The sequence below is a fragment of the Panthera tigris genome, chromosome B1 (assembly GCF_018350195.1).
Source record: "Panthera tigris isolate Pti1 chromosome B1, P.tigris_Pti1_mat1.1, whole genome shotgun sequence".
Taxonomy (NCBI): Eukaryota; Metazoa; Chordata; class Mammalia; order Carnivora; family Felidae; genus Panthera; species Panthera tigris.
Genome location: NC_056663.1, coordinates 99,418,356 through 99,706,713, shown reverse-complemented (window position 1 = coordinate 99,706,713; position 288,358 = coordinate 99,418,356). Strand labels below are relative to the sequence as shown.

The following is a 288,358-nucleotide window of genomic DNA, read 5'->3' as shown; positions in this document are numbered from 1 at the left end:
ATGTTAGCATTCTTAAGAGCATGGAATATTGCACTAATATGAGTCCCTTGCTTATACGGATGCCATGAGATTAGAAAAAGCTTATTGACAAACAGCAGAAAGGTGATAATAAAGTCCAGCAAAGGATAAAGAAAAATTCTTAATACCTGAAGTCATTATGACATGACTTCATCATATATTAGGAAGATAAAACTAAAGGTCCTGGTATTGCTGTTAATGAAAGTTCCATTCTATTTTAGGTGTTTTATAATGAGAATTACTCAAAATTACATTAAACCTTGTTTTATGCACCTCAGTTGCTTTCAAAGGACAATTAAATTAAAAACTTGACTTTTGTTGGAAACATTTTATATCAAATCATACTGTTTGGAGAAATTTTAATTTGAAAACTAAGCATATGCACTCCAGATAAATATACTACATAGCTTAATATATTGGGTATGTTTCCTATTATTAGATGTGTATCAATTTGTCAAAAAATAAACATAAAGCAATACAAAAGACAAAGTTTGATTTGCAATTAACCTAGAATTCTATATTTTTAGAAGTATCAGAAATGCTTATTGTCTAAATTAGGCCTTTTGTTTTGAGTTTTTACTATTATTATTGTGTTTAGTTTGTTATAAGGCAGGAGAAATTAAAGGCTTGAGGAGATAAAATCTAAGAATATAGAGATAAGTTGGTTGCTTCTTCAAAATATATGTATTTTTTCTCATCAGATGACCAAATTTGATTTTCTTGAAGTGGGCATTTAAAACCATTTTGAGGAGGGAATTATTCCTTTGAGAGACTCATGCCTTTGATGCTCTTACCAGGCTTGGCCTACCATATTGGAAAAAAATAGGACCACAGCCTTGGTGAAGTTTGCTACAAGTAACTGATCTTTTCCCTAGTGGTATTCTGTGACCTGTGCTGATTTCTGTTAAGCTAAAAAAATATGCCATTGAAAGTTTCAGATGATTTCTGCTGATTCAAGGTCATGGTAATATAAATCATATGTCATAAAGCAAACACATAAATAGAATTCATAGAGAAAATCAAAGTGATTCAGATGCCCATGATAGGCATACTTCCACCAGTCTCCAAGCTCTCACTGTTTGACAGGCATCATGAATATTTGCAGCTACACTTTTCCAGATCAACTGACTTTGAATGATTTTCAGAACTCTGAGCCATTGCTAAATGCCAAGGAAAGAAATTAAGCAAAGAAAAGTTGGACAGACTTTCAGGAAAAGTTTCCTAATTGTGAAATCTATTAAAATGTGGAATAAATATTCTCTCAGGGAAAGGATGGGTGCCCATCTCTGAGGCTTTAAAAATAGGGCTACACTAACTCTTAGAAAAGAATTGAGGGCAGAATTCATTACTGGCAAGGAAGTGAGCTGGATGACATAATGGGTCTTTTCCCTCTGTCATACAAATGTTCCTTTGATGTTTTCATTTAAGTGGTAATTTAGTTTCAAAAGCAGATTTTTGAAAGCCAAGAGTAGACTAAGGTTTTGGGGAACATTTCACCAGAGAAAGTCAGGGATCCACGCTACCACTGAGCATGTATTGGGCTTACTTTTATATTTGACCATGGAAGACCACTGGTCAACCACCTAGTGCATTTCTTGGCACAGTCCTATTGGGGTTAGTCTTCTGTATCTGTATGACTGTCTTGTTCAGTGTAGGTTTCTGCTTGTCAGAAAAATAGAAATATCTTTCTGTGCTTGTTAAAGCTAACCACAGTGTATGCAACTGTACCCTTTGCATTTATCCAGACTGCCAGTCTTTTCTTTTTCCTGCCTGCCCTGTGTGATTACTAATAAATCCGATGTAGCTGGGTTGAAGGAACATACAAGCAATTCTTTAGCATTAAGAATGTGATCAGAGAGATCGAGGTAGATTTGAACTGTCACCATCAATCAAAGCCAGTGAAAGGCAGCTTTCCAGGTTGTACAGTGACCTCTTTTTGCTGATACTGTTTTCCTCCCTTTCATCAGGTATCTAGTGAGAGAAAGTGTGAAGGATTTACAGGAGACATTCCCACCTGAATCTTGAGTGAATAAAAATGTTCTAAGTGGATTTTATTGAATGTAAGACCTATCCTCTTTAAAAAATTTGTATTTATTTATTTTAATCTCAGCAGTCTTGAACTTATAGACCACTTCATGTGATTTCTTGTCTTCACAGTCAGCTGTAGGTAATGTTCTCGAACATTCAATTATCTGTCATTTATTCTTTTCTGAATAAATATAGGAATAAAGTAGTGTAAAGACATGAACCTCAGTATATACTGTCTTAATTATTCAATAATTAAAATTAGGATTTTAGCAAAAACACTTTGGATATTTCTGGCTAGTTGATATAAAATTAATACAAAGGCCTTTGTAATTGAATCACATAAAGGTATGGTTTTTTTGCTTATTTTTATATCTGGGAGAATCATAACATTTGTTTGTTTCTATTGTCACTTGTGCCTTAACAGAACCCTGTACTGTACATACATTTTTTTCTGGAATTTATGAAACGAGCAACTGCTTATCTCATATTCCCTTTCTTAAAGTTCCAGGATCAGAAAAGCATCTATCACAGAGCAATACAAATAACTGTTAGCACATAACGTATACATTTATGCAAAGAAATGAACTATTTTATAAGGTAACAGTCTAAATATACAATGTGGCTCTCTAATTTGGAGTAAGGTGAAATATATAAAATCTATATATTCTTCCAGATCTTTCCATAAAACCACCAAGATTTTCATATCCCTAATACTAAGATAGAAAATACATTTTTTTCCTAGAGATTAGTGTTACTTCAGAGTACATCTTTAAGTGCAGATTACTTCAGACCCCTATAGATCTGATCTGCCCTTGGGACAAGAACCAGCCAAAACACTTTATCCTGACAACTTCAGGGTTGAAGTTCATGATAGAAATGTAAATCTGTTCAGACATACCAAGGAACAAATAAATCACAATGAAAAGATAGAGAATGGAGCTGCCAGGAGGACCAAATGAAAAGGAAGATGCTAAGCAAAGGCACAGAAAGAAAGAAAAAAAAAACCAGATTAATTGGGGCAGTGTGTACTATTTAGACATGGAGGAACTCTCAGGTTATAAATTTCTTGGAAAATTATTGTGGTATCCTGACATAATAGAAAAAAGTAACAATCTGAGTTCAAGTCCTGACCCTACCTTTCACTAGTTGTAGGATGTTGGGTAAGTTACTTCTCTGCTCCAGCCCTCCAATTCTGCATCTGTGAATTAAAAAATTTGAAGTGGACGCTCAAGTCCAGTTTAGCTTTCAGTTTTAATCTGCATTACCAAACTGATGGGTTGTAATTATAAGAGTCAACAGGGAGTAATACAGTAAGACCATTTGTGTTAAAGTGTAGTCATTGGTATGGGTCTTATTTTTAACAATTTCATGAGAACATAGAATATGAATGGCACAATTGTGGACTGTGAGGACGAGACTCAGGGTGTGAGGCAAGATCTTGATTTTCAAATAGGAACCTGAATGTTGCTTTTTGATTAAACTCCTGGTGTACAGAGATCATTAGTTTTAGCGTCATGAGCTTTAGCATACAGGTGAAGCACTGAATTGGAAAGAAATAGACTTTGGACTGAGTGAGGGAAATACTAAAATGGTAGCCTAATAATGCTTTCCAGGACTATTTAATTTGACTAATCCAATGAAAATATTGGCAGTTATGAGTATCATAGGAGTTAAAAACAGCTAAGTTTTCTCCTTAACATATTATTTATTATGTTTTGTTTTAGTTGATCTTCCAAACCAAGAAATGTTTCCAATATAATTAATTATTGCAAAAGGCAGAAATAGGATTGGTTATCCTCACTCATTTTTCAAGCAGGAGATTTTGCAACTATATACACCTGTGTACGTAGATGCACCGAAATTAGCAAATTAAAATTTTTCTGAAAAGAAGTCCAGGTGTCCTAGCTTGCTGTCAGTAATTTTTAGAAGTTTTCCCAGCGGTTACCTGAGTGGGTTAGAACCTGGTATATTAGAGCCCAAATTTGTGTTCAGTTTCTCTGAATTTCCCAGTTGAGGTACTTCATATACTACTATCCTACCAGGGTGATGACAAAATGTTATGAATGATTGTTCCCCTACGGGGAGGTGGGGACAGTGGTCTGTGTTCTAAGTTAGCTGTTTTGAGAAGTTTAGTCATATGAACATAAGCTTTAATAGATATGTTTTGATTCTAGCTGTGGTTCTTCAGCATCTTCTTTTAGAACTTGGCTCAGATGCACACTTCAAAAAGAGTTAAGGTGAATACAGGGCTTTTTTGAGATAAAACTTGACATCTATTGTGGTGACATTGAGCTAGGATTTGTTATATTCCTTTTACAATTCATAGTCTCAACAATTCTTTTGAAAATTCTCTGGCCTCCTTTCTTTAGTTAGAAACATTTCCAGCTGGAATATATATATATATATATATATCCATATATATATATATATATGGAATATATATATGTGTATATATATATATATATATGGATATATATGTGTATATATATATATGTAATATATATATATGTGTGTATATATATATATATATGGAATATATATATGTGTGTATATATATATATATATATGGAATATATATATGTGTGTATATATATATATATATATGGAATATATATATATATATATATATATATGTAGTGACTTTTGCATGTCACCCTGCTGTTTCCAAATGTAAAGGTCTGGCTGATGTCTATGATATCGTTTATTTATTCGTCCTTTTCTTTGAATTCATATCTTGTTTTGTGCCTGTCTTGCTTCCTAGCTCAGTCGAAGAAAAAATGTTCTGGCAAGCTGCCATCTAGTGAAACAGCTGCTTTTGGCTCTGGGAACCTGTGCGTGGGACTGGGCACTAAACATGGCACGTCCTACCTCTAGGACTTGAACACTGCTTTTACTATCAATAGGTCAAATGGGTTTTAATTGAGGCAAAGCTAAGTTAAATGTCTTTGTTTGTTTGTTTGTTTTTGCATTCCTTATCTTTGTAAGGAATCATTGCTCCGTTTGACACTGTTGACCCAGCTCTCCTTAAAATTATTTTTCTTTGGCTTTTTATAGCTTTACTCCTGCCCGATTTACTGATGTTTATTTTTGTGGGTTCTCCTAACCAGTTCTCCTTAAAATGTGCTGTTCTCTGTATTTTTATCCTTCTTCTTTGGTCGTTTATATAGCTTCATCCTCTATACTTTAATCCAGTGGTTCTCAAACTTAAAGCTAGTGGCTTTCAAATTTGGCTGCATATCAGAATCATTTTTGAGACTTTCTTGATACTAAGATGTCTGTGCTACTGCTCTGAAAATTCTGAGTCAATTTTTTTTCAGGTAGGGACCAACATCTGTTTTTTTTTTAATTGCTTCACAGATGCTTCTTAATGAACTTTAGGTTTGAAAATCCCTACCTTCATGAATTATCTATACTCCCTTTATTTTGATTCCCGGCTGCATATGGAGCTTCATACTTCAAATCTCCTAAGAAACATTTTCACATTAATTATACACAGATATTTCAAGTTCTGTATACTTAATCAAACCAGTTACTCAACCCCATCTCTTCCTTCACAGTCTACCTCTTCTTTTTCTCTTACTTCTGATAATGCCAACTTTTGGAACAGGGGCAAACCTTATTTATCCTCAGCGTCTTGCTTTCCTCATTCTTACCCTTTCCATCAATCTTCATTACATACCTGTGGTGGTTAATTTTATGTGAGTCATGGTGCCCAGGTATGTGGTCAAACATTATTCTGGATGTTTCTGCGACAGTGCTTTGGAAGAGATTAACATTTAAATTGGTTGACTTTGACTAAAGAAGATTACCTTCTGTAATACGGATGAGCCTTATCCAGTTAGTTCAAGGCCTGAATAGAACAAAATATGTGACGTTGCAAACAAAGGATAATTTGATCAGCAGATAGCTTTTGGACTTAAACTGAAGCGTAGGGTTTTTATTGCATTTCCAGCTTGTTGGTCTATCCTGCAGAATTTAGACTTTTCAGCCTCCATAATTACATGAAAATACTTAAAATAATTAAAATAACAGTATTTCTATGTATCTACACATCCTATTGGTTCTGTTTTCTCTGGAGAGCCCTCACCTTTCCACCTAGATTTTTCTCTAAATCTCTAAATCTCTATCTCTTCCTTTCATTTTCAGTTTCATCTTAGTTTTGTTTTTTTATCAGCTTTGGCCTGGGATGATAAAAAACTGGTGTCTCGCTGTTACCATTCTCATTTCATCCATTGATTCTCCACACTGCCTTGAACATGATCTTTTTATATCAGTAAGTCTGGTTATATTTTTATCTTACTACTTAGAAACCTTGGGTGTCTTACGGAAGGACTAAACTCCAAATCCTGTGCACACAACCCATCTCATAGCATTTCACATCTGTGTTTGAGCACTAGTTCTACTCAATTCCCAATCTCTCTTTTCTTATACCAGCATACATGCGTGCTTGCGCATGTATGTGCATGTGTATGTGAATGCAGACACACATGCACACAAACACACACACACTTCTCCAGTCAGGAAACTGTTTGCATTCCCTTAATTTGCCATGCTTCCTCTCACCTCAGTGACTTTGTGAATATATTTTCATCTCCCTAGAATGTGCTTCCCTTGCCTTCAGTATTCACAATGAACTCTATTTCTTTCAAATCTAGTGCAAATATCACATTTCCTTTGACCTCCACTTCCTGGAGTTAACCAGACATGAATCAACCTTTTTATATCTGAGCTCCTGTAGCACATACATGAGGATGATTGGGCTCAATGGCTGTTATTTATTGAGCCTTTACTATGAGTGAGACAATGCAATATCTCAGTTAATCTTCATCATTATCTTTCTTTAGGGAAAAAGATGTTTGGAGATATATAGCAACTTGATCAAAATCACAGTTAGTAGATGGCAGACACAGGGATTGAGGGAGTACAAAATCTGTGTTCTTAATCACTATACTAAACTGCCTCCACTGTATCACTCTATACTGTAAGTACTCTGTACTGCTTATAATTTTTTATAGCATGTCTTCTGATTGAATGACAGGGTTCCTCCTATATCACCATGTGTCTTGCAGAATAAATAATTGGATTGATGGTGATCTGTGGTAGAATTGACATGTTTCTATAATCTCTATGAAAAATGTAATGTATTTAACTTGCTTTATAAATTGCTCAAATTTTAAGAGTTCTGTCAAATAGTGAATATAAATACATTGTTAGATAGCCAAAATCAAACTTGTTATTCAGTTTAAGATGTGATATTGTCCCTTTAAAGTGAAAGACCTTTCAGGGTGCCTGGATGGCTCAGTCGGTTAAGCATCTGACTTTGACTCAGGTCCTGATCTCACAGCTCCTGGGTTTGAGCCCCGAGGCGGGCTCTGTGCTGACAGCTCAGAGCCTGGAGCCTGCTTTGGATTGTGTCTCTCTCTCTGCCCCTCCCCTGCTCATGCTCTGTCTGAAAAATAAATGTTAAAAAATTTTTTTTAAAAAATAAAATGAGAGACTTTTCTAATTTCAGCATATTTGCTAAATGGATACCTGCTAGGAAAACAATTCCCACTTCCACTCAAGGGATCAGCCACCTACTGTTAAAAACCCTCCAACTTGCCACAGTGACAGAAAACAAAGCCTCATGTCATACTTCAGTCCATGATGCTTCAACTAAAGTAACTCCAGTTCCTTCTTTAACCTTTAAACTTCAGTCTACCTTCCAATGAAAATCCATAAAATCTTTTCCTTCCAAAAATACCAATCACACCTATCAAATCGTTCTGATCATTCCAGCTGTGGAATTCTGTCAATTTCCTGTAGCATTGACATTTACTCTGCAGAAAGTAGAGGGAAGAGATGGTAATTGCTTGATGAAGAAACCCAAACATTGGAAAGTTTACCAATTTGTATATTGACTACAGTGATCCCTAAGCTTCAGGTATTTATAAGGGATGGATAGACCTGTCAAACTGGAGGCTGAAAAAGCACATTTCTCTCTCACTTTTTCTTTTGATTTAAAAACTTCAAGACATACAGAGGATTTTCCTGGACTCAAAGCAAAACCCAAGGGAGAATGTTGATATTTAAAATACTCCTTTTTGTTTTTTTTCACCACACCATACACTATTTTATACAATATTTTCATTATCTGTCTTGCAACTTATCAAAAAACATTACATATCTCTTTAATTCCAAGCCAACCATTTTGCTCTTCTGGGACACCAAACAAATGAAAGGTTTAGTTGTGTTTATTTATGCATTTATTTGGTTAAAAGAAAAACTGAGAAGGAACCTCTGAGTTATCCTTTCCCAGTTGTGATTATAGAAAAATGAAAATCAAATGAAATTTACAGAACTGTAAATTAAGTTCCATTTTTAGAGTCTGAAAAATTATGGATATTAAGAAGTTGGATGAAATGTTTATGACTCTTTCACATGGACATTCATTTAGTTGTTCTACTTATGTTATTGCAAAACTTCTGGGGGTGCCCTAATGGGTCACTCAGATGACTTTATGCTCACACATCACTTTGAGAGAGCAAAGATTAACAACAACAGGTGTTACTGGTGTGAGATATTGTGTAAGCTGAAAATGAGGTCCTATTTTAGGGGGAAATCTTTGACTCCTCAAAAAATATATGAAAAGCAGCCCCTGCATGGTTCTGCATTCCAATTTGATTTGATTTTTGAATTGTTTATGTTATTAGGATTTATGAATACTGCTCCCCTGAACGAATGATATATTTTTTATTTTTCAGTGTGGACTTTAATAGAAATAGGGTGCTTTTTATGAAATAAAACCTCTCTGAAGTCCTGCCTAAGGCTGTTTCAAACCAGAATCTCTACATTGTGTCTGGAAAATCACTAACAGAGAAACAGAAAGGAAGCAAATCTGTTTTTTAAATTTTCTTTCTGAAACTTCCTGTGCAGCTTTCTTGCTAGGATTTTTATTCCATGGTAGTTGTAGGATAGCAGTGATTTGCATTTTGGAAAGTTATTCTGGGTGTTATTTATATACCATATCTCTGTTTCTGTTATGTATTCAACAGCTGCCTTCCACATGACTATTAAAGGAACTGTCAAAAGCAAAACCTTTTATAGATAAAGACTTATAAAACTGAAGTCAAACCTTAATTACCCAATGAAAGTCATGAAGTGGCTGATGTTTTTAAACAATGGATATTTACAAATATTTGACATTCATAAGCTACTATGATTTCACAGAAGATGTACCTTTAAAATTAACTTTAAATTAGGTAATTAAATGTAGCTAATATTCCCTGTATACAACAGTGGAAATGTAGGGTAGAAGGGTTTTATTGGATGGAATAACCTACAACATGCTACACCTGCAGGTAACAGAGATATTAGTGTTCCATAAAGATTTTCTTCATTTTCCTTTGGTTTAAAAGAATTCATTTCAAATGCATATTATTATTAGGGCAAGGCAAATTCTGCTTACTCTATACATTTACATCTATTTACTGAGAATCATAGAATCCTTTTTTTTTAAGCTTATCTATTTATTTATTTTGAGAGAGAGAGAGAGAGAGAGAGCGAGAGAGAGAGAGAGCATACACACAAGGGAGGGGTAGAGACAGAGAAGATCCCAGTCTCCATTTTCTCAGCGTGGAGCCCAACATGGGGCTGGAACCATGAGATCATGACCTGAGCTGAAACCAAGAGTTGGATGCTGAACCGATTGAGCCACTCAGGCACCCTGAGAATCATAGAATCTTATATTTATTATAAATCTCTGTTAGAATTATCCCAATATGTTATCAGCCATCTCTGTTCTTCCCGGGCATGAGTTTACCAACTCATAGCCTGACCATTCCCAAGAAGAATAATTTAACCTCAATCTGCTGTCATGGAAGGTTAAATTTATGGTATACAGGCCTAAAGAATATTTATTCTCAACCTTAGTTAAAAATAAATGCTAATAATAGTTAAATTAGGTATAGCTCTTATTTTTTACATTATAATGGTCTGTATTTTTTACAGTTTATATAACGTCATATACAACTTAAAATATTAGATAAGTCCCATAAAGTAATTTATACAAAATTATAGAATTATTATTTCAAAATATAGTTGTCCTTTTTTCCCCTTTTACCCTCATATAAATGATTACTATACTGTTTTATAATAGTATATACCACATAAAGGGCAATTTGAGCAAAGCATACCATGTCAGTATTCTGTTTTGTGAATCACTTGTCTCCAGTTTGCTTATAAATTGAGAAGTTTGGTTTAGAATTTTATTATTTTCTTAATTTCATCTTGCCCTCACCAAACAAATTGGGAATTTTGCTTTAAAAACTCTTTCCTCCCTCTACTTTCCCTAGTCTTAACACCAAATTACCTTTCTTTATTTTGCTTTACTTTAGTGAATTCAAGGTTTTTCTTTATCAGCTAAAAATAACAATCATCATTAGTTGAATGGACTGTGTATTAATTTCTGTTATGTACTAGGAATCTAAGATATCTAGGTTTAGCAAGCCAGAAGTTTTCCCAAATCAATGCCTAACAAATCAGAGAATGCACTTGAGTGAGACAAAGGAAATACACACATGTTGCATTCTACAACCAACTTAGAACCTTGGCCTTTCCTTTTTAACTCTCTTAGCTTGAAGTCATTAAAATTGAAATGAAGATATATAATTAAATGGCAGAATATTTTAAAACTTAAAATGTACATTTCCATGATTTTTCATTTATTTACATGTATAATATATCTAAGGGGAAACAGTGATATAATTATTTACTTTCTACAAATTATGAGACACAGGAAAAGTATACATATCCTGGTGAAAAAGAATTTTAATGGAAAGCTTTGCTTGAAGTGTAAGTGGACTTTTTTTAAAGTTTATTTATTTTGAGAGAGAGAGAGAGAGCAGTGGAGGGACAGGGAGAGAGGAGGAGGAGGAGGAGAGAGAGAGAGAGAGAGAGAGAGAGAGAGAGAGAGTCCCAAGCAGGCTCTGCACTGTCAGTGCAGAACCTGATGTGGGACTCAAACTCACAAACTGTAAGATCAGGACGTGAGCTAAAACTAAGAGTCGGACACTTAACCGACTGAGCCACCCAGGTGCCCTGAAGTATAAATGAACTTTTAGTGTAATTGTTTTTTCACATGTAGCGGGGTTTCATATGTATAGTTCCCCAAAAGGTATGACCACATCTTAATCCCTGGAACCTCTGAATGTTCCAGGAAAAAGTGTCATTGCAGTGTAATTAAGTTAAGGAACTTGAGCTGAGATTATCTTGGTGGCCCTAAATTTAATCACAAGTGTCCTCATTAAGAGAAAAGCAGAAGGAGATTTATGACAGACAGAAAAGGAAAAGGCACAGATATGGGAAAATGATGTGAAGCTGAGGCAGAAAAAAGGGACGTGGCCACAAGCCAAGGAATGGCAACTGCCAGCAGAAGCTGAAAAAGGCAAAGAACAGATTTTCCCCTAGAGTCTCAAAATGGGGTGTGGCCCTGCTGACACCTTGATTTTGGACTTCTGGCATCCAGAGTGTGAGAAAGTAAAGGTTTATTGTTTTAAGCCACCAATTTGTGATAACTTCTTATAGCAGTCACTGAAAGCTCATACATCATGAGTTCAATAATACCAATGTGTGTTCCAACTTACTAACTACAAATTCTAAGACTGTGTTGATTGCTGTGTTTTGCACAACTAGCCTAGTGAAGCGGAGTGCTTGGGAGGCAGAATATCTCTGCACATGCCTGATAAGAAGAAAATGACCATTTCCCACTCTCCCTTGCAACTGGATGTGGCCTAGCAACTATTTGTGTCAAAGGGGTAAATGCACAGTAAACGGTAACTACAAGGATGTGCCCTTAGTGGAAGGGAGCATCATAATGGATGAGAAGGAACTACCAATTTGCCAATTTATAAAAAGAGATACATGTTTTGGTGCCAGATGAAGTGAAATTAAGAATAGAGGCAGTGCCTAGAGGAACTATACCACAAAAGTGCTGTACAACTCCTGAATGCCTACACAGACTTTTCTCTAAAGAAAGGTAAAAGAGTAGACCTGCTCTTTTTAATTTATGCTAGGGGTAGGGTGGCATTCTGTCACAACAAAACTTAAGCCTAACTAATACACTAGATAATTGGCCCATAATATTTGTTGAATGGGTGAATGGGTTTATATAATTATTCAACATAAGTATTTTTTATCAGGTGACAATTTCTTGGAGAAAATGAATTTACTTAAAATATTCATCAACTGAAATATAATTGTATTTATCTCCCACTCACTGCATTTCAAAATGTGAGAAATGATCCATTTTGAAGAACTTAATGGAGGGGCACCTGGGTGGCCCAGTCAGTTAAGCATCAACTCTTGATTTTGGCTCAAGTCATGATCTCATGGTTTGTGGGATTGAGCCTTGGGTTGGGCTCTGTGCTGACAAGCCCTTCCTCCTTCTCTGATCACATGAGTGTTCACATGCACTCTCTCTCAAAATAAATAAACATTTAAAACAATTTTTAATAGAAATGTATACATTGTATGTACATTTCTCTACCTCCTACATGCAAGCCATGAAATATTTTTATTGATTGCTTTTAATTGTTGATTTCAAATTCATAAGAGGCAAGTACAATTTTAATTCCTCATTAGTTATACTACTAGATTGTAGATTTTTGCTGCAAAGAACTGTAATTACATCAGTGCTTATCATTTCAACTCTAGAACTAAACTTTTCCTACACTAGTTATCCATAAACCTACTTATTAAAGCATATTTGAAAAAAAAAATTAAAGATGTCTTGTTGAAGCATCCAGAATAGGTATCTACTACCTCCATAAAAACGTTGACTCTTTAGAATTAAATTTTTGATTCTTTACTCTTAGCTTTATGATGCTCAGTTAATATGTGCTACCTTGATTTTTATATCTCACCTCCTACAGAGAACTTTCTCCCTGCAATACCGGGTGATTGTACACTTTCTGGAATTTAAATAAATTGTATGACTTGCAGTTCATCTTGTTGCTTTTTTGAAATGCCAGATTAATGCATTTCTGGTAGATGGGGTTTGATCCTGCATTTTCATAGATCTATGGAAGACCTTCCTTTCAGTAGTCTATTCTTCAGGTGATTTTGTCCAGATAAATGCCAGAAGACAGTTAATTGAGATCGGTTAGTGAAGGTTTTGTGGGAAGTTCTGGTACATAAATAATCAAGAAAGTTTTTTCCCTCTCTCTCACCTTTTTTTTCTCTCCATGTAAGACTCATGATAATATTCTTATCTTTAAGATTCGGATCAGTTTTCTCTCACTGAAGAATTTCCTGACCTATACAAGCCGAATTAATCATTTCTCTTTTGTTTCACCACAAAATTTAGTAGTAGCACCATTTGTATAAGTTTTATTTTTGTTTGGGAATTGAAAAAGAACATTTACGAGTGTTCTGATGCATGGTAATTTCTAGAAACTACTGATATTTTGGAAAAACTTCCTTTAACAGGATTCTTTGGTGCCAGATGAGGTAAATAGAGCCAAAGAAAGATTGCTGAGTGCTGAGGGAAAAGAGATGCTTGAAGAGTGAGGATGAGGTTTGGAGCAATAGTCCCAGACTGCCCTGACAGGGAGAACTGGCACAATGTCCAACACATGTGCTGAGATGGCCAGTCTCTGATTAGACCTAGTGCGGGTTAACTTCTTACAAATATTCAGTTACACAAGAAAAAAAATTGAGAGCTCAAGATAACTGAATCATCATAGAAAAATCACCCTTGATGGACTCACTTATTGTGAGTAAGTTCAGGAAAGACGGAATATCAACTTCTCCATCCGAGGATGTTCAAAGCAGATAAAAATAGTAAAGAAGTTTCAACACGTGCAGAACATTAGAGCCCTTTACATCAGGCTAGAGAGCACTACAGTGAGGCATGCACCGTTTTGCTCTCTATATTGGTTACAGTTACAAGGTCGATCTTAAGAATGGCAGTGCTTAAAGTATGGCCTTGAATTCTGTGATTTATTCCTTTTTTAGATCTTTTTTTCAGGAGTTTTCATGTGTGCAATCAGTGTACTTGCCACTTTATGAAATATATTAAGACAGTGTCCTTGTCTGATTTCAGCAATCTGTCTGACACAATTAGCAGTCATTTTCATTTCCCATTATAGAGCCATGGATTATTTTTCCACATCAGTCTCTAACTGAACCAGACCTTAAAAACTGATTCTTGTCGAGCCACACAAAGCAATATTGGGAGTTATTCTGCAGCAAAGCACTGGTGATGTTAACCTTATTTATTGCTCAGTCACCTTGATGTAAAATTCCGTATGGTCAGTTTCATAAAAATCAGAGCAAGAGCTGTAGACAGACTACTTGATTCACTCCTGACCATGAGAAATGGACATGGGTTTTCAATTCCAACTAAGCATTTAACATCTGCATGTTATGGTCTTTCCAAAAACCTGACAGAAATGTCATCAATGAAATTGAGAAGAAAATATTTCTGACAGACTTTTTTCTTTGGCTTTGCTGATATTCCATTTGCCAAATTTATAAATAAAAATTTTTGCTCTCCTGTACTTTCCAGATATTTACTTTAAAATAAAATGGGGAAATCTTGGATCAGTGGCAGAAGATGGGGTTGCAAAATGAGCTGCTGTAACGATAAGAACTAAAGAGTAAGTTATATTCTTGGCCACTAAAATCACCTAGGGTACTGACTTGGCTCTGAAATAATGAGAAGTGAGGTGGAAGGTCTTTAATAACATCTAAAATTCTCTAAACTACCTGACAGTTTAAAATGTCAAGCCTTTATCTTTCAGAATAAAAGTTTAAGTAATGTATATGTGTGTGTGTGTGTGTGTGTGTGTGTGTGTGTATATTTAAATATATATATTTAAATATATGTATATATTTGTATATATATAATGTATATGTATATATATTTAAATACAGGATATAGCATTTAAAAATTATTCATCTTAATGAGATGGACCTGGTTCTTTTTAAAAGGGAAATTCTGGTTTCCTGTTATATACTGTGTCTAGGCCCTTAGGGTAAAAGTTATTTATTGGTTTAACCACATAACCACATAACTGCATTACCCTCCAGTTGCTGCCATGAGGCAGCTGCCACACAGCTATTAAGTTTCAAAGCTAGGATGTGAACCCAAGTCTTATTTAACTCCAGAATCCTTCTGTATGATGGCTGCATTATCCTGATCTATAGGAAAAAGTGAAATGCTTGTGCTAAGGTGTAATGTGAGCAGGGGATTATGTGTATTGATTAATTAATAGTCTATCAACTAAGTCTCCCACATCTTCTCTGCCACCCTTCCCATTTACCTAGGCTCTTTCCAATCCATTTTTTTACACTAGAGCAAAGAATGGGCTTGTAAATGGGCACAAAAAATTATGTCATCCTTCTGTTTATTTTGTAATCATTTACTATGAAAATTTCAACCATATTCAAAATAAAAAATTGTGTAATGAATTCCCAGTTACATAGCTTTCATAACTACCAAGTCATGGCCAATTTTTCCTCCATATTATTTTGAAATGAATCTCAAGCAACAAATTATTTTATCCATAAATATTTCAAATTCTATCACTAAAGACTTAAAAAAACACAACCACAATAATATTAATATTAACCTATATAAATAAATGAATTAATGCTTAACTGATGAGCTATTCAGGCACCTCAAGTAAAATATCTTGTATAGTCTTCTCCTAACTAGTTTTCCAACTTTAATGCTACCATGATCCTGCTTATTCTCTACTCCAACCATACTGTCCTCTTTAACTCCTCAAAACGGCATGTTATCTCTCTACACTGTTCATGTTAGACAGCTCTCCATCTCCTCTACCTGTGTCTGATACTAATCATTCAGAGCTTAGCTTAAAGGTTACTACTTTAAGGCAGTATACTTGACCCAAGGGTGAACCAGGTTCATTTTTAATTCACTCCTATGAAACCATGTTCTTTTTCTTCATATAACTCAGTTCAGTTTCTAATTATATACCCAATTTGTGATTACCTACCTCCCACTCATAAATTCCATGAAGAACAGTAATCTTATATGATTTTGTATAGTTTTACATCCCTAGGATCTTTTCAGTCTAGAACATACTTAATAAGTATTTCCCACATGAATTAATAAATGGGTATAGCATAAAAATGATTGCACTTTGACTCTGGTAACCTCTTGTCATCAAAAGTACTTTCTCATTACCATGATGCTAAAGTGTCTGTAATAACAGATTCGGGTTTTTTTACTAGTGTTTTCATGGTATTTATTCTTTGAAATAATACTTATTGAGTAACTACTATATATAATGGATCTGGAATTGCAGTGGCTAGACCCACTTTTTATTGTCAAGAAATTTATAACATGTATAATACACAGGGTGTACTGCAAAGAATTATGCAGACATTTAAAATGATTTGAGATAAATGCTAGGCACATGCAGAATACTCTGAAAGTACTACCCTGGGTTAGACATGAAGGATAGGTGAGTGCTGCTGAATAAGGTCTCAAGAATATGAGCTTGTTTGGAGGTTCTAGCGGGGGACCACAGCTATTCATGTACCCTTGACTGAAGAACGGTTCTCCTCTATCGGGGAAGATTGTCCTCTTTGACTCAGCGTGTAGCTTCAGGAGGGATGCACATGGAGTAGTGAGGGAAGGAGGGGAAACCCACCTAGCCAGATGGATCAGCTGAATCAACCCTAGCGATTAATGGGGTGACAGATGTCGCAGCCAGATCGCCCTCACATCTGGGTCTCAAGAATATGAAGGAATTAGCTGCATAAGAGGAAGAAAGGTATTACAAACATGGGGTAGTAAAAAAAAGGCACATTGTACTTTTAGAAAAGACTTAGAAGTACACCATTTATTATATGACATAAGAAATTTGAATGAAAATTAATCAGGGGCTTTCTTAATCACAGAGGGACTTTGAAATTTTATTCTGTGCTAGCTAATGAGCTTGGTGTGAAAGCTTACATTAAACCCTTCTAGAATATGTATATGTTTTGGGTCCAAAAATCTTGCACTATGACACAACCAAACTTACAAAACTTCAGCTGTCCATGTGTCTTATTCCCACATTACTTTCACCACCCCCTTACTGATACAACAGAGGGAAAAGTTAAATAAAAGATTGATTTAATGGTTGTGTTGTTTCAGGTCTAGACAAACTGCTTTCAGGACCATGTCCTCCTTGGAGAAGAAACCATAACAGATCTCAGCTTTAGAACAGAACAGGTATGGTGTGAGGTAGCATTCTATGAGTCTTTTACTGTAGAGCATCAAGCTTTAACCTGTTACAAGACTCCATGGCCCATTTTTATCACCTTTACTTAACTCTGGTGGCAATAGTATTGGCAAGAGAGGGCAAAATTTTTGATTGTGTCCACATATACTGTTGATACGTCTATGAGAAAACAACACATACATTTCAGGTAAGAATACAAAAAAAGGTAAAACATCTGGAAATATAAAATTACGTATGCCTTTACCCTTTAATACAGAAATCCTACTTTTAAGAGTAAGCAACAGTGGAGACTTCCTATTAATCCTAGAACAACCAAATCAATCATTATCCTGAAATAGAAGAAGACTTCTAACACTTTGAAAGATATAGAGAAAACTTCCCTAATTTTAAATGGGAGGAGTATAATGAACATATATACTTTTTAGGAAAGATGTTTTAACAGCAGCACGGAAGAGAGGTTGAAGAGAGTCAATTTAGACCAGAGTCATCAAAATTTTTCTGTAGAGGGCCTGATAGTAAATCTTTTTGTTTTTGTGTGACATATTGTCCTTAACACAGTTGCTCAACTCTGTTGTTATAGTGTGAAAGCCGACATGTACAGTAAGTAAGTGAAGGGTGTAGGTGTGTTCCAATAAAACTTTGTTTACACAAATGCACAGTAAACTGAATTTTGCCCATAAGCTGTAGTTTGGTAACTCCTGGTTTAAAGATAGGGACAACAGTTAGGACATTCCTGGATTTACCTAAGTGAGAGATTCTGGTGGCATGAACAGTAATGGTAGCCATGGGAGTGGAAAGAAATGACACATATAAGTGGCTGGATCAAAATGAGTTGGTAGTTTATTGACGTGGGATATAAGGGAGAGATAGGAGGCACGTATAACCACTAGGTTTTATATTTGGCAAATCTTGAAGGTCAATTATGCCACTAATCAAAGTAAGGAATGAAAAAGGAATAGTTCATTTTGACTGGTCATATATTGAAGTCCATTTAGTACATGTTGAATTTGAAGTGTCTGTGGCATGTAAAACCGGCTGTCTAGTGGGCAAATGGACACATAGGTGTGTACTCCAGAGATAGTTCTGAGCTGAAGAAAAATACTGAAAATCATTATTCTTTGAAAGTGAAAGCTAAGGGGGATGTATATGGCCACCAGGAAAAGCCTGAATTAGGAGCATCTCTTTGTGTTCCCATGATACCTGGTACTTCATTCAATTTAGCACTCAAATATAATTGTTTTGGCTCCATAGAATTGTCTTTTCTGTATTTACCATTAGTCTGAAATCACCATGAGGGAAGAAACTTTCTGTGTGTCATTTATTGTCATTTAATATTGAGTTCATAAGTATTTTTGAATGAATAAATAGTAAGATAACTGGTAGGAAATTCAGAGGGTACTGCTAATGTCAGACTCAAAGAAGGGAGAGATAAATGAAAACATGAAATGTTGTAGATGAGAAGAGGAGGACAAATCCTTCCCTTCATGTTAGCAGTAGTGAGGTCATTGGTGACCTTAGTGAGAGTACTTTTAGCTGGTAATAGTAGAGGGAATAAGATTATAGCATTGGTAGGAACGAATGGATGAAAAACAAACTGAATTACATATATTTTTTAATAAAGAAGACAATTAAAAAAATAAAAGAAGGCAATAATTAAAAGTGTATATGAGCACAAAGGATTTTATTATTCCTATTGTCTATTTTTATTGGTTTAGGTTTTTCTTTTGTTAGTTTTTAATGACAGGAGAGACATGAAGAGAAAGAGCCAATAGGGTGGAGGCAAGTACAAGCCTTCAAGGGTCCAGAGAATAGCAGATGATTTGGTCAGAGTGACAAGGCAAAGGGAAATGTTATCCAAGGAGACAATCAGGAAGGAGGCATGGGCAGACTTAGATGTGGATCACTTTATGGGTGGGAGAATAAAGTTTTTCAACTTAGGGACCTCTCTCTTTCTCTCCCCAAAGAGAAGGCAAAGCCTGTTTCAAAAGGAAAGCAAAGTTGAGGGGAATAACCACTGGAAAGTATCCAAGCATGCTATTGAATTTATTTTGGATGATACCCAAGACACTGCAGTAGTGAACTCTGTTTAATATTTGGAAAACAGATAGTAGAAGCTTAGCAGTTTGCAGAATTAGGAGTTATTTTTATTGTGCATTAGGATTCAGTTCCTCCATTAAGTACCTTTGTGATAATGCATGGGTTATTAGCTTTCTGAGCCTCAGTATCTTTTGTTGTAGTCTATCTCCCTCATTGGTTTGTTGGAGGAATTAAATAAAAATAAGTAAAGCACTTTTGTCTGCACTTTTGGTATATAGCAGGTGCTGTGTAATACAAGTATTTTTACCTTGAAATACCTCTAGAAGGAAATTCTGGAAAGGAAGGTGTAGTCATGAGTGCCATGATTGTTTTGGTTCAATTTTAATTTGAATATCATACTTTAGTCAAGAGTTTTAGAAAATGAATGGTAATGGAGAAAGATTCCAAAAGCCCAGTAAAGTTAACACCTGATTTTTAAAAAGCTCAGAATCATTTGAATCTAGGACCGCAAGACCAAGTAAGCTATAAGGTCTTGTGATTCACTTAAGGCAACACGGAAATACTGAAACATCTAGAATGTAAAAATTCCATTTTGTAATTCTTGGAGCATTTCATTGTGTCACTGAGTTCCTACTGAAAGGAAATATGCATGTGAAGAAGAAATGTTAGCAGTAGGTCGCATTCATAAAAAAAAAAAAAAAAAAATCTGGTCCACAGAGAAATATCCTGTTATTACTAGACCATTGCACAAGTTCTCCAAATGTAAGTTTGCATCTGTTAGAGGGAATGAGGCAGGTTTTCCACTGACCTTGACCCTGTGGTCTTCAGTCAGCTATGCAGGATGCACAGCTGTAGGCTCATACTCCAAGTTTTTAATTTTCTGCTGATTTTTTTGCCAAAATAAGATGTAATCTTGATAATTTATCAGCCTGTAACAACAGCCAGAAAACACTATGACAATAAGAAAAAAAAAATCTCACTTTTAACAAATTTCATCCACCCATTCAAAATAACTTGGATTTCTTGTGACCAGTGGCATAGCTATATTAGTTAAATTACAACCATGACTTATAATTTATCTTAGGCAAGAAAATACAAAATGTGATTTCACCAAACTATAGTATTTTTAATTGGAAGACACAAAAGACATTCCACTCTACTTTAAAGAGTGTGGGCTTTGGAGACAGAAGACCTGCATTAGGGATTTGACTTTGTACTTTGCTAGCATTATGATCTTGGGCAAGAAGCTTGACCTTTCCAAGCTCTTTATGTCCTCATGGGCAAAACTGGGAAGATAGTAAACACATTTCAAGGCTTTATGACATTCACAAAAAAAGTCAAAGTACTTTGAAGAGAGTAAATGCTCCCATATGCAATCTAACCATTTAATTATTTACTACTATTAGGAATGTGGTAGGGAATGATAAACTTAGAACTAATATATTGAGGAATAAAATGTATTCTTTTTTTAGACATTATGTAACTATGAATGTATTAGTAACACCTGATTAAAAGTGGACATTTTATTATATTTTAACAGAATTAAGAATAAATTTATATTTACTAAATATAAGCTTGTATCACTTTTAGGAGCAAATAAATATTTATTTCCAGAAACTGATAGAAACTTTTAAAAAATTATAATAACAATAAACGGGAACTTTTTTTGGCACTTTTTAATAGGCACTTCAGTGCCCCCCCAAATCACAAAAAATTAAATGTGGAAAAGTATTTTGTTTTATCATTTAAAAATGTGTCATGGGGCTACATCGGTTAAGTGTCCAACTCAGGTCATGATCCTACGGTTGTGAGATCGAGCCCCCTTTTGAGCTCTGTGCTGGACGTGGAGCCTGCTTAGGATTCTCGCTCTCCCTCTCCCTCTGCCCCTCCCCTGCTCATGCTCTCTCTCTCTCTCTCTCTCTCTCTCTCAAAAAAAAACAAAAAACAAAAAACTGTGTCATGTAACATGATCCAGCAGATTGTGACATGATGAGGGAAATCTGCCCTATTATATTCAACATACAGAAATGTCAGATAAAACATATCCAAATTTTAAGAAAATACCCACTTAAACTGGAAGTTAAGGACATAAAAGTCCTAGATTACAGACAGAAAAGGGACAGTAAAAACCAAACAATGAAAAATATTTAAAGATATTGAAATCAGGTATTCAAAGTTACAGTCTTGAGCAGTGCCACAAATGTAAGTTCTGGCTCTTGAACTGTGGAAGGTAATAGTCTTGATTTGAGAGTGAATGTATATATTCAACCTAGTGATAATGCTTTTACCCAATCTCTAAACAGGAGCTAAATCTGAGTACCCTACATAAAGGTAGGAGCCTTTTTTCCATGAAACAGCAGTCAGAAAATCTTCACCTGGTAGTATAAAGATGCTGCAAGAAATAGGAAGGGAGTTAGTTTACTTTGTATTCAGGGCATAGCTGGAAAGAACCACTCCTCCAGAGAGCAATTGGACTCATAGCCCAGACTATTCATGTAATACAGTAATCTAAAATGAGTAATTAACGTCAATAACCATTAAAATCCCACTTGTCCCAAAATAAAATATGTTCAGTCTTGAAAAGGGCGATTGTAAAACCACATCATAGGAGTTCCTTCCTATTCTAGAGAACCTATAAATCCCACTGTAAACTCTCTGAAGATGAGCTCAGTAAAAATTTATGAATAGCCAAGATAATAAAAGTAGATACAAAAATGATAGAATTCATGCACTGAGAATACAGATAATAGAAACATTCTGAAAGACATACTTTAAGTAAATATCTACAGATTTTTCATAAGGCAAAAGATGGACATTATGGAAAAAGAACAGGTGGGTCTGTACAGGAATAAAAATAAATGTACAATAATGTAAGATATGTATTGTAAGATATGGTCATTAAAGCAAATTAGATATTAAAATAGAGCACAAGAGAGAATTGGAAAATAGATGTCTGAAGAGATGAATCCAACACATCATATAGAGATGGAAAATAAGAAAGACAAATTAAGATACACAGAGGATAAAAGTGGGTTGACCAATACATAGTTAATTGAAGTTCCAATGTAGAGACAAGAGAAAAAGAAAAGGCAGTAGTTGAAGAAATAATGACCAGTAATACATATCTTTTTTCCTTTCTTTTCCCCCTACCCCCTTCCTTCCGCCCGCCCTCCCTCCTTTTCTTTCTCCCTTCCTTCCTAAAAATTTCTTTGACTTTCCTTGCCAATTTTTCTACTAAATCTTTTATTTCAGATATCATATTTTTAATTTTGACTATTTTTTGACTCCCTGAAAAGTATTTTATCAAAAGTCTGTCTCTTTTATGTATTCAGTATCATTTTGCATCTGAATGGAATTTTAAAATATTTTTGTGTTTTTTGAAATATGATTTTGCCTTGGGATCAGTTTTTTTCCCCAACCCTTATCCTTCTGTGTGTGTGTGTGTGTGTGTGTGTGTGTGTGTGTGTGTGTGTGATGTTGGTTTCCTTAAATGTCTAGGGATCCTCATGAGTAGGCTGATTAATTCATAGGTTTCTCACACCAAAATCCTTTCTCTGACTTGAGAGGTCTTACTGTATGATTTGGGCATATATGTACAGGATACTTATACTGATAGTCATCACTTGGGTGTGTTTTCACAGTATGCAGGCATCCTAGGTCACCCCATATCACAAATGCCAAAATAAATCTCTCCTTCATCTAGACAGGAATAATACATAAAGTCACCCTGGCTTCTTTGAGACAGTTTATTCCAATTCTCTAGAGAGTGATTCTCTAGTAGGATCCTAGGAACATAGTTTTGTGTGTTAACTTGGTGGTCTTGTAGTTCAATTCCCAGCCCCCAAAAATCCATTGAAAAGACAAAGACAAAGACAATATGAGAAATACACCCAGGGGCTTAAATTTGTGATTTGAAACCCATAGAAATTGTTTTTTTGCATTTTTTTTTTTGTCTGTAGAGTGAACATTTATCTTTCTGTTTTTTAACCTGAATTAAATTTGTACTGTAGATTATGGTATCCTCCATTTGAAAAATAATGGGTATAGGTGGCATATAGTTAGAATCCAATATGTTACTCCTTCATTTGAGACAAATACACTTTATAATCTTACTTCAGATGATGAGCATTGATGGTATATATGAACACTGGTGATCAGTAAACAACTATTTGTTAACATTATGGTTAAAAATGGCCTTGAAGTGTGTATAAATTGTGTAACATTTTGGCATCTCTGACTCTATTAGTAAAATGATTTATCACCTCAGCCAAGTATCCTCATGTTCAATAGACATTTACTAGAGATCCACAAGTTGTAGGATCCTTTTTCTAAGTCCTAAGTGTGCATTAAACAAGATAATCTCTTTACCTATGGGTCTTTTATGGCTTAGTATTGGTAGGACATGATTACATGTCCTATACACTTATCAGAAAAAGAGAAGTGAGCTAAAATTTATTTTCAGAGGCTTTTTTTTTTTCATGGGGAAGAGATAAAGTGTTTTTTCCAGACACTGTATGCTCTGATACTAAGGATTTTTTTATACTCAGCTTTTTTTTATTAAGCCATCGCAATTTAAAATTTGAAATTCTTAAATTTTTAAACAGTTGTGAAATTATAATTCTGGGAATATATAGTGTTGCTTAACAGATCTCCTCTGAGAATACAAAACATATTATTATCAACTTTTCTTAAAAAATGTTACTCATGTCACATGGTACTGATATGATGGCTTTCATTGCTACAAACCTTATATTACTACTACTTATTCTACAAGTTGAACCTGTTTGGAAAACAATATGAAATCAATTCTAATTATAAATATATATTTTAAAAAAATTCTTCAGTTCTTTGGATTCATCATAATACGCTGCTGGTTTATATTAATAAATGAAAGATTACATTCTTTAAATGTCTGTCACAGATACTGTTGAATTAAGAGTCAGGATGATTTGCCTGCAATGTGTTTGTGTGTTTATGTATATGGTAGAAGGACTTGCCCTTTACCAAAAGGTCCTCATCCTCTTATACTTTCTACTTAAAAAAAAAAAAAAAAAGAAAGAAAAAAGATTTCTTGAACATTGTCGCATTTTGAAAACTTTGATTTCTGTTGTTTACTAACAGGGATTATCTATTATATAAACTCAGTCAGTTGTTAGTGGCTGTCTTATAAAGACCACTGATGCAGTGTCAAAGTTTATTGGAAAAAAAATGTCCCTAGATTCATTGGGATGTTTCTTCATGCCCATAAGGAGGGAATTGTCTTTGTTATAATTGATTGACCATGTTTAATATTCTCAGGTACTGGCACCAAAATTATCATGCTTAAAAGCAAAGGGAATAATTAGACAAAGGGAAGTAGAAACATTACTTTTCCATCAAGGGTTATCATTCTGGAATCTGCTTAGCCCTTTCACTAGTTGAATATGGTGAACAATGACTGGACACTGCATGGAAGAGAGAAGATCATTAACTTTCTTCCACAGAACTAGAAGAAAAATGATGCCACATGGACAGTATGAATCATAACCCTTCCCTCTTTAAAAAAGAAAAATCAAAACAACTAATAATCACAAAATGAAGATCTCTTTTGATTTATAACTTTTAGTATGCCATTATTACTACATGACATTTGTTTATTGGGAAAAAAAGTAGAACTAAACAGTCATTGCTAGTTCTCAGTCCCCTCTTAATCATGTTATTAACATTTGATTTCAGTGTTAATATTTGTTGAATACTTGCTGTGTGTCAAGCAGCATGCTAGATGCTTTGCTTGTGTTATTTAGTTGTCACGGTAAGTGTAGATGACAGATACTACTGTTTGTCAGTTTTATAAATCAAGAATCTAAAGGCTAGACAATTTAAGTAAATTACCCAAGGCCACATAGCTAGTAAAATAACGTAATGCAACTTTACCTCATACTATTAATCATTGTTTGTAGTGATTTTCATCATATTTTTAAAGTATGAGGTTAAATGTATTGATTTAGAAATGAAAAATTTATCAGTCTAGAAATATTATATGCAGGATTTTTATTTTTTATGTTTTCAATGTTTGTTTATTTTTGAGAGAGTGAGAGACAGAGCACAAGCGGGGGAGGAGCAAAGAGAGAGGGAGACACAGAATGTGAAACAGGCTCCAGGCTCTGAGCTTAACTGACCCAGAGGCCCCATATGCAGGAGTTTAGATTGTTAGATTACATTGTATCCATTAAACAAATGTTTGTATCACAAGATTCTCCTATTAATATGTACCATGGGAAAGAGGGTTACAAAACTGACTTAACCTGAATGAGAATTATAGCTCAAATTGGGACAAGATGAGAAAGTGGTCCAAGGGATCAAAAGTGACTCTGGAGAGCCAAGGAAATGTGGAAGAAAAATGTATATGCCAATTAGTGAAGGGAAATAGAATCCCTTTCTTTCATTCTAAATTCACCAGGTGTTTTATAAATACTATTTCCAAACTTTACAGTTGATTACATTTTATATTTTATGATAAAAATGTCTGTAGCATTTAAGTAATTTGTGCAAGTTTGCAAAGCAAATAAGTAGCAAAACAGAGATTTAAATCTAGCTGATGAGCCTCAGCTGTGTCACGTTGCCATATTGGGACTACCAATCCTCTCTGTCCATCTAGAGGAAAGAACTAAGGGGTGGCCTTTATGTGAACCTTAGGTCTCTGGCAACCTCAGAAATCTAGGTGCTGCACGGAGTTAAGTATAGAATATCAGAGTATAAGAACTCAAACAGAATCAGTGAAGGCAGGCAGCTGGGGCTCATCTGGAGTTTCCTGACCAGCATCAGATCTTAGATCCTGAGAAGACAAATTTAACATTGAGGCAATTCCCATTTTTCATTCCAAGTAGATGCTCCCTCAGTCCCTTTAATTTCCCTCTCACCCCTATAACGCAGTTTTCATTTCCACTTTGCTTTTTAAAGCTGTTTGTGGTTTATTGGTGAGTAATCTTCACAGTCTATAAAAAGTCATCTCTCAGTGGTATTTGATATTAACTACTTATTGCTTCCTATGATATCTTCTGGGTTTCTACAAATCACATTTTACTGCTCTCTTCTAGGGGACTGTTCTTTAATCACCTCCTTTACTGTTATATTTTTCTCCATTTAGTCATCAAAATGGGGCATCCTGTAAAATTTGGCTATATCACCTCAAATCTGATATTTCCCACCTCATATCCCATGTTCCTTCTTGTTTGCCACTATCCAGAGGAAAACCATAGGTTTGAGAGGGGATTGTGGATTTCCTCCATAGACATTTACATACTTAAGTCTCCAATATATTCCTTTCCCTCTTGTCTTGAGATCCTGTGAATACAAAGAGTCCAAAGGTTCAGAGTCTTGAGTTTTTATTTTCTACAGCATTTATTATATTACTAAATTATATTAGGCTGCTCAGCTGATATAACAAAATATCACAGACTGGGTGGCTTAAACAACAAAACTCTTTTCTCCCAGTTCTGAAGGTTAGAAGTCCATGATCAAGGTGCTGGCAAATTTGATTGTTAGTGAGAGCTCTCTTCCTGACTTGTAAACTGTCACCTTCTCACTGTGCCCTCACAAAATCTTTCCTTGGTACATGAGTGCAGAGAAAGAGTGATCTCTCTAGTGTCTTCTTAAAATGACACTAATGCTATTTGATCAAGGCCCACCCTCATTGCCTTATTTGACCTTAATTGTCTCCTCAAAGGCTTTCTCTCCAAATAGAGCTACACCGGGGGTTAAGGCTTCATTCAAATTGGGAGGAGGGTGGACACAAACATTTGGTCTATAACACTAATTTATTGCATTGCTCATACTAATTAGAATTTTTTTAATATGCTCTTGTCCTATCTTCTCAACTAGACTAGGAGGTCCTCATGGCCTAAAATAGTATCTTTTCCTTATAAATAGGAACATATTTCAGATGAAAGAAAACATTTTCATGAAAACAAAAGTAAAATTCTCAATTCTTATTCAATTTTATTTCCTTCTTACTCTTATGTGGCACATACACACTGAGGAGGAGAGAATTACAAAATAAATTCAGAGAATGAGAAGAAGCATGATTACGCTCAGGAAAAAAGCAAATATAAAGGTTTATAAAGAGGTAGAATTTAGAGAAAGACGAGAACTGGGCATGGCAAAGGGGAAAAAAAGGCTAGATGGGAATCTGGATTTGTATATGTTAATATATTAAAAACAAAGTTGTTGTTTTCTTTAGTAACATATTAAGTAAGCCCTGGAACATGACAATAGGGTATTTCTGCATTATTCATGTTTTCCATTTTCAGAAAAATGTAATTAAATAATAGTACATTAAGTAATATAGTATTCTACCACATGTCTGAGTTTAATATAAGAAAAAAAGAATGATTTTTTTTCTACCTACCCAAATATGGCAGACTTGGGCAAGTCTGTCATTTGAATGGGCATTGGAGGGTAGGACAGAGCAACCAGATGTCAGACTGAGTCTTGGATATGAAGAAGTAATAATGTGATGACTCAAAAAAAAAAAAAAACAAAAAAAAACAAAAACAATTTTACCTAGAGCAGAAATTCAGTAATCATATAATTATTGGAATTTTCAGTATAATTTCTAGATATATATTATCTTCAATATACTTTTCAAGCAAAAAGAAGATATAATGCAAAACCAAAAAATAAGTTAGTAAATAAATGAAAAATAGGCTAAATGACAATAACCACCTACTTTGAAAACTAAGCAGAACTGAGTTTAGTGTGCCTAAAACTTGCAGAAATATTTCTTTTGGGAAAAAAAAAGTCCTTAGATAAATAATTCAGAGAGATGACAAACCTTAAAATAGTTCATGTTTAGAGTGTTAGACAACCAATAAATATAATGTAAAGAAAAGGTAAATTTGCAAAAATGAACTATTGGGACCTTATGAAGATAAAAAGCTTCTGCACTGCAAAGGAAACAATCAACAAAACTAAAAGGCAACCAATGGAATGGGAAAAGATATTTGCAAATGACATATTGGACAAAGGGCTAGTATCCAAAGTCTATAAAGAACTCACCAAACTCCACACCCGAAAAAGCAAATAATCCAGTGAAGAAATGGGCAGAATACATGAATAGACACGTCTGTAAAGAAGACATCCAGATGGCCAACAGGCACTTGAAAAGATGCTCAACATCGCTCCTCATTGGGGAAATACAAATCAAAACCACACTCAGATAGATACCAGCTCATGCCAGTCAGAGTGGCTAAAATGAACAAATCAGGAGACTATAGATGCTGGAGAGGATGTGGAGAAACGGGAACCCTCTTGCACTGTTGGTGGGACTGCAAACTGGTGCAGCCACTCTGGAAAACAGTGTGGAGGTTCCTCAAAAAATTAAAAATAGATCTACCCTATGACCGAGCAATAGCACTGCTAGGAATTTACCCAAAGGATACAGGAGGGCTGATGCATGGGAGCAATTGTACCCCAATGTTTACAGCAGCACTCTCAACAATAGCCAAATTATGGACAGAGCCTAAATGTCCATCAACTGATGAATGGATAAAGACATTGTGGTTTATATACACAATGGAATACTATGTGGCAATGAGAAAGAATGAAATATGGCCTTTTGTAGCAACGTGGATGGAACTGGAGAGTGTGATGCTAAGTGAAATAAGCCATACAGAGAAAGACAGATGCCATATGGTTTCACTCTTATGTGGATCCTGAGAAACTTAACAGAAACCCATGGGGGAGGGGAAGGAAAAAAAAACAAGAGGTTAGAGTGGAAGAGAGCCAAAGCATAAGAGACTCTTAAAAACTGAGAACAAACTGAGGGTTGATGGGGGGGGTGGGAGGGAGGGAAGGGTAGGTGATGGGCATTGAAGAGGGCATCTTTTGGAATGAGCACTGGGTGTTGTATGGAAACCAATTTGACAATAAATTTCATATTAAAAAAAAGAATTTCAATAAATAAATAAAAGGTAAATTTTAAAGATTGTTTTGGAATACAGAGGGTGCTGGTTACGAAGATCATCAACATTAGCGTTAGGAAGTAGAATACCAGAATGACAGAGGGAGGAACATGCCACATGTGCCCCAGAGAACAAGCGAACCATAGTAAAAGATGCTCCTAAGAATGGAAGTAACAATGCTTTTAGGGCACGCTGGAGGGGATGAATGCAATGCTCATTTTCATAATTTCTTGAGTACTTATTTATTAATTGCCTTTGTGAGAGCACCTAGGAAAACCATTTAGCCAATTTGAAGGATTATAGCTAAATTGGAATGAGTAAGATTTAAACAGGGCAGATAAAGTATGAAAAGCATTCCAGGTAAGGGCAGGTATTGTTTTTTGTGTTTTGTGTTGTGTGTGTGTGTGTGTGTGTGTGTGTGCGTGTGCGTGTGTGTGTGTGTGTGCGCACATGTGTTTGCATGGTTGACCTACATACAAATACCAATAAAATACTTTTCATTAATGCTACAGTTTATGATTCCTATGATATAATTAGAAATTCATTCTTTTCTTTAAATATTTCTGATTCTCAGCAGGGGATAGCTACTCTAAAATATTTACTAATCAGTTTCTATTTGTCTAAAATTCAGAGGGGGTAGAGCTTAAGACATATCCCCTGAAACCAACCTCACAGCCTTAGTACTCTTGGCGGCCTTGCTTGCTTGTGTGCAGCTTTCCAAGTACAAGAACTCACTGATGGTGGTGGAGCCAGCAACGTTCTTTGGCTGCTAGGTAGTTCTTTGTTCTTTCTTCTGGTCCAGTGCAGGCCACCTTGGTTTTCACAAGGTAAAAATGGTTCTGAAATAAGGAGGGACAGAACAAGCTTCATTCTCAGTTCCTCTTACTCCCACAGTCTCAGGGTTTCAGCTTTACTGGCCTAATGCCCAGCATTTTCCCTAAGCTGCACTGATGTCACTTTGGTGGGGTGCTATGTTTGGATGGGGTTCTACCCTCAGACCCACCTCTGGATGAGAGTTGGCATTGCCCACAGAACTGTGGTGAAGAAAGAGGCTCTCTGATGTAGTCTGTTTTGCTTGTGAAGAGTTTCTTTTCAGAGCTTTTCAAGCCTGTGCAAATGAACAGAAGTCAGTCTGTGGAAGGAAATGCACCACTCAGCTAAACTTTGCAATAGTAAGTTTCAAAATCCAATGTACATAGGACTTTGAATCCAAGCCACATAGTCTATACTATTGCAACAGAAAATGGACACCCTTGGAAAGGCAGAGAATGCTGAAATACAATGGTATGTAAGGAAAACTAGAGGCAGTGTGGTTTTATTACATAGTGAAGTATAGGGCAGGGAATAGTAGAAGGTGAAACTGGAGAACTAGGTAGAGATCAGATGATAGAAGCCTTCATATGCTATGTAAAGCCACCTGAATTTTATGCTCTAAATAATGCAGTCATTAAAGCAGAATATACATAGTCAGATTAATATTTTAGCAGGTCTCTCCATTTATAATGTAGATTATGGATCTAAGGAAGGGATTGATAGCACATTCTAGGCGGGAGATTCTTTATAGCACAAAGCCATATTCATGACCTGAATTAGTGCCATAAAAGTTGAGGTAATTTTTATGGAAATGAAATGACAGGACTGATAAATACTTAGTATGTAAGACTTTCAGGATTTAACAATTGATCGGATGTGGGGGGTGGTGAAAGAAAAGAAATTTTGAATGACCCCCATGTTTCTGGCTTGAGTATCTGGTTCCCTATTATTTCTGTCTACTCCAGAAGACTAATGACAAGCCCTTCTTTTTGATTTAAGGAAAAGTTAACATAGAGGAAATTTTAAAATACTATCAGATCTTACCTTCTGTCATTCTCCTCAGCAAAACTGTGGAGGTGATGAGCAAGAATATTTTGGTTAAATGGCTAACTAGGTTAGTTATTCATTTTCACAGGGGATTTATTAAGTACATTTATGAGGGGGGATTTATGTTCACAAAGAAAGGGCCTGTAGAATACTCATTCCATATTTTTCTGCAAAGGATTATTAAATCTGGCAAATATTTGCTATTTTTTTCTTTTAGATATTAAAATGTATTCATATATCAGTTGAAAACAGGGAATGGTTAGACATTCCACTTGATACCTGTATTTATGTGTTTCAAACTATGTTTCTAGTTTGTGTTTTAAATTAAATTAGGAATACAATGGGTAAAGTTTATTTCTCATTTCTAATTTGATTTAACTGTTTATGGTGATAATAATGATAATATTCACCATGGCATTAATTTCAAAGAAAATAACTCCTCAGGTTCTTACCATGTTTATCTAAAAGAAAATGCCATAGATCTACATTAGAGATTCAGTATAAAGTTCATCCTCAGCTCTGTCATTCATTAAAATACACATCTCATTTTCAAAGTTACATTTCATGGACAAATTTAACTTGTTTAACAACATGCCCAATTATATCACTGTATAGTCATTGTATAGTATAGTTGATTTAAATTTAAACATAAATCAGTTTTAAGAGGATAACTAAAACTTCACTGTCATGAGAGGCAGATGGATACTGAGGCAATTGAATCAAGAAGAAAGGAGACATTGGTCTTGTGGCTACGCCATCCTTTGTCTCCAGTAACCCTTCTAATTCTGTTCTATTGGTTTGAATAATCAGGTTTCAGGAGCACAAGATTATCTTGGTTGAAATGGAGCCAGTTAAATTGAATGATGGCAGTATTTGCTTTGTGCCTATTAAGAATACCAAGAGTGAGTGGGTATGGATTTGTTTATTCCAGCAAAAATATTTATTGGGCATGTAGGAACTTGTAGGAACAAGTTCACCAGTGTAAGATCACTGGAAGATCACCAAGATTAACATGGGAAAGGATCCATGTCTTGAATAGGCATATCATATCTCCATCAGAGAAGCAGAACCACTATGACACATATAGAACAAGGAACTAATTTTAGGGATTAGACCTTGCATGGACATCTTAACAAACTCCCATACTTGTGTGTTTCTTATGCTTCTAAATTGGGTTACATGGTGACCTGAAGGGGATGCTGGTTCATTGGTCATGAAGATACACATGGACCTGGCTCAAGACTTGAGAAATTGAAGGAGCTGAAGAACTGACTACTACCGCCTGTCAACAAGATGAGCCAACAAATCAGCAACGGTATGGGTGAGCTATGGTCATGCTTGGCCCTTCACCAATTTTCAGAGGAAAAATGACTTCTGCACAATTTTAATCTGGACACATTGAGAGAAGGGAATTCTGGGAAATGTGGTTCCAGCTTAGTTAATGTCCCACAGTACAAAACCACTACAATGATTACATAGTTTTCAGTGATACTAATCAAGCACTTAAATATGAAGTATAACTGGTTCAAGTCTGATGGAAAAGAGGTATAAAATGCCTTGAGATAAAAGGAGTTGAAAATTCAGAGAAGTTAAAAGAAAAAAAAAGCTTGAACTCTCATCTGAAGGATAAGAAAACTTTACCAAGCAAACTTAGAAAGTTTTTTTAAAAAGTGCATATCTACATAACTACTTTTTAAAAAGTAGAATGAGTATGTGCAAATGCCTGATGAGAGGTCCACAGCACCTGGCTCAATCTATAGATGGAAGTTAATCTGGACTTTGAAATAATCTCTGAAATAAAGTTCTTTATCTAACTTTAGCTATGTAACTACATGTAAATATAGTTACAGACATCCATGTATGATATATAATTATAGATAAATATTTATAGAAATATTGAAATCGTTCAATTTATAGACAAATTGAAAGGTATTCAAAGAGAGGAATAAATATATATCCCTCTATTAGGAGTTCCTATCTTCAGAGTCTGTATGTGCAGTGGATAATTAGAAGCAGCTCTGGATTCAGACCCTTTAAGGTCTACCCTGCCACTTACTAGCTATGTGAACTTATTCAAAGTACTTCACTTTTCTTTCCCAGTTTATAATATATAGAAAGAAAATGACAATGTCTGTCTCTTAGGGATGTTGAAAGAATTAAATTCTGTAACACATATAAAGTGTTTAGAGTAGTACCTCAAATACATCAAATATTCTGTCCTCTTATTACTTGTCTTCTGGGGTTTGGGTCCTACCTTGTTTTTATCATTTATCACATGGGACCTGGAGAAATACAAAAATAGGATGAACCACTGATATAGAGTGTTGTAAAACATTAAAAAAGAAAAATAGAGAAAAAACAAAGAAACAAAACACAAAAGTGCCTTTCTAGAAAAAAAAAAAAGCAGATTGTTTTATTGTCATAGGGAAAGAAATGAATTCCCAGAACTGCTTTTCTATCGGTCTAATAAACCGATTCTATAGCCATGGTAACAAGTAAAACTCAAAACTGGATTTAAATCTATATAATTGAGCAATGAAAACTTGCTTCAGTGAGCATACTTCTGAAAGCCAGTCACTTACTAATAGCTTTATGTCTTGAAAGTCATGCAGTTGACAGTCAAGTCACTCCAGTGATCGTGCTTCTAAGACTGACATTTAATTACTGAGTCTGCAATCAACACAAATCAAGCTTCTGTAACTAACACAAAATATGGTTCTATGGCTGATGTCAATTCATTCTTGTTCCCATAAAAATGTGACTTGAAACACTCTCCTCCCCAAAGACCTATATAAAATTAGTAATTTACATTAATCTGATCACTATAGCCCTCTTTACTTAAGTCAGCACTAAACCAAATCAAACTCTTTGGTTTAAGAGTTTGAGTTGAAGTTTCATTCTTTTACAATTATGTAGATTTCTCCAAAATAGTTTTGAAGAACTTTACTTGACAAGGTGACCTAGGATCTTTAGACCAACAAATATACCTGGGGTTTTGTACCCAAATTTCATTTGTCCTCTGGATTTGCTGCCAGGTACAACTATTTCAACAATGATCTGAGCTTTTGTTTCACTCATCTCTCATTGCTAAATTTATGTTTTTATCCTAGAATCTGTTTCTAAGTAGTTTTATTTTATAAAACTACTAAATGTTTTGGTTTGATGGTGCACTGTTTTTTAAATACTTGTGCCACTAATATACTCAGCAGTTGCTTTTAATTTTTTTTCTTTCTCTTTATAAAAAAAGACCTATCTCATGGTTTTTATTTTTTATGGATTGTCTTATGTAAATTGAGTCAGTGGGTGCTTCATAGGGAATGGTTAGAGATACCAGCTGGATAAACCTCCAGTATAATCTAAATCAGCCTCAAAGAATAACAATTAGAGGTCCATTAGACTATAGGGTTAAATTGGGCTAAGATGACTGGTCAAATCCTGCCTTCACTGCCCTCAAACCTGTGAGTTCACTTGCTATTTTGTCGATTTGAGGAAAAATGTCACTTTAATTCATATTCCCTGGTCAGTGATTATTGCATCATTATCTTCAGGCCTCTTCCTACCCTTTGCTTGGGGTTGGGTAACATAGAATATCATATATAAACAAACACATGTAACAGATTTTAGAGGTTCCCTCTTGTATATATGGGTTTGTCTACATCACAGTTGCCACAACTTCCTGGCATTATTCATGCATCTTTCTTAAACTCCCACTATATTCCCAGATACTGTATTTTCCTTGGTAAAAGGTTTAGATATTAGAAACAAAAATAATTTTGAGGAATTTTAATGTTTCACAATTATTATGCTTTTGAAGAAAGCCAGAAAATTAAAAGTAATGCCAAATATTTAGAGGTCACCTCTTTAATTGATATCCGAAGCCTCAAAACCACTCAATAGACTGTTTTCAAACTTTCCAAATCTTCTGAAACTTCTCTTGCATCTTTCTGTACTTTACCTTCATAATCCACTTACATCTTTTCTCCTGCCTCTAACCTCTTAAATGGGCTGCCTTTTCCTTACCACTTTTCTCATAAAAAGAGCAGCCATGTTGTACCATATCCCCTTAAAACTGCTGGAAGGAAAGAAGGCTCATTTACAGAATCAGATAACTCTGATCTAGACACAATTTGAGGTCCATCAATACATTTTCTCTTTTTTTTAACCTCATGAATTTAGGCAGAAGTTTTCTGAAAAATTGAGAATTGTCTTAGGTACTTATCATCCTGAACTACCAGACATGTACCAGCAAGTTTACTTAATTGTCAGCCTTTCATATGAGGAAACATAGGTGGAGGTAGGAAGATGGGAAAGACTAGGAGGAAACCCTACTAACCCAGTTGTGCATGTTTTAAAAATATCCATGAAAGACCAAGGGAATAATATGAAATTCACTTCATAAAGCCATTTCAGAATTCTTTCTCTTACAGTACATGGAACAAAAAACTCAAAGTTGCAAACAAAATAGAGGTGAATCAATAAGAGATTTTAAAATTAGACTAGTTTTCAAAAGAGATTCTGTAGTAGATACATGAGAAAAAATAAATGGAAACCTTTTCTGTCCTTTGTAACTAAGCTTACACCTAAAATTATAATAGGACAATCAAAATTGCACCAACATTCTTCTCGAAGCTAGAACAAGCAATTCTAAAATTTGTATGGAACCACAAAGACCCCGAATAGCCAAAGTAATTTTGAAGTAGACCAAAGTGGGAGGCATCACAATCCCAGACTTTGGCCTCTACAACAAAGCTGTAATCATCAAGACAGCATGGTATTGGCACAAAAACAGACACATAGACCAATGGAATAGAATAGAAACCCCAGAACTAGACCCACAAACGTATGGCCAACTAATCTTTGACAAAGCAGGAAAGAATATCCAATGGAAAAAAGACAGTCTCTTTAACAAATGGTGCTGGGAGAACTGGACAGCAACATGCAGAAGAATGAAACTAGACCACTTTCTTACACCATTCACAAAAATAAACTCAAAATGGATAAAGGACCTGAATGTGAGGCAGGAAACCATCAAAACCCTAGAGAGAAAACAGGAAAAAACCTCTCTGACCTTAGCTGCAGCAATTTCTTACTTGACACATCCCCAAAAGAAAGGGAATTAAAAGCAAAAATGAACTGTTGGAACCTCATGAAGATAAAAAGCTTCTGCACAGCAAAGGAAACAACCAACAAAACTAAAAGGCAACCAATGGAATGGGAAAAGATATTTGCAAATGACATACCGGACAAAGGACTAGTATCCAAAATCTATAAAGAGCTCACCAAATTCCACACCTGAAAAAGCAAATAATCCAGTGAAGAAATGGGCAGAATACATGAATAGACACATCTGTAAAGAAGACATCCAGATGAAAAGATGCTCAATGTCGCTCCTCATCAGGGAAATACAAATCAAAACCACACTCAGATACCAGCTCACGCCAGTCAGAGTGGCTAAAATGAACAAATCAGGAGACTATAGATGCTGGCGAGGATGTGGAGAAATGGGAACCCTCTTGCACTGTTGGTGGGACTGCAAACTGGTGCAGCCACTCTGGAAAACAGTGTGGAGGTTCCTCAAAAAATTAAAAATAGATCTACCCTATGACCCAGCAATAGCACTGCTAGGAATTTATCCAAGGGATACAGGAGTACTGATGCATAGGGGCACTTGTACCCCAATGTTTATAGCAGCACTCTCAACAATAGCCAAATTATGGAAAGAGCCTAAATTCCATCAGCTGATAAATGGATAAAGAAATTGTGGTTTATATACACAATGGAATACTACTTGGCAATGAGAAAGAATGAAATATGGCCTTTTGTAGCAACGTGGTTGGAACTGGAGAGTGTTATGCTAAGTGAAATAAGTCATACAGAGAAAGACAGATACCATATGTTTTCACTCCTATGTGGATCCTGAGAAACTTAACAGAAACCCATGGGGGAGGGGAAAGAAAAAAAAAAAGAGGTTAGAGTGGGAGAGAGCCAAAGCATAAGAGACTGTTAAAAACTGAGAACAAACTGAGGGTTGATGGGGGGTGGGAGGGAGGGAAGGGTGCGTGATGGGTATTGAGGAGGGCACCTTTTGGGATGAGCACTGGGTGTTGTATGGAAACCAATTTGACAATAAATTTCATATATTAAAAAAAAAAAACTGAGAACAAACTGAGGGTTAATGGGGGGTGGGAGGCAGGGGATGGTGGGTGATGGGTATTAGGGAGGGCACCTGTTGGGATGAGCACTCGGTGTTGTATGGAAAGCAATTTGACAATACATTTCATATTAAAAAAATAAAATTATAATAGGAAATTGCTAGATGCTCTCTAACATTTGGCTATAACATTTTTTTCAATAGCCTCAGAAAGTAAATTAGCCAAAATTAAAAACACTTAAGGTCCTCCAGATAAACTGTCAACCTTCAAAATAAAAACAAGACCAAAAGGTCCTCTGATTTCTTAGAATTGAGAGCCTATGGAGAGACATAGATTTTACAAACAGAAGGGTCATTGGAAGAAACAACCTCCCACACTTGGTAAGAAGCAGAAGGGTGGGTATCCAGACTGTGTGATTTCACTCATAAGAGAGACTGGTTTTCAACAATTCTGTTTCCTCTGTAGGCTCCCAAGAAGAATTACCTATAAGTGTAAATGGCCATTAATATCTTCTTGAAAATATGTGTGTCATTATATATTTTATTAATTTCACCACCATAGAACATCAGTTCCTACAGAGCAAAGTTTCATATTATCTACAAATGATGAAATAAAGCAAATTGAATGGTAGTAAGTATGAAAGAGAGGAAAAGGTATTTTTGCTTATAGTAAAAATGTCTGGTGGAGGCAGAAGATAATAAAAGAAAGCGCTGAATGTATACATTCTGTAGTACAAGTCTTCAGGAGAAGTGAACATATTTTGCCTTTATTTACTAAAACCATTTAAGTAGTGGACATTTCTACAATCCTAAATCTTTTAGTGCCAACCTGTAATTGTACTTTGAGATTATTATAAGCACACCACTTGATTCTCTGTTACATGACTCCTGACTATTTAATAAATAAATAGGAATCCACTTTCTAATAGGGCTACCAGATAAAATTTACCACAGAGGGATTATTTTTAGAAGGTCCGTAATATAGCTGATATGGGCATCAATATGCATAATTCAAGAAGTAACCTATAATCCCAGGGCAAAAGGCAGTGAGAGGAAAGGAGTCTGCAGGAATTCAGATGAGTCTTTCCTGATTATCTTAAACTTTTTTTTCTGCATGTACACGAACACGTTAGGCATGATTTAGGACTATCAAGTAAAAAACTTAGCACAAACTAAAGACATATGCTTATTGTAGACCATATCTTGATCCAGTAACCATTGTTTATTTTCATTTGCCTGAGAGAATCTGCAGCCTCAACTAAACCATCAAAACATTATCAGATTTTAAATGAAGACTACCTTTAAATATGAGAGTTCTACATACATTACACTCTGTGTTGCTAAAAGAAAACACCAAACTAGTTTATTACCTATTATGAAATCTAGTTTTCTCATCTTACCATCAAATTAACATTTTCGATACACTAAGTCTCTTAGTCCTCACTAGTAAAGGAGAAGCCCAAGATTGTTTTTCTCAAGTTTAAGAAATATCCATAAACAGAATGGATATTTTGGATAATCCCCTGACAAATCCTGGTTTAATAGTGTTCATTGATGGGTCTTATTTTTAAAATAAAAAGGGACAATAGTAGGCAGAATATTCAGTAACTACTTCAGACTCTCTTGTACCATCCAGTCTCCTATCAAAAATCAAATAGTCTCAAGTGTCCAACTTTGTGGTCTTCTCTAGAGCATAACTTGTTCTTATAAAAGGTGGACAATACCAGTAATAAAATGATCACTGTTCTAGACAGCTTTCTTTAATAAAACAAAAAGATAAGTCCATGGAGAGATTCAAGAATTCCAATCATAGGATAATAAATTTGGCCCTCAATTCTGAAAAGAAAAAATGGTAACAATCTGGGTATAAAATACATAAGAAAAAATATCCGGTAATGTTAAAATGCCTGCCATTAAATAACTTCAAAAAGACAGTCTGCAAAAATTCTCTTTGAGACAGTCCATCAGAGTATCTCTTAAATTTGAACAATTTAGTTTTTTATAGTAGCATGATGACTGAGTTAACTAAAACAAGCTCCACTTGGGAAGTATGAAGCATAAAAAAGAATTTTTTTTAGATTTATTAAAAATTGATGCAACAAAAGAAAATTAATGCAATGAGGGGACTTCTACTTCTTTTTTGTAATGGAGTAAAAGGTAGTGTGCTTGCCATCCTGCCATAAATAACTAGAAAGTAAACAAAATATATGAAATAACTGCATTATGATAATTACTTGTATTAGAAAAAAGAAAACAGCAGCTCCTGGGTGGCTCAGTCATTTAAGCGTTCGACTTTGGCTCAGGTCATGATCTCATGGTTTGGCTCGTGAGTTCGAGCCTGGAGTCGAGCTCTGTGCTGACAGCTCAGAGCCTGGAGCCTGCTTTGGATTCTGTGTCTTCATCTCTCTCTGCCCCTCCCCCCCTCTCAAAAATAAACATTTTAAAAAAAGAAAAAAAGAACAACATAAACATAAGATTACAGGTTAAATAATGAGAAAAAAAGTATAAAGTAATCTCAGAATATGTACAGAAAGTAATAAAGAGCAGCAATTAACTAAAACATGGAGAAGGAATAGAGAAACTAAACCCAAAAGTAGTTCTTTACAAAGATGGACAAAATTGATCAATCTTTATGTAGACCAATTTTGAGGAGTGAAAACATGACAACAATACAGATTTCAGAAACTTTAAAAAAAATAGTAAGCAGATATATTATAATCACTCTTCAGAAGAAGTATGGATTACTATACAAAATTTGGTTCAGATGTCAAGACTGATGATGCCATATGCATGCCAAGAAGATATGAAAATGTTTATTACTTGCATGATGAAGCTTTTGGGGGGAGCAGAGAAGGAACCCAAGCTATTTGAAAATGGTTTGAGAGAGCACGAAAAGGAGACTGACTTGATTTTTGTTTTTAATTGTGGTGATGGGATGGGGTTGGGATGAGGGTCCCCTGTGTAGGTAAGGGCTTGCATGGTTTGAAATTACCGTTGCTATCAAAGGCAGGAGCATACAGGCTCATTATGAGGCAAGCGGGAAACGCAACGGGCTGAGGTTTAAAAGCTGTTAGGACTCATACATCAACAAATAGAGTCAGTCTTTTTATTATAGAACATTATGAACAAATTTATGGCAATTTTACAACTTGAAATAGATAAATGATAGATTCAAATAATCAAAACTTGAAAAAGAAGCAATAGAAACTCAGTGTATATGTGTGGGTGCGTATGTATTTGTATGGAATCAACTTCACAATTAGTATCTTCTTAGAAAGAACATAGCTTCACTGTTGAATTCTTTTAGGAAAAATTAGTGGCAAAATATGCAAACGTGATTAAAAACAAAACAGAAAACAATATTTACCAACTAATTTTGGGGGGCAAACACTGTCATAATTCCAGAAACAGACCAAGACATGACAGGAAAGCAAAAAACTTTGAAAATCTTAGGAATATCGACACACAGTCCTTAACAACATTTTAGCAAATTAAATTAAATGCTATGTAAAAAGCATAATACATCATGACCAAGTAGGAATATTCCAAGGATGCATATTTGGCTTAACATTCAAAATCAGTCAGTATAATTCATAATATGAACAGAAAAGAGAAAACTAAGACCATCTCAATAGATGGCAAATAGGCATTTGCCAACATTCAGTACCTATTCATTATAACAAAACAAAACAAAAGAAAAACAAAAACTCTCAGCAAGCTTGAAATGAAGGAAGCTTCCTAAATCTGATAAAGGTCATCTACAAAAAAAAACCTGCACCAGACATCATATTTTGTGAAGTATTAAATGTTTTCTCCTAAGCAAAATGAGAGTTATGTTCACTGGGATCATATCTATTCATTATTGAACTAAAAAGGGCCTCGCCAATGTAGTGTATAAGAATAAGAAACAATAGGATTCAATAGGAATCTGTCAGAAACAAAGAAACAGTAAGAAACAAAAAGAGATTGAAAAGGAAAAATAACCTGTCATGATATCTAGACATTAAAAATCCTAAGAAATAGGGGCACCTGGGTGGCTCAGTTGGTTAAGTGTCCAATTTCAGCTCAGCTAATGATCTCGCGGCTTGTGAGTTCAAGGCCTGTGTCACGCTTGTGCTGACAGCTCAGAGCCTGGAGCCTGCTCTGGTTCTGTGTCTTCCTCTCTCTCTGCCCCTCCTCTACTCATGCTCTGTCTCTCAAAAATAAACATTAAAAAAAATTGTAAGAAAAGAAAATCTTAAGAAATATATTAAAAAGCTTTTAGAAATAAGTAAATTTAAAACAATCAAAGGTACCAGGTCAACACAGAAGAAGCAATTATATTAAGTATGAATATTCTAACTATTCATGAATGAAATGTAAAAATAAATATGCCCTTTTTAAAACAAATTTTATTCTTTTTTTTTTTTGATGTTTATTTTTGAGAGAGAGAGAGAGAGTGTGTGTGTGAGCAGGGTAGGCCAGAGAGAGAGAGAGAGAGAGAGACGGAGACACAGAATCCAAAGCAGTCTCCAAGCTGTTAGTACAGAGCCTGATGTGGGGCTTGAACTCATGAGGAATGAGATCATGACCTGAGCTGAAGTCAGATGCTTAACTAACTAAGCCACCCAGGCAGTCCTAAATATGTCCTCATAAAAACATGAAAGAAAATGAAATATTTAGTCTAATTTAATAAAAATGTGTGCAAGACATGTACATTGCAACCTAAAATACATTGGTTGAAATCAATTAAATAATTCTATATATATGGAGAGATAAGTCATGTTCATTAATTAGGAGACTCGGGGCTATTAAGATTTCAGTTTCCCTGAAAGTGAATCTACAAAATCTCAATTTAAATCCTTCTAGATCTTTTATTTTTAAACTTACAAGCTGATTTTAAAATTATAAGGAACTATAATAAACTTAACAAAGCCAGAATAATGTTGAAAATCAGCAGTGTTGGGGGATTTACATTAACTGCTTTTAAAAATTACTATAAAGAAGCTTTCTTAACCTGGACACAGTTGATATTTTGGGTTAAATAATTCTTGCCTGGAACTTTCTTGTGCATTGTGGGATGCTTATCAGTGTCTTTCGCCTCTAGTAGCATCTTCTACTTCCTGTAGTTGTTGTGTGTGTGTGTGTGTGTGTGTGTGTGTGTGTGTGTGTGTTTTAAGTTTATTTATTTTGAGAGATAAAGAGAGCAGGGGAAGGGCACAGAGGGAGAGAGAGAGAGAGAGAGAGAGAGAGAGAGAGAGAGAGAGAGAGAGAGAATCAAGCAGGTTCCTCACTGCCAGCGCAGAGCCTGATATGGGGCTTGAACCCATGGACCTGGAGATCGTGACCTGAGCCGAAATCCAGAGTCAGTCACTCACAGAAGTAAGCCACCCAGGCACTCGTCTTACCCTCTGTATTTGTGACAACAAAAAATGTTTCCAGACATTGCCAAATGTCCCCTGCAGTCCAGATCATTCCCAGTTGAGAACTACTGCTATAAAGTTGTGTAAGTAAGACAGTGTTGGTATTGGCCATGGGATCAAAATAAAGTTCGTTGGAACAAAATAGATATTGTAGAAATAGACCAACATATAGTCTATTGATGTTTTTTACAAGGTGCCAAAATAATTGAAAGAGAAGAGGTAGTCTTCTCAACAAATGGTTTCAGAACAACTGGATATCCAGAAGGAGAGCAATACATGTCAACTCTTACTTCACAACCTACATAAAAATTAATTCAAAATAGTTCACATTCCTAAATGTAACACCTAAAACTCTAAACCTGCAGGAAGAAAACAGGAGACAGTATTTATGACAATGGAGTAAGTGAATATTTTTTAGATCAGATCACTGATCTGATCATAAACCCGAGTGCATAAATTAAATAAGAAAAACTCCGTAAACTGTACTTTATCAGAATTAATAATTTCTGTTCATTTAAAGACAGTTAAGAAAATGAGAAACCATGTTACCAGACTGGGAGAAAATACTTCTGATATTTGCAAATGACAAGGAATGTCAAATCATTCTGCTTTCTGCTTGATACAAATTGTTATCAAAAATGTATAAAAAAGCATAATACTTACCTACAAATATGTAAAAGAATCTATAAAGAACTCCTATAGTTGAACACAAAAACAAGTAGCCACCTTCCCAAAAAGAGGCAAAGGATTTGAACACTTCATAAAAGAAGCTGAACAAATGATCAAAATAAAAAGATATTTTTTAGAGGTTTAATATCATTAATCAATCAATATCATTAATCATTAAATCAATCATTTAATATCATTAATGAATGCAATGAAACGTCACTACACACATCATAGAAAGGCTGAAATTAAAACGACTGACAATATCAACTGTTTGTGAGACTGTGGGCCAACTGGAGTTCTAATGCATTGCTGGTGGTAATGAGACCTAGCACAAGTATTTAAAAAAACAATTGCTCAGTTTCTAATAAAGTCAGTGAGCACCTTCCATAGTACCCAGTGATTGTACTTGCAGGTATTTACCCAAAAGATATAAAAATTTATATCCAGCCAAAGAGTTGTACATAAATGTTCTTGAAAGCTTGGTTTATAATATTCCAAAACCGAAATGACCCAAATGTTCAACAGGTAGAAAGATAAGCAAATTGTGGTATATCCGTTTAAAGGAATATTCCTCAGCCATAAGTAGGAGCATGATATCTATCTTATGCATGTCTTAAAAACACTGTGCTTAGAGAAAGAAACCAATCACACACACACAAAAAAAGTGTATATTGCATGATCCCATTTATATAAATTGCACTACCATAAATCTATTAAAGAGGCATGTAAGAAACTTTTGGGGTGATAGAAATGTTCTACAAGGTTATTTGTGTATTCTTTAGTTGGGTGAATTTTTTATGGGACCACGTCCTTTTAAAATGTGTATTTTTATGTATGTAAATTATATGTCAATAAAGCTATGATACAAAGAATTAAATAGAAATAAAAATAATTTTTTTCCCAAAATTTACATGTAACACCTTTAAGAGTAAGTTGTCTAGGATATAGCCCCAAAATGGGGATTTTCTTTCTTCTTTTTCTTGTTCCCTCGTTTCTGATCCTTCACAGATGATACAAAATGAAAGAGGAACTTAAAACGATAATTCCTAGGGGCACCTGAGTGGCTCAGTCATTTAAGCTTCCGACTCTTGATCTCGGCTCAGGTCATGATCTCATGGTTCGCATTGGGCTCTGCATTGACAGAGATTCTGCTTGGGATTCTCTCTGTCTCCCCTCTCTCTTCCTGTCTCTGCTCCTCCCCTGCTTGTGCACTCTTTCCCTCAAAATAAATAAACTTAAAAGAATTCCTAAAGGGAGGCATGCTTATTTTGAATTTTAAACTTTATGTAACTACTTATATATCTATTTTACTAATATGAACATTCTTATCTACTTACTTCATGAAAACAACCACTTTCATTATTCTTATTGTAATTGAAATAATTTGGCTTCTTTAGACAGGAACTCAATTCTTACTGAGTTTTACAACCTCAAGCTGGATATATATAAAATTTTTTGTTTAGGTAACTTTTGAAAAGTGCTATACCAAAATATTTATTATAATAATAGCTATAATAGCAATAGCTAATTTCTAATTACTCACTGAAGGTACACATGCATATATTTATTTACACATGAGTTTTTATATAAACTAGACAAGTTAAGAAATCTATGCAATAATAATTATGCAGAAACAAACTGTGCAGAGCTTATACTGGGATACTATTTTCATTCCTAGAGTTCTACTGCCCTCTGCTGATTACTATAGCCTATATTAATGGGGAATTAGAATCCATAGGAACTGTGTAGCTCCTGGCAAATACATGAAGACTGAACATAAAAGTAATAACCTCAGAATTATCTCCATCGGTTGATCTCAATTCTATGGTGTATTATATCCACTAAAGAAGAAACATGAATCTATATAGAGTTAGAATTGCATGGAGTGTAGCCCTTTAAAAGGTGAGGTGACCTTGGAAAGGAGATACCTTCTCATTTTATTGAAGTCAAATTTGAGGCTCTTAAAATTGAAGTGACTTTATCCAATTTAATTCAATGATTCGGTGGTGAATCCAGGAATAAAATACAGAGCTTGTCTCTATTCAAACGCATCCTAGCCAAAATACACCTCTGCTGAACACATAATCACACAGATTTCAAATTATTTATAAAAACCAGATAGCAGAGAGTATTATGAAAAATAATTGAACGTAGCAACTTTTTTTTCCCCCAGGTACCCTTAAACACTATATACAAAGAGCTTCCTTCCTTCCTTTCTCCCTTCCTTCTTTTCTCCCTCCCTCGCTGCCCCGCCTCTCTGCTTAATCTTTCTGTGTCTTTTTCTTTTCCTCTCTGTCCCTCTCTTTTCCTTCCTCTTCATTTTTCCCTTTGAGTGTCAGAACACTAATTACTGAAGACACTGACAATGACTGATAAGAACAGTGTGAGGCCAAGATAAAGAGCCACATAATTGTTCATTTCCAGTATACATTCATATCAGTATCAGTAAATCTAGTATTGTTAACCCTGTATCCCCAAAAGAAAAATTTATCAAATGGAGTGTAGTGTTATGTCCAAATCTTTTGCCTTAAGCCTTTCAGACTTTGTTCATATCCAAAGTTACTTAGCAACTTTTCTTCCCATTCCCTTCAGTGAGATTGTTTATAATACAATTGTTTTTATATTGTATATATAATCATTTATAATACCTTTATATTCTCCTTTCACAGTCTGGATTCCATCCCAGGCTCCCCAAACCTATTAAATGATTTTTTAATTTTCATACATTAAGGTTTACTCTTCATACTCTAAAGATCCATGGGTTTTGATTAATGCTTAATGTCATGTATCCAACTTATTATGATATTATGCAGAATAGTTTTGCCGCCCTAAATATCTTCTTTGTTTTACCCACTCAGCCCTCTCCCCGAACTCCTGACAACCCCCATCTTTTTCTTTAAATTTTATTTACTTAGACCTACAATGCAATATTGGTTTCAGGAGTAGAGTTCATTGATTCATCACTTACCTACAACACCCAGTGCTCAAAACAAGTGCCCTCCTTAATACACATCATCCATCTAGCCTATCTCCCACCCACCACCCTCCATCAACCCTCAGTTTTTTCTCTGTCTTTAAGAGTCTCTGGTATTGCTTTCCTCTCTCCTCTTTTCCAACCCTCCTTCCCTTTCCTCTTTCCGTTCTCCTTCCTTTATATTCATGTTTTTTTTTTCTTAAATTTCACATTTTAGTGAAATCATATGGTATTTGTCTTTCTCAGATTGACTTATTTTGCTTAGCATTATACATTTTAGCTCCATCCACATCATTGCAAATGGCAAGATTTCATTCTTTGTGATGGCTAAGTAATATTTCATTATATATCTTTTCATATCTTCTTTATCCATTCATCGGTCGATGGACATTTGTGCTCTCTTTAGAGTTGATATTGCTATTGCTGATAATGCCGCTATAAACATTGAGGTGCATGTACCCCATTTGGATCTGTATTTTTGTATCCTTTGGGTAAATACCTAATAGTGTAATTGCTGGATCGTAGGGTAGTTTTATTTTCAGTTTTTTGAGGAACCTTTATACTTCTCTAGAGTGGTTGTACCAGTTACCACTATCTGTTTACTGTCTCTATTGTTTTGCCTTTTCCAGAATGTCATATAATTGAATATGCAGTATATAGCCTTTCCAGACTTGTTTCTTTCACTTAGCAATATACATTTAAGGTTCCTTTATATCTTTTTTATGGCCTGATAGCTCATTTCTTTTTTATCACTGAATGATATTCCGTTATAGGTTGTATCACAGTTTTTTTTAACCATTTATCTACTGAAGGTCATCTTGGTTACTCACACTGTTTAGTGATTATGAATAAAGCTGCTATAAACATTCACCAGCAATGAATGAAAGTTACTGATGCTTCACATACTAATAAGTATTTGGTTTTATCATTTTTTTTAATATTAGACATTCTAACATGTGTATAGTGGTTTTAATTTGTAATTTCCTAATGACTAATGATGTTGCATATTTTTTCATGTACTTGTTTGTCATCTGTGTATCTGTGTATCTTTAGTGAGTTATCTGTTGGGATTCATTGTCCATTTTTAAATTAGGTTGCTTTGTTTACTTATTGAATTTTAAGTATTTTCTCTATATTTTGGATACAAGTCCTTTGTCAAATATGTGGTTTGCAAATATTTCCCAGCTAGTGGTTTGTTTTATCTTTCTATTGTCTTGTTCTGTCTTGCAGAGCAGATATTTTTTATCTTAATAAAATCCAAATTAATTTTTTCTTTTGTGGATCATGCGTTTGGAGTCGCATCAAAAAACTCATTACCAAACCAAGGCCATACAGATTTTCTCCTTTGTTTTTTTCTGTAAGTTTTAGAGTTTTGGATTTTACTTGTAGGTCTGTAGTTCATTTTGAGTTAATTTTTGTGAAAGGTCTGTATTTTGCTTTTTTTTAAATTTTTGCATTTTTATTTATTTATTTATTTATTTGAGTAGTGATTATTATTATTCCAATACTATTTGTTGAAAAGACGATCTCCACTGAATTTCCTCTGCTCCTTTGTCAAAGAGCAGGTGGCTATATTCGTGTGTGTGTTTTTCTGAACTCTGTTTTGTTCCATTTATTTATGTGTCTATTCATTTGCCAATATCAGGAACCATCTGGGTTATAGTTAGTACAGTATACTATATATGGCCATCTTACATATAGTAAGTCTTGAAATCAGGTAGCATGAGTCTTTCAAACTTGTTCTTTTTTTTCATTATTGTGTTGACTATTTTGGTCTTTTGCCTTTCAATATAAAGAATAGTTTGCTGATATTTTAATTGAGATTGTGTTGAATCTATATATCAAGTTGGTAAAAAGAGAACTGACATCTTAATAAGTCTTCCAGTTACAAACATGGCATGTTTCTCCATTTACTTTGATTTTGGTTTCTTTTATCAGAGATTTTATAATTTTTCACATATAGATCATGTATACCTATAGTTAGATTTATGTTTTAAATAGTATCTTTATAAATTTCAAATTTTGTCCTGTGACCTATAACCACTTATTAGTTTCAGAATTTATTTATTTATTTTTTTTGGTCAATTCTTTGGAATTTTTTACATAGATTATCATGTCATCTGTAACATTGTTTATTTTTCTTCATTACTTTTTTTCTTTTCATCAAACTGGGTAATTTCAATTGACTTGTCTTCAAGTTTGCTAATTTTTCTACCAGTTCAAATCTGCTATTGAGGCACTCCAGTAATTTTTTTTTTCATTTCTTTTGTTATAATTTTTAATTCCAGGATTTTTGTTGTGTTTTTTTTTTTTTTTTTGGTAAGTTTAGATCTTTGTTGATATCCTTTGTTTGGTGAAACATAATTGTCATACTTTAATTTTTAAGTTCTTTGAGAATATTTTTTAATAGCCAAATTAATGTTTTTTCTACCAAGTCCAACATCTGGGTTCCCTGAGTGATATTTTGTGTTGGCTGTTTTTATTCTATATATGCATTATAGTTTCATCTTTCTTTGCATGTCTCATAATTCTTGTTGAAAACTGGGCATTTTATATAAGATATTGTAACAACTTTATATCAGAGTTTGTTGTTTTTGTTGCTATTTGTTGTTACTGTTGTTCTCGTTGCTACATATTTGTTCAGTGACTTTACTGTTCTAATTCTTTAGATTGTTTTATTCACTGAAGTATACTACCATGACTCCTGTGAAATGTAACATAAAATGGAGTCATTTATGTCAAGGATTTTTAAAATGGAGCCGGGAGGCCATTAAGAAGGTGGGACTTATGCACACTCTCAGCTACTGGAACCATGGACTCTTGATTTGGGCCAAATGACGAGTATTCCAAGGAGTATATAAGAACAACATCTGCAACTTGTTACGGTAATGGACTTTTGCTTAGTCATAGACTTAGAAACCATTACATTCAGCCAAGATTAGTTTTTTGCCATCAACATCAATCAAACTTCTTTTTAAACAGTGTATGCAAGCATTCCCCTTTTTCTTTAAAAAACCCTGACTTTTTGTTCCTCAGGAGGACACAATTCAAGTTGCTACCTCAATCTGTTCTCCCTGACTTACAATCTGAGACTCCACATAAGTGTTTTTGTCTTATTTCAGTTCTTCCTCTTTTGTCAATCAACATCCCTCTTCTAGCTTTCTTCTGTGTTTAAATTCTAGGTTTTATGTTTAAATATGGTTTCTACAAGTCATCTCTGGGTCAGTATAATTTGCTGATCATCAGTGATCAATGAGAAGTTTCCTAAATGCCTGAGCCACTCGTTTCAAGGAGAACTGTGGATGAAGTCACCTTTAAACTTCAGGCAGCTTACAAGTCACCTTTAGCTTTTACTTCCTGCCTGAAGAGGGTCTCCTGTCAGCTAGAGAGAGTAACAGGGCCTTGCCATCTCCTGGACCTCTCTCTCTTGGGTGTATACAGACCTTCACCTATACGCAGACTTTTAAATCCCCCAAATATGTGATGGCTTTTCAGAGTTCCCTATGGTTGTCCCTTTCTTCAGGTTTTCCTTTTAAGTGTTTTGTCAGGTTCTTGTTTGTCTCAACTAAAATTACAGCCTGAGCAGCTGCAGTGTTACCAGCAAACTGTTATTATTTCTAGTTTTTCAGTAATGTGCTGAAGGTGGCGGTTTCGTTGTTTTGTTTTTTTGCTTTATTTTTGCGGAGTTGAGCTCAGAGTCCAATAAAATAATGACAAAACTGTGGGCACGAAAAATTTTCAGGAAGTTGCTAGTTTGTTCAAACTATTGACTGCTCTAGGGATACAGCTATGAATAGAGTCCAAAAAGGGGTCTCAAGGTTGGCTGTGAGACTAACAGCGTTTCTTTTCTTTTTTTTTTTTTTTAACTTTTATTTTTTTATTATTATTTTTTTTAATATATGAAATTTATTGTCAAATTGGTTTCCATACAACACCCAGTGCTCATCCCAAAAGATGCCCTCTTCAATGCCCATCACCTCCCCTCCCTCCCACCCCCCATCAACCCTCAGTTTGTTCTCAGTTTTTAAGAGTCTCTTATGCTTTGGCTCTCTCCCACTCTAACCTCTTTTTTTTTTTCTCATTTCCCTCCCCCATGGGTTTCTGTTAAGTTTCTCAGGATCCGCATAAGAGTGAAACCATATGGTATCTGTCTTTCTCTGTATGGCTTATTTCACTTAGCATCACACTCTCCAGTTCCATCCACGTTGCTACAAAAGGCCATATTTCATTTTGTCTCATTGCCACGTAGTATTCCATTGTGTATATAAACCACAATTTCTTTATCCATTCATCAGTTGATGGACATTTAGGCTCTTTCCATAATTTGGCTATTGTTGAGAGTGCCGCTATAAACATTGAGGTACAAGTGCCCCTATGCATCAGTACTCCTGTATCCCTTGGATAAATTCCTAGCAGTGCTATTGCTGGGTCATAGGGTAGGTCTATTTTCAATTTTCTGAGGAACCTCCACACTGTTTTCCAGAGCGGCTGCACCAATTTGCAGTCCCACCAACAGTGCAAGAGGGTTCCCGTTTCTCCACATCCTCTCCAGCATCTATAGCCTCCTGATTTGTTCATTTTGGCCACTCTGACTGGCGTGAGTGATATCTGAGTGTGGTTTTGATTTGTATTTCCCTGATAAGGAGCGACGTTGAACATCTTTTCATGTGCCTGTTGGCCATCCGGATGTCTTCTTTAGAGAAGTGTCTATTCATGTTTTCTGCCCATTTCTTCACTGGGTTATTTGTTTTTCGGGTGTGGAGTTTGGTGAGCTCTTTATAGATTTTGGATACTAGCCCTTTGTCCGATATGTCATTTGCAAATATCTTTTCCCATTCCGTTGGTTGCCTTACTAACAGCGTTTCTTAATCACCATGCCATCTAGCTGAGGAGGAAAGGGGGATAGGTACAGACCCAATTAAAACACCACAGACTCCACTGTTCTTACTGAGGTTCTGGAGTTTTTTGTAAATAAACACTTCAGTTTGTTCCATTCCTTTCGTGAATTTCTAGATTTCTAGAATGGTTGAGTTTAATTGCTTAGTCAGTATTTTCATTGGTGTTTGTCACAGTGGGTTCCTTGAATGCTTTACCATTCCAGAAGTCAATATTTCTGAAACGTATCTAAACTGTATCATATTATACACAGTTTTTTGAGTCTTATCTCTGGCTCGTCGTTAAGGCTGTGAAAGTTATCTGTGTTCTCTATAGCAATTGCTTGTTCTTTCTTTTAGTGTGCTGGTCCATTTTATGAATATACCATCACTTATTTATTCTATTGTTTATGGACATTTGTGATAGTTCCAATGGGTGGTTATATTATGAAAATTCTTATGGTTTTGGCAGATTGTTAAGTAGCAGAAGCAGAAATCCCGTGTCATAAAGTAGGAATAGATTTAGCAATGGATATTGCCAAACACCTTTTTGAGTTGTTGTAAGAATTTGTCTCCCACCAGCAACTTATGATTATATTTATACTATTTTAATAATTATCATTAATTTTGAACATAAACATTTCAGTGTAAGTTTACTAAACAAAGCTTATAGCAATTCAGTATATTTATCCTTTTCTTGAAAATGACAAGACCTTATAATGCTTTCTCAGTTAAGCTGTTCCCCATTTTGTTATTTAATGTTGTAGATTTGCCTTTTTATTTTTTTGACAGTCACACACACAAATACAATTTTTGATAGTCAATGGTAAATTAATTTGCTAATAGATTTTTCACTTTTTTGTTGTAATTGTTTATATCCTACTCTGTGCTTTTGGTTTCCCTATTCTTTGCCGAAGTACATCTTTTAGGAGATATTTTAATTAAAGTCTGTGGGTCACAAATTGTCACCATCTTTATTACCCTAAAATGTCTTAATTTTGCTTTCACTCTTTAATGGTAATTTGACCTACTTTATAATTCTTGAACAAAAATTATATTCCCTCAGCATTTTAAATATATTTCTTCATTTTCTGATGGCATCTATGATTACCACTTATAGTAATAGCGCTTGCTGTTAGTCTAAGTACTTAAAAAAAGTTTTTTTAATATTCTTTTATTTTTGAGAGAGAGAGAGAGCAAGCCAGGGAGGGGCAGCGAGCGAGGGAGACATAGACTCTGAAGCAGGCTCCAGGCTCTGAGCTGTCAGCACAGAGCATGATGTGAGGCTCGAACCCACGAACCGTGAGATCATGACTGGAGCAGAAGTCAGACATCGCTTTACCGACTGAGCCACCCAGGCACCCCTAACCAATTACTTTTTAAGTGGTCTGTCTTTTCTTTCCGTTAGCTTTTAAAACATTTCCTTTTGTTTTCAACGATTTTCAGGTTTACTGTGATGTGTCTGTATTTTTCATTCTACTTAATAATCAGAATACGCTTCTTTTTTATTTTTTAAAGAAGCAGGCACCTTGGGGAAAGGTGTCTGCAACTCTTTTTTTTAAGCATATTTATTTATTTTGAGAGAGACAGAGAGAGAGAGAGAGAGAGCATGTGCAAGTGGGGAAGGGGCAGAGAGGGAAGGAGAGAGAGAGAATTCCAAGCAGGCTTCACACTGTCAACACTGAGCCCCATGCAGGGCTCAGTCCCACAAACCATGAGATCATGACCTGTGCCAAAATCAAAGTCAGATGCTCAACCTACTGAGCAACCCAGCATCATTTTTAATAGTCATACTTTTCCTTAATTCTAGATACATTTAAAATATTATCCTTTCCCTGCTTTCTTTTTTCTTGAAATGCCAATTAATTCAAGCTTTTCAATCTACCTCCTATGTATCACGACCAATTATTTTTATATCTTTACACATCTGTATGTTTTTTTTTGAGTGGTTTCCTCATTGTCATCATTCGCAAATTTTCTCTTCTGTTGTGAGCTGTCTAGAGTATGTTCTTTATTATGCGTGTATACATTTATTTCAGTAATTGTGTTCACTATCAGGATTTTACATTGATATATTTTTTTGCTTCATTTCTACCTTAATTTTTCATAATGCTTTATTTTTTATAAGATATTAAAGGTGGAATGAATTCCTTTATTTGTCCCTTTGAGGACCTAAATATGCCTCTTAAAAATTTAGTCTATTTCATATAATTATTTTATATGAACTTAATTAATATTCTGATTGTAGAATTTTGCCAGCTGTATTTATTAGAATTCTATGTTTTTTTACATCTTGAAATTTTGGTTTGCAGCTTCATTTTGACAGAGAAATATTTTTTGTTTGTTCATATTCTTTCTTCACCCTTCTGTATAGCAATTAGACCCCCAAATGAGAACCAGGACTTATAGTTAATAATATTTGAGTGTTTCTGTTTGTAATTATGTCAAAGATGACATCAAATGAGTGGGTGGTTTAATTCAGTTCTGTATAGGAGGCTGTGTCTGCTTCTCCCTGCCCCCATAGGCTTAGAACTTGCTAAAACTATGACTTCAGGTTGTGGTCAGCAGCAGTTTCTTTGATTGTTTCCATCAGAGGGATTGAGGATGCTCCTTCTACAGCTAGATTCTCTCTGAGCTTGGATTCAGAAACTCTGTCATGAGGAACACTGAGTTCTCAGTACCTACAAGAGCTGAGTTGCCTGTATTGACTTGTAGTTGGGCACCACGCTTGGCTTTGCATATTAATTCTATTTCTTGTGAAAGGAATTATTTGTCTTATTTTTTGACACTATGTTTTATTTTGTTTTAATTATGCTATATAGTGTTTCTGTAGAGTAGATGTTGCCATGTATTGTCCTATTGTATTAGTTGCTCTAATACCTTGCACCTGGTAAGCTTGATTCTACCTTTGAGTCAATTTCCAAATTTCAAGTCATTTTTTGTCCTTGTCTGCTTGCTTTAGTTTTTCATTAAACAAACATTTCTCCTAATTATTAACAAATTAGTTGTCATACAGACTGTGTGTTGCAAGATATGAAAACTACAGTGACTTATTACATAAGACACAGTTTAGGTGTCTCCCAAGTAATAGTCCTACAGTAGGCAAGAGGATGGAGCATGGTGGGTAGCTTTGCTATCCTCAACATTTGACTTCCACTCATAGATTATCTTCTAGCCAGACAAAAGTGGCTATGTTTTCTGTATCTGAAAATGATATAGATCATTTTTGCTCAAATCCATAGGCCAGAAGCTTGTCACCTGGCCACATTTAGGTCGATGCTGGGAAATGTAGGATTTGGTTGTGTAGATCTGCATCGTGTTAAAAATATATTATTATAGGAAGAGAAAAGGATACTGGGAGACTGTTAGTAATGTGCCATAGTCAACCTCTCTAATCATGGAAATATTCATATTTATCCTTCTCTTCATTCATTCACCATTTCCTAAGGAAGATTCACAAAATCCCTAGCCAGTTATTATTCAGCTCATTTCCCATTATTTGGGTTATATTCAGAATTCTTCACCAGGTCTGGATATGGATCTAATAATGTATAAAATAATAGATAATTACCAATAATCCTTGCCTTCCATATTCAGTAGTAGATAAGAAATAAGATAGCTACAAATTCCTATTTTGAAAAGGAAAAAAATAGAGAAAAGCATAGCTATAACAATAACGAGCCCTTGAGAAGCAACAATTGTGAAGATTCTCTGTCAAGCCATAGAATAAACTTTTTTGGTTAGCACCTGTTTCTGCTCTCTGGGAAGAACTCCTTTGTTCATTGTTCTCCATAAGAGCTAGAGACTCTTGCTTTTTCATTATTGCCTCTGGCCACATCCAAAGATTGCAGTGGGAGTATTCATGCTTGGGGGCTGCACAATCTCTTTTTGTAGGTTAGAGGAATTTCTTTAGGAATAGAGCAACTATAAACTTTCATAATATAGGCTTGCACTATCTTTGTCAATACACATACCTCAAAGCTTGTCTCTTTACTTGTAGTCAGTTTCTTGTGAAGTAGCTACAGTCATGGGTCTTATCTAGTCATAGTGTTTTTAAACCTGCCCAAATCCTTTTTAGTTACTGGCCTTTGGAGCTCTACCGTCTCTCTCCCTCCATTTAATAGCAACTACCTTGAGGCTATCTGAAACAATAGGGATTCGAAAGCAGCACCTTCAGTCTAATCTGATCTAGGTCAGGTTCCATCTTCTGGCCAAGATCGCTTGGGTCAGAGCCCTCTAAAAAGGCTGAGGCCTCAGTCTTCATTTTGTTTAGGTTTAGCACACTTGGCTTTCCCACACTAATGGGGTCAAAATTATTTGCCTCCCCTCATAGTTTGTTTAGATTGCAGGCTGCAGGCAGAGTCTCCATTATAAAAACATGTTTTCTATCATTTCTGCTTGAAACTACTCTTCATCAGAGTTTCTCTATTTCTCCTGTTACTTGTCGAAAAGCTTCAAACCATGAGTTAACATACACCAATATTTTGAATTTTTCTGATGCATTAACGGAAGTACGACTCTAATGGCATTTGATTTTCTTTCTTAATTATCTGACAAAACACTTTCAACAAATTTGGACAATAGCTATAATGTAATAAGAATAAATGGATTTCTAGTCAGCTGTTTTTATATTCTCAGTACCTGTGCTTGCCTGCTAAACCAATTGTACTCATTTACCTTTACGTTCCTTCGGCACCCTCCTTGTTGCATAAATCTTTAATTAAACATCCATAACATACAATGATATTTTAAAAAGAGAGAGAGAGAGATAGATTAAGATTTACTTCCCTCTTACACAGTGGCTTAGATGTAGGCAGTTGATTCAGGGTGGGTAGTCATCTTTCCCATCCTCAACAAAGAGCTTTTATTGATGGAGTTAAGGCAGCTGCACTGGTTCTCACTGACTTCCAGCCAGTAGGAAAGCAGGAAAAAACAACAAAGTGCACATACAGTTGTTTCAAGGGCCTGATTCAAAAGTAGCACAAATTTCTTTTGACCACATCCTATTGGCCAGAGTGTAGTCACATTACTACAACTAACCACAAGGAAGACTGAGGAATTTCTTCTTTAGCAACGTGGCCGTGTGCAAATTTATAACTCTATTACCATGAAGAAAGGGGAAAACAAATACTCAGGGTTAATCAAGAGCATTACACAGGGAGGCACCATTGCGTATATAAAAAACACAAAAAGTTTGGCACTAGGAAGCTCTGGTTTGATGTCAGGCATTTCACTTAGATAAAAGGAAACTATAAGGATTCCTTTCCACTAAATGCTCCTTCTAAGAATAAAATTTGTATCATAGCTCCAAAAATATCATCTGATCCTCGCCTCTTACAACCTTTTTTTGGATCAGGCTTACCTAGTTGGACAAATAGGATTACTTTTTTCAGAACTAGAAAATTGAAACAAGCCCAAAAAAGTGAACCAAGCAAATTTTTTCTTCCAGAATAGGAAACAGAAAATGTGCAAAAATATGATTATGCAGAGAAATCATGGCTGCTGATAGAACTGAATTGATTAAAGGGACAAAGACAAGAGCCCATGCATACCATAGAGGAGAGGGTGAAGAAGAGAATGATTGATGACTAATCTCCAATTTTTCTGAGTCCTGATTCTGTAATCTGGGCTTTGTTTTTGTGATATTCTTCTATATCATGCAATGAACAATTTTTTCCCTTGAGCAATTTGATTTTTCCCCTTATCAGCAAATATTCTCTTATTTAATATTTCAATTCAGTATCACTGTAATTTCAAGATCTCTCCTTCTAACTCAGAGAAATACACAAACAAATATTGTAGTTCAGCCACTTAACTGAGTGCCACCAGAGAGGGAGAGATTTGTCTCAGAAGACCAGAGAAACTTGGTGTTGAAGGTGAGTGAGATTTTATCACTCAGAATAGGAAAGGCAAGAGGGCCCAGGGTAGGGCAGAATTTTTTAGGTGAGAGCATATTTATAGAGAAGAGAGTAATTACATGTGTTCAGAGTTTTATCTGTTCTGTAAATGTCAGTAAACACTGAGAAGTACTCTTTAAATTTTTTTTTTAATGTTCATTCATTTTGAGAGAGAGAGAGAGCATGGCAGGAGGGAGGGGCAGAGAGAGAGGGAGGCACAGTATCTGAAGCAGGCTCCAGGCTCTTAGCTGTCAGTATGGAGCCCTATGCGGGGCTTGAACTCATGAGCTGTGGGATCATGACCTGAGCTGAAGTAGGGCACTTAACCCGCTGAGCCACCCAGGTGCCTGGAGAAGTACTCTTTTTAAGCTCAGAATTGGACATAGTATGGGTTTCAGATTTCTGTCCCAAGATATTTAGTTACTGGAAGTATTAGAAATGCCTTTATTAATATACAATATAGTGCTGTATAATTATATTAATCTACAATACAATATAGGATGATGATTAAGGGAGTGTTACATGATTTATGTAAAGTTCTACAAGTCTCTAGTCCTCTTTGTTTTATTTTGCTTTATGTAATATTAACCGAGGTATTAAATATGAAGAAAGAAAAAAGTATCCTTGTTTTTCCCTAAAAAAAAAATTCCTCTCTGAGTTTATTCTACATCTTTGACCATGTTACTACTTGTAAAACTGTGTGGCAAATAATGTACATGTTAAAAAAAATGTTTTGTGATATCAGTAGTTTTGTTTCCCTTAATTAGGAAGACTAGAGGTTCATTTTGGAAGTCAGAATGACTTCTGCTTCAAACAGACAAATCTCATCACTAATTGGCAGGCTGTAGTCAATTAATATCCTATATGACAGACCAGGTGGCCAGATCCTGGGATAAATTTCAAAAGAAAGTACACAAAAGAAAGTAAATATGTACCTTCCCATCTGGCAGACTGAAGGATTTGGAAGAAGTGCCACAGTGGTTATTGGCTTATTGTTAGATAGAAGATCATGGCTGTTTAATGTACTATATTAACTACAGTTGTGTTCAGTTTGATTGTCTTCAAAGATGAAACTTGGAACATTCACATGATAATTAAATCTCAGTTTCTGATAACTACTAGGGAAATAGAGTTTGTTACCTAAATACCAAAGAAAATGTAAACATGTTTCAACTTCTTCAAAGTTTGTTTTCAAAAAGATACTTGTTCTTAAGCTGGAAAGATACTGGAATACCTTTCTTCTGAGCTTCCTGCTGATATATACAATAGCCTACTTGGTATCTCCATTTGTCTCTCTCACTTAACATGTTCAAGACTGTGCTTTCAATCTTACTACCTAAGTGCACTTTTGATCTTACTTACCTACAGCTGATCCAATATTTTCCTTATTTCAGTGAATGGTTCCTCTATGTGCCTAGGTGCATAAACCAAAAGCCTACAAATAATCCTTGATACTGGTCCTTCTCTTATATACACATCCATTTCATCTCCAAAACCTAGACAGTCTATTCTACTTACAAAGAATTTTTCACAAATCTGTACTTTTTTCCTTGGTCATTGTCACCATTTTATTGTAAGCTTTACCTCTTTCCTGGATGATTGAAATAACTTCTCAATTCTCCCTGCTTCCATTCTTTCTAATATCAGTCTGATCTATACATGGTTGTCAGAGTGTCTCTGAAATATTTTTAGATCAGTTTTATCTTTTAATCAATCTCTTAGGTTGTCATCTTATTACACTAGGAAAGAAGACATAATTCTTCGTCCTGTGTGTTCTGTTCCTTGCTGGCTCCTCTAAACTCTTCTCATTACACTGTTCTCCTTCCACTCAAGGGTAAACTTAGGGTGGAGGAGAGTGATGGGGTTTTAAAAGCATTTATTGAACAAATCGTTTATAACTGGAATTTATACGAGCAACCCCCTTATTGCCTCAACACCTCCCCATTATGGATATTTATAGATTTCCAGATAATTTTGCTATGTTAACTGAAAATTTTGGCACTAGCTGAAATATTTATTTTTCTGCTTATTTATTAGGAAATATCACTATTCTTGTGGATTTTCCATGTACTATTTGTTTTTATATTTCTTGACTTTAAGAACTTCAATAAGTACTATGGATCTTCTTGTACCCATAGTATTTGATAAAATTTTATCATGTGGAAATTTCTCACACATTAATTCTTAAATTTAAATATCCCCATAATTCCTTCTAAGGTGGTATTTTAATACCACCCTTTCTTTTATTACTGTTTTACAGATCTAATTAAGTTCTCCAATTTATAATGCCTTCATTTTCTCCTGTTTGTAAGCCCTGTTTCACCATCCTCTTTCTTCACTAACACTGAATTTCGTTTACAAAGTTTAAAAATCTTTTTCACAAGACCTTCAGTATTCAGGGAAACAAAATTATGGACACATCTCTTCTCTGTTAAGCTCTATGATTTTGACAAGTTATTTGATACTTATTTCATAGTTTAGCTTCGAATCTCTGCTTGGAATGCTTGTTACAAGTGGGAGAAAATCACTACTAAAAATGCTTAGTCTAAAACCCAAGCTAAACCATCCAATACCTAACCTAACCTTGTCCATTTAGTCTTTTCAGGAACCATTCTACATATTCACTATTTTCTCCAATTTTCTCACTGTCTTTCATCTCTATACTCTCATAAGGTAATATTACCATTTTTTGTTTTTTTGTTTTTCACTTCTAGAGCCTTGCCCCACCCCCCAAATGGTATCTAGTAGAGAATCAAAAAAATTGTTTAATTCAGGAATTCTCAATGCTGTGGGTACATTAGAATCATCTGGGAGTTTTTAAAAATACTGATGTTAGTACTCTATCTCAGACAAAACTAACTCTGAAGACGGTGTTCTAACATGGGTATTTTGATGAAACTCCCGAGTTCTAATGCGTAACAGGAATTAAAAACCTTTGGTCACTGAATACCTAGTTAAAATTAGGTCTTCTGATTATGTGAAATATCAGAATAAGTCAATAACAGTGGCAAACAGGTGTTTAAATATCCATCTTATCCATCCAGCTCGTAAGTCCTTGTGAACTACCAAATACTCTAAGTGAATTAAGATGTTCTCCATAGAGAATTGGTGTTGCATACACACATAAAGAGTTGATCATCAAAGTGATATCTGTAAAACTACTGAGAAGTGCCTTTTCTATATCTGCCCTGAGGCTTCAGGAAGCTGCACTTACATCTTCCTTGAATAAACCTGTTGAAGGTGAGCAGATTGGCAAGGAGCTTCTTTTAAATGTTGGTATTTGAACTTGGCCTAGGCAAGCACCTCTTGTAATTTACTTTAAAGTTGGCTGAAAGAAGGTGATTTTATACCTGGGCTAGGGATGAAGGGAGCTTCTGTTTCCCTCTGGGTACCTATGAAGGAGGAGAACATTTTCTGGGCATGCTTTTTTCTCTCCTTCCCTTTTAAGCAAATAAAGCCACATTGTGCTGTTGCTCCACTCAGTTCAGGTGCCCAGTGCCAAGTAAGCTGTATTTGCTCCATTTATCCTGTTGCTTGATGCTTGGAATAAAAAAGTATTATAAAAAGCTTGATTTGTTTCTGATAACCCAATGATGGCATGTAACTAACGACGGATTTTACTCTAATAGTCCTAAATTCAAGAATATCATATTTATCTCACATTACCTACATACCTTCAATAGAGAATTGAATCTTAGTTTACTGGGACTTCAGATAAAATAATATAGGTATTGTATCTAAATTATGTGTTGTTTAAAAAATCCCCAGTGCAGGGGCACCTGGGTGGCTCGGTGAGTTAAGTGTCTAACTTCAGCTCAGGTCATGATCTCCCGGTCAGTGAGTTCTAGCCCGCCTCGGGTTCTGTGCTGACAGCTCGGAGCCTGGAGCCTGCTTTGGATTCTGTGTCTCCCTCTCTCTCTGCCCATCTCCTGGTCTTGCTCTGTTTCTCTCTCTCTCTCAAAAATAAATAAACATTAATTTTTTTTTTAAATCCCTAGTGCTTAGTAAATCTGTGTACCAAATATCACAAAGAAATGTAGAAAAAAATGTGAGGAGAGGGCCAGTATTGTAACCATCAATAGAGAATGCGTTTTAAGGAATAGCCTAAGGAAAAAAAGTCAACTTCTGTACCTAAGGAAACTCATCAACTTTTATTTTAACTTTCTGAATAGTTTGAATAGCTAAATAGAGTTGTTTAAGGAAGTAAGAAAATAGCATTTTGGCTTTTTTGTCGTTATTGCTGTTTAACATATCAGGTTACATTTTGGGAAAATGTTATAACCAATTTGAAAATGTCCAAGAACAGTGATATATAAGTACAACCACAGACATAATGTAATTATATTGCTGAGAAAGGTACATTAATATATAAATCCCTTCAAACATTTTATTTTTATTAGACAATTTTAATAGTTACTGTTTTATTAAATGGTACTTTATAAGATAATATTCAAATACTTTTGATATAAAGAATATCATATAATATTTTTATTTTATTTGAGATCTTTTGTGATATATATACTTAGATAAATATTAAAATATTTTATGATTGATATTTGAAATGAATTTAATTATTTGAAAGGAATTCAATTAATATTTGAAAATGAACCAGTTTGGGCTCTATACACTTCTCTATTATTTTGTTGGCTGGATTGTGTGCACAGTATGCTAAGTATGATGCTAGCCTGTAGTAGACAATAAGAAAATACTTGAGATTGATTGTTTAATGTCATTAATATAACCTATGTTTTAACTTATAATATTCTCAATAGTGATTTTTACTTTGGCTATGTCTTTATATCTTAATTATTATCTACAATAAAATAAGATAGAAAGATGGCAAGTAAAATGTATAAGTTCATTATTAGCAATTAATTTCTGAATTTATACTTTCCATACCTTTTACGTTTCATTCCTAACTGACAGAACTTTTATGAGTATACATTTTAAAGTGGTAAAGGAGGAATATAAATAAAAAGAGAAAATTTAAGTAATGAGGAAGTAAATTAAAGGAAAAAGAAGAAAATATGTAAGAAGGACCTGGAATGGTAACTTCTAACTAATGGATATATTTTATCTTATGACATTTTGATTTGTTTCCTTAGTTGCACACTCTGAATTAAATGGAAATTTTGTCCTGTGGTTTTCAGTGAGTGGTAATTATACATTGAGGTAACACTAAAAATGTCATAAGGTATCAAGCATTTTGGAAACTGAAAGAAGACAAGGTCTGAGCTCATCGTCCAGAGTGTCACTGCATGCGGCAGCTTATCTGAGTTTTGGGTAGAGTTTGTATGTGACACATGTGAATGAGGTGTATGTGCTGGGCCCTGCTTCATGCCTGAGGCTGCCTTTCTTCTAGAGTATGAGGCTATGCTCCATAGGCCTTAGTGGGCTTTTCTTTGTTGGTTTGTTCATTTGTTATAAGAAATTATTTTACTTTTACCAAATAAATAAAATCTAATTGATTTCTCCCCCTTTGGAGGAATCAAGACAGAGCAAACTTAATCCACCATCCCGAAGCCTAAAAGTACTTGCTTCAGCACAATATATTTGAAATGTGAACTCAATTCAGTATTCTGAAATGTGAATTTCTTTTTTTCTTGGATTGTGTAGAGGAGATTCAATGAAAACCACATGTTGATTTTGTAAGGGAGGAAAACATTTCCCTTCTTACCTTCTAGGTTCTTTGGCTGGCCTCATAATTAAATTGACATAAGACAGATTAACAGAAGAGAAACAAATTTAATTTCATATGTATGGGAGCTAATGAAAATATGAGACTCGAGTGACCAAAGCAGGCAGCTTTTGTACCTTTTAAACAAAGAAACAATACATTTGTGAAGAATTGACAAGATAAAGAAGTTTGGGCGTGGGTGGTAAATTAGTAAAGAAGGTAACAGGGTTTGTTCATATAGCCTTCTCAGCCCTGAATTTCCTATCTCTGGTGATGACGATGTCTCATTGAATATTTATGAAGATGGGAGATTTATTTCCTACTTTCAGGGAGACAAAGGAGGGTCAGAGTGTTCTTGCACTGGCTGTTTCTTAAGTAACTTTAATTCAAGGTCATCATTATGCTAAAGTGGCATATTCTGGAGCATCCTGCCCTGAATTCTGCCAATTTCAATATGAATTTCATGGCATAGAAATGAATCCAGAAGTAACAAGAGAAACTTTAGATTGAAATCAGAAGACCTCCCTTGTGGACCTGCCTGCTGGTCCTGTCCAAAAGGGTCCTAGAATTTATACGGAGTGAGGGAAAGTCTAAATTGAAAGGAAACAAGTTTCTGACATCTCAGAATGACATTTTTTCATAATGAAGGTAAATGTGGACTTCAATTTACTTGAGTAATTGAAAAAAACAAAGCTACATTTCTTTCATATCTAAATGTGCAGGCTGAAATTTTGTTCATGACAAATTTTTTTCTTTCCTTCCTCCCCGCTCCCTTCCTTTTCCTCTTCCATCCTCTCCCCTCCCCTGCCCTCCCTTCTTTCTCTTCCCCTCTCCTCCCCTTCTGTCCCCTGTCTCCTCTCCTCTCTCTTCTGTCCTCTCCTCTCCTTTCCACTAGAGAGATTTTGGCAAGTGTGTTGGGTCGTTTCTTAAGGACCTCTCCCTAAATAATTACATTTTGTGGATTTTTGCTTTAATGTTTATAAAATTATCAATACAATTTTAAAAAATAACTTTATAAATCTTTATCTTTCTCACTTTTAATATCAAGGAGATTAATGGCATCACAGATAGTACATATATCAACAAGTTGAGAAATTAACTGAAGAATTTCAAAGAAATGTATGTATTCCTCTTCTCTTCAGGTGATCCATAGAGAAGTACAATTTTCTTTTAACCTTCCCTTCCAATACGTTTGCTTCTGGTGCTCTTGCCTAAGTGCAGTGAGTTTCAGAGAGTTCATGCTATTTAATGAATAGGGTTTAGAATCATAATTTTGTCCTTGAAAATACCTATAATTAAAAATAAATTAGGGGCACCTGGGTGGCTCAGTCGGTTAGGTGTCTGACACTTGATTTCAGCTCAGGTCATGATCTCATGGTTCCTGAGTTTGAACCTTGCATTGGGCTCTGCTCTGACAGTGAGGAGCCTGCTTGAGATTTTCTCTCTCTCCCCACCCCCACTCTCTATTCCCCTCCCCTGCTTGTGCTCTCTCTCTTTCTCTCTCAAAATAAATAAATAAAACATTAAAAAATAAACAGAAATTATTAGTATTATCTTGTGTTTGAGAAGAAAATAGAACAAAGTTTTGAAGAACTGTTTTTAATTGTATTTCTCATCTGACATTCTCTCATGATTGGCTGTGGAGACTTTCACAATTTATTGCACGTTTTTTTGCCTTTGGGTTCATTACCTATCAAATAAATAATGGATTAGAGGCCTATTTAAGATCTGTGAAGGTACTACATGATTTTACCAAATTTGGTGGATCCTTTTCTTTTTTAATTCTCTAATCACAAGAAATATAATTTGTAAATAAAATGTGATAGGTCATCATTTCCTTGTGCACAGAGAATAAGGATAATAAGGAGACGTATCAAAGTTTAAAACTAAAATAGTGTTTAATTAAAAATTTTGTATATCATCTATAAATGACATAGAGGATAAAGTCTTACTACTTGAAACTTAAACAATTCCATTTTTAAATAAATCCATTCTAACTAATGTCAATGGGATTTAAAGCCTATGAGAGTATGAGTACTATTCCTACAATTAAAAATAAAATTAAAGTATCTGCTTCAAACAATCATTATTGTTATTCCTGTGATTAAGTTACAAGGATAGAAGTTGTCTTGAAAATTCCCAGGAGGCAGCAACACCTGAATAAGTTATTTAAATTTAATACCAGTGTTTTAAAAATAAGTCCCAGTTGACACTTTAAAGCTGTTTAGCTCAGTTCTCCTTTTCATCTACAGTTCACCCTAAATCAAAGAAAGGAAAGTCTGAAGCCACAGCCTGGAAATTCCTGGTGGACTTTGAACATTTGTTTCCATACATTTTCATTGTTATGTATACCTCTGAGACAAAATCCACTAAGAGCATCTTCAGGTTTAAGCTCATGTAAGAATAATATAATCAGCTCCCTTCTCTTTATGCAACCCTGTCCCCCAAACCACCAGTCTCTATAATACAGTTTATACTCATGCCTTTTCTTCTAATATTGTCTCCATAAAATCTTACTAGAGAAATCTCATTTATTCATCCTGTAAATCACTGATAATCACTCTCACTGAGGGAATGGTCTGTGTACAATTCTTGCTTCCATCTCTTCATATCTTATTCACATAACCTGCTACAATTTTATTTCTGCCTCCTCCACTTCATGGAAATGCCTCCCTACAATAGACAGAGCCTAATTACCAAGTATGGTGGTCAGTTCTTCATTTTTGTTTAAGATCGTCAACATTACAGTGCTGCTCAAGATATGATTTCTTCTTTCTTTGACATCATTACATCATCTTCTCAGGCTTTTTTCTCTAAGTTTGCTGAAAACCTCCTTCAAGTTACCATCAGCTATTCAACTGTTGAAATAAGTACCTAGGGTCTACCATTTTCAAAATTCAACTTTTTTTTTCCTTCCCTTCACTCTGCATAACATATTGCCTTTCTATTCCTTAGTTCTGTGTCTAATTCTTAAAGTCAGAATACAGGATGCCAAATGTCATTCTTTACTACAGTAAATACATTACTATGTCTTTTTATTTCTAAATATTTCTTGATAACTAGCCAATTCAAAAAATTATTACTTATTATTGGACTATTGAGATTACCATATGTTTCTTTTTTCTCAATCTTATATTCTGTTATCCATTTTGCAAATTTATCCATTAAAAACTTGAGTTATCTTGGGGCACCTGGGTGGCTCTCGGTTAAGCACCAGACTTTGGCTCAGGTCATGATCTCACGGTTTGTGAGTTCGAGCCCCGTGTCGGGCTCTGTGCTGACAGCTCAGAGACTGGAGCCTGCTTCAGATTCTGTGTCTCCCTCTCTCTCTGCCCATCCCCAACTCGTGCTTTCTCAATCTGTCTCAAAAATAAATTTAAAAAAATGATTTATATTTTTATTATTGTGTTGAAATCATTATCTAGATATTCCTTTATCAGATATATGTGTTGTGAGCATTATCTTCCAACTAGTGGCTTACATTTCATTTTCTTAATGGTGTCGTTGAAAGAGAGATTTTGTTTAATTTGCAAAAGTTTAATTTTTCATATTTTTATAGTTAGTGCTTTTCGTAGTCTAAGAGATTATCTCCTCCAGTCTCAAAGATTTCCTTTATATTTTCTTCTAGAAGGTTTAGAGTTACATTTAGATCTGTGATCGGTTTTGAGTTAATTTTAGTAAGTAATATGAAGTAAGGGTGTGGGTCTATTTATGGACTTTCTGCTCTTTTCCATGGATCTGTATAGCTATCATTTCACTGATATCAAACTTTCCTAATGACTGCAGCTGTATAGTAAGCCTTGAAATCAGGTGTAGAAACTTCTTTAACTTTGTTCTTTTAAAACATTTCTTTGTTTTTATAGTTTATTTGTATTTCCATAAAAATTTACAATTTACTAGCAATGTCTACAAAAACATAAGGACAGTTGGGATTTTTATTAGGATTGCATTAAATCTGTAGGCCAATTTAAGAGAGAATTGCCTTTTTAATTAGTATTCAGTGTTTCAGTCCATAAATATGATATATCTCTCCATTTATTTAGGACTAATTTATTTTTCTCAGAAATGCTTTATACTTTTTAGTAGAGAGTTCCTATAATTTCTTAAAAAGAGTATGCAGTAGTACACAGTTCGATAACCAAGCACATGGGGAGACAGGAAAAATGAAGCAAGAGCCAGAAGAATGAGAAGAACCATAGAATTTTGCAGAGACAATATTGGGAAGAAAACTAGGGACTACTTTTTTGAATACAAACCCCTAGAGACTATACATAATGGCATTACCAGATAAACAGTATATAAGAACTATGTTTTGTGTCTTCAAAGTAGTAACATTCAAGCTTGAAAATTTCAACAGATATTGTTTGACAACTATAAAAGGTGATATAATAGATTGAAATTGAACCAAATATAAATTCTAAAACTAAAATGTACAGTACCATATTTAAAATGTAAGGAGAGGTTTAGCAACAGATCAGATGTTCCTTTTTGGCTGAAGATGAATTAATGACCTAGAAATTAGATCAAAAGAAAATACCCCGCATTAAGAAAAGGTGGGAAATAACAACAACAACCAAAAAAGTGTGAAATATAGAGCTAATACATTAAAGGTCTAAAATAGACATGTATTTTTTTTTCTGAAAGGAGAAGAGGAAAGAAAGGACAAAAGCAATGTTGAAAAATACTGTGGATAATGAGTGCTTGGGTGGCTGAGTTGGTTAAGCAGCTGACTTCGGCTCAGGTCATGATCTCATGGTCCATGAGTTTGGGCCCTGCGTCGGGCTCTGTGCTGACAGCTCAGAGTGTGGAGCCTGCTTTGGATTCTGTGTCTCCCTCTCTCTCTGCTCCTCCCCTGCTTATGCTCTCCCTCTGTCTCAAAAATAAATAAATGTTAAAAATTTTTTTAAATAAAAGAAAAAAATACTGTGGATGAGAAGTTTTGAAAAACTATGAAAAACATTAAGCCACAGATCCAATAAGTCCTATGGCCCCAAGCAGAAAGAAAAAATACTTGAGAAAACAAAAAATAAAACAAAACAAAAATTCCCTCACTGAGACAAAAATGATAAAAATCTTAAAAAGTGAAAGAAAAAAAGATACTTTCTTTCAAAGTTCAAAATTTATATAAACAGATGTTGTCTTCGTTGCAATAATATAATCCCAATATATGTCCCAGAAAACTCTGGGAGAGAATTTTCAATATACCACAAAGATGAATTACCACTGTAGAATCTGTACTCAACAAAAATATCCTTCAGGAATGTGGATGAAATAAATGTATTTTAGACAAACAAAAATTGAGCAACTTTCAAGCAACAGATGTTCTTCAAATGATATTTTTTAAATAAGAGAAATGTACAAAATAAAAACACGGTGCTGCAGAAAGAATTAAGAACACAATAGAGTAAAATGTATGGGTAAATATAAATGTATATTAATGTATAGAACAACAACAACAATATCTTGGAAGATTTAAAAATATATTTCTAGGGGCGCCTGGGTGGTTCAGTCGGTTAGGCGGCCGACTTCGGCTCAGGTCATGATCTTGCGGTCCGTGAGTTCTAGTCCTGCGTCGGGCTCTGTGCTGACAGCTTGGAGCCTGGAGCCTGCTTCATATTCTGTGTCTCCCTCTCTCTGACCCTCCCCTGTTCATGCTCTGTCTCTCCCTGTCTCAAAAATAAATAAACGTTAAAAAAAAAAATTAAAAAAAGAAAAAAAAATATATTTCTATATGTAGTTAAAATATGTAATAATCGCATGTGTGTTTGGAATTACAGTTACAAAACTTTTCAAGTTTCAAAAAGAAAAAGATAAAAATTTCAGTTAATATCTATAGTCATCACTCTAACAATAGATGTATAGTATAAAACTTTTGTGGAAATAGAAAGATATGAATACTATATGAATTCAAGAAGAGTGAAACCAGATAACATAGAAGGTACATAGTAAAAAGGTAGCCATAATCCCAAAATACATTGCCAAATGTATTAACGTGGAATAAACTATGTTATGACAAACTAAATTATGACAGGTAAAAACAAAAAGTACCTGATCAGATTAAAAAGTCCTAACTAGCTGTAGATAGGTGGTAGTGGCCTTACGTTCTGGTGCAGGAATATAAAATATGTACAACGAGTGAAACATGGAACACAGAAAAGTCGAAAAAGAAGTCAAAATTTTTATGCAAAAACTAAAAAGGAAAAAAATCATAGTAGTTATATTGATATCAGACAAAATAGATTTTAAGGTACAAGGCATTATTATAAGAAAAGAGTGTCACTGTATGGTGCTAATAAATTGAGTTTAGTGCTTAGGTATAACTATTCTAATGCACGACTTCAACATATAAAGATAGATAGATCTAGAAGGAAGATTAGATTATCCTAAGTCAGAATGGATTATTTTCATAAAGTTCTCTTACTAACTGATGGAACAATCAACGTATAATGGAGGATATAGAAGATGTGTGCAATACAATTGACAAATGTGATAAATATATCCCCTTGACTAAAGAATACATATTTTTTTCTTGTGGATAGGAAACATTGAAAAATTGACCATATATGGGGTAATAAAGTACATTTTAGTACATTTTTATTTATTTATTTATTTTTTATTTTTTATTTTTTTTAATTTTTTTTCAACTTTTTTTTTTATTTATTTTTGGGACAGAGAGAGACAGAGCATGAACGGGGGAGGGGCAGAGAGATAGGGAGACACAGAATCGGAAACAGGCTCCAGGCTCCGAGCCATCAGCCCAGAGCCTAACGCGGGGCTCGAACTCACGGACCGCGAGATCGTGACCTGGCTGAAGTCGGACGCTTAACCGACTGCGCCACCCAGGCGCCCCTTTTTTAGTACATTTTTAAAGTTGAAGTCATGTAAATAACATTCTCTGATCACATATATTCCAGAAAACAATAACAGGAAGGTAAATAAAAATCTCAACTTTTTAAAATTAAGAAATGCTTTATTTATTTATTTTTTTAATTGTACTGTTTTATATTAGAATTTTTTTATAATTGACTTCAGTGTTACTAGTTACAAGTGCACAGTATAGTGATTCAACAATTCTATCCATTACTCAGTGCTCATCATAATAAGAAAGAAAGACATTTTGAAATAACCCATATATCTAAAAAGAGATCACAAAGGAAATTAGAAAATAATTTGACTAAATGATGTTTAAACATTCTAGTTCAGTACTTGTGGGATAAAACCAAAGCCATTTTTAGTGGAAGTATATATTCTTAAATGTATGTAATAGAAAAGGCTAATAATTAATGATGTACACATTTATCTTAAGGACTTAGAAAAATAATAGTAACTTAAACCAAGAAGAGAATGTTGTAAAGAAGAAAATAATGAAGATAAAATTGAGAAAAAAAAATACACTGGACAATACAGACACACAGACACAATAAAGATAAGTAAAACCAACTATTTTCTTTGAATAAACTATAAAATTGGCAAATTCCTGGTGATACTGATGAAGAAGTAAGAGTTGAGACAAATTACCAATATCATGAATTTTTACCTATGAGTCCTTATGATACAAAATGTTATAAAATGATATTGTAAACAATTTATAGCAATGAGTTAAAAAACTTAGATGAAATGGCAAAGTTCCTAGAAAAGCACTTCTTATTACCACTTAGTTTTCTAGCCTAAGTAGAAGTAAAAAGTCTAAATAGTCTCATAACTACTAAGATACTAAATGTGTAATTGAAACTTTCCCATAAGAAACTTGCAAGTGTGGGTAGTTTTCCAAGGGAGCCTTACTAAATATTTAAGAAAGAAAAATTGCCAATTTCACACATTGTTTTTCCAGAAAATTATATATGACATAGATACCAAACCTGACATGTTATAATTAATTTAAACATTGTTACATAGCTAGTACATAGTTAAGGAAGGATTCATTATCAAGGCTTTCTGATTTCAAAGCTCTTAATCTCTTTGCTGTAGTCTCCCTTAGACTATAATGTGGATACGTGGAGGCATATATAGATGCCCTGTTTTTAAATGTAATCTTATTTCCAATTTAGTCTTATTTGAAAAAAGTAGAAGGCCAGTGGACTTCCAACTCCACTAAATGTAATGGCTCCTCAAGATGGGCTGTAGAATATCTCGGAAATAATCACAGAGGCTTGTCTCATAGAAACTACATGTGTTTAATCCATCATCTGTCACTGTCTAAAGTCATGAGTGGCTAAGGGACTTAGCCCTTAAGTAGCAGCTTCAATGTTTCTTACTAACTAAGTCCTAAAGTATTCTTTCAACACTAAAATCCACATCATAAACCACACACCTGGGAAATCTTGAAATCTAGGGGAGAGTCATGGGAAGAAAACTATTTCCATGGGCTTTTGCTCAAAAAAAAATCTTATCTCAGGTACATTAACAGTTAGAATCATTTATGATGAAAACTGTTCTTTCTACATATGTCCAGCTCCCTTTCATATGTAGCCATCACTCAACAATTAGCCTCTTTAGGGAAGTAAGTAGCTCCTCTGGTCTGACTGGAATGAGGCAGAGTAATGCTGAACTCTGTTGCTACATGTTGCAAATTCTGGAGTGCTGACGTTGTTCAGATTTGATGATTTGGGCTGACATAAGCACTTTCAACTACTTATAAACTTTTAAGCAGAAATAATGGGTTTGAAGTGTTTTATAAAGGCTGTTGCAAGTCTCTGTGAAGTGGGGGGAAAGAAGGAGAGGAAAGAAAGTTAAAAGTGGATTAGAAGTTATTTTTGTCCCACCAGGAGAATGGGGAGTGAAAGAACTAATACAATTAATAAAGGTACGTGGCTCTCTGAAAACATTTTACAGGTTTTCAGAAAACAAAGGAAAAAAATATATTCACCAAAATCAGAAAATGTAGAGCCTCTGTTCATAATAGCTCAGAATATTTCTCATGATCACATAATGCTTCTCTTTGCAGCCTCATGTCCTACAGCTGCATAAGTCCTGGAAACAGGCTATTCCTAACCATCATGCCATTGCTGTAGCACTCTTGTCTCACCAAATGCCTTTTCTCCTGAACTCATCAGTCTGTTATTTGCATCTACTTCAGATCCTGTCTCAGACTGCTCAGTGTTTCTTGACTGCCTCAAGATGGGTTAGATATCCTCCCTCTATTCTGGAAGTTATTAGTGTCTTTCTCTTACCTCAGTGAGTATAATGCTCAGTTCAGAGGTCTCTACTTTGGGATATTATCTTATTTATCTTTCCATCTTACCTTCCTGGCACAGGGCCTTACACATACTATCTACTCAATAAATATATGCTAAATCAGTGAATTTTACTTGAGGGGTAAAAAACAATTCATTTTCATTTCTTTAAGCATTTACTTTCTTATCTGTAAAATGAAGAAGTCAGTATCCTTTTTAACTTCCCCTTCACCAATAAATTCCTATATATCCTGGAACGGGTGTGGGCTTCTCAGTTTGATGTTGCAAGGAGGCTCTTAGTATGAAACTTCACATCAGAAAAACAATAAAATAAAATGGGGTGTGCCTTATAGTTGTAGGCCTCACATTCATTGGAGACACCCATAAAAGGAGACTTTAATAAACATGCATGCTTTGAATATTGTAGCCCTTCTGCATCCTGATGTCAATAGTATATTTTCAGTATTTTTTTCTTTTGTATATATGGCTCTATATCTGTGATCTGGTTTTTCTTTCTTTTTTTTTTTTTTTTAATTTTTTTTTTTTTTAACGTTTATTTATTTTTGAGACAGAGAGACAGAGCATGAATGGGGGAGGGTCAGAGAGAGGGAGACACAGAATCTGAAACAGGCTCCGGGCTCTGAGCTGTCAGCACAAGAGCCCGATGCGGGGCTCGAACTCACGGACCGCGAGATCGTGACTTGAGCCGAAGTCGGCGCTCAACCGACTGGGCCACCCAGGCGCCCCGATCTGGTTTTTCTTTAATGGAAAATGAAGTCAAGGGAGGAGGATTTCCCAGTTTTCCTGTTTTATGTTAGATTTTATGCTTTTACATACAAATTCCATTATAAAACTGGAATTAGAAAATCAAAAGCTCAGAGAGGTGCTGAGGTTTTGTCTGGAAACAAGAGATGCCTGTTGTTACAAGATCTCATTAAATGTAACTACAATTAAAGACAAAGTTTTTTATTTGTTTTTACAGATTTATGCCTAATGGGTAGATGCCTCTTGAGATTGAGAATAGTTTTAACTAGACCCCCTGAAAAGATCATTGCAAAAATTTACTTATGTCTTAATACATTTCTATCCCAAAGGAATTGAATTACTTATAAACTCATGAGTTATGAAACCAACTTTTCATGAAGCATGAAGAGCTGTGCTTTTAATCTTAATTAAAAAGTGAATGAACATAAGAAAAACAGGTTACTTTACTATGGTTACTTCACTATGGTTACCTCAACAATACCTTCAGGGGTTGGTACCAGTAAAATCATGCATTGGATGTTTGGTATCTGACATTAGCAGCCAAAGTGCCCTGCCTAGGGCTATATTTAATAACTGGGCTATATTTAATAACTCACTTTTGTGGCAGAGGGTATGAAGATTCTGAATGCTCCAATATGACTGTTAATTATTCCCATGTAGGTTCAAAGGAAGGAATATATATATAGTAGAGCCGATAGATTTTCAGAAAAGGTATAAAGGTGGTGAAATGTGATGGAAAAGTAGGCATTTTTAGTGGTGATTAGATGGAACTCTAGGTGACAAATAGTGTCACATCTGATATTCAGTGTTGATCACCCATCCAGGAGTAGCTCAGTGAGCGTGCTGCACTGAACTGCAGGCAGAGAGTAGGGACTGGATTCTCCATTTTCTATTTATACCTGTAGTTCAGCTCTATGCCTTAAGTACCAGAAGCTCAATGAACCAGGAAAATTTTTCAAATGATGAAGAAATAGGCAGAGCAGGGAAATACCGATGAGTTATAAGTGGGATATTCCAGTGTAATTTCTCAGGCTAAAATCCCATGTAGTTTGCATTTAAATTAGTAACATTTGAAAACTAAAAAGACCTGTTCAATCAGATGATACAGACACTTCAGTCTTTTTCAGAAGCAGGTGTTTTATCTTCCAGTTTGACTTTTCAAATAGGAAACCTTGTTATTTAAAATATCAAAATGTTCATTAGCAAAATGGTGATTTCCTAAGAAGACAGAGACACTTGATAGCAGATTGTGCACGTGATCAAAGAACTGCTTTTCTCAAACCATTATCTTCTCTCAGAAGTAAACAAAGGTTACCATGAAAAAGATCAAATATGTGAAACACAGTGTTGTCTTGGATTTCTATAACAAATTACCATACAATAGGTAACAAACAACAAACATTTATTTTTCACAGTTTTGGAGTCTGGGAAGTCCAAGATCAAGGTGCAGGCAGATTAGGTTTTTAAGGAGATGTCTTTTTCTATTTGCAGACGACCATCTTGTGATGGTAATTTTCCAGAGCTGACAGAGAGAGCTCTAGTCTCTTTCTCTTCTTATAAGGAAAGTAATCCCATCATGGTGCTCCACCTACATGACATAGTTGGATCCCAAAGACCCCATCTCCACATACCATCGTACTAGGGTTTAGAGTTTCAACATATAAATTGTGGGGTGACACAAATACAGTATATAACAGATATTTAATTTTATTATAAGTACCAAATGTTCTAAAAACATATGCAAATATATTTTTCAAGTGGTGAACATGTTTAATATGTACAAAGAATATATGCCCAAACTTTCTTGAATCCTCAAATTCTCCCATGTCTCAATTGAATATAATGTACTTTATTAAATACAGTATGACTTAAAATTATAAGTATCTATTCTGATCTTAATTAAAGTTAATGCCTACCAGGCCCCAGATGATGGGAGAGCATCTAGTTTCATTTACTGAAAAAAATACTGCATATCAATCAGTCGCGGTCAGTGGTTTATATTCACATATCATGGACCTATGAGCTCATCTCCAGTATTCCAGCTGTAAATGTGAAATCTTTAAAATACTAGGCTGCACTGTGCTTCTATATTACCAAAGAAGGACATTTACACTCTGGAATAGATATCTGTACTGGACCTCCCAAACTCAATATCGTTCTCTCACAAAAAGAGATGCCTTCATTGTTCTTGGGTACATCTTTCAACACGTATTTCTGATCAGCATGGCAAGCCTGAAGAAACCTTACAAGAGGGGAGAGACTCACCAGTTCCTCTTTAAATACTTACACGAAGACACTTTCTGCCTGAGAGTTCTACGTGAATGGAAATGCAAGTAGTTTTCTTAAGTATGGTTGGTGGTGATAGGTATGCTATCTCCCTCCCCCTGCCGTCCTTCTTCCCTCCTTCTCTGGTCTCTTGTTCCAACCTCCAGGCTCATTCCGCTGTATTTACAAATCTCAGAAATAAAGAAGCAGTGAATCTAGTTCATAAATCAGCCTCCACAGGGGAGAGGACTTAGCTGCATGCTGACTGGAAACAAACAGACCAGCGGAAACCTTAGTGCCAGAAATTTAAACCCACAAAGAACCCCGGATGTCATGTAGACGAAACCATCATGTTACAAACCATAAAAGTGGAGTTCAAAAAAAGTTGAGTGATGTTAAGACCACACAAATTGTAGGAGCAGAGGTAGGTTGAGAACACCCTTTCCTAGACTTATATCATGAGGTTTATCTAGTTTCATGCCAGAACTAAAGTTTTACTCAGAGATTTGTGCATTGTCACAGCTTTAGAGGAAAGGCAAATAGATCCAGTGTCCAGTGTAAATGCTTTGGTCAGGTGATAATACTTTGGGCAAGTATTTATTGAGTACTTTACAAGTTGTTCCTTTTAGCTGCTACTTGATTGATTTTTAAAGTGTAACACAAGGTTTTGCCAACAGAGCCAAGTGGAGAACCAGGATTGACAGCAGCAATTTATTTAGCAATTTCATTGATATACAAATAAATTAAGAGGAAAGGAGAGATGTGTCAAATTTTGGGGTACAAACATTTATACATAAACATTTTGAGATACGCTTTGTTTATGAAGTACATTTACATGTCAACTAGGATTAAGGGTTTTTTTTTCTCTTTTTTTCTTTTAACATATTAACAGTTGATGTCCAGTCAATATATTTATACTTCAAAATGGCAAGAGTGGGGTGCCTGGTTGTCTCAGTCGGTTAAGCATCCGACTACAGCCCAGGTCATGATCTCACTGTTCATGAGTTTGAGGCCCACGTTGGGCTCTGTACTGACAGCTCAGAGCCTTGAGCCTGCTTTGGATTCTGTGTCTCTCTCTGTCTCTGCTCCTCTCCCACTTGCACTCTGTCTCTCTTTCTCAAAAATAATAAATAAAACATAAAAAATACATAAAATGGCAAGAGTTACATGAGTCAGTCAAATTTTAATTAGTTAACGTTTATTCGTAAAATGTCAATTTATTGATCTTACTTGTAAACAGAGTGTAAAACAGAGTGGAGGATTGATTCTTACTTTAATTAAATTTATGGGAGTTAAAAACTAAAACCCCTTTATAAGGAACACATGCATAGAATACATAATGTCTTATTGGGAAATATGTCAGGAAACTCAAATAAGAAAATTGTCTAGCCACAGGAACGAAGAGTGAGAACAGGCTACTGTATTGCCTGTTTGTTTAGTTAAGTGATATATGTGAATATGCTCAATATTTTCAGACAAGGAAAATGGAGAAAAAATAGAAAGAAACACACATAGTTTGATGACTCTGGCACCACTTTAAAGCACACAAAATAAAGGAAGCATTTGCTCACATCAGAAGAGGAATTCATTGGACACCACTCAGAATGTTCTTACTTAGGAGAGAAACTTTCCCACACTCACATCCTCTGACCTTCAACATGTGGCAAGCAAAACCCCAAATCTGGGAGAGTTGGTTAGCTTAAGCCTTCAATAATTTGGAAACTGAGCCAAAATATCTAAAAGCTTGCCCAGCTGGGCAGGAACATTTGTTAAGCAGACTTCCTTAGAAGATTTCCTGATCTTTGTGGGAATTTTCTTTCCTTTTTTAATGTCTGCTCACTGCAGTATCTTTTACCAGATAACTAGAGAGTTGACTCTTGCTTGTCATTTAGGTATTTTCTAAAATGACTGACTTTCTTAGGGGCGCCTAGGTGCCTCAGTCAGTTGACACTTCAGGTCATGGTCTCGTGGTTCCTGAGTTCGAGCCCCTTGTTGCATTCTGTGCTGGCAGCTCAGAGCCTGGAACCTGCTTTGCGTTCTGTATCTCCCCCTCTCTCTGCCCCTCACGTGCTCACGCTCTTCCTCTCTCAAAAATAAATAAACATTAAAGTAACTTTTAAAATAAAATAAAATAAAATAAAATAAAATAAAATAAAATACTTGATTAGTCCTGAAGGATGTTCCTTAATCGGTTTATCTAAAATAAGAATGCCCACCCCCACCAGTCACTCTTTATTTCTTGCCCTGGTTTATTTTTATGTAATACTTATTACTATACCATTACTATAAACATTTTATTATTTTTCCTTTTATTTGTTTACTTATTACTGTCTGTTTCTTCCTCTTTAGTAAATATTCTATAAAAGTAGCAACTTATTCTGTCCTGCATACTAATGAAAAATTAACATGTAGAAGGTGAGTAATAAAAAAAGAATAAATTACTAAAGAGAGACCTTGATTGGAAAATGAGCTTTAAGCATTTTGTCTCTAAAATCACATTCCATTCTATCCTTTTGTTTTACTTTCTTCATTGCATTCTCATTCTCTAAAATTATTGTGTAAATTTGTTCTTTTATATGTTTCTCCCAGTTAGAATTTAAAATTTACCACTCATGATGGCAGTGACATTTTAGTACTTGGACTAGGTCTTAGCACATAGTAAGTAGTTGATAAGTATTTTTGGAATTAATATTTTAATAATGTTCTACATCACTATCCTTATGTTAAAGTGAATACTATTCAAAGTTAATAAATATAACTAAAAGATACCCATTGATTACTTACTTAAAAAGATTTATAAAGTCTGTATTATAATTCTGATTTTCCATTTAAGGAAGCTGAGGTTGAATTCTCACCCTACTATATTTACCACATCATGCACAAATTAGTAAACTTTATAGCAGAATGTTGTAGGAAAAGTACAGGGAGTTCTAAAGGTCCAAGTGAGAGAGTGAGATCACATCCTACCAAAGGTATTATGTTGCAGGTATTGCTAGAGAGGTGGAGGAACAGGATGAGGCAGGATAGCATTGCAGAGAACTTTGGGAATATTCGAGGAAGCATAAACAGTCTAATTTGGTAGAAATAGTATGCATATTGAGAAACAGTTATAGGTGACAATGCAAGAGTAATTTAAATCCATGTTAGAGAGCCTAAATGTCAACTTGGCAAGAATGTACATAGATATGGAGAAAATAGGAGCCCTGCAAACTTTCAGACAGTGAAAGACATGACATGACTTAAACTCTTTAAAAGCATTTAGAACATAAAATCTATGCTTGGTAGATTAGAAAAGAAAGGTTTGGAACTAATCTAGAAGAGAGGGATTGGAAGTTAAAGGTCTCACATATTTCCCTTAGTAAGTGTGGGATATACTGTGTGAAAGCAAGCCTTAACAATGGTGATTTACATTTAGGCCACCATTTTGGGAAGCATCCTGTCTGGCCTGGGGAAAAGTACACACTGACCCAATTCACTTAGACACTTCCCCTTACTGTAGCACCACTTTCTTTCCATCTGGTTCCTGTTTCTGAAATGTACTACCTTGTGCCCTTACAGTTAGGCTTTTCAATGGGAACATGTCCACTGGGGTCATCCTTTTAGAACTGACTATTCTTTTTGCATTATAGCATTTTACCTCAGCTGAGTCTTGGTACTCTTTCCTATCCGGAGCTTTTCCACATCATTCCTTGGGGAGGATGCAGATTCACATGCAGTCACTTCTGAGGGAATTGGAGATAGGATCATTTAAAAGAGAGAACATAGATCAGCTCATAGAACAAGAGTGTGCCTGATAAGAATTTATCAGCAATTACTAACTTAATGGTTATCAGAACTTCAGCATGCATCACAATCCCCTGGACGACTTGTTAAAACACAAGTTGCTGGGTGCTATCCCCATTGTTTCTGATCTTATTTAGTGGTGGGACTGATCCTGCTTGTTTGGGGACCACATTTTGAGAACCATTGCTTTAACATAGACTGAACTACATCCTCAAAGCTTGTCTTTATTGTCTCTTGGATTTAGTAGTGGAGAGCTCAAAGATACATATTGTTTTTCAATGGCTATAGATGGTATGAATGGACAAATTGTCAGCCAAAAGCTATATTGAATAAGAGTTCATGGTTTTTAGGAAATACATCTTTGAATTCATAATTTCAAGAGGTAATAGGACTAATTGTTACATGTCCTTCTTAAATAAAAATTGAACTGTAGCTAACATTTGGGAATAAGACTACAAATTCACGAGTTAAAACTGTGATTATAATTACATATTCAGAGCTTTCTTAGGTTTAAAGGAATTATATTTTGTGAATGTTAACAATGAAAATGTTGGCTGAGGCTTTATTACCACTTTCTTACTACTGTGAATCTAAGATGTCATTAGCATTCAAATAGCTTACTTTTATTCATGAACAATAACGACTTTATTAATATTAGGTCCAGAGTGATTAGCTTTCATAGTATAAACACAACCACAATGAAATGAAATCATCAACTAATCACTCTTTCCTGCTATGTATGGTGGGACAATTGACTCTTCAGATTGATTCTGACAACATTGTTTTTTGTATATAAAGAGAAAAAGAGCTATTTATAAAGAGAAGCAATAAGCAGGTCTTAGTTGAAGAAAAAATACATATGAAATTTCCCAGTACTCCTCCACTTACTAGCAAAGGGGAAAAAAAACTCACTGTATGTCATACAATATCTAGAACAGTTTTACATTAGATTATAAGCACTGCATGTGTTTTTCACATATTTTAATTAACAACTACATGGGTTACTCTAGATCCTTTTTCCTGTTTTATTTCCTTCTTATAATTAGAAGATACTCAGATACTCAGATTTTTTTTTTATCTTTAACGGGGAGCTCCAGTGAAATAAAACAATAAAATACTTCTTTAAAAGGGTATGGAAATTGGCAGTTTTGTTTTGGTTTTGCCTGGTAGCAAGCTGACAGAAGATCCCTTCCCTTCTGTGGATTAGTCAGAAGGATAAGATATGGTATAGGGCCAAGAGAAGAACTGTTTCTTAATTCATCCTGACTATAATTCTATAATCTCAGTTCATCCTCATACAGTCCCCCCAGTTTAAGTGAATTACAGGTGCATTAGCCTAGAGTCTATACAAATGACAGTGTAAAAATATATCCCAAGGGAAGTCAATTATATATCTTTATCTGAAGAAGATGAACTGACTTTTTCTTCACACCATATAGAAAAAATTAAATCAACATGAATCATGAGCTAAATCTAAAAGTTAAATTATAACACTCATAGATGAAAACATTGAAGAAATTTGTCAAGAATTTGTGTTAGGTAAACAGTTCTTAGATACAACAAAACCAAGAGCCACAAAGGTCCAAAAAAATTGCAATAAATTGGGTTTTATTAAAACTATTTGTGCTTTGAAAAAACACAAATAAAATAGAAAGATATGGAATCAATTGGGATAAAATATTTGCAAATAATATATGTGAAAAAGCAACTTATATTCAGAATATATAAAGAATTCTTACAACTCAGTGACAAGAAGACAAATAATAATTTAATAATGGGGAAAACTTTAATAAATATTCACCAGTGAAGATAGGTTGAAAGGTAATAAGCATATGAAAAGTAGTCAATTCATTAGTCATTAAGGAAATACAAAATAAAGTCACCATCAGACTCCTACATACTTATTAGAATGGTCCTAATCGAAAAGACAGACGATATCAAGTGTTAGCAAAGAGAAAGAAAAACTGGCACTCTCATACACTGTAGGTGAAAATGTAAAATGACACAAACACTTTAGAAAACAGTTTGACAATTTCTTAAATAGTTAAACATAAACTTATCATTTTATCCAGCAATTCCACTCCTAGGAATCTACCCAAAAGAAATGAAATCATATGTCTGTGCAGACTTGCAGGTGAATGTTCATAACAGCATTACTTGTAGTAGACCTAACTTGAAAATTATCCACATGCTTGCTAACCAACTGGTGAATGACTAAAAATTGTATATTTCTCTGCTGCTATATTATTCTGCAAAAAAGTTGGATGATACTAAAATGTGATGCAACATAATCTTCAAAAATGTTATGATAAGTGGCACCTGGGTCTCAGTCAGTTAGGCATCCAACTTCATTCGGGTCAGGTCATAATCTCACTGTTGGTGGGTTCAAGCCCTGCATCGGGCTCTGTGCTGACAGCTTAGAGCCTGGAACCTGCTTTGGATTCTGTGTCTCCCTCTCTCTTTGCCCCTCCCCTGCTCTCTCTCTTTGTGTGTCTCTTTCTCTCAAAAATAAATAAACATTTAGAAAATTGAAAAAAAAAATTATGATAAGTGGAAGAAGACAGATGAAGAAGGTTACATGTTGTATGATTTCATTTACATGAAATACTTAGACAAAGTGAACCTATAAAGACAGAAAGCAGACTGATTGTTTGGGGCTGGGAGTGGGAAGTGAGATTGACTTCAAAGATGAGGGGTAAATTTTTTAGCACAAGGAAAAGTTCTAACATTGTTATTTTGTGATGGTTACACAATTCTAAACCTTTACTAAAAATTAATTGAATTTTCAGTAATTCAATGAATTTCACTTATAATGAAAGAATTTATATGTAAATTATACCACAGTAAAACTGTAAAAAGTAAACTGCAAGATCAATAAAAAATGTATGATTAACCACAATTTTTGTGAAGTCACAACTCTGTGTTTATGTACTTTATCAAATGTTTAGCATAATCACATTGTTTGACTCCTGATATACACCTTCTTAATTATGGAGGAAGAAAATTTCTGAATTTATTTTTTTTATATATAATTGGCTGGGAAAATGACCAAGTGAGTGATCCATACATCTTTATAAGTTTTTTTGTTGGTTCATTTGTTTGTTTTTAATATTGTATGTGTGCTTGGGAAGTCTTGGTTATAGTGGCATAACTTCAATTAATAGTTACTAAAATATTAGTATTATTTATTAAGACAAATAAAAGGGCATTTCTGTATTAACACACTTTATATTTAACTAATATTTTTTGTTATGCACTTAATCCACTAAGGCTGTGATAACAAAATACCATAGACCGTGTGGCTTATATACAACAGAAATTTATTTCTCACAGTTCTAGATGCTGAAGTCCAAGATCAGGGTGTTAGCTTGGTTTGGTGAGGGCCCTTTTCCATGTTGCAGACTTTTCATTGTATCCTCACATAGTAGAAAGGGGCTAGGGAGCTCTGTGGTAGCTCTTTTATAAGAGTACTAGTCCCATTCATGAGGGCTCCACGTGACCTAGTCACATCCCAAAAGTCTACACCCAAATAGCATCATAGTGGGGATTAGATTTTCAACATATAAATTTTGGCAGGATGCAAAATTCAGACTATAGCACACACTATATACAAATCACTTTAGAAATTGTGTTCATATAAAAATTTCTCAAATACACTTATCTTGGCCCTTCTTAATTATAGTTCTTTTGTGTATGTGAGTATGATTAGACTTAACTCAGATTGAAAACATGGTTGCATTCATGATCTAACACACTTAAAATGTCCTGGTCTAATTATACATGATAGGTCATAGGACAAAAGGTTCTCTGCATACCTTCTCCCTCTATTAAATATTAAAAGTGAACTCACAGGCTAAGTGGTTATGGGTGCCTTGAATGCATCACATAAACAGATAAACCACACTTAATTAGCTGCCAGTTTATTAGGGAGATAAATATTTCCAGGATAGTTACTGGCAGCACAACAGTCGCACATTCCATGTTTGAATTTTTTGACCAAGGTGGAAGGGAAAAAATAGAGGAAAAAACAAGTGCCAATTATTTCCTCATCCAATTAGTAAACATTCTTTTTGAGTACCTGGCTCAACCTCTTCTCATACTTTCAAAATGAAGAGACTGATTTTCTTGGCGCTAATTTCAATAACTTCAATTATGCTATTTCTTTACTATAGACTGTCTAATTAGGATATTAAATATCTTCTACCGGCCAATTTTTTTTTTTTTCTAAATTGGGTCACTTACCTCCAATTATTTCCCCATAGTCAAAGTTATAAAGTAATGAATTATGTCATACTCTGAGTCCATTATCATTTTTTGTAGTTATATATGTTAAGTTAACTCATATTTAAAATTCTTTTAATGTTTATTTTTTGAGACAGAAAGCATGAGCAGGGAAGGGGCAGAGACAGGAAGACACAGAATCCAAAGCAGGCTCCAGGCTCTGAGCTGTCAACACAGAGCCAACAGGGGGCTTGAACTCACGGACCGTGAGATCATGACCTGAGCTGAAGTGGGATGTTTAATCAATGAGCCACCCAGGCACCCCTTAACTCAATAAACCAGCCAACCAGCTAAACCCCCAATGTGTCATTTGCTAGTTCAAAACTAAAAGTATAAAGCATTTGTCATCAGGCACCTGGGTGGTTCAGTCAGTTGAGTGTCCAACTATTGATTTCGGCTTAGGTCATAACCTCACAGTTGGTGATTGAGCCCCATGTAGGGCTCTCTCTATAGGGCTCTCTCTTTCTTTCTCTCTCTGTTCCTTTCCTACTCATGCTTTCTCTCTCAAGATATATAAATAAACTTATAAAAAAGCATTTTGTCAGAATATCATTACAAACATATCTTCATTAATATATATAAATACTGTATATATGAATATATATGCATGCACATATACAAGTTTATGTTTTTGAATATAGATATATATGGATATACATATAAATATAGGTACAGATATATTCATGTCCATGTGTGATCCCTTCCCCTTGAGTATAGATGGACTCATAGCTTGCTTCTGACCAACAAAGTAAAGCAAAGGTGATGGAATATGTGTGATTACAAGCACATGATAATATGATTTTGTTATGTAAGATTGTAGTTCCTGTCAGAATGGAGTCTCTCTCTCTCTGTCTTTCTCTTGCTGGGTTTAAGGGAGGAACACTTCATGTGGCAAGGAACTGCAGGTGGCCTCTAGGAGCCGAGAAGGGTCTTCAGCCAACAACCATCAAGAAATGGGTTTCTTCAGTCTTACCACCAAAAAGAAATGAATTCTTCCAACAACGTGAGTGAACTTGGAATCAAATTCTTTCCCAGTAGAACCTCAGGTAGATCCCAGCCCTGCCAACATGTTGATTGCAGCTAAAGCATTTCCATCAACGCGTTGCATTATAGTTTGGAACCAGCTAAGCCATGTCCAGATTTCTGATACATGGACACTGAGATAATAGATGTGTATGATCTTAAGCTGTAAAATTTGAGGATATTGTCATGCAGCAATAAGTAACTCATACAAATTTTAGGAACTGGAAGTGTGATGCTGCTGGGATCAGCTGAAATAAAAAAAAAAATGTGGGAGTTGTTTGGAACCAGACAATAGGTGGATGCTGAAAGAATCTTTGAGAACCATGATAGAGAAAGCTTAAATATCCTCCTACAAACTGTTAGTAGAAATCTGGACTTAAAGGGCACTGCTGGTGAGAGCACTTCAAAATTTTCTAATCTGTGATACCAAGATGAATACATTCAGTTACTCTGCCATGAAGTTAAAATCAGCCTTTTGAGACTACTTATTATTAAAGTGTTCTTTTTTTTTCAAAGATAACTAAAATGTTTTTTGTAGTTCAAGAATGACTGAAAAGGATAGCTTTCTGCCCTTGGGCAAGGCAAACCGGAATAAAGTGTAGTTAGGTTTTCATCTGTAAATTGAAGTAGTGGTTATCTAAAGCAGTCATTTTCAAAAATTTCTGGCAGCTGATTTCTCTTTACAAATGAAAGCTGGTGTATAATGCAGTAAGTGTTGAGGAAGCACTGGGCAGCTCATATCCCTTCCCACTTAGCTCCTTTCTCCCTATCCAGTGGCATCATGGCCCATCTTTAGGGTTTCCAAGGAGACCAGATTAACAACACAGTTAGGAAACCTTTAAACTGCATAATCCAAAGTCAGGTAAATGTCAACTAACTCATTAATATCTGGATGCAGAGGATAAACAACATGTACACACACACAAATACCCACCATGTATGGATCATTTAATTCCTAAGTCAAATGGTCATGGAAAATTTATATTTTGTATCTGTTTACAAATAGCTAATTTATACACAGCCTGGAACAGCTTGAGAAAACACAATTTACAAATGTTTGCAAATGATGTATCATAAGAGATACTCGGATCAAATGACAATTCAGAGTAGTTTTGAACCCATGAAGTCAGTCAAATCCTGAATTCTTACCTTAAAAACTTGATCAACAATTCTGGTGAAAATACCTTTTTCTAGGTCTAGAATATCAATATTATCATCACATTATGTGTCTTAAAGAAATTCTGACAGGTTTATGTTTGACACGAAAGTCACCTGTAAAGTGGCAAGTCTATAATTCTATGCTTTGTAGTCAGCTGCTCCCTTCAGGCAATCTGTGCTCAAAATTAATCAAGAAATTCTTCTCCAGGGAACCTCTTGCTCTCATAAACTACTAACCTGCTAGATAACGGAATTAAATATTTTGTTGTATTACTACCAACTTTACTTAAAAAAAAAAAAAAAAAAAAAAAGTCCCTTCTACGTCCAGAGGAAAGCCATATGGCTGGGGCCAATATATACTCCTATAAGCCTTGCTTAATAGTAGGTGAATAGGAAAGAAAAAACAATCCTGAAACTCTCCTTTATTTTTTACCCCTGCCTTGTCATTTATGGTGATGAGCAGGTAGCTAGGTACTTGGCATGGATTCTATTGCTTAGTCTTCATAGTTATACTGCATGAAACCATTATTATAAATAGTTTTTCACAGAGGAAACTGAATCTCAGAGAAACAAAAAAAAACCTGGGTTAAAGTCACATAGCTGGTATATGACAGAGCTAAGTTTTTAATTACTCAGAGTGAAGAAAACAGCGAATAGAAAAGGGAAAAAGCAGTCTTGAGTGTGTGTGTGTGTGGTATACTGATACCTATGGCTGAGACTGTGGCTGGTTTGATTTATATAATACCTATGGTTGAAAATCTTACTAGGTATCATAGAAGATTATATAGCTGCTCTAGCAATTCATTCATTCATTCATTCATTCATTCATTTATTCATTCACTTGATAAGGACTTAATAGACACAGCTATATGCCTTATTAAATGCTTGGGATTCCTTGGTGAAAAAGATGTGGTTCTTGTCTTCATGTAACTTAGGTTTTGGTTAGAGAGAGGAAAAAAAAGTAAACCAAATTAGTCATGATAAGGTGGTAAAGTTACTGTGATAACTAGTGTATAAGATTCTTCAAGACATAGGCATGGCCACTTGAACTTGTTTGAGCATAATGTGCTTATGATAATCACATTGTTTCACATGTAAGCACAGGTGTGTACATCCCTAAGTATCTAAAAGTTTTCTGGTTTTGATATTTGAAGTGAGAATACATCTCATTGTAGGAAAATTCCTCCATTAGATTCCTAATGACTTTAGGTAAGTGCCCTACAAATATGTGTGAGGTGACCAGAGATAGCCACTGTCAGTATTAAAGGATGTTTACCTTGCAGTCATCTACTTGCTTTGTATGTAGTTTTGGGATTCCCTTATTTCACTGTGAATGTGAGATTTCACTGAGAGTGACTCAGGAAACTTCAAGGACACTTTGCATCTGTTCTTAAGCAACCCAAGAATGCCCAAGGCTCAAGGTGATCCTTTTAACTATTTCCCCTGAGAGACATTCTCCCTGACAACAGTTACATGGGGATATTCTGGCCCCAGGACAACTGTCTTCTCTGAAAGGATAATTTCCTCACTTCTGTATTATTTGTTCTCCTAGGTATTCGTGGATTATTAGATTATTATGTTTTCTTCCCACATAAAGCTCTTTATCATCAGCTGACCACTGCTTGTTGTTAACAAAAACATGCTGTCCTCTCAACCTTGGATCCTCTCTCTAGACCCACCTTAGGACTCCATAGCCCTTTCTCCTTGGTGGATCCTCTCAGAGGTCTCACATGTCCTTTGCAGTTTTTGTTAACTTTGCACCTTCAAGTCTTCAGACTTCAGATACAGTCTACCTGTGTCTCAGCTCAACTTGGGATGTGGTCCTTGTTCTTTTCCCAAGAGATTATTTTTCAGCTCCCATGTAAAACCAGTATATGTAAGCAAATAGAAATAGGAAAAGGATAGAGGAAAAAAAAAAGGCAGAAGGTTGTGTGTGTTTGGAGAGAGAGCACAATAGACAGAGAGAGACAGAACATCTTAGGCAAGATACTTTGATAACCTATGGTTATCAGGATATGCCTTGCAAATAAGATTTCTCATTGTGATAGAAATTAATGAGAACCTCAGCGTCAAAGAGTGATGTTTCTTCATATGGGTATTAAAATCCTTCACATATAATATTGTTAAGTTGCAAAAAGAAGGTGGAAACCCCAAGCTTGGAGAGATGAGGTGCCAAGGGCGTTGCGGAGGGTTGTAAACTACTGGCTTGTCAAAGGGTAATTCCTAGAAAACAAGGAGAAGGAAAAGAAAAGAAAAGAAAAGAGAAAAAGAAAGAAAGAAAGAAAGGAAGAAAGAAAGGAAGGAAGAGAAAAAGAAAGGGAAAGAAAAAGAAATGAGAAAATAAAAGGAAAAGAAAAGAAAGGAAAAGAAAAGAAAGAAAAGAAAAGAAAGAAAAGAAAAAAAAAAAAACACAACAACCAGCAGGAGGTCACAGTAGAATCTATGGTCAGAAATGAAGAGGACAGGAAATGTCTATTTTCTCACAGCCCAGAGAGGAGAATTAGAACCTGCCAGGCCCCACATGCTTGAGAACTTCTTATCTCTCTTGACTTCAGGAACCATCTGTCTCTCTCTCTCTCTCTCTCTCTCTTTCTTTCTTGCTCACTGTACTCCAGCATGGTGACTTCCTTATTCTTCCTCAGACATGTCAGGAGTGTTTCTTCCTCCGAACTTTTGGATAGAATGCTTTCCCCTTCCATATTTGCATGTCTAACTCTCCTACCTCTTCCAAGGCTCCGTTTAATTGCCTTTAATTGAGAATTGTTTATTCTCAATAAGTCTTGCCAGGACACCTTCAAAAAACTTTGTCTGTTCTCTTAGCACCCCAGTACCCCATACCTTACATTTTCCATGGTGTGTATCACCCTCTAACATGCAAAATAATAGACTATTATTTCTGTTGTTTATATCAGAAGTTCCACAAGTACAGGGATACTCGTTCCCATTTCCCTTCCCACATCCTGAGTCTAAAACAGAGAACAGACTGCCCATTCAATATCTGGTGAATGAATAATGAATTTCTGGGGAAGAAGTCAGATGCACTTTTATAGGTACAATGAGAAGACTTGGGATGCTAAGATGACAGAGTCAGAGCCAGTTTTCTTGACAGATGACTGCGAAGTAAGATTCCCTAGTTTTTGTTGGTAGGACTTAGAGAGGAAATATGAATACATAATTGTGGGCTCTGATATTTACTTGTCTCCCAGCAAACACCCCAGTGGTAAGGTCAACAGGTCAAATTTTCTTGATAGATTTGGGGAATTTGAAAGTGAAGTGGATCTTTTTTTACAGAGACAAATGATACGTGGTCATCAGACTAGTTTCTTCTTCTTCCAGGGCACATTTCTAGTTTCTAACTCCCTTTTATGTCGGTGGGGATTATTGATTAGTTCTCACCAATGGAGTGTGAGTAGAAGTGGTGTGTATCATCTTCAGGCCTTCTCCCTGAGTGACTGACACCCAGGGTCCTTCCTGCTCACCTCTTCCTTCACCTCTTAGAAACTTAATTACAAAGTTTCCAGAAGAGGCCTCCACTGGATAGAAGGAATCCATATGCCTGAATGACTGTGTGGAATAGAGGCCCTCAATGTACATAGGATTGTGATGTGAGACAGAAACAACATGTTTTTATTGTGTTACTAGCCTGGTTTTGTGGGGTTATTATTCAGAGTAATGCATCTGTTCCATGTAATCTGGAGGAAGTGTCAAGCCTTCAAAACATAACTTGCATTATGGCACATCAAATTTTATAGGTCCCAAGGCCCAACATTAAGTAAGATAGAAATGTGCTTATAAAATGGAGAGATATTATAGAACAATAAAATGACATTTCTAAATATTTTGAGTTCCTAGGCTAAGAATATTATAGTTATTTCATAGTTCTTAGATACTTTGGCTTAGATAAGTCTACATCTGTCTCTTTACAACTATGGTTGCCCTTTTTATGCTCATATGTAACAGAAATGGAAATCCATCATTAGAAAACAGTCAGCTTTGCCTAGAGGACCCTTTATTTGGTGAAGTGCAGTCTTTCTTAGACAAATCAGCCTTCAGGCCATATATATAGACCATCCTTAAAGAAAGAGAAAAACATAATTTATTAAGTAATAAGATCATTGATTTACTCTCATCAAAAGGGGAGGGGCTCCTGGGGGGTTCAATCAGTTGGACAACTGATTCTTGATTTCAGCTCAGGTCATGATCCCAGGGTCATGGAATTGAGCCCCACTTTAGCCTCTGCACTGAGCATAGAGCCAGCTTAAGATTCTCTCTCCCTCTGCCCTACTCCCCTGCTCATGCTCTCTCTCTCTCTCTCTCTCTCCTATAAATTAAATAAATAAATAAATAAATAAATAAATAAATAAATAAATAAAGGAGGGGGAAGTGATGGTGGAGTAGGAGGATCCTAGGCTCCCCTCATCTCACAAATACAACTAGATAACTATCACATCATCTTAAAATTGAAGAAAGTAGGAAGTGTGGAGACACCATTTGGGAGAGAAACAGATCATGGCCACTGCGGAGGGGAGGGAGCTATGGTCACAGAGAAGGGTGAGAGACAAACTAGCACACGGGAGCACATGAGGAAAACGAATTCCCATAGCAGTTGGCTTGGAAAGCAAGAGGGGCAGAATTTCATGAGTTCTCACAACCAGTAGGGCTTAAAGATTAGAGTTCTAAAGGTCAGCAGGTTTTGCTCAAGGATAGCTTGGAGGCATTGGGGCTGCTCTTGGAGAGAAGGCAGTGCAAAATGCCCAAGGACATACAGGGTGGAAACACTGATCTGAAGAGTGCCTGAGGCACACAGTAGGGAGGTTATTTGCTCACCTTGGAGCATGTCCCAGAGAGGCAGCCCTCATGGAGATACCCCTCTAGGAACAAAAGAACTGGCAGGCATAATTTCCTTCAGCATAAGCACAGGGCCACCAGGGCAGGGTGGATACTCACTGCTTAAGTTGCATATACCAAGTGAAACTGCCCTTCACAATCACACTTGCTTCAGTCCCCCTTGCCCCAAAGATAGGCCCTAACACCTGCCAACACTACATTTCCCATCCCTAAAGTTTTTCAGGGCCTTGGTTTTGGCATCAGTGGTTACAGGTCTTATTTCAGAAACAGAGGAGAGCACACTTAGTGAAAATTTACCTAATTCAGGCAAGGGGCCCAACACTACCCACAACAGACAAAGAGAACCTCTGCAGATGACTGGTCTAAAGGATAAAGCAGACTACATGCAGCACACATTAGAGACACTCCCTTAAATACCAGTCCTTGGGGAACAGGGGCCGCTATATTGCAGGACATTATAAGACCTCTTCTTCATAAGGTCACTACCTTCAAGTATAGGAGATGTAGTTGAATTTCCTGACATACACAGAAGCAAAGAAAATGAGAAAACAGAGGAATTTTTCCCAAATAAAAGAATAGGACAAGTCCTCAGCCAGAGATCTAAATGAAACAGATATAAGTAGCATGTCTGATAGAGATAAAAAGTAATGATCATTCATGAAGATACTGACTGGACTTAAGAAAAGAGTGGAGGACATCAGTGAGACCATTTACACAGAGATAAGGAATAGCATAGTAGAGATAAAGGGCTCATTAAAATCAGAAACACGCTTGACAGAATGAATAGCAGGCTGGAAAAAGCAGAGGAATTAATTAATGACCTAAAAGATGAGTAATGGAAAGTAATCAAGCAGAACACAAGAGAGAAAAAGAATTCTGCAAAATGAGAATAAACAGGGAATTCAGTGACCCCATCAAATGTAACAACATACATATTATAGGAGTCCCAGAAGAAAAGGAAAGAAAAGTTGGCAGAGAATGTATATGAAGAAATAATAACTAAAAACTTCAATAATCTGGGGCGGTGGGAACAGATATCCAGATCCAGGAGGCACAGAGAATCCCACAACAAAATCAACAAAAGCAGATGCATGCCAAAACATATTGTAACTAAAATGGCAAAATATAATGATAAAGAAAAAAATATTAAAAACATCAAAAGAATACAGTTACATCCAAGGGAAAACCCATTAGGCTATAGTGGATATTTCAGCAGAAACTTTCCAAGCCAGAAGGGAGTGGCATGATATATTCAATGTGCTGAATGGGAAAAATCTACAGCCAAGAATACTCAAGGTATCATTCAGAATAGAAGGAGAGATAGGAATTTCCCAGACAAACAAAAATTGAAGGAGTTCATGACCACTAACCAGCCCTACAAGAAATATTAAAGGGGGCTCTTTGAGTAGAAAGAAAAGACCAAAAATGACAGTATGAAGGTAAGAAACACAAAACTTTCAGTAAAAATAAATATTTCTGTAAAAAATCAGGGAACTCACAAAATGAAAGGATGTAAAATATGACACCGTATACCTAATGTGGGGAGGAGAAGAGTAAAGAATGGGTTCAAACATAAATGACCTTTGACTTAACAGAGACTGCTATATGCAGAAGATGTGATGCAAACCTAATGGTAACCACAAATCCAAACCACTAATAAATATGCAAAGTATAAAGAGAAATAAATCCAAATATATCACTAAAGAAAACCAGCAAAACATGAAGGAGAAAAAGACAAAAAAAGACCAGAGAAAATCTTCAGAAACAACCACAAAACAAGTAATAATATGGCCAAATAGTTATCTATCTGAATATAAATGGACTAAATGCTCCAATCAAAAGACCTAGGGGACAGAATAAAAAAAAAAAAAAAAAGATACAACTGTATGCTGCCTAAAAGAGACTCATTTCAGACCTAAAGACCCTGCGTATTGAAAGTAAGGGGATGGAAAAACATCTATATCATACAAATGGATTTCAAAAGAAAGCTGATGTAGCAATACTTAGACAAAACAGAATTTAAAACAAAGAATGTTACAAGAGACAAGGGCAACAAGAAGATATAACAGTTGTAAATATTTATGAACCCAATGTAAAAGCACTCAAATACATAAAACAGTTCATAACAAACATGAAGTATTTAATAATACCATGATAGTAGGGGACTTTAAATACCCCACTTATGTCAATGGACAGATTATCTAAACAGAAAATCAAGAAGGGCACAGTGGCTTTGAGTAACACCCTAGACCAGATTGATTTAACAGATATATTCAGAACATTCCATCCTAAAACAGCAGAGTTCACATTCTTTTCAAGTGCATATGGAACACTGTCCAGAACAGATCATATATTAGGTCACAAAACAGGCATCAACAATTCAAAATGATCAAAATCATACTATGCATCTTTTCTGATCATAATGCTATGAAACGAGAAGTCAACCATAAGAAAATGTCTGGAAAGATCACAAATATACAGAGATTAAATGACATGTTACTAAACAATGAAAATATAAACCAGGAAATCTAAGAAGAAATTTAAAAAACACATGGAAAGAAATAAAAATGAAAATACAACAATTCAAAACATTTTGGACATAGCAAAAGCATTCTAAGAGGGAAGTTTCTAGCAATACAGGCCTGAAACAAGAAGCAAGAAAAATCTCAAATAAACAGCCAAACCTTACACCCAAAGGAGCCAGAAAAAAAAACCCAAAAAGAAACAAACAAAACCTAAAACCCACAGAAGGAAAGAAATAATAAAGATTAAAGCAAAAATAAATGATATAAAAACTAAAAAGCAAAATAAACAAAAAACACCCAGTAGAGCAGATCAAAGAAAGCAGGAGCTGGTTCTTTGAAAAAAAAAAAAAAAAAAAATCAATAAAATTGATAAACCTCTAGCCATATTTATCCAGAAACACAAAGAGAAATGGCTCAAATAAAATCACAAATGAGAGAAGAGAAATAACAACTATCACCACAGATATACAAATAATTTTAAATGAATATTATGAAAACTATATGGCAACAAATTGGACAACCTGGAAAAAATGGATAAATTCTTAGAAACATATAACCTATTGAAACTGAAACAGGAAGAAATAGATAATTAGAACAGAATGATCACCAGCAAAGAAGTCAACTCAGTAAAAAAAAACAAAAACAAAAAGAAAAACAAAAACTCCCAACAAACAGAAGTCCAAAACCAGATGGCTTCACAGATGACTTCTACCAAACATTTAAAAAAATAGGAAAGGAAGGAAAACTTCCATGTTGATTTTATGAGGCCAACATTACTCTGACACCAAAACCAGATAAAGACACCACAAAAAAGAGAACCACAGGCCAATATCTCTAATGAACATATGTGCAAAAATTCTTAACAGAATATTAGCAAACAGAATCCAACCATTTTAAAAAATCATTCACCACGATCAAGTGAGATTAATTCCTGGGTTTACGAGGGTGGTCAATATTTGCAAATCAATGTGATACACCACAATAATAAAAGAAAGGGTAAGAACCATATAATCTTTTCAATAGATGCAGAAGAAGCATTTGATAAAGTACAACATCTATTCATGATAAAAACCCTCAACAAAGTAGGTATAGAGGGAACATACTTCAGCATAATAAAGGCTATATATGAAAAACCAACAGCTAACATCATCCTTAATGAGGAAAAACACAACTTTTCCCCAAAGGTCAGGAATAAGACAAGGATGTCCACTCTTATCACTTTTATACAACATAGTATTGGATATTCTAGCCAAAGCAATCAGACAACAGAAAGAAATAAAAGGCATCCAAATCGGTAAGGAAGAAGCAAAATTTTCACTATTTGCAGATGACACAATACTATATATAGAAAACCTGAAAGACTTGGCCAAAAAACTCTGAGAACTGATAAGTGAATTCAGTAAGTTGCAGGATACAAAATCAACATACAGAAATCTGTTGCATTTCTATACACCCATAATGAAATAGCAGAAAGAGAAATTAAGGAATCAGTTCCATTTACAACTGCACCAAAAATAAGATACTTAGGAATAAACATAACCAAAGAGGTGAAAGACATGTGCTCTGAAAACTATAAAACACTGATGAAAGAAATTGAAGATGATGCAAATAAACTGGAAAACCTTCCATGCTCATGGATTGGAAGAACACTATTGTTAAAATGTCTATACTACCCAAAGCAATCTACACATTCAACGCAATCCCTATCAAAATACCAACAGCATTTTTCACAGAACTAGAACTAACAACCAAAAATTTGTCTGCAACTACAAAAGATCCTGAATAGCCAAGCAACCTTGAAAAATAAAAGCAAAGCTGGAGGCACCACAATTCCAGACTTCGAGTTATATTACAAAGCCATAGTGATCAAAGAGTATGGTACTGGAACAAAAGTAGACATATGTATCAATAAAACAGAATAGAAAATCCCGAAATAAACCCACAACTGTATGGTCAATTAGTGTTGGACAAAGTAGGAAAGAATATACAATGGGAAAAAGTCTCTTCAACAAATAGTGTTAGGAAAACTGCACAGCAACATGCAAAAGAATGAAGCTGGGCCACTTTCTTACATCATACACTCCAAAAAATTCAAAATGGATTAAGTACTTGGGGCATCTGATGCCTCAGTCAGTTTAGCTTCTGACTCTTGATTTTGGCTCAGGTAATGATCTCAGGATCATGGGAGTGAGCCCTGCGTCAGGCTTCATGTTTAGTTTGGAGCCTGCTTGGGATTCTTTCTCTTTCCCTCTTGCCCCTCTCTCCCACTCATGCTCTCTCTCTCTAAAATTTGGGAAAAAAAATGGATTAAGTACCTAAATGTGAGACCTGAGACTATAAAAATCCTGGAAAAGAGCATGGATGGTAATTTATCTGACATCAACAGTAGCAACTTTTTTCTAGATAGGTTCCCTGACACGAAGAAAACAAAAGCAAAAACTATTGGAATTACATCAAAATAAAAAGCTTCTGCACATTGAAGGAAACAATCAACAAAACTAAAAGGCGGCCTACTGAATGGGAGAGATATTTGCAAATGACATATCCATTAAAGGGTTAGTATCCAAAATACATAAGGAACCTATAAAACTCAACACCCAAAAAACAAATAATCCAATTAAAAATGGGCAGAAGACATGAATAGACATTTCTCCAAAGAAGAAATTTGGATGGCCAACAGACACATGAAAAGATACTCATCATCACTCAACAGCAGAGAAATGCATATCAAAACTACAATGAGATGTCTCCTCACACCTGTCATAATGGCTAAAATTAAAACATAAGAAATAAAAGGTATTGGGGAGGATGTGGAAAGAAAGGAACACTCTTGCACTGTTGGTGGAAATTAAAAAGGGTGCAGCCACTCTGGAAAACAGTATGGAGGTTCTTCACAGAGTTAAAAATAGAACTACCCTATGATCCAACAATTACACTACTGGATATATCCAAAGAGTACAAAAATACTAATTCAAAGGGATAAATGCACTCTGATGTTTATATCAGCATTATTTACAATAGCCAACATATGGAAGCAGCCCAAATGTCCATCAATTGATAAATTCATAAAGAATATATATATATGTATATAAAATGGAATTTTATTCAGCCATAAAAAGAATGAAATTTTTCCATTTTCAGTGGCATGGATGGAGCTAGAAAGTAAACTGCTGTGTGACATAAGTCAGAGAAGGACAAATACCATATGGTCTCACTCATATGTGAAACACTCATATGTGGAAATTTAAGAAACAAAACAAATGAGCAAAGGGGGAAAAAAGAGGCAAACCAAGAAACATACTCTTGAACTATAGAGAACATCCTGATGGTTACCAGAAGAGAGGTGTGGTGGGGTGATGCATTAAATGGGTGATGGGAATTAAGAAGTGCACCTGTCATGATGAGCATGGAGTGAGGTATGGAATGTTGAATCACTACATTGTACACCTGAAACTAATAGAACACCGTAAGTTATCTAACTGGAATTAAAATAAAAATTTAAAGAATGATTATAACTTAAGCCCCAGAACAGGAACATAGAACACAAGAGTTAACAATCCTTAATCTAAATGCAAAAAAAAAAAAAAAAAAGGCAAACTTGAAATCTATAGCAAGTCAAGATTAGAAGATTCTAGAGAAGAGAGCTTCTGTTAGTACTCGTCTACTCTTCTTGATGCTATGATAATGTTAGTTGTCTGTGTAAGTGTGTAGAGGGCTACACTGCAACACCGCATCGTGTATTCTACTTGTGCTCCAGCCTTGTCTGGCTTATTAACACTGTCTCCTGCAACTAGGTTTGACATTTTGTTAATTGCCTCTCTAGAGCCCAGTTCAGCAAATACAGCCTGAGGGCTAATTCCAGTGTGTTTTTATAAATAAAGTTATATGGGAACACAGCCACACCCATTTGTTTATATATTGTGTATGGCTGTTTTCACAGTACTGCAGCAATGTCCAACAGTTGCACAAATCCTAAAATATTTGCTGTCTGTTCCTTTACCCAAAAGTTATGCCAACCCATACTGCACTGTATGTTATCTGCACATTTCTTGCTACCCCACTCTATTTAGTGCAATAATAGTGTTTTTATTTGTCTTATCCCTTGGGTTGATTTTAAGCTGTTGATATTTGCAATCTGTCTACTTATATGTGTGTCCTTTTTAATGTCTTTCTCCAGAAGAAAAGCAGTAACTATTTGTTGAATAAAGTTAAACTGAAAGTAAATCAAAATAAAATCTTGCAATTTTACTTAAGGAGAGCTATAATAAGGCCCTTATGGATTTTGGACCCAATATGTGTCTAACATTTTTACAAAGTTCATGCAATCACTTTTTCTGGCATTTTGTATTCTTAATCAAATAAATTATTTTATGTTTTAACATTTTTATTACTCTGGCAGCTATAGACAGCTATCCATTACAATGCTCAATTCACCTCTCAAGTATAGAGTTGTTGGCAAGGGGCTATTGGGGAGGAAGAACTTCCTGTGATCTTCAAGGTCCTTCTCTCTGGAATAAGAATCAAACTGACATGAGACAGATCAACAGGAGAAAATCAAATTTCATATTGTCTGTATGGGGAATCCACACGGACCTGAAATTCCAAAGACAGTGAGGCAATATGAAGCTTATATGAGCTGAGTGAGAGAGTAGGGTCTGAGGATACAAAGGGTAGAAAGACTCTTAGCAGGAAGGTGAGAGGAGATGTTTGGAAAACAAAGGCCTTGTTATGTGGACAAGTAGGTAAAGAGGAATCTCTGATAATAGCTCTTTTCCGATACACGTAAGAGAAGTTGAGGGAGAGGTAAAGAGATTTTCCTGATCTGTTGGGTTTTGGTTGCTTTTTTTAGTTTACTTTTTAAAAGTTTTTAGATTTATTTTGAGAGAGAGAGAGAGAGAGCGCGAGGGAGCAGGGGAGGAGCAGAGAGAGAGGGAGAGACAGAATCCCAAGCAGACTCCAGGCTCTAAGCTGTTAACACAGGACTCAAACCCACAAACCATGAGATCATGACCTGAGCTGAAGTCAGACGCTTAACCAACTTAGCCACCCAGGCGCCCCTTTTAGTTTATATTTTTGTTCATAGTTGCTTCTGACTCAAAATAATGTTTATGCCAAAGTGGTTCATCTTGGGGTGGCCTGCCCTTGACCCTGCAGGGCCATCCAGAACACTTTGCTGTTTATGTGACCGTGTGACAAGGTGTTGCCACTAAATGCCACTTCCAGAGAAAGCATTTATAAGAAGTTGGTATACTATCTCCACTCTGTCTTTTTCCTTCTGCCACCAGAGTTCAGTGGATCCCAAGACCCTAGAGGGATGGCAAAGCCACAAGGTGGAAAGAGCCTAACCAAGATACTTCCACTAGGTGGTTACATGCCTGAGGAGTAAGTCACTATTAAGCTCATCCTGTGAAACGTGGAGGTTTATTTGTTTCAGAGGCTAAGCTACATTAATGAATAATGTTACTTTACACAATATTTTCTTCAAGTTTTCCCAACAATTGACTATCCTCTGAGATATAACATGCATTACTTCATTAACAGGCCAGATACTGTTCCCTTCAAGTAACATCTTATGTCTCTGGATTAATTTAAGATTCATATGAGATCTGCACAAGAGAAGCAGAGCATAAACACTTCAAGCCCCTGAAATATGGCCTAAGGAATTGTTCACATTAAGACAATGTCCTGTATCCCTCCAACCCCCACTACTCATGTGTTGTCGTTCCCATTACATAGGACAGGTTCTCGCCAACATGTCTCTACATGCATAGGTATTTATGTAAGTCAATCCTCCCCTGAACCCCCTGAAACAGCCAGGCCCAGTGTCAGGCCTATGAGCACATTGTTTGACTGCTTCTTAAATCTCATCAAGTCACAGGCTATGACAACAGAATTGCTGAAATAACAAATTTAATTAAACAAGTTTACTTTTTTATAGGATAGCTGCAATCCAGTTTTAATTTTTTGACATAAACTTGTGATTTTATGTTTGCCAAATTAATCAGATTAAGTCATTTTTTTGCCATTGGTGAAAATAGAATTATTATTTTCACATATACCAAGTTAGTTTTGTTCAACCTATATTTAATAACAGACATCCAATGTCTTTTTTTAGCAATAAATCTTTGTTAAAATGAAAGGGATTGCCCAGCATGAGGAGGGATGAATGTCTATACATTCTGGTTGAAATAAGAGAGTGAATAGAGTCAGACCTTTTTCCTGCTGTCTGGGCAAAGGCCTCACACGGGTCTTCATAGAATCCCCAGTACTTTGTAGGGGACAGTTTTAAATCTATTGGAGTTGAGAATTAATTCATATAAATGAAATTTCTATTGGAGAGTTGCATATATTTCTTTGGTTCAGTGTCTGGTGTTTTACAGTTTTTAAAAAATTGGCAGGGCTTTCTTCAGCTTTGGGAAATTAAAAATTTTTTTAAGTACCATTTACCAGAAAATCCAAACCATTACTCACCTTACCACTGCTTATGGATATAATCAAGATATTTCATTTTATAGTGCTTAACCTTTTAAAAGGCTGTATTTCTAAAAACCCAAGTAATTCCTTTAGTCAATGAGGGAAACAGAAAGTTCGCTGAATGGTAATATGACCCAGAAATAGCATCATCCCCTTCACATATTGGTTTGGCACATGCTTTCACCTTAGAGTAGAAACAGAAACGAAGGTGTTTGTATCCATTTTTGAGCCTTCAGTCACAGTTAAAATTATTTAAGTTTATTAAAGTTTCATTTTCAGTTATATAAAATAGGAATACCTATATGAGTAGTATTTTTTTTTCTCATTGACCTTATCACCATGATTATATCATAAAATATTCATTTTATCATAATTTGTGTTTGTGCTTACAGTCATAAAACAAATCGTAACAAGGTACATGGCAGGTATTCAGTAGATGATAACTTTTGCTGTTCTTGTCCTTTAAATAACTTAATAGAGCATCAGAAGTCTAGAATTTGAAAAGAAATGGAGCAACACAATATGCTCTACATGAAAGGAACAGCCATTAGGGGCCTTTTTCACAGAAGTAAAAATGGAGGACTGCTCTGCCATCTAGTGGACACAATGAGAAATGGAAAAGTTTTGTTTTGTTTTTTATTATTTCAAATAGAGTTGTATTAAATTTCACCAAAATGCTGATTTTTTTTTTTTTTTTTTTTTTTTTTTTACTGAGCAAAGTAGCACCTGCTCTTTTTATTGCTTTTGGCAGATATTGTGAGGATTTCTGCATGGATGGGGTAAGATCATTTTTAGAAAGTAGTTTAGAAAAAATGGGATTTGGAGATTCCAGGTTAGAAGCTTAAAAGGCTACAGTGCTGGATAAATGTTTTCATGTGTGGCATATTACAAAGCGAGAACATGAGAGAGTGAAAGAAAGGAAGGAGAGAGAAAATGATATTTTTATTGAATTGTTTAAAAGGGGGAATGAATAAAAAAGAAGCATTGTTTAGCCAATTTTGAAAGCCTAAAACCGGAGCCCCCAGGGTTCAAGGAATAATTCTTTAGTCTAACATATGGAAAGTTTGGCGGAGAGGGAAAATGTCTTTTGGAAGAAGTGCCAGTGTCTGGGAAGAAACGGGCAGATGAAGAGCAGCTGCGGAAAGAAAGTGCAGCTTGTCAGGAATTCTGCAGCCTTGCAGCCGGTCAGAACGGTGCTTGCTTGGTGGCAGTTTTCCTTTACTTCACTTAAAAGTTCCTGGGTTGTAGTGGGAGAGAAACCGGGAGAGAAGAGTATCGCTGAAGGAGACCTTTCAATAAGCTGGACGCTAACTCTTTGTATTACCTCGTTAAAATGAAGCACTATCACAGAAAAGAAGACTGTCAAATCACACGACGTGGAGAGTCATTCTCCGAGTGTAAGCCCGTACCCTCTGCCAGCCCAGTCATTGCGAGGCCTGCAACTTGGGAAGCTTTGGATGGACCTGACGGGCTGTACTATCACGAATAATGAAAAGAGAAGGAAAAACAGGCAGTTGGATATTTTAAAACTTGCGATGGCCAAATCCAACGTACTAATGATTCTCAGTGCATTAGAATGGTTTGCAGTGTATCAGATACAAAGGAAGCTCTCCTGTGACCTTAGTTGGGGACAATATTCCTGTCCCTGGCTCTGGCCAGTGCCGAGGATAGGTTGGGTTCTGACCCAATTCATTTGGAATAGTGTGAAAGTCTTAGACAAGGGGATGATAAATAGGGAAGACAATAAAATTGGGACTACTACCATTGCTTTATGAAATGGAGAGAACATCTTCTGAGATCTATTGGAATGGTGTCCTACTGGCAGGAAAAAGATAGCCCTCACATCTCCTTCTCCAATTTATAGCCTTTTGAAGGGGGGAAAATTCATGGAGCATGGAGCTGACAGGATGGAAGAACTTACAGTAGCACAGGGATTTGGGGCCCATCCAGAGTATGGTGCGTTCTGTAGATAGTGGTGGGGGCCTAGATATACTGGGCAGGATAGGAGACTTCCAGCTACCTGGGAACTAGGAAGGTCTGAGAGGGGTGAGTATAGAGGAAACCCAGAAACTTCTCTGTGACAACCTTACATCGTGTGACAGTGATGTGGCCCTGAGTGTTGTATTTCTGTATTTTTTGGATACAGCTCACTGGGTCAGATGTGGAGCTAAGCAATATTGAACCCATCAGATTCTTTCTTTCAGAAACTTAGAGTTGGGACCACTTCCAACTTGGACCTGAGGCTGCAAGAAGCTAGACCTTCCACATAGAAACAGGAAAATTGTGCTCCATCCATGGTTTGCTTGTGGAAAAAGGAGCAGAAAAATCTAGTGTACAGAGAGACAAAGGGAAATGAATGCAAAGTGAGAAGCAGAGATGAGAAATATTGAAAGAAATATCTGAAAAGTTTTTAAATTCTTTGTTCTCTTTTCTTTCTACAGCCAGCTATATTTCTGCTCTTGGGTTTCAGTTAGCTACCTCTCCATTCTAATAATACATACCCATTTTGCTTATGAAAGCCTAAATATCTGTTATTTGCACAAAGATTCTTAACCATATGGTGATTTTGCACCCCCACTGTCCAAATTCAGCTATTTGAGCCAGAAAGAGGAAATTTGAAAAGTTGGGCTTCCATCTGTCCCTTCGACTCCAGGAAATAGGGACTTTCATCTGAGCATGGCCTAAGAAACCTGACCTTTTTAGTTCTTCTTCAAACATTTTAGATCTGCTTCCATTGTTTGGGACCGGCAGGAACCTGCAGTACAGTTTAGGAGGGGCACCTCGTCCTGGTCTCTTTCTCCCCTTGAAGAACCTACTCTCTAGGACTCTCAATTGCCCCACACACTTTGAGGCAGTCATTTTCCTGGAAGATCTCCAGTATGAATCCTTATGGGGTTCCTTTGGAAGCCCATGGCTGGGTCCCCGTTCCAGGAGGGTGGCCTGGCAACTAGATGTATAATAGTGGTTGGTGGAGGGCGTGCACTCAGGCACCTTAAAGGAAATAAATAACATCTTGCTGGAATTTGAAGCTTCATTGGGACTACCCAAATGATTTGATTTAGTTTCTCCTAGTTAGAGGGTTCAGCCAAGTAAAAAAAGCCAGAGAAAAGAGAGAACTGCGTGCTTTCAAATACATGAAAGATTTTAATATTGACAGGGAGAAAAAAGATAGGAAAAGAATGAATAGGAATAGGGTAAGATACTGCCAGAATTCATAAGACGGAGGGTCTAAAAAAATTGGACTCTATCGTCAAGTCAATGGGAAGGTATTGAAAACAACTCATAATTCGTGTTGTAAGGAGTTGCTCTGGTCACAGAGCAAATGCAGGAGAGTAAGTAGACAGCTTTTCAAAGGTGGTAGCCGTGAAGATGAGGAGAGATGATTGACTCTGATGAGGTATGTAAGACATGGAAGTGGTGTCGATTGGCTGAAAATGTGAGAGAGAGTCGCCAGTGCCGACCTCCAGATAGGCTGCACCATTTCCTGGAAGTGGAGGTAGGGATGGCTTAACAGGAAGAGAAGTTGAGGGCACGTGGAGTGTGGGATGCCCGAGGGGCTTCCCAAGGGGACACGTACAGTAGGAAGTTGGAGGCACGTGATTAGAACACTTATGATGAAATTGGCTTGTTCTCCTACTGGCAAAGCCCTGTTGTTTGTTGCTTTTTCAAATGGAGAGCAGAGTGTTGAGCCTGGACACATGCTTTCCTCTCTTCAGAAATGGCTTTCAAATGCAAAAGAGTACACATGCTGAAGTAGCTGATCTAGACCAGAGAAAACGCTCACTTACTTCACACATTGACTTTGCCCCAGGCTGTGTCTCCAAACGTAATTCAGAAACTTCACCCATGCTGAGGCTAGAAGTTTTACACAAGAGTGTTTCCTCTCGCATTGACAGGAAAAATACACAACCTTGCCCTTTATAAGCCATGGTCTGTCTCCAATGGTTACACATTAGCTGCCCTAACAGGACTAGAAGTGGTTCCTTATCATCATAATAGGCAGCCTGTTTATAGAAAAGAACATGTCTCTTATCCATAATATGAACTTCAGGGTAGCTATTTAGCTGTGCAAATAACCACATAGAAGTGCCAGTACAAAATTTATATATTTTTGAATTTCTTGAAATATTTTCCCATTTCCAGATGTCTTCTGTATTTTTGGTTTGACTATCCAAAGTAAGGAAATCAATGTATTTATTCTCCATGCTGAGAAAAACATTGGCCTGAAGAAAATGTGAGAGGGTAGCTTAAAAAGAAGGATTTCCTTAGAAACTGCATTACCAACCTGATAAAAAAAAAAAAAAAAAAAAAAAGAGTATTCAAGTTTTAGTTTTCCTTCTGAGATTTTTTTTAAATGATATTTTGCAAATTTAAGTTACTTTAAAACTATAATGGATCTTCACAAATGTGAAACAGTGTGGTTGATACAGCAATTTAACTCGCCTGGAAAGCATATGTTCAGATTATCTTTTATGTGACCAGGCATACAAGAGGGAACTTCATTCCCATTTATTTAATGGTCTTCACACTTTGATACTTTGAAGGTATAAAAGAAAATTCTCTTGGCCAAAAACCTAATGCTGAGAATTCTAGTTGTAGATACTATGTTTACAGTGCTTTATCTTGGACTTGGTGTGTCTGCGAAAGAATAAAATGTGAACTGGAATGCTTCTGTATGTCACAATTGTTCCAGTTCAAACTCACACTTAAGATAGGAGGGAACTAATATTTATGAAACTCACTGTGTTCCAAGGACTTTTGTATACTTGAGTTTATTATAGTAATACACTGAGTGGGGGATTTCTCATCCCATTTTTTGATAAGGAAACTGACTCTCAGAAGGGATATTTGAGTGATTCACTCTGCTAAGTAAAGGATGGAAACAAAAGGCTGATTTTTTTGCCCAACATTCATGCAATTTCCACTCTGCCAGAGGTTTCTAAATTGAGTTCCATTGAGTCCAGGGCCATGAGAGGCACTGTGGGAGCCACCTCGTGGTGAGAATGTAGGGGGAGGAAGGCTGTCTGACTAGAGCATGGTTCCCTGTGCTCATTTGAAGCAGAGCGGTTCTTTTCGTTGTCTTACTTATTGGGTTCACTTAAAATTGTTACTTAGGAAAGTGGCTTCTACTACTTAAAACTTATTAATAAACTATTGCACCATAAAATTAACTGATGAAGCTAATCAGTGATAAAACTAGGGAGTTATAGGTAAAAATAACATCAAATTTGTGGTATAGTAAACTCCACATGCCACTAATTCTATTTAAAATTGCTTTGTGTCTTTTTGTCTAATGTTTCCTGAGAAATGACCAGTCAGGTATTACTTTTCTGTCTGTGTTTTTAGGATGAATACACAGGATTCTGGAATACTGAAGGAGAGGTTTCTAGGTATGCCTGAGAGAGCTAATGGTAAAGACTACTATGGAGTATAGAAAACATGGAGCCCTTTTGCAGCAAAAGATTAGAAAATTGTAGGTTGTAACCTTGGTTCAAGGAATGCATTGAAAGAGATCATGATTCTGATTAAGAGGAACTCTCAGTGGAAGCCTAGGCCTGGAAAGGAATTATTGGCTTTATTCTAACATTTAATTTTCAATCAGCTTTATTGAGGTATAATTTGCTTGATGCTTTGTTATTCTGACTTCTATGTCCAAAAAAAAGAAAAAAAAAAAACTGCTTGTTTTATATCCACTGAAGAGGGACACAACCTAAATTATTTCTTTAGTAAAAGATGATCACTATTTGCTTTGGGGCAATTTTTTTATTGTTTACTTACTTAATTTGAGAGAGAAAGAGAGAGAGAGAATAGTGGGGAAGGGGCAGAGAGAGAGAGAGAGAGGGAGAGAGAGAATCCCAAGCAGGCTCCACACTGTCAGCACAGAGCCCAACGTAGGGCTTAGGGCTGGATCTCACAAAGATCTCAGGAATGGTGAGATCATGACCTGAGCCAAAATAAAAAATCAGATGCTTAAGCAACTGAGCCACCTAGACACCCCACTTTGGGGCAGATTTTTAGAAATACAGTCCCTGGAACAACAGCATCAGCATCACCTGGGGACCTTTTATAAACACAAATACTCAGTTCCGCCATCCCTGGCCGAGGTCTACTGACCGGAAACTGTGTGGATGGGGCCCGGTAATCTGTGTGTGGTTTTTTTTTTTTATTAATTTTTTTTCAACGTTTTTTATTTATTTTTGGGACGGAGAGAGACAGAGCATGAACGGGGGAGGGGCAGAGAGAGAGGGAGACACAGAATCGGAAACAGGCTCCAGGCTCCGAGCCATCAGCCCAGAGCCTGACGCGGCGCTCGAACTCAAGGACCGCGAGATGGTGACCTGGCTGAAGTCGGACACTTAACCGACTGCGCCACCCAGGCGCCCCATAATCTGTGTTTTTATAAGCCCCCCAGGTGACCCTGATGCACAGTAAAGTTTGAGAACCCCTGCCCTGGCAGGTGCCCTCTGACCAAACAGAGTCAATCTAGAGACTGGCCAGAGGAAGGCAGGATTGCCAAACTTGTGCCAGAAGTAATTCTAATGAGCGAAATAATACCTTCCTGAATCAAAATGAGAAAACTGGAAGAAATTAACCAGCTGTTAGCAGAAAGAGATAGAGAAGACACTTAAATAGAAGCAGAGACCGAAAGTTATTAGAATCCTGTCAACGGCAGGCTGCTAAAATTCCTCTTGGTGAAGGGATGAGGTTTGTGTTTCTCACTTCTACATGTATTCTTACAATAATCTTTCATCATGTGAGGTATCTCACAACCAAAATGGCTTCAATCATCTTGTTCCCTGAACTCACAGTCTACATGGAAGGGAAAAATTAACAGAGTAATTGAGCCAAGAAGATGGGGAAGGGGACAAAGAAGCAGTCTTCCTTTAAAAGGAATCAGACGAACACACTCTCTGATAAGACATCTCTTTCAGACAACAAATGCCTTCTGCAGAGCTGGTGACTTAATAACTGTGTGGGCTCAGTTGTGCACTCAGTTGTGGAGGATGCTGTTTTGTACATGTATGTGTGTACATCTATGTATATATTATATATGCAGATTCGCTTAAGTCACATGCTAACCAACCATGTTTGTACTATTACTGTATTTGTTTTATAGAGTTATGTATAATAACATTAAGGTAGAGGGAAATTAATTAGCTTGCCCAGAGACATACACATCATCTGTTATGGAAAGAGGATTTGCATCCCGGCAACCTGGCACCACAGCCTGTACTATCAACTACGATGCTATATTGCTTGTTGATGGAAGTTATTAAAATTAATCCTCTAGGTTTGTGATTCTGTAAGTTGCTTATTTGTCTCTACGGCAACCATATTCTAAGCCATGTGCTTGTAGACTTTCATTTGAAATCTCCAGTAACCATAAGAAGCACATGGCTCCTGTGTGTCCCACCAAACATGTGCATATGATTACACTTTATATATGACTCCTAACATCTTCATCATATAAATGCTCTATATTGTGAACTCTGGTTTTAGTTTATATATGAATTGTTTATGTTTGATTTACTGGTTGTAATCCTGAACAAAAGAGGAAGAGAAGTAGGTACTGTTCTCCCCTTTCTCGATCATGAATATATTCAAAAGATTTGTGGTGGACCAGTTTGAAACCTTAGATGTTTTTGTTTGTTTCTTTCTTTCTTTGCTTGCTTATTTATCTATTTTTTTTTTTTAGTTTATTTGTTTATTTTTGAAAGAGAGCATGAGCAGGGGAGGGGCGGGGCAGGGAAAGAGGGAGAGAGAGAATTCCAAGCAGGCTCAAACCCACGAACCATGATATCATGACCTGAGCTGAAATCAAGATTGGGATGCTTAACTGACTGAGCTAGCCAGGTACCTTGAAACCCTAGAGTTTTTTCTAAAAGATATGGAGGCCCTCACCTCCATAAAGACAGTCAACATAGTCCTGAGTTGATTCTGAGAAAGGCATGCCCTGCTAAGCTATTGGTCCTCAACACTTTTAAATATTTTTTAACACACACAGGATACTTCAAGGAAAAAACTGTATATAATATAATATAATATAATATAATATAATATAATATAATATAATATATAATATTTACATATATACAATGTAAATATATCATATATATTAGATATATATAAATGTTAATTTTATGTGTTAAAATGAAAGTGGCACAATGAAAGTGGCAACTCAATGACTGGTAAAGCAGAGCCTAAGGGCTTTGTCTTTTTTTTTTTTTTTTCTTTTTTCTTTTACTGCGGTCTTCATATCTGAGATATATCAAGGATTGCACCCGTCAATACAGGATTTTCAGAGAAACAGTTTGTCCCCACCCTACCCTCATCTGTCACTGTCCGGGCTTTCTCTGATGTTGCACTATCATTGCTGTACTCGGCGGGTCACAGCAGGTGCCCTGCGACTTGCACACCAGCAAGATCACAAGGGCTCTGGGAGAGTAGACTGCCTGCATCCTCTGCCTTCCCAGAGCCTCAATGGCAACAGCCTGATAACTCCTGCCACCTGGAAGCCTTTGTTGGGTGAGGACCTCAACCCAGTTCCGGAAATGGATAAAGAATGCTCTCACAAGGTGTAACATCCTTCACCTATCACTAGCCTCCACCCTTGGTTCCCTAGAATGTTCTTTCCATCAATCCATCTCTGGTATGGGTTAAAAGGCTGAGTATATTCTACTTGTAATCACAAAACCTAGGAAAACAGTGTGTATGTGTATATGTGTGTGCATGTCCCTATGCATGCATGTGGGTTGGTGAGTGAGTGGAGGGGATATCGGATAGGGAAGTGAAGCAATTTCAAGTACAGATAAAAGGAACTGAGCATGAGTTTCTGGCTTCTGGCTCAAGATATGGTTCTCAGAAGTTTTGTAGTATTTAGAAGCCTTCCCTGACATATCGGGTAACCCACATTTTCCCACTGGTCTGACCTAGTGGAAATGGAATGTGCATTTTCATAATCTGCTCATCCTGAATCCCTAAGTATCTTTTATCTGGTGAGAAAAATATATGATCATTTCAGAAATCCTAATTGACATTTAAGAAGTGCTTTTTTTTAATCTAAATATGACCCAGTGTAATTATAGCTTTTCAAATAAAACATAAGATATTCTGCTGAAATTAGGTGTCTCAAAGAGCAACCATTTGCAAATAAAAAAACTATAGAAAGCTTATAACCACGATCATTGCTTTGTATAATTTATATATATTATAGAATCATTAGATTCATTTCATTTGACATATTAGAAATTATACACAGTGGTTAATGGACTCCCTTTTTAGAAAATGCTATCACATACACCTCTCCACTTCTTGCCATTAAAAAAAAATGATCCTACTTTCTTTCCATTTAGCATAAATCAAATAAAAATATGATATTAAACACTATAGCATTAAGGTCAAATAATTGGAAAAATGATGGAAACAGTAACTGTTGAATAATACTACTTTAAACAGAACATAGTTAATATTTTATAATTTTATTCAAACTATTTAAATTAAAAAAATAATGCCATGAACAGAAAGCTAAATGCTAGCTTTAAAACCATAATACCATCTGGGGGAGATGCCACTAGATGGAGCCCATGGTTTCTAAGATTTAAGGTCAGTCTCCTGCATTTTTGGGATAAGTGTTTTCGAGCTGTTGAACCACAGCATTGTTAGGGATAGTCAGCAGGCTGGTATATTGTACAATCCTTTGGCTACCACAATTAGGAAATAGAGGAATTTGAGAACAGGGCAGTCCATTGTTCTTTCTGTACAAGTACATAAAAGAATTTAAATATAATCTACCTATTTCTGGAAGTTAACAGTAATTTACACTGACCACCCGGAAAAGAATTGTCAATAATTTGATAACCTAATAGCAAAGAAAGTCAGCTATGGGATGGATTTATTAAAATGCAGGTTCTTTTCTTATAAGTGGGCATCCAGGGTCCACTTTAAACAGTTTACTACATGAAAAGTATAATAGAAACACACTGTACAGTGTATTAGTTGGTCATATGACAAATAAAAAAACCCATTGGGACACATTATTTAGATTGCTTTCATCAAGCAATTACAATGTGTTAAGTACACTCTGGGAAAAATGTAAATGCAATACAGCTATACTCTAGTAACTGTTCTAAGATAGTAAGTGAACAGCTTTCCATACTGTTGATACATGCTTAAGCCTATTAAAAGGGATTTTAAATTACTGACTTAACAGTCATTCTTTTTGAATTTATTTTTTTAAAAAAATTAAAAGTTTTATTGAAGTATAATTGACTTAAATAGACTATATGTATATTTATTTTTATTTAAAAAATTTTTAATGTTTATTCATTTTTGAGAGACAGAGTACAAGTGGGGGTGGAGCAGAGAGAGACACACACACAGAATCTGAAGCAGGCTCCAGGCTCTGAGCTGCACAGAGCCCAATGCTGGGCTCGAACTCATGAACCGTGAGATCATGACCTGAGCCGAAGTCGGATGCTTAACTGACTGAGCCACCCAGGTGCCCCACATTTTTTTAAATTATATACCTCGATAGATTTTCACATACACACACATACACACAAAATCACCACCACAAAGATTGTGAACATACTCATCTCCCTTGAAATTTTTTTTTGTGTGTTTTTTTGTCATCCCTTCCTCTCTCCTCTCCTTGTTCTCCCCCTCCCCACCCAGGTCACCACTAATCTGTTTTCCATCATTATAGGTCAGTTTATATTTTCAGTATGGATTTATACACCATGAACACTTTTTTGGGGGGTTGGTAGTCTGGCTTCTTTCACTTAGAATAATTATTTTGAGATTCATCCACATTGTTGCATGTGTTGTATTCATTTATTTTTATTGCTAAGTAATATTCCCAGGTTTGGATATTCCACAATGTGTGGAATGTGTTTATCCATTCATCTGTTTACCCAACAGATGAATGTGTTTATCCGTTCATCTGTTGATGGACATTTGGGCTTTGGGTTTTTTCCCCCCCACAGTTTAGAGTTATTAGAAATAAAGTTTCTATGATCATTCGTGCACCAATTTTGTGCAGACACACATTCCCTTTTCTCTTGGCATGGGCAAACATAGTATCTGCTTAGCTTTTTATGAAACAGTTGAGCTCTATTCCAAAATGGCTGTCACATCTTCTTCTTTCATATATAAGTAAGCACAAATATCCATTTTATGGATATTAATAAAAGCAATGAATATCATGAGTTACTTAATTTAAATTAGGAGACAAAAGACATTTTGCTTTTCTGTTTAATACTACAATGTCCTGTACCACAATATTGAATCTGTCTCTGTACTGTGCAGGGACAGAAATAAATCCATCATCACTACCTTTACTTGACTACAATAAATAATTTAAACACCATTGGACAATTTATGGAAAAAATAAAGGAACAAATAGGATTTTTATTTCACCAAAATACAAATGTGATGAAACACCCTAGAATTGTAAGCTGTGTGCAGAGTCTCATAATTCTGTCACTTTAGGTTTATGATGAATATACATCTTAAAATAAGAGAGCAGTTTCTGTTTCTATGTCTTATCTTAAACCCAGGCCATGTGTTCCTATTCTTTATTGCAGAAAATTCAATCACTGTATTTCCAGCAGAAAACTTTCTCATGAAACTTCTCCAGCATATTAACTTTTCCAGTAACAAGAGACCCTGGCACACTTGGGGCATGTCCTGGTCTTTATTCAAATAAGTTATGCTGTCCACCGTTTAAGGTGCACTTTATTGGGAAAATAGCTTTGTGTTCTTAAATTAATGAAAGTACATTGTAAGAAAGAAGGTATCAGTTAAATATTTTGAAAATATTCCCTTACTTACCAGTTCTGTGATCTTATATAAACTACTTAGTTGTCTATTTTGTCACCTGTAAAATGGGAATGATATTTTTGTATGCATTTTTGAGTATTAAGGAAGTTAAAACATATAAAGTACTTAGAAAAAGTACTAGTCATACAGTGAGTACTCAACAAGTATTAGTTTGTGTTATTTTTAAGGTCTCCAAATATATATGATAGTGTTACATCAACTTGTATTATAAAGAACAAAAATGTATACAAAGAAACATATTTAGACACCCTCCCTTGCTTTCTTCTTTGTGGACACCTATAAAGACCATTGCTGTACTGCCCTTCAAATACAATTAGATATTGGGGCACCTGGGTGACTCAGTTGGTTCAGCATCCAACTTCGGCTCAGGTCATGATTTCAGTTTGTGAGTTCAAGCCCTGCATCGGGCTCTGTGCTGACAGCTCAGAGCCTAGGGCCAGCTTCAGATTCAGTGTTTCCCTCCCTGTCTGCCCCTCCTCTCTTGTACACACACTCTCCCTCTCTCTCATCTCTCTTTCAAAATAAATAAGTAAATATTAAAAAAAAAACAAATATAGTTAGGTCTTTTATACATCTCTAGATTCCCAATGACTAGAACATTTTCTTAGTTTCTCTAAGTTCTGTGATTTGCTTGATGATTTTTGTGTCAAATGTGTTTCCTGATCCACTATGATGAGTTTATTAAGCATAGTGTTTGCTAAACTCTAAAATATGAAGGTTATGTATATTAAAATTAACATCATTTAAATATGTTTAATTTAGGAGTTATTTTAATGTGCCACAATGTATTACCTTGGTTAGAAAGATGTTAGATACTTTTTTTCAAAGGCAGAATAAGCCCATGCATACTAATTCTTTTTAGTTTCGAACTATTGGATTGCTAGATATTTGTTTAAATACTAATAATTAAATACATGAATAAAAATATCCAAAACAAATGAAAAGTCTCCTGGCCCAGGAACAGACAGGAATTATAAGCAGTTTTTGTAGCCAGGAAACCTCATGGTGAGGTGGGACTACATGTCTGTGGCCACAAAAGGTTAATTCTGGATGAGAGGGAAGGCTGGGACCTCAGACTGACTCCCTGACTGAGGGTCCTGGGCCGTCAGCATCCCAAGCCCTACAGTGTTTCAAATATAAAATAACCCAATATTACTACATTATTTTTGCAACTGCAGATGAAGTCAATTTTATGATGATGTCGGAATAAGGTGAACCACCAAATTAAGAGCATTCTGTATCGTGAGAAAGGCAGCCTAGTGTGGGGTTAAAGAACACAAACTGGAGAGCCAGAGTATTGAGGACTGAATCCCAGTCCAGTCCTGTTGCTTCTAGTGTGTGACTCCCAGCCTCAGTTTCCTCCTCTGAAAATGAGTAATAACAGTGCCTACAGCACTCTTGTGTGAGGATGAAATGAGGAAGCACTTAGAACTCAGCCCATAGCAAAAACTATGTAAGGTTTGTTATTATTGGTGAGAAAAATGCACTCACCCTGTATATGCAAAGCATCTTATACAGATCAAACGTTTGGGAAATTGATTATTATACGAAATACTTCCTTGGCTACTTTTGCATGCAATATTAAATACCCTCCCCCATAATTTTTTAGACTTCTATTCTTTTTATTTTTTTTTTATTTTTTTTTAAATGTTTTATTTATTTTTGAGACAGAGAGAGACAGAGCATGAACGGGGGAGGGGCAGAGAGAGAGGGAGACACAGAATCAGAAGCAGGTTCCAGGCTCTGAGCCATCAGCCCAGAGCCCGACGCGGGGCTCGAACTCACAGACCGCGAGATCGTGACCTGAGCTGAAGTCGGACGCTTAACCGACTGAGCCACCCAGGCACCCCAAGACTTCTATTCTTATGTTTGAACACCTATGTGAAATGATGATGCTGGATTGAAGTGTCCGCAAAAATAAACATCACCTTTCAATATTCAGAGAGAGAGAGTTTATGCATAGTTCTTCACCTCTAGAAAATAGATTTCTCTTAGATGGAATTCATTACCTCCAGAACGTGGTGAGAAGTTGAGTTCAAGTTCCTAAGTGCGCATTGTTCTCTCTAAAACTCTCTCTGCCTACAGTCTGTATTCTTTTACAGGAAGGATCATCACTCACCTAGTTTCTCAAGCTGAAGATCCCGGCATTTTCCTTGTAGCTTTCCTCACTGTGTCCCCACCTCATATACAATCACCCATTCTACACCCTGCCCATCTGATTTCTAAATATTTTTTAACTTTGAGCCCTCTTTTTCAGATTAGCACTATCCTCAAAGAGTTTCTCATCATTCCTCAAATGGTCAGGGTCCCCAGCCACCTAACTGGGCTCTCTGCCAGCTGACCCGACCCATGGATCCATCTGCCTCCCAGCTGCTGGAAAGAGCTCTCCAAAACAAAAGCCTGCCAGTGGCTTTGCATTGCCGCTGTAGGATACAGTTTCATCTCTGTCATAGCTCCCAGACTCCCTTTCCAGCTTCACGTGGGCTGCTCTTACATCTACCGGAAGCCAAAGCTGCCCACTCTCTATGGTTTTCCTCACGTTATGTGCCTTTTCTCATTCTGTCAATCTGCCCGCCATGCTTTCCTCTCATCCGTCACACTTCCGCTGTGGTCACCCTGTCACCACAATGCCTAGCTGATCACTATAGGTCTTACAGGATTTATTTCAGGCAGTACTCTTCATAAAAAAAGCTCTCCCCAAAGCTCCAAAACGACTTTAGGTGCCCTTCCTCTAGGTCCTAGAATTCTTGGTCATTCGTGTTTTGCCTGTCTGAATAATTTTTTTCTGGTAAAGTGGGTTCTAGACTGAACTATTTTTGATCTTTCTCCATAAATTAGACTTAGTAACTAGAATATAATATGCAGGACTTTGATGTTTAATGATAAAACACAGTGCATTTTAGCATTTAAATAAAAGCCTTTAACACGTATAAATGAGAGTTCAAAATATGTAAGGAATTTACATGTAAACACTGTCATCATATTTTTTTTAAATTTTTTTAACGTTTATTTATTTTTGAGACAGAGAGGGACAGAGCATGAACGGAGGAGGGTCAGAGAGAGAGGGAGACACAGAATCTGAAACAGGCTCCAGGCTCTGAGCTGTCAGCACAGAGCCCGACGTGGGGCTCGAACTCACGGACCGCGAGATCATGACCTGAGCCGAAGTCGGCCGCTTAACCGACTGAGCCACCCAGGCACCCCACTGTCATCATATTTTAAATGAAAAAAAAAAAATGTATGGCATAAAGAGCAGTATGATAGTATGACACTACTAGTTGTGTTTTGGTTTTTGTTGTTGTTTTGTGGGCACTGGGTAATAAGGAGCTGCACCAAACCGTAGGACTAAAACTGTGGAAATTGTTTTTGGCTCTGTTCCCCTTTCCACCAGTTTCTACCTCCATCAGCAGCTGTGGAGAGGGTTAGGCAGAACTCCTTGGTTCAGCCAGCATTATATGTATCACATTACAAACTAATAAAAACCAACGTCCCACACTCTGTGCTCTCCCTATCAGCCTTTTTCCTGTGTTATTATCTGTGGCGATGTTATTATCTGTGGAGTAGTGACTTCAAACTGAGGAGATGGTGGGGTTTATGATGTCTTAAGAGGGGCACCAGAAAAATTTATTCAGTGTGTCAGCTAGCAAAAATATATTAAGCACATGTAATTAAGCATGCTTTGTTATTTAAGATTAATTTGAAGAGAAGTTCTAAAATTGCTCTCTGTTTGCCTCATTCTCCTACACAAATAACACTGACATTTACCATGTGACATTCTGTTTTCACTATTTATCTTTCTTTTATTGACAGCAGAAGCCAGATGACTATTTTGTTTCCTCAGTGCTTTGTGTTGTGCTTGCACATAGGGTGTACTCAGTGTGATTGTTGAGTGAATTAAATTAACAAATTAAATAAATGCAGGAGTGATTGAATAATTCAATCGATCGCTCACTTCTTTAATAAGAACGTAAAGGGCCAAATGCTATATTGGTATTTACACCAGACAACAAATTAAATGAAGAAATGTCAAAAGCATATTCAAAATTATCCTGTTGGAGTTTCTCTTCATAGTCTAATTTGTTTTTAGTATTCTTTAACTCAAACAACTAATCATTATTTTTATATTTTGAGTAAAATGCATGAGTTTGAAACCTCAGGAGCTTCCCGGGTATAATCTAAAATCAGACCCTGTAGGGGCGCCTGGGTGGCTCAGTCGGTTGAGCGTCCGACTTCGGCTCAGGTCAGGATCTCGTGGTCCGTGAGCTCAAGCCCCGAGTCAGGCTCTGGGCTGATGGCTCAGAGCCTGGAGCCTGCTTCCGGTTCTGTGTCTCCCTCTCTCTCTGCCCCTCCCCCGTTCATGCTCTGTCTCTCTCTGTCTCAAAAATAAATAAACACTAAAAAAAAATTTTTTTTTAAATAAATAAAATCAGACCCTGTATGTGGAGGGCAGGGAGAAACCAAAGAAAGAGGCAGGCCATTCCAGATTGGTAGGTGGCAGATTCGCCTGCCAGAATCTTAAAAGTTTATACAGAGGCCTTAATGGTGTTTAGTCACACATACCGTCTAGATGGTCTCATACCACATTACCGTCTCAAGGCTATGACCTTGGGACAACTTTTGGGAGTAGGGGAGGCAAGGAGAATGCACATTCCAAGATAGGGGGAGGGGGTTGGTGAAGAACTTCGACTGCCTGGCTCCAGCTCATGGGGTCAACTGGTGGTCACATCTTCTTAATGATCTCTCCCAACCAAATGAGAAAGAAAATGACGTTCATTTCTACTGTCAATTACTGATTTTTTTTAGAAAGTTCCTTTTTTGTCTAAATAAAAGCTGTTATAAGGAGACACAATAGCCCGGGGGAACTTGAGAGCTTCTAAATTCATAGCGAATTTAAAGTGCACTCAAAACTTACATGTTGAATACAAACTACAAATAGCTCATTTTAACATAAGATAGACTATAATTTCAATAGATCGTTGTCTGGTTTTTAAAAAATAATGGAAAGTCGTTTCACCTATGACACCATTTCTTTGTTTCTGTGTAACTGAAACAATTATTAACTGAGGAATTTATGAGAATTTTTAAAAACTGCATACATTTTCAATATTTTTTTCTTATTGACTATTAGATGATTACTTTTGTTCCCCCTCCCCCTACATTATCAATTCACTGATCTGGTTGCAATATAGAAAGATTTAGTAAAAACAGTTGAAGTGCTATGAATGGCATGGTATATTTTGAATTATTTTACTTCTCAAGATGTTTACAGAAATTATACACACTCCTGGAACTTACCAAATTTTGGGTTTTTTTGTTGTTGTTGTTAAGAAGGAAATTGTGTTATTGGATATACTGAAAAAGTTATTTGTGTTCTCTTTCTTTGAGAGATTGGAGGGTTTATTTTAGTCAGTACAATTAATAACATATATGTTTCTCTTATACCTAAACATAGTACTATGAATGACTAGATATTTGCATTTTCTTTATAATTTGAAAGAAAATTTTACAACGTTTTAAGTAATTGAAATAAATGACGGAAGACCAAAAAAATAGAAAACAAATACAAAAACAAAAAAAATCTTTTACTCTTTCAAAATATTTAATTTACCCAAGAATTACATAATTTGTTTCCAAATATATCTTCATATCCTAGATTAGGGCTACAGTAGTGTTAAATGATCATTCATGTCCTGTCAAATCCTTGGATTCTAACAATTTAGAGCACTATGTCTGGAAAATTCTAAGTAAAATAAATTCAGGCAAGACAGACATATATGGAGTTTTTATTCAGTTATTTCATATTTTTTTAAGTGGGAGATAAAGCTATTTTTAAAATTTATTTATTTTAGAGAGAAAGGGAGACAGAGCAGATGGGGTTTTGGGGGGGTGGAGAGAGAGAGAGAGAGAGAGAGAGAGAGAATGAATCCCAAGCAGGCTTCACCCTCAGCATGGAGCCCAACTTAGGGCTTGATCCCACGACCCTGGGATCATGACCTTAGCTGAAATCAACAGCCAATGCCCAACCGACTGAGCCACCCAGGTGCCCCTCAGTTATTCCATACTTCTAATTAAACACTTTTTCCATGTTTAAATACTATTTTTGTTTATGAATTTGGAATTTCTTGTCTTCTTGCAAGTAACAGGAAATCCTACAAATAGTAGCAGAAATAATCCAGAGGTAGACGTACTAGAACGGCTGTGCTTATTCCATATTTACATTCCTTCTGTCTCTCTAATCTGCTCTCCTTATGTGTTCGTTTGTCCCTTTCCTACAAAACCTCATATCTCCACCCTTTATTACTGTCTACTACTGATTACTTCTAGCTACACTGAATAATTTTGAAATCTTTGGTCAGGATAGGCACACCTCCAATCCTCTGTTCCCCTTACTCCTGTCTGGCAAATTCTAGTAATCTTGCAGATCTCAGCTGAGACAGTGCTTCCTCTAGGAAGTCTTTCCTGATTACCAAATTCTGGATTCAGTGCCCTTCTGAAGTGCTCCTCTTCATCTTTCATAAATGTATTTATGTATTTCTATTGTCTTATCACTTGTCTCTTTCCCATGCTGAGCTGCTTGTTCTATGAAGATAGAGATTGTGCTAATCTTATTCACTGCTATGTTTCCACCCATTAACCAAGTAATAACACATACTTAGATTTTGTTTAAATATATTGTGCTTTGTAAAATTTGGAATAAATTCTAAATAGGGACTCAATAATTCTGAAGTCCAGTGGTTTTGATTCACTCAATCATTATTCTTCATATAAATATGTATTGTATCCTATCATGTAACAAGAAGTGTGTGTTTTTTTAATTTTTATTTTCTTAGAGAGTGCACGCATGCACTTGTGGGTGGAGAAAGGGCAGAGAGAGAAAGAGTGAGAGAGGAAGAATCTTAAGCAGGTTTCACACTCAGCACAGAGCCGAACATGGAGCTCAGTCTCAAAACCGTGAGATCATGACCTGAGCCGAAATGAAGAGTCGGACACTCAACCGACTGAGACACCTAGGCACCCCAAGAGGTCTGTTTAATATTGGCATTCATGGGTTGTGCGTTATGAATGCACTAATAGAGACAGATACGAAACTAATAGAGACAGATACGAAATGCTGGAAGTGTTCTGAATAAATAGTCAGTAGCTGTACTTGAGGAACTCAAAGATAACTCTCCAGAGTAAGTAGGATTTTGAGATCATGAGGGCAAAAATTTTCCTATCTTCTTCATCACAGAATCCCCAGTAAATAGAGTAATTTTTATCTTATAATCTTTGTTAAATAAAAGAATAATCCATTCAAGAGTAAGAGAGAAAGTGGGATGATTTGCACATTAAAACATAAATTTCTTTATAAATATAAATCTCTGAAAAATGTTAGATTAAAGTGTATTTAAGTTAATTATGTGGATATTTGAGGCAAAGATATGTCTTCAGCTTGAGATACCTGGATAATTCTCTAGCCCACCTATGACACAACCAGCTTTTCTTGCCTGATTCCAGATTATGGGTCTATGTTATAAAAAAATAATGATCATAGTTATGCCTAATAATATTGATGTTGTTTTCTGTATTCGATTTGGAATCTCTAAGAAGAAAAACATTTGTAAGGTCCTATTGATCAAAACATTCCTTGTGTTAATTACTGCCATAAAAGAATTATTAGGTTAACATAAATAGTGTTAAGGGTCAAGTTGAGGTATTATAAGCAGTGAGTCTTAGATTATATAATCTAGAAGATTGGTTTGTAAAAAGAAAACTAGAGTAAAGAGCATCCAGGGCAACTGAACACACATGTATGCTCATTTTTCTGCACACAAATACATCCAGATTTATGTTTCAGGACATAGAGTTTAATAGGCAATACTTATTTTCAACTGTACAAACTCATACCACTTGGGTGAAGCACAGGGTCTAAATGACTTCTCCATGGTTATGTATTTAGTGAGTGGCAGAGATATTTTACTTTTAGATTTTGAGTTCTACATTATTTTTAATACAATCTGCAGTCCCCAGGTTCCTGAGGAACTCACTGTGTATACCTTCCTTGTATATTCAAGGGGGAGAGCACTCAACTGTATTTCAAGTTGCAATCTGGTGAATTTTTCTATACCTCTGTATTGAGATCCAACCTCTCTAGTGCTGAAGGAGAGAAAGAGTTCTCAGCTCCAAGGTAAGCTTAAAAAGTTCAGGAATTAGGGTTCTTAGTCAGTGAACAGTAGGATGGAAAGGCAAAACAGTTGGGTATAGGGATTGGCAAAAATTCAAGACCTTTTGCATTTTTTTCCTTCCCTAGTCCCTACTCCAAACTGCCCCACTGTTAATAAGTTTTAAAGCTGTTTAAGCAGTCATTAAATCTTGCTGGGAGATTTCTGGGTACTCTAAATTTACAAATAAAAGTTCAGAACTGGGAGCCATTGAATACTTTCTGGCACAACAATTCATTGCTTTTTGTCCCGAGCATAAGCTTGGCTCAGGAAGAGAAGATGGGAGGCTCTCTTCCCTCCATGCTTGAGAATTCATATTCCCTGATGTGAAGAGAGAAAAGAGTAATATATGAGGGAGAGAGTGTAAAAGCACATTCTTTTATTAAATATAAGTTAGAGTTAGGGGATATAATGTGTGGGGTTTGTTTCAGTGTTTTGAAGTGGGCCCTGAATAAGTACAGTTTTATTCTAATGATACACATATGTTTGTACTTGGTATATTGAAAATATTATTTAGAACGTTTGGTTCAAGGGACTGAGGTCCTCAGGAAGACAGCAAGAAGTCCAAATGGACATTGGATAATTACAGTAGGTGCTTTGTTGAATGAGTCTTTATTTACACAAGTTTCATAAGATAGTTGAAAGTACACAAAGCCTTCCCAAGTGCATTTTCTCAAGATTTCTTGAGATCAAATTCCAAACAGCATTTCCTATATTAATGTCCCTTTTCAAGTTAACTTTCCAGGTGTTTCAGCTGTTTTCCAGGAAGTATAATTCATGTGGGGATGTGTGTGAATTCTTCCTTAGCTATTTTATGTTTAATATGTGCTGGGGCTTATTTATTTATTATTTCCCCATTGTTTTTATTAATTTTCTAATAGTATATTTGGGAAAATAGTGTGTCTATTTTTCTTTCTACAAGCAAATCCGGTTTGTGAGTAATTTCCAAGTCATTTTCTCATATTATTCAATAAATTATGTTTTAACATGAGACAGAACATTGGAGGAGACTTCTTTCCAAAAAAATAATATGAATGGAAAGAAAGAGAATCTTGAGGCTCTAAAGCTTAGATTTTAATATTTTTATTAAAAAAAATTTAATGTTTTTATTTATTTTGGAGAGAGAGAGAGAGGCAGAGCTCAAGCAGAGGAGGAGCAGAAAGAGAGGGAGCCACAGAATCCGAAGCAGGCTCCAGGCTCCATGCTGTCAGCACAGAGCCTGACATGGGGCTCAAACTCGTGAACTGTGAGATCATGACCTGAGCCGAAGTTGGACACTCAATTTACTGAGCCACCCAGGCACCCCAAGATTTTTAATTTCTTATTAGTTTATCATATAATAACTACTTTTGTATTTTTAACTACTGGGCCTGTGGGAAGACATGATAATTCCTAAATATTATGAGAATATTTTCAATATTAAACTGAATATGTCAATTACTAAGCATCAAGTAATTTTTGAAAACAGAAATAAGCATGCGAATTGAGCTTTTTTTGGGGGTGGGGTATGCTATCTTAGGAACTTATTTTAAGTGCTAGGAATTTTTTTTAACTAACAATAAAAGAGTTTACAACTAAAGATAGAAACCCTGTCTGCATGCAGTGAATATTTTTGGATTCTAGGTTACAATCTCTTTTCTCAGCTATTTACATAACTGGCAAAATAACTTAATGTAGGATTGAAATAAAAACATCAAAGTGTTGTATGAAAAGCGTACTATTTGCTAGGCACTGTCAATTATACTAGCTCAATTCCTACTTCGAAATCTTTATTATGGCTTTCAAATTATTGTTTCACTGACTGCTGTTACCATTCTTTCCTTTTTATTAACTTCACATTTTCCAAGCCCACTATCTTCTCTCCAGTGTCTTCAGTGTTATTCAATGACATCATGGTCTTTGCTCCATATTCATAATTCTTTTTATTCCTAACTCACCACCATCTTCTCTTGACCTCATCTTAAATGACTTTTGTGTCACTATTAATAAGATACTTATCATTATAAGTACACATCAACTTGATAGTAAACTGAACTACATTCCCCAAACCACATCCTGATCCTTGTTATCACTTCTGGAAAAAAGAAAATAGGAAGTCTTTACTATCTGATCTTAGCAGTGGCATGTGCTGGTAAATGTTTAACAATCAGATCTCTGGGAAAAAAAAAGAGAGGGCCTGATTTGTAGTTGTTGCTGATTTTCATGGTGTAAACACTTCCACTGTGGCTGATTTCGAGTTACCACCGTGATTCCCTTGAACACACAGTTGGGAAGAAATGCTTACAATCTGCTCTCTGTAGCTGGAACTGGCTGCTGCACACCACTGGATCATAGATTCTTATTTCTACATTCTTCATGCCTTTTTCCCTATTTTTCTAATTTCGAGTTTCTTAGCTATTGCTGTCCTCACTCAGTTGATCATCCTAACTTTCTTTTCTTCCATGTTAAAGCTTATTGGCAATCCCTTCAAACACAACTCCCCAAGGGGAAGGAAAAAAAAAAAGAAAGAGGTTAGAGTGGGAGAGAGCCAAAGCATAAGAGACTCTTAAAAACTGAGAACAAACTGAGGGCTGATGGGGGGTGGGAGGGAAGGGAGGGTGGGTGATGGGTATTGAAGAGGGCATCTTTTGGGATGAGCACTGGGTGTTGTATGGAAACCAATTTGATAATAAATTTCATACATTAAAAAAAAAAAACTCCCCAAAGAATCGCATTTTCCAAGCCTTCCCATTGCACTAGACACACCCATCAAAACTAAGCCAGGATCAACCAAAGTCTTTTCCTTTTTCTTTTTTATCCATTTCTCCCACTTCTTTTTCTTGAAAGTGAAAGGGATGAGAGAAGATTGTGCATCTGTGTGTTAGGATTGTGTTTTAATGCAAATCTATAAATTCTGGGGAGTCTTTTGTGCCTTTATTATGCCTTTTAATTATTTCAATCAGTTCCTCCAATTACTCCTCATAATAGCTCTTACAACCCTTCATCACTCATTTTAGGTCTTGCTTTAGTTCTATTATTTTAGCAAAATCCGCCTCCAAGAACAGAGAGCTCAGGAATGATGTTATATATACTCCTCCCACCTTGACCTTTGTTTCTGCTCATCCCTCACTACTTCCACATCCCTCTTTTTTTCTAAAACTTAACCTTTACCTTTGCTTTTTTGAGGGAATCTCATTTTATTTTCTTTATGTGGCTCAATCCATCGTTACTCCAATTTCCCCACTGTTTTTCACACTCTCTTTCTATTCTTACCCTCCACTTTGCTTGAAATCGGATGGAAACATTTCCTGCCTTGAAACTAAAACAAACAAAATCCTTTTCTCAACATCTTCTCATAAAACCACCAAACGTTACTTCTTTCTTTTATTACAACCCTATAAAGAGTTTTTGTACTTTGGGTTTTTATTTTCCATATTACCCATTTTTTCCTTCCTTAATGGGAATATAACTTCTGTATGTTTGTAGGACCATAAACTTCAGAACGCTAACAGTGTATCTTGTTCATAGCACTTTGCAATATGTCTAGGCAATCAATAAATATTCAGTGAATAAATACAAGCCATCACCACTCCTAAAACTGTCTCCACTTAGTCAGTGACTTCTTGCAATTGTCAAAATGATGATTGATTGATTGATTACCACCTGTAAGACTTTCTGTAGCATGAAGCTTTCCTGGAAACTTTTTCTTCTCATAGCCCTTTCATTTCTTGATTTCTATGTTCATAACTTTCTTTTCATTTTCTTCTTGTCCTTTAGAATACCCTTTATTTTCTTTGGTAACTTGCTCCATAAAGTTTGATGAGCTCCAGTGTCCTTTCTTTTCTCAGTTTTATTTCTTCCCAGAGTGGTTTTCTCTTGGCACATATGAAGAATATATGTGTATTAACTTATCTATACATCAATGGACAAGTCTACATTTTTAAAAATTATATTAATAAAGATAGTGTGAAATTGATATAAGGATAGACAGCTCAATGGAACAGAACAGAGAGTACACAAATAGATTCACCTATACAAGGCTGAATAACTTTTGACAAAAGAATCAATGCAATAGAGTGGGCAATCCTTTTAAGAAATAATGCTGTATCAACTGGATAATTACATGAAAAAAAAAAGCATTAGCTCTAACTTCTTCATTAGAACAGACAAGCTATTAACTTGAGATACATTTTAAATCTAAATGGAAAAGGCAAATGATTATGCAAACCTTCAAAGTTCCTAAACATAAAAGAAAAAGAAATTAACTGGATTTCATAACAGTTAAAAACATCTGCTCATCAGAATATATAACTAAGAAAATGGGAAAGTCTACAGACTGTGAGGAAATTTCTCAACACATATATTCAACAAAGGATTCCTATAAAACAGTAGCTAAAAAAAAATAAAAATGGCTAAATGACAGATTATTTCAAAAAGTAAGTATATGAATGGCCAATAAGCACCTGAAAAAGTGATCAACACCATTAGTCATCAGAAATGCAAAGTAAAATCACAATGAGCTATTGCTACACACTCGGTAGAATGGCTAAAATTTCAAAGGTGAACAGTAAGCACTATTATGTTGAAGAGTATGTAAAGCAACAGAACCTCTCATCCATGGTTTTTCTGAGGGTAATAGGGTGCAACCCTATTTGGAAAATATGTTGGCAGCCACTTACAAAGTTGAACATGTTCCTACATTATTATGCAGCAATTCCATCTTAAGCATCTACACATAAAGAGTGACAGATTTTGTCTCTCCCCCCAAAAAACTTGTGTAAGAATATTCACTGAAGTTTTACTTATAATAGCAAAATATTGGAAAAAACCTGAATATCCATCCGGAGAACTGACAAATAGATTGTAGCATATTCACGCAATGGAATATTACTCAGCAATACATTAAGTTAAAGAATGAGCTTCTAATGCACATGGTTAAATGTCAAAAATTACACATTGAGTGAAAAAAGCCAGACCCCAAAAGTTTACATGATCCCATTTATATGAAGTTCAAAACCGGACAAACTAATTAATGGAGATAGAAATTAAAATAGCTATTGACCTAGGAGGAAGGCGATCTTCTTGAAGAGGGAATTGGACCTTTCAAGGTGGTAACAGTGTTCTGCATCTTGCTTGATTGGGATATTGGTAAGACAGTTGTATAAATTGTCAACACTCTTGAACTCTATTCTTAGAGCTATGTATTTTACTCTATTTAATCATAACTCAAATAAAATTAATTAAAATATCAATATTTTCATCCCTCATCTTGCTCTCAAAATCCAAACCTTTATTACTATTGATTGAATGTCTCCACCTGCAAAGTTCTATTTCAAATGCAATGTATTAAATAGTAGAGCCAAGTATTTTTTTTCCGAATTCTCAACTTTTCTTCTCTTCCTGGCTTCACTCTTTGGTTGATCGCATCGCCATAACTTCAATTAGTCACATCTCAGAATGTTGAGCCATCTGTCTTCTTCTCACCTATTTCTTCTCTTCTCTTTCTATTCTGGGTGTCCTATGGTTTCCACTTCTAAACCATACCTTGTATCTTATCATCTGCATGGTTCTGCTGGCACCTACAATGCTATGCTGCTCTTAAGTCAATTATGATCTAATCCTCTTGCTTTGAGTATCAATTCTTTCTATCTTTTATACAGCATTGGTCATTTTTCTACCATTCATATAGCCTGTGCAAACATGATATCATGTCAATACCTGTCTATAGGCCCCAGTGTCTTTATTGTCTACAGTAGACTTTGCAAACTATTGACCCCAAACTGGATTTAGTCAACAAACATGTTTGGCACTTATGAATTGAACCTTAGAATTTGTGGATAACTCTTGACAAACTGTAAGACCTCTCATGAAAATCTGAATTGCCAGCTTTTATGAACAAAATCAGAAGGTCTGACAATGCTGTGCTTCAATTCTTACAGATCACCAATTGTCTCATGCTGAGTTAGTCACTCTCCTCCTTTAGATGGGGGCATGCATTAGCTGCTCTCCATCATCCTCTTTACTCCCCCTGACAGGTTCTCCTTCACTTAGTCACTGTACTTGCCTGGTGTTTGAGCTTTAGTAAGACATGACAAATAATAATCTTCACAAATTGGCCTCAGTTTTCTTTTTAGAATATATTCACATGATCCTTGAAAGTTCACAGGTTTCTGTGATTACTTTCTTCCCTTTCTGGAATTCTCATCTTTTTTTTTCTTTATATAACTCCATCTATCTTCCTATGTACCGGTTTCTACTCTAGCAAAACTACAACTCCTACATATTCTGCAAAGATTAGTTAAAATTTAAATTTTCTCTTATCCCTCCTGAACATTTTTACTTTTTATGTTTTATATGTTCCTGAAATAACTTATGTCACGGAATAATTTTGGCCCACATTTCTGGTTTCTCTGCCAAACTCTGAGCACAGGGTGAAGAATCATATAATACTTATTCTTAGATCTCCAGGAACTGGCATCTGGTCTGTGCACTATGAACTAGTCTTCACAATAATCCTTGAAGTTGTGTATTACTGTCCCTATTATAGTTGTGGAAACTGAAGCTCAGGTTATGCATCCGTCCAGTAAAGGGGGCAGTGGTCTCTCTGACTTGAGTTCATGTATTTGTTCCATGAAACCAAACTGTCATTTTGAAGTCTTAATAAAAGACATTAATATAATAATTTTATTCAAGAGAATCTTAGGGACAAATTTTAATAATCATATTTATTTAAGTAAATACATTTCTATATAATGAAACTTATTTGAAAGCATGTCAGAAATAAAAACAGAAAATAAATTTGATAGAATGTGGGCCATTTCTTGTAAAGGAATTATAAATTATCAATACATTGAAATGTTTATCAATGTCTTAATTACAATATAATTAAATTGCTTTTCTATTTAAAAAAAAGTGTGGACAAATTTTAAACTTCACCTAAAAATACCATTAATGCAGAATTGAGTGGAAATAAAGATGATAATACTATCTTCAGAATGGTAGAGAAAAAAGAAGTCAATAAAAGGTGTGTCACAAATTTCATGATGATTTGGCCATTCATTGCATTTTGCTGCAGTAGAGCAAACCAAAGCAAAAAAAACAAAAACAAAAACAAAAACAAAACTATCTTATTGTGATGTTAAAAATAATTGAAGAGAATAAAATGTGCAATTATTAAATCAGTAAATACATAGTGACTTTTATTTCAAGTTTTCCCTCAATAATTGAAAAAGAAACAACAAAATTAGTCACATTAAATTAAAATTCATGTCAAATAAAAAAATTTTCAACAACATTTAACAGAACCTGAGAGTGTAACTTTGGACAGATTTAAAATGGCCTAGATTCTTGTAGACTCAAAGAAGATAAGATTTTTTAGATGGCAAGATGTTTAAAAAAAGCTGTAATTTCAGTTAAGGATGTTTTGCAATGGAATTATGAGGTATATTATTAACAACTGTCTTACCAAAATAAATCTTTCTAAAAATATTAAATATCATTTGATTCAAAGTTCAAAAATTTGCAAGATTTTCTTTTTTAGCCTTAAATTAGTCATGTGGTATAAAAGGTACTGCCCAGTGGATACTTTGGGTGCATTTTGTGTCAGAAGACTTCCACACTTATAAAGAAAGTCAGTCCACAGCCCAAAATATCAGATGTAGAGTATAGATTTTTAGATTTTCTATTACTGTCAAAGAAGAATTTTAGCATGATACGGAAAAATCAGTTTTTATCATGACAATTTTGCATTTTACATTTAGCTCTATGATCCATTTTTGAGTTAATTTTTGTGAAGGATGTAAAATCTGGGTCTAGATTGATTTTTTTTGTATATCCAGTGTTTCCAACACCATGTGTTTAAAAGAATCTTTTTATCCATTGCACTACCTTTTGTTCCTTTTCAAAGATAAGTTGAATATATTTATGTGAGTTTATTTCTGGGTGCTCTGTTCAGTTTCATTGATTTATTTGTCTTTTTATTTTTGCCAATATCATACTATCTTGATTGCTTTAGCTTTATTTTTTTAATGTTTAGTTATTTATTTTGAGAGAGAGAGAGACAGCATGAGTGAGGGTGGGGCAGATAGAAAAGGAGAGAGAGAATCCCAAACAGGCTCTGTACTGTCAGCGCAGAGCCCCATGCGGGGCTCAGTCACATGAACCATGAGATCATGACCTGAGCCAAAATCAAGAGTTGGATGCTTAACTGACTGAGCCAGGCTGCCCCTACTTTAGGTTTATAGTAAGTCTTGAAATCAGATAGTGCCAGTTCTCTGACTTTGTTCTTCTCCTTCAATACTGTAGTGACTATTCTGAGTCTTTTGCCTCTCCATGTAAATTTTAGAATTAGTTTGTTGATATCCACAAAATAACTTGCTGGATTAAAAACTTTGGATCTGGATTGCATTAAATTTATATATCAAGTTGGAAAGAACTGACTGACATTTGACAATATTGAGTCTTCTTATCCATGAACATGGACTATATCTTCATCTTCATTTATTTAATTATTCTTTGATTTCTTTCATCAGTGTTTTGTAGTTATTTTCATGTAGATTTTGTACATACTTTGTTAGATTTATAATTAAGTATTTCACTCTGTGTGTGTGCTAATGTAAATGGCATTGTGATTTTCATATCAAATTCCACTTGTTCATTGTGTATATACGAAAGTGGTTGACTTTTCCATATTGTATTTTTGCAACCTTGCTGTGATTACTTATTAGTTCCTGAAGTTTTTGCTGGTTCTTTTGGATTTTCTACCCAAGTGATCATGTCATCTCTGAACAAAGACAATTTTATGTCTTCCTTCCTAATCAGTGTATTTTTCATTTCCTTCTCTTGTCTTATTGATTGGCCAGGACCTCCAGTATGTTGTTGAAAAGGAGTGTGAGAGAGGCCATCCTTGCCTTGTTCCTAATCTTAGTGGGAAAGTTTTGTTTCTTACCATTAAGTATGATGTTAACTGTAGTTATGTGGAAGGTATTCTTCATCAAGTTGAGAAAATTTCCCTCTATTTCTAGGTTCCTACATGTTTTTATCATAAATGGGTCTTGGCTTTTGTCAGATGCTTTTTCTATGTTTATTGTTATCTCCATGTCTCAGCCTGTTGCTATAATAGATTACATTAATTGATTTCCAAATATTGAACCAGCCTTGTATATCCAGCATTAATCCCATTTGATTATGGTGTATAATTATTTTTATATGATTTTGGATTTGACTTTCTAATATTTTTTGTGAGGATTTATGTTCATGAGAGATACTGATTTGTACTTTTCTTGTGATGACTTTGATGTTGGTATTAGAGGAATGCTGGCCTCAGAAAATAGTTAGGAAGTATTCTATTTCAGTAATCTGGAAGAGATTATAGAGAATTCATATAATTTCTTCCTCAAATATTTGACAAAATTCACCAGTGAACCTGTCTGGGCCTGGTGCTTTCTTTTTTGGAAGATTATTAACTATTAGTTAAATTTAATAGATATAGTCTTATTCAGATTATCTATTTATTCTCAAGGGAATTTTGACAGATTGTTTCTTTTAAGAAATCCCTTTTGTTTAGGTTATAAAATTTATGAGCATAAAGTTTCTCATAATATTCCTTTATTACCATTTTAATGTCTATGCAAAGTTTAATGATGTCCTCTATTTCATTTTTGGTAATAGTAATTTGTATCTTCTCTCTTTTTCTTAGTTAGCTTGTCCAAATACTCATTGTTTGAATCTTTTTAAATGGTTAGCTTTCGGCTTTATTGATTTTCTTTATTGCTTTCTTTTTTAAATTCCATTGATTTCTGCTCTAATGTTGATTATTTCTTTTCTTCTAATTACTTTGGGCTTAATTTGCTTTATTTTTCTAGTTTCTTAAGGTCAAAGCTTACTCCTCCAGTGCTCTTCCTTTTTGCTATAGATCCAAATTGCTAACCTATATAATTTTCCTTCTTTCTGAAGAACTTCTTTTGATGTTTGTTACAAGGAAAGAAAGTCTTTCTACATGAGAAGTTATTTATTTCTCCTTCACCCCTGCTCTGAGTCTGATTCTGATGCTTTCTCAGTCTCCTTAAATTGTATTTTTTGTCTTTTAGTATGCTTTGTAATTTTTTGTTGAAAGCTGTACATAATGTAGTAGTAGGTAAATGGAACTCTAGTAAATAGACTTTTGATGGTGTGCTGCTAAAATGTGAAGTGAGTGGGAGTGTTGTACAGTACTATGATTATGTCAGTCTTTTAGTGAGCCTTGGACCCCTGTTCTGTGAATGTTGCAAACATATTCACAGGTTTCAAAATTTAAGATACAGGCATCTTGGGAGGGGGACATCCTTCTGTCTACACCTTGAAATGCTCTTGTTTTAAAAGTAAATTAAAAAAAAAAATGACAGGGGCACCTGGGTGGCTCAGTTGGTTAAGCATTCAATTTCGGCTCAGGTCCTGATCTCACAGTGTGTGAGTTCGAGCCCTGCATTGGGCTCTGTGCTGACAGCTCACAGCCTGGAGACTGCTTCAGATTCTGTGTCTCCCTTTCTCTCTGTCCCTTCCCCACTCTCATTCTATCTGTCTCTCTCTCAAAAACAAATAAAACATTAAAAAAAATTAAAGGCAAATCAATCCATGCAAGAATATGATCCAGCTTTATCAATATGCATGTAAATAATTTGGTTGTGAGAGGAGGCTAGGATCAGTATTTGAAAACATGCAAGTATTTTTGGAACGACTTGAGTATGTGAATTTATTACTTCAAATATGTATTTTATGAAATCTAAATACAACTCAATATTTCTACTGAAAATTTAGTACCCAAAAGAGATGTGGTGTAAGCATAAAATATATACTTTATTAGAAAGATTTTGTATGAAAAAAGTAAAATATTTCATTATAATGTTGTATTAATTATATTTTGAAATTATTGTGCAAATTTGGGGCTAAATAAAATATATTATTGAAATTTATTTTATTTGTTTTATTTACTTTTTTCTTTTGAAATTTTTTAAAGTTTATTCATTTGTTTTGAGAGAAAGGGAGAGAGAGAGAGTTAAAGAGAGAGAAAGCAGGAGAGGGGCAGGGAGAGGGACTGAGAAAGAATCGCAATCAGGCTCTGCACTGTCAGCACGGAGTCTGACACAAACTCACAAACTGTGAGATCATGACCTGAGCTGAAGTCAGATGCTTAATTTATTGAGCCACCCAGGTGCCCCAACACTAACAATTTCTAAGGTGATTTCAATTGTAATATTGTCCTTAAAATAAATAAATAAATAAATAAATACATAAATAAATAAATAAAGCTATACAACTCTATAGCATCCAGAAAGTAGTCATAGGAAAAAAAAGTCCAATATATCCTAATGCTTCTACCTACAGGAGAGTTATTTGTTTGATGTCGGGTTTTGGAAGGAGGGGATAAAAAATAAAAAGCAATAACATAAGACTAATAGAATTTATTTATTTACCATTGCATTTGTTAGGGACACAGCTTCATAGTTTAAGTCATGCCATCTTGTCATATTATGTTCATTTCTACTTGAGCCTTAGGCAAAGCTACCAAATACAGGAGGCTCATATTATATCACTATTTAAATATATCTCTTTGAGAAAGGAGCAAGAAACAAAGACTGCAATGATACCTTTCTCAATTTTCAGACAAAATATTGAGATGACTTTTTTTGTTTGAAAATTTTTATTTTGTCTGAAAATATCTGGTCAAGATTATTTTTCGTAAAAATGGAAATGATAAGCAAACATTTCCATATATTTTCATTTATATAACCCATCAATATGCTTAGTCTTGATATAGTTATATGACATTTCAAAAACATGATTTCATGAGACGTAAATAATTAAAATAAATATTAAATATTATATAAACTGAGCTTATCATATTTCTTAAATTAGGCATCTACATTGTTGTATTTGAAGGCAGCTACAGAACATTTGAATGATCATTAAGATATAGAATGTACTTTTCAAATATTTAAAGATATTTAAGTGTGCTGACTGAGCCTAACCAGGGATTTTAACTTTTATTGTGCTGGATAGGTTAAAGAAACAATTTATATCATTTTTATTTTATTTATTTATGGCTGTTTACTCTTGCTGTATTTTTAGGCTATTTTTCTAAGAATGTGGAACATGTTATGTCATTAGGACTACTTTATGGTGAGAAATATTTATTTTGTAGGAAGTGTGTGAATTTAGAGAATTAAATAAAAATTATGAAAGAAATATTGGTTCTGTTTAAATTAATATAAATCCTAAAGGCTGACTCAGCATTTTATTTCACTATATCAGGCAGGATTAGAGTGGAAAACTTTAATTTTCTTACACAAATAAGAAAGAGTGTCGACTTCATCCAATAATTGCAGTTCTACACGATGTTATTTAAATTATGGTAAGAAATCACTATTGCAAAATAGAAGTCTATCTATTGTTTAATAATGGGCTCTAAGTGTAAGAAAAACAATTATATGAAATCGTAAATGTGATATTTGGGTACTATGGCAAGATCTGACTCAAAGGAAATTTAGATGTGAAGTTTGCATCTAATAAATCCAAATGTTAATGAAATATTCCTAACACAAGATAAAAAACAAGTTTATGTGAAACTACTTTTGTTATTATATTCTTATTGAAAAACAGATACTAGGAACCTCTAATACTACAAGCCCTCAGAACAAGAATGCATGTTATCATTTTTAGGGTAATCACTAAAAGAACAAAAATTAAATATTAATGGAATAGAAAGTAAGTAATAAATTACTTGATTAATCAAAAATAAAGCAAAAACAGGAGAAAGAATAACATAAAACAGATAAACTAAATTAGAAACAATAGTAAGAAGATAAGTGTAAATACATGTATGTCAGTGTTTACATTTAAGATAAATTGACTATTCTTAGTGTTAGTCTGTGATTGTCAGATTAGAATAAACAAAACAAAGCCTGACTCTGATTCATCAAAAGTCACTTTTATAAGGATCTAAAGAGGTTGAATATAAAAGGAATAAAAACGTACAACACAAATACTAACAAAAATAAAGCTGATGAAGCTGTAGAAATATTAGACAAAATAGACTTTGGGCAAAATAAAGAGAGTTATAATGAAAAGGATTAGTACAACTGGATGATAACATAATTTTAGGCCTAAATCACACAAAATAGAACTAAAGCATAGAAAATTGACAAAACTAAAAGAGAAATAGACAAGTCAGCAAACATAGAGAAAGACTTCAGTAAACTCCCCTCAATAGTTAATGGAACAAATAGAAAAAAAATATTCACAAGAATATACAAGATCTAAACAAAAAATTTTGAAAACTTGGTCTAATGGATTTATGAAGAATATTACATACAACAGCAACACAATTCACATATATTTTCTCAGGTGCACATGCAAGTTACCATATTTGTAAGTAAATATATAATAGGATGCACCATGTTTGAGGCAATAGAGAAAATCTTAATCAATGAATGATAACAATGGAATCAATTAGAAAATAATAAAAAAAATAAGATAATAGAAAAACACTAACTTACTGAAATTTAGAAAATTTGTGACCTCTACAGTCACAAATATATGCTTTAAATAAATATGTTAAAAGGAGGAAATATTAAAAATCAGTAATTCAAAATTCTATTTCAAGAAACTAGTAAAAAAAAACAATTTGCAAGAACATGGATGGAACTTAAGGGCACTATGCTATGTGAAATAAGTCATCAGAAAAAAAACAAATACCATACAATTTCACTTATACATGCAATTAAAAAAAAGAAGTTTACGGATACAGAGAACAGATTGGTGGTTGCCAGAGGTGGTGGTAGTGGGAGGGGGCAAAATGAGTGAAGGAGAACAAAATGTACAAACTTCCAGTTATTAAATAACTCATGAGGATGTAATATATGGCTGTTGCATATTTAAAAGTTTCTACAAAACTAGATCTTAAATTTCCTCATCATACACAAAAATGTTATTATGTTTGGTGACATATGTCAACTAGACACTGTGGTGATCATTTTGCAATATATAGAAATATTGAATCATGTCGTGTAACTCAAACTAACACAATATTATATGTCAATTAAAAATAAAATTCAAAGATGGGAAAGCAAAGAAATTATAAAGATGATGACAGAAATCAGTAAAATAGAAAATAAATATTCAAAAAAGAAAATCAATAGAGCCAAAAGATGACCCTGGAAAGAACAATAAAATTGATTAAGCTGTAAGACTGATCAAAGTATAAGCCGAGAACAAAAGGTTACCAATGTCAAGAATGCAGATTCTACAGATAACTAAAATATAACAAGAAAAATATTATGAACAACTTTATGTGATTAAATTTAATTTAGATAAAATTGACACTTTCTTTTTTTCAAAAAATACAATTTACCAATGTTGGTTGAAAGATAAATAGAAAATATGAATATTATTCTTTCTGCTAAAGTAATTCAAACCATTTTTATACCTTCCCACAATGAAAAACCCATGGTTTTGTATGGTTTTTGCCTGTGAAATCTTCCACAATTTTATGGGTGAATATAGACAAATTTTGAAAAATCTCCTCTATATAAGAAAAAGAGACAACCCTCCCTAACTATTTTAAGGGACTAGTTTAGCTCAATTCTAAAACTTGTGAAGAATCTTAAGAGAAAGGAATGACAGATAAGTCTCTGTCGATTAGAAAGGAACTTCCTTAATATCTACCAAAAACTTATAGCAAGCATTCTACTCAATGAGAAATATTGAAAATGTTCACCCTGAGTTTGGAAAAATAAAAAGACAATTCACAATTGACTACTATCACGATTTCCATTCATCATTATTTTGGAGATGCTGGCTATAACCGTAAGACAAGTATAAGAAATGAACCATATAGATTAGAAAGAAAGAAATTGTCATTATCTGAAGGCAATCTTATTATGAACCTAGAAAACCTAGGGGAGGCTAGTAGAATTAACTAATAGAATTAATAAGAAAATTTAACTTTTTGTCTTATGTACAAGTCAAAATATAATATCTAATTGTTTTTTATGTACCATCAAAAATAAAAAAGGAAACAAAAATAAAAAAAACATAATTTACATAGAATAAAAATATCAAATAACCTGGGAATAAATATATCTCTAGATGCACAAGACTGCTACACTCAAATCTATGAAACATTATTAAAGGGCATGTTTTAAATGTATATAAATGGAAAGATATATCATATTCATTGATTGGAAGAAAATATGGCAATTCTCCATCAAATCAATGTATATATTTTTCTAAATTCTAGTGACAATTTCAGCTTTTTCTGTGGCAGACATTGAGAAAATAGTTCTAAAATTTATACAGAAGCACAAAGAACAAAGAATAACAAAGCCATTTTTGAAGAAAAAATGTGGAAGATTTACCAATACCAGAGGTGATGATGGTATGGTATTCGGCCAAGGTAGAAAAGCTTAGCAATGGAGTAGAACAGTTAAGAAATAGAATATACAAAAACAACACTGAAATACTATGAGAAAAATGATAGCTTGATCTTTTTAATAAGTGGTGCTCAGTTAACTATTCATATAATAAAGGTATTTACATCTCTACCTCACATCATTTATGAAAAAAAAATCAACCCTAGTTGATTTGAAGACTTTTTTTTTTTTAAATAATAGGTAAATCATCATATGGGAATGGTAAAGATTTCTTAAAAAGAAGATAATATGTGCTTATCAAAAAGAAATTGTAGATTGAATTTTATTAATTTTAGAAATTCTATTAACCAAAAGACACCTGTAAGAAAGTGAAAAGGAAGGCCACAACAGAGGGTAAAATGCAATACATGTATCTAGTTTTTTTTTTTTTTTTTTTTTTTGTTTTTTTTTTTTTTGGGACAGAGAGAGACAGAGCATGAACGGGGGAGGGTCAGAGAGAGAGGGAGACACAGAATCGGAAACAGGCTCCAGGCTCTGAGCCATCAGCCCAGAGCCTGACGCGGGGCTCGAACTCACGGACCGCGAGATCGTGACCTGGCTGAAGTCGGACGCTTAACCGACTGCGCCACCCAGGCGCCCCTGCAATACATGTATCTAACAAAGAATTTGGATTTAGAATACTGAATAAACTCTTAAAAGAATGTCAAAAAGATAGACTCTAAAATAGAAATATGGGCCAAAGACATTTCACAAAAGGACGCCCAAATGTTGGTAAACATGAAAAGATGTTCATCATTATTTACCAAGACATGCAAATTTAAATCACACTGAGATAATACTACCTATCAAAATTGCTAGAATAACAAGATCTGAAAATACCAAGTATTTGTGAGCATGTAAAGAACCAAAACTCTATTGTTAGTAAGAAGGTGATTTTGTATAATCTCTATGGGAAAATTGGCTGTTACATGTATAAGATGTATATTTCCCGATAATCCAACAATTCTACTCTACTGTATATACCCTGAGGGATGAAATACTCAGAAACAGACATGTGTTAGGATCCCTCTATTAGGATCTGTACCTAATAGCAAAAAACTACCAAAGTACCCACCAAGAGTAGAATGGATAAATAAATTTTGGTTTATTCACACAATAAAATGCTATACAGTAAAGAAAATGAATGTTCAACAATGCTACAATAATAAAAATGCATGTAACAGACTATGTTGGTTGCAAAAGAAATAGGGGACGCCTGGGTGGCTCAGCAGGTTAATATCTGACTTCAGCTCAGGTCATGATCTCGTAGTTCAGATCATGATCTCATGGTTTGTGGGTTTGAGCCCTGTGTCGGGCTGTGCTGACAGCTCAGAGCCTGGATCCTGCTTTGGGTACCGTGTCTCCCTCTCACTCTGCCGCCCCCCCACCTGACCCCTGCTCGTGCCTCTCTCTGTCTCTGTCTCTCTCTCTGTCTCTCTCTCAAGAATAAACATTTTAAAAATTTTGAAAATTAAAATTAAAAAAAGGAAAAAGAAATAGAAAGCACACATATTATTCTTTCTATTAAGGTAACTCAAATGATGTCATATTATTAATAAAGTCAGTTCTAAATGGATCACAAATATAATTGTAACAGAAAAAAATTAAGCCCTTTGGAAAATAACTTATCCTACTCTTAACCTTTGGATAAGAAAGGATTTCTTGGAAAGAAATTATAAATGTGAACAATAAAGAAACATTTAAATTATTAACTGCATGCAGTATAATTAAGATACATTAAATATATATATATATATATATATATATATATTTTTTTTTTTTTTTTTCAAACAACAGCATAAAGAGAGTGAAAAGACAAGTTACACCTGGGAGAATAAATTTGCAATACATTCAGTTGACAAAATGTTTTATGTTCAAAATAAAGAACTCACTATAAATAAGAAATAGAAAAATTAATAATGAAATTCACAGAAGACATCAATGTCTTCCTCAGAACAGGATATGCAAAATGTGTAGGAACATGAAGAGATGCCAAACTACATTAGATATTGGGTAACTACAAAGTAAAACCAAAATAAGGTATCACTTCACGTAGAACTGATTGGGACAAATTTTAAAGTTGGACAAAACCAAGTATCAGCAAGGACATGGATTAACATGAACTACCCATGGGGATCTACATTTTACCACCACTTTGGAAATAGTATCACATTACCTAGTAAAGTTGAATATGTACTTATCATATGGTCCCAGGATTCCATTCCTTTACATATTCTTGAAACACTAACAATAGATCTTTACAGCATTATTGTAACATTATAGACATAGTAGCATGGTTTATGATGACAAAAACCAATCCATTTAACCTTTGAATACTAGTAGGGATAAATACATTTTGGAATACCCATATACTAGAATTATCATACCTCAATAAAAAAAATGTAAAACTCTAAGTTATATGGACCAATATGTATGAATCTCAAAAATAGGACTGAGAGAAAAGAGTTAGCTGCAAAATAATTCCTAATATTCTTCTTTTTAAAATTCAAAAATGACAAAACTTAACAATATATTATTTACAGATGCATACATATTTGATAAAATTATTTTTTAAAGTAGGTAAATGACACATATCAAAAAAGTGCCTTAACAATTCCGAAAAAAAAAATAGCTAGATATTTTGACTGAAGTGTATACAATACACAGAGACATATTTCAGATATGTAAGGACCCCAAAATATTGTCCCCATGCACTCCTTTTTAATGAGTGATTAAAAGAAGTAGTAATGTAAACTAAGATAGAGAAAGATAACCCAGGAGAATGGTGAAGAGAAAGAAGCTTTAGGGTGACCAGCAATCAGGTAGATTTCTAAAATATCCAGGGTAGTTTTTAGCTTAGGGACGAAGAACAAGCTCCAGGAAAATAAGAGACTTAGTATAGATAATTTGAGAAGTGATTTGTTGATGATTATTGTTGGTGATTTGGTGGTGATTCCATACAGATACATTAGAAAAAAGAGAAAGGATGGCAGAAGGGAGAAGAAAGGGAGAGAAAGACAAGAGAAAAAGAAGGAACTGTTGACTTAAGGAAAACAAGTTTGTACAATTAAAAGTACAGTTCTTGGTGCTATAGTGAACAGTAGCATATAGTTATGATGATGCAAACACTGTTTAATTCAATAAATCAGTAGTTACATACTTATGTTGAGAGGGTGGGAAGAGACAGGTTGAAGAAAGAGATCTGTCTCCATCTCGCTTCACAGAAGTCCATAGATAAAAATGCTAAATTGCTAATCATTAAAAACAATGTAAGCATATTTTAGTTAGAAATGTGGAAATAATTACCAAGAAACAAAATTCTTGCCTCTGGAGAAGTTGTCTGAGTGATGAGACGACATATGGTTAGTGACCGCACTCTTTAATATAAGACTTTGATACATTAGAAAACAACTTTGCGTACCAACTTTTGATACTTAAAAAAAAAAAAAATAGCTAAAACAATGAATGAAAATTGCCCCAATTATAAATTTTCAAGTTTCTACTTTTATTCTGCAAAATCCCACTAATGTTGATTGGTCTGTTTGGTAAACAAGTAGTGTCTATCCTTGAGAATTTACACAACACATATACAAGGGGATGATTTTTTTAAGAAACTTACTTTGCAATGGGCAAGAAATTTAGAAGGCACTCTACCATCCAAGGTTAAATACTCCATACAGATGAAGTCAGTGGATGGTAGAACTCCAAAGGTCCTTCTGAATGAGAAATCTAAGCAAACAGTTAGTCTCTGCCAGAAAATAGCTGCTTTCTCTGAGATTCTTCTTCCACCCTGGGTTCCTTTGCTAGAGTACTTCCTTTCCATACAATTTTCCATACAATTTTGGTAGCTTGATGGGCTAAACACCCTAAAGAGTTATATTTCCTATCGTTTATGTTTTGTTGACATGGTTACAGAAACAGCAACTATGGCAGGCAATTAAACTGACTTCATGGTGTGCCTTTGCTGCAAGACTAAAGTCCTAATTTTCCAGTTGTACTTGGATCTGAAATTTGGCTCCATACGAGTGCAGTCTGTTCCAGGACAGAGTGAAGCCAAGTTTACATTGTGTATTAAATGCTCCAATGGTTGACACTTTTTTCAAACATGACATATACTTCATGGACTGGAATATAATAGTATGGTAGTAAAACCATAGAATTTATTTAAAAGCTTTTTTTTCTTTTTGTCTTCTTTTATTCCAAAGCCTTTCCTCTAATGTTAGATTTCCCTTAGTGTTTCTACTGCTATCTTTTATTTGATAAAGTAAATATATCTTAAACTTTGGAGAGAAAAGACCAAAAATAAGAGCTAATCAATCTCTAAAAATTCTTTCCATTCATTTTGTTTACTCTCCTTTTAAGTTTTTCACTATGAGTCTCTGCAACTTTCAAATCAGAGTTTCGTTGACCTTGTATAAAGAACTACTGTTCGTTAACCACAGAAGCTTTAGATATAAGGCAGAAAGCTCTGAAGTTGACATAAGGAACTAGATCTCCTACAGAGATGTGATTGCCATTTCTTATTCCAAGAATTACACACTAATTCCAGTCTTGTCTTAGAGGTAACTGCTTTCCTAACTTCCAAAGGGAAAAGTTGGTGAAACTACTAAGAACTAAAATCTAATCTTGAGGCATATTATGAGATTAGAGTCCAAATAGACAAATTTAGCAAATCTGCTTATATTCAAATTCAATTTGAATTTATAAATGAAAACAAGGGACCCCAAGTTATTTGAAACAGTATATGGATATTTATCACTATCATGATTGGTGACCTTGGAACTTCAGTTGAAATTAAATCTGTACCTATGGCTGCTAAGTTATCTGGTGTTTTCAGAAAGAAAATAATACTAAATTCAATTTTTAAGAAAAGAAGAAAATTAAAATGCAAAACAGAAAAAAAAATTCTCAGTTTGATTGTTTTAGACTTAGGATATCAAGTTTACCAGTATATCAAGTAATATTGTGTTGAGACAAATGGAGTGATGAGTTTTCTTGTTTTAAATTCTTTTTAACATTTATTTATTTTTGAGAGAGAGAGAGAGAGGGAGAGAGAGAGAGAGAGAGAGAGAGAGAGAGAGAGAGAGAGAGAGAGAGAATGAGCCATGAACAGGAAGGGGCAGAGAGAGAGGGAGACACAGAATCCGAAGCAGGCTCCAGGCTTTGAGCTGTCAGCACAGAGCCCAACGTGGGGCTCAAACCCACGAACTGTGAGATCATGACCTGAGCTGAAGTCGTAAGCTTAACCAACTTAGCCACCCAGGCACCCCAAGGAGTGATGAGTTTTCTTAAATATTTGCTTAGACACACCAGGTTTTACCTGATACTTTTGGGGGGAATGTCAGCACTCATGAATGACAAGCAGTTGTGTGCTTGTGTATCACACTCAATATTAGAATCCAATTCAGAATGAACAGTGCTTCAAAGATGATCGAAATGGCCACAACAGTCCTAAATTGAACACTCTCTGTAAAATGAGGGGCTGGGGAATAGTGCCACTGGGAAGAGGTGAGGGAGCCCCAGTCACCACTACACTTTCTCATTAGTTCAATAAGCTCTGGTTAAACATAGGTTAATGTTTAGGTCAACATATTAACCAAACAAACTCATCATCTCAAAGAGGCATATTTCTGTTCCAGTGTTCCTTTTCACTGCAAAAGGGACCACCACCTCCAAGCTAGTCAAACTTGATATCTGGAAGTAATCCTTGATTTTTCATTTTTCCTCATAGTCCATATCTAATCATTCATCAAGTTGTTCTTCATATCTCAGAAATATGTTTGGGATATTAATAATATTCCTTCTTACACCATCATTAATGAAGTTCAAAGGCTTGCCTACCTCTGTGAAGGGTTTTGATCACTCCGTGTCTATACTTGTCCTCTCTGATTCGTTCATTCTTGGCCCAGAAACCAGAGGAATCTTTGTGAAAATACAAATCTAACCTTGTCATTGCCATTCTTAAAATCATGAGGTAGCTTCATTTTGTCTTAAAATATCCAAAATCCCTACACAACTATCCACACTATATTTCTTATACCTCCAAACTTATCTCCTGTCATTTTATCTTTGATCTTTATGCTATATATCTTCTAACTTTATTTCAGATTTCAAGCATTATTTACAGAATTCATTGGGTTTTTTTGTTTTGTTTTGTTTTGTTTTTGCAGGGGGATATATTTTTATGGGATCCTATCACTCCTTCATCCTTACCCTATTCTTATTTATCCTCTCATGTAAGACTCAGTTCTTTAAGGAAGCCTCTCGTCACTAGACAAGTTTAATTCCTCATGATTTAATCTAATGATTTTGTACGCCGAACCTCTTCCTTCTTTTTTTTTTTTTTTAATTTTTTAACGTTTATTTCTTTTTCACAGAGACAGAGCATGAGCAGGGGAGGGGCAGAGAGACAGGGAGACACAGAATCTGAAGCAGAACTTCTTCCTTCTTAATGTACTTCACACTTCACTTTCCAGGTCAGTGTCCACACTTGACTCTAAGCCCCATATCTACTGGGATATTATCTACCTTCTCCATGCTTGGCCTCCTTATTTGTGCTATAAATCCTGAAACATAGTAGAAATTTGATAAATATTATTTAATCAAATAGAATGAAGTATATAAAAATGATTTTTAAAAATGTGTAGCAGCTTCCTTTAAAATGCTCAAGACTAGAGATCTCAAAGCATTCTATCCATACTGTCATAATCCACATTTTACTTCTGTTTTGCATATTAGGATTGTCTGTGAGTATGTGCATGTTGGGTGTTTGTGTGTAGGTATGTGGTAGAGGGTGGAAAGTGTGGAGGGTGAAAAGAAACAAGGTATTATTGGCAAAGTCCAATTAATATGTATTTTGGCCAGTAGTATGGAAAGCACTATGGGGGATAATTTGTCTTTCTTTTATCAAAGACCTTGCCATATTCTGAAGTCTTTTCTAGTCTTCTTGGCATATATACTCTAGAGAATCCTATATACCAAAACAAAAATACTTATAAAATGCAAATAGAAATTCCCTTGAAAATAAATCATAGCATACCCTGATACCTTTGTCTTCCTTCAAAGATGTGAGGATATGAGGAATATGTAAAACCTAATCCCTTCCTGTGGTTTTAAGAAAATATTGAGAACAAAATACATGCAACCCTCAGCACATATTTGCAGTCACTCCAAAGTAAATGTTTCTTTATACCTTGTGGAAAAAGCAATTTTGGGACTCCCTGCTTTTGAAAATGAGCTAGAGTTTTTTTTCAAAGACCACTTCATTGAGAGGCATATATACTTTAGAGGCAACACCCTTCTAAAATTTTGTACCTTTGAATGACATTTCCTTGAAATGTTTTAAGTTACAGAAGGAAATCCTACATCTTTTGGGGGTGGGTGGTTTATATCATATTGTATGATACAATTAAAAATTTTGAGTATTGCCATAAATAAATTTGAGCAACATAGAATACTCTAGATTTTCTAAACATTTTATCATGCAACCAAACTGTGATGGTTATGTTTGTTTGTTTGAACACCTGTTAAAATCTGAGTCACTCAGAAAAAATTGGCAAAATTTAGGTGTAATGGGACAGAAAATTAGTTCCAAACTAGCAACCGTTTCAGTCTCTTTTATCCCTCAAATAACCTAGCATCTCACAGCCTATCTTCATTTGTACAATGGCAATAATCACACCTATTACTTAGTGTAATGAGAATTTAATGAGAAATGCCAGATTCCCTATTCAAAAATCTCATTTTCTCTTCTAAGCTCTAAACCAGAGGAGAAAATTGTGACCAGCCATTTTGTATATAAAAAAAATACGTAGCAGCATTTAGAAATAAGTATTTCCTCTAAAGGGAAATAATCAAACCTGCATTATTATAAATGTAATATTCATGTAAATCTCTCAACTGCAATATTTTTTTGCACTGGGGCAACTTCAAAGATGGAGGCTGTGAACAATTCTGGCTGTTACCATCCTATGTCATGTAGTGGAATGGCAGACAGCATCATGCGTGTGCTTGGGGAGAACCTGACTGGTGCTACAATCAAAGTTCAGGGGGACACGCTTTACAGACTAACAAAGCAACTGCAGAAACAATAACCCTGAACCCTCTTTTACATTCAAATCACTCTCAGCATGTCTGCAAATCATAAAAGGACTTTAAAGAATGAAAAGTCAGAAATTCGAGCACAGAGTACATGGGTTTCTGGACAAGTCTAGGTATAGAATTGGAAACGAGTGAATATGAGTTCTGTATCAAAATTGTGCCTGCACAGAAACCTGACCTTTATTCCTTCACCATTCCCTGCCCTTCACCCGATGTCCTACATACTTGTGTTTGAGTAAAGGGAAATTCAAGCTAAGAAGAAACTTCAAACACCACAAAGTAAACACTCACAGCATCCTCTGCCTAAAGAGTCACACTTCAGAGAGAACAAATGATTTTTTTTCCAAGAGAGAACTGCTGTTAGCAAATACATGACAGTTCACAGGCTTCCGCTCTAGTGAAGTTGACTGGAAATGGAAATCACTGAATCAGACTGGGAATGGAAATTGCCTGCGGGAGGCTCAGTTACTTAAATTTTCAATGATTGCCTCACGTACATTTTTCCTGAATTCATGTTTAAGAAACAAGAATGTTATAATGATTCCTCTTTTTAATTTTTTCTAAATGTTTTTATTTAAATTTAAGAGAGAGAGAGAGAGAGAGAGAGAGAGAGAGAGCAAGCTGGGGAGGAGCAGAGATACAGGGAGACACAGAATCCCAAGCAGACTCCAGGCTCCAAGCTGTCAGCACAGAGCCCGACGCTGGGCTTGAACTTACGGACCTTGAGATAATGACCTGAGCTGAAGTTGGACCCTTAACCAACTGAGCCACCCAGGCGCCCCATGATTTCTCTTTTTAAAAAGCAAGAAAATAATACTAAAGTTTAAAGCTTTGAAATCATACATTGCTTTGTTTGATTAATTTCTGAGAGCCACATATCTGATTATATTGTATGTTTCTTCATTGTTTCTCAGAGGATAAGAATGGCAAGTTAATAAATTGCAAAGATGTGAATAGATCTTTGGAATGGGTGAAAACCCTTTCATTTGATATTAAGGTGAGAGGAAACATGAGGCATAGGAAACAGACTCCCAGACCAGGTGTATTGGAGGAGCAATTCATCTGGCAATGGGATATTTCAGCTTCTGAAGCTAACATTTGTCCATAGGAACGATCACAAGTTAGTTATCTAAGTTATATTTGACTTTTTGTATTGATTTTTCATATATGACACACTGTCATCATTGGTCCAAGTGTGAGGCCTGCTTAGGCATTTTTATAAGAGTGTATTTTACTCAGTCCAATCTCTCCTCTTCCTTCACTTTCTACACAGAAATCTTCTCAGATTCTGTTTTCCAGAGAACCCAATCTTTGACATTATCCCTGGGCTTTTTTCAACAAATGATGCAGAAGCACTTGTACATCCATAAGCAAACAAAAATAAACTACGACTTAAACCTCACACCTTATACAAAATGACCTCAAAATGGGTAAAAGAAATTAAGTGTAAAATATACAATCATGAAACTTTTAGAACAAAATAGGACAGAATATCTGGCATATGAAGAGGTTTTCAACATCATTAGCCATTAGGAAAATGCAAATTAAAACCACAGTAAGATCTCTTTACACATCTCTCAGAATGGCTAAAACAAGAAATAGTGACAATAACAAATACTGACAAGGATGCAGAGAAACTGATCACTCGTACACTGGTGGTGCAAGTGTGGAATTGTACACTGGCTTTGGAAAATGGTTCGACATCTTCTCATAATATTAAACATGTAATTACATGTAACACAGTTATTGAACACTTTGGCATTTATCCCAGAGAAATGGAAACTTACATTCATTCAAACAAACAAACAAACAAACCCCTGTACATGAAGAATGGCCGCTTTATTCATAATAGCTGAAAACTAAAAACCACCCAGATGGCTTTCAGTGGGTGGACAGTGGAACAAGCTGTGGTACATCCATACCACGCAATACTACTCAGCAATAAAATGGAAAAATGACTGATCCAGGTGGTGGCATGAGTGCACCAGCAGAGTTGTAATGAGAGAAAAAAAGCCAGTCCCCAAATGTTACATACTGTAAAATCTCATTTATATAAGATTCTTGAAATAACAAAACTATGGAAATGTGGAACAGGTCAGTAGTTACCAGAGGTTAGGGATAATGTTGGGGAAGCGTGGTTATACAAGGGCACCCTGAGGGATCCTTAGGATAGAATGACTCTAGGGGCCCCTGGGTGGCTCAGTTGGTTAAGCGGCCGACTTCCACTCAGGTCATGATCTCGCAGTTCATGAGTTCGAGCCCCGCATTGGGCTCTGTGCTGACAGCTTGCAGCCTGGAGCCTGCTTTGGATTCTGTGTCTCCGTCTCTCTCTGCCCCTCCCCCGCTCCTGCTCGCTCTCTCTCTCTCTCTCTCTGTCTCAAAATTAAATAAACATTAAAAAACAATTTAAAAAAAGATAAAATTACTCTATATAACTGAGCAATCGATTCACAGACCTACACATATGATAGAGTTGCATAGAACTAAATATGCCCACAAAAATAAATACAAAGTAAACTTGGGAAATCTGAATAAGTTTGGTGGTTTGAGTCAATGTTAAAATCCTGGTTGTGGTAATATGCTATAGTTTTGCAAGATATTACTGTTGGGAGTAACTGCATAAAGGGTGCACAAGATTTCTCTGTATTGTTTCTTGCAATTGTATGTGAATCTACAATTATCTCAAAATAGAAAGTTTAATTTAAAAGTACAATGCTTGTTTTAGAGTTTTACCGTAGAGTACACTACAAATCGTCTTCCGGGACTTCTTTTTTTCTTTTCTTTTGGTTACTCCAGCTCATCCTATGTGACAGGTTAACTACCAGGAGATATACAGTTTCTTGCATGTAGATTTTTTTCATTCATTTTTACTGTTGTTTAATATTCCAATATGACTATAACGTGTGTATTCTCTTTGTTTGTTTTTTTTTAAGTTTATCTATTTATCTTGAGAGAGAGAGAGAGAGCGAGCAAGCAGGGAAGGGGCAGAGAGAGAGAGGGAGAGAGAATCCCAAGCAGGCTCTGCACTGTCAGCACAGAGCCCTACATGGGCCTTGATCTTATGAACCATGATATTGTGACCTGAGCTGAAATCAGCATTCAGATGCTTAACTGACTGAGCCACCCAGGCACTTCTATATGTGTATATTCTTCTTCTGATTAGCATTTGTGCTCTTCGCAGCTGTTGTTATTATAGACAGTGCTGTGAACAGTCTTGCCTTGAAACACATGGTAAATGTGTGCAAGTGTTTCTAGTTCTCTGATTTGCTCCCATCGTTCTTTCTAATTTGGGATTTATTTGGCGTTCCTTTTATAAGTAAGTTCATTCTTTTCCAACTGTTTTTCTTTTCTAGTTTAAGATTTAAGGCTATGTATTTCTTTCTAAACATTGTTTCTGCATTTTGATGTACAGTATGATTATTTTTTAGTTAGTTCTAAGTTATTTTAAATTTGCATTATGTCAACTTCTTTCGCTATAAAGTGTTTAGATGAGTTTTTTTAAATTTTCAAATATATGAAAATATTTATTCATCTTGTGTTACTGTTGTTTCTTTTACATTTTTAACTGAAGTGTATTATCCTGAAAGAACATGATCTATATGATATCTACACTTTGATATTTATTGTTACCTTATCTGTAGCTGAGTGAAATGATAAATTTTGTAAATGTGCCTCTATGCACTCAAAAAAATGTGGTTACTCTAATTTGAGAGCACAGAAACCTGTGTATCTCCATTAGAATAAACGTATCATTTTTACTATTCAAATAATACCTTTAATTTTGGAGGGAGTTTCTATTTGCCTCTTCACTGATTAATAGAAAGATATTGAACTCTCCCTCTATATTAGATTTACCTAAACTTGTCAGAAATTCTATACATTTTTTGATTTATATAATTCAAGGCTAGCTTATTAGAGACAAATGCAATCATAATTGTCATATCTTTGGGTGCATTTACACACTGATCTTTTATGTAGTGACCCTAAAAATGTATTTTGCCTTAATGTCTATTTTTTTCTGAAATCCTAATAGCTAAATTACATTTATTTTCTCTCCTGGTTTCCTAAAAAACTGAGCTAGTTACTATGAATGTAGAAAATTTTCTTTCATTCCTTCTAAGTGTAGAAAACAATAAACAATGAGTACCTTGGATTATACTGGGATTATCACTTATGATTAAAGATGAACCAAATTTAGTAAACATTTTAAATTAAACTTAACTTTACATTATACTTTATTATTTTTAAATATTTATTTGTAATCATGATGCATTGAAAATGTTGATATAATCATTTTAAATCATATATAATACAGCATAAGTCCCATTTTATTTCCTCTAGTCAGCTTTTTAACATTTTTTTAAAATTTTTATTTATTTTTGAGAGAGAGAAAGAGACAGAGGGTGAGTGGGGGAGGGGCAGAGAGAGAGGGAGACACTGAAATGGGCTTCAGGCTCTGAGCTGAAAGCACAAAGCCTGACGTGAGGCTTGAACTTGGGAACGGCAAGGTCATGACCTGAGCCGAAGTCGGATACTTAACCTACTGAGCCACCCACATGCCCCCTCTAATCAATTTTTAATTACATGTGTGAAATCAAACAATACCCTCTCTTAAAAAAAAAGTAAGAAAAATGCCCGTATTTACTTTAAATCTTCATATTTAGATTCTTACGAGAATGAAGAATCTCTTGAATAGGGAAAGTTAGGTAGAGTTGTGTACCATGTAACATTCTACATTCTGATAAGTCTGTCCCCATCTTTATAATGTCCCTTAAGTAAGCCTTATGCTGTCCTATGTTGCCATGTTCATTTTAGGCAGATAAATATAGACATGGATATATAACTAAGGTCATTCAGAAGAAAAGACAAGCAACACAATAAAAACTTAAATGGATGAGTATCCTAATGAATTAATAAGTAAAGAAATAAAATGGTCATCTTTTCTATTAAAATAAGTCAGATAGGTTAAAAGCATTCAAAACAATGTTTTGGCCACTGGAAGCTATTTAGCTGATGTTATTAGAATCTATCCTAGCTGTAAAATACTGACCCTTTTCTGAGTAGCAAATTTTGTGCTTTTATCAAGTGATTAGAATATTTTGAAGCTTTCCACTTTGGCAAGGTTTGGGGAAAGTCTCTGCAAAAAGTAAGGTCATCGCTCTCCCTATTTGTGGAATTTTAAGGAGTCAATAAAATTTCTGAACTTGTTTTATTTGTGACTTTTTAAATTTGTTTAAATTGTTTAATTTTAGAAGAAGCCTGATGGAAACAGAAGAGACATTGGCCATGGACACATGTCTAGTTTAACCTGCGCTTCCAGAGCAAGGTTGACAGCAATTACTACTCGCAGCCTTTCAGCTTTGTCTCCAGACACGCAGCTCCCTCATCCATCTTTCAAAAGCACAGGTCTTATCATGTTACACCTCGCACCTCCTGTCTTTAAAATGTAAGTGGTTATCTATTAATTTCAGATTTATATGGTCAAGTTTTGACCTATCTTTCAAAGCCAGGTCATCTCCTAACCAGGTCAGAATTTACATTTACAAATTAATTTTATACTCTTCCCCTGCTTTCATTAACCCTATGCTGCTGTCAAACTCAGGGATGGTATATATTCTTTTAATCATGCAAGTTTCTCTCTTTGGCTGGTTCTTTACCTCACTCTTTACCAAGGATGGCTAACGTCCTTTATCGTTCTGCTCAGATAGGATTTCACCTCTTCAATGAACTTTGGTTCAGACCCTTTGTAAGCTAAAAATATGCTCTTTCTTCTGAATTACATTATTATCATATTATGTGTAGAAAGTAGAAAATATGATTTCTATGATAGTATATATTTATATGTCTTCAATTTCCCAGCAACCTTTTGGCATTTGATGAACTGAGTCACTGTGCTGAGAATGAGAAGAGAACGGTGACCCTAATATAGCATTCCATGTAGACAAAAGGTTCATTCAGCCAGGTGTGGGAAGACTAAATCTTGTTTAGACCAATATAGGATAGTTCAGAATTATGAATGATGAAACAATAGGCCGAATTACTAACAACCTGCTAGAGTTGGTATAAACGGAGAAAAAAATCTGTAATATGAAACTGTTAACTCCCATTGTCCCTTTGGACTCTCCTCCTCTGGGCTGTTTTTTGTGACATGAGACAGACTGTTGCCGTGGCTGTCATCAAAGCAGAAGATAAGAAGGCAGCTGGAGCTGGCAAGGTCACCAAGTCTGCCCAGAAAGCTCAGACGGCTAAATGAATATTGTCCCCAATGCCTGCCACCCCAGTCTTAGTCAGTAGTGGGAAAATGGTCTCAGAACTGTTTGTGTCAATTTATCCACTTAAGTTGAATAGTATAAGACTGGTTAATGGTAACAGTGCCATCCTAAAGTCATCAGAAGGGAAGGAGAATGTTTAGTGGACCATTTGTGTGCGGTCTGTGTGGCAGTTTTAAGTTACTAGTTTTTAAAATCAGTATCTTTTAATGGAAACAACTTGACCAAAAATCTGGCACAGAATTTGAGACCCTAAACAAAAGTTATATGAAAAAACAAAACAAAACAAAACAAAACAAAACAAGGTTAAAGAGGTGTATACTCCAAGTAAAACCTCTTACAGTTTAGACTTTAGCTGAAGAATATTACAGTGTTGACAAAAGCTTTTTAATGAGGCAGACATTCCTTCTAAAGCCAAAAAAAAGATGATGTATACACATATTTAGCAAATTATCCTCATGTGTTCAAAGGAGTTAAGATTAAAATTTGGGCTTCATTTTGTAGGCTAGTATATATCAAACTAAGTCTGCTGATACATTCTCAGGTGTTCAGATTGTAAAGAGGTTTTTAAAAATTAACTTTTTACATTGGAAAAGTGTCTATTCATGTCTTCTGCTCGTTTCTTTACCAGATTATTTTTTTTTGGGGGGGGTTGAGTTTGGTAAGTTCTTAATAGATTTTGGACACTAACCCTTTATTTGATGTGTCATTTGCAAAGATCTTTTCCTATTCCATCGTTTGCCTTTTAGTTTTGTTGTTTGTTTTGCTCTGTAGAAGCTTTTTATCTTGATGAGGTCCCAGTAGTTCATTTTTGTTTTTATTTCCCTTATCTCTGGAGACATGTCAAGTAAGAAGTTGCTGTGACCACGGTCAAGGTCAAAGTTGCTGCTGCCTGTTTGCTCCTGTAGGATTTTGATGGGTTTCCAGGCTCACATTTAGGTCTTTCATCCACTTTGAATTTATTTTTGTGTATGGTGTAAAAAAGTGGTCCAGGTTCATTCTTCTGCATGTGGCTCTTCAGTTCTCCCAGCACCATTTGCTGAAGAGACTGTTTGTTTGTTTGTTTGTTTGTTTGTTTGTTTGTTTTATTAATTGGATACTCTTTCCTGCTATGTCAAAGATTAGTTGGCCATAAATTTGTGAGTCCATTTCTGGGTTCTCTATTCTATTCTATTGTTCTGTGTTTGTTTTTGTGCCAATACCATACAGTCTTGATAATTACAGCTTTGTAATACAGGTTAAAGTCCAGGATTGTGATGCCTCCAGCTTTGGTTTTCTTTTTCAACATTACTTTGGTTATTTGAGGTCTTTTGTGGTTCCATACAAATTTTAGGATTGTTTGTTCTAACTCTGTGAAGAATTCTGGTGCTATGGCAACAATAGCCAAATTATGGCAGAAGCTGAAATGTCCATCTACTGATGAATGGATTAAGAAGATATGGTAAATACATACAATAGAATACTATTTGGCAATGAAAAAGAATGATATCTTGCCATTTGCATGCAACAACGTGCATAGAACTGGAGGGTACTATGCTAAGCAAAATAAGTCAGTCCAGAGAAAGACATATGATTTCACTCATATGTGGGATTTGAGAAATTTAACAGATTAACAGAGGGGAAGGGAAGGAAAAATAAAATAAAAACAGAGAGGGAGGCAAAACATGAGACTTGTAAATATAGAGAACAAACTGAAGGTTGGTGGAGTAGGTTAAATTGGTGATGGGTATTAAGGAGGGCATTTGTTAGGATGAGCACTGGGTGTTATATGTGATCAATCACTGGATTCTACTCCTGAAGCCAAGACTACACTGTGTGTAAACTGAGGGGAAAAAAGGGAGAGAGAGAGAAATCACCAGCATCCAAAGGAAAAAAAATAACTTTTTACATTTATGTAATTACCTAAAATTAACAAAAAGATATTTTGACTCATTTAATCACCACTTAAAATGCTAACACAATTGCTAGCAGCCTACCTGTTTCTGTCCTATGACTTTTTCCTTTCCTTTCCTTTCCTTTCCTTTCCTTTCCTTTCCTTTCCTTTCCTTTCCTTTCCTTTCCTTTCCTTTCCTTTCCTTCTCTCATGGGCTAAATCCTTTCTGTGTGCCTGGAATATCACCCTGTCTTGCTCCCCAAGGACTCCCCTACTGCAAGTAACTTTTTCCCCCAGATTCTACATTCACCAATTTCTTCCTTTCATTTTACTTATTTCCATCTGTACACAAATATGATGTTTTGTCTCTTATCTTATAAAATCCCACCCATGGCCCTTTATACTCCTCTACATATTGTACTCCCTCTGTTTACATTCTAGAAAAAAAAAATCTCCAATGATAATACCTAGTTCCTGTCTCAATTTGATCACTTCTCTTTCTATTGTAAATATATTCTAATTGGTCTTCCATACTTCCATACTCATAATTCTACTATGACTGTTTTGTGAAAATCACCAATTACCTTTACATTACCAAATTAACACTCTGTTCTTCACCTCATACAGACTTCCAGCAGCAAACAGTAGAGTTGAAAAATCACCCCATAATGAAACACTTTCTTCTCTTTGGAGATTGTATTCTCCAGACTTTCTCTTACAATAAGTCTCTTCGTCTGCAAGAATTTAAATGTGAGTATTCCCTAGGGCTCACCTTCTCCTCTTCTCTTCTTTACTTTCCTCTCTTCCCTTCTCCTTCCTTATCCTTGTCTGTCTTCTCTGAAGTTCAGTTACTCCAGCCACATGTCTTTAACCATCATCCCTATGCTAATGACTCCCAGTAGTCCTTACTTCTTCAATGAACTTTCGTCCAAATGTCAACATGTCATTTTTACTTAAATGTCTAATAGTATTTCAAACTTAATATGTCTAAAACAGAACTCTTAATTTCCTTCCTCTCAAATCTATTCTTCCATACCCTTTTTCTACATTGCTCATCCAGATTTGTGAGGCCTGTTTTTTCCCGTTTCCAAGTTTTTACATCCAGCCCATCAAAAGGTTCTATTAGTTGTACCTCCAAGATTTTTCCAGTTCTTTATACTTCCACTCTTTTTCTCATCTCTGAGAAACCAATTCATTTTCCTACTTCCTTCTTTATGCTTTCATTGAGGAGTTTACATCAGTTTTCCACAGAGCAGTCAGAGTTATTTTATTTTTTATAAGGGCATCACCTCATATAACTCTCCATTTAAAACCCACTGATGATGGCCCCTTGTACCAGGCTAATGTCTGTACTCTTCCTTGGTGCCTACAAGGCTCTCCAGAATCCCAGGAGAGCCCCAAATATGTTTCTCTTGTAATCTCACACCACTCTCCATCTAGAATGCTATTCTCTCACTTTGCTTGGGTGGCTGCTTCATGTTATCCATTTCTTGTTTGAGAGTCATCTCCTCAAAGAGATTTTGATCACTCATTTGAAATTAGAAGTGTCTGGCACTCTGTTTAAATTCTATCCCATCAGCCTATGCTTTATTTATAGTCTCTATGACCATCTAGAATTATATTACTCATTCTGCCCATGAATATATGAATTTGAGAAGAGTAGAGATTATACCAGTCTTGTTTCTGATATACTGTCTAAGACTACCACAGTGTCTGGTACATAGGAAATACCCAATGAATTCAAAATCAAATGATGACATGAATTTGATACATTTCTCAAAATAGGGTCCTTAGACTTCAGGGGCCTATAGAAATATTCCTAGAGTTTGTAAGTTCCCAAGTTTGAAAAGCAGTCTTAGATCATAGGGATCTAACAAGAGCTTATAATTCGAAAGTATATTAATTTTCTAGGACTGTTATAACAAATTTTCATGAACGTGTGGCTTAACAACAAGAATTTTTGGCGCCTGCGTGGCTAAGTCAGTTAAGGGTCTGCCTCTTGGTGTTGGCATAGGTCATGATCTCACAGTTTATGAGTTCAAGACCTGCATTAAGCTTTATGCTGATAGCACAGAGCCTGTTTGGGATTCTATCTCATCGTCTCTCTGCCCCTCCCCTGCTAACTGTCACACACACTCTCTCTCTCTCTCAAAATAAATAAGTAAACTTAAAAATAAGTAAATAAATAAATAAATAAAAGTAGGAATTTATTTTTTTCACAATTCTACAGGCCAGAAGTCTGAAATCAAGGTGCTGGCAGGGGCACACTCCCTCTGAAGTCTCAGAGAAAATCCTTCCTTGCTTCTTCTAGCTTCTGGTAGCTCCAAGCATTGTTTACTCATGGTTGCATAATTCCAGTCTCTGCTTCCATCTTTGCATGGCCTTTTTCTCTTCTCTGTATGTTTCTGTGTTTCTCTTGTAAAGATTTTTGTCGTTGGATTTAGGGACTACCTGGATAATCCAAGATTATGTCATCTCAAGATCCTTAATTACATTTGCAAAGAATCTTTTTTCCTAAATAATGTTACATTCATGGGTTCTGGGATGTAGTCATTTCTCTTGGAGGACCTACCGTTCAACATACCGTAGGACATATAATAGGCAGTTCAACCTGAGCACAATGTATAGTTGTCCTATCTGGGCAGTAAGTAATGACAGAGGCCACCAGACTATTGCAAAGTGGTGGGCAGTGATGCTCTGAAATAATTCTGTGACATAAAACAAGATGAAGAAAAGAGACTGACCTCAAGACACATTTATTAAGTAAAAAGCAGCATAATTTGAGGATCCATCCACTTCACAAGTTTTATTTCCTTTGGAAATCTTTTTATTTTATAATTGGCACCCACTAATCCTTCACCCTGCTATGAATGGCAGCAATGAGAGCAAACCTGGACAACTGGATGGAATGTAAAAAGTTTAGAAAAGAGTATCAGACAACCAGCACCACCAAAACCAGTCCATATGTTTAGTCATAGAAAAAATGTTTAAGATTGATGTTTCTTCTCTAGTTTACCTTCAGGCTACACGTCCATTAGTATATATTCCTTGCATAAACCCATTGTTTCATTTGTTTTTACATAGCATCACTTTTTGCTGTTATGAAAGCCCCTCGTTTATATTGAAGAAAATTTCATGAATACCAAAAGATTAAAAAGAAATAGAAGCATTAATATTACAGTCCCCAGAATGAACCAGTATTTTTATTTATAAAAGTTAAAAGGAGGGGTATTTGAGTGGCTCAGTTGGTTAAGTGTCTGACTCTTGATTTTGGTTCAGGTCATGACCTAATGGTTCATGAATTTGAACCCCACTTCAGACTCTGCACTGTCATTTCAGCTTGGAATTCTCTCTTTCCCTCTCTCTCTGTCCCTCCCTGCTCACACTTTCTCTCTTTCTTTCAAAATAAATAAATAAACTTAAAAAAAAAAAAAAGAAGGTAGTCATTCTCTGTCTGTTATCTCTATTATCACACCATGCAAAAATGGCTGTAGAAATGGCACCAAACTTTAACTATTAGGGCATGTGTAAAATATATTGTGAGCCCCTCATGGCTAGGCCTCACCCTTCAGAGGCAAAAACTCATATACAATGAGGATGCTACACGTTGTCAACCAAGAGAGACACCATTCAGAAGCCATACAGAGGGGCGCCTGGGTGGCTCAGTTGGTTAAGTGGCCGACTTCAGCCGAGGTCATGATCTCATGGTCCGTGATTTCGAGCCCTGCATCGAGCTCTGTGCTGACAGCTCAGAGCCTGGAGCCTGCTTCAGATTCCGTGTCTCCCTCTCTCTCTGCCCTTCCCTCACTCACGTTCTGTCTCTATCAAAAAATGAATAAACGTTAAAAAAATTAAAAAAAGAAGCCATAGAGAAAATAAATATTTTATTTTTTTAAATTTTATTGTAGAGAAAGAATGAGCAGGGAAGGAGGAAAAGAGAGAGAGAGAGAGAAAGAGAAAGAGAGAGAGAATCTTAAGTAGGCTTCACTCTCAGCACAGACCCCAGTGTGGAGCTCAATCCATGGCCCAGGATCATTACCTGAACCAAAATCAAGAGCCCGACACTCAACTGACTGAGCCACACAGTCACCCCAAGAAAATAGATGTTTTTAAAACATTGCTTTAAAATATATTCTGCATTTAATTCCCCTGCCTTTGAATATGGGCTGGACTTAGTTGCTAATTTCTAATGAATATAGTGCAAAAAAGGAAAAATAATAACTTGATAGTAGAGAAACCTGAATGCATCACCTTAACCATTGCCAGTAGTAAGTCATGTTGACTCCATGTACTCCTTGATATCATGTAGTGAGCAGGGCACTTCTCCTCTGTAGAAGTCTTGCAACAAACAACAAACCTCAAAAACAAAAGAAACAAAAAAGTAAATACCCTCAGTCTAATTATAAGGAAATACCACACAAACCTAAATTTAGAAACACTGCCAGGACAGTGTTCTTCAAAAGTGTCAAGGTCATGGAAACCAGGAAAACATAGTACTGTCAAGACTGGAGTAGACAGAAGAAATAAATTTAAAAAAAAAAAAATTGCAACTAAGTGCAATATGGTATCCTGGACCAGAAAAAGGACATGGCGGGGGCGGGGGGGGGGGTACCTAATGAAATCCAAATAAAATATGTAGTTTATTTAAATAGTGTTTTACCAATAATTTCTTCCTTTTGATAAGCATGCCGTCATTACATAAGACGTCCATATTAGGGGGATCTAGGTGTAGGGTATATAAGAATTCTTTGTATCTCATCTAAAATTATATCAAAATAAAAAGTTTAAAAAATTACATGTTTTCCACTTCCATGTACAAAAATAGGACCTCAGACTTGTGAGTGTACATTTTCAGTTGAGCTGTTTTTTCTAATTGACTACTTAATGAAGTTTATGCCAGGGTGACAAAGTGTAGGAATATTTAAATTTAAAATGTTTCTTGATTCTTTAAGGCAATTCTGGACAGAATAACTTTTTTTAATGTTTTACTTACTTTTGAGAGAGAGAGAGAGAGTGCACAAATGGCGTGGGGGCCAGAGAGAGAGGGAGACACAGAATCCCAAGCAAGCTCCAGGCTCTGAGCTGTCAGCACAGAGCCTGACACAGGGCTTGAATCCATGAACCACAAGATCATGACCTGAGCCAAAGTCAGATGCCTCAGATACCTAACTGACTGGGCCAGCCAGACGCCCTCAGAATAGTTATTTTGGATGTATTTCCTTTCATATCTGTATTTATGTCTATCGATTTTTATCTTTCCATTGAACATACTGAAAGTGTTTTCCATGTCATCAAATGTTCATACCATCTTGATAGCAGAAGAACATTCCACTGTTCATTAGATTATGATTATTTAATTCTGTTAACTTTGATGTATATTCATATTATTTCAGTTTGTGCTTGTCCTGGGAATTAGATGAAGTTTGTTTTTCTTTGTTATGATTTATTGGGAAGCAACAATTTACAGAGAGGAGTGATGTTGCTGTCTTGGATGTAGAATCTTCAAGGGTTTATCAGCACTCAGACTCTGTAAAAGGAAATAACCAACTAAGTCACACGGGAATAGACATGACATTGTCACAGTTGTTACCATTTACACATTATAGAGCAGAGACCTGATAATTTAGAAAAATAGGTCACAAGGGACTGGTGTATCTGCAGAGTGTCTTTGGCGAAACAGAGTAAAGGAAAGAATTCACTAATAATGACCCATAGCGTGAAACTCCATAATCTGCAAAGCATCCCTATACCTAATTTTAAAAACAACTATCATTCATATAGCTCTTTAGAATGACTTCACATACTATTCATTTATTTTAGGTCAATATATATTCTTTAAAGAGAATCTTTAGGTTGAGAGAAAAATTGAATAGAAAGAATAGAAAGGTCCCAAATACCCCCTTTCTCCATTACAAAGTATTACTGACATCCTGGTCAACTAATGTAGTACATTTGTTACAATTTGTGAGCCAATGTTGATACATTGTTATTAACTGACATCCATAGTTTACATTAGAATTCACTCTTTGTGTTGCATAGTTCTATGGGTTTTGACAAATGTATTGTTCATTATTTGCCCCATAGAATAGAATAGAATAGAATAGAATAGAAGTCAAATGTGCTATCCACAAAGATAAAGATGCAAGAGTACAAGACTGAAAAACTCCTTGAGCAGTTATGCAGTAGGATACAAGATAGAATTCTCTTACTTACAGAGCTAAAGAAGATTGAGAATCACAATATTACAGACTTTACCTCTAAAGCAGTATTACTATGGCATCCAGGAAGTCTATGGACTTCATTCTTCATGGAATGACTCCAAAATGTAGATAATCTAGACAAATAATAAAGTAGGAATAACTAAGCAATTTTTTAATTGATGAATCTATGAGTTTAATATTATTAAAGAATAACTTTCCAATTCAGTGATTTAAGAACATGATTCCATAAATACTGGTCCAGTTGGTTCCATGTTAGTGTAAACAAAATCTTGGTAAAATGTTAATTTAAAAAAAAATCAGTTTATTTTGCTACCTCATTCTATACAACCAAATAACTTCTGAATTGGTTAGAGAAGTTAATTATTAGAAGGTAGTTCGATTATAAAATAAGCTAACCAATTCTTTACAAACTCTCCCAAAAATAGAAGAAGAGGGAACTAATTGCATTAGTTGGTCAGTATTACCTTGATACCAAAGCCACATAATGCCATCACAAGAAAATTGAAAACCACTATCTCTTACAAATATTGATATAAAAATCCTCAACAAAATCCAGAAATATTAATATAGGTAGATAGTATAGTACACCATGACCAAATGAGTTTTGCTCTGATAGATTGGTTTAACATCTTGAACATCAATTAATGTGATACACCACATCAATAGAATAAAAGACAAAAATCACATGACTATATCAGGAACCACAAACACTTGAAAAATTCAGCATCCTTCATGAAAAAAATAAACAGGCTATTATGCCATAAGAGAACTTTCTCACCTGATAAACTGAATTCACAAAGACCCACAGGAGTTAATTTCAAACGAAATGATGAAAGACTGACTGTTTTTTCTCTGTCTCTCACAACATCTACACCACAATGTATTAGCAGTTCTAGTCAGGGCAGTTCAGCATAAAAATGAAATAAAAGGCATCCAGATTAGAAAAAAAAAAAAACTTTCCTTATTTGCAAGTAATATGATCTTGCATTTTAAAAAGTCCAAAGGAATATATTTAAAAATTATTAGATATAATGAGGTTAGAAAGGTCACTAGAATATATAGTCAACAAAAACAGGAAAGAATTGAGATCCAGAAGGAAACCCACACACTTAATAGTCCGTTGAATTTCTATAGGAGTATCCAGACAAATAAATGGAAAAAGAATGCTTTTTCAACAAATGGTATTGGAAAATAGATATCCACTATTGAAGGAATGATGCTTGAACCTCTACCTCACACCATCTACAAAACAAAACAACAAAAATGGCTTCAAAATGGATCAAAAGCCTAAATGTATAAAACCCTTAGTAGAAAATGTAGGCATAAATTTCCGTAGTCCTAGATTAGACAGTTTCTTAGATAAGACAACAAAAGAACAAGCAACACAAGAAACAATAAAAAAGATATCATCAAAATAATTTTTAATTTTATTTTTAATATTTATTTATTTATTTATTTATTTATTTATTTATTTATTTATTTTTAAATATGAAATTTATTGTCAAGTTGGTTTCCATGCAACACCCAGTGCTGATCCCAACAGGTGCCCTACTCAATACCATCACCCATCCTCCCATCCTCCCTTCCCTCCCCCCCCCCCCATCAACCCTCAGTTTGTTCTCAGTTTTTAAGAGTCTCTTATGTTTTGGCTCCCTCCCTCTCTAACCTTTTTTTTTTCCGTCCCCTCCCCCATGGTCTTCTGTTAAGTTTCTCAAGATCCACAGAAGAGTGAAAACATATGGTATCTGTCTTTCTCTGTATGACTTATTTCACTTAGCATAACACTCTCCAGTTCCATCCACGTTGCTACAAAAGGCCATATTTCATTCTTTCTCATTGCCAAGTACTATTCCATTGTGTATATAAACCACAATGTCTTTATCCATTCATCAGTTGATGGACATTTAGGCTCCTTCCATAATTTGGCTACTGTTGAAAGTGCTGCTGTAAACATTGGGGTACAAGTGCCCCTATGCATCAGTACTCCTGTATCCCTTGGGTAAATTCCTAGCAGTGCTATTGCTGGGTCATAGGGTAGATCTATTTTTAATTTTTTGAGGAACCTCCACACTGCTTTCCAGAGTGGCTGCACCAATTTGCATTCCCACCAACAGTGCAAGAGGGTTCCCATTTCTCCACATCCTCTCCAGCATCTATAGTCTCCTGATTTGTTCATTTTGGCCACTCTGACTGGTGAGGTGGTATCTGAGTGTGGTTTTGATTTGTATTTCCCTGATGAAGAGCAACGTTGAGCATCTTTTCATGTGCCTGTTGGCCATCTGGATGTCTTCTTTAGAGAAGTGTCTAGAGGAGAAAGCAAGGAAAAACCTCTCTGACCTCAGCTGCAGTAATTTCTTACTTGACACATCCCCAAAGGCAAGGGAATTAAAAGCAAAAATGAGCTATTGGGACCTCATGAAGAAAAAAGCTTCTGCACTGCAAAGGAAACAATCAACAAAACTAAAAGGCAACCAACGGAATGGGAAAAGATATTTGCAAATGACATATTGGACAAAGGGCTAGTATCCAAAATCTATAAAGAGCTCACCAAACTCCACACCCAAAAAACAAATAATCCAGTGAAGAAATGGGCAGAAATCATCGAAGTAATTTTTAAAAGGCTTTGTTCTTCAGAAGACAACATCAAGAAAGTGAAAAGACAATGCCCAGAATGGAAGAAAATTTTTGGAAAGTATCTATCTGATAAGGGACTTGTATCTATAAATAAAGCACTTTCACAAGCCAGTAATAAAGGTAAGTAATCTAATAAGAAAGGTAAATAAAAAAGGAGCAAGAAGGCATACTATGATTAAAATGTTCATAAAATGAAGTTCAATATTATTAGCTATAAAGAATGCAAACCAGAATATCACTATGATATACTTTCAGATCCATTAAGGTGGCTATAGTAAAAAATACAGAGAATAAGAAGTGTTGGCAAGAATGTGGAAAAATTGGACCCTTTGCTCACTGGTAGTGGGACTATAAAATGGTGCAGGTGCCTTGGAAAATAGTCTGGATATTGCTTAAATGATTAAACATACAGTTACCATATGACTTAGTAATTCCACTCTGAGGTATGTATCCAAGAGAACTGAAAACAAGCCATGTATATTTATAGAACTATAATTGTACATGGATGTTTATAGAACTGTTATTCATAACAGCTCAAAAAGGAAAACAATTCAGATACTCATCAACTGATGAATGGATAAGTAAAATGTGTGTTATTTACACGCATTGTGAAAAAATGCTCTAAGATTTTAAGCACTGAGGTGGGGTAGGAGGCTGGTTCATTTAGAACTAACTTTCTAAGTATTTTAAATGAAATGGACTTAATGCAGGGAGTTAGGTGCATATATAATGGTTACGAGGACTAGGGAAGCAAGTGTGAGGCACCTATTACTGGCTTTCAGTCACAGATGCAACTGTGATCCAGAAAATAGTGAAGTTACTGCCACTAGAGGTCAGGAAAATGCAAAAAATGACTATTAGTGTCTCAACTGCCCCCACACCCCCAAAGTGGGTGATTGAAATGGATTCAGACTGCCCTTGTAAGAACTCCTGTCTGCCAGAGCCTTTGTGGCTTTCACCTCTGGCAAAGAAAAACTGGGCTCTATGTTTTATCTTTCAAGTTACATACAAGACCATATTATTGGTAGAATCTAAAACCATATCCAGAAACATGGAAACATGCTATATCCATTAAATAAACACTAGATAGATAGACAGATAGATAGATAGACAGATAGACAGTTAGAGTAAATTAAATAAGGCACTTGTCTAAAGGCCAGGATAGCACAGATGCCAGCAGAACTGTATATGGTAATTTAATTCCAAATTGAACTAAGACTATATTCATTTGAGTTATTCACAGCCTTGTCAGAGGATTACAAGCTAATTTTTCTGGGGCACAAAAGCCCTAGCTGCAATCTGGGAATGTCTTACTCCTGTTTTAGAAGAATGGATTTAAATGTCATTAATTTCCCCTGATGACTCAGAGTTGATTTTATTTAGGTCTCAGTTAGTGCTAAACAAACATCCACACTTTCCTCAAATCTGTTAGTCATGATTTGCGTTGCTTTAAGTGGTGTTATCACCTGCAGTAAACTATTCTTTTTACTTCCTTGTGATGCCTAGGGGTGTTTGTGTCCCAGCTGCCATCTGGCAGCCATTGCTAAGCCGGTGGCCCCTTTTACTTTTCTTAGATTAGTCATCATAGGAAAGTGCAGTGTTCATATGAATGTCTGTTCTATAAATGAATGAAGAGGAGCCAGCTATGCTCAAAGTCAAAGATTTGAAAATAAATGAGATTATTTTCAGAAGAATTGAATAGAATTTGAATTGAAGAAGTTCTAGACTTACACATAACTTTCCAAGTTTTACGTAATCACCAGATTCCATGTGTGCTGTTTTATTTTCATTGCCTTTAGGTAATTCACTGGCTCTGAGTCACTTGATTTCTATTTACTTATTTCCTTTAATCACTTACCCCTCCACCCTCTGACCTCCCTTTTTTTTATGTATCTCCTTCCTACTTGGGCACGTTTGGCTTGCCTATGTGGCTCTAATCTTCAGTAAGTGGATGATTTTCTCAATAGGATGCTTTTTAGTATTTCCCTGGCATTGTTTAGCATCCTAACCAGAGTGTCAGCTTGCATCCTCATAGCTCTAATACGCAATAGAATATACTTTTGGGTGAAGTGGAAAGGAAACTCTTGTCTGGTAGGCAGAGACATAAATACCAGGGCAGACTTAAGGGTGGTTATGGAAGATAAGTAACTGGTGCGGCTTTTGATCCTACCTGTTTATGTCAGGAGGATCTTAAGACAAAAGAATGAGCAGAAGGAAAGTCAGAGTGAACTTTGTTTGTGAAGAGGTGTTAATTAATGGTTTCCTGAGTAGAGAAGAGGCACACAAAACTTTTGATCTTGGCAGATCCTAAGAGTGGCACTGTGAATTAAAGTTTCAGTTTGTAAGCATCTGAACAACAAGAGCTACATCTGTGCAACTGGCTTTGTACAGCCTTAGTAATGCAGTAAAGGGCTTCTGGTAGACTCTGAGACTGCATCCAATGAGACCAATATCTGTGATGATTAGACAATGTGCTAGGTTTCTCTCTTTCAACCTGGGAGCAGGTGATGCTGTCTACATTTATGTAAAAATTTACTTATAACCTTCAATATACTTAAATAATAAATAAAAAAATAAATTAAAAAATTTTTATTTATGAGATTAACATTAATAAGAATGATTCAAGCTGTTGCCCACATCCCAGTGACTAAAAATATTAATGGTAATAAAGAAAGCCAAGAGGGGTGCCTGGGTGGTTCAGTCGGTTAAGTGTCTGACTTCGGCTCAGGTCATGATCTCACGGTTCATGGGTTCGAGCCCTACATCAGGCTCTGAGCTGACAGCTTAGAGCCTGCAGCCTGCTTCAGATTCTGTGTCTCCCTCTCTGTCTGCCCCTCCCCCACTTGTGCTCTGTCTCCCTCTGTCTCAAAAATAAATAAACATTAAAAAAAAAAAAAAGAAAACCAAGAAATTATTTGGGGATAGAAGTGGACCAAAATATTATGAGAAAAAGCTTTTCCACTTGCTTATCCTATTCTTCCAACCCTGATTTATTTGTTCAGTGCCACATACTATTTCTGTTATGTACTTGCCAATCTCCCCTGCAAAACTGGAAACAACTCTACGTTGGAGGAAACTAGATCCAGATGCTACCATAATGACTAGGGCATTTTGACTAGAGTAGACTATTTTAAACATAACCTATGCCTAATACTAGTCGTGGGTCCACAGCAGGGAGCAGAACAGTGACAGGAATTTTGGATAGGACACATAGTTCATGCAGGGATTTGGTAACAGAGAAATCCACAGGAAACAGTCCCCAGTCTCTTTATCTTCATTTTTCTTCTGATTCTTACTTGCTTCAACATTATTTCCAACATGCTGAACTCTTGAAGATAGGTCGTGAACAGTAGATAGGATTTTAACAGGCAGAAACAAAGCTGGAATGTTTTTGAGGGAACAGCCTGAATAAAATGAGGATTATGATTGGTGAAGTAGACTCGGTGAAGGAAAATATGCCTCTGACACAAAAATCATTTTGAGCTGAAGACAATAAGAAGGAAAAAATGCAGGGAAAGCTCTCTCTACCCTCCCCTTTCCTGCCTAAAAGCAGGATATAGTTTTTCTTTTTACTGGAGACAAACTCTTAGCAGCACAGAGGTACCAGAGGAATATGCAAACAGACTTTACTCCATTACTCCCCTCCCACAATTTGCTGCTCTTGGAAGCATGAAACTTTCTTTTCTGCTTTCTTTTCTTCTTTTCTGCTGTCATTTTCTACAAGTATGTTGTTGTTGTTGTTGTTTTTTTTTAAGATGCTATATAAGCTGGAGTTCTGACCACCACTCTGAGTTACTTTTGTCAAGATTTCTCCTGTGATTTGCATAGCATATATTAATAAACTGTTTTTCTCTTGTCAATCTTCGTTTTTGTTAAAGAGCCCAGCTAAAAACCTAAGATGGGTAAAGTTTTCCCTCCCTTAGAATGGTCGGAGTACAGACTATGTAAGCAAGAAGGGAAAGAGGTATAACCTTGGTAAAAAGTTGTGGGCTATGTTATGGGTAGGAAGTAAGTGATAGATTAAATTCTCAGTTGAAGAGTTTAAGCTTAATTCAGTATGCAGTGAGAAGTCATTAAAGGTTTTAATTATAGGGAAGTGACTAGAAAAGAGTTGTGCTTTAAGAAGTTTACTCTGGGGCACCTGGGTGACTCAATTGGAGTCTTGATTTCAGCTCAGGTCATGATCTCACCATTTGTGGGATCAAGCCCACATCGGGCTCGGTACTGACAGTGCAGAGCCTGCTTGGGATTCTCTCTTCCTCTCTCTCTGCTCTTCACCCACTCATTTTCTCTCTCTCTCTCTCTCTCTCTCTCTCTCTCTCAAAATAAATAAACTTTAAAATTTTTTTTTTAAATAATAAGTGTACTGTGGTATTGGTGTTCACTCACATATATTTACTAGCCAATTATTTTCATAATAATGAAACATACATTAAATGCCATGAGAAATAAAAAGGATAGCATGATAAACCTTCTATTTCAACAAGCATACAATTTAGAGAACCATTATAAAATGTACATTGGACCTGTGCTACCTAACACCAGTAATAAATATCTTAAATGTATAGAAGAAATTGAGAGGAGGGACAAACTGCTTCTGGCCATTGGAAAGATCAATAAGGAGGCTAAAACAAGAGGCCAAGCAAGAGGAATTTAAAATTTTAAACCACCAAAGAAATTGCAGTCAGAATAGAGAGTGCATAGAGAAGGAATGCTGTAAAAGTACTCAAGAGACTTGGCCACCATTTTGATTAGTGAGGTAGTGGGAAGAAGAGTTAAAAATGACTGAATTTCTCAAGCTTAGATAAGCAGGATTCATCCATTCATTTTCTCATTCATTAATTTGGCACATATTTATATACCAAGGACCATGCGCCAGCATTTTTTTAGTTGTTCAGAGAGAGGGATGAACAAACTAGTCCTCATGGAACTTACTGTTTAGGAGGGGGATGATAACATGAACAGAGAAACAGTGTTGAATGATCAAAACTGGAAACTAGAAGGAGAGGTTGATTTGGAAGGAAATTTCATTTATAATATTTTGAGCTGGAAGAGCTGATGAGGTTTGAGTTTAGAAAAAGGGGAGCGCCGGAGAGATAGATGGTTATTGATTTGTTCAGTGGAAATAGTTCAAAACTTAAGGATAAAAGGACTCATCAAAGTAAATCACAGAAAGCAAAAATAGCGTTTAGCATAGAAACAGGAAATACCAATACTTAGGACACTGAACACTTGAATAAGAGTCAATTAAAGAGACAAAAAAGGGATGAAAATTGTGGCAGCAGCAGCGCATGCCACAAATATCAAAGAAGAAGTGAACAAACAAACAAAAACAAGGAGCTCACACTGTTCAGTTGAACAGGGAGTGTGAGAATATAGACTGTCCAACATGGCAATTACAATATAGTAGTCAGGGCAGAGGCCAGATGGTAAGTCAGTCTTCTGTGTGAAAGGAAGCGGAGACTGGATAAGAACTTAAGAGAGGAGTAAATTATGAGAAAGTTGTTTTATGACTATTGGTCATGCACGGTCACAAATAAAGGAATAGGAATTTTTAGAGCCAGAAAGAAGGAGAAAGCAACATGAGGAAACAGGTACCAGTGAAGAAGGAAGTGTGAGAAAGTGAGATTGAGTACGCACACAGGGCCTTGGCAAGGAAGACGGGAACCTCTTCCTTAGAAGTGTGTCAGGCATGCAGAGATGGTAAGTCTAAAGTACGGGTGCACTGAGAGGGAACTCTGAGGAAACTGCTGTCAAATAGTCCTGATATTCTTGATAGCTTCGAGAGAGAGAGTGATTTGGAGGGTGTTGGATTAAGCATCTAAACATGAAAAATAGAGACAGTTTGAAATAACTACGGTAGCAAATGAAATTATGACTCAATGAATGATGGATCAAAGGATTACTCCCTAGCCAAGAGGATCAGTTGAAATTAGAAAGTGTTTGTGTGGAATGGACCAATGTATATGATTTTATGATTTCTTTCAGTAAGCATTGGCTGCCTGGTGGCAGAAAAAAAGGTCCGGGTGATCCTAATTCCCCTTTCTCATATTCTACCAATCTTGCTACTGGCAGGGACTAGGGTGATCCATCTGGTGTCAGATGAGATACAAAGGGTTTTTCTCTTCATGTTCTCCATGGTTTGTTTTACTTCTTTGATGAAAAGACGCTGTATGCCAAAGTGAAGAAAGCAAAGTCACCAAAACATAAGCCCACTCATCTATCACTGACAGTGTTTCAGACTTATTTAGCCCAGTTGTCGTGCTGATGAGTTGGGATAGAATTGCCAGAAACCTGAGGAGAAAAGTTCTCAGAAAGTTAAACCAAGTGGGAGTAATTCATTTTCTCAAACATGGAGTGAAATGTCTCTCCAAGTAGCAGTAGGAGATCACACTCCACCTTCAGAAACTCTCTGTATTGCATAGCAGGAACCCCAAGTACTTTCTGTCGCATTTCTAACTCCTCCTGTGGGAGCCTGGAAGACTTGTTGCCAGTCAATGTAGCTGATCCTTATGGACATTTCCACCTCCAGCATTCTGAAAATTTATATAATATAAAGATGTTGAGCTTTAATATGCATAATTGTGACTCACATCTTAAGCTCAACCTCAGAATCCAACTGGGAACAGGGTAAATATAGTTTCTGATCATCCCAAGTGAATGAGTCAAAAATATGTAATGCACATAATAATAAGGAGTAAAATAGCCCAGGAGAATAGTTTTGTTTTTTTTTTTTTTTAACTTTAAAGGAGACCATTTTGATAATATAAGCCAGAAGGGAGGCACATATTCATTGTAATCCATCCACTGAAAATTAGGAGAAATCTCTCACCAGAGAATTTTTAAACTACTGTAGTCTCTCTTTTCACAATTAATCTTGCTAATGGTCAAGTTCCTAAGTGAGGCAATATCATCCAAGTTCAGCTCTATTCTTTCCCAAGCAAATGGTCTGTTGAAAGGATGCCGTAATAGAGCAAAGATAGGGCTTCTTTGTGCCTTTTGATGGAGTGAGACAGAATGGCATCAGATTGGGGATAACTTTAAGCACTATCACTGCTACATGAGGAGATAAAACAGAAAGCAGTCAGTGTCTCTGAGTTGTTTTGAAGCAGAAGCCCTGTACTCGAGCAAGGGATAGTTGTAACTAGAACCGGCTGTAGTCTGAACTAAGAACTGCTGTTGGCTGTGAGTAATGAATTCTGTGCCTGGGGTCTGTGTTATTACTTCTGTTATCCAATATCTTGCTTCCAAGGTATATGCTATTGGACTTGGGCACATTTATAAGAGAACAGCATAGTATAAATTTCTAGAACTGATGGAGACAAGGAAAAAGAAGGACTGCAGTATAAAGCACTCTCAGCGACTTCCTCAGAAGGGAGGAAAGGAAGCAATCTAATACGTATTAATGTCTTTTTAGGTGGCTGGCTCTTTTTAATATATTATATCACCATCACTCAGCAACTTAAGTATATTAAGCTCATTTTTAAAATGACACTAAGGCTAAGTATTTGAGAACCTTGCTCAGTCACACAGCTGAACAGAACAAACCCAGTGATCAGACTTGTCAAATTTATCATTGCTTAGTGTGTCTCAAAGTATGGACTTTGGACCAGCAACATTAGCATCACCTGGAAACTTACTGGAAATGAAAATTCTCAGGCCCCCCAAAAAAACCCAAGAAACAAAACAAAACAAAAATCCTCAGGCCTTATGCCAGACCTTCTGAATCAGAAACCCTGAGAGTGGGGCTCAGCAACCTGTGGTTTAACAAGCTCTCTAAGTGATTCGGATAAATACTGAAGTTTGAGATCCACTGAACTAGTAAAAAAGTCAGAGTTCCCTCCCACTTTGCCACTCTATCCCCACTATATGAGAATTTTAGGAATTGGGGTATTAAACCGGTATGTGTCCATACTATGTGTCCATAGCTCCGTCATCCACTTGGATGCATTTACTTCTGCACTCGTTCATTCATTCATTCCTTCAACAAGTACTATATAAAGTATTCAATACTGATAACAGATAAAGAAGTTAAGACAAATTATGTGGTGTTAGAGAAATATGGCGGGCACACATGAAACAGTTATGTAACAACAAGAGGTAATAACCAGTAGCTGACAGAATGCAGAATTCAGAGAATTCCTCAAGATTTGGGATGAGAAGGATGTGATGGAATTGTCACAATAGACCTCATGGAGAATATAAGACTGCAGGATGATCTTGGGAGAATGAGAATATTAAAAGATAGTGGTGATGCTAGGGTGGTTGTGGGATATTTCAATGCTTAGAAAAATAATCTCTTTTCCTAGAAAAATATTTTTCATAATTCCCAGAGCAATATCCTGTTTTCCTAGATAAGGATAATTGCCACACTGTTTAAAGCATTCACAAGAGGAAGCTGAGGTATAAAGAGTCTTGGAACCTGAATGAAGAGACCTGGGTTCTATCCTCTCACAGCCAATGGCATTTGGCAAACCTTCCATTTCCTTATGTGGAAAACAGGAGTTTCTGCACAGCACTTGTTGACAGAATTGTTGTAAAGAGTAAAGGAGATCATACCCATCAGGGTTTCCCAGTGTGGCTTTTATGTATGTACTAGGAAAAAAAGTTCAATTTTCAAGTAAGTAATTTTGGAGAACAATGAGTTAAATTATAAGTTCAAGAGATAATGACTCTCCTAGGGGAGAAATTGGTATGTGCTACACCCCAAACTAATTGTTCTATAGAATTCCTTTATTTGAGGAGAACCTTTTAGCATCTTCTAGGTCAAATATTTCAGAGAGCATAGTCTGAAAAATGGTCACCCTTATGATAGTATCTGGGCACAGAATGGTGATCCCTGAATGTTAATTTAACTAGATTTTATGCAGACCAGTTATAGTTCATCTTTGATCTCATCGTACAGTAACGGAAATGATGCAGGAATATGAACACATGGCCAGCCGTTCTAAAGTCCCGTGACTATAGGTCAGCATAGACTCTCTGTATCTTAAGACTTTTGCCGACTTAAATTTTACACAGAATATATCGGTACCTGAAAGTGTTCAGCCTTTTAATATTTTGAAGCCTGAAAGATGCAATGACATTGCCAAAAAGTACTTTTCATGGTTGATATAATTTATAAATGTAACCTGAAGGTTTTGTATGTAATAAGTATTTACATAGAAAAATTATATGCATATGCAATTATACATATATATGTATGCACACATAATATGTTTTATATGGGCAACTATATCCAAGTAAATCTTGTGATTGGTGTACATAAATAGGACAGAAGTTATATATTATATTTTATAGTCATCACATATTTTCCATTCCCACTCGGTATGTCAAACACTGGGCAGGTAAGTTTGAAAAGCATGACAGAATATTTCCCACAAGATATTCGTGAACTGGTGGATATTCGTGAACACAGCAATGCCCATGTGTACTGTAGTGCTAAGAGAGGGGCAAACATCCCATGGAAGTCAGAAGAGAAAACAATTAATTCTGTTGGGGAGGAGCAACAATGGGAAGTTTCATCAAGAAGGCAATTCTTGACCTGGGCCTCAAAGAATTATTTTAATATGTTCAGGACAGAAAAAGGGGTAGGTTCCAGGGAGAAAAAAAAATGGTAATAATTTGGAGAAAGTACAAGAGTATCAAAGTGCAAGTCCCATTCAGAAATAATAAATAAATTGGTATCATGAGATAATAACATGAGAGTCAGCAGCAGGAGGCTTTGGCTGGGCATCCAGGTCAAAGCAAAATTGTGAGGATTGATAACGACAAGTTCAGGAATTAAGATTTATTCTGAAGAACATAAGGTGGTATCAGAAGGATGTGTAACAAGAAAAATCTTTACTTTTAAAAGATAAGTCAGTTAGTTGAGCATCTGACTCTTGATTTCAGCTCAGGTCCTGATCCCAGGGTTGTGGGATTGAGCCCTGCATCAGGCTTTGCACTGAACGTGGAACCTGCTCAAGATTCTCTCTGTCCTTTGCCCCTCTCCCTCACTCGTGTTCTCTCTCTTTCTCTCTCTCCCTATCTCTCTCTCTCTCTCTCTCTCAAATAAAAAGTAAACAAATTAAAAAATTAAAAGGTGTTTCTGACTTCTCAGGGAAATATTCTAGGTGAATCCAATATTTAAGTGTAAGGGATAATAATAGTAAAATACCTATCTAGAGAGCACTCATAATATGCTGGGCACATTACATTACTCCATGCCAAGTATTTCATAAATTTCTTTGCTTTAATACTCTCATAACAAAAGGTAGAAATTCTCTTCCTCATTTTAGACAGAAAGTAATGTGCTTAAATTCACATGGTTTAAAATTAAAGAGCAGAACTGCAATCCAAATTTGTGCAAATCGGTATCCTTAACAACTCTTCTATGTCTCGTTAAAAAAATAATAAAATAAGTAGAAGGAAATATAGTGAAAGTTTTTTTTTAACTTCTTGAGTGTAAAAAAAGACTTTCTAAACTTATAACAAAGTCATAAAGATAAGTGATTAAGAAAAAAAATAAGAGATGTGATTATATAAACATTGATTCTTTTACATAGAATAATTATAAAAAGGTAGAAACATAAGCAACAAACTAGGAAAATGCTTGCAACTTTTATGACAGAAAAATAATTTTATAATATATAAATATCAAGTATTTCTAAGACATAAGTAAGAAAAATATGGGCTCCCCTTACAGAAAAACAGGCAAGGACAAAAACATAAAAAAGGAATACTATTGGGAATATTTAGAGATAGAATGTGAGGAAATAAGCACATTCATGCAAAATTGGTTGGGGTAAACCTTTTTCCTCTTTTTGGAATAAGGTTTGACAATGTGCATCATAATGTAAAATGCATATTCTTTGACCTGATAATTTCATTTCAAGATATTTTTCTTAAATAAAGAAGAAGATACAGTTAGATAAATAGAGACAAAATAAACTACTTGGGAGAAAAGAGACTTTGCAGGATTAAATAAAAATCTTATGGACATGACATAGCAATCCTGTTCCAATTATGTTTTTTTCTTTTAAATGTACTGAACGGACTCTGTGGACCTCGTTTTTCTTCTGAAATGGAGCAAACTTCCAAGGAGAGGTGATGGGTATTATAGAGAACAATGGGCTAATGAGGGACCTTTGTAAAATTTGGCTTGGAGACGGAATTCAAAGTCATGGCCCCCTTTTCATATGGGATATATTCTGCAACCCTCGACTACTCAAAATGTTGAAGACTGCTTGGGACTGTAAAACCGCATGCATTTTTAAAATACCATCCTCGCCTACATTCAACGTTATTAACCCAAGGTCAGAACTTTGAAATTCAGACTTTTGGATGCATTTGTTTTCATTTCACAATTTAAGGTTACAAGCGTTAAAACTTTCAGTATGAAACTATTCAATAGCAAATACCAGGTACTCGGTACCTGGTTTCCTGAATTTCAGCAACCAACTTGCTACATGAGTAGATATCCATCTAGCCATGTCACCTAGCCGTCACTGTGAAATTTCAAAACTCTCTGGTCTTTTCTCAAAGACACAACTAAACAAAAAGTGAAGTCAAGAGATCCAAAGTATTTGAACTTGAAAGGAGTTAGAGTTTACAACCCCTATGGTGAAGGCGGTTGAGGAGCAAAGACATTTAAATAACTGGAAATGTTTCATTCTCTTAAAACGCTATCTCAGTTGTTAAAAAATAAACACAACAAACACTTCTCCATAATTTAACATCCTTTTACTGTATCTCTTAGCATAATGTTCCCACTCTTTTGAATTTCTGCCAGTCACTGTCTTTGGCTCCTCATCTTTTCTATTGAACTGAGAGAAACTTGTAATCTTCGCTTTTCTCCAAGAAATACGAATATTGCATGAATGTTGTGTTTCCTCTGTATGGAGGATAGGGAACAAGGAGTCAGCAGTAAATACTTCCAATTAAAGCTTTACTCTGACATATAGGAAGCAGCCCTTTCCTGACTGTGTATCCAGAGTCATTTTTATCCAGACAAGACTGTAACCAAAATCTCATCAAGAATCTAATACAGATGTCTACTTCCTACCTGAATCAGAGATGGTATTTTGGGTTTGGACATTTTAGATCCAGGCACTGTCGGACTGTGTTTGGAAGGCAAAAACTAAAATGAGAAAGTATTAATAATATGAATGTACAACATTCCTTTTTGTTTCAGTTTTGTGTTTTTAGTTCTAGAATGTCTCTTTCAAACAAAACAGATTAGTCAGGAATTACTTCGTGGAAACATAATTTAACTACTTCTTACTACTGGGAACTAACACAGGACACCAACCCAATTCAGAATCATAAGAGTTAATTCTGAGAAGTGTCCTATATTCTCACCAACACGTCTGATCAGCTGCCATATGGCTTCTACTGTTTCTTTCCTCTTTCTTTTGTCCAGATCACTTTTCCCTGGGAGAAGTTGTCACCACAGAAATGTTGCTACTTTTGCCATCTCTACTGGGCATCATTATTTTTTCGAACAAGATCTGCCATCCAATATTTATTTTCTTTTACTGTATATCAGCTTGTCTTTGAATCTTTACATCTTCTCTTTGAGCTTTTATTTCAAAGAGGAAACAGTTCCTCTCATTTCACAGAGAATGTACAGTCAAAAATTTCATCTATTTCATGAGGAATTTCCTCTTGTTTTCTCCTATTTCCTATGTCTCTCATCGTTGTTGTTTTTCTTTGCTTCTTGTTATATATGTTTTTTTTGACATGTTTGCTTATAAGTCCCATTATCAATGTTTCTAGCTATTCTGACTGTGACATTTAGGGATTTTATTACAGGAACACCTATTGACTGGCAAAGAGCTAGTCCAGTAGAAAGCTTGGATATAGAGCTTTTGTCTCAGAATATTTCCTCATTAACTTTACTTGGCAATGTGGAGTAAAGATTTCTCAGTGTAAGCAGATAGATGGATGCATGGCATATAGTAAAGCCAAGAAGGCTACAAGTCCTTCTTGGAGAGATTTAGTGTTTACTTCCTTTTAGAAACTTTGGAAATTGTTCTCATGTACAATCACTCCTTTATCCTGCCTCACTAATAGTCTGCTTGTTGCAAAATGCTTCTCTGAATGAATAAATGAACAATGGTCCCTTGAGGATGGCAGTTTGATATATTCTTCACAGATACGGTTCTCTATTGTATTTCTCCTAATCTTTCAGTATTTATCTTGTCATTTTCTAACCTAAAGAGGCACCATATTTAGACCCCACCCAGTGTGGAAACTTTTAAACCTCATGTATTGCAAATTTAAAACAAAACTTAAAAAGAACATGGAGCCACAGCAGCTTAAAGTAAAGGGGAAATGTTGTTTGCCAAGATTTTTACCATTTTGACCATCTTCTATGGTTTAGGTTTTTCCATTAGCTACATGAGACATTGCTGGGTCCTGTGTTCACATAGTCCATCAATAAGCATATTGAGTAACCTGAAACAAAACCTGAAACTTTGAATTCTAATTCAAATAAGAATCGCTAACATGTACAGAGTTTACTGCATGCCAGGCACCCAGCAAGTGCTTTAGGGGAGTTATCTTAATTTAATTCCCATAACAATTTTACAAATGGATATAATATGGAAAACTAAAGTAAATGTCTAAGCCAGTAAGTGGTGAAGAACATGATTCCAGCTCAAGCAGTTTGATTACAGAGAAGTACCACATGGACCATTATAATATGGTACCTTAAGATGTTAAAAATAAGGACATTGGCCTCGTGCTAAGTAACAAATTTTCTAACAATACCTTGCATAGACCTGCAAGTTTTCCATACCTATAGTCAACTTTTCCTGGTTTATTTAGAGGCCTTTGTTTACGCTTACATTCCTTTATTAAATCATTTGTAAAGCATTATTTTAGACACACATCAACTAGATTAATACCTATATTCAGGAGTAAATGTAACCATTAGATAATCTTTACCCAGTGCACATATTTTTACATCAAGAAAAGTATAGGCAGATAATACCAAAAAAAAAAAAAAAAAGTCCTTTCTGTGTCTAACATTTCAGTTTTGCCTCGTTAGTGTAGCCAGGGAATCACATACCTGAGTACATTTGGGCTCAGAATACTGTTTTAGTTAAATACCAGCAGTGTCCAACATTCACTTAAGACTAACTATGTGGAAAACGATGTATGAGGTATTATGAGAGAAGCAACTGTACTATGACTTGCCTTGTCATGCTCATATTCAGTCAAGAAAGACAGGCACATAGACAGACACAATACGACCTCATGTGATGTAGCCCTGTGACTCTTAAGTGTACTCCATATCAGCAAGGTTCAGTCATGAAGGAAAGGATTTGTGCTATCTGGGAGTTGGTTCAGGGAAAGATTTTGGGGGGGGGGGGATTTTGAGTTGGGCTAGGAGGAAGAATAGGAGTTTTAAAAGCACAGGGGTGCCTGGGTGGCTCATTCAGTTAAGCATCTGACTTGGGCTCAGGTCATGATCTTGTGGTTCATGAGTTCAAGACCCACATCAGCTCTGTGCTGATGTTTTGGAGCCTGGAGCTTGCTTTGGATTCTGTGTCTCCCTTTCTCTCTGCCCCTCCCCTGATAGCGCATTCTCTCTCTCTCTCTCTTTCCCTCTCTCTCTCTCTCTCTCTCACACACACACACACACACACACACACACAAATAAATAAAAACATTTAAAAAAACACAAAAGAAAAGTATTCTGAGTCCCCTTATGAAACACGTTATTATATGAATTAGAATCACCTATTAGAAAATATGCCTTTAAACATAGCTATGTTGAGAAAAAGTTAGGTAAAACACAATAAAAAAATTGATTTATGAATTTTATAAAACCTCTGTATTATTGTACCTGGTGTGAACATTACTAGGTTTTCTTTTATTTTGATAAAACAATTGTCAAGTAGAAACCAATGTATAACTGTTCAGAGCACTATTCTAGAATCAGAGGGAGATGGCTTCACTTAAATCTTGGCTCTGTTACTTAAGTAGTAGTTGGGTGAGGTTATAAATATTGATTAATTTCTCTGAGTCTCTGTTTCTTCCATCATAAAAATTGGAGAATAATACTTGTCCTAGTGCATTGCTTTGTACATGCTTTGACATGATTTTGGTTCTCAAAATATATAAATTAATTATATTATTAATTGTTGATACATTAATTGGGTTATGGTTATATATAGTTATATTATATATTATATATAATATGTGAATATATATTTAATTAGCTTACTAACTACCTAGCAGATTTTTAGAATCCTCAAAATAGGGAAATATCTCACATCTTTCTAACCTCACTATACATAACAAAATTGTCAAAAAGTATTTGGTGTAAGAATAAATGAGTGCATAAATGAATAGAAGGCATGAAGGAGGGAGTGAATTTGGCAGTGCTTGAATTCTTCCAGTTATCTCCTTCAAAAAAGGAAAGCTGCCCTTTGAGTATTTCTGTATAGTAAAATCAAAAATTTATTTTGGGGACATTACATTTTTCTGTGCTGTAGTGGTGTGATATTATTCTGATACTATGAAAACATTTGGCCAAATGATCAGAACTACACAGATCCTGCCCTGCCCTGTCTGTTCTCTTTTGGATCTCCCTGAAATTTTACTATACTTGACTCGAATATACATAGAAATTAGAAGAATGTTTTTCTTTAAAACTTTATATGGATTTAAAATAAGAAGGCAGTGAATGAAAATGAAAGGTGACATTTTGGGACAAAATTAGGCAGCATTCTAAAGTGGCATATATTGGGGTGCCTGGGTGGCTCAGTCGGGCATCTGGCTCTTGATTTTGGCTCAGAGCATAATCCCAGGGTTGTGGGATCAAGCCCTGCATTAGGGTCATGTTGAGCACAGAGCCTGCTTGAGATTCTCTCTCTCTCTCTCTCTCTCTCTCTCTCTCTCTCTCTCTCTCTCTTTCTTCTTCTGCTCCTCTCCCCCCACTAGCAGTATTCTTTCTGTAAAATAAAAATAAAAATAAAAATAAAAAATATATAAAATAAAGTGGTATATATATAAAAAAAACATAATCTTTATTAGGACACTGAATCTGACAAAAGTCCCCACACACACACACTCAAGGAAAAAGTGGAAAATTGCTTGTAGGGAACATAGCTGATACCTGGAAAGGCTCTTCTATAAATAGTCCTAAAACATAATTTTACAGTGTTTCCCAAGAAGCATTGAAATACTTGGATTAAGGTGTATAACTTTAGTGGAGAGCTTACATTTATATTGTGTGTTTTGCTGTTATATATTATCTCTTTTTTAACCTTAGTGGTTTTCCCAACTCCAGGCACAAGGGCGCGCGCGCACACACAAACACACACACACACACACACACACACACACACACACACACACCCCTTTCTCATTCCTATTGAAAGGAATGTAAGATAAGACTGATTCTATAAGCACCAGAGAGAAAGATAATGGGGAGAATATTGGCAGGAATGATAGGGCATAAGATTGATACTGAATATAAAGCTGCTTTCAAGAGGAAGATTAGAGCAGCTGTGGATTCCTTTAAGAGGAAAGTAACTAAAAGAATTAAAGATGTATGAAAGTTAACGAAGTTAAAAGAGTGCAGAAATTGGTTAAAGAGACTATTCATAGAGGGGGTACTGAGTTTAGAATTGAAGGAAATAAGTGCAGATTTAGGTGACTGTGGAAAAATATTATGTTATTATGGGGGTAAATGTGGAGCCCTGGAAGAAAGGGCCAAGACTTGGAATTTATCTATAAATCAGGCCCGAAAACAAACTTGCCAAAATGAGAGCAGAAAAACAGAAGATTAGCATTAAGCTTTGCCTGTGGAATTCAGTGAATAAACCAGGCCTATAAAATTAACTTATTTGTATGAAGCATACACTGTAAAATTAAAAGTGCTTTAGCTGAATATATTTTGCCACCTAAAGAGTACGTGATATGCTGATGACACTTCCAAACCTGGATAACGTGTAAGAGTATGTGACTGTGCTGCCTTTGAAGCAATAGTGAATGAGTTCTTACCAAGGGTCAGTATCCTTCTACATGCTTTATATGTATTCTTGCATTTTCTCCTGGTTACAAACCTATGTCTCAGGCGCTATTATTTCCCCATTTTGCAGATAAAAATTGAATAACCAAGTTAAACATCCTAGCTATTTAGCTAAAGAGCTGATCTGATTCCAGGCTTCAGTTACCTTAACCACCAGCACAATGACTTTAAAGGGCTACCTCTCAAAGACAGCACAGCTCTCCTTTCATTTTTGTGGAATAAGAGACTGATCTTTGTACATTAATAAGGGTATCTGTGCATGTGCGCAAATGAATGTGAACTCAGGACTTTTCTCTATGTTTTTTTTTAATCTAAAAGGAAGTCCATGACCCAATTACCCAGTGCCCAAAGCCAGAGAAGTAGCAGTCTTTGTAGATACCCTCCCTCTCAAATTTTTACGTTCGATACATTACCAAATCTGATCAACATCACTTTAGATCTGAATCCACCCATTTCTGTTTCCACAGCCTCAAGAGACTTTTTTCTCACTAAGACTTCTGCAATAGCTTTTCTGTTTGTCTTTATTTTTTTCTCACCTAATTTCTTTCTCACTCAGCCCGATATATTCTCCACTTTGCACTTTTCTTTGAAAAGAAATCTTTTCAAAATGATGATTTGATCATATATCTCTCCATGTAAAAATCTTTAAATAACTTCCCATTACTTGTGATATCAGAACCAAATTCCCTAACGTTGGTTAGGTTAAGCAATCTTAGCAAAGATCCCTCCAACTTTCAATGACTTAAAGCTGAAGTTTGTCCTTCTTCAATGTGACAGTTGAGGATAGGGGCTCCGGGTTGGTAAAGGATCTTCTGCAAGCAATCATTTAGGGTCCTAGACCGAGAGTAGTACAACGGCCTCTATCACAGAGCTTCCAAAGTCACCCTGCTGTTACCATTGGAGCCCAGAGGATGGGAGGTGAGCATGTGGAGGAAGTGCACCCATTGACTTAAAATCCTGTCTGAGATATAGGGACATCACTTCTACTTGCATGCCATCAGAGAGAGATGTATCTTGTGGCTACCGTTAATGGAAAGGGTAATGAGAAGTGCCGTTTCTGGTTGGGCAGCTCCATGCTCTTACTCTGGGAAGGAGAACAGATTGTGGCACCCTCTGGCCCACCTTTCCCCCAGTTTCATTCTCTACCGTCATCCACGTTGCACTCTCTACTCCAGACACAACTTTGTATTTGCACATGAGCATATTATCTGTCCCTAAATTTCTCCTGCTCATCCTGCAGGTGTCAGTCAGGTCATGTATTACTTTCTCAGAGAAATCATTTCTCAACTGGGGATTAGGTTACATTCCCCCCATACATCACATGGCTCATGATCCTTCCTCTACCAGCACTTATCACCATCTTAAGTTTTTTTCATCTTATATGTGGTTGCTTATTTAATGTATTTATATGGCACATGGATAGTAAGAGTGTGGTAAAAAAACAGAAAAATGTGGTCCTTGATCTGAAAGGTTTTATTTTGTAGTTTGGGAAAAACACAAAAAGTCTTTGACTATAAGACACCTGAAGAAAAAAAAAATGTTGCAGACTAGCATAAGATTAAATGCTGAATGAGAATTATTGACAAAGTGTTATATAATCTCAGGTCAGCTGAGTGAGGGCTGCTGTATGGGTGGAAAATTTCCTGGAGGAAGTAAGGAATGGAGCTAGACCTTCACCTGTCATGCAAGAACAGTGCCCAGACATTTTGAATAAATGCGAGTCTTTGAAGATACTAGTTGGAGATACTCTCTGGAGCCTGAGCTAGTCTGCTATTTTCCAGTAAGTTCTTAGGGGTCAGTAGAATCCTTAGGGAACATCCTTTGCCCTCCTGTGACCTCTGCTAGGAAGCAGCTCAAAGTTTGGACTAGAGACAGGAAACACCGATTGTTCTGGCCTGTGCCCAAGTAATTGGATGCAGGATGGTTGGCATTCTGTGCTGTGTAGCTCAGAGGCCCACCCTCTTGGCCTTAGTGAGATATAAAATCTCCACAGTTTAGTGGATTTGTTATAACTTGGCCAAAGTCTGCAGCTCAAAGGAGCTTACATCAACATAAAAATGTCTGAAGTTTTTCAGACTCTGGAGGAAGATTTGTGGCAAGTGAAATTGCTGGAGAGTGAGAAAAAATGCAACATACAGATGGTGAAAACACAGATGTGCTCATATGAGTAAGTATACACCCAAAGAATGAAAATAAATAAATAAATAAATAAATAAATAAAGCTCTCACTCCATCAAACCAAGATTTAGAAAATAGATCACTAATTTTCCTTTCTCATAAAGGCTAATTGTGATGGAACTTGGTTGCTCACAATAGACCTATCCCCACGACTCCCCTCCATCTCTCCTGGCAGAACCCAACTCCCAGTTTAGAGGCTGAAAATGCCAGGCACAGACCCCGGGGAAAGCTAAAGCAATGGTATGCCATGTGACCAATGCTGACCACACAATTAGCCTTTATGAGAAAGGAAAATTACTTATCTATTTTCTAAATCTTGGTTTGATGGAGTGAGATCTTTATTTCTTAGTAACAAAAACAGAGACCCTGGAAGGGATCATCTCTTTGTCCTTCACTAGAGAGGTCATGTGCCTCATGGAACTATCACCGCTACATTGAAATCATGATGGGGGATGATGCAAACATGCTGACAGTGGCAGGGAATTCAGATGAAAAAATGATAATGGCATCAGGGTGCCAGACCTACATCACTATGCTGTCCAACCCTATCTGGAACTCTGTTAATGTGAGGTCACAAATGCTTATTATGATACGTATCATTTTCACTTGAGTGTCCTCGTACCGGTAGCCCAAAGCATCATATTTGATTATCTAGTGCATAAAATTTAGTTAGATAAAGATAAAAGGTAGCATAACAACAAAAGTAAAGCTTATAAACCTGATTTACAGAAACATCTATTTCACATTGTGTTTGCTTGTACACTAAGTTAAATCTATCCAATATCCAACCATCAGAGGCTGACAGATTGCAATTATGGTTTTCTTCAACGATCTGAGCAACTGAAGTAAATATTCAGAAACTGTGTTGAATTTCAGTTTGCAGCATTTCAAGATTGATTGACCAGTTTTCCTTATGCAATGCATTAAAATATCCTTTTCAGTTTTCTAGACATTTAGTTGATATGTCATATGCCCTCTTCACATTGAATGTAGAAATTTGGCCTCCGTAGAGCTGGCAAGAAAGTGTTCCACCTACAAAATCTGTCAGTAATGCTGCAGTGACCCAAGTAGTCATCTGCCATCTTTATTAAAAAATTATCATTCATATTCTTTATGCAATTTGAAAAGGAATCAAAATTACAAATGCCAAATCAGGTACAGGGTCTTGTAAGGGCCAAAGTGAGGCAACCTAAAGTTTCAGCTGTTAATATTAGCTTTAGGGTATGTCTAACTCGGATAAGTTTTGAATGAAAAAAAATCAAAACTGTCAATCTAGTTCTTTAGATATTGATATCAAAATTCACATATTAGATTCCAGTCCCCCCCAAACAGAATAAACATCATTAACCTCAAAACCTGATCTGCAGGAAAAGGCTATTAGGTGAAACAGACTCAAGGCAATCTTTCTTCTTTTTCTAAAACTCTGTGCCCCATAATTTTTCTTTCTACAATGTCTTCTGTCTGAAGTATAGTCATAAAATCTGCTCCCAACAGAGGAGAAAAATGAGGACATAATGGTATGATCTGTGCTTCCTGCCAAGGTCGCCACTTCTGTGATGGAAGCGCTTTGTACCCTGTTGGTTATTGGATTACAGCCTCTGTTCCTGTCCGCATCCACCAGGGAACCCAGTGCCCTGCCTTTATTTCGTGACCTTTCTGTTTACACTATTTCCCCCTCCGTGCTATGTTTTCCTCTGAGCTATCAAATACTTCTAATTCCTATCCGCAGCCTCTGTGCTTCCTGCCAACTCCCAGAGGTAGCCAGGACACTCCTCACTTCTTTGGCTCTGAACGCCATACTTCCTGCTCAGCATTTAACTGTTTATATGTGTGCATAGAGAGAGAGACAGAGATCTCTATATCTCTATATCTTTCTCTCTGTATATTATATGCAATTTCTGTGTAACTACATAGGCTGTCTCTTCTAACATTGAGAAGCTTTGAAACCATGAAACGATTATCCTTTCTCTTAATTACAGAAGCCACCTCATTCTTCTCTCTCTCTCTCTCTCTCTCTCTCTCTCTCTCTCTTTTATTTTAAATGCAACATCTTTTAATTCATCTAGAGCTAGCCTTGGTATCTGTATTCCTCCAACATGATTCATTTCAGAGTGGAAAGTTTTCAGGAAGCCCGGGTGTTACCTTCATATAGATTTAAACCTTACATTTTATTCATTTGGAATGGACTTTTACAAAATGAGGAGTTACTAATCTATTAGGCTGAAAGTGATTCAAACAACTATGTTTTTTCTGTTTGCTCCCCTAGAATCCCATGTATTTGTCACACTGTGTGTGAATTGCCGTTTTCTCACCTGTCATCCCACTAGAGTAGGTTCTTAGGACAGGACCAGGATCTGTGTACCTTACTTAGTACATGCTTAGTGCCTGGCCCAGGGGCTATAACACAGTCAATTCTTGATAATTCCTTGTGTTAGGAATGAAAAAATTACCTAGTTAAAATTTTTTTCTTAATTTTTAGAGCAATTCATATTATAGAGAAATTCTAAAAATATAGAAAATTTAAATCTGTATAGTCAAAACTGTTATTTCTTCCATAAATGATATCTGAAGCCATAAATATATTTTTAAACATGAGTTTATTTATTTATTTATTTTATTTTTTTTTATTTTTTTTATTTTTTAATATATGAAATTTACTGTCAAATTGGTTTCCATACAACACCCAGTGCTCATCCCAAAAGGTGCCCTCCTCAATACCCATCACCCACCCTGCCCTCCCTCCCACCCTGCCCTCCCTCCCACCCCCCATCAACCCTCAGTTTTAAACATGAGTTTAAATATTTTCTTTCATTTATTATCTAAAATGTGTGAAATGCCGATGGCTCACTTTTACTAAGTTTTACTATCTTGGTTACTTTGTAAGTAAAATGCCAATTTATTTATTATGTCAGAGAGGTGGCAATTAATTTATGATTTAAATGTTCTTCTTTACATTTCTTTCTACACTTCCCCAATGCCTCTGCTCTTTTCTTTCTTCTCCCTTTAATTTTTATTACTAATATCACAGCATTGAAATAAAAGATAGGCATTTCTTCTTTCCAGCAAGTATCACTTGATGCATATTTAATTATTAAATTCAGTTCTAAGTAAAAAAGAGAATAGAGGCAAATAATGAATCTTTACTGTTTTTACATACACATCCATCATGAATGTCATTAAGGTAATTGATAAGCAGAGTAAGATAGTACGTTCCACACATGCCTTCTAAGACAGAGAGGAAGTGGAAAGTTTAAACACACTTGGCTTCAAATCCAGCTCTGACATTTTTTAGCTGGATGATGTGATGTTCAGCAGTTACTGCTTTGAACTTTAGTCCCCATTAGGAAAGTGGACTGTGTGAAGACCTCAGCTGGTGGCTGAGAGGGCTAATGGTATTAAAATATATAAAGTGCCTAAGACATAGTCGATGATATTTTGTTAATTCCCTACTCTTCATTGCATGGAGTTTCGTTGTTTCTTTTTAAGTCAGACAGACAACTGACTGTAAATACTAGAACTTGATTTTAACATCAAAAAGGAAGCTATATTTAAATAATCTGTTTCAAATGGTTTGTTTGCCTATGACTAACATAGGATACTAAGACTGTTCACAACTTCGTGTTTTTGTGGAAAAGTTTGGTATTTTACAGATAAAAAGTGAAACATACATGTTCTTGTGTGCATTAAGGTATTATTTCTATTTACAAAGGAATTTGTAAAACTGAGGAAAAGACTTAGGGAAAGCCAAAGGGAGAAATGCACTTCTATTTGCATTGGGTAGAAGGTACAGGAATAACCAAATCTAAGTGTAATCGGAACATGCAGCATCCGATACAGTATCTTTGAAGTTCTAGACGACTCGGATATTTTAGAAGAATTTTTGCTCACACTATTGCTTTAAATTTGAGCACGGATAATTGCGTTTTTACTTATGATATTTCAGTTCCATGAGTGTGGCAGGAACTATGGCCTGACTGTTCCAAAGCCATTTGAAACCTCTTTCTTACGTTCTGTTACTATGGAAGCTCCAAAACTAGAGTTCAAATAGTCCTGTTCCCACACTCACTTCCAGTTAGGAATGACTGTGTGAACCAGTTCTACACAAAAAGATGAGTTTGAGGGGCACCTGGGTGGCTCAGCCGGTTAAACATCTGACTTAGGCTTAGGTCATGATCTCACAGTTCCCAAGTTTGAGCCTCTCGTTGGGCTCTGTGCGGACAGCTCAGAGCCTGGAGCCTGCTTCAGATTCTGTGTCTCCCTCTCTCTCTTCCCCTCCCCCATTCTCTCTCTCTCTCTCTCTCTCTCTTCAAAAACTAAATAAATATTAAAAAAAATTTTTTTAAGTTAAAAAAAAAAAAAAGATTAGTTTGAAGTCACTGTGCTTACCTGCCAAGAAACTTTTAAAAAGGGACATTTATAAACTGAGCTATCTTTTGGCTTTTCCTTACCCATATTTCTTCCTGCTTCCACCTGGAAAGCAGATGCGAGCTTGCTGAGGCAGCTGTCACAACTTAGAGACAACATCTGTAAGCACCTACCTGTACATGCTGAGAATAACTGAAGGAAAAAAAAAGGTGAAAGTTCCTTGGAGCACTGAACTACTAAGCCCTGACTTCTGGCTGTCTGAAATAAGTAACCCTTATTTGTCTAAGTCCCTGAATAGACTTTTGGTTGCTTAAATCTGAATTCATTCCTAAATAATACAAGCTTCTACTTGAACACAGAAGACAAAAAGTGATTTAAAGACTATTTTTCTCAGTTCTCTCAAGGAAGGTGCATAACTAGCACATTCTAGAGACATTGAAGTGAATACATAATGGATAATTAGGTCATTAGGACATAAATGGATGATTAAGGCATCAGGACAGACTTTTCCTCCAGATCTGGTTGAGAAAGACTGCACAGAACACTTCTTACATGAGATATCATCTGCAGACCAACAGCATAAGCATCATCTGATAACTTATTTGAAATATAGGGTCTCAGAATTCTTCCTCTCCACCAATTCAGAATGTCCATTTTAATCATGATCCCCATGTGATTCATAGGTATGTTCAAGTTTTAAAACTGTTGTATAAATTGTGACCTCTTTGGAATGAAAAGACCACTCTTTAAAAAAAAAAAATATTTTTATCTTTTATATCTCTAATTCCTAGTAAGTATCTAAATAGAATATAATAAGGTCAGCCAAATATTTGATGAATGACACATAATACTGGCTCAGAGTCAATCGTTAAATTTTATTATAGATTTGGTTATCAGAAATCTAACCATTTTTTGCAAAGCAGAGCTTATGGCTATGAGGAAATGAGTAATGGGACAAACATGATGTAAAACAGGAAAACTGGTTGAAAATTTACAAAGCTTAAGATGAAAAAAAAAAACAATAGGCTCTAGTTTTGCACTGAAATTAAAAGTTTTAAAGAATATAGGCACCTCTAAGAGAAAAAGTTAAAGGTAGAATATTGAGGAGCAAGTCATGGAGAGATGTCCTTGCCAACATTCATTATCTTTCCTTGAACCATCTTGATTTAGCTAATCTAGTCAGTGGTTCTCCTATTTGGAAGGATGATGAATCACTTCACTCTGAGGAAAGCTAGGAATTCTGTCCCAGGAAAATACATTTATGCACACACACACACACACACACACACACGCTTCATACAGTTTTAAGAAGTGCACAGAATATTCTAAAGTCTATCCATCAAAGGTACAGTGGACTTCAGATACACAGCCCTTCATGGAGTTTGAATTTTCTACATAACCAATTAGGTAGAATGATCTATTAAATCTAGAAAAGGCTTAGAAAAATAGCTTGAGACTACCTCCTCACATATCCTAAATTTTAAATTAGTTCTCAGTTTAACTTTTGACTAAATGGAAGCATGATCCTTCTACTAGATTCTGCCAGCTTTTTTCTGCAGGCCTATTGTCACTAAATGAATAAGCCAAGATTGTGTAATAAATGCTTGTAGATAACACTTACATGTTGGACCAAGGAACACTTAGACTCTGGCACAAATGAAGTGTAATCATCTTAAAAACTTATACAAGGATATGTTAGGGACTTACTTTTATTATTATAAGGATTTTAATGTTTGTGAGTATTATGGGTTGAATTGTGTCCCTCTCAAAATATATGAAAGTCACAAACCCTAGTTAGTACCCAGAAGGTGACCTTATCTGGAAATAGAAATAGGGTTGATGTAGATGTAGGTGCACTTGAGTGGAGTGGACCTTTAATCTTGCATGACTTACAAGAATTACAGAAGCTATAAGAGGGGAGAACATAGCATGACTACAGGGCTGGAGATTTCAATCAGCTGCAAATAGCTGCAAGCTAAGGAAGGCCTGGGGCTACCAGAATTTGGAAGATAAGGAAGGATCCTCTTCCAGAGGTTTAGGAGGGAGCTTGGCCCTGGTAATACCTTAGTTTCTGACTTCCAGCCTCCAGAACTAGGAGAGAGTAAATTTGTTGTTTCAAGCCATTCAAGTTTTGAAAATTTCTTATAGAAGCGCTAGGATACTATTAGAGTGGGAAAACCAAATGCTAAGTTATAAAAGTCTATTTCAAAATGTCTGTCATGGTTATTAAGGAAAGCATTTATGCAGCAAGTATTCATTGATCTTCACTATGTGTAAGACACTTTGCCGTTTAGGATATCAAAATAAATAAGCAATAGACTCTATGCATTTTTTTTTAAATCAATCATAAGCATGCTGGCTATTCCTTTAAAAATCCTTGAAAGTATGTTTCTCTCTGGAGTTTAAATAAGGTCAAAACTACTCTTTCATATATGCACATGTGAGTGCATACTTACCTTCATTGTAGTAAACTTAGATAAATATAGTCTATTTTTATTTAAAAGTTACTTAGCCAATGTGGGTCTCAGTTATTTCATCAATAGAATGGACATTAAATATTAAATGTCAAAATTTTCTCTGAGTTTTTTTTTTTTTTTTAAGTTTACCTATTTATTTTGAGAGAGAGTAAGAGAATCCCAAGCAGGGATTCAAACACATGAACCACGAGATCATGACCTGAGCCAAAGTCGAAGGCTTAACCCACTGAGCCACCCAGGCACCCCTCTCTGAGTTTTAAATTTCTGTCAGGTTACAGATCATAAATGATTGGTACTTTATTTACTAGGGAATCATCTAAAATGGATTGTAGTATTTAACCTAAAGAAGAGAAAACTCAGGGGGAAAATAGCTCTTTTTAAATACCTGAAAAGCAATAAATTGCAAGTCACTGTTGTGTGTGGCTTCTTATAATAAATGGGGACTGGTAGACATGGAGTTGGATTTCAATATATGAAAGAACTTGTTAACAGTTTTAGCTTAAATACTATATCCTGATCCTTAAATTAATAAATTCTTTGCCATAGAATCGTTCACCTTAAAATTATACAGTGCTGTGTTGTGTGTCAATTATATCTCAATGAAACTGGAAAAAAAAAATTAAGACCATATTTAAAAAAATAAATCATTTGCCAAGACAGCTTTAGGCCATTTCAAGCATTGCAAGTTTGTGGGCGGTTTCCTGGATCATTTTCCCCTGATACCAGAGGATCCAGAAGGGTGTATTTGAAAGGTCATTTACTCTGGAGGTGGAATGGAATTCAAACTCTGTGTCTCTCCCTTAGTAACTGTGTAAACTTAGTTTTTGAATCTCATCTTCCCTGCCTATAAAATACAGATTATGAATACCCATACTAATGAAATAATTCTGAATTGCAAGTAAAATAATGCATATAAAGTATCTATCTAGTCACTAGTTAGCATTTAGTCCACACTGGTTCCTTTCCTTTGCTCTGTAACTCATTTGCTACTGTTTACTATTTTAGGATCCAAAATAAACTCTTAAATAAAATGAGACCAACATTAAAAATATGTTTTTACAAATTATTAAAAAAACAAATCTTATACACATACACATGCACACATACAATGGAATATTACTCAGCCATCAAAAAGAATGAAATTATGCCATTTGCAACAACATGGATGGAGCTAGAGTGTATTATGCTAAGCAAAATAAGCCAGTTACAGGAAGACAGATACCATATGATTTCACTTTTATGTGGAATTTAAGAAATAAAACAGATGAACATATGGGAGGGAAAAAAAAGGGAGAAAAGCCATGAGAAACTCTTAAATTTAGAGAACAAACTGAAGGCTGATGGAAGGAGGTGGGTGGGGCATGGGCCAGGTGAGTGATGGGCATTAACGAGGCCACTTGTTATTATGAGCCTTGGGTGTTGTAAGTGATGAATCACTGAATTCTACTCCTAAAACCAATATTGCATTGTATGATAGCCAACTAGAATTGAAATAAAAATTTGAAAAGAAAAAATAAGAAAGACAAGTAATAACCAACTAGAATTGAAATAAAAATTTGAAAAGAAAAAATAAGAAAGACAAGTAATAAAGTACAGTCTGCCACATGTTAATGTTTATAGTTGTAGAAATATAGAAGTTTGCCACCAGTCATTCAAATTTGCTCTACATTTCATCCTTAAAAGGAACTACAGGATTTACCAAAGCATTTATAATGATAAATCCCAACTAATCATTTGGGAGACAGGGAAAAAGAGTAAAGGCGAAAAAATATTGTGAAGTTCTGCTCCCATGAGGTACTAAGAAGTTCAGAACAATTTAAGAGTAAAAATAGCCTCTGATTATTCTATCTTTCAAGGAAGTTACTTCTTCATGAAAATTATTCAAATATTAAATTTAAATAAACATTGTCTTCCTAGTGAGAATATCTGGAATGGTATATTGAACCTCTTCAGGTTAACTACTATATGGTATAATTCCATAGCTATTTCATTTTCAGCTATCATATTCCTGACACGGGTGTTTCTTTAAAATATTTTGCATTTCTTTGTTAGAGTTAGAATGCTTGTCTACACATTCCTGAAAGCAAAGTGAAAAAAAATAAATTAAATGAAATTCCAATGAGGCTTCTTTGCAATATTTGCATATTTTCCCATCACTTTCCCTATGTAAAATAATGCCAATAGTAAAATCGTTTAAAAATCATTTTGACTCTTCTGAGAGTTTGTTTTACTTTGGTATAGTTACTAGACCCTTCTAATTAAACATATTTTCAGTATTGATTTAAGAAGCTTTAATTTTCCTGTTACTATAACATTGACTTGAAAATAAGTTATTCCATAGTGAGTTTGTGAAAAGTGAAAGGAACATTGATTCAAAATCTTAAGATTTGTGTTCAAACTTTAGCTCTCTAATGTACTAGTAGTGTGACTCTAGACAAATCACATTAATTCTCTGAACTTTTGTTTTCTTTTTTATAAAAAGGAAAGTATATGTACTTTCTGCAAATCTGAGGGTGGTGAAATTCAAATTAAGCAAAAGACATTATTATTTACTGTGTTATTATATCTTGATCACCAACTACCATATTTGTATTTTTCTCCTATGCCTGTCTTTTCCATTTCTTACTTAGCACCTCTTACAGTATTAGACTTGGTCTATTTTATATTTGGCTCGTTGCCATTTTGATAGCCTAAAGAAAATAAAGACCCCTTTTTCCCAAAAGAGAGCATCTACTTCATATTCAACAAATGCATTAATGCAACAAATCGCCATTAACTCCTAACTATGTTGCAAGAACTTTTCTAAACCTTGGGTCCACAACAGTAGAAAATACAGACCAAATTTTTGCGCTTATTTATCTTAGGTTCTACTGGATGAGATATAAAATAAACAATACAAATAAGTAAAACATTGTATGTGAGATGATGATAAAAGTTAAGGTGTAAAAGTAGAGCCTGAGTTTGTGCTTATGGATCTTACGCGGTCTTACATAAGATGACCAGGAAGGTCTCTCCAGCAAGGTCATAGTTGACTAAAGAACTGACTGATGAAATAAGTGTAGACAACCTACACAGTTACCTGGAGCAGCAGGGTTACAGGCAGAAGGAACGGTGAGTACAGAAGCTCCAAGACAGGAATGTATTTGCACATTAGAAGAAGAGAGGTGGCAAGTGTAGCTGGATAGAGCGAGTGAGAGAACAACAGGAGCTGATTTTGGAGAGGTAAATGGGGGAGGCAGATGATCCATAGGATGCGAGCCATCATAAGAATTTTGACTTCCTTGTGAGGTGTGAGGTCATTGCGTGCTTTGGTGTAAAGGAAAAATATGATCTGACCTTTGTTTTAACATAATGCCATTTGGCCATTGTGTTGGGAACAGATTAAAGAAGGTCAAGGTGAGACAAAGATAAAGGGTAGGAGCCCATTCCAATAATTATTGGCTTGGATGAAGTATGAGATATGGAAGTAGTAAATTGGTCAGATTCTGAATATGTTTTCAAGGTTTGCTGATAGACTAGGCATGCAGTGCAACATAAAGAATCAAGAATAGCTTTAAGAATCCTGACCTGAACAATCACAAGAATGGGGTTGCCATATTCTAAGAGATAACATGGGAGAAGACTGTTTTAGAGAAAGATCAGTCATTGTTTTGGAATTAAAACTGATTATTAGACATCAATATCCACCCACCTCCTCCTGAGTTTTCATTATGAACCTAGAAATAAACATTCTGGTGAATTCTAATGAGAAGCCTTGGGTCAACCAGTAGGAGAATTCTCAAAGCAATCCCACATATTTTGCTGTAAGCCCAGGCTTTCACCTTTCACCATATGAATAATAATGTCAAAAATGATAGTTATTCCCTTCTCAAGCCTTCAACATACATTCTCTGACAACAGGAAGGATATTGCCAAAACCAACTATTCACATCCTTTGAGCCCAATACTTAATACCTCTAAGTCACTGATTTGAGGTAATCTTGGAAAAGTCACAAGATTCTCTGATCTCCTACTGTAAAGTAGAAACAATAACACTTACTATGATCACCTGCCTTTCTTACAGAAATATGGCAAGGACAAACTCAGATAAAGTATGCAATATAATATATGTGCAAAGTAACTATGCCTCTGTTTAATAACAAAGCCATAAGTAAGAAACCGTTTTGTTGCAAGTGGATTCTTTTCAACTATAGATGATAGAATTGGAAGAATGTAAGGTGTTTTGTAACATCAGACAATGAACAACTCCAAATAAGTTATTTTTACATAGTAAAGTCAAGACAACTAGTAACCTTTTCCCACTGCATAGAAGACATTAATAAGATGAACATCGCTGGGCAGCAGAACAATATGGTATTCAAGGATGTCTGCAGTGCATACATCTAGGCAAGTAGCAAATGGAAATCAAACAGCAAGAGTAAGAAAAATGTTTGCATGATATCTGTCCACCTGAACTTGGAGGACATGTGAAGGGGTTGAACTAACTGCAAGAGATATCAACCACAAAACAAGGAATAATATAGTCTCCTGTGGAGACTCCTCCTCCTCCCATTGTGTATCAGAGATATGTGAAAGTGATTCATTGGACACATAGAAACTTATGGAAGTAGTGGGAGAGACACAAGACTGAGGTGAGGAAGGAAGAGCTTTTGGCCTTGGGGACTTATCCACAAGGGACTCGTGTATTATATCAGCTTCCAAATAAAAAGGAATTTGTGGTAAATGTTAGAAACATAGGCAGAGGTACGTGTGGGTCGTGTGTGTGTATATGCATATACTGTATAGCACTGGTTCTTAGCCCCATCTAATATTGCTAGACACGTCATTCCTACAAGTGCCAGGTATTCAACATGTCCCCAGGAATGTTTCATTGGAATATAAATACATCATTCAGCTGATTCATAGCACCAGACGTTCTTTCCTGCTCTCCAGATATGGCCGTGTCACACTGTATCTTCTGGGCGCTGCTTCCACCTGGGCTGATGTCCCCAGTAATCATGCCTGGTGTTTCTACCTCTGTCGTGTAGAATAGTCCCTTTTTGTGGATATTACCATGTCCACAGTTTAGCCTCCCCAACCTGCCACTGCCATTCCTGTTGGGAGGGCTTGAAATAAGCAAGGTATCAATTTTTCCACTGCATCTAAAGTGTTGTTTTCAAGATGGCAAGACAAGACTTTTCCAGAATCTCCATGTGATAAAATTGTACCACATTCTATGTAAAAGTAGCAGAGATGCCTCTAGGTCTGTCTTCTCATTCAAAGAACAAAATACTACAATTCACAAAATAACGTTTGATGCAGTTCGCTTCAACTTCAATGATTTGCACATGTCATAAAGTAAATCAAGGAAGAGATAGCATATAAATTAATCAAGCTCAAACTGGATGTTGAATTTTTTTTTTAATGCTAGGAATTACCAAGCAATATAATATTACTATTTCCCATATTTATTTCTAACATCATAAAACATGAAAATAAAGTTTATAGTCAAGTCACAAGCTTTTAATAAATTCAGACTACATTTCAGAGTGCCACTGTGAGCGGGCTGCACCAGCTGTTTTACAGCTGCAATGAATTTGACATGCTCTGGAATCACCATGGAATGCTCCAAATCCTTTGGAGATAACCGAGTAAAGCCGAAGGAATAAAAATTGTAGTCTGCCGTGGTGGACAAAATAAAGGAAGACATATTTTAGAGAGTATGTGTGTATAATTATTTTAGAGAATTCCAAATATGAGTAGCCACAGTATTTAGAAGATATAATTTCATGCATATGTATATATATCATACATGCTAATGATACCATTTTACAATGACATATTACAACATTTTTCAAGTAGAGAAAAATTGAAATAATTTTACAGTGAGTACCTGTATATTTATCACCTACTACTGACATCTTATTATATTTGCTTTATCACATCTTTCTATCAGTCCATCAATTTATCTTATTTTCTATATACTTTTGATACTTTTACACAATATGGAAGCATATGATTTTAGAGCCCAGTGTATATCCCAGAATATAACTGTTAGTTCCCAATCTGAGTTATGGATATTTAATACTGGAAGAGACCTTTAAAACCCCTTTATTGTAAGCACCTTATTTTTCAGCTATAGAAATTCAGGCATACTGATTTGAAAGAGTTTGAGTAAGAACATCCATCTAATCACCTAATTAGTAACTAAACCAAGCTAGAATCCTTACTTTGTATTTTACATAAGCATGTACTTGGATAGTAAGAGAAAGCTGTGAAGTGTTAGTAAGATGAGGAGGATCATTGAAGCGTGCTCTTTGTTAGAAAATTGAAGCGATTTTAAGTTAATAGACCAATGCCCAGTTGAATTAGCAGTGAGATTTCAGGAGGAAGTAGAGTTAAGAGCTGAACATCTATGAAAATCCTCCCATTGTGTAAAAAAAAAAAAAAAAAAAAAAAAAAAGCCCTGCTAAAACAGCTGTATTCTAGCATCAATCTTATGTGTGTGCCCAGTTCTCAAAGTGATGGAATGTCATGGGGATGAAGGATTAAAGGCTAACTGAGTATTGGAAGCACAGAATTTGAGTGGGAGACAGGATCTGCTGCTTCAGTCCAGTTTGGCAAACTCACAGACTGTCACAACAGGAACAGTTTAGAGAGCAAGGAGGAACATGAACTGTAGCTTACACACCCTCTTGAATCCATTGCTGGAAGAGTGTTCAAAATTAACTTCCATATTACCCACAATCAATCTGCATTGTGTTCAGGCACATGCTGGCCTGAGTTGCAATTCTGTTTAGAGAATGAACGGGTCGCAGATTAACTTCTTTGTTGCTTTTATGTTTCTGTGTTTTGACATAAATTTTTTATTTTTTTATTTTTATTTATTTTTAACATTTATTTATTATTGAGAGACAGAGAGACACAGAGCGTGAGCAGGGGAGGGATGGAGAGAGGGAGAGACACAGAATCTGAAGTAGGCTCCAGGCTCCGAGCTGTCAGCACATAGCCCAACGCGGGGCTCGAACTCACAAACTGCAAGATCATGACCTGAGCTGAAGTCGGTCGGTTAACCAACTGAGCCACCCAGGCGCCCCATGAAATAATTTTTTTAAAGGAAATTTGAGATCAGTGGGTGAACAAATGTTAGAAAATTGTTAACATTTAGAAAAGGTAAAATTCTTTGCATTTCAATTCATACTTCAATGTTAGTCGAGCATCAAATGCCTCTCTCTCTTTTTCCCCCCTTCTTCCGCTTTCATCCTTTCAAACGTTTCTTCTCCAGGACTATTTCCTCAGGTGTCAGCTAAGTGACTAACACATTTTCCCCAAGACCACAGTTTTAGTGATTTAGAATGCTTAAGAATTTATTGGGAAACACATAAAATTTAGCTTGAGCTCTATCCTAAAAGATACTAGTGTTCTGTACTTTTTAAAGTTTATTTATTTTGAGAGAGAGAGAGAAAGAACAAGCAGGAGCAGGGGAAGGGCAGAGAGAGAGGGAGAGAGAGAATCTCAAGCAGGCTCCACACTGTCCACACAGAGCCCTGTAACCCACAAACTGTGAGATCATGACCTGAGCTGAAACCAAGAGTCAGATGCTTAACTGACTGAGCTACCCAGGTGCCCCTCCAACCTTCGATATTTTTAACAAACTTTCTGGGTAATTCCTTAGGTGATCAACAATTAAAAACTACCAGTATGAAGAATTCTGTATTAGAAGTTAAGAGGTCTGACTTCTAGTTCTGGTGCTATAATAATTATTGATTTATTGAGTGGTCTTATGTAAATCACTTACATCTAGAATTTTTTCCCTGGGAAAATATTCCCTGGGAATATAAAACAAAATTGATGGAACTCTTCTTTAGCATTACAAGTAATACAATAGTGATCTTGTAGGACACTGGAAAGATTTAAATCAAGTCATGTATTTAGAAACCTAATATACTATCTAATGCTTAGCAGTGCTTAATAAATGATAGTTATTATCATAATTATAAGAATTCTTTTTCAAGTATTTATTTAACTTCCAGTTAGTTAATATACAGTATAATATTAGCTTCAGGTATAGAATTTAGTAAGAATTTTTTATATTACTAAGAAACAGGCATTAAACTTATCTGCTATTCAAGACTGGCCACCTAAAGTGCTGAATTGATTAAAATATGTATGAAGAGCAGGGTCATCCTCTCTCTAAATGTTCCATTGATCATAGTTTTAGACTCAGTTTTGGGTATCATAAAGGAAGGGCATGTGGTCTACATAAGGAAAAAAAAAGGTAGCAAAGAAAATGTTTGGGTTTTAGGCACAGGAAAAAGACCACAGGAAATGAATACAGTTAGCCTTAAAAAGACAAAGTGAAGAGTATGTCAATCTCTGACTATGAGTTTACTCATCTTGAAAGTTTGACTAACGATTCCTGTTCTCAAGTTCATGAATCAAAAACAATTTCTGCCACATACTAGTTGTATAAATTTGGTCCAATAAATTTACCTCTCTGAACCTAAATACTTTAATCTGTAAAATATAAATAAGGCTGGGAAATAACTCATAGACTGTGAGACTTCTTGGTGTATAATACACGTTTAGCACTGGGTGAATGTTAGCTAGTGCCATGGACTCCTTCCTCTGTTTTTTCCCCTGAGGGCTGCCGTAGCAAAGTACCACCAACTGGGTGACTTAAACCAAGAGGAATTTATTGTCTCAGAGTCCTGGAGACTAGAAGTCTGAAATCAAGGTGTGAAGAAGACCATTGTCCATCTGAAACCTGTAAGGGAATCCTTCCTTGCCTCTTCCTAGCTTCTAGTGGTTTGCCAGCAATCTTCATCATTCCTTGGCTTGCAGCTACACACCTCCGTCACATGGCATTCTCCCTGTGTGTCTCTGTCTTCACATGTCTATCTTCTTACAAGAACACCAATCATGCTGGATTCAATGCCCATTCTACTTCAGTATTCCTTACTTCAACTGATTATATCTGCAACAACCCTCATTCCAAATAAGGTCATTTTCTTGAACACGTAGGAAGTTAGGGCTTCAGTATATCTTTTTTTGAGGGGGACACAATCCAACCCATAACAGTACATCGCTGTCTACTTTACCAGGGTCACAATGGGCATTATGTGAGATGACAAAGATGAGAGAACTCCATCTGCAAAACATAAACGTTATATATAGTTTTTTCCATAAAAGCCTTCAGATAGATGGGGCACCTGGGTGGCTCAGTCGGTTGAGCATCCGACTTCGGCTCGGGTCATGATCTTGTGGTTCGTGAGTTCGAGCCCTGCGTCGGGCTCTGTGCTGACAGCTCAGAGCCTGGAGCGTGGTTCAGATTCTGTGTCCCCCTCTTTCTCTGCCCCACCCCTGCTTGTGCTCTGTCTCTCTCTTTCAAAAATGAATAAACATAAAAAAAATGTTTAAATCCTTCAGATAGATGAAGAGGAATTTTTGGACTGAGAAGGAACACCAAATGTAAACATATTTAAACCTAACCCAAAAGAATTTAAATGACACTAGAAAGACATGACAGCAATAATTTTTCTGAAATGACAGGATGAACTGTTTAGTGGTTGTCTCTTTTGGAAATACATAATAAGATGATGAAGATGAGTTTGAGAGAAAATGTTGGTCTAGAAATATTAATGAGACCGTAATGTTTTAAATTGTAAGGTTTGTATCTTATCCTACTATCTACATGTAACAAATAATAAATAAATATTTTATAGGTATCCAGCTTATTCTTGAACCATAACTTATATGCAATTTTTTTTATCAGTACAGTACTATAAATGTTTTCTCTTTCTTACGGTTTTCTTACCAAATTTCTTTCTTCTAGCTTACTTTATTTTAAGAATACAGCATATAATATGTATAACATAGAAAATATGTTTTAATTGACTCTATGTTTATCAGTAAGGCTTCCAGTCAATAGTAGGCTATTAGTTAAGTTGGAGAGTCAAAAGTTATACATGGATTTTTTACTGGATGGGGTGGAGGGAATCAGCAGCCCTAACCCTCTCATTGTTCAAGGATTAACAGTACACCAATTGTTTTCCTTGTTAATGATATTAAAAAAATTCCCTTTATGCCACAAAGAGTAACTATTAGTACCCCATCTTTCTCTTTTCTATAAGAATGGGAAAAAGGGTATGAAATATCTTACCCACAAATCTATGGTTAGCAAATAAAAAGGCTGGCATTCAAGCCCATCATTTTGAATAAAAATCTTGTCTGTTTTGTTTTTGTTTTTGTTTGCTCATATATGTATATTTTTATTTTTCTTGTTGCTGGTTTGTTCTTTTCATAATACTGGTGTACTAGATGTGAAGTTCCACAACAGCAACAACAGAGGATGTAACCAAGACCTTCACTGTAATTGCCCTTTGAGCAGAACTCCCCATAAGAATATAAGACCACACACACTTTCCTCTCTGAAAACGTTTCCTGTCATTTTTTTGTTCTTTAGTACATTTTCTAAATTATATCCAATTACCTTATAAGAAATAGAAATGATTCTGTGATAACAATTTGTTCCATTGAAATGATTTTATACAACACACACACACACACACACACGCACACAGGCACTAACCATTTCATTTTTATGCAGTGACCAATTATCTATGACTTTGGATTTACTTGAATCCAAATGTAAACTCAATGAGATATGAGCTAAAATCAATAAATGTCAAGTGCAGGTAGAAGAAACAACATGTCAACTAAATTCTGCTTGTTTTATTGCTTCCCTAGAAAACACTCAACCAGATTTATGCCATAATTTTACTGTAGTGGGTTGGTTTACAAAAGATCTTTTCTATACCAAAATGCAAAAATTATGTTCGTTTTGGGAAAACATAAAGATCTATCTCCAGAAGCTGTTTCCAGCTGGCTTTCCCTAACCAAATTTCAATGTTTAGACCAAAGATGCATGCTTTATGTGAAGATCCAGCAGAATCCAAACTTTCAAAGTAACATCTGCAGAGAAGTTGCAAGCCAACATAAAAACATGTTCATTGTTATTGAAATTTTGAAGCTTGCATTCTTTTGAATTTTTCTGCTTCAATGGGTATTCTTTATTCATAACCTCTCCAAGGCATTTTCTTTGGAACACAAAAGGATGGCTCCTATTCTGTTTTTTTTGTTGTTGTTGTTGTTATTCTCATAAATTATTTGTTAGTTGCCAAAGTCTCAAGTTCTAAAATGATACTTTATTTCCCTTTACACCTACTCACCTAAATCTCCAGTTCCAAAAGGAATCAACTGGAAAATTTATACACCACACATTTTCTATGTTTCTAAAGAATTAACAAAACACTGATTGAATTTCTTAAGGGCCATGTGATATATATGACTGTATTTATGTGATTAAGGTAAATATATTTGGCTAAAATGTCAGAGATTAAGGAATGTGACCCAGGGTGTCTTAATTTAGAAGAAACTTCCAGTTCCATAGAACTAGTTGATTGTCCTGTCTTCAGATGAGTTTCACCAAAGTTATTCCATTTGACCCACGTTTATTCATTCAACTGGTGTGGACTTTGTGCTTACTGTATACCAGGAGTTATGGGGAGTGCAAAGGAAATAGAAGTGAAGGTCAATTTAGGAAACTTAAAATCTCTACAATGGATACTTTTTTTTTTCAACAGTTAAAACATGGGAAACATCTTGAAACAAACGAATAAAAAACAATTCATACCCTCACGAATAGCAAACCCCATGATGAAATGCCAAAATACATGGTACAGAAAATAAATATAAAAGGAAGGTTTATGTTCTTTAGTTCTAATCAAAAACTGTAGTGGTTTAAGTCCATTGTTTATGTTCTAAAACAATAAGTAAAACATGGTCTATATAATTCATTAGTTATCTTTACTAAAAAATTCTTCCTTAGCTAAATATTTAATTAGAAACTTCTTTGGGGAAAATTTTTCAGTGTTGAGTAATTAGACAAAAAAACATTTTATCTGACCATTGAGAAACAAAAAGGACTTTTTTCTGTACTTCATAAATGTGTGCAATTTACAAGAGTGAAGGGGGAGAACATAGGCGGGATTAAATTAACTCATCTTGAATCTGTGATATTTATAGTTTTAAGGCTTTCGCCAGGTTTTCGTTTTTCACAAGAGGACAAGTCTGAAATATAAATCATCTGTTTTTCCTAACCACATCTTAGCATGCCCATAATTTAGTCTCCTGATTTTTGATATTAGGAAATGGCTGAGAGATTGATTTGAGAGGTAGTAGGTAAGCAAATTGGTCTCTGGCTGTTTCTCAATAAGTCTTACATTTCCTTTTAAAAATATCCGTAAACTTTAAACATCTGTTTAGTTTTGCCACCTCCAATGTTCTGCTTTATTCATTCTCACTCAAGTCCAAAGTCAGTCTCTTTTATTGTGCTTGGCTTTTGTCAGGTAAGAATGACAAGTAAGGGAGGATTATCTCTAGACTTCAAATCTCCTTTGCCATAAATGCACACATGTACACATCCCTCATATACCAAGAGATGATTTTAGAAATTAATTTTTCAATTTCTCTTCTATACTACTCCTGAAACTTCCTTAAGGAAAAGAGCTGATACATCACTGAAAAATCCAAATTCCTTTACTGTTCAATCATTAGATTTGAATTATGCTACTTTAGAACAGAGATCCTGTCCATTTTACTCACTGCTATATCTTCAGTACCTGGGGCAATGACTAGCATTTAATATATGCTCAATACATGTTTGTTGAATGAGTACATGCATGCAAGATAAAGTCTTTAGTCAAACTGAGCAACTGCAGGCATCAGGGAAATTTCCTTTTGTTGTCCCTGAAATACTTCTTTCAAGGCTGCTTCTAATTTTATGTAAGACCACACATGTCGTGAGTGTCCTTCTTTGCCAGCTGCTCGTCCCACTTCTCCATCTTCATATTAAAGAGTGTAAATCTTCACCTCTATCCTGAATCTAAACACAGACATGATAAGCCTTTCTGGGAATATTGCAGTATATTAGGTGAGTCTTGGCAAAGAATGAATTGCTAATCCTCTGAGCTCCACAACCCCACCAAACCTTACAACTGCTGAAGATTAGGTCCTTCAGCAGCACAGAATAGATTTGTGTGGGGGTACATTAGATTGATAAAGGAGAAGGGGCACTGTGTTTCTCCTAGGATCACCTATATAGGGTCTTCTAAGTATTAAAATAGCTATATGCAAAGGGGCAACTCTGAGGCAGAAAATGTGGGATATAAGTGATTTAAATGTTTGTTTTTTTGTCATTGGCTCTTTACTTCTGAGTTGGAGAAGCCAATGAGAAGAAAGTATTAAGCAGTCTCACAGATTGTATCCTCCCATATCGTAAGAACTTCTACTCTTGCTGCATAAATAGTAGGAAATAGTCACAGGACTGGCCGGTACTCACAAAATAGTCCTTTATTTCCATACTGACTGTTGGGACTGGGTCCACCCTCCTGCACCACTGTGAAGCCTGCCAGAAACAAAGATGCTAACATTAAAGTTCAGTATTTCCTGGCTCAGATTATAGCCACGTAAGCCAAATTTTCATAACAAATTCTAATCTTGAATATGTCTACTCCTCATACATATATGTGTATGTATATGTATATGAGCCCAAAGAATTAAGCCTCCTGTGCAACCTAGCTTTTAGTCAGTCACTGACACTCCCTCTCTGTCCTCTGCATTGTCTGAGAAGTGACAGCAGCAGGTCTTAAATGAAACCATTTCACACACACAATGCAAATCCTTAAAGTCCCTGTGTGTCTGTGTCTGCCTTTGTCAAGGGAACACAGCATGTATGTAAACATGTGGCATGGAAAGAAGATCCAGGCAATGACAGCAAGCTTATGGCCCACCAGTTTCCTGTTTGTCTCTGAAATTATTTTACCCCTGGAAACTAGTGGAGGAAATAATCTCCAAGAGAACAGCACTTCTTTTCCTTATTATAAGTTCAGAGTTTGGCAAGTAAAATAAATTAAAACCTTCTAACCGTCTTCTTAATTGCCAAATGCTTTTATGTCCCTGTTCTTTCTTCATTAACTTTCCTCCTTCCTTCTCTCTTGAAACAGGAGAAAAAGCAATAGAAATAGATTCCAAGATACAGATAGAGAGATGGAGGGACAGAAAGAGGGGATGCAGAGAGGGAGTTCTAGTTCAGTATTTTAATCTGCTGAAAACTATGATGCATTGAGTTTGTGCAGGTGAAATATTTTGTTTAGTTTTTTATTTATTATTTATTTTTTAAAAAGACAGAGTGTGAGCAGGGGAGGAAGAATCTCAGACAGGCTCCATGCTGTCAGTGCAGAGGCTGATGTGGAGCTCGAACTCACAAAACCATGAGATCATAACCTGAGCTGAAATTAAAAGTTGGACACTTAACTGAGTGAACCATCCAGGCGCCCTGAGAAACGTCCAACAAAGTTCATACAATATCTGCAGAGTTGCAATGAATAAACTTTGTTGTCATATCATAAACAGTGACACAGCTGGGGAGATCAATGTATCTTGGGTGACTTTTTCTATCATATAGACAGGCAAAACCAAGTCACATACATCCATTCATTCATTTAGTTGGTGCTTGCTGCATAGAAAGCACTATGTGGGACGTGTCCATTCTTCCTTTATCCTCTTGTAAGTAGAGTTGAACCCACCAGAAAATGGAACACTGAAAAGGTGAGATAACTTGCCTTTGGTCACGTTATGGTGGATTCAGGGCCTGTTCTATTTGATTCAAAGTTGGCATGTTCCCCGCACTACGCATTCTCTCCATACTGTGATGCTTGGTGTGTTAGGTAGTGCAGAGATAAGATAGAGAATTTGAGGGGAACAAGCCAAAATAAGGAAATTATCAGTAAGAAAACTGAGCAATTAAGTACTTAACTATCTTGTTCACTGTTCTTTTAATGAGCAATGGGAGAAGGAAGGAAGGAAGGAAGGAAGGAAGGAAGGAGAAAGAAAGAAAGAAAGAAAGAAAGAAAGAAAGAAAGAAAGAAAGAGAAAGAAAGAGAAAGAAAGAGAAAGAAAGAAAAGAAAGAAAGAAAGAAAGAAAGAAAAAGAAAAGATAGAAAGAAAGAAAGAAAGAAAGAAAGAAAGAAAGAAAGAAAGAAAGAAAGAAAAAGAAAAGAAGGAAGGGTGGAAGGAAGAAAACTTAGAGACTGATGACTAAAAATTATCTTTCAGAATCTAGCACATAGATTAATGAAAAATGGAAAGAATATTTAGTAAAAATAATTATCTGATCCATTTTTATGTTTATATTCATGTCACACAAAACAAGGAGCAAAATCTTATTTTGGAGTAGTGATTTTCAGGCAACTGTATCATTATAAACTGCATTTTTCACCTCATGGAAGTATTTCTTAATAAATGGTAGCCAAAAAGATTTCACCTACATATCAATTTCATCTTAGGATAGGTCATCCCATTGACAGAAGTCCCCAGACAATATTCCCTTAGATATTCAGACTTTTGATAACTATTTGTACTTTTTTTTTTTTTACCATCACAGGAATACCATCATATTCCAAAAAGTGCTCAGATTTCTCATTATACTAGTCAAACACTTAAGCATTGTATTAATCAGCCATTTGTTCCACAACCTCATCTGTAGGTAATGCCTTTTAAATCTTTTACATTATTGAAAATTTGATTTGGCAGACCTAGTCTTACATTAGAATCTACTGAACATCAGAAAAGTGTTTTCTCAGTGTTAAGATTGCCATTCATCCTTCATATTGTTGTGGTACATATGTTACTAAAACAAACTCATTAATTGTTAATTATTTATGACATGGAAAAAGGATGCCTTATCAAGAGATACCTTAATTTCTAAATTTTACATAAATTTTAGTACTCTAAATTTTATATAAATCTTTAGTTTCTTTAATTTGTTAAATTTAGCAGAGACAAATTTACTATGATTTAGCCCCTTATACAGGCTCCTTGACAGAAGGACCCTAGCAATGTTTACAGGGTCACAATAATTTTTGTGAAATTTATCATTATAAGACACTTTAACTGAAGTTGATTAAGACCACTGTCTTTCCGAGTGCCATAGTGGCTCAGTTGGTTGAACATCCTACTCTTGACTTCAGTGCAGGTCATGATCTCATGTTTTTTTGTGAGATGGAACCTGAGTCAGGCTCTGCGCTGAATCAGTTGGGATTCTCTCTCCCTCTCTCTCTGCCTCTCCCCTGCTCATGTGCATGCAGATGCACTCTCTCTCTCAAAATAAATAAGTAAATATTTTTTAAAAATTCTGCTATCTTTCCATCCCCACTTCCCCCAATGTCAAGCCATATTGGAGTGGCCACAAACATGTGTGGGAATCTGGATAAAGGTAGTTACTTATCCTGAGGATACTTTGAGTTTGGGTTTAGTGGGATACATTTATGTAGCTCACAATAACTTTCCTATACACGTAGAGTAATTGCCCACTCTCTGAATGCAGAGATGGCTATTCCAGGAATCTTAATCCTGACTCAAAAGACAGAGTAGAGGTCCTTTGTCATCAATTCAAAGACCATGTGATTACATTGCATAACAAAACTTAAAATACCCTAAAATCATAAGGTTCTCTGTGAAAGGCATTTGATAAAGATGTTCTCCTATTCAGTAGTCCCCCTTATTTGCAGGGGATAGGTTCCAAGCTCTGGTGGATGCCTGAAACTGTGGATAGTAGTGGACTCCACATATACATTTGGCTCTTAACAAGATTTTACACTGCACAGGCCCACTTATACAGTACTATACTATAAAAAAAATTCATGAAAGTGTATTTTCTCTTCCTTATAATTTCTTCACATTTTTTTTTCTCTAGCTCACTTCATTATAAGATGATCGTATATAACACATATGCAGAATATGTGTTATCGACTATTTGTGTTATCCGTAAGGTTTCTGTTCAACAGTAGGCTATTAGTAGTTAAGCTTTTTGGGAGTCAAAAGTTAAACTCAGTGGGGGTTTGGCACCCCTAATCCCTGCATTATTCAAGGACCAACTGTACTACTTTTTTTTTCTTGTACATACCTACCTATCCTAAAGTTTATTTTATAACTTAGGCATAGTAAGAGATTGACGATAATAAGTAATAATAAAATAGGGCACAAAGCAATGTACTTTAATGCAAGTTATGTGAATGTGGTCTCTCTCTCTTTCTCTCTCTCAGAAATACTTAATGTATTATATTCACCCTTCTTCTTCTTAGAATGAATGATATGAGATGATAAAATGCCCACGTGATGAGATGAAGTGAGGTGAATGGTATAGGCATTATGATGTAGTGTTAGGCTACTGTTGACCTTCTGATGACATGTACAAGGAGGATCATCTGCTTCCAGGCCACAGTTGTCCATGGGTAACTGAAGTCACAGAAAGAAAACCACAGATAAAGGAGAGACTAATGTGTTTGACAGCTGTATAATGTTAATGGTCCTGTATAACATTATTGATGATGATGGGTAGAGGTAAGGGAGACTTTCTAAACTATTAGGGGAAAAAGTTGTGTTCACCAATACTAAAACAAAGACTAAATTCTCTTCCTATTATTCTCTCAACAGAAAATAGTACAAAATTATTATAATATAAAAGTGTACACAAAAAAATTAGGAAGACAATAAACTAATAAAGCTATTATGCTTTTTCTGATATTTTGATGCTTACTATATTTATAACCTCAGAAAAATTTGGAATTTATTGAAATTCTTTTCTTGTTTTATATATATATTTGTTATGAATTTTTAAGGGGTCCCCAATTATATAAACTTCTAAACTGACAAAACCTGGATTCAACCCTGTAGGCCAGGAAACCAAAATAATTCACCTTATTTTTATAAGAAGATGAAATGTTTATTTCAAGTTAAATACAGTTATTTTTTTAAAAAATAAAGATTTGCTTAAATTTCTCCCTCTTTATTTTCACTAGATTCTACCAAGGTGAAGGACATATTTAGTTTTTCTTCATATGGCAATTCTGTTACATTGCTCTGTGGCCTGACAAATTAAATCAAAGAAAGTGGTTTAGAAATTTGCAAGGACTCAGTTTTGCCATCTATTAAGTGACACTATGAATTAGATTGCCCACTTTCCCTTTCCTCTGGTCACTTTGGTTATACATTTTGCTAAGTGAGAAAAAAAGAGACAGATATCACAAATAGTACACAATAATTATATAGTGTGTATTTTAACTTAGGACAGACTTCCAACTTCTCTGTGGTTTAATTTCAGAAATAATGTGGTACCATTGATACATGCCTCACAGGGAAACTCAGAGGGTTGGTAATATAATACCAATAAAAGGTCCTGGAAGAAAAATGGCCCTTATGAGTGAGGTGGTATTATACATGATGTGTGCTGAGCAAATGGGATTATTCCAGAATGGCTGCAGTCCCTTGGTTTCATGAATAATCCTTTAAAAGCAAAGAGATAAACCCCTGAGGTTAAGTTACAGCTTGATGAAATACTTGAAATGACCAAAGTTGGAATTCAGACATTGTTGTACTTCAGAGATACGGAACTACTACCATTTCTTACACTTGTCCAGAATAATGTCGTATTATTCTGCCCTCTCTCCATAAACCGGAGCTTATTAGGCTAAGCAACTTTCTGTCTAAGTTCTACAGGCATAACACGGTGGCTGCCACCAGATAAAAGGGGTGCTGAATATGTTTTCATGCACCACTGGCCACAGCCTTAAATTTTTCATCACTTCTATTTCTTTCCTACCTACCCAGTACCTTTTTTTTAAATAACAAAACACAGATGTTAACATTTAAACATTTCCTTGTATTACTTATATATCATAAAATGACAATACTGAGAACAAATGTTGAAGAAGTCAGAAATTTTAATACACTTGAATTCTTACTAGCCATTGCAAATTCAAATCTTATTCTAACTCATTCAAGGCATTTTCCTAAATGCAAAGTCATTGGAAGACACACTATGGACTCCCAGTACTTTGGTGTTTTGGAACAACCTTGATAAAAATAGCCCTCACAGAAAGTTGACTCTGAACTTACTTGGGAGGTTTTTAAGCACTGCTCACAGCTGATCAGAGACAAGACATTAAGTTGCCTCCTTAGGACTTCTGATTAGCTATTAGCTCACCTGGCTGGGATTTCCAGATTTTTACAGCTTTTTGCTCCATGTGGCCCGAGGTAGAAAAGAAATATCCACCTCAGTATATAAATATTTTCAGGAGGCATCAGTGCCCAGATTTACCCAAACCTCTCAGAGACTTTCTTCCTGGTAAAGGGTTTATTTCCTGTTTCTTCTAATTTCTCTACTTTTCTAAGAGATTCTGTCCTTTAAAATGACCAACTGGCATAAAAAGCTAATGTACACTAAAATTTTTTTATAAGCTATTCAAGCCTTTTCTTTTTATAAGTATTTCTTCCTAGAAGCTCCTAGCACCAACTTACTTCTTAAAGAGAACTTAGATTTTTATCATAGCTTTTATTTTAAAAAATGAACAGCATACTCAAGTTTTGAATAGTTTATAGAAGTTCCCTCTCTTAACTAAAGAGCCCGTTGTCTAAACAAAAACTCAAATATCAAGATTTTCTTGATAACCAGAAAAACCATATTGCTGCAAACTGTTTAAGTTCTACTGATAATGGAACTCATTCAAGCAAAATAAAATGAATATTCTTACAGATATCTGTTATGAAAATAGGTTTTCTTTTGTCTTTCCTGGTAAGCATGTATTGTTTTGAACGTTAGTGGTAAGAAAAACTAAGCTACATATATGGATATAATTTTCTTTGATGTAAATTTCTGTTACTTTCCTCACCTCCCATTTGCAATTATGTGTTGTTTTATGAAGCACCTGTGACACTGTTAACTTTATGTCTTCAAATAAATACGGTCATTTACTCTAGTTCTGCTCCAATAGCTTGAAAAGTTCCCATTAAACATCCAGGTATCTTCCTAATTAAAGCAAATGCTAAACTCATAAAGGCCCATTGGAAAATTCCTCTGATGTTTGACACAGTCGGCAAATCAGCAATGAAGGCTTCTGTTTAAGCTTCCTTAAACTACAAAGGCATTTCTTCAACTGTGAGCCAGCTATCTAGCCGGTGTAACTTTTCCAAAGAATTTCAGAAGTAACCCTTAGCTTCTTGGGTTGGAAAAATATCTCTTATTTATACGAAGAATCAAAAGCTTTAAATGAAACCTTATCTTAGGAAAGTATCCCTGGAAGCTTACTGCACAACATTTTGTTATACAAAAACCCAGTTTCAAAGCAAATGCATCCATAGTTGAAAAAAAAAAAAATCTTAGTGTGGATAGTGAAAATGGTCTAGCCTGAACTCTTAAAAGGGCAGCATCTCAACTGGTTATTTTTTAATTGACTCAAATAGCTATGACTGGGGTGCCTGGGTGGCTCCGTCGGTTAAGCGTCTGACTTCGGCTCAGGTCATGATCTTGAGGTCTGTGAGTTTAAGCCCTGCATGGGGCTCTGTGCTGACAGCATGGAGCCTGGAGCCTGCTTGAGATTCTGTGTCTCCCTCTCTCTCTGCCCCTCCTCTGCTCATGCTCTGTCTCTTTCTGTCTCTTAAAAATAAATAAAAGTCAAAAAAAATAAAAAAAAAAAATAGCTATGACCTTGGCATAATTCCGGTTAACGGAGCCAGGCAATTGCTTTTGAATTACCTCGCCACTTAAGGTAATCACGAATAATGCCAGACATGTGTTTCTTTTCAGGATGTTAACAAAGATTCCAGATTCAAAAATATGTGAAAAGAGGCATGGGATGTATCTGCTTTGGAGCTGTCTTTGCAGGCCAGCCCACAGTTTAATATTTCTGCTCTGGCAGTTAGAGCCAAGGTTCGTGTACCCTCCCTGTCTCACCGTCCTAAGTGGCTTCTCATGCCAATCCAGCCTTTATACACCCATAGAAGTATCTTCTGAACATGTAAACATGGGTAGAAGATCTTCAAATTTTCTCAAATTTTTTTTATAGAAAAAAGTTCAAAATCCCTAGCACGATGTCCAAATCCTGATCTGGTTTGGCTTTTTCTTGACTAGGTCTCTTCTCCGAACATGCTGTCCTTCTCTTGGTGCCCCAGCACCCCACCCAGCCTTAACACACCCTGAGCTCTCCAGACACTGCCTTGTGATTCAAGCTGATCTCATTGTCTAAATGGCCTTTCAATCCATAGACACCCTTCAGGTATCTGTTCTTATAACACCTTCCCCAAAGACACCTTCTCAAATATTCCTACACGCAAAATATCTTTTCTTCTTCTACTTCATATAGCATGTATAAATGTCATGTGCACTTAACAAAATCTATCACATGATGCCTTATGTTGTTTAAGTATGTTTCTGTGTTCTCCACTACATCATAATCTGGAGCACAGAGAGCTCTCTGTATCTTAGCCATATCTATAGAATCTTTTATGACTTCTTCCCGTTGCTTCCCCATCCAATGACTAGAAAGGGGGTTTGCATATAGACTTTTTAAAATATTTGCTATTTAGTTGAAGTATTGCATAGCTGCTTGTGATGGTAGTTTTCTATGTATAAATAAAAAATTAGTTTACTTGAATATGTGAGGCATGTTTTGACTCCTATAAAAGAATGAACAACAAACTTTTCTACTTTCATTTGATTCCGTATAGAGAAGTTTCTTTTCTTTCTTTCTTTTTTTTTTTTTTTTTGGAAGTTTCTATCCAAATATAGAAGAACTGATTGTTGGGAATGCAACTGTGGCAATGTACTTAAATGCTATTTCTCTTCAATTTCTATTTATTTCAAAATAAGAAAGTAATTGTAACAAAAATATGTACACACACAATACCAAAATACAAATATATAAAAAGGAGTTTCTTCATCAGTTCGGGCTTCTATAACAAAGTACTATAGACTGAGTGACATTTATTCCTTACATATCTAGAGTTTGGAACTCTCAGATGAGGGTGCCATCATGGTCCAATTCTGGTGAGAACCTTCTCAAGGTTGCAGACTGCTGACTTTTCTTTGTATCCTCACATGGCAGAGAGCAGAAGGGAGAAGCAAGTTTTCTCATGACTCTTGTAAAGGGCACTAACCCCATTCATGAGGGTTTTATTGTGACCTCATCTCATCCTAAGTACCTCCCAAAGGTCCCACAATAGGGTATAGCATTCCACCATGTGAATTTTGGGGGGATACAAACATTCCATCCATAACAGAGGAAAAAGTGAAAATTATGTCTTCTCCCACTTTTGTCCATCATTTCTCCTTCCTAGAGGCGACCTTACCAGTTTCTTATATAGATTCCCTCCCCCCACCCGGCCCTGTCTGTCTCTATTGATCATGGTATTTTGTTTCAAGGTTAGAATGTTTGCTTGATTTGGAAGAAGTGCCGGTTTCCATTAGTTCATGTAACTACCAGTAAATTCCTAAAATCCTTCAAATACTATCTGCAAAACAAGTTCTCAGAGTGATTCTCTACATCTTAGTCTTCGCCATCTATGCTTGCACATGTAAAGTTACAGGATATTTGCGCTCTTGCACAAAAATTATCTTTCGAATATCTACAATTTATCCAACACAGCACTGTATCAGGCGATCTCATTTGTTATGTCCATTAATCCTCACAACAAAGATATAAATTTTTGCCTCTCATCCACAGGCACAGATGCAGATTGAGGTTTAAGATTCTAGGGCTGGCCGGTAACCAGAATGCAATTCAGCACAGGTTTATCAGACTCCAAATTCAAGTAGAATCTCCAATCATGGGACTGTATGACTCCATTATTTGGCTGTATCGCTTTATAATTACTTTCTTTCTTCCTTCCTTTAGCAGTCAGTATCAAGTTATGTCATTTATATGTGTTTCATGTTGCTACAGGATTATTATAGAAATAACTCTTTTAAATAATAAAATTATAAAATGATCCAAGGAGTGGTTCTAAGTAGTTTGGGGGGGGGGCGGGAACCCTAAAAGTCATTTTTAATACCCTACCCCTTAATTTCAAAGTTTCTAGAGAGAAATTAAAAAGTCTACTGGAAATTGATCTGCTGCAAATTCATCCTAAGAATTTCAGGGTTGTAGGCTTGTCACAAGAGTAGCATGATAGCCGATTCCTTGTGAATAACAAAACTTGATGAAGTTAATGAACATGCTCTGAAAATAAAGACTACAGTGCAATGCAGTCAACCTTTTTATTTGCCTGAGTAATTGTCCTACGGTCCTTTTGAGCTTGTCTCCATCCCTTCCGTTTTTTCTGTTATTATATTGAGATATACTTCACATTTTGTTTCCCTGATTTGAAACATAACAGCCATTAACTGAAGCACACACTTAATATTGATGTCTTTCTTTTGTCTCTCTTTTTAAATATGAGGCTATAATTAAACAATTAAATGTTGATTTAACAAATTATTCAAGAGACTAAAAACAAGATAGTATACTAGAAAACATACTAAGTTCAGTCTCATTTTGAGACATGGATTAAGGCTTTCTTTTTTTCTTTCTTTAATCTGCTTATTTGTTCGTTGAATAGACTAAATCTACTTAGAATATGACAACAGAATAAGTCACTATTGTGTATTATTATTACTGTCATTATTATTTTGCACCTTGGTCTCTTTATAGAGAGCATTAAGCCAGCTGAGAAATCTCCAAGGTCATTTCAAGGACTGATATTCCACTCTGTTGCTTTCCTTGAGAACTTGTGACTTTCGACACTGTACAGCCTGAGACTGCTGGAAAGAGAGGGTTTTGTGACAGGAGCACCTGGAGCTCCCTAGAGGGTAATCTTTTTGGCTTTACTGCTTCCTTGACTTCTGAAATTGTGGTGGTGACTGAGTCCTCCGTGCTGCCTGGGCTTTAATTAAAATAAGACCTTTGATACCAGAGGAAATGAAGTACTGAGAGTTCTGGCATGGAAAGCATTTCACATTTCCTTTGGACATTTGGGAGTTGGAGTGCCATGTTGCTTCTAGGGATTTGATGACACCATCCATTTAAAATTTTTTTTTAATATTTGTTTATTTTTGAGAGAGAGAGAGAGAGTGTGTGTGCACAAGTGGGGGAGGGGCAGAGAGAGAGGGAGACACAGAATCCGAAGCAGGCTCCAGGCTCTGAACTGTCAGCACAGAACCCGACTAGGGGCTCAAACTCACAGACTGCGAGATCATGACCTGAGCCAAAGTTGAACACTTAACCGACTGAGCTATCCATCGGTGCCCCGATGATACCATCCATTTTAAACTGTATCCTTCTCCCCACTTCATAGCACAGGGTACAGTTTAGGATCTCATTGTCTTACATGCAAGATAACAATGAATACCAATATTAGCTCTGCTTTTTTATAGCACTTATATAAAGTGTTTTAAATATTTAAATTCAGATACAATGGAGGGATTCCTATACACCGTATCTGGTTAATAGTCAACTCAGAAATGCTGATGGCAAAATATATAAAATGGATTACTGTTAGTTTATTCTTCTGCATACTTTGCACAAAAGCTGTTAATTAGGAGAGGAAACAAGACATGAATTTAAAAAAACTAAAAAGATATTTGATCTTCATGGTTCTTTAAGCTGGCAAAACAGGTCATCCAGGTATATGCTTATTCAGGAAGAGTTAGAACATCCATGGGAGAAATCACTTCCTTGAGAATAAGGTTGATTTGCAACACCTTAAATTCTAACCCTGCAACTTTGCTACAGGTATGGGATCATTCTTCACGTATTTTATACGATCTTTTATCCATAGTCTGAATGTTCTGCCAAGCATTGATTCATTATCATTAAACTGATAAATGGTCTTCAAGATTCCCCACAATCATTCTGTAAACCCTGCTGAAATAGCCCTTTCCAGAATGGATAGCTATGAAAGGGATTGGAATGCCAGTCAAATTTTAAGATTTAATCAAAAGGGAGTTACATACATTTATGGCTGTAAATTCTGTTTGCCAAAGACAATTTATTTTTACCTTTTCCTTTGGATTTCGTAGTTGTTTTTGCTGAAAGATACGTATATTAAAGCAGTACAAACATACTGGAAATATGCTTTAAATTTAATAATTTACTGTTCTTCATGGAGTTACCAGGACATACATAAGTTAGAAAACTGTTTTTTTTTTTTTTCTGTTATGTTTCACTGTGTTTTCTCCAGTGCAGTTTGATTTTTATCAGTAGGGTGTTGACATCATTTCCTTTATAAGTGGCCATTGTTTAACACTGGTCAAGAAGGACAGGAAAGGGGCAATATATTTATTTATATAAAAGGCTCTAATCAGGAAAATGTTTTCTTGGGTAATTCATTTCCTCATTGTCAAAAGTGAGGTTCTTATAAAAAAAAAATAGTGATGGTATTTTATATCTAACACAAAAGCATGGTAGTTTGTTTTTGTTCATGAAGCTCTTACTTACCTCTACATCACTTTTGATAGACAGTTTTTATTTTAGATATTACTTTTTATCCTCTCATAAATTCCAGAAAGAGATTTTGACATTAGGATCCCCTGAAATTAAAAAAAAAAAAAAAAAAAAAAAAGAAAAGAAAAGCAAAAATCAAATACATTAATGCTTAGCAACGATTGAGTTGTCTTCTATAATTTAACAGTCTCTTCTTAGTGCAAATCCAGCTAAAATGGAAAGGATTAAACTCTGAGTTGATCAAAAGATTGGAGGAGGCTTGGGGTTTCAGTTCAACTTAGAGGCTGAATTAGAAAGCAGGGAGAATGGAATAATAATGAGAAAGTATATGATTCCCCGAAGTATGCTTTAATCCCCTTTTCTTCTTCTGGCCATAGTTTCTTTTTCAAAAGTAGAGTTCAGAAAATAAGGGCAAAATATGATCTTTTAGATCAAGCTAAAAATATTTCTTCTCCATATCTTTAATGATAGTGCACTATGAGACACTTCTTTGCACATTAGTGCATCTACAGCTAATTTTTTCACTCAATAATATGTATTTATTGACACTTATTATGTCTTAAGTTACTTAACTGAATGCTTTGCATCAGTCATTTTTTCCTCACAAAACAGAAAGAGGTTGGTTCAGTTATCAACTGTCACAGGGTAAGGAACACTGAGGCCTGCCTAAGATCATGGAGCTGGTAAATCACAGAGCAGGGATTTAAACCCAGTTAGCCTGACCAGAGCCTACACTCTTAAAACTGTTATGATGATTGCCTAAGGTGAGATGCTATTTACTACGCATATTGTTCTCAATGGACATTGTTTTAAATATATTTAAAAGAAATTGATATATAAATATATGTATTCTCAAAATATTAGGGGTGCGTGGGTGGCTCAGTTGGTTGAGTGTCCAACTTCAGCTCAGGTCATGATCTTGCGGTTCGTGAGTTTGAGCCCTGCGTTGGGTTCTGTGCTGACAGCTCAGATCCTAGAGCCTGCTTAGGATTCTGTCTCCCTCTCCCTCTGCCCCTCCCCCACTCACTCTCTATCTCTCTCAAAAGTAAATAAACATTAAAAATTTTTTTAAAAAATAACAAAATATTTATCACCAGGATTTCAGGCCTAAGTCTTAGAGACATAGAAATGAATCATCTAGAGATTTGTCTCTCCTCCATCTTAGAATCTGGTGATGGAGGAAACCACTTTATATACTTATTTATTGGACAGTATAGTTATAAAAACAATAACTGTGGGCTCATTTAAGATAATAAATTGTAGTAAGTTTAAAAATAATTCTTTAGGGTGCCTGGGTGGCTCAGTCAGTTGAGCATCTGACTTCGGCTCAGGTCATGATCTCGCGTTCGTGAGTTCGAGCCCCGCGTCGGGCTCTGTGCTAACAGCTCGGAGCCCGGAGCCTGCTTCGGATTCTGTGTCTCCCTCTCTCTCTTCCCCTCCCCCCACTCATGCTCTGTCTCTCTCTGTCTGTCAAAAATAAATAAACATTTAAATTTTTTTAATAATTGTTAAATAACTTACATGTGGCTAATATAAAAATCTTATTTTTTATTCAATAACATATATATCTATATGATTGCATAACAATAGATTGTTCATATTGTTCCGTAAAGAAAGTGTGCCATTTTGTCAAGCAAACTATAATATCTGACTGACAGGTGCATAATAGTTTTAATCCCTATAGCATCCTAATGAACTTTCCCTTTAGCTCATAGTCTCTATGATACTACAGGTGTGACAAGGTATCTTTATTATGTGAAAAGCATTGTAATGGAATGGGAAAAAACAAAAACACAAACAAACAAACAAATAAACATAAGATTGAGGGTCAGCAGGTAGTCTTCCTATACCACATCTGACTTTATTTTTCATTTTTGTTGTTGTTGTTGTTTGTGTGTTTATTTATTTTTTATTTTTTAAAATTTACATCCGAATTAGTTAGCATACAATGAAACAATGATTTCAGGAGTAGATTCCTCAGTGCCCCTTACCCATTTAGCCCATCCCCTCTCCCACAACCCCTCCAGTAACCTTCAGTTTGTTCTCCACATTTATGAGTCTCTTCTGTTTTGTCCCCCTCTCTGTTTTTATATTATTTTTGTTTCCCTTTCCTTATGTTCATCTGTTTTGTCTCTTGAAGTCCTCATATGGGTGAAGTCATATGATTTTTGTTTTTCTCTGACTAATTTCACTTAGCATAATACCCTCCAGTTCCATCTGCTTAGTTGCAAATGGCAAGATTTCATTCTTTCTGATTGCTGAGTAATACTCTATTGTATAGATATACCACATCTTCTTTATCCATGCACTACTAGGCATTTATCCACGGGATGCAGGTGTGCTGTTTCGAAGGGACACATGCACCCCCATGTTTATAGCAGCACTATCAACAGTAGCCAAAGTATGGAAAGAACCCACATCTGACTTTATAAGCACTGGGACTTTAGGCTGTGTCCTCATCTGTCAAAATATAGATACATGTCTCCTATCTCATGGATTGGGTAGTTTTAAGGATTAAATGAAATGTAGGTAAAGCATCTTACAGTTTAAATAGCTAAAATGATGTCTATCATAACATGGGCTCTTAATGAACACGAGTCTCTGTTGCTAAACTTCAGATCTTTCCATTTCATGACAACATGAAGAGTACAGTTTTTACTGTCATGGTGGAAATGTATCTGATGGGGAATACAGAGTCAGAGTAAAGCAGACTAGGCTCAAGTCTTTCTCTGGTTTGTGTTCTTTCCATGTGCCTGGAGGAGAGGCTGTCCTCCACCCTCCTGCCTGTCCTGTCTTCCTACTGGAATTTCATGATGGACAAATGGCTATTCAGTGGGCCATTCCTAGCTTCCAGGGCACATGGGCACAGATTCTATTTGGGCATTTCCTGTGCTGATATGTTGCTTATAGGGAGAGCATTTCAGAAGATTAAAATTAAACACACACACACACACACACACACACACACACACACCAGAGAAACCCTGAGCTATGTTCCCCAGCAATCATTCTTTCTCCTTATCTATGACAACCGAAATGTTCTTTAGAGGTTTTAAAGTCCTACTTCTCAAGAGAATACAAACCCAGAAAGAGAAAATGGCTTGCTCAGAATTTGGTATGTGACTCAGATGTCCACTTCCAAACCATTATTCTTCCCAGGCAATAGAATATCGTAAGTGTCTATGTAACCAACTGCATAGAGCTAAGCAGACCTGTGGCCTAATATCTGTACTGATTTACCTTCGGGAAATGTCAATCCAATGAGTTTGAACAATCATAGATATCTTTACTGTGGGTTTTTCTTTGGGAGAAATATGAAGGATTTAGAGGGCACTTAATTCAGCCTGACTTCTTGAAATTCATCTGGGGACATTTCTTCCATCTCCAAAGTTTAATTTCTTACCAGCCAAGATTGTACCCAACCTCTGTGCACAATTTCCATGCACACTGTCTTCCATGCCTTTCCATCTACTCCTCACACACAACTGTCCCATCTTGTCTAATGGGAAAGGTCATCCTTCTCTGCCTCTGATTCTTCTTTAGCAAGGCATATCTCCGCTAAAATTAGGGGAGTGATGTCCTCCATCATCTTGTTATGTTGATTTATATTTATGATTATGACACATGTCACCTTTATTTTACAATCTTCTAAATATTAAAATGAAAGATCAAACTTGTCAAATAACTATTTTCTCAGGCAATGGTCGGGAAAATGTATGCTGTTCCAAGGAAACTGCCTAATAACCTGGAGCCACTAACACCTCCCTCCGAATCATTGTTGGCAAAGAAATAAAACATAGGGGGACCGTATAGTGAGGGCTTCTAGGGAACATGGGGTTGGGAGTCAGTGTGGCTTATTGCATTTTCTCTATTTTTTTATTGTGTTTTTGTATGTGTGTTTTCTTTACTAGATTGGGGGCCAGATTGTTTTGTTCCCCAGGGCTAGTATTTTGCCTCGAAAAGACTGGCCACTCAATAAGTGTTCAGGAAAGAATGGATGAACAAATGAAAATATCTATGGAAACTATTTTTTGCTTTTTGGTAGGAACTGAGTACAGGGGGGAGCAAAGGGAGAAAGAATTGCCCAAATCCACAGCTTCTAGCCCAAGATGGTGGCAGAAGTCTGAGTTGAGCTGTATTAAAGATATCCCTCCCTCCTGCTTTAAACATCCATGCAAGGCCTGCAGCCCCAGAAGCCATCTTGGTTGCTGTCTGGGAACACAGAGACGGCTTCCCGTGTGGTCTGTTGCTGGAGTCCATGGGGGCTAACAGACCCCATCTGCCTGGAGCAGTGCTCTAATCCCTTTGCTGGACGCTCCGCTGTGAGGACACCACTCCACAGCGCCAGAGGATGAGAGCCTTCACGCTCTCTGTTCTCAGCTGCTCGTTTCCTGAAGAACCTGCCAGGTTCCCATCGTCTCTCCTCTGAATAGATAGCTAGTCTACCAGGCCAGCGAAATTTTTAGATTTTGCACTTTTAGATTTTGACCGTCAGAGTCAAGAATAGCATAAATCTGAGTCCCCTACAGCTGACCTCCCCCCTCCTCCACCTACACTTCCACCATCACCTGACACAGGGCCTTTCTTTACATTGAGAGCCTCCAGTTGTCCAAAGGGGAGATAAATTAGCAGCTCTCCCAGACAGCAGTTCAATAAGGTGAGAGCATATTGATGACATGGGCTGTGGCTGCAGCACCGAGCTTAGAAAGCCAGTTTTGAAATTGCGAAGGTGCTTTAATAGCATAAATAAACACTATAAACATTTTAAAAATTCCATCTCCCTTATCTGATTGAGACTGATCCAGGTTATCTCAGCAGCTAAATGGAAGTGCATTTTAAATGAAACAGGAGGCAAACCTAAATACTTTAAGCACAAGAACAGAACTGGGGGTGGGGGGGGACCTCTAGTGCCTTATCTCATTTACATAGTCCCTATAAAAAATGGTGTTATTCTTAAAGAAAAATTTTCACTGACAGAGTGGCCTGTTGATAGTTCTATGTATTTTAATAATGCACGTACCAAATGTTAGCTTTAAAAATTCCATGAGATAAATTTGATTTTAAAGTTAAGTATTATTTGAGTCAAGATAAATTGATAAAAAATTGCAAAATGACTCATTGCTCTCAAAATTGCTTTTCACTGATATAAAAATAAAAGTGAGATTGAACATGGATGAACTAATTTGAATTTATAACATTTTACTCCCAAAGGAGCATTCTCCTTTTTTAGATAAAGGGCTGACAGCTGCACATTTACATTGTGATATGCACTCATGTGATTTCAAACATTTCTCACCTAGATGTTTAGCAGACATACCTGACCAATGGTAATTCCCAAGAAACAGATTTTCCATTTCTTATTTTTTTCTTAGTCCAAAGTTAACAATGCTGCATTTTATACAAAGGCAGTGGCTCAATGAATTAGCAATTAGCTACATCCAAAGAAAACTGCCATTGAATAATTAAATGCATCACACAGTCATTATTGAAGAGATAGAATCCAAAAGCTAAAATTTTTTTTTAACATTTTAGAACAGATCTTTATTTTTTTAAGTTATTTATTTATTTGTGTGTCTGAGAGAGAGAGCATAAGCAGGGGAACGGCAGAGAGAGAGAGGGAGGGAGACATAGAATTCAAAGCAGGCTCCAGGCTCCAAGCTGTCCGCACAGAGCCAATGCAAGGCTTGAACTCACGAACCATGAGATCATGACCTAAGCCGAAGCCAGAGGTTCGACTGACTGAGCCACCCAGGTGCCCCTAAAAGCCAATAGTTTTTAACACTAGCATATTCATGCCCTAATATGGGCTGGCTTATAATCACCTGCTATGATTCATAATCATTTAGATAGCATCTCGCATTCCTAATAAATCATCAAATGTACAGCATAAGGAATAAGGAAAAAGCCAATTAAAAATAGAATTAATAAAAACCAAAAGTATTTTTAAATGTTAGTTCAAAGAAATTGTGATCATTTTATGTTTTTCTGACCCTTACTGGTCATTTATAGGAGCAACTTGGTGCCATACTCAGTGAACATGAATAAAAAGAAAGACACTTGATGTGCATGCAGTGTTGATCACTGCATAATTTTAGAGAACTGCTAGTCTCTGAAATATAAGTATAATAGGATAATGAGTGTTACAGTCTTGAATAAAATTCACAGAAGTGGTGTCAGGATATTAAATTGTCTACAGATTCTTGCATTGTGGAAAGCACTCCAAAATACTAAATGACATCCAAGAAATGTGTATATAACTGGAGTTATCCACCCACAAGTCTAAAATTCTTTTAATCAGTGTCATAATTCTTTTATTTGATGAGAGATCTCTTTTCACATTCATTCTTATCTCTTCACATCTTTTCATCTCTATATGTTATGATTTCTTGTAAGACAGTTTTTTCAACCCGTATCCCTGTTGTATTGTGCTAAATCCAATAACTCTATACCATCCTGCTGTGTGACATTGAATGATGTAGTTCCTATCTGGACTAATGTTTCTTTAGGCCACTGCCACCCCCCAAATCATCAACTAGTAGTTCTCTGGCTTTTTAGTAATATTATTATTCATAGCAATATTCTCACAAATGTTTTCATTCCTTCTCCATTAAACATTTGCCAATTGTCCGATATGTAAAGGCATAATATTGGTATTATCATAGAAGGAGTAAGTTATTTTTAAATTAATGATTAAATACATCTTATATTACGACTTATAGAAAAATGAAGCCGAAAACATGGGAATGCATCTTGAATCCTGATATTAATCAGATACGTGCAAATTTAAAAGATAAGTTACCGCTGTTTAAATATTCCTAGTGATTAAAAAAAATGTTGTGTTGAGGTGCATCTGGGATTATTATAATTGGCCCAACTTTCTTAGTGGACCACTTGGTCTTATGTTTTAAAAGCACTAAAATGTGTGCTATCCTAATGAACAAACCCCATCTCTAGGAATATTTTCTTTTTTTTTCCTAGGGATATTTTCTAAAGCAGTATTAACAGGCATGCAAATATTTATTTATAAGATTTTTAATTACAGTTTTATTAAAAATGCACAAAAATGGCTGTATATGTAAATTGTTTCATTCAAGTAATAAAGTGATATGATGAGTTTAAGATAACAATCTGAAAATATATCTATTACTGGTAGGGAAGGGTGTTTATGTTTTATTTTGAGTTAAGCTACTGGTCAATTATAAACAACTTGTATAACAATTGTTATATGTATTTGGGGGAGGAGTCTAAAATATATACACCAAAAATAGTTTACAATGGTTTTCGCTAAACAATGAATTATAGAAGATCCCATTTTTTCGTTCCCATTTAACAGTATTTTCTGATTATCTATAGTAACTATGGATGGCACAATTTTTCAAAACTTCCTAAGATAAAAATTCGCTTACAAAGTGAGAATTTATTATCGGAATATTTATTCTACTATGTACTCATCAAAGATAATAAGCAAAAATACTTCATTCCCTAGCTAAGCTTGAAATAAACTCTGTAAATATACAGGATGTTGTGTAACAACCGCATCACCTCACTTCTAACAATCATCCTTAAATTCCCCTCTTCCAGGTAGTCTGTGTGAAACTATTTATAGGGATTTCCATTTATAATCAGACAAGGAGGCAACAAAGTAGATCAAGTCCAAGGAATTATGACTGATTAGAAGGGATCCACAGGAAAGAGAACACATATTTTGGGGGGCCCCTGAAGAAACCTTTCAAGTCTGCCATCAGTGCTACAGTGACTCTCTGACACAATTCAGTAGGAGAAGAGTCATCGTCACTATGGGATATGATGAAGAAAAACAGTCCAATCACCTTAGAAATAAGAGTCCCTGGTTGATTAGTCCAAATCCATCATCTTCATTAGTAAAATGAAAGTACTCATTCTGCATGTTGTCAGCAAGACAAGTGCTTTATTCTTTAATTATTGTTCCTACTGTTCCATACTCTGAGTGGAGACCCATGATGGACATTTTCTCATGATAAGACATGTTTTTTCCCAAACAGAATACATGGAAAACTGATATGTAAATGCTGAGTTTCTACGTCATGGTACTCCTTGTTCAAGGTCATGTCCTGTGGATTGTAATCTGTATACTTACTTTATTCATCTGAAAATAAATAACTTCTACCAGAAGCAGAACGGTTTTATCTACCACTTTATACCTAGCATTAGCTTACAAAGAAGACATTCAGTTAATACTTATTGAATGAATGAATGACTCAAGAATGAAGAATGAATGAGCACATGATTTAAACAATTCTAATTGAATGTGAAGTGTTTATACGTGAATAGTCATGAAGAACTATTGAGTTATAAAACCCCAAAGAGACTCAATTCTACATAAACATTTAATTCATGATGAATATGACATAAGAAAATGACAAAAAATACTAAAATCATTTTCTAAAGGTTGTTGAGTTAACCCAAAAGCAATTAGATAAAGCAATTTGATCCACATTATACACCATGCAACAAAATTCCATATGATCTAAAGTGCCACAGAAAAAAAGACAATTAAGTATTCATCAACTGTCTGAAGGAAGGGCTAATGAAAATGTAAGCTGATAAATACCTAAGTTTCCTAAGCAAAGAAACACTAGAAGAAATGCTAAAGTAAATAATCTTTAGCTATATAGAAATTTTAATCTATTATAAGATTTTTAAATAGTAAAAATATCTAGAAAAATATTTACAAAAAACATGAAAAAAGTTTGCATTTTTAAATATAAGTTTATTGTAAAGTTGGAAAAAAGTACTCCAATGCCTAGGTAAAAAAAAAAAAACAAAAAAAAGATGATTAGTCACTCCCCTCAGGAGAAAATGCATTTAATAAACCAACATATTGAAAAGCCTGCACTTTCAATAATAATAAATTGAAATAAATAAATTCTATTTATAAGCAATAAATAGAATTAGAAAAAAAGTGGCGTAGTACCATTTTTCACCTATTAAATTGACCATTAATAGCTGTACTATCTAGGGGGGCCTGGGTAGCTCAGTTGGTTAAGCCTCTGACTGGCTCAGGTCATGATCTTGGGGTTTGTGAGTTTGAGCTCTGCACTGGGCTTTATGCTGACAGCTCAGAACCTGGAGCCTGCTTCGGATTCTGTGTCTCCCTCTCTCTCTCTGCCCTCTCCTGTTCATGCTCTGTTTCTCTCTCTCTCAAAAATAAATAAACATTAAAAAAAAAAAAAACCTGTACCATCTAATGCTCTTTAAGAGCATGATAACAATGATAAAGTAAGTCATACTCAGCTGATAGCAAAGTAAATTAGCACTATCATTTTGACAAATAATTTGGCAATATGTTTTAAGTACGATACTATAATAATGCTTGCATTCTTTGTTCTAATATTCCGATTTTGTAAGATTCACCCATTTGAAAGTAACACGTAAGAAACAGCTCTCGGGTGAAGACATTGCATTTTATTTGTAGAAGCAAAAACAGTCAAAAAATGTCCAAAAATAGGGAACAAGTTGAATAATTGGGGACACCCATTCAAAAGAGTATGAAGGGGCAGTGGGAATGGATATGAAAAACATTACAGATAAAAAAGCATAGCATTACATGCATAATATGATTGCAACTATATAAAATATATGCACCTGGGACAGGTGGCATGAAAATATTTTCATATGAGAAGAGGAGAAGCTATCTTATGTCTTGCTTCTTCCATCCTGTTGTCTGGAATATTTATGAGTTCCAGAGGCTTCCTGAAGGGAAGGGGAGCACTTGAGGGACAGCCATGCCTAGAGCTTGAATGAGATCTGAGGTCCCAAAGACCTGATGGAGCTGCCACTCTCGCCATGTGCCGCTTACGTTGGACAACATATCTAGGCTTTTATTTATTTAGGTCTCAGCTGCCTGGGTTTTTCTGTTTCTGTTTGTTTGTTTTTCTGTAATCATCTGAACCCAATCCTAACCAATATGTAATAAAAAATAATCTAGGATTGATTCTATATGTAGCATAAATAAGAATTTGAAGTTTTAATTTTTAAACTGAATAGTAACATCTTTTTTTAGAACATAGTCCTATGTGCTACATCCTTGAATATCACACACAATTTTTAAAATGCCCTAAACATGTTATTTATCAAGGTATTTACTAAAATAAAAGTAGTACACTGCAATATTTTACCATTATTAATAATCATTCAATTCAAAAGTTTTGGGGGAAAATGTTTTGAAAGTAGTTAAACTGGCCCAATTCATATTTTTTTCTTGTGTTTCCAGTTCATTTCCCACCCTCACAATGACAATTGTCCTCTATTTTCAGTTTTCTCCCTTTTGTTTCAGAACCATCATGTTCCTCTCACGGGAACTGGCTAACTCCGTTTAGTTTTGGCAGTCACAAAATATGTTCCCAGGACAAATGGCCCATGTATACTCTGAAGTGTACAGAATTCCCAGCTCAGAATAATGCTACATGCTAACAAGCAGATGCATACAGCTGGCTTTTCAGAAGACTTGGCAAAGTTCACTCTTTGTTCAGCTTTCTTATGATTAATCCTTACAGGACTTTTTGGAATATTTTACACCGACCTTATTTGATACAAGAACATTTCAATTGAAAAAACAATTAAATACATATACAAAAATTAAGTTTTGACTTGGCCCACTGAAACCGTAGTATCACTATTTGTAGAATTAAATATTGCACATTCTACATATAACAAATTAAGTATAATGAGTCATTAAAAATACCAGAAATGTTTATTAAAATAAGTGCTAAGTTGATGGCATAAAAAACAAAAAGTAGATTCTATTTTTGGCCAGCAAGCTAAAAAATATGAACATGAGGAAAAGCAAACTTTGCAAAGTTTCCATTTGATTATACACAAAAAGAATAGCATGTAGTTTTAATTATTACTTTGCACCAATTCTGGGCTACATGGTCAAAACAAACTAGCTTCTCCTTAAGGATTTGTGATCTAATTGGTCACAGCTCAAAGAGACAGAAAGAAGGAGAGAAGGAAAGAAGGGACAGAGGGAGGAAAAAAGAAAACAGACACAGTGCTATGTTCAAGTTATGTTTTGGTTAATTTCTCTAGCAAACATATATCAATGTCCAGCAAATTCTAAAGACAAGAATATTATATATACATATACACACATACATATGTGTATACATATACATATGTTATGTACATATGTGTGTTATGTATATATAATTTTATAAGCTAAAAAAATCACCTTGAAAGAACCATAAATGTATCCCTCACCACTTTTACATTATTTATGAACAATTAAAAAATGAGTTTCAGTATTAAAAATCATCATGAAGTATTTATTTTTTATTGGGTGAATTTTATCAAAATTGTATTTAAGTGCGTGAGTCAATTGATTCTGAACAGTTTTTGTGATACAATTCTCAGTGAGAAATTATTCACTAAAAATATTGATTATTCCATAGTTATTATTTATATAAAGCTAATAGTGTGGCAATTTTTTTTTCAAAACTACGATGAGAAATACAGTTTAAAAAAAGTAATAAATATGATAGGAAATATGAGTTAACGTTCATAGGTTCAGCTCAAATGGCATTTCCCCTAAAAAGCCTATCTTAATAGTCTGACCTGTTCCTCTGAACAAATATGGCAGTTGGTCTGTGCCTCTGCTGTCACCTGAATCTTCTAGCTCACCTTGTAATTATTTGTGTAATCTTACATAGGTTTTTGCCCCAATCTCTTAAACAGTCTCTTCCTCCAGTCTTGTTCTTCTTTAATCTAGTGGCTGTCAAACATGAGGCGTGCAAGTTCAAGTTCAGGTGGAATTGCCTGAAAGGCTTATGAAACCATGTATTGGTGAGTCCCCATCTCCACAGTTTTTGGTTCAGTAGCTTTGGGGTGGAGTCTGAAAATTTGCATTTTTAACAAGTTTCCAGGGGATACTCCTTCTGCTCGTCCTGAGACTATTTGGAGAACCACTGGTCTTTTCTCAACAAGGAGATGGAGAAAGTTTTAAAAACAAACACCCAAGCATGTTTAAAAAACTCTAATAACTTAACCAGTCTGTACTACAAGGTGCTTCCATTCATTCATACCACACTTCTCTACTGAAGCCTATTTCTTGGCAGTCCCCTTCTTCACACTGCTGAGACTGTCTTACTAAACTTCGTTGAGATTCTCAAATGCGATAAGCTTTCTTCTCTTCAGGACCTTTATGTTTCTTCCTCCTAGAATACTCCTTTCTTCCTCTACCTGGCTAACTCATACTCATGTTTCAGGTACCAGATAATTCTTTCGAGAAGCCTGTCTCCCTAGAAGGTGGTGCTTGTATGTATTTGCTGAATACTCTTCCTGTTTCAGTCTAGCAATAATACAATAGCTCCTCACTCATTCAGGAAGTCTATGATGGACAAAGACAGCATTTATTTTGTTCTCTACTATCTCGCACAGGACTTATGTTCCAGCTGCTCATTAAAAAAATGGTGGAATGAGTGAAAAACGTAATAAATGAATGTCCTGACTAACCTATCATACTGTAAGTTTATGGGATAAAGAATTTGGTGACTGAATCTTTATCTTCTTCATAGCATCCACAATAGTGCCTTACACCTGGTAAGCACTAGAGAGTGATTATTTAACTAAAGGAAGAGATACAGGGATGGGTGGAAAAAATGTTAGTGGGTGGAAGGAAAGGAGAAGCATGGGAACAAAACACACAGTCCAACACCAGAAAGTAGGTAGTATTTGAAAAAGCTGAGTAGAAATCCTCTTATATTTACTGAAACAAACAAAGCAAACAAACTCTCTGACATGGATTCACTGAGGCAAGCCTATAAAAGGAAAGCGATGGCAAATATCTGTCATAGAGAATTGAAAAATAATTTTTGTAATGTTTGTGTTGAGAGAGAGAGGCACGGAGGGGCAGAGAGAGGGAGACAGAATTCCAAGCAGGCTCCACACTGTCAGTGCAGAGCATGACATGGGGTTCTAACCCACGAATCATGAGATCATGACCTAAGCAGAAATCAAGGGTAGGACACTTAACCGATTGAGCCACCCAGGTGCCCCGAAAAGTAGATTTCTGAGGGAGTATTCCATCATCTGAAAGTTCAGGATTACAAAACGTTATATCTTACCAGAAAAGTACTCCTGGAAGATGGATAAAGAGAGATGTTCCCAACAGAAACACATCCATATTAATAGAGGAAATGGCAATATCGCATTACATTTATGTAAGTCAAGAGCCATAACACAAGGATATTCAGACATTGACTTCAGCTGTGGCTGCCATCTGGTAGGTCACAGTGTGGGAAAAACAGAGCTGTGACACAGGGGAATAAATCATGAGCCTGGGAACTGGAAAATCAGAATTCTGTTCTTGATTTTAGCTGCTGAATTGCTATAAGAACTTGAACATGCTGAATGCTTTAGTTTCCTCATCTATGAAGTGGGGCTAATAAAATCTTCAGTAACACAATGCAGGGATGAACGAGTATCTGTGAATACTAAAAGCCCTCTGGACATTTTACTATTTTGAGGCAACCTCAGACACTGTTTTTTTCCCCCGGTCTCAGTTTTTCCTGTATTGAAGTACATCCAAATTTCCTGTAATTTTGCAGTTTTATGGAGCCTGTGTTTTATATAAGACTGCATTTCCCAAGCTGCTGAGTACAGTGATTATTCTTGCCTTCAGTAAGAAATTCTGCAGATAACAGAAATAATTGGAATTGAGCAGCTGCTAGCTTTCCCATTTTTTAAACAATTATGAATGGTTTCATTTTGTGTATTATTTGCTGCTCTTACATTCTCTCTTCTCGCAGCCTAGAGCCAAAGACTTTCTGTTATAAGCCTATAGAGATTAAGAATATAATTAAGCAGCAGAACTGTATTTGGCACAACCTCCAGCAAAGATAGCAAGAAAAAAAAAATACCATTGAGCAACTTAAACCAGCAACCATCCCCAAAAATGCAGAACTAAAGTCGAGGGAAAGGAAACCCAGAGAAAAACATTTGATACACATGAAAGACTTTCCAGCTCTCGGGGGAAACGCAGCAACAGAAACAAGCAAATACAGCCTATAGCAGGGAAGGTACACGTAGGCTTTTCCATACACCTTTAGCAACTATAGGATTGTCTTTGGCTTCGCTGCTATTTACTTTGGGTGAGTCGTGCAGAGCGTTTGCTTTCTACCAGACAGAACTTTTTCAATGGTAGTTTTGCTCACGTGATTCCCTCAGCCTGAAATGCCATTTCTTTCCATTGCCTTTCCCCAGTTTCTTCCACACCTCACTGGAGATGTCTCAAGCCCTTCCCAGGTAGAAATATCTGTTCTAACTATTCATGTCTATAAGAGAACAAAAATCTCATTATCGAAATTAACTTATTTTATGTCTCTAGATTTACAAGAGCTTCTTTTGAATAGGGATCTTCTCCTTCATGTCTGCACTGTCTGTTCTTTGTCCCATGCCCGTCACATAGCAGATACTTTATAAATGTGGCATGGCCTCTAGGCTTCTGGATAGGAAGATCGTTTTTAAGAAGTGAAAACTGTATGACTCAGGGTCATCTGACAACATAAGTGCCACCATCTTTACCTGACTTAAGACTAAGCACATTTCCATTTTATCAGGAATATCATCTGTGTTTATGGAAGCTTACTTACTGCCTTCTTCAGAATTCATTAGTAGCTGTTCTTTCCTCATATTACTACAAAGTCAAAGCAATAAAAGCATCTTACATCACAGACTTGGCATTAGATTAGCTCAGTGAGAGCATTTTCCATATAAAGATGAATGAAGAAAAATACAGAGCAGTTACTAATTAAATGGAAAGATTTTTTTTTTTCTGATTCAGAGCCAATTGATGATTTTCATTGAGGAGATGTTCCAGCATCTTCTTCCACATAGTGCCCTAATTTTTATGAAACTAAGAATGTAAACATTTTTTAAAGATCTTATTTTTAAGTAATCTCTGCACCCAACGTGGGGCTTGAACCTACAACTCTGAGATCAAGAGCTACATGCTCTACCAACTCAGCCAACCAGGTGCCCCCAAGAATGTTAAATTTTTAAAAAGACTTAGGTTACCCTCCTCTAGGAAGTGGATTTAGGCAGGTAGATGTCCAGTACTAGAGAAATACAGTACTTTACTTTTTATAGTAGGTACTCAACAGACTCTTAGCAAATAATTGTGAGATCTAGAGGATACAGATGCTAGAAAAAAATCTGCTTGGGCTATACTAAAATAATCTGGGTGATTTCAAACTGAAGCAAACCAGATATATTACATTCTTCAGTGAAGTCACTAATGCAGTGTACCATGCCAGATATTGAGCTGTAGAAATTATGATGCTCATTTATGAAATGATACCCACTAAATGGCACCCTGGGTTTCATGAATGACTAAAAATGTAATAACATTGGAAACTGTACCAAAATTGTATCTTGTCACAATTTGTTGACATTGAGACAAAAATTTATAGAAGTAAAACAAAGATTTTGTGTTTTGTTTTTACATTTTTCTTACTTTCTCACTTTCTCAAACTGCTTTTTGCTCTGTGCCTTATGCTATTTGGGCCTCATTACTCTCATTTAAGTAATGATGAGTAATAATTTAAATAGATATCAGTTAGTGTCTAAACTACTTAGCTCACTGTCTCTCCAGGTGATTTCTGGAGAAATTCAGATTTCTCCAGGACATTTTTAAAGACTTAGGTCAAAGTGAGTGCATGGGAATGATGATTAACGATTGATGATTGATGGTCATGCCACGAGATTGGCCCGTGTAGGTGCTGGTTTCCTAGAGAGGTGCTTACGTCTTCACCAAGGAGTAGAATGTGCAAAGACTGATTAGGTTCTGTGGTTAAAGGAATGCCTGAGAGGTAAATGGGTAAAGTACAGCATCTGTACCTTAACAGCCATTTTGACTATAACATCAAGGCCAATGATGAAGGGAGCCATCTGCAAGGGTTATATCTTATACTTGCTGTGTTCCTAATGTAATGAAGCCTCTTGCAAAAATTGTATCATATCATACATACTGCTTCATACATCTATCATATCATATGCAGATAGACAGACATAGACATACATAGACATACTCATGTAATTAAATATTCTTTGATGATGTGATTATAAATGAATATATACTTTCCATTGTAGACTTTATCATCATTTGTTTAATCCTTCTGTGGAGGGTCATTTAACTAAATTCCATTTTTATCCATTATAAACAATGCTCTGTAATATATCTTGTGAGATAAATATTTGCCTTCATACTCAATTAGTTCCTTAAGGAAGATTTCAAGGAATGTAATTTTTGGAGGGCAATGGAATGCTTACTGTTAGAGATTTTGGTAAATACTGCTAATTTTCTCTCCAGAAAAAAAAAAAAGAAAAAAGAAAAGAAAGAAACCATGTGCTTCTGTTCCAATTCAAGTTAGGCATTTCCTTTCTTTCTTTTTTTTTTTCTTTTTTTTGTCTTCATACTGTATTTTAAAATTGCTTTTATTTGTTATGTTTATTTGTGAGTTTCAAGAAAGGGTAGAGTTAAATTTGCCCATGATATTTAGATACTTAGCAAGCCTATTCTCCACATATATGCAAAGTAATTCAAAATTGATTTTTAAAACTGGTTGTTTATCCTAACATACATAAAATAACAGTTTATTTAATTTTTGTCCATTGGATATTAGTGTAGTTAACATGATTTCTATGAGTCTATGATATCTTTGTATTTCTTCTGTTAGAAATCCCTGTCCTGCCCTTTGCCTATTCTTCTGTTAGTACACTTACATTTTTCTTATTGATTGACAAAGCTCCTGTATATTAAAACCATTAATTCTTTGCTGTCATATATTCAATAATTTTTACTAGTTTTCCATGATGTATTTTTTATGAAAAAAATAAGAATTGGTGCTAAGTAGTATACAACTTTCCCAATAACTTGAAGCATATTTTTATTTATTTTTGGGACAGAGAGAGACAGAGCATGAACGGGGGAGGGTCAAAGAGAGAGGGAGACACAGAATCGGAAACAGGCTCCAGGCTCCGAGCCATCAGCCCAGAGCCTGACGCGGGGCTCGAACTCACGGACCGCGAGATCGTGACCTGGCTGAAGTCGGACGCCCAACCGACTGCGCCACCCAGGCGCCCCTGAAGCATATTTTTATTATGTACTAATATAAGCATTATTATATACTACCCATACCTGGTTCAATTTTAGGACTTTATGATATGTTTTATTTTATTTTCTGTTTGTTTTGATAGTAGTCCCATAAAATGATATTTTTTTTTGTTTTATAAAATAGTCCCAATCTATTCTACTGATTTTTTAGATGTATCATATATTTTATTTTCTATTAGTGCAATTTCCACCTACTACCTTATTACATAATTAAAATTTTTATTTATGCTTGCTCACTTATTATTTCAAATAAATGTTTTAATAATTTTATAAAGACAAAAGTCTTGTTAAAATGTTGATTTGGTTTGTATTATATTGTAAAATAGTTTAAACAGAATTAATATCTATAAAACAATATTGCTTATTATACATGTTTCTTTATTCAAATAAACTTTTATATCATTAATAAAGTTTACAGTCTAGGATTTTCATAGATTTTGTTTTAATATTCTCATACAATCAAAGTTTATTATATGGTGTTTCTACCATTGTACTAAAATAATCTATACAAATGTTCAAGATTGTTAACAAAGTTGAGTAATTTGATATCGTGAATATATCACTGCTAAACACAATAAGACCTCAAGGGCTATTGGTAAATCTAATCTGATTATCATGTGTAAACATCCACAGATACACAATAGCCATAGAAAGTCCTCTATTTCTAAAAATGCTTTTTTAGAAATGCCATTGAAAACTACTTATAGATAACTGTTACATTTTCTTTTTAAGTTTATTTATTCATTTTGAGGGATAGAATACAAGTGGGAGAGGGACAGAGAGAGAGACAGAGAGAATCCCAAGCAGGTTCTGCACTCTCCCAGTGTGGAGCTTGATCCCATGAACCACGAAATCCTGACCTGAACTGAAACCAAGATTTGGACACTTAACTGATTGAGCCACCCAGCCGCCTCTCAATGTTACATTTTCAATGCAAATAATTTATTGTGTGAACATTATTGAACATAATTATTAGGTATTAGGATTAGTGCTGATGATATAGATAGGATAAGAACTTAACTCTTATCCTGGATAAGTTTTAAAGTAAAGAAGACAGGCAGCTTCTGGGTGGCTCAGTCAGTTAAGTGATTTCAGCTCAGGTCATGATCTCACCATTTGTGGGTTCGAGCCCCGCATGGGACTCTACACTGAAAGCTTGGAGGCTGGAACCTGCTTCAGATTCTGGGTCTCCCACTCTCTCTGCCTCTCACTCGCTCACACTCTGTCTCTGTCTCTCTCTTTCTCAAAAATAAACATCTATAAATAAATAAATAAATAAATAAATAAATAAATAAATAAAGTAAAGAATGCGTAAGATGAGCATTCAACTTACAAAAGAGGTGGAGTAAATGCTGTTATTAGAAGTAAGAGCAAAATGCTGAGAGAGTAGAGGTTGTTTTCCACGCTAGGTAAGTAAAGCTGATTTAACCCTTCAGATGTTCTAAATATTCCAGGATATTTGGAAATTATTCTATTTTTATAACAAAAAACTGATGAAAATCATCATATTGCAAAACCAATAAATTTTGTAAAAAAAGAAAAATATAATTGGAAATCTAATGCATGTGGAAATGCTGTTTTAATTAGACTCAAATGTGGATAAATAGGAAGAAATATATTTGAAGATTCTAAGATTTGAGATCTCCACTGCACCAAAAGTCATATTTTAATTTTATTTTCATTATTAACCTCGTGATTAGGTCTATCGGTCACAATTAATATCGAATTTTGACTTACAAATATAATGAAGAGAAATGGAGAAGGAATAGGGCAGGTAGCAGGTATCAAGTAAGAAAATTAACTAAACATTAGAGGAAAGGGCAAAACAGAAAAAAGTTTAAAGAGGAATATTCGTGCATTGTTAAAGATTGTGGAAACAGAAAGATGTGCTCATATATATACAATATCCTCAAATTGGTCATCTATTAATATTAACAATGCTTTTAGTTTTAGGGCTTACAAAGTGTTTTCACTTGCTGGATCTCACATCCTTATTCCTGTGATTTAGGAAATATTATTGTGGCTATTAAAAAAAAGTCTGAAACTCAGATTCAAAGTAATATGACATTGCACATCCAAAGTCTCCTAGCTAGTAAATGGTGGAGTCAGGCCTTAGAGTTGCACCTGCGGTTTTCAGTGTTTCACAGCAGCCTGTGGTTCTGGAGGGTGAATTCTTAGGGTAATAGAATTATATAAACTCCTAAACACAATCAGTTCATTGACCTCTCTCTTTCACTAATCTTCTCTTACATACTTATGCTGCTTATATTCTGCACTTGACACAATAAAAATAAAAGTGCCATCCCATTTACTATTCCACTTTTCTCCCCATCTAGCTCTGTTATAATACCTCATAAAAAACGAAGTTGACTTCAAGGAAGGTATTGCCTAATTGCTAGAATTGTTGTTTATTATTGCCTGATCAGAAAGATATAATCACTTTGAGAACTGAAATCGTTTGGCTGTTATTTCTATCTTTTGATTAATTCACTAGTGTTATAAAAAAAGACTTTAAGCCTATTGAGGATAAAGGGTGGGTGGGCCATTTTATTCAGATGTCTATCCCTATTATGTAGCTCCATACCTGGCATGGCGTGAACACTCAGTGATTATTGAATGACTGCATATGTTAATTAATAACTGATAGAGGCACATGGGTGGCTCAGTCGTTAAGCATCCAACTTTGGCTCAGGTCATGATCTCACAGTTTATGGGTTCAAGCCCCACATCAGGCTCTGTGCTGACAGCTCAGAGCCTGGAGCCTGCTTCTGATCCTGTGTCTCCCTCTCTCTCCCTCCCCCTCTCATACTCTCTCTCTGTCTTTCAAAAATGAATAAATGTTAAATTAAAAAAAAAATAATAAAAAATAATAACTGATAAATGTCAGTAGACTATAATCAGATTATTTTGCAATTATAGCTATAATATTAGTGATAGTCTTCTTAGAATTACATTACTTTTTCTGTGATTATATTCTCTGAACATTAAAATAAACAAACAAAGAAACAAAAATAACATCCAGGGTAGATGGTGAAATGTGGAGGGAACCCAGGATTTGGATCTAATTTTCTGACATTTTCACCTGGTAAAACAAATTTTAAGTTATAGCTCTTCTCTTCCTCCCTTTCTCTTTCATTTGGGTTTTGACTTTCTAACTTATTAATTACTACTTAGGTCATAGAAATCTTCCCACAAATCTACATTCTTATTTCCAAGTCTATGATTATTTTAAAAATTATTTTTAATATTTTTATTTATTTTTCAGAGAGAGAGAGAGAGGGAGAGAGAGACAGAGACAGAGCATGAACGGGGGAGGGACAGAGAGAGAGGGAGACACAGAATCTGAAGCAAGCTCCAGGCTCTGAGCTGTCAGCACAGAGCCTGACGTGAGGCTTGAACTTGTGAAATGTGAGATCATGACCTGAGCTGAAGTCAGACACTTAACCGCTTAACTGACTGAGACAGCCAGTGCCCCAAGTCTATGATTATTTTAATTTTTGAATTGGAATAGATGTTTTCATCAGAGACGAAGAAAGAAGAAAGAAAGAAAGAAAGAAAGAAAGAAAGAAAGAAAGAAAGAAAGAAAGAAATGAAGGGAGGAAGAAAAGGAAGGAAGGAAGGAAGGAAGGAAGGAAGGAAGGAGGAAGGGAGAGGGGAGAGAGAGAGAACATAACCCTAAACTTTTCATCAAAAAAGTATAACTCTCTTAAAATAATAGATGATCCCAAACATAAATCCCAAACTACCCATTTTGCCAATTATGGTAAGTGTTTTCTGACTCAGATTTTATAGAGTGCATCTTTCTTTCCATACTCTTGCTGCCAAGCGGTTTCTCGTTCTGGACAAGAAGGGTGAAGAAATCTCCACACATACTTTATATATTTAAGTCACAATCATACAAAAAGAGAGAGAGAGAGAAGGAGAGGAAGGGAGAGAGGGAAGGAGGAAGGAAGGAAGAAAGGAAGGAAAGGCTGGTTTTTCTCTAAAAGAATAGGGTGGGGGGGCATGTGGGTGGTTCAGTCAGTTAAGCATCCGACTTTGGCTCAGGTCATTATCTCACAGTTTGTGGGTTCGATCCCCATGTCAGGCTCTGTGCTGACAGCTCAGAGCCTGAAGCCTTCTTCAAGATTCTGTGTCTCCCTCTCTCTCTGCACCTCCCCTGCTTGTGCTCTCTCTCTCTCTCTCCCCGCTGCCTCTCAAAAATAAATAAACATTTAAAAATTAAAAAAAAAAAAAAAAGAATAGGGAAGACTTCCATGGCAGTCTATATGTTTTTCCAACCTCTTCCCCAGTTTATACCTTAACTCCACATATGTGTGGTATAGCAGACACTAAAAGACCATGCCATCTAAATTCGCAGCCCACAGTCCTAAAACCCTAGTGAATTTTGACTTAGCTTTCTTTAGGTCTCCCATGGGTAAAAACAACACAGCACAAAACAAAAAACTGTCCTGCCGTGGATACTCCATTTATAACTCCTTTCCTTGCCACCCTGATTCCCATTTTCTTCATCTTTACCAGCACAATAAAAACCTGAGGAAAATTCAAGGGAATACAAGAGAAAAAATAAGCAGTATCTGCTTTCCTTCTCCTTAGACTGCCAAACAGGATACGTTGGGAAATTAATTTAACATCAGTTAACTCATGTGATCATAGCTTTTGGGAAGCTGTAGCCTAGAAACAAATCACTTCCCCTAAATGTAATGTGACAAGATTCCACTGAGAGACAAAATGCCACTATTAGAATGGCAGGGAGCACAAGGGTGTCTGGATGAAACCTGTCCAGAATCCCTAATGTGTCTAAGAAGCCCGAGTGCTATTCAGCAGCCTGAGCGGATGGCTAACCTGGAAGAAAGATTAAAGCTTGCATTCGAAGCTCCCAGAAATCACCTTCTGGATGTGACATTGTTTAAAACATTTTCTTTCCATTCTGCAGTTTCAAAAAGAGCTGGCAAACAAGAAGCACGTCATAAATCAAAGCCACAGGCAGGGCACAAGTTAGAGTCAGGCCATTGTGATAAGAATTTCCACCGCAAAAACCCAGTTCATCAGAATTCAAATGGATGAATGTAATCATTAACAGGAACACTTAAAGACAAAATTCTTCTGATTTTTCAATTAGTTCTTTCACTCAGCATTAGACCTATTGTGAGAATAAACATCATACTCCCAGCAACTCCATTCACGTTGTGATGCATGCATAATCCAGCAGGAGTGAGAGGTGGGAACTTTGCAGCTCAGTAAAAAGAGCACTGAGTTCTTGTCTGTTTGATTTAAACTCTGTTACTCACTGACGGAGATTAGGGAAAGCAGTTTTCTTCATGTTGCCCTTCCTCAAAACATAGGAAAACACAAGAATTTCAAAATTAAAGGATTAAGAATAGCAAACTCGGCATTGTCCCCCAAATCAATTGAAAAGTTGTTCCATTCTGCCTGCAGGTTTAGTCTTGATCAAGGGCAAGAGAACCCTTGGGGCAGCCAGAGACTGAGCAGCAGGGATTCAGACAACTCTTGGCAACTGTAAGGAGCTGGCTGCAGCATTGAAGGTGAGGCAGGTAAGCTAGAGAAGTCCTTGGGGACCTACCTTTCTGTCCGGGCACTGTAGTCACCTGCTAAAGAGAGACTAACAGAACCTTTCACTACTAGACCTCAGGCATATACATAATACTATTCTAAACCAGAGATCAGTAAATATTTTCTGTTGAGAGTCAGACAGTAAATTGCAACCCATGTGATCTCTGTCATGACCATTCACCTCTGCCATAGACAATACATCAATGAATGACTGTGGTTATGTTCCAATAAAGTTTTATTGAGAAAAGCAAGTGGCAGGCCAGGTTTAGCCCATGGGTTATAGTTTGCCAACATTTGATCTAGATTGTTTTGTCCATAGCTCTACTGAAGGGGATTCTATATGCATCTTCTCCATGTAATAAAAAAATAGAAGAGTGGGGGGTTTTACACAACAAATACTAGGAATGAAGAGACCATGGATGCATACAAAAATCAAAAACTAAAGAGACAGAGAGCTACAGTAGCTCAGAGCCATTTCCAAGTTATTGAACAGATAATAAGAACATTCTGTAATAACTAATAAGGTTTTGGAGGCAAAAAGCCACCATCTTAGACCAAATATAACAACAAATTAGAATGCACAGTAGAGTCTTTATTCTGTTCCATACGTATTCCCTTAAATTCATGGATTGAAGTTTTTCGACAGTTTAGATTCAGAAGAAATTGCAGGCTGATCAGCATGTATTATCCATCATTCATAATTCATTGTGTGTGTCATAAAACATAGAACTTATTAGAAGTTTCTTTTTTGCTATTCTCATTTTGCTATTTAAAAAAAAACTCTGAGGTCAAGATCCCCTTTAGATGTTGTTAAACATACCCCTCTATCAGCCATATCCTACCCATGTAATAGAGGGAAAATTTTGAAGCTCAGATGAGCAAAATTGAAAAGTGTTTTTAAAATGGTTCAGTAATGTTTCACTTTCCTTCTCATTTAGCTCATTTTTCATGACTCTCCACTATAACTACTTCCATAGAAACACCCTTGTTTACTACCCCTCTTTCTGATGGACTCACTTTGGAAAGCTCCATAGTAATTAAATCCAACCATTTTTGCTTACTCTGTAACTGTACATATTAAATCACGGGACCTGACTGAAGAAAAGTTTGTGTTTTGACTCCCTTCAAATTAAAGAGCAAAATCTCAAATAAGCACTTAAAACTCTGAGAAAGACTACCTACCTAGTAAACTCACTTTTTTGCTCTCTAAACCAACTACTGTTTTGCCTTCTCTGTGTACCTCCAACATCCCTCCTACCTTCATTCACCTTACTGTATACAAAAAAAAAGATGCAAGCAGCTGACAAAGGATTCATCTTTTCATAACCACCCCCCACCGTCTCTGGCCACAAAATCTCATCTTCGCTCCTGTTATAATCAAAGCACAGCTCCTGCACCTATCTATGTCAACACCTTCACTTGTGACCTACAGCTGTCTTCCTCTTACCTCTTCAAGGAGTTTGATCCTTCAATCACCTCCTTTTTATTGTGCATTATCCATTGTCTTTCCATCTTCACAAAAATCTAATTTCTGATCACCCAACTTACCCTCCCTAGACCCTATTAGGTTATAATTTCTCTGCCATTTCCCACCACAAAACTCCTCAAAGAGTTGTCTACAATCTGTCTCTACTTCTTCACCTCCTGTCAACAACTAACACAATGTCTAATTCTTATTTGACACATGTTAATTATTTATCCAATAAATAATAAATAATACCCTTTATCTGGGTTTTATAACATAATAGTATTCAAGACATAGCTTCATTGGGGTGCCTGGGTGGCTCAGTCGGTTAAGCGTCCGACTTCGGCTCAGGTCACGATCTCGCGGTCCGTGGGTTCGAGCCCCACATCGGGCTCTGGGCTGATGGCTCAGAGCCTGGAGCCTGCTTCCAATTCTGTGTCTCCCTCTCTCTCTGCCCCTCCCCCGTTCATGCTCTGTCTCTCTCTGTCTCAAAAATAAATAAAACGTTAAAAAAAAAAAAGACATAGCTTCATTACGGTACATGTTATCTTTTTCTAGAGACTCCCCTCTGGGGGATAAGCTTTAAAGTAAAGGACCAGATTCTGTTTTCTAACTTTTTTTGCTCTAGAACCTAGCACATATTGGACAGTTGATACATGCAAAAAAAAAAAAAAAAAAAAAAAAAAAAAAAAAAAAGGAAAAATCAGGGAGAAAGGAAAGGAGGCAGGAACTCATTATGTATTTCAACTGGACTAAATCTGCACAGTGAATTTTCCTTTCACTGTATAAAACATAAGCAAAATGTTACTAAGACTGAATAGGGAGTGACTTTTCTGAAGTTTCTACCTGGTCCAGTGTAGTGATGATGGTATGTAAAGGATCAGTAAAAACTTTGGTGATTAGGAAACCATGTGACAAACCAATATATAGATCTATATACAATATTGGATCAAAAGCTTAGGCAATACCTGGAGGAAGATAGACTTGTGGACAAGCATGTACTCAAGAGTGAGCCTTTAATATACAAGCTGCCTTTTTAAAAATCTGTATACATAGATGAATTCTGCTCTGCTCCTGTGAAGTACTTGAATTACCAAAGGAAACAGCTTTAGTTTTATGGGCTATGTCCAGCAGCTAGGCATAATATAAGCATGAAAAATAAACAGCCCTTATGGTCTTCTAATGGAAGCTATTTGAGAGTTTTAATTTTATACATGAGCAATGTATTTTGTAAAAATGACCACAGTACCTGAAGAATATTCTTTGTGGGCGTTAGATAATTTTGTTTTTTTTATAAGATTGCATTTCTGACTCAGCATTCTCTCCCATCCTGCTTTTCCTCTTGCTCTTGCCTCCTCCATTTCTTTAACCCAGTACTTAGGCTGGAGTTAAGCAGAGTTCTGAATTTCCACTTTGCAGTTATACTAAGATCTGTCAGGCTCTTATCCAACAAATACCTCCCGGAACTCAGAAGGTTGATGTGGTTTTCAGACTCAGTACTCTCGTGGGATGGCTTCCTTTGAAAGAGACTTTCTGGGTAATGTAAGTAAGATCAGAGAAAGGAGGGAAGGAAAGGGAAAACATTTCCATCTAAACTAATAGAAACTTCACTCAACTTCTTGTGATTATGAACAGGAATTCTAGAGCTAGACTGCTTGTATTTGAATCCTGTTTCTGGCACTTTTGGTAGTCTTGGGTAAGTTATTGAATTTCTTTGGTCTCAGTTTTCTGATCAGTAATATGGAAGTAATAATAGAACCTATTTTGTAGACATGCCACTACCATTAAATAATCTAGTATCTGTAAAGATTTCCTAGTATTTGTAAAGATTTACTTAGAACAGTACCTACCAAGTAGTATCACTTAAGTGTGTAATAAATATCTTTAAACAGTACAAAATAGTAGCCTACTGTGAATATTATCCTTCTTATACAACAAGTGGTTAAGAAAATAAGGTGCATCCAAGATGCTGCCCAGATTCAGATCAGTTATGAACAATAAACATTGCTATATCCCTGGGTCCTGGAATAATGCCTGATAGATAGTAGGTGATCAATGCATGTTTTGTTGCAGGAGTAAATATGATCACAGGGTTGGATTTGAGCCAGGTATCTACTATATAGTCTAAGGCCAGAATTATAATCATTCAGATAAAATAATTAAAGTACTATTGCATCTAAGATCAAAGATAGATGTCAGGATAGGGTAATTATAACTTGTGCTGTGTGCCACAAAAGCAGACAGATCCAAGGGTGGGAACAGAGGAAATAAAAGCTGGAAACCAATCAGCGCAAAACAAAGTCTGGTGTTAGATGAGTTGTGGTCAATATCAGAATTTGTAGGGACTCAAAATTCATCTGAAGTACAATTCTTCTTGTTCCTCAGACAGTGTATATTGATTCCAAAAAGCAGACATAGCTGTCGGTCTTGATTCTTTCCACAAATGGGAATCTACTTTTTATTTTCAGATAATTATCATCGGTAGATTATTCTTTGTCATAATATGCTAAACCTTAATTCTATATATTTCATTAACCCATTTTTCCCAGCTCTCTGAAGCTTGAGAATATAGCAAATAACTCTTCTACATAATTATCTTTCATCTATTTAAAACAAGTATAGCTATCTTGATTTCATTTTCTCTCCTTTAAGCTAATTATTTCCAATGTATTTAACTACTCGTCTTCAGCATGGCTTCTTTGCAGCCCCTTTACCTGTCTTCTGGGTAGTTGTTAATGTCCCTAGCAAAACATGGAGCCCAGGACTGAAATTTTTAATAAAGACAAAACTAGGAAATAGCGCAGAAAACACTGGGGGCTATTATCCTCCCGTACATGGACACTCTATGTTTATTAACAAAAACTGTCTGCATTAGGTTAGGGGTCAGCACAGTCTTTCCATAAAGGGCCAGGTAGTAAATATTTTAGGTGTTGAGGTACATGAAGTTCTGTTGCAATACTCAATGCTGTTGTGGCATGAAAACAAACACAATATGTAAACGAATGAACACGGCTGGATGAAATACAGTAAATAAAACTTTATTTACAAAAACAGTATTTACAAAATATAGTAAAGTAAAACTTTATTTACAAAAACAGACTGGGTTTTAGTGTGCTAATCTCTGCATTAGCTATTCATATGCTTTTAGTCACCTACAACGCCTGGATTTTCTTCATATGCTTGTAAGCTATAGACCTCCACGGTTTAAGACTTTTTTTTTCTCTGTTAAAATTTTAGAGGATTAGGTTTGGCCCATACATCTAATGTGCCATAATCATGTGGATTCTGACTCTGTTAGCTATTACATGTAAGAGCTCCTCTTCTCTGTCATGCCATCTACATATAAATAAATATGCTTTTCATCATTCTAATGCAAAATATTGACAGAATTGTTGAATGAGACAAGCTCAAAGAAATGCTCTTTCACAATGAAACTCCAAGTTAACAGAAATCCATTAATAAACATTCTTTGGGGGACATTTCTTCACTCAACTATTATAGATTAATTTTACCGCCCCCCCCCTTTTTTTTTAAGTTTACTTATGTTGAGAGAGAGAGAGAAAGCAGGGGGTGGGGCAGAGAGAGGGAGAGAGAGAATCCCAAGCAGGCTCTGCACTGTCAGCACAGAGCCCAATGCAGGGCTTGAACTCACCAACCCTAAGATCATGACCTGAGCCGAAATCAAGAGTTGGATGCTTGACTGACTGAGCCACTGAGGCACCCCACCACCCAGTCCTTATTTTCTCATCATCATAATAAAAAACTGTCAAATATCTTAATGGACTATAATAACAAAACTAAGTGGGGCAAAACTATCTGGGGCAAAACTAAGTGCAGTATTTGAAATCTCAAGTCAAACTGCAGCTTATACAACAAACAAGTTTCTAGAAGGTATTTGGAATTGGAATGGCTTGTGTCATTAGGAAATCAGGATTCCAGTCATTGACTGTATTCTAAAGATGAAGGATAACATTTGAAGATGACTGAGAGAAATCCATGTATCAATTAAATCGTGGACTGGGTGACAAGCAAAACCGTGTCTATCTCTGAGAGTCTTTGAAATCTAAAATTTTGTTCAGCCGAATAAGGACCTGGCAAGGAAACAACCTCTGTCTTACTGCTGAGAGTGTCTAGTTGCAAGGGAGGTTAAATACACAGCAAATAGCTGTAGTTCATACCTCACTTTCATTATCAGTTCCTTGTTATCTGTAGCTCCAAAGAGTATACTGGCAATGACCCCAAAACACAAGAGTATACTGGCAATGACCCCAGGATATAGAATAATATTGAATTTCTAACAGTCTTAAAGTTATGAAATATTTATTTCTACACAGGAAAGGACCAGAATAATTATTTTACTATTCCTATTGGATATCCAGACATTTAAGTTATACCCTTAGACTTAAATAGGATCAGCCACAAAGGACATCAAAAATCCCCTTCTCTACTTCATTTGGAATATTTATCCAATCATAACTTGTTTCAAGGATATTGCACTGTTTTAATTGATAGCACTATTGTCTGAATTGTGTATAACATTTTTGAACTAAGAGAATGGACAGAGGGAAATCTTTTATTGAAACATAAGAGTGGCTTATGTATAAGAATCTCACTTAGACAATCATTTCTCAAAGCTATTTTTATCAAAATCCATACATTAGGTGAAAAGAGCTTTTTCTAAAAGCAAAATAAACAAAAAATATGTGAAAATCTTTAAGCCTTGGCATTATGACAACATTCAACAGCAACATAGTTACTGATTAAAATGCAGTCATGAATATGTTTTATCAGAATTTCTAACCAAAAACAAACAAACCAACATTCTGCTTGCTGGCTTATTTTTGAATTCATGTAATATAGTAGACACTTGGTGGCTTATCTTCTGCTATTATTTTTCTTATCTGTGAAAAATCATAGTATGCAATTTCTGATAAGTAGAATGCTATTTGTTTTGTTCTTTAGTATTTCCTCCTCTTCCCAACAGAATCCCTTATATCAAAGCCTTTCACTGTTCCTACAGATCAGGGAAGTCATAGTTCACAGTTGAAGTTCATGCATAGAATTTGAGATTTGAAGTTTATTTTAATAACAAACATGGAGTATGGAACATGGAAGAAACCAAAGCAGAATGACAAGACTATATAGCTTCTCTTCTGATTTTGCCATATTGTGAATGACCAGAACATCATAGTTTCTCATTTTGCATTCTCATTTCTCATTCTCTATGTTCAGAACAACATCACTTTACTTTGAGGAAACTGTTTCTCCCTGCTCTGATAATGTGGCCCAGGTGGGGCCTGCCAGCACAGTTTCACTTCAGTTTTCATCTGACAACTCAGCTGGTACAACTGAAGGATGACCAACACTCTCTTGTCTTAGTGACTGTACAGGACATGGAGAGACATCTCAGGTTCTGTCAATCTGAATTTATCCCGAGATTTTATTAATTACGAGCTAGCTCTTCAAAAAGACATCTAAAGTCAGAACTGGAGGCCATAAATTATACTGAGTGGAGAAGGGTATCAGTGGAGATGCTCTTGGTTGTAATCCAGAAGAAAATATAAACTCAAATTCTCACACATTAGGTGGCAGATGGCAGATGACATGAGTGGAAAGAGCAGAGTAAGAACCCCCAAATATTCTCTGCTCAATAAAAGCAACCAGAACATTGGCAAACATTTTCAAAATCAATTTTTAAATTAACAGAAATTAGCAGAAATTAAATTAGCAGAAATGAACAAAGAGCTTGGAACAATCTGGAAAGTATTTATTTAAAAGAAATGCCTGGATCTCAGTAGCATCAGTGAGCCTTGTGGAATTTTAATTTTTCATATTCCTAGACCCTTCTCACAAATTTCATGGTAGCCTTAAAAATTATCAGTCCCACAATCATGGTGATAACTACCAGACTAGCAGCCATGATAGGGAGCAGAATGGAACGAGAGCTCTTTCAAAGCCCCATGCCCAGATTACTGCCATTATTTAATCCATCTGGAAGCTCCCTGGAAAAGCCCGAAGCTTTCCTTTATTTGACTAGAGTCAGAGTTCACCCAGTATGAACATCTTTTCCCTGGGAGCATTTTAAAAGTAATCGGCAGCAGTTGTTTAACATTAGAGTTGTCATATGTAGCAATAACAATTGGGGAAAACAACAAGGTAACTGAAAAACTTAAAAGAAAAAAACCTGGAGAATGAAATGTCTACAGGATGCTTTTAAAATCTCCACGATATTTCTGGGAATCTAGAAGTCTATGTGCATGCATAGGTCTCTGTGCTTGCCCAGGAAAGATGAAGAAAAGCTGTAAGCATTGTCCCGTGGCTGTCCTTGAAACTGCACCTGAGCAGGAAATGAAGACTAAGGCAGAGTTGCTAACTGCCTGTATGAATATTGAAGGTTGTCCCCAAATGCATACACAGCCACTCAGAAAGATGGGACATTTATTGATTCAAGGCATTAAGGAAATCTCTGTCCAAGTATTAGCTAACCATCAAGCTTACTATGCAAAGACTTCAGAGGCTGCATACAGTACCAATGCATACTGCATAAACAGTACCAATGTTAAAGAGCTAGTTCAGGAAAGTCACTAAACAAATAGCTACAACAATAAGCAGCAACAGCAATAAATCTTATGGATGGGAGAGAATCTAATTTCCAGGGTTGCCACACTGTATTATCTAAAGTGTCCAATTTTAGAATGAAGATTATGAAACATGCGGATAAATAACAAAGTATGACCTATACACAAGAAAAATATGTGATAGATCAATAGAAACGATATTGAGGAAACAAGACATCAGTTTTACTAAATAAAGATTTTAAATCATTATTTTAAATTTACCCAATGAACTAAAGAAAACCATGTCTAAAGAGTTAAAGGAAAATATGGGAACAGTATCTCACCAAACTGAGAACATTAATAAATAGAAAAAAATTTTTAAGATAGTTCAATTGAGATTATCCAGTCTCAGTGTCTCACTCCCTTAGGATTGTACCGCAGACTAAGTAGCTTATAAACCACAGAAATTTGTTCCTCACAGTTCTGAAGGCTGGAAGTCCAGGATTAAGGTGCCAGGATGGTCAGGTGAGGGCCCTCTTTCAGTTGCAGACATCTCATTGTGTCCTCACAGAGTGGAATTGGCTAAGAAGTTCTGTGGGGTCTGTTTTATAAAACACTAATCCCATTCATGAGAGTATTACTGTCATGACCTAGGCTCTCCCAAAGACCCCACCACCCAATACCATCATATTGGACATTAGAATTTCAACATGTGAATTGTGGAGAGACACAAATATTCAGGCCATTGCACTGAGAAACATAATAAATAATAATAATAATTATTATTATTATAATGAAGAAAAGTGAACTGGGCCTCAGACCTGTGGGATACCATGAGGTATATCAGCATGTGTATAATGGGAGTACTGGAAGGAAAGGAAAGACAGAAAGAGGCAGAAAGTGTATTTGGAGAAATAATGCCCAAAACTTCTCAAATTTCATGAAAAAATATTAATCTGCACTTCTTGTATGTGCTCAACAGCCTCTAAACTGTATATATTCACAGAGATCTGCACTTAATTGCATCACATTCAAGCTGTTGAAAGTCAAAGACAAGCTGACAAGAGCATAAGAGAAGCAATGCATTGAGCACAAGAAATCCTCTGTAAGATTAACAGGTGATTTATCATCAGAAATCATGGATACCAGAATATGACATATTCAAAACGCTGAAAGAAAAAGTTTGTCAACCAAAGAGTCCATATCCAACAAAACTATCCTTAAAATATCAAAAAAAAAAAAATTAAGGCATTCTTGGATACATAAAAACAGAAAGAATTTGTTGCTAGAAAATTTATCCTACAAGAAATATGAAGAGAGCCCTTTATGGTGAAATAAGAGGACACTAGACAAAACACTTGAATTAGTGTAAAGAAACAAAGGACACTGGTAAAAGTACCACAGGGGTAAATATAAACGACGGTTTACATTTCATCTTTTATGTGACTCTTTTTTTTCACTTGTCTCATCTTAAAGACAACTGCATAAAACAATACTTACAAATCTTTGTTGATGGGCATTCAATGTATAAAAATGAAATATATTATAAAAATAACAGCATAAAGAATGGGAGAAAGAGCAATATAGGAGCAAAGTTTTTGGAAACTATTTAAATCAAGTGTATATTGATCCAAGTTAGTTTGTTATAACACGTTAATTGTGACCACCTGGGGCAAGCATTAAGAAAATATCCCAAAAATGTATTGAAAGAAACAACAGAATCAAAATTATACATGAGAAAATACACATTTAATACAACAGAAGGTGGTGATGGGGAACTACAGAATCAAAAAGAGATATATAGAAAATAGCAAAATGACACACATAAATTCTACTTTGTCAGTAATTACATCCAATGTAAATATATTAAAAACTCCAGTCAAAAGCAGAGATTGGCAGAATAGATAAAAAAGAAACATTGTTCAACTATATACTGTCTATAAAAGACACACTTTAAATTCAAAGACACAAATAGGTTGAAAATAAAAGGATAGGAAAAGTTTGTCAACCAGAGTCCATACTGTTATGTATAGATTCATCGAATGAAAAAATGGGCAGTTAAACAATCATCGATGAAGTCTTCAATACCATACTTCTGTAACTGAATGGACAACTAGACAGAAGAATAGGAAGGAAATAAGAGAGTTGAACAACACTATAAACCAACTAGAGCTACATAGTCATTTATAGAACAATCCGTCTAATACCAACAGACTACACCTTCTTCTCAAGTGCACGTGGAATTTTTGCAAACCATAAATGTGATAAAGGTCTATTCTCTATAGTGTGTACAGTTTTTACACAATTCAATAATAAAAAGACAACCCAATAAATGGGCAAAGCATAAGAACAGATATTTCTCCAAAGATATACAATGGGCAATAAGCATATGACAAAAGCTCAGCATCATCAGCCACAGGAAGATGCAAATCAAAACCACAACGAGATACCAGTTCATATCTACTAGGATGGCTAGAATAAAAAAATGGACAATAACCACGTTGAGGAGAATGTGGAGAAATTAGAACCCTCATCCATTGCTAATGGGAGTATAAAATAGTACAGTAGATTTAGAAAACAGTTTGGCAATTCCTCAAAAGTTATACACAGAATTACTATGTGATCCAGCAGTTTGACTCTTTGACCTATACCCAAGAGAAATAAAACATGTGTCCACTTAAAAACTTGCACACAAATATTTATAGTGGAATTATTCTTAATAGCCAAAAAAATAGAAACAACTGATAAATCGGTAAACAAAAGTAGTCTCTCCATACAGTGGAATGTTATATAGCCACACAAGTGTTGATGCATGCTACAACATGGATGAAAACATTATGCTAAACACAAGGTCAGACACAAAATATCCCATATTTTATATAACTCCATTTCATTTCTTTCTTTGTTTCTTTTTTTGTTTCTTTGTTTCTTTTTTCTTTCCTTCCTTTCTTCCCTTCTTTCCTTCCTTCTTTCTCTTTTTAGAGACAGTGAGAAAGCAGGGGAGGGACAGAGAGAGAGGGAGAGAGAGAGAGTCATAAACAGGCTCCACGATCACTATGGAGCCCATTGTTCGGGGCTCAATATCATGACCCTGAGATCACGACTTCAGCTGAAATCAAGGGTCGGACATCTAACCGAGTACGCCACCCAGGAGCTCCTGTATAATTCCATTTATACCAAAGGTCCAGAATAGGCAAATCCATAGAGACAGAAAGTAGTTTATTGATTTCCAGCGGCTGAGGAAAGAAAGGGGGTGGGAATGGGGATTGACTGCTAGTTTATAAAAGATTTCTTTTCAAGACAAGCTAATGTTATCAAATTAGATAGTGGTAATGGTTGTACAACTGAGTGAATATATTAAAAAGCACTGAATTTTATACATTAAAAGATGAATTTTTTGCTACGCAAATTCTATCTCAATTTAAAAAGGAAAAACAATCTTATACCTAAAAGGTCAGTGATCCAATAGGCCTGTAGTACAGTCTGGAGCTTTCTATGTTGTGAAGTATGTAACTTTGAAACCAAGGGTACAGTTGGCATCTGCAGAACCACGCAAGCAAATCTGGAAGAAGGTGACACAGTCACTAGTGAAAACAAGATACTAAGAGACTGAAGAGCATTTACAGTTAGAAACAGAGGAAGGGATATGGTGAGGAAATCTGACACTGAGACGGGGTTCAGCTATTGCATTCTTTTTCATGGTTTAGTTATCAGAGCCAAAAAGTCTCCTTTTTTTTTTTTTTCCATTTAAAGCCATGGAGTTAGATTTCTGTCACTGGCTGGCAAAACTCTGGAATAATAGCTGTATTTAAAGAAAAACACTCCTCAAAATGGCTCGGCCCATTTTAACACTAAATAGGAGCATATTGCATGGTGATGAGTGAAAGCAAAGATACAAGAGTGTTGTATTTCAATATCATCAGCCAGAAAGTTGTTAATGGATAATTTAAACTCAAATCCTTAATATGGTGATTCTGAAACTTGACTAAAAAATATTGATGGTATCAAAGCTCAGAATGTTCAGGAAGAATGTGATTGTGAGTTATCAAGCCTAATTGTTAGGAGCAACCTGTGCTTGACTAATCTCTATGTTTTAATGCAGTGAGCAAGCTCTTATGTTACTGCTGCTGAATTATTTCCTAGGCTTCAGAAGAAAGTAGGCCAAACAGTAGTTTTTTCCCATATATAAATATGGCTTATATTTTTTGAGAAGTGGAAATTCATCTTCTGTTATTATTTTCTTTACTAAATGATTTAATTTGGCATAATTTAAAAAATTCTTTAGTTTTGCTATTAATCTGTTAATCCAGTGAAATAATGCTAAGAATTTTCATTATGTTTTCTCAAACAATATACTTTAGGGGTCATGGTTATCAAATTCATGATTATAGTATGTATTGAAATGTGTCTGAGGAATTAAATTGTCAATTATTTCTCTATAGAATAATTCTTTTAATGCCACATAGGTATAATTAAGGGATAAAATAATTGACTTGAGTTGTATGCCCCTACCTTCCAAAAGGAACCCACAATGTATTAAATTGACTTGATTAATTTTCTAGTGACAAATAGGTATATAATGATTTCCTATCCCTAAACAAGTAGACAACAAATGCGATGTAAGAGATGAATGAATTGTCTTAGATGACAAAAGAATATGCAGAGCACACGCACTGTTGACCTGATTCTAGGTGGTAGCCAGAAGAAGCAATCACTGATGAGTGAATAGATAAATGCACAGATAAACACACACACACACACAAACAGGCAGATCTGTTGTTCATAAAATTTTACTGAACTATGGAAGTTCAATTAAAGAGGATTGTCATCCAGCAATATCTGAGTTAACTAGAGATTGAAATCTGATTGACAAAGAAGATATGTATGTAAGTGTCTGAGAAAGAGACAAAGAGGTAAGAGAAGAGAGGTGTTTTTTGAGAAGTAAAGTTCACACCCTGGGCTCAATAGGAAAAAATCACAGGATTCCTAGTTGGCATCAGGGAGTTCCTGATAATAATAGTCTTACAATAGTATGAATGGTCATTTACTTTTTTTAGGCAGGATGTACTATAATGTGATGTAAATGCATTATTATATTTTTTAAAACATGTATGAACACTTCCTGAAGTAAAGTTGCACAGAAAATAGAATGATTCATCCCATATACATGCTACAAGTGCTTACTGTGTTCCACATATGGTAATTTACCAGTATCTTTTTTTAAAGTTTATTTATTTATTATAAGAGACAGAGCACAAACAGGGGAGGGGCAGAGAGAGAGAGAGAGAGAGAGAGAGAGAGAGAGAGAGAATCCCAAGCAGGCTCCACACTCTCAGCACAGAGCCCAGCATGGAGCTCGAACTCACAAACCGTGAGATCATGACCTGAGAGGAAACCAATTTACTGAACCTTATTTACTGCCCCAATTTACTGAACCTTAGCAGTTCTATTCCTAAGTGGCGACTGAATCTATGTATGTTGGTTGGTTCATACTGATTATTTAGCATTTGACCAATTTTTCTGAAACTAATGGATCAGTCTTGTGGTCAGTTGGAGTCAGTCTTTAATACACAATTTAGAATATTTTTATATAGTTGGATTTTTTTTTCAAGAAATAGATTTAGTTTATGAGTTTTGACCCCACGATTAGCCTACTCACCCTAGATCTCCAATAATTAAGCTGATTATGTTTGTGTGCCCATAGTAATAGGCCTAATGCAGCAGTAAGAAATTAAACAGTACCTGTGGCATAGAAAGAATTGTCTTATATACTGGTAAAAGAGGAGCTTAGTGCCAAGGTGGCCCCTGTCCCAATCTAATGGATAAAATACCTTCATTTGTCAGCTATTATCTATCACTGGGCAGGATTCTCAATACCTACAGGCTTCCAACTCCTAAACCATAGGCATGTCTCCTTAAGAAATGCAGGGTGGCTTTGCCAAGCTCTTTGCAGTCAATTATTTGTATCCTCAATTCATGGAACCTTTGTACTGCTTGTTTACTGTTTCAGTGGTAAGCTGAAATGAGACACTACTGAAGCCAGTCAGAATTAACATGTGCCAGTCTTCCAACCCAGCCCAACACTTTGTGGTCTAACTCAGCTCATTTGCCATCCCACAAAGTAAACAGGATTGGTTAAAACCATTTTATAGTCCCACTGCTTGTGTCACGATGAAGTTCACATAAACAATCACAGCTCTTGTTAAGAAAAATAATCACATGAATCTAAATACACTTTAATGGAACAAATGATATAAGAAATTTAGGGGAGGGACACCTGGGTGGCTCAGTCAAAATCTCTTGATTTCGTCTCTGGTCATGATCTCATGGTTTGTAAGATTGAGCCCCGCGTCAGGCTCTGTGCTGGCAGCTTGGGATTCTCTCTCCCCCTCTCTCTGCCTATCTCCCCCCTCAAAATAAATTAAAGACATTTTAAAAATTAAAAAAAAAAAATTAGGAGAAAATGTATACCCAAGAAGTCTTTAGTCCGCTAAATGTATCTACCAGTGGAAAACAGTTCTGTAGCTCTAACATGATTTAATGACCAAAGAAAGTCAACCTTTTCTCAATTTTGCCCCTGTAATTTAATAAACATAAAAATATTCATAGAAAATCTAGCTCCCTCAGATTATCAACTACCTCACGCATAAAGGGTAGGGATGGCTAATGACTCCTACTTTGCATTTCACAAATGTAGGTATAAATATCCCCAAGTGCCTAAAGTAAGCCACAGACAAATCGTGTGTGGGGTGTTAACAGTAGCCACTGGGCAATGGCCAACTGCTAGGAAAGGATCAGTTCTGAGGTAGGATTCAGGTTCCAGGACTGCCTCTGGGGTCATGCTGAAGCTGCATTCCAGCTGAGACCAAACCCATGCTTACTTAACTTCCTCCTGCCACCCTGCTTCCCTCACTCCCTTTCTCCTGAGGTGATTCTCTCAATAAATCATTTGCACAAAAATTCCGCTCAGGCTGTGCCTCTAAAGAAACAATCATAGGCATCATATGTCCTATGTCTGTGTCCACACTGCTTCTCCCAATAATAGTGTGAAATGCTTAAAACCCTTGTCATTTGTCCTTTTTGTGCCCAGCCAGTGCTTTCTGAACTTTTGCCTTTCCCTTCGTTGCATTCCTCTGAACTTATCCTCTCCATGTATTCCTGGATCCTTTAACATTTCCCTGTGTTTAACCTTCCCATTAGCCTTGGATTGGATTAAGAGAGGCATTATCCTCATAGGCCTGGAAAAGAACTTCAGAGATGGGTGTCTAAGCATACTGAAAGTCAACTCAATTAAAATTAGCACAATTTTTCTTTATGTCTAATTAAAATCTGCCCTTTTCTTAAATTTATTATTTATTTTGAGGCAGGAGGAGGGGCAGAGAGAGAGGGAGAGGGAGAGAATCCCAAGCAGGCTCCAAGCTGTCTGTGTGGAACCTAATGCCGAGTCTGACGCTTAGCCGACTGAGCCACCCAGATACCCCCCCTTCCCAAATCTGCCCTTCTTTATTTCATGCCCATTTCTTGGTTTTGGAGTTGGTCTTTTGTGGGCTAGTAAAGTCTCATAAACAAAGACTGTTCATATAATCTAAGACAGTAAAATTTGACCCACTGGATCTGGGTCTAGGTCATTTTGTTGAAAGTCAGTTCTTCAAAAGTCAATTCACCAAACAGATAATCCTCCAAATGACCAACTTGCTAAAGTTGTTATTTCTCTAACTATTTAGTTTTAATTGGATGGTTCTCATTTGGCTTTTAAAATAGGCCTAGGGGCCCAACCAAATAAAATAATCCTTATACCACTATTATGAGGCAAAATGTAAAACAGTCAACTAAAATTAAATACATAGAAAAAAATAAGTACATTCTACAATATATATGGCTTCTGGGAACTTTTTTTAATTGCCTAATATCTTAAAACTGATTTCCATCCATTCATAATCATTTAAATATCCTTAATGTCGAGAACACTGAGAGTTAATCAGTCCCCAGATGGGTTCATTTCCTGTCATTTTTTCCCCATATACTAATATGTAAATCACTCCCAACTTAAAAGTTAGTAACATCCTGTAAGTAACTAGTGGAAGAATGTAAGGTAAAGATTTTATTTCCTCCCTTAGATTTTGTTTTTCTTTGAATTTGGAAGGGTACTCTCACCTCTTAAAAACAACTTGGAAGCATGTATCAGAAGATTTAAAAACAATCTTGCCTTTTGAAACATTAACTCAATTCCTGGAAGAAACAGATATATTAGAAAAACTCAGTTCAGTCTACCTCTTATGTCTTTCTTTCTTGAGGGTGTCCTTTACTCTCATACCACTACCACAAATGCACAACAATGACACCAGATGTGTGGAGATTGTTCCCACACCAAACAGTTCTCTGTGATACCAGCTGAGTGTCCTACGATTTAGCTCAATTCTAACCCTGTCTACCTGGAGATGGTGTCAGATCCCAGAAGTTAAGGGCTCAGTCCCACAAAATGGCCTCCACCCTTTTTTAGGTGTCAGTGGCAAGTAGTGGGTCCCCAGGTCACCCACAACTTCTGTCTGACTTGGCCACCGATCTCGATTTCCAAGGTACTCTCACCCTTCGTAAAGTGACTCACAGAACCCAGGGCAACACGTTTACCAGTTTATTCAAGGACATGATAAAAATACAGATGAGCAGCCAGATGAGGAGATGCATAAGCTGAGGTCTGGGAGGGTCCTGAGCACAGGAGCTTCTTTCCTTATGGAGTTGGGGAGTGTCACCCTCCTGATATGCAAATGTGTTGGTCAACCTGGCAGCTCTCCAAGCCCCATACAATGGGGATTTTTATATAGGGCTTCATCATGTAGGCATGATCAATCACTGACTCTATTTTCAGTCCCTCTTCCCTTCTCAAGAGAATGGGGGACAGAGGGCCGAAAATTCCAAGCTTCAAATCATGGCTTGGTCTTTCTAGGGATCAGCCTTCATCCAGGAGTCATTCAGAAGCCCACCCAGAGTCACCTCACTGTAGCCCAGGAAATTAAAGGGTTTTGGGAACTCTGTGTCAAGAACTAAGGGCAAGATCAAATATTAGAGTAAAAGATGCTTCTAATATTTTTATCACTTAGGAGATTGCAAAGGTTTTAGGAATTCCATGCCAGGAACCAGGGGCATAAATAAATAAATTAAATTAAGAAATAAATGAATAAATAAATAAATATTTTATCTCACATCAGACATGAGGACAAAGGTAGATTGCTGAGATATTGGATGTAAAATTTTAAGAAATTTGAAATGAAAAAATCAGAATTAGAGCTAGTTTCAGAAATGGATGGACTCAGAATTCCAACCTTTCTTTGCCTGTAGATTCTATTCTTCTTCTTCTTCTTTTCTTCTTTTCTTTCTTTCTTTCTTTCTTTCTTTCTTTCTTTCTTTCTTTCTTTTTTTATAATAATAGGGGCCTTCAGGGGCGCCTGGGTGGCTCAGTCGGTTAAGCGTCCAACTTCAGCTCAGGTCACGATCTCGCGGTCCGTGAGTTTGAGCCCCGCATCGGGCTCTGGGCTGATGGCTCAGAGCCTGGAGCCTGTTTCAGATTCTGTGTCTCCCTCTCTCTGCTCCTCCCCCGTTCATGCTCTGTCTCTCTCTGTCTCAAAAATAAATAAACGTTAAAAAAAATTTTTTTTTTAAAAAATAATAGGGGCCTTCAGGGCAATATTCCTGGTGTCTGCCGCTGATTACCTCAAATTGACTCAGAGTTTAAGCTAAGTAGAATCTACCTCTGGTACTTAGAGCAGAAACAGCTCTACCCAAATCATGAGTTCAAAGCAAAAGAAAATTGATGGTTAAAAAGAAATTTATCCAACAAGGGAAAGTATTTTTTAGCTGAGAGAAACTAAAGTTAGCCCTTCAAAATGATTTAAAATGTGATGTATTTCTATTTTGCTACTACAAATCGTTTTGTTAAAAATATTTAATTATGTAAGAAAATGCTTATGATAAAATGTTACATTGAAAAAGCTGGGGGGGGGGAGAAACTTAACAGAAACCCATGGGGGAGGGGAAGGAAAAAAAAAGAGGTTAGAATGGGAGAGAGCCAAAGCACGAGAGACTCTTAAAAACTGAGAACAAACTGAGGGTTGATGGGGGGGTGGGAGGGAGGGAGGGTGGGTAATGGGTATTGAGGAGGGCACCTGTTGGGATGAGCACTGGGTGTTGTATGGAAATCAGTTTGACAATAAATATCATATATTAAAAAAAAAAAGAAAAAGCTGGGGGGGGAGAGCAACTGTGAGACTGAATCAGTTTTGACCTGTGAAGACAGAAGAGTCATATGAGCTCAGGTCTGATTAAGGAGGCCGTGGCGGGGGGAGACACTTTATAAATAAAACAGGAGAGATGGGCAGAGCTCAGATCATGAGACATTTTATAGAGCATAGTACTCATTTTAGTCTTTTTCCCAAGTTCAGTGGAAGACATCATAGGGTTTTTAGCAAGAAGTTTGAAAGATACAATAAATATTTTTAAAGAACCTTATGTTACCGTGTGTAGAGACCCAGTGGGTAGAGAATGAATTAGAGGGACACAAGTATAGAAGTAGGAATTAACAAGATTTCTTTGGGAAAACCAGAACCTTTTTATCTGTGTAGTTCTATATTTAATCCATACCCAATGACCTCACCACCACATATTACCTATGTTATGCCATTTGGCACTCCACTACGTGCACATCAATTTTTTTGAGGGTAGGGACCATAACTCTTCATACTTGGCACCTCTTTCTGTACTAAAGATAGACTAGGCTTGTAAAATGTGTATGAGCTTCAATCAAGACAAAGTTCAAGACTGCAAAGTCTTTGTAAACTTTCCACGTTTTATTAAAACCACATACAATAGATCTAAATTTTTTTCTACTAGCAAATCATAATCCCTTAAATAAAAAAGCGATTCCATCTTATTAAACAGACCATTTGGATTGTAAACTATTGATTCTATAGTTTTTGAGAAATTACAGAGCTCAGGCTATATTTGTGAGAAAACCATTATGAATAGCTTAAAAATAATAGCCTTCAAGTAAAAATGGCCTTCAGCTACAATGTCATCCGTGATGTTTTTCCATGATTTACAAAATTTTTCATGAGGTCCTAAATAAAATCACTAAAAAGATAAATAAAACTTTATTTTCCATCCCATTATGTTAACATAATTTCCCTGATACTTAAGCATATACACAGTTGATTTTTATTACCTCCATATACAAATCTGAGAACAAAAATTGAATTTCTTCTAAACCAAACACACTGGACCCTTAATATTTAGTAAAGTACTTTGTAATTGATACTATTATTCCTATTTTAAACACAAAAATGAAGTGAGGAAATTGCTCAAGGACATCTAGCTAATTGGTGAATTTACTCCTGACTAAACAGACATTTATTGACAAATCATAATTTAAAATTTTAATGTTCTTGTTATAGTTTCAGATATTTTTATTGAGCATTAAGCATCTTTTATCTCTAACACTAGATTAGATGCTTCTCTTCTGAACCCTTGTATAGTATTTTGTTCATACAGTTGTCACCATAGTCATGCTATTGCACTTTAGTTATTTTCTTACATTTATTTTTATTTATTTTGAGAGACAGAGAACAAGCATGGGAGGGGCAGAGAGAGAGAGGGAGACAGAATTCAAGCAGGCTCCATGCCATCAGCTCAGAGCCTGATGCGGGGCTCGAGGTCATGAACCATGAGATCATGACCTGAGCCAAAATCAAGAATCAGACACTTAACCGACAGAGCCTCCCAGGTGCCCCTCTATTGCATTTTAATAACCTATTTACTGTCAGTCTCCCAATAAAATATACAGTCCTGAAGAATAGGGATTGTTTCTTAATTATTAGGCGCATAGTAGAAGCTTAATAAATGTTTTATGTCATTTTTTTTCCATAGTAGTAGATGGGAACGGCAAATCATCAGTGAATTAGAATAATATAATTTGCTAATACTACTCCACAGAAAGAAGAATGTGGAACATATTTAAATACCAATGGGGAATATCTGACATATTGATTTTGAAACATGACTATTATGATATTACTTTAAGGAAGCTTTCCTGCGATGGATCTCAGTACATGTTCATGAAGGGGAAAAAAAGTGGGGTTTGGAGGATGAAGTACATATAGGCAAATTGGCATCATTTGTCTTTGGATAGCATTTCAGCCAAAAGAGACTCAAGATTGCACTGACATAGCCAAATATCATTTAATGCCACTTGTGGCATTTCAAAAATTTCATGGAAAATACAGTTCTCAGGTTTCTTATTTAATAACATGGGTAGTTTCCAGTGATGAGAAAATGCCAAACCTATTTCAATTTTGAGGTTTCAAAATCTAATTTACTCAAAATCAGGTTTTATCATAGTCCCTAAAAATAGTTGCTACTAAAGACTTATAGAAGTATGTTACTTTTACACATGCTTATACTTGCAGAAATAATGCTAAAAGCTTATTTCAACCTCAGTATTGTTTTGTTTATGCAATCTAATTTAATTTCAATGTGTTTTGGTTTCTTAGCAAAAATATATTTAGACAAAAGTAGATCCAAGAAAACTCAGCATTTAAGTTAGAAAGCACAAAATTAATTTAATTCATTCAATAAATACTGCAAAGTATTTACTTGACTACCTTGTAAATTGTTGCGTTTCTAATTTAGTCAACATATGCCTTTTAAATACTCACCTGGTTGTGTGATTACTCAACTAAAGAGATGCGGTAATTCTAGAACTATGTTGTCATAATTTTTTTATATATTGGTGATTTTGACTGCTTTTAGTTTTGATCTGTTGGAATACAATTGGATAGATGGTTGTTTAAATGATGTAATATTTTTCTTCATAAAATAGCAATCAGTTACATTTATTGCTCAAACTGCTCTATGCCAGAAAGGAATCTTGTTTAAAGGTTTCCTAGTGGCCTCTGAGGAAATAATTTGTAGCTTTCCACTTCTCCCTAACATCCAAGTTACTTTACTCTCTCTCGTTTGTTTTATTTCCCCTTTCTTATCCCTTTTCTTCTCCTAGCTTTCAAAGATCTTTTGATTGTTTTCAGTATTTGCCTTTTCTCCTCCATTGTATATTAAAATTTCTGGGGAATCTTGGATTAATGTAATTGAATGCTTCCTATAAGGTATTGTAAACAGCATGGAAGACAAAAATGGTAGTCATTCAACAGGTGAAGTCTATATCTGGAACACTTCCATTTCCCTGGTGTTACCATAAGCTATCAGTCCTGGGGGGGGGCCCCATAATCCTCATGTGTTTTTTTAGTTTTTTGTCATTTCTGAGAGTTTCTCTGAACTAATCTCATTTAACAAGGCTCACAGACTGAATTTCAGAACAGTCCTCTTCAGAACTGACTACAGGAGAAAAGCCTAGGTAGAAGAAAAGTGCAGAAAATAAAGCTAATGGCACTTCTGTCTCTCTCTGTCTGTCTCTGTCTCTGTATCTCTTTCATGTTTACTCTTCAATATTCATAGCCCCTTCACTGGTAGAGCTGGCCTCAAATTTCTTCTAACCACATCCTAAAATGAACACTAGGTGTTTTAACTACATAACTTACTTTTTGTCAAATCAGGCCATTTTTTCTGAATCAAAAGTCTCTCATCAGGACACGATTTCCACCATTATTTGTTGGATGGCATCTCTTTTTAATAATTTAATACCCTCTGCCCAATGTTTCCACTCTTAAGGCAACCCACTGCTACACGCACCAGTAACTAAAGTGTTTTACAATTGTAAGCAGTGGTCTCTGTTCCCTTGAAATGTCAGGGCCACTGGGATCTTCGAGGAAGAGAGATTCTGTGGGTTCTCCCACAGCGCTTTCAAGGCGTGTCTCAACCTCTAGGGATTGCCACACACATCTATTCTCATGTATTTGGCAGTTCGTTCTGTCAGCTTCCATAATGTCAGCTACAATCATGCTTACTACTCTGGCTAGTACAGTTCAATGTACTTTAACTGCTGCCTTCTGGAGATAAAAATCTAACTTTTTACTTTGACACCAAAAGAGAGGTGTTTGTTTGTTTGTTTGTTTGTTTTAAATTTAGTACATTGGAAGAGAATTTAAAGATAAGCAGAGTTCATCTGTATCTTTTTAAATCGTATCACATAGGTAGAATTCAGGTCAACCATAAATACTAATAGGCATAAAAGTGATAAGCGTATTTATCATTATTTTAAAGTTCTCTAAAAGGTTAAGAAAGAGTAAGATGACAAATATGAATAAAAATACTGAACTGCAAGATGAAAATGGAACATCTCTAAGATGGATGCTATAACAGTAGATTCTTGCCACCTTTTGAAAGGAAGTCACATAACTCTTCAGAGCCTACGTTTGCTTAACTGTAAAATGGGAATAATAGCTCTGAAGTTTAATAGAAATACGTTTTATCAAAAACCTCACATAAACCAACGTAAAAGTGGTCTGTTGTTATTTAACAAATACGTTTAAATGTCTAGTACACACAGTGCTAGGCCTTGCTAGCAAAAAGAGTAAGAGAAAGAAAACCAAGCCTTCCTCTATGTACACATTACGTTCACACTAGTGAAAGAGACAGAGTATATAAGATTTCTCACGTATAAGGCAAGACAGATGGTAAAAGGAGCTCTTTCAGAGATACCAGAAGCTGCTATAGGAACTGAGCCTTGGAGAAAGTAATACAGTAGTTAACCCCTTATCTGTAGAGGATACATTCCAAGACTTCCGGTGGATGGATGCCTGAAACTGTGGATAGTACCAAACACTATATATACACTATGTTTTTCCCTAGACATATGTACCTATAAGAAACTTAAACTTATAAATTAGGCACAGTAAGAGAGTAACCAGAATAGCTAATAATAAAATGCAAAAAATGTAACAATATCCTGTAACAAAAATTTTGTGAATGTGGTCTTTTTCTCTGTCTCTCTCTTTCTGTGTCTCTCAAAATACCTTATTGTACTGTACTCACCCTTCTTCTTGTGATGATGTGAGATGGTAGAATGCCTACCGCGATGAGATGAAGTGAGGTGAATGACGTAGGCGTTGTAACATAGCATTAGGCTACTGTGGACCTTCTGACCGTGATTCTGAAGAGGATCATCTGTTTCCGGAGGATGACTGGCAGTGGATAACTGCAACCGCGAAAAGTGAAACCGCGGATAAGCGGGGAACACTGTACTACTTGGGATTCTGGGAAGGTTCGTGAAAGAGCTAATTTTTTATCTGAGCCTTAAAGGGGAAGGAAGCATGGGGTGGAAAATTTACTTATGTAATGACAATTACAACCAGCAAGCCAATAAGATCCAACTGATAGCAGTCAGCTAGCTGACTAGCTCAAGGCAGCCAACATGCCATCTTTATGATTTTCAGGATAGAGTTGAGATGAGCATGGGGGGAAAGACTGAACTGAAAAAGAAAAAAAAAACTGTTCACCCACAGTATAGATCCACACAACATTTTTAGAGGATCAACCAATTTTGATAGAGTTAGTAGAAGTTAGCTTGCAAAATTTAAAAGGAATTCTTAGAGAAATTATTTACCATAGTAAAAATATCATGTCATTAGGTCATATAGAAGAACAATTAAATAAAAAGTAGGTGAATATGTATGTGTACCTACATGTTGTGTAACAGATCTATCTGTATATGTATCTGAATATGTATATGTGCTTACGTGTTGTGTAACAGATCTATCTGTAGCCCCTGCTTGGTGTCCACAGACATAATTTAGGTTACCATGTCTTTATAGCCAATGGAATAAATTTGTTTAAAATTGCTTTGATTATTTAAACTAATTTCCCAGTTGCAGTATGCGTACAGATTTCCCTTTCTTCCATGCTGAACTTTTCTCCAAGTGGTTTGCTAAGAATCAGCCTTATTCAGATTCCCTGAAAGTCTTGTCCTGGCTCATATACAATACCTCTCCTAACAGTCCTTGAGTTCAGACAATTTGAACCCCACATGCGGAGAAAACATTTATAAGTGAAAGTTGATCTGCCCCCTAAACAAAGCAAACAACATAGGCAAGGTCCTCAGCGGAAGAAGGAAAGGCCAGGTCCAGAAAATGGAGGTGGGACACTAGGAGGTCATTTCCACGGGCAGCTGCCTGTTGATTCCAGAATGTACATGTGTACATTGATGCTTGCTCTTATCCTAGGTTAGTATATCCTATGTATATATGACATGAATATGTGAAATTTTAAATTTGACACACACACACACACACACAGAAGTTTCCTGAATCAATTACCACATTTTACTTTTAGGAAAGAGGAAACACTGCAATTTAAAGTTACACCATCCTCTTTCTTGGCTGAATGGAGTCCGCATGGAGCCAGGTGTCTACGTGGAGGCTGTTCTCCTTCCCTTTGTGATGTTGGTCAAATTATTTAAAATGTTCAAGTCCTCAGTGTTCTTATATTATTGTAAGAGTGATACAATACAATAGAGCTGTTTTGAATATGAAATGGAATAATCTGTGTAAAGCTCTTAGCATAGCATATATTAATTATTGAATATAAATACCATCTTAACAACAGTGCTAAATTCAGGATCCCAGTTTGGGAAGACAGGACAAGAGATATAACTTTGGGGAAGGTATATGGGGAATGATATATGGGGAAGATACCCAGTAATGCTACTATCAGGGTAGATATTATACATCAGTAATTTACCAAAAAGGTATTTGTCATGCTCTAATTTTCTCTTTCTCATCACAAAAATTATATACATTTTTGTTGCCAATTAAATAAATTATTTTATTTGCAAAGACTTTTTAAACTAAACTCTAGAGAAATATGAGCTAGGTCCCTAGAAAGGAGTTACAGAAATGAAGCCACTAACTCTCTGACTTTGAGAAAATAACTGTCTTTAAGTTTCTTAAGTTATGCAGAGAAATAACTAATTCTAATAATTAATAATAATTATGATATTTCAATAAATTTTGTTATTGTTCTGGCTTAAAATTGTATAGTGCCTTCAGTTAGCTATCACTTATTAAAGGCCTTAGACTTCTCAATGAACTTACTCCAAAAAAAATGTGCCCACAATAAAAATGTTAATCCAGCATGATTAACGTCTAAAATTCTTCTTGAGAATTAGGAGAGACAGTATGTTGAAAGTACATTACCCAGGTACACCTCACTCATTGTTGCTTAGCGGACATCTCAAGGAAAAAAAAAATACTGGCAAAAGACCTGGCTGACTGAAACATTGAGAGAAATCATACACAGAGGAAGTGTTCTATTTCCTTTGTTCTTTATGTGTTCTATAAATATTTCATGTATTTATTAAAGCTGTGTTATTGCTGGAAGCCAGCCTTCTCCCTTGTTTAATTCTTCCCCCATCCTTGAAGGTTAGAAATGTTTGAAATATAGAGCGTCTGCATTCCATGTGCATGTTTTGTTAATAGACAACACATGAAAATTACGGATGAAGATTTCTTTAAAGGAGGAAAATGGGAAATATTTAGGATGGCTGGGAAGAAGGAAGTCTCACAATACCCTGGAGGTGACCTTGGAGCAATAGCATTTATCAAAATTCTATGAATTAAAAACTGAGAAATTCCAATAAAAATGAAAGTCAGCTTTTTCTTCTCAAAGCTGTGTTTGTCTTCCTTGGCCCATGTAGCCGGAAAGTCATGGTTTGAGGGGCTTCATTAGAAAATTGCCTGCGGGTGGTTCATCACTAGTTGTATTTATTTCAGTGCTAAAAGGGCAGATTTCCTGTTTAAATAGTATGCATCTTTGAGGGCAAGAGACCACTATTGGAAACATCAACAAAATCATTCCTTTCACTAACATTTTAAACCCAGGAGATAGAATAATGGAAGGAATCAATAAATCAGAAGTCAACATGGAGTTCTCTTCCTTTGGGGACCCCGAAGATCCTGTTGTTTCAGTCTCATCTGGGCTGTAAAATGAACAGAAACAAGTGGAAATATCCCATCTGGTCTTTGGAGGACATAGGCTTCAGCCTTCCTTTTTTACTCATGAACATCACCGTGGGACTATGTGCCATTTTATTTCATCTCAACATAGTATCACGTGTGTTCTGAGACAGAGAATTAATAAATGGAAAGGTGCAATTTGTTGCACATTGAGGGAAAAATAGTACACTATGAAAGTGGATACCAAAACCCATCTGCACAAGTTAAAAAGTGCCAAAATCTACGGTGAATTCCATGCTACGTTGTGTCTTCTGCAGAAAGCATCTATGCTGCTGCAACATGTGCTTATCACAGTGTGATAAGCATTGGACATATGTTATCTCATTTATCTTCAAAGGGTTTGATGACTATCCATTTTACTGAGAAAGAAACCAATGCTCAGATTGAGTGCTTGTCCAAGTTCACAGAACTGGTATACGTGAAAACCTGAATTTCAACCTATGCTTGCCCAATTGGGTAGCTGAACACTTAGCTACTACAGATCCTCCAGTATGCAGTTATATGGCTATACTCATTTAATGAACAGGCTGGTTCAACGCTTATTACCAAAGTTCCAAGAAAGGCAGTTATCTCCACTGATTGGCATACCTATAACCTGGATCGTAGTATCACAGAAGCTCGGGGGTATTTAATGTTAGCATTATTATACAATGCCCAGTCTTCCAAACTGGGATACTTTTGTGAATTGAAGACTGTGCTAATGATACTTTGCTAGGAAAACGGCTATAAGCCAGTATTGGTCAAGTAAACTGGAATGTTTGTTCATTCTGTTTATAGACAATTTTGGTCAATCATCATACAATGTGTGAATTTTCTAGCATTACACTAATATCAAGAACTGCAATTTAATACTTGCTTCTAAGACTCAGATTTGTTTATAGGTGTTATCTTTATCATCTGCACTTAACTCTTCAGGTAGAAATTATTATCTCTACTTTAAAATGTGAGAACAGAGTTGCAGAGTAAACAGGTGAGTTGAAAAAGGGTATTTAATTATTAACAGGCAAAGCTGGGATTCAGTGCCAGGTTTTTGATATTACCCCTTGCACTTTTCTTTTGTCTTTCTTATCTCCTATACCCCCAGAAAAAGCTGGTCAACAGATGGCTGTGCAACCTATTTCGCAGTTATCTTAGTCATGTAAAATTCATCAGTTTTTAAGGAGGAACTTTAGTAGATAATCCATTTAAGACATCATAGCAAGATGGCAGAATAAGCAAATAGGACTATCTTCCTTCCCACTTCAAATTCTTAGAAATGACCAAATGCGGAATTTTTAAAGAAATATCATTATTATCACTAGAAAACTACAAACGCTGGCAGACTAAAATTCTGGGAGAATTATGAAAGAAGATAAAGTTGATGGGACCAGATTGTCAAAAGATCCATAGTTCAAACCATTTTTGGGAAAGCCTGCTGAAGATGCAGGAGGGAATCTAAGGCACACCATGTTCACAGACAAAGAATGTAAAGTACAAGAGTTCCTTTTGGCAATTGTCAGGATGAATCAGTGGGGCTCTGATTCAGAAAAGTTGATAGGTGTTTATTAAGTTAATAGGTGCTTCCTCTTATGTTTTTGCTGATAAATAGGCATCAGAGATTCTTCTCCAGGCTAAAGCAGTGAAGGTGTGGCCATCTAGGACAAAGGACTATGGCAGGGCTAATATGCAGCTGGAACAGACTAGCTGAACCAGTTGTTAAAATATCGTAGGACTTCTTTTTGAGAATGGACAAATGGACAAATGGACACTGCTCTTAGGCCCCTATGTGCTACTCACTGCTCCAGCCCACAAGCATCTCTTCCAGGACCCTTAGATTTCCTCGCAACTCAACAATCAAAGGGTAGTAGTTTGGCATTACCAGGGACTGCAAGATTCCAGTCTGAGGCTCTGGCCAGTATCCATTCTGGCTGTTCACTACCTGTGCCATACAAAGTAGAGCAGATGGTAACAGGCTTCTCAGATGTTTGCTTTCTCCCCCTTTTTAACACATGTTCTTTTATGCTTACAAGTGGCTGTATAACTTGCTTCAAGCCAATAAAATGTGTAAGGAAATTTGAGTATTTTACTAAAGAGGATAGAGGCTTGTATTCTTTGTATGACTATTTTTATTTATTTATTTATTTATTTATTTATTTATTTATTTATTTTACATGTATTTATTTTTGAAAGACAGTAAGGCAGAGCATGAGCAGGGGAGGGGCAGACAGAGAAGGAGACACAGAATCCAAAGCAGGCTCCAGACTCTGAGCAAGTGTTCAGCACATAGCCCGACGCAGGGCTCGAACCCATGAACTATGAGATCATAACCTGAGCTAAAGTTGGGTGCTCAACCAACTGAGCCACCCAGGCGGCTGTATAACTGTATAACTATTTTTTTAAATACAAAATGACAAACACACAAGCATTTTCTTTTACTAGGTATGAAATCAACAGCTTTTTTCACCATCTCATCTATTTCAGTCATACAATCTAATATCAGATCAAAACAATCTAATGTGTTTTGTAAATGGTCAGTCTTCAAATATTAGATAAACACAATTATAATGTCATTCTTATAATGTCACTCCAAAATGGAAACATTCAGAAAATGTATTCTTCGCCTTCCATGGTGAATCCTGAAGCTTCATGTTGAAATGTTAGACTCCAAACCGAATAGATTTCCTGTCAGCCTAGGTGCCCTAGGGACTACAATAAATATTTGTTTGGTATCATTAAGATCTGTAGAATGACTATTAAAACACCAAAACAAAGCCTGACTTAATCTACCAGCAGTTAAGTACTTTATAGTTCTCCCTTGGTAGTACCTCCTAGCTGGTAACATCCAAGAAGAACGGGATCCCACTCACCTGGAAGCTAAGGTCAGTAAATCACCACCCCACTCTGCCTTTCCATAAAATAACTCTCAGAAATGGCATCCACCACTGATCAAGATTTCTCTAATATAAATATGGCCAATAAATAAACAACAACGAAAATGGAAAGAAGGCTTAATAGACATTGAGGATAAATTTTAAAATTCCAACATCTGCTTAAGAGATCCAGGAAGGTTGGATAAAGGATATAAAAGGGAAAAATATTTCTCAGAGCTTATGACCTGCTAAAAGCCACACAATATAAATTATCAAAGACAAACTCACACATTCTCAAATTTCAAAATAATGATAAAGAGAAAAATTTAAATGCAATTGAGGAGGCTGAAAAAAGTTAAAGGCTCAATAAACAAGAGTAAGTTGTTGTTATTGTTTTAATAAAAACTCTGGATCTAAAAGACAATGGAATATTGGTTTTCAATTTTTGATAAAATTTTTTCCATCCTAGAAATCTATCCCCTGTGGTGATTGCTAGAGATAGTGAATTCAGCAGAAATATTATTCCACTGGCATAAATGAAGTTTTCACTTAATAAGATGTGTCATAGTAAGGAAACAACTATTTGATACCATTTATATCCCATGTTGCTTCAATCTAAAGACCGCTGTCTTTTGGATATAATTTGCCACCTTTATAGGCATCCCAGTTATAAGATGGCTGTTCGTTCTTGACTCACATCTATATTACAGAAGAAGAAGAAAGTAAAAAAAAAAAAAAAGGCGGGGGGAGGGGGGGAAGCCTATCCTATATGGGAAATTCTACTCAATATGGTGCCCTTTCCTAGCCATACCCAGAAGATTTAACCTACAACTCTGTGGCCAGATCTGTGCTATATGCTTTAGGGAGGAGGAAAATTTTCTTCTATCCTTCTAAATTATTTGGCTGGTCTAATAATACAATTAACAGAATAACAGGAGAAAAACACATTTAATAATATATGTAAGGGGCCCATAAAAATATGAGTCAGAGAGTTGAGACTTCTAGGCAGTCCTGAGCTAAGGAGAAAGGGATAGGGGTTTGGGACTTCAAAGGAAAGGAAATCAATTCACAAGGAAAGGGGAAGACAAATGTTTGGTAAACAAGCTATGTGGAAAAGTATTTCTTGTATAAAAAGTTACTTTAGTAATAGTTCTCTTCTTGGTACAGGCTCCATATCTAAATTATTGTAGGCAATTAATGGGGGAAGTAAAAAAAGACTCTTCTTGAGTCTTGTTGGCCTTGATTGTCTTCAGCTCAAAATAATCTTCATGCTAAAGTGGCACAGTCTGGGGTAGCCTGTCCTGGACCCCATCATGTGCCACCCCTAATTTCAGTAAAGGCTGGGACATTAAGAAGAGACATTTCTACTTTAAACACAGTCGGGGTTACAATAACAAGGAGAAATGAGAGAATGGATAACGTGAGTAGGAAATTAGCCGGGTCTGCCTGTGATTTTCCTTAGAGTGACTCAACAATTCTGGTCTTCCTCTCCTTCAAGGTCCACACCATTCAATGTGTGTAGAAATGATGACCCGTGCATCTGGAAATAAAGATACATGACCATCTCACAAAATATGTGTAAATAACTCCTTTTGAAACATCGAGCTAAACATACAATTGTGAAATTACTATAGTTTTAACGGTAAGGATTTTACTTAAAAGACCCCAACCCCAGAATGCTCAAGTAAAAGGATTGACATTTACAGATATAAATTTCATTTAAAACTCAAAAATCATAAACTTCAGGATTATATTCTGAATTCTGTCAGTCCCCAAATATTAATGTGTGTTAGGTTTTATTAGACAAGAAGAGTACCTAGCTCCAAATTGAATGGGAACGAACTTTAAGAACTGAATTTGCCCATTTTATGATAATATTCTGCTCCTTTAAACTCTAAAATATTGATTAAAAATGGATCTATATTTTTAATGGAACTTTTCCAATCATTTGAAGAAAATTGATTAGAACTTTATACTTACCCAAATCAGAAATTTCCTGTCAACTGGTAAAAAATAATCAGTATATTAATTTTATTTTTATTTTTTTAACATTTATTTATTTTTGAGAGAGAGAGACAGAGTGCAAGTGGGGTAGGGGCAGAGACAGAGACACCGAATCCTAGGCAGGCTCCAGGCTCTGAGCTGACAGCACAGAGCCCAAAGCAGGGCTCGAACTTATGAACCCAAGATCATGACCTGAGCAGAAGTCAGATGCCTAACTGACTGAGACACCCAGGAGTCCCATAATTTTCATTTTATTTTAACTAACCAGTTTTTGTTTTTGTTTTTGGGTTTTTTTGCTATTACATAGGCATAGCTAGATTTACTTTATATGTACATTTGGAGTGCTTAATATGATTAGCTACATGCTTTATTTTGTTTAATGCTCACAAAAACATACAATGAAACAAATAACTCAGATAAAGTAATTTCTCTAAAGTCACACAACTTGAGAGGGAAAAACTGACGTTTGAACTGAGGTGAGCTGACACCAGAACATAATTAATCACTAAACAATTGGCCTTTTCTAGACATTATTTCTATTAATCTTTAGAACAATTAAAGTGGGATTTTGTTGTTGGTTTCACTTTTCGAAACTTTAAGAGACTTTCTCTGTTGGGAGAATCCCTCGCCCTCTGAGTCCTGCTGGAAACAAGATAGGTTCTTGGCCTAGAGGAGCTAAACAAGCCAGAGCTCTCTTTTCCAGCCTTCCTTGTCAACTCCCTCCCCACTTTCCTACTAACATCCAGTCTCACCGGAGCCTGGCTTGCAATGAGGAGCTTTGCCTCTCATACTCTGGGGATGGCAGCAGCAACAGTGGTGGCTGCTGACGACAGGCACGTCTCAGAGGTGGAAATTGCATAGAAGCTACCCTGGGAGAGCTCATTGGCTCAAAGCTGGGGAGTGATGGCAGCGGGCAATTTCCTCATTAACATGGTTTTGATCATTGCTTTTGACTGCTTGCCTCCAGGCTAATATCTCTGTGAGTCACCCAGTGTTATTTTAATAAGCTGAAGACTCAAAGACAAACAAAGAAACAAACAAACAAAAGACTCAGTTTAGAGTATGAGTTATGAGCACAGGCCCAGATCTGCCACGTCCTAGCTGTGTGACCCTGGGCAAGTAACTTAATCCCTATGCTCTTCACTTTCCTCATCTGTCACAGAGAATAACAATAGTAATGTGGGGGTTAAATGTGTTTGCAGTATTTTGAAGATTCCGTGGCACAGAGAAATTTCCATAATGGTCCACTGTATTATTGGACCAGTTTCCTCATTAATTAGGAAAAGCCTGTTTCTTGCAACCAGGAGGTATGACCGCTAATTATTAATAGTTTTGATTTTCATGAGAAACTGAGGCTGAGAGGAGCTACTTAAGGTTATAAATTTAGAGGAAAGTGGATGCAGCAATTTTAGAATAAAACTTAGACCTATCTGAACTACAAACTTAGTAGTTCTTTGTATTGTCCTACTTAATATAGGATGGCTTAAAATATCCTTATACCAAACAAGTAGAAGTATCCTCATTTAAATGCAGTTGGCTGGGAAAGGGGAAAGAGTTTGACTAGAAAAATTTCCTTTAACTCTATTATTATTACATTTAGGAGACCTTCTACCAGACTGAAATCCCAATCCCCAATTAAGCCACAAGAAAAATGTGCCTGTGTATATAAGATATAGCATGAACCCAATAACTTAATAATTCTGTTTATTAAAACTGTCTTGAAGTTAATCCTATTATAGCTATCTAGTACCCTGAAAGCATACGAGATTACTAAAACAGAATGTGTGTAGTTTTTCTTTAATTTTTTTTTTCCATCTCATTTTCTTGGCTTCAGAATTCAGTAAGCCGCAAATCTCCACTCTCTTTCTGATACTAAATGTAGCAAGGTTAGCAGAAACTCTTGACATAAGGGCTTATCTTTCCCCCTACACTCACCAGCCAGAATTTCATCAATCTTGCCGTGGCTGCAAAATAGAAATGTGTGTTCCAAACAAAACAGTCAAGCATTTCACATTTGAGCTAGGCTTCTTTGCCATAGTAGAAACTCTTTATACCTTCATCAAGGAAATCATCAGAAAAAGGGTTGCTTTCAACTTGATATTTCCTTTTGTACAAAGCCAGACTTAAATAAATGCATTTCTCTTCCTTAAACGATGCTGTAATATCTTTCCTGTCTCCAAAGCTAAATGTGATGATTTGATGGGAAACCCAGGAAATAGTCTTTGAGAGTACACATTGTAATTGCATGATTTACATACTTTTATGCAGAGCTAATCATCAAGAATCATATACTGAATATTATTTAAATTGTTTCTTTTATAAATTGGGGCATTGTTTTATTCTTTTCTATTTTAAGTTAACGTTTGAATTTTAACAGAATACCAAAATATAGCATTTCTTTTGTGGGGAACTTTAAATATGTTTTAAATGGGAATGTATGTCATTATTTGCAATTTCTCAGTGTCGTGTCGTATTATTTTTTTATTTATTCTTATGATCACCAGTAAGGCACACATTTGATGAGCAAAACTAATGAATTCTCAGCTTATTAAATCAAGCCAATGTAAGTTATTGAAGATATTAATCTTTACAATACGTTTGTGCAATATTTGATTAAGTGATATTTCTGAAATAGAGGCTATTCTCTTTTATGACCTGGAATAATAACTTTGTTGTTTGCAGTGTATTTACAAACGTATAAAGTGCTTTTACATTGATTTTCTCCTTGAAATCTAACAACCTTATAAGCTTCCTAGAGAGGTCTTATTGTTACATTATCAGTGGAGAAGATGAGGCCTAGAGAGGTTAAATTGCATCCACTACAGGAGGGGACGGGGGCAGAAGAAGTCGAGCAATAAATGGCAGAGCTGGAACTTGAATCCATTATTCTAAAATGAGGATTCAGTGTCCTTCCCATTACAGCCATTTCTCTCGTTCTCCCAGTGAGTTCATGTAACAGTTTGAAAGGGAAATAAGTTGCTTTATCTCAGGAAACTTACTCTGGCTGCCAGCCTTGCGGCAGAATATGCAAAGCTTTGTCTCAGCCCCACCTGGAGACAAACAGGATCCCAGGGTCCCTGACAGCCACCCCCGCCTTCTCTGGCCTGGCCTGAGGGCATGGAGTGCACGGCACCGGCACCGTGCTAGTGCCAAGGACAGGTCTGATATCTGGTTGTTAAAGGAGTGAGTGATGGATGCCTGGATGTGCTTGTGATCTCTTGGAAAGAACGCTCACTTAACATCCAAGACGTTTGCCAGAGATTCAAGGGGGAGCCTTCTGAGTTCTGCATCACAGCGACATTCTTTTTCTTTGAGAGGTTTTTTTCATACATAAATGAGGGGTTGACAGAGACAATTAAATATGTCCTAATGTCTATAATTGTTGTGAGGCAACATTTTACCCTGGAGGTGACCTCTCTTTTACCTTTCAGTTTTCAGGTACTTTTTTGTTTGTTGTTTGTTTTCATGCTTCTCTCCCTCTCACCTAAGCAGTGTGGAGTTTACTTTGTGATCATCCTTTCTCTGTAAGAACTAAAAGCCTCTTATCCATGTAGATCAGCTCTTATTACTTTTATAAAAGGAACACTATACGCTAATTTGTAGGCTGGGTTTACCTGACTCAGTGAAATCATTTCTGTACCAGAAAATTGGTATTTTATTAAAAGGTGGTATTTTATTTATTTATTTTTTTTAATTTTTTTAAATGTTTATTTATTTTTGGGACAGAGAGAGACAGAGCATGTACAGGGGAGGGGCAGAGAGAGAGGGAGACACAGAATCGGAAGTAGGCTCCAGGCTCTGAGCCATCAGCCCAGAGCCCGACGCGGGGCTCGAACTCACGGACCGCGAGATCGTGACCTGAGCTGAAGTCGGATGCTTAACCGACTGAGCAACCCAGGCACCCCAAAAAAGGTGGTATTTTAAAGATGTACTTAGTCGAAACAGGCAAACCATAAGAGACTCTTAAAAACTGAGAATAAACTGTGGGTTGATGGGGGGTGGGAGGGAGGGGAAAGGGGGTGATGGGCATTGAGGACGGCACCTGTTGGGATGAGCACTGGGTGTTGTATGGAAACCAATTTGACAATAAAGTTCATATTTAAAAAAAATGTACTTAATGATCTTGGCACTGTTTTGGGGTTTAAAAACAAGAAAAGAAAAAAAAACCACCAAAACACCAACAAACAGAACAAAATAACCCTTTCCCTCAATTTTGGGATGAGTGATACATTTTTTTTTCCATAGTTTAAGAAAAGTCCACATTTAATGCTTGTAGCATAAAGAAGTAAGAGAGGTGCTTTTCCCATTAAGCCTCTGAGGTATGAAGTTGCTTCTGTGTTTTGAGTGGCATCAGCACATAGATTGGGCACAATAGTATCAGAGTTGAGCAGGATTTGAGGTTAACTTTGTAATGTATCTGACACTCTGTTGGCATGGCAGTTACATGTACAGATAATAAGGACAGATTTCTTATTCCTGGAAAAAATGGTTTTCATTGCCTGTCTCTTTATCCCTATAAACCAGCTAGGATTTTATTTCCTCAACCTGTTTTCTTTTCATGAGGTGAATCTTCATGTGACATATATGAAATATTGACTTTTAAGTTAGGTTTGCATTGTCCTTACAAAACAGAATCTTCAGAAACAAAACATTTAAACCTTTTTCAGAAGAAAAACATGGAATCAGAAATTATTTTCCTCCTTCAGAAAGAAAGTAGCTTATAACCAATAAATTGTCTCAATAGCTAGATCTATGATTACCAAGGATAAAAAGATAAGAAACTTCGAATAACATGTAGAGTTCATATACATCTATTAGAAGACACACATTTAAATGACTTATGCTTATTTGAAAATTTGTTTCAAATGATTTACAAAGTCATAGAATGATAGCTAGTTATCTAATATGAAAATCAGTGATGAATTATGTATTGATTCCAGTTTTATCCATAACATAAAACTTTAAACTAGATGATCTGATTGTCCCTTTCCAATTCCAAACCACAGTGATTTATCTCTCTTCCAAAGAGGCATATTAATTTTTTAGGTAAGTTATTTTCTTCTATAGTTTCTTAAATGCTTTCATGAAAGTGTCTCCTGTACTCTTGAAAACCTCATAAAGCCTATCATTAATATAATAATCAACAAATATTAATAGTATGTTAATTATGTTCAAGACACCACAAACTATAAAAGATCCAAAGAAAAATAAGACATCATTAATAACTTTAAGGAACATACAACATTGAGAGACAATGAATACAGGAAAAATCAAATAAAACCATACAAACATTAGATAAATGATGTCATGAGGGATGGCATGCCTGATTTAATTGTATGTGCCACAAGAGCTGAGTCCATAGGAAGAAGAGCTATTTGGGTCTGAATGGAACTAGGGATTCTTATGAACAAGCCATTTGATTTGTATCTTGAAGGATGGGGAAAATTTGAAGAAGTAAAGGGAAGATCCATGGCAATCATAGCTACTACACTTAGAGCTTTTAGAGTATGTTAGATGTTTTTATACAGTAACTTGACAAGACATTATGACAGTATTCTTATTCCTATTTTAAGTGAAGAAAATAGAACTCTTAGAACCTACACTCATATTCTGATCTTTTGATTTCCAATCTTATGTTCTTACCTATGCTTTAACTTGGATTCTAAAAATGTATTATTTCTTAATTCTGTTACTTTGTATTGTTTTAGTTTTGTTTGGAAACAGATTAGAGGATTAATTAATATTGCAATTGCTAACTCTTATTCTGAATTATACCTTTCATATAAGTGACTGTGGTTTTGCTATTCTTATTAACAGAAGAGGATGCTGAAGCCAAAAAACTTTCTAAGTAGGGATTGAAATCAAGAATGTAGAAAACTGCATGGCACTAGACTACAAATTTTGTCTTAAATAGTTTATAGAAAGAAAAACTTCCAGAAATGTTGATCGTACGGCTTTTCTTTCACAGATGGCCAATTATTATCCTTTTCACCCCAAAGAGTTCATGAACCTTTATAAATCCTTAACATACATATAGAAACTAATGTACCTAACAAGAAACTCTAATTGCTATTATTATTTAGAAATCAATATGTAATTTTTAAGTGTTAGCCCTGTGCCAGATATCAAGCCCATTGCCCTCACGTTATCAAAAAAAGAAAGAAAGAAAGAAAGAAAGAAAGAAAGAAAGAAAGAAAGAAAGAAAAGAAAAGAAAAGAAAAAAGAAAAGAGAAAAGAAATCAGTAGTTGAATATTTTTGATAATGATTTATCCATATGTGCTATAATTACTTCACTCTTACATCATTTAGAAATTCTGAAGGTCAAATTGCTAGTTGAGTGTCTGCTTTCCTGGAGGAGGATGTGTTAGGAGCTATTGTATACATTTACAGAAAAATGCAGGAAAGGAATTTTATGAAATCAATAGCTGAACTTTTTGAAAGCCCTAATGAGGGACTAATGAAATTTCCAGGCCTCTCCTCACTCAAAAGAAACAAGGGAAGTGTCACTTTGACATCAAAAAGTAGCTTCTACATCCTTGAAGTGGTGTTCTTTAAAAAGAACACAAAGCAGGAAATGGAGGGGAGGCTGGGGAAATGGATAACAAAATTTCTGCAGCAGCATGTGATCCATTTTAACCCTTCCAGGTGTTTATGATGCCAAAATTTCATAACATGTTATTTCTTTGATACTAAAAATTCAATAATGTACTTTTATAATTTCACTTTGAAGAATTCTCTCATAGTATACTTTTTCTTTCTCAAATCAACAATTTCTTTCTCTAATAGAAAACACATTTTCTCCTGTCTGTTCTCAGGTCTACGTACCAGTGAAAGTTTTCTTCTTAGGTTTAATCAAATGATATAAAAGAACCAGCACAAAGTAGATAAGCCAATGAGAAAGGCTCTTGTGTACAAGGATCTTTTTAATACCCTTACTTTTGTTTTAGCAGCACAGAATCTGGTACCCAGGACCCAGCTTTCATACTTAACACATAATGGACACAAATAAGAATAGCATCTCCTTCTATGTGATTGGATTGGCATTTTGGGGCTGTGCTCAGACATGCATGTGAACTTGAAAGGAGACTGTTTCATTAAAGACCCTTTTACACCAAGTGTTCCATCTCCCTTTGCCAAACATACATAAGTATGGATAGGAACTTCCAAACACCTAAATTGATTTCTCCTTCCATATGCTTTGGCAATGCTGACTGCACTGTTTGTTTACTGCAGCAGTTCTCAAATGTACTGGTCTCAGGACCCTTTTATACTCTTAAAAATTGGTGAGGATTCCCAAAGAGCTTTTGTTTATGTGGTTTACATATGTCAATATTCAGTATGTATCAATTTAAAGAAGAAAATTAATTTTTAAGTTTATTTATTTTGAGAAAGAGAGAAGGGGGGGCAGAGAGAGAGGGAGAGAGAGAGAATTTCAAGCAGACTCTGCTGCACTGTCAGCATGGAGCCCGACGTGGGGCTTGAACTCATGAACGGTGAGATCATGACCTGAGCTGAAACCAAGAGCCAGATGCTCAACTAATTGATACCCAAAGAGAGGTATCAATTTTAAAATAGCAATAATACCACCACTATATGTGAGTATAAATAACATAGTTTTATGAAAAGTATCTGTATTTTCCAAACCAAAAAAGAATATTTGGCAAGAATAGTTACTTTTTACACCATTAAGTGTTTTTACATGTTTAAAAATCCTTTTAAATGTCTACCTTAGTGAAGGATAACTGGTTTCTTAAATCTGTCCTTGCATTTCATCTATTGAAATATATTATTTTTGTTGAAGTATATGAAGAAAATATGACCTCCTACAGATTTTTAGTTGGAAAAGGAAGGCATATTTTAACAGTTTTTTTTAAATACTTGCATATTTTCTTCTTTGCTACTTCACCAGTATTTGACAGGTGGTAGTTTCTCAAAGGTGAGCTGCACTATGAAATCTGTAATTATATCAATCAACTTTTTGAACTGTTATATTAAAACCCATTAGTTTAACTTGTACTTTGAATATTTTACCGTGCATGATTTTATAAAATTATATGCTGGTTATATGGAAAATTTACTGAGGTATGCAGACCTTCCTGGTGTTGACACATTTCAGTATACAATATAAAAAAAATCACTTATTAATATTATCACCAACCTCATCAGGAAAGTCTTTAGGTATTAGAAACTGTGGAGCTCCTAATGATGAACACAAGTTTTCTAAAATTCGAATTTTTACTTGATGGCTTGAGTTCCTTCACTGGCAACAAATGCTGTCAGTTTTTCTTTAAAGTGACAGGCTCACTTCACTCATTTCCGAGAAAATATCTGCCAGATATAGATATACAAGTCTGAATAATCAGAGTGCATCTACCTGTCATTCATTCAAGAAAAAATGGCATTTAATGAAAAAAAAAAAAAAAGCAGCTAGCTTGACCTGCAAGTCAAGCAATTGCGCTAGTCCCTTTACTTGTCCAACAATTTTTTGTATGTACCCAACAGAAGTGTGCTGAATGCATACTCCAGTTTTATCACACATGTTCTGATGGGTTAAGGTTTTTAAAAAAAAATCCTACTTACTGTTTCATCAAGGACATCCTTAAGTGAAGCTAGTATTTTTTTTTTTTTAATTTTGCTTGCGTGGTGATGAAGAATACAATCACTACAGTACAAATAGGTGCCACTGCGTTGGCTTGCCCTAAGGCACATCACTTTCACACATCATTGCTTTTGCACCATCCCTAAAATGTCAACACAATGAAATAGGAGAATAATGTCATGTTATTATGAAAATAGTTTTGCACTCACTCTTGAAAATGTGTCAGAAGCGTCTAGAGGCCCACAGATCATACTTTCGGACTGCTGATCTATAACATGAAAAGATTATAGCCTCAATTCTTACATTTGCAGTTCATTCAAGGAAGTGTATGAATTATACATGAGTTAGAAGTTTTCTATTTATATTTATACATAGATACATGATAACCACATTAATAATAGCTCACAAAATTGCATAGGGATTGAAATTTTTATGAGCCAAAATGCAGCTAGACTTACTTAAATTTGAATATATCTGTTTGTTGTTATCAAGGTACTTTTTGTCTACAGATAATAATTCCTGAAATTTATCTGCAGATTTTAAAAAATAAACAGGAAAGATGTGTGTTATAAGACACCCATGGTTGTTCACACTGGAGAGTTAAATAAGATATTATTCACTACTAAGTGAACAGAAGTGCTTCAGATACTAACTGAATACCTGGAAAAGCTAGACCATTCCATATCAATGACATTACATTTATTTTTCAGGTATTAATGAGGAGTAGTTTCATAATCTCATTTTAATTCATTTACTAACAATATTTTGAGATTCTGAACTACTGGAAGGGAATGTGGTAACAGTACAAAGGTAAGGTACAACCTCTGTTCACAACTCTACACTGTTGGGTATAATTTAAGGTGATAGGTGCTATAATAAAACTAAAATATAAAGAATTGTGGGACTACAGAAGTAAAGGGACTAACTTAATTCCACACGGAGAATCAGAGACAACTATACAGCAAAGGATAAACCTAAAGGTAATTCTTGGAAGACAAGTAATTAAAATAATAATAACTACTGTTCCACTTATTATGTGCTAGGCCCTATTCCAAGCAGTCTATACTCATTTACTCACTTAGTCCCCATAATCACCTAAGGAGTAGGAACGATTATTATCCCAATTTTACAGATAATGAATCTGAGTTGCAAGTGGTTAAAAAAATCTGCCCGTGGTCAGATAGGAAACAACATTCGGAACCATATTTGAACCCAAGAAGTTCAGTTTCAGTTTGTGCTTTTGATCATAGCCTGTTCTGGAATCTAAAACCACATTGAATGTAGTTTATATTAGCATCCGTTGTGTGCACAGGGGGAAAGGGCATGCTAAGCAAGAAATATGTAGAAGCTGGTGACAGAGTGCCATATTTCACTCTATTCCTCTTTGAAGTGGGAAACGAGGTCATCTTCCTCAGGTGGGAGAGGTGGGGAAATAGAGAACTGTTGGACTTGAGCAAGTACTTCAAGCAGTAAGAATAGCCACAGCATTGTATGCAGAAAGAACTACTTAGAAATACAGCTAAAATTGTAAACCTTACATTTGCAGTGGTCTAAGTCCATATTGTTATTGCTTGTTTCCCAGCAGATCTCAGAAACTGAGATACTAGAAAATATTTGTTTTGGTCCAGGGTTAACAATAAAATAGGATTTTACAATATTTTTGAAGGAGTGGCTAAAATTGTGGACTTTGTAGTATAGACTGATTAGCAAAAGAAAAATCCTGACAGAGAAAAAACAGAGCTCTGCTATTATATTTCTACCTTTTCTACCTATGAGAAATAGTCTGGAAATAGCAGAACAGTGTGATTAAGAAAGATCCTGAAGCCCTAGATTAATGGGAAGATGGTTATGAATGAATAGAGTTTCCATATGAATGTATGTTGCCTGTTCCAGAAAGTAAGACAAAGTGAGAATCAGTTCATATCTGGAGTCTGACTGCTTGTGTTGAAATGCCAGTTCTTAGGAAAGTGGGAAAATTATTTTAACTCTCTGTGCCTGTGCTTCGCTATCCATAAAGTAAGGATGATAAGTGTAATCTATATGAGAATGTTACAAGAATTAACTGAGTTAAACCATGAAATGAACAGATGCCTTCCCAGAATAAGTACTTAAATGCCCACTCCTACTATTATATTGGTATTGTTATTATTATCATACACTAATGTAGCAAAGATACAGAGTTTCTGGATGAAGAGTTCACTATACGAACAAAATCCTTAGTTTTGTCTCTTAAAAATATTTATTCAGAATCTGAATCCTTTAATATATTTTAAATACATTACTCAGGATTCCTGATTTCTAGGATCTTATAATTTGGAGTTGGAGAGGAACATACTTTATAATTTCGCTGAGTGAGTTTGTATGAGTAAATTTAATCTTATATGTAATTTGTTGGTTGTGTCCCCAAATAGAAATACCAGTATATATTGCTGTAATTTTCAAAGTGTATAAAGTTTTTTTTTAAACAATCAGAAAGCACAGTGATCAGGTACCAAGTCTGCTGAGACTGCCCAAGCAAATCTAATCCGAGTATTCTGGAATCTCTGTTCCATAACCACCAAAATGCCCTATGTCCTCAGAACTTTACCTGACTAATCCCCTCTTATCCTGGCCTTAACTAAAATCTGGGACTACCCAGATTTGTCAGAAACTTAACTAACCCCCAGGACAATTATGAATACATGTATTAATGTGCAGTCTAATAATGTTTGTGTTTGTTCATCCAAATTCCATAATATTGGTAGAATAGACAAATTCTTTATCTATTTGGCTGACTTTTTTTAAGTTGTGTAAAATAGTTAATGCTTATAATTGCAGAGCGGCTAAGACAGAAACCTGAAAGTGAATAGTAACAACAAAACCCATTATTGAATGTTTACAGTGTACCAGGTATTATTCAAAGTAATTTACATGTGTTGCCACCTATTAGTAAGCAGGTGTTACCGATTTTTCTCACCTTAAAAATGAGAAAGCTGAATCTGATAGAGAGTGTATAACCATCTATGGGCACACATCTAGGTAGAGGAAAAGTGTGAGGATTCTAAAATGTGATTATAGTTACATCCCTTGGGGTAATCTTCTTGTAGCATAAATTCCTGCTATTAAAATGGGACCCAAGCTATGATATATTTTTGGTTTTACATTAAAATATGGGTGGTATAAAATCTGAACAAAAATTAATAACTTCTATTTTTTAATGATCTCACAAGTATCCCAACACAAAAATTTTACTGCCTTTTGCTTTTGACAGACTTCTTACTATACCATAAATGACCTAAATCTTTTTTTCTTTGGATCAGATCACCAGGGTACATTCCACATGGAGTGTTTAAGACACAATCGGTTACCAAAATCTACCCATTTGCAAGCTGTTTTTAAGGAGATATTTTGTAGGTAAATATTAAATGTCATCACTTTATCAGTCCTATCACTCTGGCAGAATTCTGGTCTATCAGTAGCCTAATCAGTAGGTTAACTCACTCCTCTCATGTGACAGACTTTTCTACATAGTCCTTACTAGAGGAGAATCAGTCCATCCTTAGTTAGAAGTAAAACTGTGCTCTCAGCAGCTACATGGATCCAAACTTAATTTTCTCTCACCCTATGGGTCCCTGACAGAATTATTTTATTATTTTATTAAATTTTCTGACTCTGTTTTGATAAATTATCTTCAGGAGCAGTTTTTCGTTTCCAAGTTTAGCTGGTGTTGCAATGATTATCAAAGAGAAGCCTCCTTACTGAATTCTACAGTGCTTCAACCTTCATAAAACCAGACTACTTTTTAAAATCTAGGTTTCCGTATCAATGCATCGCCCTCCAGAAAATCGAGTTGCCAGTAAAACCAGATAAGCCAAATATCTTTATATCTGTGGTCATATATAGACAGTATTCCTGAACAGCAAGTTTCTTCTATTTATTATGTAAAGTCAACACTTTAATCTTTAATTTTTTTTTTTTTTGAGACAGAGAGATTAAGCCAGGGAGAGGGGCAGAGGGAAAGAGAGAGAGAGAGCAGCAGAGAGAGGGAGAGGGAGAATCTTAAGCAAGTTCCATGCTCAGCCTGGAGCCTGACGCAGGGCTCCATCCCATGACCCTGGGATTGTGACTTGAGCCGATATCAAGAGTCATATGCTCAGCCAACGAAGCCACCCAGGCGTACCTAAACTCAACACTTTAAATAGTCATTAGATTTCCTAAATGTGGTAAGTAAGCCTGTGACTGTTTAGGAGTTTCTCAAGAATATCTAGACTTTAAACAAACAAGTTGAAGTAAATAAGCCAACTTTCAAACTTATACAGTCTTTCTTACCGCTAATATCTGATGACATATGGGGAAATTGTTCATTCATTTGTAGGATCTTCATCCTTTTAAATAATAATTGGAAACATTTTTATTTCCATTTCTTGAGTTTTATTCTGTATTCGTTGATATGATAAAATTAATGGAGAATCCAAACCATAATAGTAATTAATGACTAAAATATAACATGTATGAAAAGTTAGAATTAAAGTTCAACTGTCTTACACTTTTTTTTAAATTTTTTAAATGTTTATTTATTGTTGAGAGAGCACAAGTGGGGGTAGGAACAGAGAGAGAGGAGACACAGAATCCAAAGCAAGCTCCAGGCTCTGAGCTGTCGGCACAGAGCCCAATGCAGGGCTGGAACCCATGAACCATGAAATCATGACCTGAGCCGAAGTCAGATGCTGAACTGACTGAGCCACCCAGGCACCCCTACCTTTTGACAAAGTATAAATCCTCACACCTCTCCCTTTTGACAAAATAGAAATTATCTTTATAAATATAATTTTATATTATAAAATATTTTAATATAAAATATATTATAAATAGAATAATATAAAATATGTTATAAAATATAATTTACATTATAAATATACTATGGGATATTATATTCAATAATAACCTAATAACCAATAGAAACAATTTGATATTGGATGCTATGAGTGTGAAATTTGGAAAAACTGCAATCAAGAATCTTTCTGTGTTTACTTATTTTTCAATAGAATTGACTTTGAGCCTGGAAAATACAATTCCTATGTACAGCTAATGAAATCAAATTAGCAGATGTTAGCATAGTGTGAAGAGGATGGGCAGTATACAATTGTTACTCCCATTATTGCTTTCTATAAAACTAGGAATCCAGTGATTCATAAAAGAAACAATTAATATGCTTATTAAATTATCAAAATGAAGAATTTTGTTGTTTGAAAAAACCTTTTAAGACAATAAAAAGATAAGCAACAACAATCTCTTCAATAAGTAATGGTAGGAAAACTGAACAGCTATATGCAAAAGAGTGACATTGAACCCCTTTCTTACACATAGACAAAAATAAACTCAAAATGAATTAAGACCTAAATGTGAGACCTGAAACCACAAGACTCCTAGAAGGAAACAGGCAGTCATTTCTCCTATATCTGCCAAAGCAACATTTCTCTAGATATGTTTCCTGAGGCAAGGGAAACAAAAGCAAAAATAAACTACTACACAAATAAAAGCTTTTGCAATTTGCAGTAAACCACTAATAAAACAAAAGAGAACCTACTGAATGGGAGAAGATATTTATAAATGATATACCCAATAAGGGGTTATTACCCAAAATATATTAAAAAGGTACACAACTTCAAAGCACACAAATAGTTCAATTAAAAATGGGCAGAGGACCTGAAGAGACATTTTTGCAAAGAAGACATACAGATGGCCAACAGAAACATGAAAAGATGCTCATCATCACTCATCATCAGAGAAACGCAAATCAAAACCACAAGGACGTATCACCTCCCACCTGTTAGAATAGCTGGAATCGAAAAGACAAGAACTGAATAGTGTTGGTGAGTATGTAGAGAAAAGGAATCTTCATGAACTGTTGATGGGAATGTAAATTAGTGTGGCCACTGTGGAAAACCTATGGAACTTCCGCAAAAAATTAAAACTAGAGACACCACATGATCCAGTAATTCCACTACTGAATTATTTACCCCTCAAAAGTGAAAATGCTAATTCAAAAAGATATATGCATCCTTATGTTTGTTACAACATTGTTTACAATAGCCAAGGTATGAAAGCAACCCAAGTGTCCATCGATCAATGAATGGATAAAGAAGATCAATGAATGGGTAAAGAAGATATCACATATCTATGTGTGTGTGTGAGTGTGTGTGTGTGTGTGTGTGTGTGTGTGTGAGGCTCTGCACTGACAGCACAGAGGTGGCTTGGGATTCTCTCTCTGCTCTTCCCTTACTCTCTCTCTGTCTCTCTAAATAAATAAACTTTAAGAAATAAAATAAAAATTTAAAAATTACAGAAGAAAAAGAGGCAGGCCACAGGGTGGGAAAAATATGTAAATCATTTATCCTATAAAGAATTTGTACCCAGAATAAAAAAAAAAAAAAGAGACCTCAAATCTCAATAATGAGAGCAAAACAACAGAAACATATAAAAATGGGTATAAAATTTGAAAGTCACTTCTCTAAGGTTTGTCAATGACAAATAGGCACATGAAAAGATCTGTATGTAGCATTATTAGTCATTAAAGATATAAGTGAAAAACACAAGAAGATACCACCTATTAGAATGACGTGTGTGTGTGTGTGTGTGTGTGTCTGTGTGTGTGTGTCTGTGTGTGTGTGTCTGTAAAAAGGAAAGAAAGACACTGACAATACTAAATGTATTGGAAAAGATGAAAATCATTTCATTGTCCTTTGGAATTCAAAATGGTACAACCACTTTGGCAGTTTCTTTTAAAATTATCAAATTTTACCATTATCAAATGACCCAGTAACATTATTCTTCATTGTTTACTCAGTGAAATCAAAACTGATGTTCACAGTTTTGTATGTGAAAGTTTTTAGCAGATTTGTTCACAATTTCCCCACACTAGGAACAACCCAAATGTTCTTCAACTTGTGAGTGAATGAACAACCTCTGATACATCCATATCATGCCATGTCACTCACCGGTAAAAAGGAACAAACTATGAATACATGCAACAGCATGGATGAATCTCACATGCATACACTGAGGGAAAGAAGCCAAATTCAAAGGCTCCATGCTGTTTGAAAGCATTTATATGACATTCTGGAAAAGGCCAACCTCTAATGACACAAAACTGATCACTAGTTACCAGGGTCTGAAGGTAGGTGGCGGAGTCAGAGGGAAATTGTGGAGTGAACAGAATAATTCTTGTGTGCCTTGATTTTGGTGATGGTTACATGACTGTATGTATTTATCAAAACTCATGGAACTATACACTAAAAGGGTGATTTTAGTATATGTAAATTATACCTCAGTTTTTAAAAGTCAAATAAGACACCAGAATCACAACTACCAAATTCTCTAACACATTGGACAGTCTAAATAAATTTACAGAGTGCAATTTTTTTATTATCAAAATCTATTATTCCATTGCCTTCTATTATTTAAAACTAAAGAACATGCTTTGGTGAATCAAAACCAAAACCTTAGTCCTTTTTAAGGTGCTGAGACAAAAGCTGTTAATTTGCTTTAAATACTATTAATGTGATTATAAAAATGTTAATGAAATGTTATAAAAATGTTAAATAAATCTTTCATTGGATATAGTTTTTTTCATAATAAAAGCTTTCAAAGGTTTACCTTTTGGGGGTGCCTGGGTGACTAGGTCAGTTAAGCATTCGACTCTTGATCTTGGCTCAGATCATGATATCGTAGTTCCTGGGATTCGAGCCCTGCATGGGGCTCCGTGTGGAGCCTGCTTGGGATTCCCTCCCTCTCTTGCTGTCTGCCTCTCCCCTGCTCATGCTCTGTCTCTCTTTCAAAATATATAAATAAATTTTTAAAAAGGTTTGCCTTTTTTAAAAGTTTTGACTTAAATTCCAGTTAGTTGACATACAATGTTGTATTAGTTTCAGGTGTACAATATGCTGATTCAACACTTCCATACATCACCAATGCTCATCACAACAAATGCACTCTTTCACTCCCACCACCTAGTTCACCCATCCCCCCCACCTCCTCTCTGGTATCAAAAGTTTACCTTTTAAGGTAAAATTGACCCCCTGCCTAGAACCATTCCAAGCACAGGTTAGATGACACTTTGTTGGGATCCATTTTAGAGACCTGTCATCTCATAACAGTATGTAAACTAGATTTTGTTCCCCCAGGTCTCTTCTATACTTTTTTGGGATGATCCAAGCCAATGGCTATCTCAACCTGATGATCAAAGAGTTTCTTTAGAAATTTTTTAAAAAGGTATCTTTTCTTATACCAATAAAACCCACATTCTTTTGTGTTGCCTGTTGTTTCACTGTGTGATGAAAATATCACAAAATCGCATTTGTATCACTTCTTTTAGTTAAGATAATTTAGACATGTAGAACTTTAATTATGTGGGGATAAAAATAGAGAAATTGAAGCAATATTTCAGATTAGACCTTTACTGAAACTTAGCATTTCTTTTCTATCCAGCACAAGTGACACTTCTAACCAATAGCCTTCACGTTTTTGTTTTTTTTTTTAACTTCTTACCAAGTATTCTGGTGTTGTTTAGACATAATGTAATTTAAAAAAATTAATAGATCATTTTATGTAAACTTAGTGGAGAAAGTAATGCTTAATACAATTTCACTTATCTTTATGATCAAGATGGATTTCTCATGAAGAAGGTCAAGAAATTATGCTGTAGAATAAGAACTTGGTTTATGACCTTAGTTTCATCCTTTATCTATATTGAAAAAGGTGCTCAGGATCTGAGTCATGGGGCTTTCTCTCATTCCTAATAAATTTGAGCAGTGTTGTGAAAGGTATCAGTTGAATAGCCAGAAGAAAGCTGAGCCTGACAACTTTTTGTTTAGAAACAAATAGCTCTTTTATGAACTACAGGAGAAATCTCACACACGTGTGCATGCACACACACACACACACAGACACACACACACACACACACACACACACACACACACACACACACATACCTCTTACAGAAAACTTCTGAGAGTTGAGTTGGGATGGCAATAAAGTACATTGGATATTTGGATCGATATTTTTTTCAGCTTTAAAATAGTACCAAATAACATCTATCCTTACACCTGCCAGCTTCAGGAGGAAAAAAAATGTGCATGCACAAGGCATATTTCTTAGGAGGGAAGAAAAAGCACAGCCCATAATTTGGATGCATAAAGGACCTTGTAGGATGCATCATTCACTGAGAAAAATGGTGCACCCTCTATCCAGAGATTTCAAATAACCAAGCAGAAATTTAAGAGGACTGAAAAATAAAATGCCAGCTTAATGAAAATGGATAGGTAGATAAGTAAGTAGGTAGGCAGGTAGAGAAGAGGTAGGTTGATTGATTGATTGATTGATTGATTGATAGATGACAGATAGAAAAAGTCATTTGAGCCTATACATGTAAGTTTAAAATGTCTCATAAGTGATAGTTTTTCTTAAACAGCCAATTAACAACTGATACATATGAGAATAAAGTTGCTTCTGTGGTATCAGAAAGAATTTCTAGCTTTCTTCTTTTCTATAAGTTTCTTACACAGTATAAGCCAAAGAAAATTATACTGTTATTCTAGATACTAACCCAGCGTCTAAATAGCTCCATTCTCACAGCCTAAAGAACAGCAGGGAATACCTTAATGGAATATGGACTGCTTCCATGTATTCTGTCCTTTCTCTGAATCAAATCCTCTGTTTCATAATAAATAAGAGAATTTGTATGGCCATTGGTATGAAGAAATATTTTTGTTTGTGTTAGTCACAAGTATTTTTCCCTGAAGGAGAACTATCTCAAATAATCTCCTCTTTTTCCCTTGTTCAATGCTATATCCTCTTAATCTTTTCTGTTACTTTCATTGTTATAAAGACAGCAGAAGATGAAAAAACACTTCTGTAGAATCTATAGGATATATAGGAGACAAGGAATCTGGCTAACTCATCTTCAGTATTTCCTAAAGATATTCACCAAAAGTCTTGGAAATCTAATAGAAGTAGTAATCCTTGTACATTTATTTATATACATATGTATATATATATATTTGCTGGAATTACATCAACTCAGAATGGCTGTCCTGAGGATAGAAAACTAGATTGACAGTAAAGAAAAAAAGTTTTTGAAAAAGAAAAATGAGGAAACTAAGTTTAATCAAGTAAAGGCATTTTATTAGATAGACCAGATCTTTCAACACATGGAGTATGTATGGGAAAACAAAATAATAAGACAATCATTGATGGTAAAAAGTTTGGGAACCATGATTTAGAGGCAGGCCATCTTCCTCTTCCACAGAGGAAGTGTTAAGAGATGGTGTTTACAATGTTGAATAGAGATAAGAAATAGAACTTGAATCATCTACGCCTTTAAATCAACAGCTTTATGGAAAACTTTAGACTGTAGTATTATATTTTTAAAGGCTTATTGAAACATTACCTCAAATTTGACAACTTCAGCAAAGGGCTTAATTATTTTAGTTATTTCTAAAAAGTTTGAGGCTTTTGGGTATTTCAGTTGGTTGTACATGATACATTCAATACCATTTTGAAAGTTTTAGATAAGTTGGAAATGTCATTAATCAAATTATCTAAACTGTATTTTATGGAAAGTAAAATATGACATATTTGTATACTTTTATTCAGAAGTCTTGGATATATAGCCAGGATTCATACATCATATATTTTCTTTTAGCTTCAAAAATAAATGCAATTAATATGCATAATTTCTGTGACACTCAGGCTTTTTATTTTTTAAATGTTCTCAAACAAAAGCTATAACATATGATAGTAATATTTGTTAACGTCTTTATTGAGGTAAAATTGACTTTCAATAAACTATTCATATTTAAAGTATAAACTATACGTTTTGCTATATGTATGCCCTTGTGAAATTACCACCACAATCAAAATAACAACTGCACCCTAACATTCCCAAAGGTTTTCTCTTATGTTTTTGAAATCCCTCCCTCCCACTATTCCTTGTGCCCCATCATTCCTGAGCAACCATTGTTTGACTTAAGGGACAGATACATAATTTGCAAGACCCAATGCAAAATGAAAATATGAGATCCCTTATTTGAAAAGCAGAGAAAATTTTATTTTAAAGGTACAAAATTACAAAGCCTTTTCTTTTCATCCGTAATCTCTCTCATAGCTGTCATGGTGTTTTTCATTTGCTATTTAATGGTTTTCTAAATAAAGAAAAAATAAACTTTAAAATTATTAGCATGAATTTTGCCACTTACCTTTATGTTATTCAAAGCCAATTCTAAATACAAATATATGAGCATTTAAATGATATACAAAATTACTACAATTACACCATTCATATTTAGTAGCTCATACATGCATATATATCTTGTTCCTACCAGAAGAGTGGAAATGGGGCACAAAATTCGCAGAATTATTTTTATCTCATGTCTTGATACATGCATGTTCTACCAGCATTGTTGACCTTCAGGTAAGGTTTGGTAAGGAAGGATTAAAAGGAAATGGAACTATGGGTTGCCTTGTCTTTCCTTTTCCTTCTGTGTCATCATTTTCTCCATAGTGTTGGCTAATACAAGAAAGTAACAGGAATAATAAAGGATATGATAGGGTTCCTTGATTGCTTGTGTTTCTTAGAATGTCATTGCCTGCTTTTTGCCTCTGGTCTTTTTTACAGTTTCTGTTTATCTTTTAAATATGTTCAATTTTTTCTAGCTCCTTAAACATATAGAATATAATAATAGTAGCTTTACTTTCATTGTCTATTTATTCTATTTTTTGTGTCATGTCTGAATCACTCTTGACGAATTGGTTTTCCTGTTCATTATAGATTGTGTTCCTCTAATCCTTTGCATGCCAACTAATTTTGATTGGATACCAGGCATCGTGAATTTGACCTTTTTAGGTGTAGGGTATTCTTGTATTTCTATAAATATTTTTATATTTCTTGAGCTTTGTGGTGGGGGACCCAGTTATTTTAAAAGCCCGATCTCTTTGAGTCTTGCTTTTAAGTTTTGTTAGGTAAGGCGAGAACTGCATTTATTCTAAGATTGAATTATCCCACTACTGAGGCAAGACCCTTCTTTGTACTAGAAGTGATATCTCTGAATTTTAAAGTCTGCTGCTCTGGCCCTGGCTGTTAGAACAGCCCTGGGAGAACTGCAGCTCCTGTTTCTGATCTCTGAGTTTCTGTCTTCATGAACTGTGTCCTGTCTGGTATTCTGCCCTACAAACTCTAGGTAAAAGGGATCTATCTCCATTTGTCTTCAAATAAGGAGAACACCGAGCTCTTCCTGGGGTTTTCCTTCCTGAGCCTTGGTCTGGAAATTTGGTAGTAAGCTAGGACAATCATTTGTTTTCCAGCTCTCAGAAACCATTGCCCTTGTCTAACTCCTTAAATATCATTGTTTCATATATTTTTTTATGGATTTTTAGTTATTTCAGACAGAAGGTAAATCAGTCCCTGCTACCTCATCTTGACTAAAAGCAGAAGTTCAGGCAAATTTGACTGTTTACTTTGTAGATATACTTTTTTGTTGTTTCTTAATTTCCTAATAAATATATGACTGTTAGAAATTATAGCTATTATGTCTTAAGCTTGTAGAAATTAACTGATTTGTAACATCTTGAAATTTCAAGTTTATCATTTTTATTCTGTGTCTTGCTCTTCTTTGTTCAAAGTCCCCTAAGACCTTATTACTCCATATTATATCCTGACTAAAAGCCTTGGGATCACTAGAGAACATGTGAGAAAGGCAAAATCTCAGCCTCTACTAATACCTAATGAATAAAAATCTTCATTTGAACAAGATCCTTAGGTTAAACATGTTGAATTTTAAGAAGCACTGCATTAATGGGGTACCTTTTCAGAAGGCACATAAATCTCATTTTTAGTTCCTTGATAAAGGAGTTCCTAGTCAAGGTTAAAGACTTTAACCTTGTACACCAGGGAACTCCTGTTGGAATTCAACCTTTATGCATTTGCACTCCAGCTCTGACAATTTCTAGATGTGTACATTTGGATAAGGTAATTTATAGTCTCAGCTTCTTTATCCACAATGCAGAACTAATAACACCTACTTTATAGGAATACTATAAAATCAAATTAGATATTACATCTAATATCTGGCATATAATAACTTCCAAACAAATGGTAATTATGATTATTCTTAGATCATTATACTGGAAGTTTCTGGAATGAAACGGTCATGTCAAATTTTACTGAATTTCTCACAACACCTAAGAGAGTAGATACTTAATAAAGGTTGACCGATTGTAATGACATTTGAATATTTCTCTAGGTAATTAAGAAAAGAAATAGAAGTTAATTAAACTGCTTCTAATGAGTAGATTATATGCCTCACTGAGCAGTCATAATCATTGAAGGAGAAAATAGACTCTCTCTACTTCATTCATGTTTTAAGATAGAGTGTGTTCAACCTATTGATTTTCAATGTTCATCAAGACAACTTCACATGAATTTTTACCTATTTCTTATTCCATTTTAAGCAGCAAAGTCACCCTGCCTTAATAAAATGTTTTATTAAATACTCCAGCCAAACTTTAATTGAATGTGCAATGACCTGCATTGTAGTGCCATAATTCACCTTGATTATATTGTCTGAGTGATTTTTTTGAAGGAAATGACCATCTAAATAAGAGAGAAAAAAAATTCACCCAAACACAGCATGATTCACTGTGTTGCTTTTTAAATACAAAGGTGAGGGCGCCTGGGTGGCTCAGTCGGTTGAGTGTCCAACTTTGGCTCAGGTCATGATCTCACAGTTGGTGAGTTCCAGCCCCCCACTGGCTCTGTGCTGACATCTCGGAGCCTGGAGCCTGCTTCGGATTCTGTGTCTCCCTCTCTCTCTGCCCCTCCCCCTCTCATGCTCTGTCTCTCTGTCTCTCTTAAAAATAAATAAACATTCAAAAAAAAATTTTTAATAAAAAATAAATAAATACAAAGGTGATGTGACTGTCCTGAAATCTCTACAACATTAATTTAAAGACTTTTTTCCCCTAAACTTCCCCTCCATAACCAAATTTTGATAAAATATTAGAACTAATCTAGCAGCACTCTGTCAGGTTGTCCCTCTTTTATGATATGTGAGACGCATTTTTGAAAGCTTATGAAAAATATGTGTCATTAGACCACAGTGGACTGAAATGGTATTGCAACCACTTTAAGAGAATAATCTAACAAATGACCATTTTAGGTCAGTGGGGGGGAAAAAAAACCTTTCTAAACATGATTCAAAAGCCATGTACAAAATAACATACAAGAAATAAAAATGATTTTTTTAATAAATTTAATCTTTAAAGACAAACACCATTATAAAACTACTTTAAGGTTATTACATACTTGTTTAATTGATATGTTATAAATAAAAATTATATCTTAGAATTGATGTTGAGAGTGTTTTCCTTCATCTGACAAGTTATAGGCTTTGAAAAGAAGATATGATATAAAATTTATTGACTTTAAAAGAATCAGTTGGCAAAATAATTAGTAACTACAGGTATACCTTGGAGATATCATAGATTTGGTTCCGGACTACCACAATACAGCGAAAATTGCAATAAAGCGAGTCAAATGATTTTTTTTGGTTTCCCCTGTCATATAAAAGTTATGTTTACATGCTATTAAATACAATAGCATTATGTCTAAGAAACAATGTACCCCCCTTAATTAAAAAATGTTTTATTGCCAAAAAATGCTAATCATCATCTGAGCTTTCAGTGAGTCATAATCTCTTTGATGGTGGAGTCTTGACGCCATATTAATGGCTGCTGACTGATCAGGGGAGTTGGTGGCCAAATGCTGGAGTGGCCATGGCAATGTCTTAAAATAAGACAACAATGAAGTTTGCTGCATTGGTTGACTCTTTTCATGAACAGTTTCTTTATAACATGTGATACTGTTTGATAGCATTTTACCCACAGTAGAACTTCCTTCAAAATTCTCAAAGCCTGTAGCTACTTTATCAGCTAAGTTTATGTAATATTCTAAATCTTTTGTTGTCATTTCAACAATTTTCAAGGCATCTTCCCCAGGAGTAGATTTCATCTCAAAAAATGACCCATGGGATCATGTGACCCAAATGATTAAAATAAATAAGATTTTAGAGAAATAAATGTTGTTTGTATATAGCTCAATGGATAAATATATGGACCCAGAAGCCAGACTTCTCAGA

The 288,358-nt window shown here is 35.6% G+C and overlaps 3 long non-coding RNA genes across 3 annotated transcripts; 2 read left to right on the top strand and 1 right to left on the bottom strand.

Moving 5' to 3' along the window:
* The first annotated feature begins 14,600 nt into the window (after positions 1-14,600).
* Positions 14,601-32,388, top strand: LOC122237960. The gene is made up of 3 exons (XR_006216789.1): positions 14,601-14,684; positions 17,198-17,275; positions 32,317-32,388. It is a non-coding gene; the product is annotated as an uncharacterized LOC122237960 (long non-coding RNA).
* Positions 32,389-140,921: 108,533 nt separating this feature from the next.
* LOC122237686 lies at positions 140,922-233,731 on the top strand. The gene is made up of 3 exons (XR_006216288.1): positions 140,922-141,005; positions 147,882-148,075; positions 233,622-233,731. It is a non-coding gene; the product is annotated as an uncharacterized LOC122237686 (long non-coding RNA).
* LOC122237687 lies at positions 194,372-207,641 on the bottom strand. Its single transcript, XR_006216289.1, has 3 exons — positions 207,546-207,641; positions 199,057-199,122; positions 194,372-194,805 (listed from the first exon to the last, which is right to left on the bottom strand). It is a non-coding gene; the product is annotated as an uncharacterized LOC122237687 (long non-coding RNA).
* Positions 233,732-288,358: the final 54,627 nt, after the last annotated feature.